General features: G+C 44.3%; 3 protein-coding genes and 2 long non-coding RNA genes across 11 annotated transcripts in view; 4 read left to right on the top strand and 1 right to left on the bottom strand.

Annotated features, from left to right (window-relative positions):
- The first annotated feature begins 2,175 nt into the window (after positions 1-2,175).
- LOC126943787 (uncharacterized) lies at positions 2,176-168,813 on the top strand. 2 transcript variants are annotated; one of them, XR_007721852.1, is made up of 2 exons: positions 2,176-2,209; positions 165,707-168,813. It is a non-coding gene; the product is annotated as an uncharacterized LOC126943787 (long non-coding RNA). The 2 variants fall into 2 exon arrangements; XR_007721851.1 differs by lacking the exon at positions 2,176-2,209 and adding an exon at positions 2,931-2,964.
- Positions 9,678-164,320, top strand: GLG1 (golgi glycoprotein 1). 2 transcript variants are annotated; one of them, XM_050772668.1, is made up of 27 exons: positions 9,678-10,183; positions 86,605-86,637; positions 107,435-107,521; positions 112,581-112,796; positions 119,387-119,590; positions 121,194-121,265; positions 123,219-123,402; positions 124,850-125,064; positions 130,140-130,261; positions 132,924-133,025; positions 135,695-135,848; positions 138,282-138,419; positions 141,450-141,536; positions 142,928-142,990; positions 144,058-144,171; positions 145,154-145,242; positions 146,499-146,616; positions 147,701-147,793; positions 149,742-149,879; positions 152,081-152,204; positions 152,925-153,067; positions 153,321-153,422; positions 155,752-155,859; positions 158,148-158,268; positions 159,370-159,476; positions 162,937-163,100; positions 164,147-164,222. In XM_050772668.1, exons 1-27 carry the CDS (start codon positions 9,722-9,724, stop codon positions 164,220-164,222), a joined length of 3,636 nt encoding a protein of 1,211 aa, XP_050628625.1. In that variant the 5' UTR covers positions 9,678-9,721. The 2 variants fall into 2 exon arrangements, with proteins under 2 accessions (XP_050628625.1, XP_050628624.1); XM_050772667.1 differs by having other exon boundaries at positions 162,937-164,320.
- A 21,176-nt stretch (positions 168,814-189,989) lies between the features above and the next one.
- PDPR (pyruvate dehydrogenase phosphatase regulatory subunit) lies at positions 189,990-236,721 on the top strand. Of its 5 annotated transcripts, XM_050772686.1 has the most exons (18): positions 189,990-190,179; positions 198,219-198,477; positions 205,200-205,333; positions 206,733-206,814; positions 206,908-207,071; positions 208,370-208,491; positions 209,252-209,369; positions 210,108-210,257; positions 214,768-214,960; positions 215,997-216,121; positions 219,304-219,459; positions 219,658-219,791; positions 220,781-220,929; positions 221,706-221,818; positions 224,511-224,605; positions 227,124-227,213; positions 232,397-232,579; positions 234,901-236,721. In XM_050772686.1, exons 2-18 carry the CDS (start codon positions 198,254-198,256, stop codon positions 235,303-235,305), a joined length of 2,637 nt encoding a protein of 878 aa, XP_050628643.1. In that variant the 5' UTR covers positions 189,990-190,179; positions 198,219-198,253; the 3' UTR covers positions 235,306-236,721. The 5 variants fall into 5 exon arrangements, with proteins under 5 accessions (XP_050628643.1, XP_050628645.1, XP_050628644.1 ...); XM_050772688.1 differs by lacking the exon at positions 198,219-198,477 and having other exon boundaries at positions 189,997-190,179; XM_050772687.1 differs by lacking the exon at positions 189,990-190,179 and having other exon boundaries at positions 198,047-198,477.
- An 806-nt stretch (positions 236,722-237,527) lies between these two features.
- On the bottom strand, positions 237,528-241,335 carry LOC126943788 (uncharacterized). Its single transcript, XR_007721853.1, has 2 exons — positions 238,956-241,335; positions 237,528-238,854 (listed from the first exon to the last, which is right to left on the bottom strand). It is a non-coding gene; the product is annotated as an uncharacterized LOC126943788 (long non-coding RNA).
- Positions 241,336-243,707: 2,372 nt separating this feature from the next.
- LOC126943738 (C-type lectin domain family 18 member A) overlaps positions 243,708-243,793 on the top strand; it is a 21,460-nt gene continuing 21,374 nt past the window's right edge. Inside the window, exon 1 of the mRNA XM_050772751.1 lies at positions 243,708-243,793. This exon is cut by the window's right edge and continues 620 nt beyond it. The gene's annotated coding sequence lies outside the window, so the exon portion shown is untranslated.

Below are 243,793 nucleotides of genomic sequence, written 5' to 3'. Positions count from 1 at the left end.
TCACTGCAACCTCTGCCTCCCGGGTTCAAGAGATTCTCCTGGCTGGCTGGCATGGTGGCTCACGCCTGTAATCCCAGCACTTTGGGAGGCTGAGGTGGGCAGATCACGAGGTCAGGAGATTGAGACCATCCTGGCTAACATGGTGAAACCCTGTCTCTACCAAAAAATACAAAGAAAAAAATTAGCCGGGTGTGGTGGCGGGTGCCTGTAGTCCCAGCTACTTGGGATGCTGAGTCAGGAGAATGGCGTGAACCCAGGAGGCAGAGCTTGCAGTGAGCGGAGATAGCGCCACTGCACTCCAACCTGGGCAAAAGAGCGAGACTCTGTCTCAAAAAAAAAAAAAAAAAAAATTCTCCCGCCTCAGCCTCCTGAGTAACTGTAACTACATGCACTTGCCACCACACCCAGCTACTTTTTTGTATTTTTAGTAGAGACAGGGTTTCACCGTGTTGGCCAGGTCTCAAACTCCTGACCTCAGGTGATCCCCGCCACCTCAGCCTCCCAAATTGCTGGGATTATAGGCGTGAGCCACTGCACCCGGACAGACTGTTTTTTCTCTTCTATTATCTTTACACTTACACATTCATGTGTTGTTTTAGTGTTCACCCTAAGCTCTTGGGGCTAGCAATTCTAATCTGCATCCTTGATTAAATGCTATGTGCTATGGGAGTCACATATTTTAGTTTTACATATGTTCTAAATCTCTCATTATGGTTGTCTAAAACAATTAGTATTATTAATTGTCCCCATATTGACCTTTCCAGTGCTCCTATTTCTTCCTGCAGTCCTAGGCTACAAATGGGATCACTTGCCGTCAGCCTAGGGTAATGCAGATCATCTGGCAATGAATTCACTCAGCTTTTGTATGCCTGAAAATGTCTTTATTTTACCTCCTTTAAAAAAATAGAACCAATTGTATTTTTAAAATTTTTGTATCAACATAAAACTCACCATTTTAACTTTTTTCTTTTTTCTTTTTTTTTTTTTTTGAGACAAAGGCTCTTTTTTTGGAGACAGGAGCTCTGTCACTCAGGCTGGAGTGCAGTGGCACAATCATATCTCACTGCAGCCTCAGATCCTGGACTGAAGCCATTTTCCCACCTCAGCCTCCCAAGTAGCTGGGACCACAGGAATGTGCCATCACGTTCAGCTAATTTTTTATTTTTGGTAGAGACAGGGTCTCACTATATTGCCCAGGCTGGTCTGGAACTCCTGGTGTCAAGCATTTGTCCTGCCTTAGAACCCCAAAGTACTGGGATTACAAGCGTGTGCCACCGCACATGGTCTCTTGGAACTTCTTGAATCTGTAGGTTTATATCTTTCATCAGTATGGGGGAAAACTCATGGCATTGCCTCTTCAAATATTGAGCCTGCCCTATTCTCTTTCTCTCCTTTTGAGACTCTACAGTTTGACTGTGCCCTTCATATCTCTTACACTATTTTTTAAATTCTTTTTTTGTGTGTGTGTGTGTGTGTGTGTGTGTGTGTGTGTGTGTTTAAGATATTTTCTATTAACCTGTGGCCAGTTCACTAATTCTATCTTCTGCCACGTCCAGTCTGCTGTTATAATCATATAACAAATTTTTATTTTTTATTTTTTATTTTTTTTGAGACGGAGTCTTGCTCTGTCACCCAGGCTGGAGTGTAGTGGCACGATCTTGGCTCACTGCAACAAGCTCCACCTCCCAGGTTTACGCCATTCTCCTGCCTTAGCCTCCCAAGTAGTTGGGACTACAGGCGCCTGCCACCATGCCTGGCTAATTTTTGGTATTTTTAGTAGAGATGGGTTTTCACCGTGTTAGCCAGGATGGTCTTTTTTTTTTTTTTTTTTTTTTTTTTTTTTTTTTTTTTTTTGAGACGGAGTCTCGCTGTGTCGCCCAGGCTGGAGTGCAGTGGCCGGATCTCAGCTCACTGCAAGCTCTGCCTCCCGGGTTTTTACGCCATTCTCCTGCCTCAGCCTCCCGAGTAGCCGGGACTACAGGCGCCCGCCACCTCGCCCGGCTAGTTTTTTGTATTTTTTAGTAGAGACGGGGTTTCACCGTGTTAGCCAGGATGGTCTCGAACTCCTGACCTCGTGATCCGCCCGTCTCGGCCTCCCAAAGTGCTGGGATTACAGGCTTGAGCCACCGCGCCCGGCCTGCCAGGATGGTCTTGATCTCCTGACCTCGTGATCTGCCCGCCTCAGCCTCCCAAAGTGCTGGGATTACAGGTGTGAGCAACCACACCTGGCAAAATTTTTTTTTTTTTTTTTTTTTTTTGAGACGAAGTCTCACTCTATTGCCAGGCTGGAGTGTAGTGGTGCGATCTCAGCTTACTGCAACCTCCACCTTCCAGGCTCAAGTGATTCTTGTGCCTCAGCCTTCCAAGTAGCCGTGACCAAGGTGCCCGCCACCACACCCAGCTAATTTTTGTATTTTTAGTACATATGGGGTTTTGCCATGTTGGCCAGGCTGGTCTCGAACTCCTGGGCTCAAGTGATCTGCCAGCCTCAGCCTCCCAAAGCTTTGGGATTATAGGCATGAGCCAGCGTGCCCTGCCCTCATATAATAAATTTTAATTCAGTTCTAGAATGTCAATTTGATTTTTTTTTTATTACTGTTTTTGTTTTGTTGTTTTTGACAGTCTCGCTCTGTTGCCCAAGCTGGAGTGCAGTGGCGTGATCTCAGCTCACTGCAAGCTCCACCTCCTGGGTTCACGCCATTCTCCTGCCTCAGCCTCCCGAGTAGCTGGGACTACAGGTGCCCACCACCATGCTGGCTAATTTTTTTGTATTTTTAGTAGAGATGGGGTTTCCCCATGTTAGCCAGGATGGTCTCGAACTCCTGACCTCGTGATCCGCCCATCTCGGCCTCCCAAATGCTGGGATTACAGGCTTGAGCCACCGCGCCCGGCCTGCCAGGATGGTCTTGATCTCCTGACCTCGTGATCTGCCCGCCTCAGCCTCCCAAAGTGCTGGGATTACAGGTGTGAGCAACCACACCTGGCAAAATTTTTTTTTTTTTTTTTTTTTTTTTTTTTTTTGAGACGAAGTCTCACTCTATTGCCAGGCTGGAGTGTAGTGGTGCGATCTCAGCTTACTGCAACCTCCACCTTCCAGGCTCAAGTGATTCTTGTGCCTCAGCCTTCCAAGTAGCCGTGACCAAGGTGCCCGCCACCACACCCAGCTAATTTTTGTATTTTTAGTACATATGGGGTTTTGCCATGTTGGCCAGGCTGGTCTCGAACTCCTGGGCTCAAGTGATCTGCCAGCCTCAGCCTCCCAAAGCTCTGGGATTATAGGCATGAGCCAGCGTGCCCTGCCCTCATATAATAAATTTTAATTCAGTTCTAGAATGTCAATTTGATTTTTTTTTTATTACTGTTTTTGTTTTGTTGTTTTTGACAGTCTCGCTCTGTTGCCCAAGCTGGAGTGCAGTGGCGTGATCTCAGCTCACTGCAAGCTCCACCTCCTGGGTTCACGCCATTCTCCTGCCTCAGCCTCCCGAGTAGCTGGGACTACAGGTGCCCACCACCATGCTGGCTAATTTTTTTGTATTTTTAGTAGAGATGGGGTTTCCCCATGTTAGCCAGGATGGTCTCGATCTCCTGACCTTGTGATCTGCCTGCCTTGGCCTCCCAAAGTGCTGGAATTACAGGCATGAGCCACAGCGCCTGGCCTATTTATGTTTTTTGAGACAGAGTTTTGCTCTTGTTGCCCAGGCTGGAGTGCAATGGCGTGATCTCAGCTCACTGCCAGCTCTGCCTTCCAGGTTCACGTGATTATCCTGCCTCAGCCTCCCAAGTAGCTGGGATTACAGGCACCTGCCACCACGCCCAGCTAATTTTTTATATTTTTAGTGAGATGGGGTTTCACTATGTTGGCCAGACTGGTCTCAAACTCCTGACCTCAGGCGATCCACCCGCCTTGGCTTTCCAAAGTGCTAGAATTACAGATATTAGCCACTGTGCCCGGCTCATTTGATTTTTTTGTTTGTTTGTTTTGTTTTTAAACAGAGTTTTGGTCTTGTTGCCCAGACTGGAGTACAATGGCGTGATCTCGGCTCACTGCAACCTCCACTTCCCAGATTCAAGCAATTCTGCTGTCTCAGCCTCCCAAGTAGCTGGGATTACAGGCACATACTACCATGCCTGGCTAATTTTTGTATATATCTTTTTATCTTTTTATCTGCATGGTCTAGCAATGAATCAAAAATTACAGAGGCTCTGGATGATGTAATCATTCTTCCAAAAAAGATTGAGGTTTTCTTCTTATGGACAGAGCAGTAGTGGATCACCTTGATCTCACTGAGGCACGTTTTATGCTTTACTGGGTTTGGTTTATCATAGTTTTGCACTTTATTCTAGGGCAAGGTCCTTATTCCTAGGCTGTTGTTCTTTCTCGTGGGATGTGGCCTTTACTCCTAGGGTGTAGCCCTTTTGAGGCCTCAGTTAAAAGCCCAGAGTGTTTGCCAAGGCTTTTGTACCTTGGCAGGGTTTAAACTTTAACATCGATTTCCCCAGCACTTGTGTGGCTGCTGAAGCTTCTGTTCAGCTATTACTCTCTCAGCTATTGTTTGCTTCTGTCTTTGTTAGAGTCTCATTCTGTGCATGCGCAGTTAGGAGTCAGCCAGTGACTTGAGAAACATTTCTTCACAGATTTTTGGCTTTCTGGCTCTATCTCTGGTTTCTTAAGGGTCTGCAGTGTTTTGATCCTTGTCTCAGTCACTTTGGAGGCTGTGTTTTTTTTAGCCCAATAAAGACTGTTACTTTCGGCCGGGTGCGGTGGCTCACGCCTGTAATCCCAGCACTTTGGGAGGCCAAGGAGGGCGAATCACGAGGTCAAGAGATCGAGACCATCCTGGCCAACATTTTAGTCTACTAAAAATACAAAAATTAGCTGGGCGTGGTGGCAGGTGCCTGTAGTCCCAAGTACTTGGGAGGCTGAGGCAGGAGAATCATTTGAACCCAGGAGACGGAGGTTGCAGTGAGCTGAGCTCCTGCCACTGTACTCCTGCCTGGCGACAGAGCAAGACTCCATCTCCAAAAAAAAAAAAAAAGATTGTTACTTTCTAGAGGAGCTCAATTCCTCTCAGCCAAAATATGGACAGTATGCTAAAAAAAAAAAAAAAAAAAATTCTGAGGTCGGGTGTGGTGGCTTATGCCTATAATTCTCGCACTTTGGGAGGCCGAGGCAGGTGAATCACCTAAGCTCAGGAGTTTGAGACCAGTCTGACCAATACCGTGAAACCCCGTCTCCAGTAAAAATACAAAAATTAGCCAGGCATTGTGGGGGGCGCCTGTAATGCCAGCTACTCGGGAGGGTGAGACAGGAGAACTGCTTGAACCCAGGAGGTGGAGGTTGCAGTGAGGAAAGATCGCGCCACTGCCCTCCAGCCTGGGTGACAGAGCAAGACTCCATCTCAAAAACATAAAAATCTGGGCTGGAGCTTCCCTGTGTACACCACTTTTCTCAAGGATTGTAGCTTCTCATTTCCTGACTGCATTGGTTTCTTTCTTATTCCTTCCAAAGATATTTTATATGTTTTAACTAGTTTTCATGGTTTTATTTCAGTGGAAATACAAGGTCTTAGTCATGTTTGAAATCAGAAGCATGCACTATTACATGTATGTATAGGGTTTACAGGGCCTTATATTGGCCAGGCATGATGGCTTACATCTGTAATCCTATCACTTTGAGAGGCCAAGGCAGAAGGATCGCTTGAGCCCAGGAGTTCAAGATCAGCCTGGGCAACAGAGTGAGACTCTGCCTCTATTAAGCAATAATAATAATTATTATTATTAAAGGGAAAAGAAAAGGCTTTATATGATCTCATATGATCTGACTTCTGGCCAGTTCTTTGACTCACCCACCCACTGCTTCTTCCACTCCTCTTTTTTTTTTTTTTTTTGAGACAGAGTCTCGGTCTTGTCACCCAGGCTGGAGTGCAATGGTGCCATCTCAGCTCACTGCAATCTCCGCCTCCCAGGTTCAAGCTATTCCCCTGCCTCAGCCTCCTGTTCTCTTTTTCTCATTTCAATTCAGCACACAGGTCTTCTTTGTTTTGTTTTGTTTTGTTTTTTGAGATCGAGTCTCACTCTGTCAGCCAGGCTGGAGTGCAGTGCCGCAATCTCAGCTCACGGCAACCTCTGCCTCCCGGGTTCAAGTGATTCTCCTGCCTCAGCCTCCTGAGTAGCTGAGACTACAGGCACCTGCCATCACACCCAGCTAATTTTTGTATTTTTAGTAGAGATGGAGTTTCACCTTGTTGAACAGGCTGGTCTTGAACTCTTGACCTCAAGTGATCTACCCACCTTGGCCTCCCAAAGTGCTGGGATTACAGGCATGAGCCACAGCACCGACCTCCTTTTTTTTTTTTTTTTTTTTTAATTTTTCTGAGACAGGGTCTCACTCTGTCACCCAGGCTGGAGTGCAGTGGCATGATCTCAGCTCATTGCAACCTCCACCTGCCACTTTTAAGTGATCCTCCTGCTTAAGCCTCCTGAGTAACTGGAACTATAGGTTGCACCATCATGCCCAGCTAATTTTTGTATTTTTAGTAGAGGCGGGGTTTCTGCATGTTGGTCAGGTGCCTCTCAAACTCCTGACCTGAGGTGATGCATCCACCTCAGCCTCCCAAAGTGCTGGGATTACAGGCATCAGCCACCACACCTAACAGGCCTTCATTTTGAATGCTTATTCCCACCTCCTTAGAATGTTGAACTAGTTATTAACTTCTAATTTTGAAACACTTTAGAGCCCTCTTTTCATAGTTGCACTTTGGGAGGCCGAGGCAGGCGATCACCTGAAGTCAGGAGTTCGAGACTAGCCTGGCCAACATGGTAAAATCCATCTCTACTAAAAATACAAAAACTAGCCAGGCATGGTGGCAGGCACCTGTAATCCCAGTTACTTGGGGAGGCTGAGGCAGAAGAATCACTTGAACCCAGGAGGCAGAGGTTGCAGAGCTGAGATCATGTCATTGTACAGCAACCTGGGCAACAAGAGCAAAACACTCTGTCTCAAAACAAAACAAAACAAAACAAAAACAAATTCTCAACAGGCCAGGTGCAGGGTTCACACCTGTAACCCCAGAACTTTGGGAGGCTGAGGTGGGAGGATCACTTGAGCTCGGGAGGCTGAGGATGCAGTGAGCATGATCATGCCATTATACTCTAGTCTGGGTGACAGAACAAGAACCTGTGTCAAAAACAAAATACTAAAATTACAAAAAATAATTAGCTGGTCATGGTGCCACACACCGGTAGTCCCAGCTACTGAGGAGGCTGAAGCGGGAAGACTGCTTGAGTCCAGGAGATTGAGGCTGCAGTGAGCCACAATTATCATGCCACTGCACTCTAGCCTGGGTGACAGAGGGAGACCCTGTCTCAAAATAAACAAGGAAAATGCTCATGGCTGGGCCTGGTGGGAGGCTGAGGCAAGAGAATCGCTTGCACCCAGGAGGCAGAGGTTGCGGTGGGCCGAGATCACACCACTGCACTTCAGCCTGGCGACACAGCAAGACTCCTCAAAAAAAAAAGAAAAAAGAAAAAAGGATTCCCCGTTTCTGATAGAGATAGTATATTTTATATTGAAAAGCCAATTAGGCCAGGAGACCTGAATTAGGGCAACTGTCTTTCCACGGGTTTGGGGGCTCGTGGCTTCTGTCTATGCTTGCCTGACACAGCCCGAGCTGGCCAGGTTCCCAGATTTATCTCAGTTTCTTGCTTCTTGGTCACTGAGATTTCAAGATAGGCATGTGTACTCCTCCCTATCTCTGGAGGCAATCCGTGGCTGTGGTTTCCTCAGTTTAGGCTGAAAGATAAGTAACTGCTGGCTTGTCTAGGATTGTCAATTTCTAGTTAAACTGGCTTAAAATAATCTCCCACTTGTCTAAACACATGCAGACCCAGCATTGAAAATTAATGGAAGCCAGGTGCGGTGCCTCACGCCCGTAATCCTAGCACTCTGGGAGGCCGAGGTAGGCAGATCACCTGAGGTTTGGAATTTGAGACCAGCCTGGCCAACGTAGCAAAACCCCGTCGCTACTAAAACTACAAAAATTAGCCGGGTGTGGTGGCACATGCCTGTAATCCCAGCTACTCAGGAGACTGAGGCAGGAGAACTGCTTGAACCCAGGAGGTGGAGGTTGCAGTGAGCAGAGACCGCGCCACTGCACTCCAATCTGGGTGACAGAGTGAGACTCTGTCTCAAAAAGAAAAAAAAAAAAAATTAACATAACCTAGTGACATCTCAAGGACTTCTGGTGATGTCTCCAGCCTGACTGAAACTTATCTATGCCATGTGTTTGCTAATAAACATGGGGCTGCCTTAGTCAATGCTCAAGGTTAGCAGCAGCCTCACGATCATTTTAAGGCAGTAACAAAGGTGACCATTGGTGGAGATGCCAACAAGCTCTCATTCCCCATGATAGAGGCCTGGGGTCAGCCACAGTGGGTAATTTGTACTCACAGAATATCTTCAGTCTCAGGGGCTCCTTTCAGGTTCCCTGAGCTCCTGACTTCTCAGGTTCTATTTATGTCTAATCTGGTCTTGACTGATCATCTGTGGGTCAGGACAGCAGAAGCTGCATTTTTGGACACAATGACCAGGGAAGATTACACATCCCAAACTGTCCTGATTCCCCAACATGTGTATGGACAAAGTGGGATAAAAGTGCACCACGGTGGTGGGAAGCCCCAGGGATTCTGGTGGCTAGCCTGGCTGTCTACAGGATGGCAGAGTTCTTCTTGGGCCTCTCATTTAATCCCTCCGCACAGTACTGTTAACATCTCTGTGCCATTCTTCAGCTAAATGAGAACCTAACGCAGGCCTGATGCATGGCTCAGATTACACAGCGGATGTGAAGAGGCTTTGGGAACATATCCTTTCTCCTAAGGACAGGGAGGGGATGCTAGCGTGGGGTGCCTGCGATATTGCATGCAGGTCAATGAGAACAGTTACTGACACAGACTTAACCCGAGTCCTCAAAGTGTGTTTTATTATTATTTGTTCATCCTTTAAACATGAATCTAAATGTTGGCTTAAAATCAGGATTTACGCACAAAGGGCTTCACAGTTTAACAATACTGGCTATGACTTTTGGAGTTCCTTGTTGTGGGCCAGGCACTTCCCTTATTATTATTTTGAATCTTGTCAATGGTACTTTACATTTGAGCTCTTGCCCACTCTACCAGAGCAAGGATTATAACCTTAATTTTTTTCTTACCCCAAGACCTATGCTCTTAACCCTATTCAATGCTGTCTCTCTCTTTGGCTAGGAAAGACTTCTGAGGCAGGTGGAAGGAAGGAGGGAGCGATGCAAGGAGAAGCTTTCCGATTCCGTAACACACCTGGTTGTGCAAAGTTCACCTCTACATATAAAGTTTTTGTTTTCCAAGTCATTGAACCGGCGACATATTCTACCGGCCATTTTGGTTGTGGCAACCCCAATTCCCTTGATTTTTTTTCTGTGACAAGAAAGGGAATTAGACTAGGCCGCCTTGCCCGGGCTTTTTAAGAAACCCCACCAACCACCCGGGTAAGGAGCGCCGCTCTCCCAACCGCGGGTCCAGGGCGTGTACGGTTTTCAGTGTGGCCTCTTCCTTCGCCCCACTCTGGACTTGTGGGTCGGCGCCGGCAGGGGCGGGCCTCGGCAGCGCCACGCTGCCACGCCCGGCGTCTCCGCCCCCTTATTTAAATACGCGGCGCCGGCGAGTGCGTCGAGCTCGCCGCGGACCCAAGATGGCGGCGTGTGGACGTGTACGGAGGATGTTCCGCTTGTCGGCGGCGCTGCAGCTGCTGCTGCTAGCCGCGGCCGGGGCCGAGAAACTCCCCGGCCAGGGCGTCCATAGCCAGGGCCAGGGCCCCGGCGCCAACTTTGTGTCCTTCGTAGGGCAGGCCGGAGGCGGCGGCCCGGCGGGTCAGCAGCTGCCCCAGCTGCCTCAGTCATCGCAGCTCCAGCAGCAGCAGCAGCAGCAGCAGCAGCAACAACAGCAGCAACAGCAACAGCAACAGCAGCCTCAGCCGCCACAGTTGCCTTTCCCGGCGGGTGGGCCTCCGGCTCGGCGAGGAGGAGCGGGGGCTGGTGGGGGCTGGAAGCTGGCGGAGGAAGAGTCCTGCAGGGAGGACGTGACCCGCGTGTGCCCCAAGCACACCTGGAGCAACAACCTGGCGGTGCTCGAGTGCCTGCAGGATGTGAGGGAGGTGAGGAGGTGGGACGAAGCCGGGAGGGCCAGGCCTGGTGTGGGCCCGAGGGTGTTGCCAGCCTTGGAAGACGCTGACGCCGGTCGGCTGCTTTTCTCGCTTCCTCTGTGCTGCACTCGCTCCTTCCCTCTTTGCTCCTCATTCCCAGGCGCATTCAGGGAAAAGGATCCCACCCCCACTTCTTCATTCCCTCGCCCTTATTTCCCTCCCTGTTGCCGGGGTCTGGGACGAAGACCTGGACTCCTGGCCGCAATCCGCGGAGGCCCAGAGCGTGTCTGTTCGCTCCTGTCTTTTGTGTGATCCTCTATACCGAGTGTCTCCTCGCCGAACACCAGTTTAGGATTTTGCGATCAGTTTCGACTAGGACAATTTGTGGCAAGCCATTTAAACATAAAAAAATGCCTGGCGTACTTAGGCTGTAAAGAACGATCTGTTTATTAGCAGTAGGTGTTTGATCTGCTGTTTATTACAGTAGATGTAATTCGCAAATCCATCTTCTTGCTGAAATAATGTATGCTTTGTTTTCTTCACTTCCTTTGGTCAGTTTGTATTGAACCCCATGTTTAGGCTGTTAACTCCGAGTGACTTGGCGACCCAAAGCTTGAAAAGTTGGGGAAGCATTTGAAGCTGTGTTTGTGGCTGGGTTATGGGGTCTTGCCTTTCTGAGGTCTCAATGTGATTTTAACAGTATCTGTTAATGAAATCTAGATTTGCCCTTGCTTGGTGTGATTCAGTTAAGTGACATTGATAATTTATAATCTAGGTTTAATGCTGCAGACTGTAAGTGCATATTTGACAATTCTCAAAGTTTGGGAGCAAATCTGACAGTAGAAACTTTTTCCAGAGGTGTAAGTATTAGAATTAGCCCTAAAGGTTGACACATAGAATAAAGCTGCTACTTGATACTGTTTTTAGCTTTTTTTTTTTTTTTTTAAATTGTAGTATCAGATTTGTTTACGGCGTTCAAGTTATAGGAAGACCACTGACTTGTAGAAATTTGCTACTCTTGGTTCATCTCATGCTCTAGTATTCTATACAAAAGCAATTCAGATAGAGGAAAAGACATACATAAGCAGGAGACAGAAAGAAAGGAAGTTTCCAGAGCCACTGGAAATGCGAGGCCTTACCTGACTTCTCATCTTCAGCTTGAAGGCTAGAAGGATAGTCCTCTGATAGATACAGCTAAGATTCCTAACTCGGGGTGTCAAACTTTTTGGAATTTTCTTTTTGCTCTTTGAGGACACATAATAGATGTCGTTTCATCAAACTACGATCCTAATACTGGTGACCAAACACATTATTAGTGGTTTGTGGTAGAAACAGCACTTTATTTATTTATTTATTTATTTATTTATTTTGAGACGGAGTCTGGCTCTGTCGCCCGGGCTGGAGTGCAGTGGAGCGTTCTCAGCTCACTGCAAGCTTCGCCTCCCGGGTTCACGCCGTTCTCCTGCCTCAGCCTCCCGAGTAGCTGGGACTACAGGTGCCCGCCACCACGCCCAGCTAATTTTTTGTATTTTTAGTAGAGACGGGGTTTCACCGAGTTAGCCAGGATGGTCTTGATCTCCTGACCTTGTGATCCGCCTGCCTCGGCCTCCCAAAGTGCTGGGATTACAGGCGTGAGCCACTGTGCCCGGCCAGAAACAGCACATAATTAGGGAAAGTGGCAAAAAGTGCCTATGCAAGGAGTGTATATATCCTTATTCATGTGTATTCCGGACATTTGGAAACCTCCACTTAAAGGAGGCACTTTTATGCTCCAGAGGAGGAAAGGTGTCATGTAAATTGGAAATGGGAGTTTTGGGGGTTTAGGGGGAGGGGGAGGAGCCAAATTCCCAATTTAATGTTTTTTCCTCCAGTTTTTACATACAGAAATACTGAAAGAAGAGTACTGTGAACACCTGTGTATATTCTTCAGGAGGTGGAGTTATTTTTAAACTTCTTTTCTTTTTCCTTTTCTTTTTTTTTTTGATACGGAGTCTCACTCTGTTGCCAGGCTGGAGTGCAGTGGCGTGATCTCGGCTCACTGCCACCTTCACCTCCCGGCTTTAAGCAGTTGTCCTGCCTCAGCCTCCTGAGTACCTGGGACTACAGTTGCGTGCCACCACGCCCAACTAATTTTTGTATTTTTAGTAGAGACAGGGTTTCACCATTTTGGCCAGGATGGTCTTGATCTCGTGACCTTGTTATCTGCCCATCTCGGTCTCCCAAAGTGCTGAGATTACAGGTGTGAGCCGCTGTGCCCACCTTATTTTCTTTTCTTTTTTTTTGTTCTTTTTTTTGAGACGCCCGGGCTGGAGTGCAGTGGCACGATCTCGGCTCACTGCAAGGTCCACTTCCCGGGTTCATGCCATTCTCCTGCCTCAGCCTCCCGTGTAGCTGGGACTACAGGCACCCACCACCACGCCTGGCTAATTTTTTGTATTTTTAGTAGAGACGGGGTTTCACCGTGTTAGCCAGGATGGTCTCGATCTCCTGACCTCGTGATCCGCCCTCCTCGGCCTCCCAAAGTTCTAGGATTACAGGCGTGAGCCACCGTGCCTGGCCTATTTTCTTTTTCTTTAAAGACAGTGAAAGGAAATTTCATTCTGCTTAGTCTGGGAGTTAATTAAATCTGATCTATGTGTTTGAAAGAGCATAACTTAAAGAAATAAACCAGCTAGGCACATTTGAAGAAACATGTATGGAATATGTTTTGTATTTGTTGTTCAGTAAGTAGAACTGTTTGATAGTGAAATAGATACACGTACTTTTCTATCCCTTTGGATATAAATGCAGGGAACATTGTCCTATCTGTATCCATTATTGGAATTATGAAAAGGCAGAGTATATGAGTAGAGTTGTTCCTTGGTATCACTGGAGGATGGTTCCAGGCCTCCTTCAGATACTGAAATCTGAGGACGCCCAAGTAACTTATACTGTATAAAAGGGTGTCATATTTCCATATGATCTGTGCACACCCTTCCAAATTCTTGTCATCTGTAAAATACTTACGATGCCTAGTACAGTGCCTACATATCACTTCATTCATGTGGATTCACTGTAGTACTTGGCATGTGTCAAACAACTTTTGCTTTTTGGAAACTTATGGAACTTTCCTTTCTGAAAAATATGTTTTACGTTGGAGACAAGTTCTCACTGTGTCATCCAGACAGGAGTGCAATGGTGCAGTGATAGCTCACTGCAGCCTCAACCTTCTGGGTTCAAGAGCTCATTGCAGCCTCAGCCTTCCGGGTTCAGGTGATCTTCCCACCTGGGCTTCCCAAAGTGCTGGGATTAGAGGTGTGAGCCATTGTGCCTTGGCCTTGGGATTCTTTTTTTTTTTTTTTTTTTAACGCTCTCAGATGAGTCATGCTTTTAAAAAGGCCAAGTATATCATGGGTCCACTATTCAATAATAGATGTAATAGCCAGTAATGGTGTGTTAGTAGTTCCAGTTGTGTGTGTATAATTAGTAGTAGTTCAAGTTATTTAAATAAAAACAAAGAACTAGAAAGTATAAGGCAGGCCGGGCACGGTGGCTCATGCCTGTAATCCCAGCATTCTGGGAGGCTGAGGCAGGTGGATCACGAGGTCAGGAGATCGAGACCATCCTGGCTAACACAGTGAAACCCCGTCTCTACTAAAAAATATGAAAAATTAGCCGGGTGTACTAAAGAATACAAAAAATTAGCCGGGCTTAGTGGCGGGCGCCTGTAGTCCCAGCTACTTGGGAGGCTGAGGCAGGAGAATGACGTCAACCCTGGAGGCGGAGTTTGCAGTGAGCCAAGATCGAACCACTGCACTCCAGCCTGGGTGACAGAGCTAGACTCCGTCTCAAAAAAAAAAAAGAAAGTATAAGGCAAAAAAGAAAAAATATTCCCTGAGCTGTTCTGGTAGATGGAGTAATAATACCAAAGAAAGAGAAGATACTATTGCCTAGTATGTGATAAAGAAGGCATGCTTGATGTTGCTGGTCATTTTAAAATACTTTATGTATTCTTGGTTGAAATGGCCAGTAGCACTTTTTTTGTTTTTTGTTTTTTCCCAGTAGTGTCTTGTATTTTGAAGTTTCAGATGGAGACCTTGGTTCCTTAGAAGTTTATGGTGTTCAGCCAGGTGCGGTGGCTCATGCCTGAAATCCTGACACTTTGGGAGGCTGAAGCAGGAGGATAGCTTGAGCTCAGGAGTTCAGTACCAGCCTGGGCAACATAGTGATTTACCGTCTCTAAAAAAAGAAGTTTGTGATGTTCATAGATTAGATTTTTTTTTTTTCTTTTTTTTTAAGACGGAATCTCATTCTGTTGCCAGGCTGGAGTGCAGTGGTGCGATCTCAGCTCACTGCAACATCTGACTCCCTGGTTCAAGTGATTTTCCTGCCTCATCCTCCCGAGTAGCTGGGATTACAGGCGCGTGCCACCTTGCCCAGCTAATTTTTGTATTTTTAGTAGAGACAGGGTTTCACCGTGTTCACCAGGATAGTCTTGATTTTCTGACCTCACGATTTGCCCACCTTGGTCTCCCAAAGTGGTGGGATTACAGGTGTGAGCCACTCAGCTGTTTTTTTTTTTTTTTTTTGGTTTTATTTTTTGAGATGGAATCTTGCTCTGTCACTCAGGCTGGAATGCAGTGGCACAATTTTGGCCTACTGCAACCTCTGCCTCCTGGGTTCAAGTGATTTTCCTGTGTCAGCCTCCTCATCACCTTGGCCAGGCTGGTCTTGAACTCCTGACGTTAGGTGATCTGCCTGCCTCGGCCTCCCAAACTGCTGGATTACAGGCATAAACCACTGTGCCTGTAGATTTTCTTACACAGAAGTAGAGAGATAGGGTAATGAGTTCCTGGGTATACATCACCCAGCTTCAACTGTCCCCACCCTTTTTGATTTTTGTTTTTGTTTTTTTTTGAGAGATGTAGTCTCACTCTGTCACCCAGGCTGGAGTGCAGTGGCACGATCTCGGCTCACTGTAACCTCAGCCTCTTGATTTCAAGTGATCCTCCTGCCTCAGCCTCCCAAGTTGCTGGGACTACAGGCGTCTGCCACCACACCTGGCTAATTTTTGTGTTTTTTAGTAGAGATAGGGTTTCACTATATTGGCCAGACTGGTCTCGAACTTCTGACCTCATAATCTGCCCTCCTCGAGCTCCCAGAGTTCTGGGATTACAGGCGTGAGCCACCCTTTTATTTTTAGGGCACAGGGTTGGGAGGCTGGCATATTTTAAAGCAAATCCCAGATGCTGTCATTTCAAATACTTCAATGCATATCTGCGATAAATACTTTTTAAAAGCTAGAAGCTGGCCAGGCGCCGTGGCTCAAGCCTGTAATCCCAGCACTTTGGGAGGCCGAGACGGGCGGATCACAAGGTCAGGAGATCGAGACCATCCTGGCTAACCCGGTGAAACTCCGTCTCTACTAAAAAAATACAAAAAACTAGCCGAGCAAGGTGGCGGGCGCCTGTAGTCCCAGCTACTCAGGAGGCTGAGGCAGGAGAATGGCGTGAACCCAGGAGGCGGAGCTTGCAGTGAGCTGAGATCCAGCCACTGCACTCCAGCCTGGGCGACAGAGCGAGACTGCATCTCAAAAAAATAAATAAATAAAAATAAAAGCTAGAAGCTTTTGTTTTGTTTTTGTATTTAAGTGTATAATGAAATCTTTCTGTTGCAAGTAATTCTGACACTAAAAAGAAAAACCATAAAAAATGTTTTTCTTGCCACCTTTTCTTCATATATCAGTCTCAGATTATAAATTTGTAACCATACTCTAAGGTTTGCACAGAGTGAATGCTTTGTAAATGTTTAAATAAACTAATTTAGGTATTGAACAGAAATTAACATTTCAGTGTTGCAAACCATAAACCCCCTTTTAGACTCATAGGTAAACATTTTTGTTACGCTGCTCTTAACCTTTCACTTAACTGTATACTTGAGATAGTGTACTACACCATCTCTATTGTCTCGCTGTTGATAGTCATGTGAGGTGATTAGTGCTAGTGTTATTATTTTAGCAGAGAAATAGGCTCAAAGAGCTATAGTAACTTGTCTGATGTCGTATCCTAAGTGGTAGAGCTGGTATTCAGCAAGTCCTTTTTATATTAAAAGACCATACTCTTTCTAATCTACCATGGGTGGTTGTGGCTAAGGAAAAGAGTATGTGACTATTGAGAATGCCACAGGTTTATAAATGTATGCTAAATGGGACACAAGAACAATTGAGTTGTAACAGTGCATTGAAGTATTTGTAGATTTCTCAGGCAACTGTATCGGCATTATCACCCAACGCTAATTTAATTAGTCTAAGTGCATCATAAACTGAATTTCTGCTTTATGAAAAGAGTTTCAAATCCCAGTTCACCTTAAGCAGGATTTGTACTAGAACACTGGAAGCATTTTTGTTTTTTTTTTTTTTAATTATAAGAGAGACGAGATCTTGCTGGGTTGCCCAGGTTGGTCTCAAACTCCTGAGCTCAAACGACCCACCCTCCTCTGCCTCCCGGATGCTGAGGTTACAGATGGAGCCGCCACACCCAACCCCTACAGTACAGTTTCTAAGATCTCTGCTGTCTAACCTGTATGAGTCGTTTCCTGTATATATTCTCTGTATGTATATATTGTAAAGTTTCTAGGATTATATATATGCCAGCTTCTGATTCCATATTCATTCATGGAGGGAATCAGTGACAATGAATAATTCAAACAGCAGTTAATCCAAACTTTGTTTGGCTTTAGGATATATTATGATTGTTTTGTTTGAGCCAATATGGAATTTCCTCCTATGCTGTCTGTCAGTGGTTGGAAGCAATCTAACCACATAATCAAGTCATTATTGATCTGTTATACACCTATCATTGTGGAAGGACAATTGTGCTTTAAGACACCACCATTGCTTACAGTTGGTTGTGATCAAGAAACAATTATATAATAGAGTGTTAATCACTTGATGTCATACAGATAGTAAAGTATTTTAGGGCAGTGAAATAAGCACAAAATTAGGATTTAGATTTGGGTGGAACCCAGCTCTGCTATTCTTAGCTTGAAATTTCAATCACTTTTTTTTTTTTTTGAGATGGAATCTCTCTCAGTCGCCCAGATTGGAATGCAGTGGTGCATTCTTGGCTCACTGAAACCTCTGCCTCCTGGGTTCAAGTGATTCTACTGCCTCAGCCTCCCAAGTAGCTGGAACTGCACACGTGCGCTACCACACCCGGCTAATTTTTGTATTTTTAGTAAAGACGGGAATTTCGCCATATTGGCCAGGCTGGCCTTGAACCTCTGACCTCAGGTGATCTGCCTGTCTTGGCCTCCCAAAGTACTAGGATTACAGGTGTAAGCCACTGCACCCGGTCTCTTTTCTTTTTTTTTGAGACGGAGTCTTGCTTTGTCGCCCAGGCTGGAATGCAGTGGCCGGATCTCAGCTCACTGCAAGCTCCGCCTCCCGGGTTTACGCCATTCTCCTGCCTCAGCCTCCTGAGTAGCTGGGACTATAGGCGCCCGCCACTGTGCCCGGCTAGTTTTTTGTATTTTTTAGTAGAGACAGGGTTTCACCGTATTAGCCAGGATGGTCTCGATATCCTGACCTCGTGATCCGCCCGTCTCAGCCTCCCAAAGTGCTGGGATTACAGGCTTGAGCCACCGCGCCAGCCTGGTCTCTTTTCTTAAGCAAGGACTGTCTACTTTAGCTTTGTCCTTGTTCTTTTTTTTTTTTTTTTTTTTTTTTTTTTTTTTGGAGAGTCTTGCTGTATCTCCCAGACTGGCTGGAGTGCAGTGGCATGATCCATGGCTCACTGCAACCTCGAACTCCTGGGCTCAAGCTATCTTCCCACTCCAGCCTCCCGAGTAGCTGGGACTATGGTACACGCCACCACTTAGCCTTGTTCTAAGCGGAAATATACATGAACTCATGAATTTGATGTGCTAGGTACATTCTAATATGTATGAAACTAAATATATGACTATAACGTATACATTACCAACACATACCACCTGAAATCATCTTGCGTATTACCAATAGCACACGCTTCGGAAAACACTAACACTGGATTATCTCTCTGTTTTTTTTTTTTTTTTTTTTTTTTTTTGGTTAAGATGGAGTCTTGCTCTGTCACCCAGGCTGGAGTGTAGTGGCGTGATCTCGGCTCACTGCAACCTTTGCCTCCTATATTCAAGCGATTCTCCTGCCTCCGCCTGTCTAGTAGCTGGGAGTACAGGTGCCAGCCACCAGGCCTGGCTAATTTTTGTGTTTTTAGTAGAGATTGGGTTTCACCATTTTGGCCAGGCTGGTCTTGAACTCCTGACCTCAGGTAATCCCACCCGCCTCAGCCTCCCAAAGTGCTGGGATTACAGGCGTGAGCCACCGCTCCTGGCCTTGGATTATCTCTTAAGATTCTTCCAACTCTGGTGCTTTGTGATTTTGTGATCTGTGGGAATATAAAACGTGCAGGAGAGTCGTAGCACAGGTAGAAAGGGGAGATGCTTTGAGGAATTATTAAAGGGGCTGTACTGACTGAAATAGAGAACTTGAAAATGTTTTCAGTCCAGATCATGAAGGGTCGTATATTCACCTCTGATTGGTTCTCCAAATAAAGTCTGGAAACAGGATGTTTTTATCCCTACCTGAGATAAAAATATTCCAGCAGATAACTGAGAATTACCTGTAAAGTAGTATTGTCATTTATGGCAAATACTTTTTAAGAAATCTCTTGATGAGAATGCTTTACAGTATATAGTTGCTTAATAATTCATTGTTCTGTAGAAGGAAATAAAATACCTGAACAGTCCAAAAGATGAAATGCTGCATTTCTCTTTTGTACATTTCTCCTAATGTGTTCAAAACAAATTTACTCAGGAACAATAACAAAAATCTCCTCTTTATATAAGATATGTATGTATATATATGTTTTTGTTGTTGTTTTGAGGTGGAGTTTTGCTCTTGCTCAGGGTGGAGTGAAGTGGAATGGCCTCGGCTCACTGCGACCTCTGCCTCTTGGGTTCAAGCCTTTCTCCTGCCTCAGCCTCCTGAGTAACTGGGATTATAGGCGCTCGCCATCACACCTGGCTAATTTTTGTATTTTTAGTAGAGACGAGGTTTCACCATGTTGGCCAGGCTGGTCTCGAACTCCTGACCTCAGGTGATCCACCCACCTCAGTCTCCCGAAGTGTTGGGATTACAGGCGTGAGCCACCGCAGCCGGCCTTACTTATATATATATATATATATATATTTTTTTTTTTTTTTTTTGAGACGGAGTCTTGCTCCGTTGCCCAGGCTGGAGTGCAGTGGCCGGATCTCAGCTCACTGCAAGCTCCGCCTCCTGGGTTTACGCCATTCTCCTGCCTCAGCCTCCCGAGTAGCTGGGACTACAGGTGCCCGCCACCTCGCCCGGCTAGTTTTTTGTATTTTTTTAGTAGAGACGGGGTTTCACTGTGTTAGCCAGGATGGTCTCGATCTCCTGACCTTGTGATCCGCCTGTCTCGGCCTCCCAAAGTGCTGGGATTACAGGCTTGAGCCACCACGCCCGGCAACTTATATATTTTTAAAACAGCAATTAAAATGGCTTATAGGCTATCATGTAAATTAACTTTTCTTCTTTCTTTTCTTTTTTTTTTTGAAACGGAGTCTCACTCTGTCACCAAGCTGGAGTGCGGTGGCAGGATCTTGGCTCACTGAAACCTCCGCCTCCTGGGTTCAAGTGATTTCCTTCCTCAGCCTCCCGAGTAACTGGGACTACAGGCACCTGGCACCACGTCCAGCTATTTTTTTTGTATTTTTAGTAGAGACGGGTTTTCACCATGTTGTCCAGGATGGTCTCAATCTCTTGACCTCGTGATCTGCCTGCCTTGGCCTCCCAAATTGCTGGGATTACAGGCGTGAGCCACCGTGCCTGGCCAATTTTTCTAATTTCAGCAAACATTTATTGAAACCTGTGTGCAAGACACTGCTCAGTGTTCAAGGATACTGCTACTAATAATAATAGGTAGCATTTACTGAGGGTTTTCTGCGTGCCCTGTCCTGACGGACTGGATGCTTTCTAGGCATTATCTCATTTAATTTTATGAGAGATGTTTTATTATTATAATTATTATTGATTTTGTTTGTTTGATTTTGTTTTTGAGACAGAGTCTTGCTCTGACGGCCGGGCTGGAGTGCAGTGGTGTGATCTCAGCTCACTGTAGTCTCTGCCTCCCGGGTTCAAGCGATTCTCCTACCTCAGCCTCCTGAGTAGCTAGGACTGCAGGTGCACACCATCGTGTCCAGCTAATTTTTGTTTTTTCAGTAGTGATGGGTTTTCACCATGTTGGCCAGGCTGGTCTTGAACTCCTGACCTCAGATGATGTTCTTGCACCACCATCTATCACCAGAGCTTTTTTTTTTTTTTTTTTTTTTTTTTTTTTTTGAGACGGAGTCTCACTCTGTCATCCAGGCTGGAGGGTAGTGGCATGATCTCAGCTCACTGCAACCTCCGCCTCCCAGGTTCAAGCGATTCTCCTGCCTCAGCCTCCCAAGTAGCTGGGTCTACAGGCGCACCCCACCATGCTCAGGTAATTTTTGTATTTTTAGTATAGACGGGGTTTCACCATGTTGGTCATGCTGGTGTTGATCTCTTGACCTGGTGATCCGCCCGCCTCGGCCTCCCAAAGTGCTGGGATTACAGACGTGAGCCACTGTGCCTGGTGGTTTTTTTTTTTTTTTTTTTGAGATGAGGTCTCACTCTGTTGCCCAGGCTGCAGTGCAGAGGCATGATCATGACTCACTGCAGCCTCTGCCTCCCGAGCACAAGTGATCATCCCACCTCAGCCTCCTGAGTATCTGCCCCCTAGTAATAACCATACTTGGTTAATTTTAAAAGTTTTTTTTGTAGAGATGAGGTCTCACTCTCTTGTTCAGGCTGGTCTCCAACTCCTGAGTTCAAGCAGTCCTCCTACCTTGGCCTCCCATAGTGCTGGAATTATAGGCATGTGCCATGGCACCCAACCTATTACATCCTATTATTTTTAGTGAGAAAACTGGTTCTAAATAGCTTGCGTCAGGGCTTGTGAGTAGTGGAGTCAAGATTTGAAAGCAAGTCAGTCCAGCTGTGTGATAGTTCATTTTTCTCCCATCCCTAAGGCATAAGTAACCTAGGACTGCACCGTCTACTGTGGCAGTCAGCAGCCACGTGCAGCTAGTGAACAGTTGAAACATGGCCTGTTTGAATTGAGATGTGCTGTAAGTATAAAATACACATTTGATTTTGAAGATTTAGTACCAAAAGGATGTAAAATATCACCATAATTTTTTTTTTTTTTTTGAGGCAGAGTCTTACTGTTGTGGCCCAGGCTGGAGTGCAGTGGCACAATCTTGGCTGCCTGCAACCTCTGCCTCCCAAGTTCAAGCAATTCTCCTGCCTCAGCTTGCCAAGTAGCTGAGTTTACAGGCACACGCCACCACTTCCGGCTAATTTTTGTATTTTTAGTAGAGAAGGGGTTTCACCATGTTGGCCAGGCTTGTCTCGAACTGCTGACGTCAGGTAATCCACCCGCCTTAGCCTCCCAAAGTGCTGGGATTACAAGCATGAGCAACCACGCCTGGCCCACAATAACTTTTTTTTTTTTTTTTTTTTTTTTTTTTGAGACAGAGTCTCATTCTGTTGCCCAGGCTGGAGTGCACTGGCATGATCTCAAAATATATACATTTTGAAGGGGTAAATCCTCTGGGCGAAAGAATTAAGTTCTGCCAAATTTGGAATACTGCCTGTCAAAGGAAAACTCCACTCTCACGTATAAGGGGCAACCTCTGCCTCCCAGGTTCAAGCAGTTCTTCTGCCTCAGCCTCCCAAGTAGCTGGGAGTACAGGCATGTGGCACCATGGCCAGCAAATTTTACATTTTTAATAGAGATGGGGTTTTGCCATGTTGGCCAGGCTGGTCTCGAACTCCTGACGTCAGGTCACCCACCCGCCTTGGCCTCCCAAAGTGCTGGGATTATAAGCGTGAGCCACCGTGCCCGGCCTGATAATTTTTGTATTGTTTATGTCTTTAAAAAATAATTTTGATATATTGGGTTAAATAATAAATTATAAAATCAATTTTACTTTTTAAAAATAAATGACTACCAGGAAACATAAAATTATGTATGTGTCTCACATACTTCTTATGAATAGCGCTGGTCTAGAAGAAAAAGATGTCTTTACTGAAAACCATAATACAAGTTTTAAAGTAATAAGTGTCATAAGAGAAGAATAAATTAAATGCTGTAGGTGTATAGTAGAGGAAATGGTTGGGAGAATCAGAAAAAGAGCCCTTCAGTACTTTTTTTTTTTTTTTTTTTTTTTTTTTTTGAGACGAAGTCTTGCTGTGTTGCCCAGGCTGGAGTGCAGTGGCGCAATCTCGGCTCACTGCAACCTCTGCCTCCCAGGTTCATGCCATTCTCCTGCCTTAGCCTCCCGAGTAGCTGGGACTACAGGTGCCCGCCACCACGACTGGCTAATTTTTTGTATTTTTAGTAGAGACGGGGTTTCAACATGTTAGCCAGGATGGTCTCGATCTCCTCACCTTGTGATGCGCCCGCGTCGGCCTCCCAAAGTGCTAGGATTACAGGCGTGAGCCACTGCACCTAGTGCCCTTCAGTACTTCTTAACTCTTCTTGAATTGTTGGTTCATGTTAATAAAATTCTTTTTTTTTTGAGACAGAGTCTTGCTTTGTTGCCCAGGTTGGAGTACAGTGGTATGATCTCGGCTCACTGCAAGCTCCGCCTCCCAGGTTCATGCCGTTCTCCTGCCGCAGCCTCCCGAGTAGCTGGGACTACAGGCACCCACCACCACGCCAAGCTAATTTTTTTTGTATTTTTAGTAGAGACATGTTAGCCAGGATGGCTAGTGAAACCGTGTTAGCCAGGATGGTCTTGATCTCCTGACCTCATGATCTGCCTACCTCTGCCTCCCAAAGTGTTGAGATTACAGGCCTGAGCCACCACACCGGCCTTAAATTCTTAATTGAACTGCTTTAAAATGCCTCCTAGGCCGGAAGCAGTGGCTCATACCTGTAATACCAGCAATTTGGAAGCCTGAGGTGGGTGGATCCCCTGAGGTCCAGAGTTCGAAACCAGCCTGGCCAACATGGTGAACCTCCGTCTCTATTAAAAATACAAAAATTACCCCGGGCATGGTGGTGCATGCCTGTAGTCCCAGCTACTATGGAGGCGGAGGCTGGAGGATCACTTGATCCTGGGAGGCGGAGGTTGCAGTGAGCTGAGATCACGTCACTGCACTCCAGCCTGGGCAACAGAGTGAGAGTCTGTCTCAAAAACAGAACAAAATGAAACAAAACAAAAGCCTCCTAATCTTGTTAATGAGTAGATTTCATCTTCTGCATGCCTAATTTGTGAGTTGTAAGGGGTGCTTTAGCTCCTTCAACTTGAGAACAATACTCTGATAAAACCAGAGGTCAGTTAGTGACTCATCTTAATTTGGTTGCGTTAGATTTGAAACTTAAGAAAGAACCCTAAGTGATGGCCCTCAGAACTGTGCCAGTACTACCCTTTGTATCTGCATTAAAATAGAGTGTGAAGGAACAAGGAGTGTGGACTGGAATCTAAAAACAATGACTTAAGAGAACCAGACATCTGTAGTCATTCAGCTTTAATAATTTTACTGAAATCAGAAAATTTTGTTTGACTGAATGTGTGATATTTACAGGAACTGTACATTTTCCTATTAAAGGCTCTAATAACACCTAGGATTCTTGATAGGGTGAATCATAGTAAAAATGGGTGCTGACTTGTATCCTGTATCTATACACTTGTAAAATAAAACAAATTTTTAAAATGTTTTTGTGTTTCTTTAAAAAATAAATGTGATAGGCTGGGCGTGGTGGCTCACACCTGTAATCCTAGCACTCTGGGAGATGGGTGGACAGATCACCTGAGGTCAGGGGTTTGAGACCAGCCTAGCTAACACGTCGAAATCCCGTCTCTACTAATAGTACAAAAATTAGTCAGATGTGGTGGCGCATGCCTGTAATCTCAGCTACTCGGGAGGCTGAAGCAGGAGAATTGCTTGAACCTGGGAGGCGGAGGTGGCAGTGAGCCAAGGTCACGCCATTGCACTGGGCAACAGTGAGACTCTGTCTCAAAAAAAACAACAATAAGGCCGGGCGCGGTGGCTCAAGCCTGTAATCCCAGCACTTTGGGAGGCCGAGGCGGGCGGATCACAAGGTCAGGAGATCGAGACCACAGTGAAACCCCGTCTCTACTAAAAATACAAAAAATTAGCCGGGCGCGGTGGCGGGTGCCTGTAGTCCCAGCTACTCAGGAGGCTGAGGCAGGAGAATGGCGGGAACCCGGGAGGCGGAGCTTGCAGTGAGCCGAGATAGCGCCACTGCACTCCAGCCTGGGCAACAGCGTGAGACTCCGTCTCAAAAAAAAAAAAAAAAAAAAAAAAAAAAAAAAACAAAAAACAAAACAAAACAAAAAAAAACAACAATAAAAATTAAAATGTTATATATATTTAAAATCATAAGCATGATAAGCAATGAAGTGAAATGGTGAGTAAAATTAACCATGAGAATATGAATATAAATTCTAAATCAGTTGAAATACAAGTTTTGAAAAAATGACAGCAAAAGAAATTGTGTTAAAAATGCTCTGGTACCAGCCGGGTGTGGTGGCTTACACCTGTAATTCCAGCCCTTTGGGAGGCCGAGGCGGGCAGATCACCTGAGGTCAGGAGTTCGACACCATCCTGGCCAACGTGGTGAAACCCCATCTCTACTAAAAATACAAAAATTAGCCAGGCATGGTGACACATGCCTGTAATCCCAGGTACTCAGGAGGCTGAGGCAGGAGAATTGCTTGAACCGGGGAGGTGGAGGTTGCAGTGAGCGGAGATCGTGTCATTGCACTCCAGCCTGGGTGACAAGAGTGAAACTCTGTCTCCAAAAAAAAAAAAAAAAAAAAAAAAAAAGCTCTGGTACTTCACTTGTAATTTAAGTTTAAACGAGAAAGACCGCCCTGCAAGTCATTTAGCAGAACTCTGAAAATAATTACACTGGCCATATCAGCTCTGTAATGTGATAAACAGCATGAAGTAGACAGTAACTTCAACGATGAAGAAAGGGATGTAATGGAGAATTTTAATCATGAACAAATATCATGCCATCTGTTAATTAGTGCCATTGTCTTAGTGCATTTCATGTTGCTCTAACAGAATACCCAAGACTGGGTAATTTGTAAAGAAATATTTATTTGGCTCATAGTTCTGGAGATTGGGAAGTCCAAGATTGAGAGGCCCTATCTGGTGAGGGCTGGCTTGCTGCATCATCCCATGGCAGAATGTGGAAGGACAAGAGAATGCAAGAGAAAGGGTGGGCTTGCACAAGGAATGTGCATAACTCATCCTTTTATCAGAACCCCACTTCCCGGGCAACGGAAATAAGGGCGTTAATCCATTCATGAGGCCACAGTGCTCTTATGACCTGGTCACCTCTTAAAGGTCCCGTCTCTCAGCACTTGTATTGGGGATTAAGTTTCCAACAGATGAACTTTGGGGGACACATTCAAACGATAGCAACCATTTACTGAGGACACACCTATTATATATGATGTAAAATCAGAAGAGATAAGGTCCTACAGTCATGTGAAGCTTGTGATGAGAGGAAAAGCATTGTGGTAAATGGAAAAATAGAATGGGCTTTGGAACTGCAGTCCTGGATTCAAATCCCAGCTCGCTTACCAGTTATTATGACCTTGGACAAGTTAATCTCTCAAACCTTCAGTTTTCTTATTTGTAAATGGTCTTCCGTTTCCCCTTTGTTGTTGTAGGTGAGATCATTCAAGATAATGCTTTTTGTTCGCTGCCTTAAGAGAAATGTGAAATAAACTGGAATGCTTCACACCCTTTATATAATCCTTCCAAAGCGTCTCCAATAAAGCTTTGGAATAAGGTCAAGAACATTTATATAAACAGTCCGGGTGCGGTGGCTCACGCCTGTAATCCCAGCACTTGGGGAGGCCAAGGCGGGTGGATCACCTGAGGTCAGGAATTCAAGACCAGCCTGGGCAACATGGGGAAACCCCATCTCTACTAAAAATACAAAAATCAGCAAGGTGTGGTGGCGTGCACCTGTAATCCCAGCTACTCGGGAGACTGAGGCAGGAGAATCGCTTGAACCCAGGAGGCGGAGTTTGCAGTGAGTCGAGATCGCTCTTTTGCACTCCAGCCTGGGTGACAGAGCAAGACTCCATCTCAACAGTCAGTCAATCAGTAAATAAATTACAGAAGGCCAGGCACGGTGGCCCACACCCCAGCACTTTAGGAGACCAAGGTGGCAGATCGCATAAGCCAGAAGTTTGAGACCGGTTTGCCAATATGGTGAGACCCCATCTCTACATACATACATAAATACATGCATGGTATTTAAATGTGTACACTTTGAAGGAAGGGGTAAATCCTCTGGGTAAAGGAATTAAGTTTTGCCAAATTTGGAATACTGCCTATCAAAGGAAGACTCTGCTCTCATGTATAAGGGGAAAAAGGATAGTTCAGAAGACTACTTTTTTCCCTGTATAAAACCAGATAAATTCAAAAATTACTGAAATTTTTCTGAAAGATGGTGACTTTTCAGAGGGAAAGTAATATGTAAGGTCTTTTGCTCTCATATTGTCAAGGTTGGAACATTTCTCTGGCCTGTGAAGCGGTCTGTAATACTAAGATATAAATACTAGACTTAGCCATACATTAAGGACAGCGCAAATAATTTTTGCTGTGTAAGTCTTTGGTTGTTTTTTTTTTTTTTTTTTTTTTTGGAGATGGGGTCTTGCTCTGTTGTACAGGCTGGAGTGCAGTGGCATAATCTTGGCTCACTACAACCTCTGCCTCCCAGGTTCAGGTGATTCTTCTGCCTCAGCCTCCCGAGTTGCTGGGACTACAGGCACATGCCACCACGCCCAGCTGTTTTTTGTATTTTTACTAGAGATGGGTTTTCACCATGTTGGCCAGGCTGGTCTCAAACTTATGACCTTGTGATCCGCCCACCTTGGCCTCCCAAAGTGTTGAGATTACAGGCATGAGCCACCACGTCTGGCCCTGTAAGTCTTCTTTCAGAAGTAACTAGGCAGCAGAGTTTTGAAATAGTTGAAAATCCACTATTTCATTTTCATATTTTTATATTTTAATTTTTTTTTTTTTAACAAGAAAGGCTGTACTTTGACATAATTTCACTTTAAAACTCTGAGTTTGGTAGGTTTATTAGAACCTGACTATTATGTGTATTGATAGCAGCTTTTAGTGTGTCCAGTGGTGGTGATGCTTTTCTTTTTCTTTTTTTTTCTTGAGACAGAGTTTTACTCTTGTTGCCCAGGCTGGAGTGCAATGGCGTGGTCTCGGCTCACTGCAACCTCTGCCTCCCAGGTTCAAGCGATTCTCCTGCCTCAGCCTACCGAGTAGCTGGGTTACAGGCACGTGCCACCATGCCCGGCTAATTTTGTATTTTTAGTAGAGACGGGGTTTCTCCATGTTGATCAGGCTGGTCTCGAACTCCTGATGTCAGGTGATCCGCGTACCTCAGCCTCCCAAAGTGCTGGGATTACAGACGTGAGCCATGGCGCCTGGCCTGAAACTTCTTATAATTGTAAAAAAAAAAAAAGAAAAACAGCCAGGCACGATGGCTCACGCCTGTAATCACAGCACTTTGGGAGGCCAAGGCAGGCGGATCACAAGGTCAGGAGATCAAGACCATCCTGGCTAACACAGTGAAATCCTGTCTCTACTAAAAAATACAAAAAAATTAGCCGGGCGTGGTGGCGTGCGCCAGCTACTCAGGAGGCTGAGGCAGGAGAATGGCATGAACCCGGGAGGTGGAGCTTGCAGAGATCGCGCCGCTACCCTCCAGTTTGAGTGAGAGAACTAGGCTCCGTCTCAAAAAAATAAACAAAAAAGTCTCAAGGATTTGTACTATTGGTATCCTTTTATTATTTGTTTGTTTATTTTATTTATTTATTTATTTTTGAGACAGAATCTCACTCTGTCACCCAGGCTGGAGTGCAGTGGCTGGATCTCAGCTCATTGCTACCTCTGCTTCCCATCATGTTCAAACAATTCTACCTCAGCCTCCTGAGCAGCTGGGACCACAGGCGTGTACCGCCACGCTGGGCCAAGAATTTTTACTATTGGTATACTTTCATTTTCAACTTGAAAGTGTATGTGAAATAGGAGAAATTAGGGCAGAAGTCAGAAGAAATTGGTGTGCTTCCCTTCCTCTTGTGGAAATTCTCATTCTTTAGCCCAGATACTCAACCTGTTTGCCTCTCCTTCGCCCTGGCTCCATACACATCTTGCTGCCCCACACCCACAGATAAATAGTGTAGCGGTGTGGGCTTCTGGAGAGTACAGAGTTACAGCTTCAGAGTTTACAGGGCTTATATGTAAGTGTTATTTTTGGGAAAATATTTTATATTCAGTGATTTGGGAATTTTCTGTACCAAAATATTTCCCAGTGCCCTTCCCTCAGCACAGCCCATTGCTTCTCCTCCCCCGCCAGCTAGGTCCACTTTAGGCATTGTTTTCTTCCTTCATTTTTGTTAGATTGAACTATAAGAAATTACCAATATTTCATCATATTTGACTTATAAAAACATTTTCATATGGTTTAACGTAATTGTTCTTTTTTTTTTTTTTTGAGACAGAGTTTCACTCTGGCACCCAGGCTGCAGTGCACTGGTGCGATCTCAGCTCACTGCAACCTCCGCCTCCTGGGTTCAAGTGGTTCTCCTACCTCAGCCTCTTGAGTAGCTGGGATTACAGGTGCAAGCCACCATGCCTATCTAAGTTTTTTTTTTTTTTTTGTACTTTTAGTAGAGATGGGGTTTCACCATGTTGGCCAGGCAGCTCTTGAACTCCTGACCTCAAGTTATCCACCCACCTCGGCCTCCCAAAGTGCTGGGATTACAAGCATGAACCACCATGCTTGGCCACTCACAAAATACATTTGATTAAAAAAGAATGGGTATTGGTCTAACAACCTTCTCCCTAAGAGTAAATATTTAATTACTCTTAGTCAAGTTGCTATTTAGCTTTCAGTTTATAGAACCCTTTTAATTTTATTTGTAGCTCTTGATAACCGTGTGTGATAGATATGACAGATACTAGCCTTATTTTACAGATAAAAAACCATGAATCAGATAGATTTTTATTTGCACAAGTCACATAGTGTTAAGAACAGACTGAGCATGGTGGCTCATGTCTGTAATCCCGGCACTCTGGTAGGCTGAGCCTAGGAGTTTGAGATCAGCCTGGGCAACATGGCCTAACCCCATCTCTACAAAAAATACAAAAATTAGCCAACGTGGTGGTGAGAACCTGTAGTCCCAGCTACTCATGAGGTTTTTTGTCCCTCTTTCTCTCTTGAGCTCTAATCTTATGTAGGTTAAATTGATTACTATTGTCCCACAAGGGGGCTCTGTTTTTAATCCCCCCACCCAACCCCAACTGCCCCGGTTTTTTTCTCTCCGTGTTTCATTTTGGATAATTACTATTGCTGTATCTTCAGGTTCACTGATGTTTTCTTCTGTAGTTTTCAACCAGCTATTAATACCATCCAGTGAATTTGGTATTTTAGATATATTTCACATATAGAAGTTTGATTTGGGTCTTTTACATATATAGTCGATTATCCATTATGTTCATGTTTTCCTTTACACCCTTTAGTGTACTTGTAATAGCTGTTTTTTCTTTTTTGTTTTTCTTTTTTGGAGACAGAGTCTCGCTCTGTCGCCAGGCTGGAGTGCAGTGGCGCGATCTCGGCTCACTGCAACCTCCGCCTCCCAGGTTCAAGTGTTTCTCCTGCCTCAGCCTCCCGAGTTGCTGGGACTACAGGCATGCACCACCATGCCCAGCTAATTTTTATATTTTCAGTAGAGACGGGGTTTCACCATGTTAGCCAGGATGGTCTCTATCTCTTGACCTCATGATCGCCCACCTCAGCCTTCCAAAGTGCTGGGATTACAGGCGTGAGCCACCGTGCCCAGCCATAATAGCTGTTTAAGGTCCTCATGTGCTAATTCCATCATCTCTGTCATTTCTTAATCTTTTTCTGATTATTAGGTTTTGTTATTAGTCATATTCCTGCTTTCCAAGTGTGGTAACTTTTTATTGGATTCAAGGGGATCCCTCTGCAGATTTCCTGTGACCATTCTCAGTACAGAACTCTTTCTCTCTTCTCACTCTTTCTTGGTTCCAGTATTCAAATCTTGCAAATTCTAGCTGCTTTAGATACCCTAAAGTTTCTCTCCTCCATTCAGCAAGACCATCCAATTCTGTTTGGGTTTCCTCTCCCTGTGTTGCAGCCCAGAAGCCACTTCCATACAGTAAGCTAGGTAATCATCGGCTCACCTGGTTTGTTACCTTCTCTCAGGGATCATAGTTAATGCTGCCTGTTGTCCAGTGACTGAAAGTTATTTCATATATCGTGTCTTGTTTACAATGGGAGTAAGGGAGATAGTTTCCATAGTAGCTAATCCTCATGAGTGGAAGTAGAAATCATTACTTCTTGGATTTTAACTTCTGACATATTAAATGTGGGAAGTAATGGGGAGAATTTGTTAGAAAGGGAGATTAATAAGGCCAGGCGCAGTCACTCACGCCTGTAATCTCAGCACTTTGGGAGGCTGAGGCGGGCGGGTCACCTGAGGTCAGGAGTTCGAGACCAGCCTGACCAGCGTGGTGAAACCCTGTCTCTACTGATAATACAAAAATTAGTGGGCGTGGTGGTGGGCGGCTGTAATCCCAGCTACTTGGTAGACTGAGGCAGGAGAATTGCTTGAACGCAGGATGTAGAGGTTGCAGTGAGCCAAGATCACACCACTGCACTCCAGCCTGGGCAACAATAGCGAGACTACAATTCAAAAAAAAAAGTTAGAATTACAAATGTGTGTGTATTTTGATCCAAAGTTCTGACTTTATTGAAATAAAAAAATTAGCCAGGCGTGGTGGCAGGCTCCTGTAGTCCCAGCTGCTCTGGAGGCTGAGGTGAGAGGATTGTCTGAGCTGAGGAGATTGAGGCTGCCGTGAGTTATGATTGCGCCACTGCACTCCAGCTTGGGTGACAGAGCGATACCCTGTCTCAAAAAAAAATTATTTTTCCATTGCCCAGTGGAAAAATATTTTAGCATGATATAATTTCATTGTGTGTCAAGAAGGTCAACTTGTCTTGTAACTGAGTTGAGGTAATAATAAGCCCTTTACCAGTGTGCAAGATAAAAGTTTTCCTTTCAGTTCATGTACTAATTAGGACAAAACTAACTTCCATAAAAAAACCAAAAATATCAGTGGTTGAACACAAGAGAAGTTGTGGGGGACTGGGATCCAGTCATCTGGTGATCCAGAGACCCAGGTTCCTCTTATCTTGTGGGTCCATTCATTTCCTAGGGCCTTGCCTTTTTTTTTTTTTTTTTTTCCTTATCAGCTCTCTCTGACTCATTGGGATGAAATTCACTTACCATAAGATTCACCCTGTTTACCGCCTGTTCTTTTTTTTTTTTTTTTTCCCGAAACAGTGTCTTGCTCTGTTGCCCAGGCTAGAGTGCAGTGGTGCAATCTCAGCTCACTACAACCTTTGCCTCCGGGTTCAAGCAGTTCTCCTGCCTCAGCCCCTCAAGTAGCTGGGATTACAGGCACCCGCCACTACACCTGGCTAATTTTTCTATTTTCAGTAGTGACAGGGTTTCATCATATTGGCCAGGCTTGTCTCGAACTCCTGACCTCAAGTGGTCTGCCTGCCTTGGCCTCCTAAAGTGTTGAGATTACAGGCGTGAGCCAGCTCATCCGGCCAAATCTTAGCTAACTAAACTACTTTGTCATTTGTCATAATTTTACTTAGAGGTTTTTTTTTTGAAACGTAGTCTCAGGCTCTGTCTCCCAGGCTGGAGTAAAGTGGCATGATCTTGGCTCACTGCAAACTCTGCCTCCTGGGTTCACGCCATTCTCCTGCCTCAGCCTCCCAAGTAGCTGGGACTACAGGCGCACACTACCACGCCCGGCTAATATTTTTTGTAGTTTTAGTAGAGACGGGGTTTCACCCTGTTAACCAGGATGGTCTCGATCTCATGACCTCATGATCCTCCCATCTCGGCCTCACAAAGTGCTGGGATTACAGGTGTGAACCACCGCGCCCAGCCTGTTTTTTGTTTTTTTGAGACAGAGTCTCACTCTGTTGTCCAGGCTGCAGTACACTGGTGTAATCTCGGATCACTGCAGCCTCCACCTCCTGGGTTCGAGTGATTCTTCTGCCTCACTCTCCCGAGTAGCTGGGGCTACAGGTGTGCGCCACTGTGCCGAGCTAATTTTTTGTATTGTTAGTAGAGATGGTGTTTCACCATGTTGACCAGACTGGTCTCGAACTCCCGAGCTCGGGTGATCTGCCTGCCTTGGCCTTCCTAAGTGCTGGGATTACAGACATGAGCCACTGTGCCTGGTCAATTTACTTAGAGTTTTTGAATCTGTGATTAGAATTTAAAGATAAGATTTAAAATTTTTTTTTATTTTAGTAGATTTTTGGGGAACACGTGGTGTTTGGTTACATGAATAAGTTCTTTAGTGGTGATTTCTAAGATTTTGGTGCACCCATTACTCAAGCATTGTACACTGTACCCAATATGTAGGTTTTTTGTTTGTTTGTTTGTTTTCACAAATCTTGCTCTGTTGCCAGGCTGGAGCGCAGTGGCACAATCTCAGCTCACTGCACCCTCCCCCTCCCAGGTTCAAGAGATTCTCCTGCCTCAGCCTCCCAAGTAGCTGGGACTACAGGTGCCCGCCACCACGCCCAGCTAATTTTTGTATTTTTAGTAGAGATGGTGTTTCACCACGTTGGCCAGGATGGTCTTGAAGTCTTGACCTCGTGACTGCCCGCCTTGGCCTCCCAAAGTGCTGGGATTACAGGCATGAGCCACCGTGCCCAGCCCCCAGTGTGTAGTTTTTTTATCCCTCAATCCCCTCCCACCCTCTCCCCCAAGTCCCCAGAGTTCATTGTATCATTCTGATGCCTTTGCCTCTTCATAGCTTACTTAGCTCTCTAGAATTTAAGGATAGGTTTCTAAAGTGAAACTGACTGAAACTAATTGGTAAGAGTGTTATAAATAATATTAATCATGCTTTGTAAGAAACATACCCTAAGAGATGGTTTATAAATGTATTGCTAACAAAACTCGGTTAATTAATGTTAGGCATTATGATGCAATTAATAGTAACATTTCCAAGTTCATATTATTGTCTGCAAGGAGAATAAAGGAGAGTCAGAGCAAACAGTGTTTTTCAAAGCCATGCGTGGTCAGTGGGAAGGGTCCTGAGCAGCTGGCATTATTGTTCTTGTCAAATCTGGCCCTCTATTGAAATGTCTGTATTAACTTAGTTTTGTTTTCAGGGGAATTAGGAGGTCTAGAAAGACTTTTGGGTAGGAGAATGTCATGATGAAATAGTTAAGGAAATTACTTGGGACACTATGAATTGAAGTGAGGAAAATTGAAGGCACTGAGAATGCTGCTGTTAAAATAAGATCTCAAAGTAAAGACTTGGGCCAAAGGAAACTAGTAGCAAAGGAGATAAAAGTGGCATTGATGAGGACTCATTACCTAGGAAAAATTTACAGTGCTTTTGTTCGTTCGTTTGACAAATTTTGGATAAATATTATTTACTGTATGCCAGCAACTTAATTGTAGGTGCTGGGAATGTGATGATGATGACACCCTCAGCTCCCCCTTCTAAAAGACGTGGTCCCTGCTCCTGCGGAGCTCACCGTCGAGTGGAGGACGTAGCCATGGTGAGAGCTTTCAAAGAGAGATGCTTGGACATTGGCTCATCGGAGTCTGGAAATGTGTTTCTGAGAAGATGATTGAGCTGAAGGAATGATAGAATTTAACCAAGTGAAGAGAATTCAGATTTTAGGCTGGGTGCTGTGGCTTACTCCTGTAATCCCAGCACTTTGGGAGTCTGAGGCGGGTGGATCACCTGAGGTCAGGAGTTTGAGACCAGCCTGGCCAACATGGTGAAACCCCGCCTCTACTAAAAATGTGATAATTAGCCGGGCTTGGTGGCATGCGCCTGTAATCCCAGGTACTAGGGAGTTGAGGAATGAGAATTGCTTGAACCCAGGAGGCGGAGGTTGCAGTGAGCCAAGATCACGCTATTGTACTCCAGTTTGGGCGACAGGAGGGAAACTCTGCCCGCCCCCCCCCAAAAAAAGTCAAAGTTTAACTGTTACACTACCTCCAAAAATATATAATTTGTGGTGAATTTGAAATGACAGCTAGGCATTTCAGGCAATTTCCAGTAAGAGGATATAAACTTGGAACTAACTCTTGAACTGAGTCTAAATTTTAGTTGGGGCTATGAACATGGCCAAGCCTTCTTAAAGAATGTGTAAATAGAAGAGTATGATTCCAAGGACTGAGCCCTGGGGACAGCTTGCAATGAAGGGTTGGAAGCTTGTGGAGGGAATTATAGGGAACAGGAGGAGTGGTTGGGAGTTAAAAGAAGATTTACAAGAGTTTAGTTGTGGAAGCCAAGGAAAGGGAAATTTTAGTTGTGAAAGTCAAGAAAAGAGAATTTTTTTTTTCTTTTTTGAGACGGAGTCTAGCTCTGTCGCCCAGGCTGGAGTGCAGTGGCCGGATCTCAGCTCACTGCAAGCTCCGCCTCCCGAATTTACGCCATTCTCCTGCCTCAGCCTCCCGAGTAGCTGGGACTACAGGCGCCTGCCACCTCACCCGGCTAGTTTTTTGTATTTTTCAGTAGAGACGGGTTTTCACCGTGTTAGCCAGGATGGTCTCAATCTCCTGACCTCATGATCCGCCCATCTTGGCCTCCCAAAGTGCTGGGATTACAGGTTTGAGCCACCGCGCCCAGCCAGAAAAGAGAAATTTAAAAGGTAGTAAACCCTTGGGTAACTAGAGTAGCATAGCTAAAGTTAATGACTGGGAAAAGACCATGGTTTCTGGTAAAAGAGATAGAGTACATTCTATAGAACCCAGATTTTGACTATTTGAAAAGTTTGATAGTGAAGAGAAGGTGAGACTATCTTAAAAGGGAGGACATTCCTGTTAACAAAGATCTTTCAAGATTAAGGAAATCCCAGCACCTCGGGATGTTGAGGCGGGCAGACTGCCTGAGCTCAGGAGTTCAAGACCAGTCTGGCCAACATGGTGAAACCCCATCTCTACTAAAAATACAAAATTAGATGGGCGTGGTGGCACATGCCTAAAATCCCAGCTAATTGGGAGGCTGAGGCAGGAGAATCGCTTGAACCTGGGAGGTGGAAGTTGCAGTGAGCTGAGATCGCCCCATTGCACTCTACCCTGGGCAATAAGAGCGAAAGTCTGTCTCAAAAAACAAACAAACAAAACATTAAGGAAATCTATTTTTTATTAAAATATTTTTCTCCCCAATCTTACTATCTAGGAAAATCTATTTTAAAGGCAAAGAAAAAGGGAACCAGTAGAGAGGGTGAGAGATTGGAAATGCTGGAGAGGTAGAGGGTGCATAAAAAAATGGTACACAAGAGAGGAAGCAGGAGAGGGTTCAAGCCAATGTGGTGTCACAGAACATGATTTGTAATTTTTTTTTTTTTTTTGAGACGGAGTCTCACTGTTGCCTGGGCTGGAGTGCAGTGAAGCGATCTCGACTCACTGTGACCTCTGCCTCCCAGGTTCAAGCGATTGTCCTGCCTCAGCCTCCCCTCAGCCTCAGTAACTGGGATTACAGGTGCCCACCACCACGCCTGGCTAATTTTTTGTATTTTTAGTAGAGACGGGGGTTTCACCATGTTGACCAGGCTGGTCTCAAACTCCTGACCTCAGGGGATCTGCCCGCCTCAACATCCCGAGGTGCTGGGATTTCCTTAATCTTGAAAGATCTTTGTTAATAGGAAGGTCCTCCCTTTTAGATAGTTTCGGCCTCCCAAAGTGCTGGGATTTCAGGCGTGAAGCACCTCCTGGCCTTTTTTTTTTTTTTTTAATCTTAAATAGAATCTCTATAATCATTAAATAACAACACCCCATTCCAGAGTCCCTGGCAACCACCATTCTATTTTTTATCTCTGTGAATTTGACTATTCTAGGTATTTCATATAAGTGGAATCGTGATATTTGTCCTTTTGTGTCTGGCTTATTTCACTTAGTGTAATGTCTTTAAGGTTCATCCATGTTGTGGCATGGGTATCAGAATTTCCTTCCTTTTTAAAGGCAAATAACATTCCATCATACGTATACACTACATTTTGTTTATCTGTTCATCTGTTGATGGACACTTGAATGAATTCTGCCTTTGACTTTTGTGAATAATGCTGCTGTGAATGTGGGTATACAAATATCTCTTTGAGACCCTGTCTTCAGTTTTTTTTTGGTATATACCCCGTAGTGGAATTACTAGGTCATATGGCGATTCTATTTTTAAGTTTTTGAGGATAGGGCATACTGTTTTTCACAGCAGCTGCATCATATTATATTCCCACCAACAGTTCAGAGAGTTCTAACTTCTTCACATCCTCATCAACACTTATTTTCTGTTTGTTTGTTTTTGAGACATAGTCTCACTCTGTCGCCCAGACTGGAGTGCAACAGTGCACTAATTTTTTGTATTTTTAGTTGAGATGAAGTTTCACCATGTTGGTCAGGGTGGTCTCAAATTCCTGACCTCAGGTGATCCTTGCCCACTTATTAATCAGGCTGTTTGTTTTTTGTTGTTGAGTTGTAAGAGTTTATTATGGCCAGGCGCGGTGGCTCAAGCCTGTAATCCCAGCACTTTGGGAGGCCGAGGCGGGCGGATCACAAGGTCAGGAGATCGAGACCACGGTGAAACCCCGTCTCTACTAAAAATACAAAAAATTAGCTGGGCGCGGTGGCGGGCGCCTGTAGTCCTAGCTACTCAGGAGGCTGAGGCAGGAGAATGGCGTGAACCGAGGAGGCGGAGCTTGCAGTGAGCCGAGATCGCGCCACTGCACTGCAGCCTGGGCAACAGCGTGAGACTCCGTCTCAAAAAAAAAAAAAAAAAAGAGTTTATTATATATTCTGGATATTAACCTCTTATCAGATAGATGACCTGCAAATATTTTCTTCCTTTTCATGGATTGCCTTTTCACTCTATCGATTTTTGTCGTCTTCAACTTTGATGTAGTTCACTTTATTATTTTCTTGTCTATGCTTTTAGTGTTGTATCCAGTAAATTATTGCAAATCCAGTGTCATGAAGCTTTTCTCCTATGCTTGCTTCACAGTGTTTTGTAGTTTTAGATCTTACATTTAGGCCTTTGATCCATTTTGAGTTAATTAAAAAACTTTTTTGTTTTTGAAATAGGGTCTGTCTCTGTTTCCTAGGCTCGAGTATAATGGCATGAATATGGCTCACTGCAGCCTTGACCTCCTGGGCCCAAGCACTCTTTCTGTCTTGGTCTCCTGTGTAGCAGGGATGACAGGCAGATGCCACCAGGCTTGATTAAGATTTTGTTTGTTTTTTAGTTTTTTTTTTTTGTAGAGATGGGGGTTGTGCCATGTTGCTCGTGCTACTCTCAAACTCCTGGGCTCAAGCGATCCTCCCACCTCAGCCTCCCAAAGTGCTGGGATTACAGGTGTGAACCACTGCACCAGGCCTAAAATTTGGTTTTTCAATTTAGCATCTTTTATACCTGATAAATAGCTTTTAGGATTTAGGCCTGTGTTTTGAAAAATGGTACAATATGAGATTCAGGAAAAGTTATGCTAAGGTTTTTTGTTTGTTTTTTTGAGACAGAGTCTCACTGTGTCACCCAGGCTGGAGTGCAGTGGCACGATTTTGGCTCACTGCAATCTTGGCCTCCCGGGTTCAAGCAATCCTTCTGCCTCAGCCCCGCAAGTAGCTGGGACTACAGGCGCATAACACCACACCCAGTTAATTTTCGTATTTTAATAGAGACGGAGTTTCACCATGTTGACCGGGATGATCTCTATCTCTTGACCTCGTGATCCACCCGCCTCCGCCTCCAAAAGTGCTGGGATTACAGGCATGAGCCACTGCGTGCGGCCATGCTAAGGTCTTCATATTAAGATCTCTTGAGGGTTTTTGTTGTGTTTTGTTTTTTGTTTTTGAGACGGAGTCTCGCTGTCACCTAGGCTGGAGTGCAGTGACCCAACCTCAGCTTACTGCCAGCTCCGCTTCCTGAGTTCAAACCATTCTCCTGCCTCAGGAGATGCAGGGCACTATCAGGTTGATAATGAAAGACTACAGTCAGTCTTAGTTCTCTGCAATTTCAACTCTTTTAGCTCTTTATTCTTATTTACCTAATTTTAAAATAGAATATGTAAGCTGTTCTCTTGATTTTTTAAAAATATTAGACATTATCTATTGACTTCTTACAAGGAACATTTAGTCTTCATAAAATACACTTGACAGAATTTACTCTGAAATTGAACTTCATAAAGTAAGACATCCTACAAAGCTAGAGGATAAAATGGACTGTGCAGTGCCCCAAAGAGTATTTGGATAAGGCATTAGCTGCAGGAGATGGCATTAGTTGGCTAAGTTCTACAGAAAGCTTTTATCTACTTTAATGAGATCAATTTTCGTCCATTTCCTTCTTGTCTCAGTCTTATTCATCAGTCATGAGTCATCACATACTCATAATAAACAGTTTTTCAAAAAGAGATCAAATGTATTGCAACTTACGTCTAATTAAACAAAAACAAAGCAAAAATACCTCAAACAACCAAAATTGTGTCTTACTCATTCTTTTAGTTTTAACAGAGAACAAGGAGCAAATCCAAATGATTGCTGTTAGAATGGGTTTCATTTTTGAGAGACAAGGTCTTGCTCTACTGTCCAGGCTGGTCTTGAACTCCTGGCCTCAAGTAATCTTCCTACCTTGGCCTCCCAGAGTTCTGCGATTACAGGCATGAGCCACTGCACACTTTTAATCCCAGCACTTCGGGAGGCCAAGGCAGAAGGATCACTTGAGCTCAGGAGTTTGAGACCAGCCTGAGCAACATACTGAAACCTCATCTCTACAAAAAATAAAAATAAAATTAGCCTGGCGTGATGGCTGGTAGTGCCTGTGGTCCCAGTTACTCAGGAGGCTGAAACAGGATTGCTTGAGTCCAAGAGGTCAAGCTTGCAGTGACAGAATGAGATGATGTCTCCAAAAAATAAAAATAAAAAGAATGTTTTTGTGTAAAGTCAGAATACTTCCTCCCTCCTGTTTTACAGTTTTTCATTATTATATTTGGGATTCTTTTTTTTTTTTTTTGAGATGGAGTTTCACTCTTGTTTCCCAGGGTGGAGTGCAATGGTGCCATCGCTGTTCACTGCACCTCCTGCCTTCTGGGTTCAAGCGATTCTCCTGCCTCAGCCTCCTGAGTAGCTGGGATTATAGGTGCCTGCCACTATGCCTGGCTAATTATTGTGTTTTTAGTAGAGATGAGGTTTCACCATGTTGGCCGGCCTGATCTTGAACTCCTGACCTCGGGTGATCCACCCGCCTTGGCCTCCCAAAGTGCTGGGATTGCAGGCGTGAGCCACTGGGCCCAGCCGGGATTCTTGTTACAGATTAAAGTTTCTCCTTTTTCTTTGCGACTGCGTCTCACTGTCTCGCCCTGTTTGGAGTGCAATGGTGCTGTCTCTGCTCACTGCAACTTCCACCTCTGGGTTCAAGCCATTCTCCTACCTCAGCCTCCCAAGTAACTGGGATTACAGGTGCACACCAGCATGCCTGGCTAATTTTTTTTTGTATTTTTAGTAGAGACAGGGTTTCACCATGTAGGTCAGGCTGGTCTGGAACTCCTTACCTCAGGTGATCATCCACCTCGGCCTCCCAGAGTGCTGATATTACAGGCAGGAGCAACCACACCCGGTCCTCAATGTCTGTTTTTTAAAATAAGTGGACTTACACCCGTAATCACAAGTGGCTCACACCTGTAATTGCAGCACTTTGGGAGGCCAAGGCGGGAGGATTGCTTGAGCCCAGGAGTTTGAGACCAGCCTAGCAACATGGGAAGACTCCTATCTCTACCAAAAAATTAACAATTAGCCAGGTATGGTGGCATATACCTGTGGTCCTAGTTGCTTGGGAGGCTGAGGTAAGAGGATTGTTTGAGCCCAAGAAGTTGAGGCTGCAGTGAGCTGTGTTCATGCCACTGGGAGACTGAGAGTGAGATTCATGCTGTCTCTTTATAAAAAAAAAAAAAAAAAATTAGGCGTGGTTAGAATTTATATGCAGGGTACACGGTTTCCTCCAAAAGGTTAAAATAAAAGTATTTCTTCAGCTACTCAATGCAGTACCTCATTCATGAGTAAAGAAAGTATACTCAAAGATTATATTTAAAATGAAACAATAAAATTGTTTTCTTCAAGCTTCATTATTTTTTTGTTTAGCAACTTTTGTACCTTATATTTAGAATACATTTGTTCTCTAATTTCTCCAGCAACCTTATTTTATGGAGCACTCATTTATACCGCGTTTATATCTCAGACCAGAGGTGGGCAAACTATAGTCCAGGGGACAGATCCAGCCCCACAACCTGTTTTTTTTTTTTTTTTTTTTTTTTGAGACGGAGTCTCGCTCTGTCCCCCAGGCTGGAGTGCAGTGGCCGGATCTCAGCTCACTGCAAGCTCCGCCTCCCGGGTTTACGCCATTCTCCCGCGTCAGCCTCCCGAGTAGCTGGGACCACAGGCGCCCGCCACCTCGCCCGGCTAGTTTTTTGTATTTTTTAGTAGAGACGGGGTTTCACCGTGTTAGCCAGGGTGGTCTCGATCTCCTGACCCCGTGATCCGCCGGTCTCGGCCTCCCAAAGTGCTGGGATTACAGGCTTGAGCCACCGCGCCCGGCCCCACAACCTGTTTTTATATGGCTGTGGAGTTAAGAATGGTTTTTATGATTTGAAAAGGTTATTAAGGTGATGCTGTAGAGACCACAAGATATTGTATGTGTCCTACAAAGCCTAAAATAATTATGATATGCCTCTTTACTGAAAATGTTTGCTGACACCTGTCTTAGACTATAATATGTAATGTACATGCAACTCATTTAAAATGGTCTATGATCCATCCAAATTGTGGTGTCATTTTATGTTAGAAAAATGTTTGGCTGTATTCTCTTTACATGTCCTGCATTTTTATAGAAATTCACTGAATTTGTCAGTCTTTATAGTTGGTGTGGAGTTTTATTAACCAGGGTCAAATGTGTATATATGACACCACAGACTTAAAATTTGGACTTTTTTTTTTTTTTTTTTTTTTGAGAAAGAGTCTCACTCTGTCGCCCAGACTAGATAGTACAGTGGCGCCATCACAGCTCACTGAAGCCTCCGCCTCCCGGGTTCAAGCAGTTCTGCCTCAGTCTCCCTAGTAGCTGGGATTACAGGCAACCTCTACCACACTCGGCTAATTTTTGTATTTTTAGTAGAGACAGGGTTTCGCCATGTTGGCCAGACTGGTCTCAAACTCTTGCCCTCAGGTGATCACTTTGGCCTCCCAAAGTTCTGGGATTACTGGCTTGAGCCACCGCACCTGGCTAGTTTGGAATTTTGAGAGAGAGAAAGAGAGACCATGAGAGCGCACTGTTTGTGCTTGTATGCTTACTATTGGTTGTGTATGGTTTCGTGATACTGCTTTTTTGTTGGCGATGAATTTGAATATATTGTCATTTCTCTCTTTTTTTTTTTTTTGAGACGGAGTCTCGCTCTGTTGCCCAGGCTGGAGTGCAGTGGCCGGATCTCAGCTCACTGCAAGCTCTGCCTCCTGGGTTTACGCCATTCTCCTGCCTCAGCCTCCCGAGTAGCTGGGACTACAGGCACCCGCCACCACGCCCAGCTAGTTTTTTGTATTTTTTTAGTAGAGACGGGGTTTCACCGTGTTAGCCAGGATGGTCTGGATCTCCTGACCTCGTGATCCGCCCGTCTCGGCCTCCCAAAGTGCTGGGATTACAGGCTTGAGCCACCGCGCCCGGCCATATTGTCATTTCTCTATGAAATCAATATTTTCTCATTGATATCTATACCTACAGTGTAAAAATAGAGAGTGAGCTACTCCGGAATCTGAGGCAGGAGAATCACTTGAACCCAGGAGGCAGAAGTTGCAGTGAGCTGAGATTGTGCCACTGCACTCCAGCCTGGGCAACAGAGGTAGACTCCATCTCAAAAAAAACAAAAATAAAAACCAAAAAAAAAAAAAAAAAGAGAGAGTGAGAGATCTTTGAGGCTGTATTTTGATGTTACAGTTGGTTGTATGTTTGGTTTGGTTGAGTTGTAATATTGGTAGTTATCTTCCAGCAAAAGTCCCATGGTTACCTGCTCGTAATGTTTTGTTATTTATGATGTTTTCTTGATTTTATGCTTTAATTTTTCATCTGAACATCTTTGAAATCAGAATGCATCTAAAATTTTATGACATCTTATGATTGGTAGACTATTTCTCCCCTAGTGGTACATAAAGTAATGGTGAATCTTGAAATCAGTGTATGATTCAGACAGTTTACTCATTTGTATTACCTGTTAGGTGCAGTGTTTTCTTGTTCTTTTTTTGAGGTGGAGTCTCGCTCTGTGGCCTAGGTTGGAGTGCAGTGGTGTGATCTCAGCTTACTATAACCTCCACCTCCCAGGTTCAAGTAATTCCCTACCTCAACCTCCTGAGTAGCTGGGATTACAGGCACCCACCATCATGTCCAGCTAATTTTTGTATTTTTAACAGAGGTGAGATTTCACCATCTTGGCCAGGCTGGTCTTGAACTCCTGACCTCGTGATCCATCCGCCTTGGCCTCCCAAAGTGCTAGGATTACAGGCGTGATCCACTGTGCCCAGCTTCTTGTTCTTCATATGGATTCCTCCTCTCTCTCTCTCTCTTTTTTTTTTTTTTTTTTTTTGAGACAGTCTTGCTCTGTCACCTAGGCTGGAGTGCAGTGGTGTGATCTAGGCTCACTGCAACCTCCACCTCCCAGGTTCAAGAGATTCTTGTCTCTCAGACTTTCAAGCAACTGGGACTACAGGTGTGTACCACCATGCTTAGCTAATTTTTTGTGTTTTTAGTAGAAATGGCATTTCACCATGTTGGCCAGGTTGGTCTCAATCTCCTGGCCTCAAATGATCCTCCCTTCTCAGCCTCCTAAAGTGCTGGGATTACAGGCATAAGCCACTGCACTGACCTAGATTCCACCTCTTCTTTTTTATTTGATTTTGAGGCCAAAATTTATTAGTTTGGAAATTTTTCATTCAAAGGCTTGCTTTGGGGGTTAAATTCTGATATTTGCATTTTGAGTTAGATGATAAGCACCATCCTGTATAGCTAATCAACAGAGCAATTTAGGAAAATGAACAGTTAACATAGTCGGTCTTGAGTAGTGCAATATCCCGATGTGTTACTGTTAACAGATGGCCCGCAGCCTGGTCTTTTATATTAGATAGTATTTTGCTGAATATACTGTAGAAGAACATTAACCAGAAAACCTGTTTAGCGTTAGCTTTAGCTGAGATTTTCTTGGATGCTTGCAACTGTGAACACCCTCTGAATTTAAATAGTCATATCCTGTTGATGGCAAATAATTAGAAATTACGTAGTAATTTTTTTCCCCTTGATCTCCACCAAAGGCTGAGAAGCTTAATGTTCTTTAGAACTTTAGTATCTCTCAGGCTGAGCTGCTTTGTATTACAGAGATAATAAGTGTGTGTGTGTGTGCGCGCGCGCACGTGCGTGTGCGCATGTTGCTTATTTCCATGGAGAATAATGAGTCAGTAACTTAAAAAGAGGCAAGACAGTCTGGGCAACATGGAGAAGTCTTGTCTCTACAAAAAATTAGTGGGATGTGGTGGTGTGTGCCAGTAATCCCAGCTACTTGGGAGGCTGAACTAGGAGAATCACTTTAGCCTGGGAGACGGAGGTTTCAGTGAGCTGAGATTGCATTACTGCACTCCAGTCTGGGTGACACAGTGAGACCCCGTTTAAAAAAAAAAAGAGAGAGAGGCTAGATAGGTTGGGCAAGGTGGCTCACACCTGTAATCACAGCTCTTTGGGAGGCTAGGGTGGGAAGATCACTTGAACCCAGGAGGGCTAATTAGCCAGGCGCGGCAGTGCATGACTGTAGTCACAGCTACTCGGGAAGCTGAGCCCAGGAGGTCGAGCCTAGGCAACAGGGTGAGACCCTGTCTGTATTTAAAAAAAAAAAAAGACAAGATAAATAAAAGGGAAGGAAGATGAGGATTAATGCCAACTTTAGATATATAGGTGTAAGTTTTATAATTGAAGTCAGTGGTTCCTAACCCTAGTTATATCTAGGGTGATTTTTAGTATGGTAATACCCAGATGTTTCAGGCAAATTAAATCAAAATGTCTGAGAGTGAATACTGGCATCAAATTTTCAGAATCCTTTAAGATACGATTATTATTGTACTTAAAAAGCAATTTAAAAAAAAATAGATTTACCCAGATAGTTAGCACTTTCTTTGCTCCCTATACCTTCTTACATCTCATCTGCCTGCAGTACATTCTTCAGAACTTCTTTTAGTAAAGATCTTCTGAGGGCCAACTGACAGGGTTTTTTTTTGGTCTGGAAATATCTTCATTCTACCCTATTCTTAAAAGATATTTTTGCTGGGCTTAAGTGTCAGTTGTCTATTTCTGGGTCTGAGAATATGTGAAAAACCAAAGAGTTTTTCCTACTATCTACTCTCAATACAGTCACTCAATACTTCTGGCACTAGATGTATGGATTTTTTACCCCCACCAACAACCAATTCTGCAGATAATTCTGCAGTCTATACCAGCTGAGTGTCCTCAAATTCATCCCAATCCTTGACACTGTATACCTGGAAATCGCATCAGATCCCACAGGTTGAGAGCTCAGTCCCATAAGACAGCCCCTCACTTCAGATGCCAGTTTCAAATACAGGTTTGACCTGTGCTTCTTACCAACCTGCCATAAATTGAGCTTCCCATAAGCATCACCCCCTCCCACCCCTCACCATCCCTGGGTTCAGTGAATTTGCTAGAGCAGGTCACAGAACTCAAGGAAACACTTCTGTTTACAAGTACTCATTTATTTTAAGGAATATTATGAAGGACACAGATGAACAGCCAGATGGAAGAGATACATAGGGAGAAGGGACAAGGAGCTTCTATGCCCTCTCCGGGCAGCCCACTCTCCAGGAACCTGTGTCCGGTTATCTGGAAGCCTTCAGAACCCAGTCCTTTGGCTTGTGGTTTTTTGTTTGTTTGTTTGTTTGTTTGTTTGTTTGTTTGTTTTTTGGGAGACAGAGTCTTACTCTGTCTTCCAGACTGGAGTGCAGTGGCACGATCGTGGCTTACACTGCAACCTCCGCCTCCCAGGTTCAAGTGACTCTCCTGCCTCAGCCTTGCGAGTAGCTGGGATTGCAGGTACGTGCTACCATGCCAAGCTATTTTTTTTTTTTTTTTTTTTTTTTTTTTTTTTTTTGAGACGGAATCTTGCTGTGTCGCCCAGGCTGGAGTGCAGTGGCCGGATCTCAGCTCATTGCAAGCTCCGCCTCCCGGGTTTTTACGCCATTCTCCTGCCTCAGCCTCCCGAGTAGCCGGGACTACAGGCGCCCACCACCTCGCCCGGCTAGTTTTTTGTATTTTTTAGTAGAGACGGGGTTTCACCGTGTTAGCCAGGATGGTCTCGAACTCCTGACCTCGTGATCCGCCCGTCTCGGCCTCCCAAAGTGCTGGGATTACAGGCTTGAGCCACCGCGCCCGGCCGCCAAGCTAAATTTTATATCTTTGGTAGAGTCAGGGTTTCACCATGTTGGCCAGGCTTGTCTTGAACTCCTGACCTCAGGTAATCCACCCATCCTGGCCTCCCTGAGTGCTGGGATTACAGGCGTGAGCCTCCGTCCCCAGCCCCGTTGGGGTATTTATGGAGTCTTCATTACTTAGACATGATTGATTACATCGCTGGCCTTTGGTGATCAACTTAACCTTCAGCCCCTTTCCCCTCCCTGGAGGTTGGGGGTGGGCCTGAAAGTCCCAGCCCTCCAATCATGCCTTGGTTTTTCCAGTGACCAGCCCCATCCTAAATTAGCTTTTTAAGCGTCCCCACCCCCACCCCCCACCATTCATTAGCATACAAAAGACACTAGTCTCTCTCCTGAGACTCCAAGGCTTTTAGTTAGATCTCTGTGCAGGAAACAGGCACAGAGACAAAATATCTGTTCCACAGTGTCACATGCTGGGAACACACCACCCCCAACTTCTTTTTCATTTTATTTTTATTTACTTTCATTTTGTTTTCTGATCTTTTTAGTATTTTTATTTTTATGTTTTGAGACAGGGTCTCTGTCACTCAGGCTGCAGTGCGGTGGTGCAGTCACACCTCGGCCTTCTGAGCTTAGGCTATCTTCCCACATCAGCCTCCCAAATAGCTGGGACCACAGGCCTGCACCACTGCACCTGGCTAATTTTTTTTTTTTTTTTTTTTTTGAGACGGAGTCTCGCTCTGTTGCCCAGGCTGGAGTGCAGTGGCGCAATCTCAGCTCACTGCAGCCTCTGCGTCCTGGGTACAAGCAATTCTCTTGCCTCAGTCTCCTGAGAGTAGCTGGCGCCTAGCTAATTTTATTATTATTTGTAAAGACAGGGTCTCTGAATGTTGCCCAGTCTGATCTCTAACTCCTGGGCTCAAGTGATCTTCCCACCTCAGCTGCCCAAAACACTGGGATTACTTGCGTGAGCCTCTGTACTCAGTCCCAAACTTAATGACTCAAGAACAGCAACCACATATTCGCCCCTGAATCTGTGGGTCAGATTTTTGGGCAGTACTCAGTGGCATCTCTTGTCTGTCTGGTCTGCATGGTTATAGTTGGGCTCATTCATGTATATGTAGTCACTTGGCAGGTCAGCTGTAGGTTGGACAGACCCAGATGGCCTCACTTACATGTCTGGTAGTTTTTCGGGTGAAAAAAGCAACTGGGCTCCGTGTCTCATCATCTAGCTCGCTATCTCACTCCTTCACGTGGCTGGGTTCAAAAATCAATACAGAAAGGACAAGCTCCAGTGTACAAGCACTTTTCAGTCCTCTGTTGTCACATTTGCTAATGTTACACTGACCAAAGCAAGTCAGGTAGCCATGTCCATATTCAAAAGGAGGTTCCAAGTGAGATGTGGTTTAAAAAAAAACCAAAAAACAAAAAATCCCTCCCCCACAAAGAGTGAAGGAATTATAATCCATCTGTTTTTTGGGGGGCCAGCGGGTGGTAGGCAGACAAGGTCTTATGCTTTCGCCCAAGCTGGAATGCAGTGGCATGATTGTAGCTTGCTGTAGCCTCAAACTCCTGGGCTCAAGCCATCCTCCCACTTCAGCCTCCCAAGTAGCTGTGTCTATAGGCGTGTGCCACCACACCTGGCTGATTTTTTATAGAGATAGGGTCCCACTATGTTGACCAAGCTGGTCTCGAACTCCTGATCTCAAGTAATGCTCCTGCCTGGCCTCCCAAAGTGTTGGGATTACAGATGAGAGCCACTGTGCCTGGCCTGACTCCATCTCTTGATGGCATGAGCAACAATGTCACATTCAAAGGACTGTGCTTTCAGAAAGGGGGACAGGTGGGATTTGTGGCCTTGAAAAAAATATATCACAGTATAGAATTTTAGGTTGGAATTTTTTTTCTTTCAGTGCATTTTTTTTTTTTTATTCCACTGTCTTTTGGCTTTCATTTTTGCTATTGAGCAGTTTATTCCTATAGCTTCTTTTAAGATTTTCTGAGGCTGGGAAATGCTTCACAATTATTATGTGAATTAAAAGGTAAGTATAAAGAGACAAATACCTGGTGGTTTGCTGGTACCAGTAGAGAGACAAATAGCTGGTGGTTTTATGATGTTTTTGCACCAAAGTTTATTAGACAGCTGGACAAATGCTGAAGTCAGGTGTGTATACAAAGGCACCTAGAAGGAAATAGGTGATGTAGAAGTGAAAATATTCATTGGATTTATTATTCTGATTGATTTTTATTAATATAAAAATGAAAATATTTGGTAATTATGGAGCAAAAGCCATTTCTCTTTAAAAATTATGAGCCATCGGCTGGGCGCGGTGGCTCAAGCCTGTAATCCCAGCACTTTGGGAGGCCGAGACGGGCGGATCACAAGGTCAGGAGATCGAGACCATCCTGGCTAACCCGGTGAAACCCCGTCTCTACTAAAAAATACAAAAAACTAGCCGGGCGAGGTGGCGGGCGCCTGTAGTCCCAGCTACTGGGGAGGCTGAGGCAGGAGAATGGCATAAACCCGGGAGGCGGAGCTTGCAGTGAGCTGAGATCCGGCCACTGCACTCCAGCCTGGGCGACAGAGCGAGACTCCGTCTCAAAAAAAAAAAAATTATGAGCCATCAAAAATTTCAAAACTATTGCATTTTTTTTTCTTTTTTTTGAGATGGGGTTTGCTGTGTTGTCCAAACTGATCTCAAACTCCTGCGCTCAAGCAATCCACTGGCCTGACCTCCCAAAGTGCTGGAATTACAGGTGTGAGCCACTGCTCCTGGCTTTGAGTTGGAGCTTCACTCTGTCGCCCAGTCTAGAGTGCAGTGGTGTGATCTCAGCTCACTGGAATCTCTGCATCCCAGGTTCAAGCAGTTCTCCTGATTTAGCCTCCCAAGTAGCTGGAATTACAGGTGCACCCCACCATGCCTGGCTAATTTTTTGTATTTTTAGTGGTGATGGGGTTTCACCATGTTGGCCAGGCTGGTCTTGAGCTCCTGACCTCAGGTGATCCGCCCACCTCGGCCTCCCAGAGTGCTTGGATTACAGGTGTGAGCCACTGCGCCCGGCACTATTGCATTTTGATGATACAAGTGCAAATAGAAGAACCAGAAATAATGATAAACTAGACTCTGTTAGAGATTTGTTTGAAATCTGGAATCAGTGTTTATGAGGTAGATGTGTTCCAGGTTTGTGAATGACAGTTGATAAGCAGCTGACATTGTTCAGTTCAGGTATATATACCTTCAAACCCAAGGAAACATAGAATAAATACTTCGGTTTACTGTGTTTAAATGTCTATTAAAATGTCTTTGCCTTTCTGCTGATTCTCATTTATGATGTCTTATTTCAGAAAGGATTTTTATTTGCTTATGCTAGGGAATTCTGACCACTCCATTCTAAGACCATCTTACATCATTCTCACAGTTCGAGATTTTCTGAAACACCCACACAGTATAAATCTCTGCTCAGATCTGTGGAAAGGTTAGTTTACTTCTGGTTCACCCTTGTCTTAAGGGGGTAGACTTTTGAGATGCCAGCTTAAAGTGAGGACTATCTCATTAGAGTTCCTACCTTGGGCAGGCGTTGGGCTTAGTTTCTGCCCACATGGCCCTTTAAAAAGGTGGGTTCATTTTGATGGGTTTAGTGAGTGCCTTCAAGGCAAAAGTGAGCTTTTGAGCTCTCCTGTGTTCCTGGATATGTACCCCCTTTTCCTTAAGTTCTGGCTTGGCAGTAATTTACAGTATTTTTAGCTCTTTGTTGCTTTTAAGAAAATTTTTATCTTCCAACACTTTTAGTTGTTTATAGTTAAAGGGTTCTTCTAAGTAACCATTTCCAGAAGCAGATAACTACACCGATTTTTAAGCTTTTCTGTTACTTTGCATGTGCACCTGATTTAGGATACTATTGGTTTCAGTTTGCAAATAGAAAATATATGTACAGGCCAGGTGCGGTGGCTCACGCCTATAATCCCAGCACTTTGAGAGGCCGAAATCGGTGGATCACCTGAGGTCAGGAGTTCTAGACGAGCCTGGCCAACATGGTGAAACCCCATCTCTACTAAAAACATAAAAATTAGCCAGGCGTGAGGGCGCGCCCCTGTAATCCCAGCTACTCAGGAGGCTGAGGCAGGAGAATCGCTTGAACCCAGGAGGTGGAGGTTGCAGTAAGCTGAGATCGTGCCATTGCACTCCAGCCTGGGCAACAGAGCGAGAATCTGTATCAAAAAAACAAAGAAGTAAAATTATTCTGATACTTCTTTCTGCTTTATCAGAGTGAGATTTAAGTAAAAAGTTCATGTTCCTCACTATATCAGTTAGGAGTTATGATTCTTTTGTAGTAATAGGAAGTTCTTTCCAAACTAGCTTCAGCTAAAAAGAGAATTTGCCTCATATAACTGTAAAAACAAAGTTTAGCACAGGCTTCAGGCTTAGATAGGTATTAATACTTAGCGTCTTAGCAGGACTGATTTCTCTTACCATCTGCTTCTGGGCTGGCTTCCTTCACAGTATCCACATTGTGGCAAGGTGGCCAAAGTAGCTTTTATTCCTGTTCCTCCATCTGTCCCAGCATTATTGTAAATGTTGTCTTGTTTGTCATTGTCTGAGTCCCTGAACCAGTTAGGAATGTTACGTGCAAGTCTTAGATTATTTGGACTTACTTGCTTTAGCCCTGTCAGGAATGAGGCCTGACCTGGAGCACTCAGACTGAGATTGACAGAGTTGGGTGCATCCCCAAAAGAAAGCCAGGAGGCTAGAGAAGCAGACAATGAAAGTGCACTATATATAGTAAGGTTTCAGCACAGGAACAGTGATTTTTGTCTTTGGGAATTTTACTTCTGATGTGACCCAAATGAAGAACAGTCCTGTGTCCTAGGAAACCCCAATGTTTTGTATTTGCTTCTATCATTAGAATAAAGAGATACCTGTCAATTTCTTATTTCAACTTTTTTTTTTTTTTTTTTTTGAGATGGATTCTTGCTCTGTCGCCTAGGCTGGAGTGCAGTGGTGCGATCTCCACTCACTGCAAGCTCCGCTTCCCGGGTTCACGCCATTCTCCTGCCTCAGCCTCCCATGTAGCTGGGACTACAGGCGCCCGCCACCATGCCCGGCTAATTTTTTTTGTTTTTTTTAGTAGAGACGGGGTTTCACCATGTTAGCCAGGATGGTCTGGATCTCCTGACCTCGTGATCCTCCCGTCTCTGCCTCCCAAAGCGCTGGGATCACAGGCTTGAGCCACCGCGCCCGGCCTCTTATTTCAACTTCTAAAGAGCTGGCATTACAAATTTCAGTGAAACTACTGTGAGCCAGGCCAGAGCTGAGAGACATGTTACAACATTGGTAATTGAACTTACTCTGTTCCTCCCACCAGCAAAACAAAGGAAACAGCTAACTCCTCTCTCTCTGTCTGTCTGTCTCTCTCTCCCCGTCTCTCTCTCCCCCTCCACACACACACCCCACACCACATACACACGCAATTATGTGTAATCATGTAATTTTATTCAAGATCTTCTCCTATAGAAAATTCAAAAATACCAGATTTTAGGAGACCATTAAGCGGCTTGAAAGGTTTCCTTAGATTCTTTTTCTGGGCAAAGATAATTTTCTTTTTCTTAGCTTCCTATAGTTTTGCAACATCTTAAATATTTCTCTCCTCTGATACCTATATTCTTTGCGTGACTATATATACTTTTCATTTACATCTTAGCAATATGTGTTAGGTTTAAAGTAATTAATGTTTAATATTTCTGTTGTTTATTTGAAGTTTCCTGCAGGTATTATTTTCCTGGTATGGAAAATAAATTGTGGTAGAAAAAAATTTGTTGTATCTTCTACCTCACATCAAATATTTATTATGCCCTTTCTCCATTCTGAGTTCTAGGGTTGGGAATGGTCTTGTCTCTGTAATGCTACTAAAATTATACTTTTGAAAGTAGAATAATAATAATCTAATAGTATGACTATAGGATATGAAAGGCAGATTACAACAGAATAGGCATGGAGGGGGAAAAAAGGAGACCTGCTAAGAGGTTAGCTTGTTTAGAGAATGACGATGGTGGTCTGGATTAAAATCATGACAGAAGGAAAAGATTGACTAAATCTAAACAGCACTGAAGAAAGATGACAGTGGAGATCTCTTTAAAGGATTAAAATATGGGACATACAGGAGAAAAAGATAAACCAAAAGTTTCACTGGGTATGTGGGGGTTACTTCCTGTGGGAACAATGAAGCCGTGATAGAAAGAGAACTGGCTTGGGGACAAAAATAAATTCTGTTAAATAAATAAATAAATAAATAGAGAGAATAGGCAAATGTCCTGTAGAGAAGAATCACAAATAATTTATGTAGATACTTCCCCTGTCCAGGAGGTGGGCCTCTGCATTTCTTTCTTGATGATGGGCTGAGCTTGGTGAATTGCTTCCAAAGAGTAGTCTATGGAAAGGTGGAGAGGGAATCATTTTACAGTGGAGAAAGCTTGGCCAAGTGATCGAAGTTGACGTTATCAGTGAGGTCATGCTTGTAGCATGTATGCCTTTGATATAGTGTGTTGGGAATGGCACTTTGCCTCTGTGGTCTTCCTCCAAAAAGCCTATGTAATTCATGAGGAAAACGTCACACAAACCCAAATTGAGGGACATTCTACAAAATACCTGATGAGGTTTCCTCAAAACAGTCAAGATCATCAGAACAAGGAGCCTAAGGAGGCACGGTAACTAAATCCTGGATGGGATCCTGAAACAAAGAAGGGACATTAGAAAATACTGCTTTAAGCAAAACCGAACCTAAACCAAACTAAAAAGTTTGGTTTGTATCAGGCAGTATTCTCCAGAGAAATGGAGCCAATAAGGTGTGTTAAAAGGAAAACTTCAGACAAATTAAATTTAACGGAATTTAATTGTGCAAAGAATAATTTGTGAAATCAGGCAGCCTCTCGAACCAGCAAAGATTGAGAACTACTCTGGTGCTGGTGTTTGGTAGGAGAGGTTTTATGGACAGAAAAAGGAAAGTGACATACAGTAAAGGAAGTAAGGTACAGAAACTGCTGGATTGGTTACAGCTGGGCCTTTGCCTTATCTGAACACAGTATAAGCAGTTGGCCATCTGTGAGTGAAGTATGGCTACCGTGATTGGCGGAGACTGAGCTACTTATTACAGGAGTAGGTTGCAGTTTCCTCTTCTAGTCAGGTTACGGTTCCCTATGTACTGAGAAAACTTCAGGCCCGAACTTAAAATATGTAAGAAGGCAGCTTTAGACTAAACTTAACAATTCCTCTCTTTGGTCAACCTCTCAGTTCTGTTTTGTTTTTGTTGTTGTTGTTTTTGAGATGGAGTCTGGCTCTGTTGCCTAGACTGGAGTACAGTCATACAGTCTCGGCTCACTGCAACTTCTCCCCTCCGAGTTCGAGTGATTCTCCTGCCTCAGCCTCCCAAGTACCTAGGATTATAGGCATGTGCCACCACACCTGGCTAATTTTTATATTTTTAGTAGAGACAGGGTTTCACCATGTTTCATGTTTCACCTGGCCTCAGTTTTGTATTGTTTGTCAATTTTGAGAGGTTGACAAAACTTTAGTCATGGATGTGACTATGTCACTATCATAAATGTACTTATTTGGTCTCAAATCCCACAGAGGTAACAAAACTGTGGGTTTTGCAAGGTGGGGGGAATAAGGACTTCAGGTTAGTTTTCTGTAGGGATTAGAGCAGAGGCAACCTCCTTATGCTGCAATCTCTTGTTTTTAGGAAAGGAATAAAAAACGGACTGTTTGGGATCTTTCTGCTTCCTTAAAGTTTCAATTTGATTATGTCGTATTTAGCATGAGTGATTTCATTTAGGTTTGATCTGGTCTAACCTGTTGATGCCTAGTGAATCAACTTAGTCCAAAACAGTGGGCTCTCACAATTTTATTTAACAATTTCTCCTTTTTGGTCAGGTTCTCACTTAGGTGTGAGTGTTACCAAAGCTTAGGGCTTTAGTGCTACTCAGTTACCATCCTTTTGGGTTTCCAGTCCCAGCACTTTATTCATAGGTTTTGGTGTCCTCATGATCATGCATGTCTTTGAATATTTATCATTCCTGTTGAAGAGAGAGCATTTGAACTTATATAGATGGCTGCATGCAAACATTTATAACTTTTGAGAGAATATAGTGCACCAGGGAGACTATTACGACTATTAGGAGGAAAATACTAAGAGTTTGGAGTATGCTCCTTAGCCAGAGTTCACACGAACCAAACCAACTAAAATCAAATACATCAAAGAATGAGCAAGATAAACAATCTACTCATTTCAACCAAGCCACCAGTTCATTAATCCCCTACAACTGAATCTCTGTATTATCCAGTATATTCATCCACATGCAACAAGAAGTGTCAGCAAGGCCTGGTATGGTGGCTCACGCCTGTTAATCCCAGCGTTTCGGAAGGCTGAAGCAGGAGGATCCCCGAGGCCGGGAGTTCAAGGCAGCCTAGGCAACATAGCAAGACCGTTGTCTCTACAGAAAATACAAAAATTAGTCGGGCCTCGTGGCATGTGCTGGTAGTTCCACTACTCAGGAGGCTGAGGTGGGAGGAGCACTTGAGCCTAGGAGATTGAGGCCAAATGAGCTGTGATTGAGGCACTGCACTCCAGCCTGGGTGACAGAGCAAAACCCTGTCTCAAAGAAAAAAAATGAAAGTATCAGCAACTTCACAGATACTTCCCTGATTAGCCAGTAGGCAACCTTGAGCAATTCTATTATCCAGTAGACCTTTAGCAAGAGAATTTAAAGAAGTCTGTTTCGTAACCATAGCCTTTGCAGTAGAATCTGCTATAGAGCATATCATGAGGAACAAATTTCTTTTTCTTTCTTTTTTTTTTTTTTGAAACAGAGTCTCACTGTGTTGCCCAGGCTGGAGTGCAATAGTGGCGTGATCTTGATTCACTGCAACCTCTGCCTCCTGGGTTCAAGCAATTCTTGTGCCTCAGCCTCCCGAATGGCTGGGACTACAGGTGCACGCCACCATGCCCAGCTGATTTTTGTATTTTTACTGGAGACGGGGTTTCCCCATTTTGACCAGGCTGGTCTTGAACTCCTGACCTCAAGTGATCCGCCCACCTTGGCCTCCCAAAGTGCTGTAATTACAGGCATAAGCCACTGCACCCAGCCCACAAGGGACAAATTTCTAGTCACTGCATTGTTTACTCCATACTCCGGAAAAAGCGACCTAACAATGGTGACCCTTCATAATGTTGAAGGCTTCCAAGTGCTAGTGTTCTTTTTCACCTCTGATGTAGGTTAAAAGGAGTGGAGCAGTGTTCTGTTTCTGACAGAGCCGTTAAAATTCCTAGCCCACATTGGACTGTCATCTTTCATCTATTAATCCATAATGTCTATGGATAAGGTTGGCTGTAAAAGTATTCACAAATAAAAGTGTGCCCCATGGGTGCACCATAAGACCCCTTTTCTGTTGTTCACAGAGGCATAAACAAGGAAAACATTGAGAAGTAAGAGTCACATGATGGCGGAGAAGTTTTGATCCGTGCTCTTGGGAAAGCTGTCCATGTCTGGGGTGCCGTCTGCTTCTGGAGAAAACCTTTCCTAACTGGTTAGCTTTACCTTAAGATTTCCAACAGGTGTACAATTCCAAGTCTGGAGGGCCCCTCCTGCATTGTGATATCAATTGACCCAGTGTTCGAGGCCCCAAAGTTTTGCTTCATTGTGGGTAACAAGGGCAGTGTTTTCCTGATGTCATTTGAAGAAGAACCAACCTCCAGGTTCTAGATGGTGAAGGATTTGATTGTCCTCAGTGGGCAGATCATGAAAAGCTTCGTTTACTGCCAGTGTGGTAGCTCATGCCTGTAATCCCTGCACTTTGGGAGGCTGAGGTGGGCAGATCACTGGAGGTCAGGTCTCTGGAACCCAGGAGTTCAAGACCAGCCTGACCAACATGGTGAAACCTTGTCTCTACTGAAAATACAAAAATTAGCTGGGCGTGGTGGCCCGTGCCTGTAATCCCAGCTACTTGGGAGGCTGAGGCACAAGAATTGCTTGAACCTGGGAGGGGGAGGTTGCAGAGAGCCGAGATCACACCACTGCTCTCCAGCCTGGGCAACAGAGCAAGACTCTATAAAAAAGAAAAAGAAAAGCTTCCTTTAGCTGGTGAAAATACACTTTGGTATAATACATTAAAGCCTTGCAGCATTTATTCATATCAGAATTTGGGAGAGGAAGATACATAAAGTTCTATTATTAGCAGCATAGGCCTTCCAGTGACTATTTCATAATGAGTCAACTTATATTTTCTACTGGAAGTAGATCTGATTGTCATTAATCTGCAATACCTTTGACCAAGGCAACCAGTCAGTTCAGTTAGCTTCACCTAAAGCTGTTATGTCTGTAATACCTTACTTAACTGTTTTACAACTTGTCCAGTGAAACAAGTGCCATTATCACTGGAGATTTCTCCAGGAATGCCCCATGAGGGAAACACATTTTCTGACAACCTTTTAGCTACTATTACGGCATCAGCCTTCTTGCATGAGAAATCTTTTACCAGAAAACATGTGTTGAAAATGACAGTTGAATGAAATTCCTCTATAAATGTTCAAATGTGCCATCAGGTACCTGAAGTTTTAATTATCTTCCCAGGTTATAGGTTTGATAAGCCAAACATTGGTCATAAACCATTTTTAGCAATTTAGAGCAGTCACCACACCAATGTATATGTTTTCTGTTTGGATCATTTTCTGTCTTCCATGATGAGTCATGGAGTGCAGGGCTTTTAATAATGGAAGCTTTACGGATTCAGGAAGGACCGGGTGGCTGTGCAGGCTTTGTGAGTTCATGCTTAATGTTGCATTTGTAGTCTGTTAAATACCAATTTTTTTTCTCCAATTCAGGTGCATAGCACTGTTCATTAAATGGGTTATCATAGGTAATTTGACTTGGAACATAGAGTTCATTCAAGTTGCATATCTTAACAGTTTTAGTACTGGCTGATTTAGCATGAAAATCTGGCAGAGTATTTTCTTAGTATCAGTTAATTTTTGTCCTGCTTGGGTTAGCAGTTTTATAAACCAGTCTCTTTATTAAAGTTCTGGGAATTCTTACCCAGTCCAAATTAGATGAGCCTGAAGTATCAGAAACCTGTGTTCAGTAGTGCTTATTAGGGTCCTTTCCATTCCTTTCCATGAACGTTCTTGAAGACATAATGCTCTAGATTTTACTTGCTTGTAAAGAGCTTAAAGAAAATGCATCTGTATTAAGCAGTTAACTGTGGAAACAACTTAAAATGATCATGGTTAAAGACATAATTGACAAGAAAATTTGATTATGGCCATGAAGGGTGTGAGGGTGCAGGCCTAGGTATAAATAATGGGGGCAGGGACCTCAGCCTTCTCAGGCTGCTCACAGGCATGCTGCCCTGCCTGCCCACCTCTGGCACCAGCAGGAGGAAAGTGCTGGCTGCTGCACGATCCTGGCTGGCTACCTGTTGGCCCAGATCCTGCCCCATCCCTCCAGCTGGGCACCCCCAGGTGCTGCCATGAGACCAAGCAGGACTGTGCGGGACTGCATGGTGCCAGACTGTATCTCTTCTAAAAATGCATTCAACTTGATATAACCTTTAAATAACTTCTAAACTATTTTTTTCATAGCAAACACATATTTTTATGCCTTTATAGCTTTCCTTACAAAAACAGATCTTACTTTCTTTACATATTCTATATACAGAATTGCTTCTCTCCTTCCTTCCTTCTCTCCCTCCCTTTCTCCCTTCTTTTTTTCTTTTGAGTTGGGGTTGCTGTGTTACCCAGGCTGGTCTCAAACTCCTGGCTTCCAGAGATCCTCCTACCTCAGCTTCCAAGTAGCTGGGGTTACAGGCCTAAGCCACCATGCCCAGCTCAAGTTTAATTTTTCTTACAATTAGTTGCTTAAGCTTTGTCTTTTATAAAGAGTTTTTAGGGCTAGGCACAGTGTCTCATGCCTGTAATCCCAGCACTTTGGGAGGCCAAGGTGGGCAGATCATTTGAGGTCAGCAGTTCAAGACCAGCCTTACCAACATGGTGAAACCCTGTCGCCACTAAAATACAAAAATTAGCTAGGCATGGTGACAGGCGCCTGTAATCTCAGCTGCTCAGGAGGCTGAGGCAGGAGAGTCGCTTGAACCCAGAAGGCGAAGGTTGCAGTGATCTGAGATTGCACCACTGCACTCCAGACTGGGCTGCAGAGTGAGACTCCCTAACAACAACAACAAAAAAAAACATTTTTAGAAAGAGGTGATAAGAATATTGAAATCTTTTTAGAAGCTCCTGTACATGAGTAGGCATCCGTACATAAGCCTGATTTGGGAGTCCTCGTTTTCAAATTCACTATTTAAAGTACAGTGTGGTTAATTTGGACTGTTCCACTCTAATTTTAAATTACCTTTAGTAAGATTTCACCATTTCTGTAAGCATTTGTTGCTTTTGGGGCCTAATACTTCCTACATTTATAGGTAGGCAGAGCTGAAAGGTAGAGTACTCGTTTCTTCAAGAATTAAGGATCTAGTGTTTACATTGAATTTTGGCTTTGGCTCTCAGGTTTCCTTGATCAACTTAACCAATGACTATTTTTTACCTAAACAAGCAAGAAAACGAAGCAAAGGGGATAGAACAAAAAAATGCCTGCGAGTTTTTGAGCACCATAGTTCATACTCCCTGGAGCATTGCCATTCATGGCCAGTTTCTGTCTTCCCAGTCAAACATCTGAGGCCTCTATCTGGATCCAAGCCAGTTAATTACCAGAGCCAATGCTATCTTCAACCCAGTCCAGTTTCTGTCACAACTTCTGAACTCAGTTCGGATAAAAACATTTGCTCAAACTTGGATAACCCAAAATCCAAATCCATGGAGCTTCAGAATCCAAGAGAAAACGTACCTGCTGTTCCCAGTTGCTGCAAGAGAGTACTGGGAACAGTGGGCCTTGTGGGTGCCTTGCTTAGTCACTTGGTGCTCCTGGCGATCTCTGGAAGCTCTGCTTCAAATCTCACTTCTGACACCATCTGTTAAAATAAAAACTTTAGACAAATTAAACTTAACAGAGTTTAATTGAGCAAAGAACAATGTACTAATCAGGCAGCCCACAAGCCAGAACGGGTTCAGAGCAACTCATGCTGCCACTTGGTCAGAAGGATTTATGGACAGAAAAAAGGAAAGTGACATATAGAAAATGAAAATGAGGGTCGGAAACAGCTGGATTGGTTCCAGCTTGGTGGCGTTTGCCTTATCTGAACATAGTTTAAGCAGTTGGCCTGAGTGATTGAAGTATGGCTGCTGTGATTGGCTTAGACTTGTCTGCTTGTTACAAGAGTAGGTTGCAGTGTACACGTCTAGTTAGGTTATAGTTCCCTATGTACTGAGAAACCGTTATGCCCAACTTAAAATATGTTAGGAGGCGGCTTTAGGCTAAACTTAATTTTTTTTTTTTTTTTTAAATAGAGACAAGGTTTCACCATATTGCCCAGGCTGATTTGGAACTCCTGAACTCAAGTGGTCCTCCCCGCTTGGCCGCCCAAAATGCTAGGATTACAGGCATGAGCTACCAGGCCCAGCCTAGGCTAAACTTAATTTGACAGATGTATAATATCTCTGTGGAGATATAGAAAGCAATTTATTATAAGGAATTGGCTTGTGCTGTTATGGGGCTGACAGGCCCCAGTATCTTCAGTCAGCAAGCTGGAGACTCAGGAGAGCTGATGACATGGTTCTAGTCCAAATGCTGGCAGGCTCAAGACCCAGTGTTTCAGTTCAGGTTTAAAGGTAGGAAAAAACTAAGGTCCCAGGCTGGACGTAGTGGCTCATGCCTGTAATCCCAGCACTTTGGGAGGCTGAGGCAGGGAGATCACCTGAGGTTAGGAGTTCAAGACCAGCCTGGCCAACATGGTGAAACCCATCTCTACAAAAATTAGCTAGGCTTGATGGCAGTTGTCTATAATCCTAGCTACTCAGGGGGAGGCTGTGGTGGCAGAATCTCTTGAACTTGGGAGGTGGAGGTTGCAGTGAGCTGAGATTGTGCCATTGCACTCCAGCCTGGGCGACAGAGACTCCGTCTCAAAAAAAAACAACAACAAAAAAAGACAAAAACTGAGGTCCCAATTCAAAGCAGTTAGAAGGAAATCCCCCCTTTCTTGGAGTCTGGAGTCCTGGGGGAGCTTCAGCCTTCTTGTTCTATTCAGACCTTCAACTGATGGAATGGGACCCACCCACGTTGGGAAGGACAGTCTGCTTTGCTAGTCTGCCTGTCCAAATGCTAATCTCATCCAAAAACAGCACTGTAGACACACCCAGAACAATGTTTGGCCAAATGCATATGGCCCAGTCAAGTTAACACAAAAAATTAACCATAATCCTCATCAAATACCTATAGTACAATCTGAATAAAATGTGACCCATTGTTGGTTCTTTTTTTTTTTTTTTGAGACGGAGTCTCGCTCTGTCGCCCAGGCTGGAGTGCAGTGGCTGGATCTCAGCTCACGGCAAGCTCCGCCTCCCGGTTTCACGCCATTCTCCTGCCTCAGCCTCCTGAGTAGCTGGGACTACAGGCGCCCACCACCTTACCCGGCTAGATTTTTGTATTTTTTTTAGTAGAGATGGGGTTTCACCGTGTTAGCCAGGTTGGTCTCGATCTCCTGACCTTGTGATCCGCCCATCTCGGCCTCCCAAAGTGCTGGGATTACAGGCTTGAGCCACCGCGCCCGGCCTTGTTGGTTCTTTAGTTGTGACAGATTGCACTTTATAAAGTAAGCTATTAACTATAGGGGAAAATGAGAAGGCATGTAGGAACTCTGTGTGCTGTCTTCTCAACTTTTCCATAAATCTAAAATTCTCTAGTGGTTTATTTTTTAAAATAATAAATTCAGAATACAATTATGTTTTAGGCATGTTACATTTTAGGTGACAGTGGACATTCAAAGTGAATACACTAAGAAACTGAAAATACATATGTCAGAAGGCTGAAGATGAAAAATGAAGTCTTCATCAATAGAGACATGATATGAAGATGTCTCTGTGGGAATGAGTAATGAAGAAAAAGCAGGCAAAGAATTAAGTTCTGAGAATTTCTAGAATTAAAAGGGAAGAAGAGATCCAAGACTATCTGGATATTTCACGATCTAAAATGAAGATGAGAGTGGTTTGAGGAGGAGAGAGCCTGGCCGAAAAAGGACAGGGGATTAAGGAAGAGTTATATTTTTATTTACTGTATTTGTATTATCCCTCCCCCCCATCACCCCTCCTCCCCTGCCCCCACCCCCACCTTTTCTAGAGATAGGATCTCGCTCTGTCACTCAGGCTGGAGTGCAGGGGCAAGATCATAACTTGCTGCAGCCTCAAACTCCTGGGCTCAACCGATCCTCCTGCACTCAGGCTCCTGAGTAGCTTGGACTACAACTGCCCACCACCATGCCCAGCTAAGTTGTATTTTTAAACAGCAGAAAGCCTAAAGATGGGGTAAAAAGAATTCCTTTTGATAGTAAAAGTCATATGAAGCAGGAAATAAGGAAATGTACTCAGATACCTCGTTTAAAAACTAAAAGGCCAGGCCCAGTGGCTCACGCCTGTAATCCCTGCACTTTAGGAGGCTGTGGCAGGAAGACCGCTTAAAGCCAGGAGTTCTTGACCATCCTGGGCAACATAGCAGAGCCCTTCTTTACAAAAAATTTTAAAAATGAGCCACACATAGTGGGATACACCTGTAGTCACAGCTGCTCAGGAGGCTGAGGTGGGAGGACTGCTTGAGCCCAGTTCTGGGATGCAGTGAGCTATGTCTATGCAACTGCATTCCAGCCTTGATGACGGAGTGAGACCCCCTCTCTAAGCAAAAATAAAAAGTAAAAAGAAGATGTACAGTCTGTGACAAAATAGGTAATAGGATTAGGTTAAACTTTTATTTTATTGTAAACCATATTTAAATGTTTGAAGACAGATTGAAACATTTATCTGCCCTTCTCTTTTCTTCTGACTGTTGTAATCCACCATGGAACTCGTAGGGTCAAAATAGTTAATATAGGAAACTTTCCGCAACCTTTGGGGGTAAGAAACAAGTTACAAAAATATTTTAAAGCTAAAAATGAAATTGGAGATTCTTCACATTTTCTAAAAATGTCTTAAGGTTCTCAAGTCCTGAAATTTACAAATGTGTATCCATGGAAACATGGGTGAAAGCCATGCAGGTTAAAGTCAGACTCAAATGTTGTATAGCAGGTGCTCAGCGAGTTAACAAATATTATAAAATCCTAAATTATACTTAACCTTTTTGGTATAATCTTCAATAATATAGTTCAAACATTTGGGCACACACTTTCATTTTATTATCCATTATTCGTAATTGAGCACATGGAAGGCTTAACACCTGAAAGCAATCTGTTACATTGAGATGCTTCTTTTTGTTGATACAAACACTTGCATTTTCCCCTAAATCCAATAAAATAATAATTTCACAGAGATGCATCAACATGGTGATACTGCCAAAAGTGAAATGTTGGTGAGCCAGTACTACGTTTACTCAGTAGCTCAAAAGTTTGTCAGCTGGTGAACACAAAATACAAAGTCCACGTTGAAAAGGCTCTTAGGTACGTAAGTATATAATATATGAAAATCAGACTGTGAAAGTTGAAGACCATCTGTGAATAAAAACGCAAATATTTAAAATTCTTAACTACCTACAGTTTCAGGGTTTTACTGCTTTCCTTATTGTGTGTCTAACATTTAAAATTTTTGTATTTTGTTCAGCATATGTTCTTCACAAATGACTAGTATGTCTTCTATAAAAAAGGACGCATTATCCGCTGAGCACCATCTTCAAGACAGGACACTTTCTGTGGCCAGGCATGGTAGCTCACACCTGTAATCCCAGCACTTTGGGACCTGAGGCAGATGGATCACTTGAGCCCAGGAGTTCAAGACAAGCCTAGAAAGCACGGTGAAACCCCGACCCTACCAAAAAAAAAAGACACACAGGACACTTGCTGCTTCCAGATAGCTGCATCAGACTTCTTTCAGATGCTTCTGGGATATGGTCTTCTGACCATGTTCTTTTTTTTTGAGATGGAGTGTCGCCCAGGCTGGAGTGCAGTGGCGCGATCTCAGCTCACTACAAGCTCCGCCTCCTGGGTTCACGCCATTCTCCTGCCTCAGCCTCCCGAGTAGCTGGGACTACAGGTGTGTGCCACCACACCCGGCTAATTTTCCCCCCCATTTCACCACAAAGTCTTATAAAATAAACTGAAGGCAGTTATAATTTTTTATTATTTATTTATTTTAGAGGCAGGGTTTGGCTTAGTCGCCCAGGCTGGAGTGCAGTGGTGCGATCATAGCTCATTGCAGCCTCAAACTCCTGGGTTCTGGCGATCCTCAGTCCTCAGTCTCCCAAAGCGCTGGAACTATATAGGTGCATGCCACCACGTTTGACTGCAGTTATATCTTTTTATGTTAGTGTGTGATCTTTATTTGGGCATCTGTCAGTAGGTCCACTGTTGAACAGAGAACTAGTTAAAGTGACAAACAATGATGTCATTTGCTTTGCGAGTTGGGGAAATGAATATTAATAAGATATATCCACCAAAATGTAATTTTATTCATGCACTTTACCAAAGTTCCTTTCTATACAGTAGTTCTTTTCTTGACTGTTCATTTTCATCATGATTTAATGAAGTCCCATCTGCTCAATTTAAGTGACCATCTCATATTTAGCCAGAATATATTGAGAAAAGTGCTGGAATCCCTGTATTTTTTTTTTTTTTTTTTTTTTTTTGAGATGGAGTCTCATTCTGTTGCCCAGGCTGGAGTGCAGTGGTGCAATCTGCTCACTGCAACCTCTGCTTCCTGGGATCAAGTGATTGTCCTACCTCAGCCTCCCGAGTACCTGGATTACAGGCACCTACCACTGCGCCCAGCTAATTTTTGTATTTTTAGTAGAGATGGGGTTTCGCTATGTTGACCAGGCTGGTCTCAAACCCCTCAACACTCAAGTGATCTGCCCACCTCGGCCTCCTAAAGTGCTGGGATTACAGGCGTGAGTCATCGCGCCCCCTCCCATTTATTGAGGAAATCTGTCTTAAATCATTTTGTAACAAAGTAGGGTTTAAATAAATAATTCTGAGGAATTGTACACGTTGTTATTTTTTTCCAAGACTGATTTTGTGCGAAAGGTAATTCCCTAGTTATCTCCCATAGATGACTATATTTTGTGTTGTACCTGGTTCTTAAGTACTCAGTCACTGAGATTTACTTTGGCCGTGATTGAGAATGTTGAATGCCTATGCTTTGGTTGAGAATTTTAAATAATTTCATAAATCTAGATTGACAAATTGTATTTTTGTATATATGAGTTGTGCTATTGTCTGATAGCTACTTCTGTTAAATAACTGTTTAGCAAATTATGGAATGTGGATATGCAGTGAAAATTCAGCTTTTAGAAGTCACAAGAAGACCAAAATGATAGCAGAATACAATAACTGAAGTTGCAACTGCTGTGAAGTCTATACTATTTTAAAGAATGTTCCAGAAAATTGCCATTTATTTATCTAATATGTACTGTTAAGCTAGAATCTGTCAGAATAGTCGAATTTTGAAGAAAGTAGTAGCCGGGCGTGGTGGTGTGCACCCATGATTCCAGCTCCTTGGGAGGCTAAAGCAGGAGCAACGCTTGACCCCAGGAGTCCAAGACTAGCGTGGGCAACGTAGTGAGACCCTGTCTTTAAAAACATTTTTTTTTTTTTGAAACGGAGTTTCGCTCTTGTTGCTGAGGTTGGAATGCAGTGACACGATCTCAGCTCACTGCAACCTCCACCTCCCAGGTTTGAGCAATTCTTCTGCCTCAGCCTTCTGAGTAGCTGAGATTACAGGCACCCGCCACCACGCCTAACTAATTTTTTGTATTTTTAGTAGAGACAGGGTTTCGTCATGTTGGCCAGGCTGGTCTCAAACTTCTGACCTCAGGTGATCTATCTGCCTCGGCCTCCCAGAGTGCAGGGATTACAAGCGTGAGCCACTGCACCTGGCCAAAACAAGTTTTTTTAAAAAAAGAGAAGTAAAATAAGGGCCTGTGACACAACTGAACTTCAACATAAATTGTTTCCGAAGACAGTCGGAATCAAACCACAGGTTAAACACTGGCTTAAGCAAAAGGACCTGCATCTTTTTTTTCTTTTTTTTTTTCTGTCTGTAAGTTGATTCAATGCAATATAATCCTCTCCAGTTTTACTGAGGTCACTAACCACACCCACGACCAAATTCACCTCTAAACTGGAATTCAATTGCTGACCCATCCCCAGCCTTGGCTTTCTCATGGGACTTGGCTTTCTCATGGGACCAGGGGGCACAACACTCTGTGTGGTCTTTTGGCTTCCCCTTTTGTGAACCTTGCGGGTCGCTCACCCTCCAGACCTTTAGGCCAAATCCTGCTAGTCTGTGGACGGCTGTGGTGTAGGGTGGCAGGCACAATCTTGCGGGGCAGATGGAGGTAATCAGAGATACTGGATACCCTTGTTGGTAAGGTACAGTAGAAATGTCTCCAGACAAACTGTTCCTTCGCGTAGCCTCAAGACCTGAAAGACTGCATGGCCTTCATGATGTGAAGGTTGGGCATATTCTTGTCTGCCAGCTCTGGGTGCTTAGGCAGGTGGACATCCTTCTTGGCCACCATGACTCCCTCCTTAAAAAGGAGTTCATAGATGGCAATCCCATTCTTCTTAGGTATCAGCATCTTGGTGGCTGCAGGGCCCATGGCAAGGACTAGAGGGACCTGCAACTTAACAGAGATCACATCTTCCAAGTCAAGACACTTGAAGGAAGAGATGCTAATCCATCTTGTAGAAGACAGTATTGTGTCTCCAGAAAATGTTGGATGTGCTTTTGATTACTCAGAAAAAATTTTATATAACCTACTTTTCACATCCCCCAAACTACGTTATAGCAGTGGGGCTTAAAGGGTATACAAACTTCAAACTTTTTAGATTAAACTTAACTCTTCAGTAGGAAAGGTGAAGGACTGGTAGGAAAGGAAAAACTAGAAAGATGTTTGCTGTTTTCTTCTCTTTATAATTAACTCCCTATTCTAGACTACCTTCTGTTGTGTCTACTTGGACTAATGGGGAAGATGTTTAAGAATCTGCAGGTGCAAAAACTGTCTTAAAAAAAGATACCTTGCCTACTTCCCTTCTCTTTCTTCTCCCCAGTAATTCTCCTTGTGCATTTGAAATGGGCTATATGACATCATCATAGCCTTTGGTAATGACACCTAAAGACAGGTCTCCCTCCCCACATACACTGACATACACACCTGTACACAAATTAGCCAACTAACACTTTAAAGTTGTATTTTCTTTTATTAAAAAAAAAAAAAGATAATAAGGGCTGGGCATGGTGGCTCATCCCAGCACTTTGGGAGGCTGAGGTGGATAGATTGCTTGAGCTCAGGAGTTTGAGACCAGCATGGGCAACATGGCAAGACCCCCATCTCTACTAAAATAAATAAATAAATAAATAAATAAATAAATAAATAAATAAAGTAGCCAGACATGGTGGTGTGCCCATGTGGTCCCAAGCTATTTGGGAGGCTGAGATAGGAGGATTGCTTGAGCTGAGGGGGGCGTTGGGGGTAAGGTTGCCGTGAGGTGAAATTACACCACTGCCCTCCACCCTGGGTGACAGAATGAGACCTTGTCTCAATAAATAAATAAATAAAATAAAATTAGATATAGCACTTGAAGGAATGAAAAGATACAATTCTGTAAAATCCCAAAAGCATTTCTCAGTTTCCTCTGTCATAGGTCTATGATTAATTTATAACTTTTAGTTATTAGTATTCCAAAAAATTACAGCAGAATGTAAGACAGAAGCAATTGTTAAACTGCTTTTCAGTAATAATGATCTATATTTTGGCACACTTTGGCTTTCTCATATCAGAAACCCAAGTAATCTTACCCCAGTGGTTCTTAAACTTGAGCATGCCTTAGATCACCTGGAAACCTGGTTAAAATGCGGATTCCTTGGTCCCAGTTGCAGGTTTTGATTCAGTAGGTCTAGAGTGGGGCTCACAAATTTGCATTTCAGACAAGTGATGCTGATACTGATGCATTTTGAAAGCCACAGTAGCTCATATGGATGTTTTTACATATTTGGGTTGGCCAGGCCAAAGCCCTCTTCAGGTGAATGTTATTTGTTTACAATTCACCTTGCTTTAGGCAGTTTGTGTTAATTATTGTTGTGCAAGGTACAGGAGGGCAGGAAAATGGAGTTTTCACTTACTATTTTAGGTTCAACTTAGTCCTTATCTTAAAAACTTACTGCTTTATATGAAGCAGTTCGTAAAACCCATTTTGCCAGCTCAGGACTAATGAAAAACTATTTTTATTACCTATAATTAACCTAATTCAGGAAAAAGAAGCAGGCTTAGGGGAAAGGCTAGCGCTGATACAAGGAAGCTCAAAAATTGCTTTCCCGAAATTAGTATTACCAACCCCAGTATAGCATTTGAAATTGTTATTAGAATTCTTGAACCTAGTTGCTCAAATCTAGGGCTGAGTTTGTAAGGGTTAAATAAGTTGTCCATTAGATTCAACATGCATAGTTCCAGGGTTGCTCTAACTTCAAACATTAGATCAGCTTATTTGATGGGCTGGAGGTGTGTCATTGTGCAAAACTTGAAATAGTGGCTAGAGAGGAATAAGAGATTCCATCCCCCTGATACTGCCTCTCAGCTTCTCACGTCTACTGCCCTTGTTTGGCATTATCAAAACGTGGTATTCCAAAAGCTCTTTCTATACATTTCACCTTTATATTTATAGTATCACTAAAAAAAAGATTTCATTTAAATCTCTAAATATTTTTTTCAGAAGATTGCTGCCAAGCTTGTCCCCCTCTTGACTTTTGAGTCTTTGTCTTATTTCAAACACTGAGAACAGTTACCTAATTGAGTCTTAAGATTATAAAATCCAGTATTAAAAAAAAATTACAATTTAAAAATATTCTCTTTAATTTAAAAAATTATGTTTTAAATTTAGAGTTTATCATGTTTCATGGCCCAAAATAGCACATTGAGTTTCTGGCATCTTCTCTCCTGCCCGTGCCAATGAAAGCCACACCATATGGTATGACTGCTGTTACTCTAGGAAACCCACACACGGCGGAGACATTGCCAGGCATGAAGCTGAGGCGCTGCTCTCATATGCTTATCTTTGTAAGCCAACATATTGACCAGGATATATTAGGATTCCAGTACATCATGGTATCCTATCAATTGAGACTTCAAGCTCTTTCTCCAACAGCTTCAACATTTGGCCATATTATGAAAACACATATTCTAAGTATCATGGACTGTCTTACTCAACTTCAGAAGAAGCTTTTGAATGACTACTGCAAGAAAGGACAGTACCTTTTAAATGCAATCAATAAGTATTTTAGTGCCCCTTAAGTTCTAGCACCCCTCCACCACTGTGCCCTTTCTTTTTATATTATTTTTATTTTAGAGATGAGATCTTGTTCTGTTGCTCAGGCTGGAGTGCAATGCTGTGATCATGGCTCATTGCAGCCTTAACTTTCCCCGGCTCAAGCAGACTTCCTCTCAACCTCCCAAGTAGCTGGGAGTACGGGTGCTCACCAGCATGCCTGGCTAATTTTTTTTTTTTTTTCTTTTTGACACAGATGGAGTTTTCCTTTGTTGCCCAGGCTGGTCTTGAACACCTGGACTTGAGTGATCCCCCTGCCTTAGCCTCCTACAGTGGTGGGATTACAGGCATGAGCCACCACGCTCAGCCCCTTTTCCTGTTGTTTATTGTCCATTTTATAGAACAGTCAGTTCATTATGGACTTCATCCAAACGTTTCTCAAGGTTATAAAATTACTATTAAGGCTTTTTAGTATAAAGTTAGCAAATTCTCCTAAAAATAAAAGGTGCACAGACTTTGTTCACCAGCTTTGTCTAGTCATACTTCAAACAAATATTGAACGTGCTATGCTAGCTGTACTGGTCACTATGTATAAAAAGATGGAGAAGACAAAATTCTACCTGCAAGGAACATGTAAACAGGTACATGTACAGTACAGTACTTTACTAGAGAGATCGAAAGTACACTATGGTCATATCTTGAAGTGACTCATAAAATTAAACTTTCCAAAGACTCAAAAGGAAACTATTAAATTTTTACAGAAGTGCTTATTAGTGTTATTGCCTGATCCATCAAGAAATGCTTAAAGCTCAGAGAGAAATGTATAAGATTGATTCACTGAACCAACATTGGTTCCTTTGCTAATTGGCAAATGACTGAAAAATTAAATGTTGTTTGGTATTATTATTATTTTGGTGATGGAGTCTCGCTCTGTCACCCAGGCTGGTGTGCAGTGAGGTGATCTCAGCTCACTGCAACCTCCGCCTCCTGGGTTCAAGTGATTCTTCTGCCTCAGCCTCCTGAATAGCTGGGATTACAGTTGCCTGCCACCATGCCCAGCTAATTTTTCTATTTTTAGTACAGACGAGGTTTCACCATATTGGCCAGGCTGGTCTCAAACTCCTAACCTCAAGTGATTCACCTGCCTCGGCCCTGCAAAGTGCTGGGATTACAGGCCTGAGCTAGTGTACCTGGCCCTGTTATTATTATTTCTAAGAACTGATCATCTAATAGTCTTACGGGAATTTTTAGAGAATTGAGATTTAAATTGAGGCTAAAAGGCCTGAAAAATTGTCCACAATGGAAGTTGTTTGGGAGAAGCTGTTGATGTCAATTTGACCCCAGTAAGCTGTTTTTGGAAGCCTAGAGGTCAGATTTCTGTCAACCAAATAACATGGAATGCCAGTGAATGCCTAGAATTGTGTGGTAGACCAAGCTGTGGTTACTGCCTTCAAAGAACTCTCTTAAATATAAGTGTCTGGACTGTTATCTTAAGAAGAAAACTTCTGCCGGAGACTGCAGAGGTTTTGTGATCAACCAAGGATTTTTCATTTGAATTCAGATATTTTCAGGAAGAATTTAAAGATAGCTATAATTTGGAGCCAAATTTATGCCAGCAAAATCGTTTATGCCATTGCCTGCTCTCTGATGTTGTGGTTGTACCAAGTAAGAATTGGAACACAGGTTCAGAATACTTATTTTCTGGCGTCCTATGGCAGATATTTTTAGAATGCAGAGCAGCTAAAGTGCTCGCTGTGAGTCAGGTTCTCACCCAGAAATAGATATTGACTATTGACTTTACAAAAAAAAAAAAATTAGCTGGGCTTGATGGCACATGCCTATTATCCCAGCTACTCGGGAGGCTGAGGCAGGAGAATTGCTTGAACGCGGAGGTGGAAGTTGCAGTGAACCGAGATCCAGCCATTCTACTCCAGCCTGGGCGACAGAGTGAGACTCCATCTCAAAACAAACAAACAACTTTGGAAACAACTTTGGATTTTTTATTTCTGAATTCTTCTGTTCTGAGAATGCTGTTTTAAACCATCATTAGTGGATTAAATGAATACTTTATATCAAAAGGATACAGCTTTTGGTACCAGAGACAGTTGAAATGATGTCTCTATGGAAATGGGAAATTTTCACAGATGTCAACGTTGTGAGTTGGTGATTATGCTATCAGAGTTTGTCAGAGGGGTTTGGAAAGATAGGACTCTAATTTTTATGGGAGAAAGGTTGAAAAAATGTATTTTTTCTCTCTTCATCATAGCTCAAATTCAAAGCATTTTCATTCAAAGCATTTTCATGCAATTAATGATTGGCTGCTTCCAAAATATAGCACAAATTAACTGGTAGAACAGGAGTTAGAATGAACAAATTCCATAGTCTTACCCTATGAGTTATTTCCTCACTATTCCAAAAGAATGCTAAATGTGAAAAAATATATATATTTTGTCATAAATAGAAACTGAGCCTTAAGTCAGTCCCCAGATGCAAGACACTTTTGTTGTGTCTAATCTATTTTGGAGGCAATTACTTATGTAAGCTAGATCTGCTCAATCTTAAATTCTAAAGCAAAATGTGATTAGTCATCTTTGGAAAAAGGATCTACTCTTCATTTTTTCTGTTTTTGTTTTTCTGAGCTTTAAAGACAGAATGTATAATTTTGTTAAATAAGCTATTGGTGAAGTAAGGAAAAGATTGATGAGGTGATTTACATGTATAGAAATTGTTTTTGTTTAATTGAGGCGCTACCTCTACACCTCCCTTGGAAGCAAGGGAGCACAACAAAACCAGAAAAGTTTAGGAATTTGTTATCGTCCAAAATGGTATAATAAAATACTGTCTTAAACTAGGGAAGTCAACTTCCTATTCTTATGCACCATTTCTTTGTTCTGGAAGCGGGGGCATTTCTGGCAACGAGTTGAGCAAATTATTTTGCTAGGTCTAGTGTTGTGATCCTTTGCTCAGTGGTAAGTCTTTGGGGGAAGGAGGGCTTCTCTCTCTTTTCAAACTTTATTAAAATGGTGGGTCCAGATTATCACATGTTACCCACTTCTAGTCACGGATCCTTTTTTTTTTTTGTGAGATGGAGTCTCACTCTGTCACCCAGGATGAAGTGCAGTGGCACGATCTCGACTCACTGCAACCTCTGCCTCCAGGGTTCAAACGATGCTTCTGCCTCGGCCTCCCAGGTAGCTGGGATTACAGGTGCCTGTCATGCCCGGCTAACTTTTGTATTTTTAATAGAGACGGAGTTTCACTGTGTTGGCCAAGCTGGTCTCAAACTCCTGACCTCAGGTAATCTACCTGCCTTGGCCTCCCAAAGTCCTGGGATTACAGGTGTGAGCCACCACGCCCAGGCTAGTCAGGGATCCTTCTGGTCATAAATTCTTATCTTTGTTTATGGCCTACACTAAAGTTTCGGAAGTCTTAAGTCAAACCCTTGTATTTTATTTAATTAATTTTTTGAGACAGAGTCTTACTCTATGACCCAGGCTGCAGTGCTGTGGTGCGATCTCTGCTTACTGCAGTCTCTGTCTCCTAGACTCAAGTGATCCTTCCACCTCACCCCCCACCCAAGGGAACTGGGACTACAGGCACATGCCACCACGCCTGACTAACTTTTGTATTTTTTGTGGAGATAGGGTTTCATCATGTTGCTCAGAATGGTCTGGAACTCCTGGGCTCAAGCAATCTGCCCACCTCAGCCTCCCAAAGTGCTGAGATTACAAGTGGGAGCTACAAAACCTTGTGTTTTAGACATTAGATTTCTCAGTACTATTCTGAAGAATAGTAATTGTGATTATGAAATTTTCAAAGATACTATGGTAAGATCTGAGTGTCTTTGAAAGAATTATAGTAGTGTAGCTGAGGACTTCCTTTTATACTGCTTTGTACTACCTGTTCACAGGTGACTGTCAGGTGATTTCAGTAACAAACTCAGACAAATGCGTGACATTTAAACAGAGTTATTGAAGTCTTTGATCTTGCTTTATTAAACTTGACCAGTTGGTGACATTTACTTTTACAAAATTAATCAACATGATTTTGATATGAGAGAATTATATTGACTGGAAGTGGTAGGCATGAAACATTTGCTAAGTAAAACTTAGAAGAGAGATCTTAGTTGACCAATACCCTCTTGGTTTGTTTGCATGTTAAAAGATGTCTGCATCTGAGCAGTTGAACTTAAATACAAAGTTGAATTTAAATGCAAAGGTTCTTTAGAACTTTAAAAGGCGTGGGCCAGGCACTGTGGCTCACGCCTGTAATCCCAGCACTTTGGGAGGTCGAGGTGGGTGGATCACAAGGTCAGGAGTTCGAGACCAGCCTGGCCAATATGGTGAAACCTCGTCTCTACTAAAAATACCAAAAAAAATTAGCCGGGCGTGGCAGCACATGCCTGTAATCCCACCTACTCGGGACGCTGAGGCAGGAGAATTGCTTGAATCTGGGAGGCAGAGGTTGCAGTGAGCTGAGTTCGCGCCACTGCACACCAGCCTGGGTGACAGAGCGAGACTCCATCTCAAAAATAAATAAATAAAAATAAAAGACGGGGTGAACAAAACCCAAACTAATCCTCTGATGTTTACTTAAAAACAAAAACCTAAATGAAATTCAAAATAGATAACCGAATCTAGATTTGTGTATAAACGTTAGATGGAGAGATTAGGGTCTGGAACAGACAAATTCCACACGTACTTTTTGTGGCTCAGAAGACTTGGTGGAGTGGGCGAGGCAAGGTGGCTCATGCAGGTAATCCCAGCACTTTGAGAGGCTGAGGTGGGTGGATCCCTTGAGCCTAGGAGTTCGAGACCAGCCTGGGCAACATGGTGAAACTCCATCTCTCCAAAAATACAAAAAATAACCAGGTGTAGTGGCATGTGCCTGTAGTCCCAACTACTAGGGAGGTTGAGGTGGGAGGGTCACTCGAGGCTGGGAGGTTGAGGCTTCAGTGAACCAAGATTGTACCACTGTGCTCCAGCCTGGGCGACAGAGCGAGACCCTGTCTCAACAAAAACAAGAATATTTGGTGGAGTGATTTAAATACTGTTTTTCCATTAGGATGAGATCTTTCCACCAGAATTTCCTGAATTTATTCCTTTTTTTTAGTTTATCCTAATGTAATTGAACTAACTTAAACTGAAGTTGCCTTCCTGTAGCCAAGAATCTACGTACCTACAAACTTATTCCTGAAGTTGGCTTTAATAAAACACTTCTTTTGTATTTTTTCTTATTTTGAGGTTGATTTATTTTGGGATTGGGGCAATGTAGAATTAACACTCTTCTAGAAGTATACAGTAATTATTACAATCATAGATTATATTTATTACGTACTTACTATGAGCATTGTGCTAGGTGCTTTACATATTTTGCTGCACTTAGGCTTACGAATGTTAAATAATGGCCGGGCACGGTGGCTCACACCTGTAATCCCTGCACTTTGGGAGGCCAAGGTGGGCGGATCATGAGGTCAAGAGATTGAGACCATCCTGGCCAAAATGACGAAACCCTGTCTCTACTATTCAGTACAAAAATTAGCCGAGCATGGTGGCGCGTACCTGTAATCATGAGGCTGAGGCAGGAGGGTCGCTTAAACCTGGGAGGCGGAGGTTGCAGTGAGCCCTGATCACGCTATTGCACTCCAGCCTGGGCGACAGAGTGAGGCTCCATTTCCAAAAACCAACCAAACAAACAACAAAAAAAATTAGCCAGGTGTGGTGGCACATGCCTGAGACAGGAGAATTGCATGAACCCAGGAGGCAGAGGGTGTGGTGGACGGAGGTTGTGGTGAGCCGAGATTGTGCCTTTGCACTCCAGCCTCGGCAACAAGAGTGAAAATCTGCCTCAAACAAAACAAAACAAAACAAAACAAACAAATGTAAATAATTTGTCCAAGATCTTGCAGCTAGTACCTGGAAGAGCCCAAATTTGTTCCCAGATCTCTCTTTCCACAATTTATGCTGCATAGCCAAACCTATAGATTGTATAGTAATGAATGCTTAGAAGTACTTAGGAATCTTTTTTGTTTTTCCATTAATGCAGATGAACATTCTTTATTGGGGAGGTAATACATTTTCAACCGTTGACATACTTATGTTTTAAAACAGTAATTCTAAAAGGATCTGCATCTGTTCTGCCCATCTTCTTTCACTTCTCCAAGCCATTTCTATAACAGTATTTTCCCTTCCTTGAAAAGGTAGTCATCTGTTTTTCTGGAATTAGATTTGCAGTCACTTGGGGTCAAGCTGTCTTGCTTGTTATTCCCACCCCCCCCCCCCAATTCTAACTGAAACTCAGGGAATTAGAATTTGTTCAGGTCGGGTAGTGATCCCTGGCTCAGGTGGAGTACCATCAGCAGGATTCTTCCGGTCTTTTGTACTTTGTACTTTGTTTTCAAAATCAGTTAATTTCATAATAGAAAATTAGCACTTTAAAAGGCACAGATGTGATTTGGAGATTATGGGTAATTCTTAGATTGCATCTTTGTTAATATTTACATTAGTTTATCAGTATTTCCTAAACTATAATAGAGTTAGATATAGCGGTAATTATTGATGTATACCTTTTTTCTACCAACTGTAGAATGATGTTATCTAAGCAAGAAGAAATGTAGGGACCTTTTGAGGATTTTATCAGATTTTTATGCACATTACTAACATTTGCAAAACCAGAAGATTCCAGGTTTTTTTAGAGATGAGTTCTAACTTTGTTGTCCAGGCTGGAGTGCAGTAGCTATTCACAGGCTCTAACATAACACATTACTGCCTCCAACTCGTGGTCTCAAGAGTGCTGTCCACCTCAGCCTCCCAAGTAACTGGGACTTCAGGCATGAGCCACTGAGCCTGGCCTGATTCTGTTTTTAAAATATATTAATTTTTTTTCCCCAGTTTAGCCCTGGTCTCTTTCTTTGAGCTACTCGTCTTTCAGAATTGTGCAGTGAGGTGTGCTGTCTTAATTCAGATGGAAGTGTGCTTCCTGAATCCAAGCTGTACTCTTCAGAAACACCAGTAATTTGCACTGGGTTATACAGAAAGAGTTCTGCACATTCTGGCAGCTCAGCTCCATTTGCTCTTGCTTAGGCCAGTTCAAGTAAACAATGCACTCACCACGGGTCAGTATGGAAGAATTATGGCATGTGCAGGTACTTGGGTCTGGGGCATGAGAAATTATATTTAATTTCAGGACTTTTTCGCATCCTGTAATCTTACATCTCTCCTTTGTATTTTATTTTCAAAATTATAGAAGTAACATAGTTGGATTGGTGGTATGAGTTGCATTGACAGAATCATTCCCGATTTACTGGGTGTAAACATTAATGGTGTTGTCAGATGTCTGGAAATTTTTTATTTTAGTCTAGTTTTTTCTTTCTTTCTTTCTCTTTCTTTCTTTCTTTCTTTCTTCCTTTCTTCCTTTCTTCCTTCCTTCCTTCCTTTCTTTCCTTTCCTTCCTTTCCTTCTTTTCCTTCTTTTCCTTCCGTTCCTTCCTTTCCTTCCGTTCCTTCCTTTCCTTCCTTTCCTTCCTTTCTCTCCTTCCTTCCTTCCTTCTTTCTTTCTTTTTCTCTCTTTCCTTCTTTTCTTTCTTTTCTTCCTTTCTTCCTTTCCTTTCCTTTGCCTTTTCCTTTTTCCTTTTTTTCTTTTTTCTTTTTCCTTTCTCCTTTCTCCTTTCTCCTTTCTCTCTTCCCCCTTCCTTTTGAGACAGAGTCTCACTCTGTCGCCCAGGCTGGAGTGCAGTGGTATGATCTCTGCTCACTGCAACTTCTGCCTTTTGGGTTCCAGTGATTCTCCTGCCTTGGCCTCCCGAAGTAGCTAGGATTACAGGTACCTGCCACCCTGCCCAGCTAATTTTTTTGTATTTTTAGTAGAGATGGGATTTCACCCTGTTGGCCAGGCTGGTCTTGGAAATCCTGATCTCAGGTGATCCACTCGCCTCGGCCTCCCAAAGTGCTGGGATTACAGGCATGACCCACCGCGCCCGGCCTAATCTAGTTTTCTACTTTGCATTTGGCTATAGTAGCTACTGATTTGACAAATTTGTACCTTTGTTCAGCTGTCCCAAATCATATGACAGGGCAAAGAAAGAAAGAATATAAAGGATGCCATATCAAAGTTGATAATTCTGTTCATTATTCATACAGTGCCCTTCAGAGAATTTTTTCACCCTGCATTCTAAAACTCCCATGTAAAAGTTAGCTATACTGTTCAAACCAGATCATCAGATGGTTCATGTGCTTTTCTTAGAGTAGAACTGTCAGTCTAGGACTCCAAGAGGGCAGATTGCTACCTGCTATGTCTCAGAGGATGTAAATATATCATATTTCCTCCCTGCCACCACCCCTTTGAAATAGTGGAAGGGGGAAGAATAGGAAAATACGAACTGGGGAAGTGCGTTCCCAGTCGTGAAGATGTATTCTAAATATTTTCTGAGGTGTGTATGTATATCCTAAACTGGAATAACCTTTTATTTTTGTTTCTTTTTTTACATGTGATATAAAAATTTAAAAGTGCAAAGAATATGTAGTAAAAATAAGTCTTTTTAAGTATCCTTTCAGAAATAATCGGTACACATACAATAAAACATGTGTGTCAGGTATTTTGAATTCTTATTCTTTGCCTGTATGAAGCATGGCCTCTTGGATAGCAGTAACGTTTTTGTTATTTAAAATGGTTAGATTTTTATACAGAGAATGACAGGCCAGTGGTAGCATATATTTGCAAAGCCTTCTATAATATTTGAAGGCCTTCTACATAACTTTTCTCCTGGTGCTTATAACAGCCCCATGAGGTAGGTAAAGCAGGATTTACCTGTTTTATCTAAACGAAATTTGAAGCTTAAAGAATTAAGTGACTTCATCAAGGTTGTTATGCGATGAATGTGCAGTGGAACTGGAATCAAAACCCAAGTCTTTGGCTGTTACTCCAGAATTCTTGTTTCAATTTTGCCTCTCAAACATGATAGCTTGAGGGGATCCATTATCCTGTATCTTCTTTTATGAGATGTGAAAAATACCGTGAGTAGCTAATTTTAGGTTTTGTTTGTTTGTTTTGTTTTGTTTTTTTGACAGAGCCTTGCTCTGTCACCTAGACTGGAGTGCAGTGGTGTAGTCTTGGCTCACTGTAGCCTCTGCCTCCCGGGTTCAAGCAATTCTTCTGCCTCAGCCTCCTGAGTAGCTGGGACTACAGGCGCGCGCCATCATGCCTGGCTAATTTTTGTGTATTTAGTAGAGACAGGGTTTCACCATATTGGCCAGGCTGGTCTTGAACACCTGGTCTTGTGATCTGCCCACCTCAGCCTCCCAAAGTGCTGGGATTATAGACATGAGCCGCCGCACCCAGCAGAATTTTTATACTGTATTTTGGTAGTAGTGGTGTTGTAGTTATAGCGTCAAAGTTCAGAAATATGACCTTTTTGATGTATTTCCTACAAAGCAGTTTATAAACATTAGTGCCACTTTCATTACATGTGGACACCATAACTGACTGTATTCAGGCAACTGAGCAGTGAAAGCAAGGCCTTTTATCTCTTGATAGCTGTGTGCCTGCTGTGGCTAGCAGCCAAAGGGATAAACCTGTCCAAGGTTCTTCCCTTCTGTGCCAAAGTGGAATCTGAACAAGCATTTGATAGAGTGCCTGACTCTCTTTCCTTCTCCCATCATTTAGGTAAAAATGCTTAACACCAGCACCAAACTGTATTCTAGATTTCTAAGTCATCTCCTATGGAGAAAAAATGAATGGTGGGTGGAAAAAGTTTTCAGATAGTAGACTGTCATGGGGATGATTTTTTAGTCCCAACAGACTAAAAACTCTTGTCATTGCAAAACAATCCTTACGTTTCTTAAATGTTAGGCAGCCCCAGATGGGAATTTGATGAAAAGATTGACTGAGCTCTGTATATGAAAAGGAGTATCTCTTTAAGTGTTTCTCTGAAGGGATGGCCTATCTCCTATTGTTTATAAGCACTGTGTTTCTAATTCCTGATAGTAAAATAAATGGGAAATGTGAGGAGAGAGTTTACAGTTTTTTCATATACAGCAGAAAAAATTACGTTTTTGTAATTTACATTTTATAAAATTTACAGTTTATACTTACAAAATTTACATTTAATACTTTATAAAATTTATATAATAAATATATTTATTTTTATATTCATGGGTTAATAAAGGTTATAATCCAATGTAAAAGTCATTACATTTGCCATAATGTAATGATTCAGTTTTTGTTCGGTAACTAGATTGCTGTGTGTGTGTATGTATATATATATATGTATTTTTTTCACTCACAGGTCAACCATGAACTATATTCTTATTTGTTATTTTTTATTTCCTGCTGTAGGCATAGAAGATGAGAAATTATACTAATTTGAATATTTCCATTTGGTTAGTTTAACTAGTGTTGTTAGAGTTTTCTTAAACAAAAATAAGATGTAATTTGACTTCTCAAAGTAAAGTTTGGGGCAAAACGTCTTCTCTAGGGAGATGGATCTTTCCGTCGGGGAGTCAGGAGTTAGTCTTTTTTTAGGGGTGGAAGGAGGTCAACCATTAGGTCCAAAGTGGTGGTTTGAGTAATTAGCATTTGCTGTGTGTTTTCATATTTTCAGAATAGGAATATAACTTCACTGAAGATGACTTAATTAGTACTTGACAAAGCTGAAAGTCCTGTTAGTATATTTATACCTATGAGTAAGTATGCTCTCTGAATCATTCTGTTAATTCCCAGTGTAAAATTACATATACCCTTTTGTTTTATTAGAATTAAAGAGCATTGAGGAGATTTTTCATTTTAAAGGTACAAGACAAGTTTTAACCTTAACATAGCCCACTCACTGTTCTGTATTTATGTGAGACCTTCTAAGAACCAGGGATAAATGGGCTCTAATTTGTCTGTGAGGGTCTTGCCTGTCTATCTTTAAAACTTAACGTGTTCCTATAGGAGTGAGTAACTATGTAATATTTGACAACTGTTATCCCACTGCCCACTTGGGAAGCACACAAATAATAAAAATAAAAGAAATTATCACACTGTGTTTAGCATGACGTCTTAATTTGAACTATGAGAAACCATTATTGGACCAATGTTGGGATTTTCACTAAAGCCTTGTTATCCTAGCATGTGTTAGGAGATGTCAAATGAGTAAGCCTAGGAGTGATTGTCGTGGGGTCCCTCACTTTTCCTGCCGTTGGCACAGAATGTGCCTTTCCAACACCACCCACAGCCTAGTAGTGCTCCACCCTGCACAGCCTACCTCTCATCTGCCTCAACGTGCACACAACAGCCTTAACCAAACCATAACCACCTCTGAGACTTAATTCAAATGTACCCTCCTCCATGAAACCTTCTCTGACTGACTTTATTGCCATACTCATCTCATAGGGTTAGCGGTGCTTCTTTCCTTCTTTAAAATATCAGATCCCCTTTCCCCCTAAAAACTTCACATTCAGACTTGTATGATGATTAGATATGCACTTGAGAGCCAGTTTCTGTATCTCATGCCTTTTTAAGAAAAAAAAAAATCTCAATCTCCCGTTGGACCTGTACAGTGACTCCTTTTTGAAAAGGTGGTTGAACATTAAAGACTTAAATAAAAGCAGCTACAACTCTTTAGTGAATCAGAGCATTGTTGGAAGGCATAAAGCCTGTGCTGATCACTGTCCTTTTGGAAAAAAAATAAACTATCCCTGGGTACAAATAAGAAAAATAAATTCTGATAGAGCCAGAATAAGGCACTAAGAGGAAAGTAGTTCTAAACCTGAGGATTGAGATTCCATTTAGACTTGCTCAGGAAAGTTTCCCAGTGGTAAAAGATTGGGCTTATTTTGTTAGATACCAGCTACATTATCTTCATTGTCTTTGGGACTTTGGACCAGGTTAATAAATGAATTGTTCATATGATGGGAAGTTACTGGGTTCTTAATGAATAAACTCCCAGAAGACTTGACTTACTACTGCAGCAGAGTGTCTCCAATGGAAAGGAGGCATTAGGTCATCACTTGCTTTCAAATTTTTCTAAGGCCATAGAAGCACTGACACTGTTGGCATCTTTTGTTTGTTTTCTCCTGGGGGATTCATAAACAAATCTATTGTCACTTAATTTAGTAACAGGTGTCTTAGAAAAAAGACCCTATTCCTTTATGTGATCTGATGTAGTTCAACTTCAGTGGAAACTGTAGAATGTTCCATATTTTAGATAATATCCAACTCCCAAGCATTTCTGTTTCAGAAACTGGGACACCTTCCAAGATAGCTTTATGAATCCTTTAATTTCTCCTGCCAGACTCATTAACTCAGCCTATTCACCTTGGGGAAATCATAGTTCCAGACTTTCTGTAAAAACCCTCCTAAGTGAATGTGGTAGTTGATTTGAGAACATTCAGACTCAAGCTTTCCAGTAGTTTATTCTGAAACCTGTTTGTTGTGACTTTGACTAGCAGAGAATAAGGTGAAAGAGTAGTAACCATCATAATATACATTATATAAATACAAATTATTTACCTTTAAAAAAAGTTGAAATTCAGTAAGTACATTTTTAAATTCCACATCTCAGATTTTATAGACTCCTAAAGCTGGAAAGAACCGCAACCAGTGTTTGACCAGTATTTCTTAATTTTTTTCTTGTCTTGTGGATCCTTTTGAGATTATGATAGCTGTTGTGGATATTCTTCTCAGAAGAATATACATACACACAAATGCTTGCATTCAATTTCAAGATATCTCAGACTCCCAAAGCCTGTTCATGGATTCCCATTCTAGTTCAAAGCCTATCGTTAGGGGTTTAGAGAAGTTAAGTGATGTACCTAAAGTCACACAGCTTCTATAGCTAAATACTATAGAAAAGTGGCAGGGTTCTTTTTTGTTTTCTGGTTTTTGTGGGGTTTGTTTTGCTTTTTGACCGTTTCCTGCTGCACTCATCATGTTCTTTTTTTTTTTTTTTTTTTTTTTTTTTGAGACGGAGTCTCGCTCTGTAGCCCAGGCTGGAGTGCAGTGGCCGGATCTCAGCTCACTGCAAGCTCCGCCTCCCGGGTTCACGCCATTCTCCGGCCTCAGCCTCCCGAGTAGCTGGGACTACAGGCGCTGCCACCTCGCCCGGCTATTTTTTGTATTTCTTAGTAGAGACGGGGTTTCACCGTGTTAGCCAGGATGGTCTCGATCTCCTGACCTCGTGATCCGCCCATCTCGGCCTCCCAAAGTGCTGGGATTACAGGCTTGAGCCACCGCGCCCGGCCTCATCATGTTCTTTATTGAAGTCAAGCAGGTGTCTCCAAGTACTTGGTGCTTTTCCCTTTACTGCCTTTGTTTGCTATATCGTTTATACAGCATTACCCAAGTTCCTTCTCTGTTTTAGTCACTGATGCATTGGGATGGGGTATGTGCAAAGTTCTCTTCATTTTCTCATTCTTCCATTTATAATAGTTTATTTATTGATACTAATATATGCAACATCAAGAATCACTTCTCTCATATTTGGTCGTTAAATTAGCAGCTGTTTATGATGCTTTTCATAACTTTTTTTCTTACAGTTTTCCATTGTAAGAGGACAGTTTTATTTCCAATGAGTAAACACTTGATGTAAGAGACCTTCCTTTTTGAAGCCCAGATTTCTATCTCCAGCATAAGGAGTAGCTGATAATTGCGACATAGCTCAGCTTCTAATTTGAAGGAGCCAGCACTTTGCCCTGGGTTTGAAGAGTGCAGGTAGAGGCAGGAATCTTAATGATGGGTTGAAGTTTTTTTCCTCTATCTTGGTCATGTTCTTCCTATCATTTGAAAAATTAGTAACCATACCCCCCAGTAGATAGATACTTATAAAATATTAGTTACACCCATGTTACATGCATTATAAAAATACATTAAAATGTAAAGGATAAGCTTTTTTAAAAACAGAAGCTCTGTTATTTTCTTCCTGCCCACCAAGGGATCCTTAACTTCTTCCTTGAGGAATCCACTCCTTTTTGGAGATCACTCTTCTAATTCTTTAGGCCTATATCAAGTCCCTCCTCTTGGTTGTTTGATTTCACTATTTTAACTGTACAACTGGATTGTAAACAACTTGAGATTAGAGACCAGATAGAGTCTTGTCTTTGTATCTTGCAACAATGCCTAGCACAGTTTTGAGTTCATCATCATTATTCAAAATATACTTGTTGGCTAATTCTTGGGATCATCTCAGAGCATTATTTTACTATTACCAAAGAGGAAGAAAAAATCCTCAGTTTTATCTTATTTTAGTAATTCTGGGTGTTATTCCTCATGCTATTCATCTTCTAGGATTAGAGACACGTGAGCCTATCTGCACTTACAGTTTTGTGGAAATAGATGTACTTTATCTGAAGAAGTGGTTTAATTGGGAAACAATGAGAATGGTGCAGTATGAGAACCAAACCTGAATCAGTACCCGCATCTGTTTTCATTCCTTGAAATTTCTGTTCATTATTGGTTCTTTATCAAATGACTGAGTGCCAAATCGTAGTGTTTTCTTTTTATTTATTTATTTTTATTTACTTTCTCGAGTTCATTTATGCTGACATATTGATGCACCCACCATTTCCGGGGTGGTATAAAGTACTCCTTTGTATTTCATATTTTGTAGTCTCTGTTCTGTTCCTCTAAACCACCACTGTGTTACTGGATTCTAAAAACCCTTCTAAATTTCTGAAATTAATTGTTCACAATTACGCTTAACAATTCTTCCTAATGATTTGGTTCCATGAATCTCAAAGACCTAACACCATAACCTTGTTCTTAGGGTATTCCTAGTCTATCATCTTTTCTTTCTGGGTACAGAAACTAAACCTAGGAAAAGGCTGAACGTACTGGTTCATGCTTGTGGTCGTAGCACTTTGGGCGACTGAGGCAGGAAGATCACTTGAGACCAGAAGTTTGAGATCAGCCTAGGCAACATAGCAAGACCTGGTCTATACAATAAAAATTTTAAAATCTAACCAACCATCATGGCACGTGCCTTTAGTCTGAGCTACTAGGGAGGCTGAGGCAGGAGGATCAATTAAGCCCAAGAGGTGGAGGCTGTATTGAGCCATAATGGTGCCACTGCCCTTCAGCCTGGCAACAGAACAAGACTCCATCTCAAAACCAAATGAATGAATGAATACAAAAATAAAACCCATTTATAGTCAGTTGCAAATCAATAGGAAAAGAGATGAAAAGCAAGCACTGGTGCCCGGATTTGCACTTTTGTGTCTCCATGGATTATGTCATTTCTTCAAGAGCACTACATTAGTGCTCTTGCTTTCTAATATAATTTACTAATTTTAGATCATAGCTGTTTCAGGTTCTAATTTAAAGGCTTTGATATTTTTATTTTATTTGTTTGATAGATATATTAGGCATTTTTTCTTCATAACAGACACCCTCAATATTTCATGGGCTTAACTTGGGGCTTGTTTTTCTTGCCCATGAGTTATTCAAGATGGCTTTGCTTCAGGCTACAGGTTGAGGGTTAAGTTCAGGTCTGCTCCACGGGTCTCTCCTTTTCTTTGTACTACCATGTTCTCATGGGGAATGGCAGGGGTGCAGGAATACAGGCCAAACTACCCAGGCACATTTAAATTCTCTTCTCATATTGTCTCTCCTAAAACTCCATTGGCCCGAGCACATCAGTGACCTATATTATATTATGTTGCATTAACAGTATTACTAAGCACACAGTACTGCACCTCTTAGGAAGGAATGACATCATCCATGGAGACTCAATTAACTGCAAATGTGGACTCCAGTGCTTGCTTTTCATCTCTTTTGCTATGTTGATTTGCTCAACGTCAGTGGAGCCAGGTGTATACTCAGTTTATAGCAGGAGGCGGTACAGACTTACAAAACAGAGGATCTAGATGTAAAATCCTATGCAAGCGAAAAATTGGGAGAAATAATCTAATCTCCCGCTGTAGGGAAGTAAATCATTAAAACAGTAATTAATTTGCTGATATAGTCCTGTGGACTGTAAACATGACAATAATTTTCTTTCTGTGGGGAGCTTACATTTTATTTGACTACATTTTTTTTGAAAATTCTCTATTGCTCTAAATTTCTTTCAAGAATGCCCCTTTAATCCAAAATTGTTGTTTAGTAGAAATGAGTATAAGTAGAGAAGACTGATATTAATTGCTTTCCATGCCTTGTTTGAGAAAGAACTAGAATTGCTAATTGATTGGGAAAACTTAAATGATAGATTTTAAAAGGATAGTATAGAAAACTGCCTAAGTAAAAGCATTCTGTTAATAAACTATTAGAGATATAAGTTAAACTTCAAATTGAGGTAGTGGGAACAGAGTTAAGCTAGGTTAACTCAGCGTGGAGGCTGATTTCTGAGACTCAGAAAGGCACCTTAAAAAGGCATTGAAGTATCTGCTGTTAGACAAGTAGGGAGAAAGCTGAAAATTACTGTGTTATATAATACAACCTTATGATTACCTAGCAACCTAATTAAAGTCAATGTTAATGTATGTTGTAAGTATAAAGATGAGTTTGTACGTTGCTAATACTTACTGAATTCTGCAGTGGAATTAATAGTTCCATAGGGAAACCATTTTTTTCTTGAAATAATGCTGGGTGTGGCCACTTGATTTGTTGTATTTTCTTTATTGCCTTATCTTTATCCTTGAACAGAAAACATCTGTTTATTTTTAAAGTAGCATGTTTTGCTACCTAAATTGATAATATTTAAGTTATAGACACACAGAATTCACTTTATATAAACAGATTATTTAAACAGGTTAGAATACTATGGAAACTCAAAATAAATTGTGCTTTTTTTTTTTTTTGGAGACGGAATCTTGCTCTGTTGCCCAGGCTGGAGTGCAATGATGCAATCTCAGATCACTGCAATCTCTGTTTCCTGGGTTCAAGCAATTCTTCCACTTCAGCCTCCCGAGTAGGTGGGACTACAGGCATGTGCCACCACGCCTGGCTAATTTTTGTATTTTTACTAGAGATGGGGTTTCACTACGTTGGCCAGGCTAGTCTTGAACTCCTGACCTCAAGTAATCTGCCTGCCTTGGCCTCCCAAAGTGCTGGGTTACAGGTGTGAGCCACTGCGCCCCACCAGGAAGTGGTGCCTTATTATGGTGTGTTTTATTGCAGTTGTGTCTCCTTTGAAGGCACGAACAAGGAAACTAAAGGAGATATGTATTGCAAAACTATGTAATATTATGTGAAACCTAGTCCACCCTTTTTTCTGTCATGGAATTGAAATTTCTTTCTCTCTCTCTTTTTTTTTTTTTTTGGAGATGGAGTTGCTCTGTGGCCCAGGCTGGAGTGCAGTGGTGCAGTGGTGCGATCTTGGCTCACTGCAAGCTCTGCCTCCTGGGTTCACGCCATTCTCCTGCCCCAGCCTCCCAGAGTAGCTGGGATTACAGGTGCCCGCTACCACGCCCGGCTAATTCTTTTGTATTTTTAGTAGAGATGGGGTTTCACTGTGTTAGCCAGGATGATCTTGATCTTCTGACCTTGTGATCCACCTGCCTTGGCCTCCCAAAGTGCTGGGATTATAGGCGTGAGCCACCACACCCCGCCTGAAAGTTCATTTTATCTCTGGTTTGTCTATCTGGCTTTACAAAGCAAATGTATTCATAGGATTATATTTCCAAATGTTTAAAAAAAAACTTTTTGTTATTAATTATAGACTCACAGGAAGTTTCAAAAACAGTACCTAGAGGTCTTATGTACCCATCACGTAGCTTCTCCCAATGGTGACATTAGGCCAATTTAAAAATCATTGATGGGGGCTGGGAATGATAACTCATGCCTTAATCTCAGCTGTTTGGGAAGCTGAGGTGGGTGGATCACTTGAGCCGAGAGTTCGACACCAGCCTAGGCAACCTGGTCTCTATAAATAATACCAAAAATGTCAGCTGGGCTTTTGCGCCTGTAGTCCCAGCTACTCAGGAGGCTGAGGCCAGAGGATCATCTGAGCCTGGGAGGTTGAGGCTGCAGTGAGCCATAATTGTGCCACTGCAAGGCAGCCTGGGTGACAGAGTGAGATCCTGTCTCAAAAAAAAAAAAAAAATTGAGGGACTTTCTCTGCACTCTATAATAAACCTGAATTACAACATGTCCTGTAGGGATCCTTATGTCATTGTTGCTTTATTTATTGCTTTAGCACATTCTTCTTCACTCTCCCCATCTTCACACTGTACCATTGATTGGGAAGGGATTAAGTCTCATGTACCTTTCTGGTACATTTCTCCCCAACAGCCTAAAAGATATGCAAGCTCCATTTTACTGCTTATGTTGAAGAAGCATATTTGGTTGAATATTCAGATTTCTTGTTTTGAGTTTATTTTGGTGGTGTTTGAAAACTTGAAAGGTTCTATATATATATAATGTTTTACATCATCTCTTTTTTTTTTTCTTCTAGCCTGAAAATGAAATTTCTTCAGACTGCAATCATGTAAGTATGGATTTTCTGTGATGCACCATATGTGCTTTATAGATACGATGACATATTTCGGGATGCTCTTCCTGTTGTTCTGGAAAGTGCTATGTTTTCTTACAGTCTTAATCTTAAAAGGATGACACACTTTAAGGACCCTGGTAAAATCAACAAATAAGCCTTCATTGTAGAAGCCTGCAGGCTCTCCCAAATAATATTTATGTACTTAAGGTTAAATTTTTCTTCAGTTACAGCTACCATGTGAAAATAATTCTCTGCTTATCAAGTTTACAACTTTAGAATTTCCTATTTTAAAGTTCTCTCATTTACTTATCACACAGTCATCTTTTATTTGCCAAACACTATAGTAGCACATTAAAAGGAGACTGATGTGAAATCAAGTCTGTGCAAAAAGTATTGGGTGCTTTGGTAGAAGTCTATACAGAATACATTGGAGACACAAAAATGAATTTTTTCCAGGTGAGTTGATGTCAGGAAAGGCTTAATAATGGAGATGAGGCTGGGCGTGGTGGTTCACACCTGTAATCCCACCTTTTTGGGAGGCTGAGGCAGATGGATCACTTGAGGCCAGGAGTTTGAGACCAGCCCAGCCAACATGGAGAAATCCCATCTCCACTAAAAAAAAAAAAAAAATTAGCTGGGCATGGTGGTTCATGCCTGTAATCCCAGCTACTCTGGAAGCTGAGGCAGGAGAATCGCTTGAACCCGAGAGGCGGAGGTTTTAGTGAGCCAATATTGTGCTACTGCACTCCAGCCTGGGCAACAGAGCAAGACTTTGTCTTAAATAAATAAATAAAGGAGGTGATACTTGGTTTGGGTCTTAGAAGAAGCGGACGTCTGTATGTGGCAAAAGTCACTGTATCACATTATAGAAGGTAGGTTGGACCAGAGACTGTGTAAGCAGAGACAGATTGGCTATTTAGGTTAACTGCTTATTCTTACGAAAACCTAGGTAAGTCAAGTACAAAATAAAACGAGAGGAGTACTAGAAGAATAGAGGGAAGGCTTTTCTAAATATGACACAACCCCAAAAGATGTTTTAAAAATACGTATCTGCATCTATATCTGATTACATTAAAGCTTTCTCCCCAAAAAATGTTTTTGCAATGCAGATGAAAAGGACTATTTGTTAATAGAAAGTGCTATTAATAAACATAACAGACATGAATAGACTGTTCACAGGAAAAGAAAAAGATGTCCAATAAACAATAAAAAGCTTATTCTCCCTCAGAATCAAAAACATAAAAATTCAACAAAAAATGAATACACTGTTGTTATCCATTTGATTGGCAAATATCAAAAATTTGGTAAATGAGTACGCACCTATAGTCCCAACTACTCAGGAGCCTGAGGCTGGAGGACCCCTTGAACCAGGAGTTGGAGGTCATAGTGACCTATGATTACAACACTACACTGCAGCCTGGGTGACAAAGTGAGACCCCCATGTCTTAACAAGAAAAAAAAAAGGATAAATACACAGTATTGATAAGGATGTATGTATTTAAGCATTCTCTAGCCCATAGATCAACGAACTACGACACATAGGTCAAATCCAGTCTACTACCTGTTTTTATACATAAAGTTTTATTGAAACAGCCACACCATTTATTTGCGTTTTGCCAGTGGCTGCTTTTCACACTAGGATGGCAAAGTTGAGTAACTGCAACAGTGACTGTAGGTCCCTCGAAATCGTTACTTTCTGGCCCACTGCAGAAGTTTGCTGAACCCTGTTCAAGCCTATGTATGGGAATAAAAACAAGCTATAAAGCAGTCAACCTAAAATGCATATGTTTTGACCCAGCATTTCTACTTCTATGAATTTATGGATAGTTATACTTAAAATAATGGATAAGGATGTGTCTATAAAAGGATATTTGTTGTGGCATTATTTATAAAGGAAAAGATTAGGGGAAAACCCCAAAATCCATCAATAGACTGAATCTGACAGAAGAGAAACCCAGAAAAAACGTTGATGTGTGCCTTAGAACTCTCAAAGAGCCAGCCGGACGCGCTGGTCCATGCCTATAATCCCAGAACTTTGGAAGGCTCAGGTGGGTGGATCACCTGAGGTCAGGAGTTGGAAACAAGCCTGGCCAACACAGTGAAACCCCTCTACTAAAAATTAAAAAATTAGCCAGGCGTGGTGGCGCACCCCTGTAATCCTGGCTACTTGGGAGACTGAAACAGGAGAATCGCTTGAACTGGGGAGATAGAAGTTGCAGTGAGATCACGCCACTGCACTCCAGCCTGGGTGACAGAGTGAGACTCTGTCTCAAAAAAAAAAAAAGAACTCTCAAAGAGCCAAGGAATAGGAAGGATATGATATTGCTGAAAATGGGGGACAAACAGTATCCAAAAAACAGGAGATTTGGTTGAAGGTCTATGTGAGAAGCAGTCAGGACTCTTTAGAGAACAATTATATAACCCAGAAATTCTATAATACAGCATTCATAATGTCCCGCATGCTACCAGAAATGGCTGCATATGAGAAGAAGCAGGAAGATATCAAGAGATAAAGTAGCCAGTAGAGAGAGATCCCGAGAAGAGATAATTCATATATTGGAATTATTAATAGCAGACAAGGATTTCAAATAACTAATAAAATAGAGGAAAATAAAATATTTTCCTATAAATAAAATAGAGGAAAATTAAAATGGATAAAAATATGAAGTATTTCAACAGAGAATTAGTCTTTATTGAGAAAATCAATTGGATATTTTTCAGACTAGATATAATTTCAAAAATTAAGAACTTATGCGTAGTTATAAAAGACAGCTTTAGTGGAAATAAAAACAAATTCATGACCAGGTGCGGTGGTTCACACCTGTAATCTCAGACATTGGCAGGCTGAGGCGGGCGGATCACTTGAGGTCAGGCCTTCTAGATAAGCCTGTTCAACACGGTAAAAAAAACCCTGTATTTACTAAAATTACAAAATCAGCCGGGCATGGTGGCAGGTACCTGTAACCCCAGCTACTCAAGAGACTGGAGGCGGGAGAATCGCTTGAACCTGGGAGGCGGAGGTTGCAGTGAACCAATATCACACCACTCCAGCCTGGGCAACAGAGCAAGACTCTATCTAAAAAAAAAAAAAAAAAAAAAAAAAAAAAGGCAGAACGGGATAGAAGCAATATTTGAAGAAATAGTGGCCAAGATGTTTTTCCAAATCTAATGAGAGGCATTAACCCACAAATTCAGCAAACTTAGTGAACCTCAAGAGAAATCCATACTCACTTAACAATTTTTTTTTTTTTTTTTTGAGACAGATTATTGCTCTGTCACCAAGGCTGGAGTGCAATGGCGCCATCTCAGCTCACTGAAACTTCCGTCTCTGGGATTCAAGTGATTCTCCTGCCTCAGCCTTCTGAGTAGCTGGGATTACAGGTGCGTGCCACCATGCCCAGCTAAGTTTTGTATTTTTAGTAGAGACAGGGTTTCACCATGTTGGTCAGGCTGGTCTAGAACTCCTGACCTCAGGTGATCCTCTCGCCTAGACTTCCCAAAGTGCTGGGATTGTAGGCGTGAGCCACCACGTCCAGCCTAGACACGTTATTAACAATCTGCCAAAACTGAAAGATAAAAAGAAAATTCAACAAGCAGGCAGAGAAAAAGAGACATTCTCTTGAGGGAGGGAAAATGACAGCTGACTTCTCAACAAAGCAAGCAGTAGAAACTAGAGACAAATGAAACAAAAAATGTAAAATGTTGAGAGAAAATGCCACCATAGAATTCTATATCCAGCAAAAAATATCCCTTTAAAAAATGAAAATAGGCCAGGCACCATGGCTCATACCTGTAATCCCAGCATTTTGGGAGGTAGAGGCAGGCAGATCACTTGAGGCTAGGAGTTGAAGACCAGCCTGGCCAACATGGTGAAATCCTGTCTCTATTAAAAATACAAAAATGGCCAGGTTTGGTGGCTCACACCTGTAATCCTACCTAGCACTTTGGGAGGCCAAGGTGGGCACATCACTAGGTCAGGAGATCGAGACCATCCTGGCTAACACGGTGAAACCCCGTCTCTACTAAAAATACAAAAAATTAGCCAGGCATGGTGGTGGATGTAGTCCCAGCTGCTCGGGAGGCTGAGGCAGGAGAATTGTGTGAATGCGGGAGGCGGAGCTTGCATTGAGCCGAGACCCCACCACTGCACTCCAGCCTGGGTGACAGAGCGAGACTCCATCTCAAAAAAAAAAAAAAAATTCTAAACATTAACCACTGCACCTGTAATCCCATCTACTTGGGAGGCTGAGGCACGAGAATCACTTGAACTGGGGAGGCAGAGGTTGCAGTGAGCTGAGATCCTGCCACTGCACTCACCCCTGGCCAACAGAGCGAGACTGTATCTCAAAAAAAAAAAACAAAATAAAATAGGTGTTATCACACAAGCAAAAGCTGATAATATTCTCCCACATTTGCACGCTGTGAGAAATCCTAAATTCTTGAAGCTGAAAGGATCACAAATTGAATCACAGAAATAGCACTAGAAGAGAGAAATAATTGATAAATACGACTATTATTCTTTCATTCTTTAAGAGAACTGGCCAGACGCAATGGCTCACGCCTGTAATCCCAGCACTCTGGGAGGCAGAGGTGGGTGGATAACGAGGTCAAGAGATCGAGACCATCCTGGCTAATATGGTGAAACCCCGTCTCTACTAAACATAAAAAAAAAATTAGCCGGATGTGGTGGCGGGTGCCTCTAGTCCCAGCTACTTGGGAGGCTGAGGCAGGAGAATGGTGTGAACCCAGGAGGCAGAGCTTGCAGTGAGCTGAGATTGCGTCACTGCACTCCAGCCTGGGCAACAGAGCAAGACTCTGTCTCATAAAAAATAAAAATAAAAATAAAATAGGTGTTACCAATCTAAAGCTGAGAATATTCTTCTCCCACATTTGCACGCTGTGAGAAACCCAAAATTCTCGAAGCTGAAAGGATCACAAATTGAAGCACAGAAATATGAGCACTAGAAGAGAAAAATAATTGATAAATATGACTATTATTCTTTCATTCTTTAAGAGAACTGACTTGGCCAGGCGTGGTGGCTCACACCTGTAATCCCAGCACTTTGGGAGGCCGAGATGGGAGGATCACCTGAGGTCAGGAGTTTGAGACCAGCCTGGCCAACATGGTGAAACCCCATCTCACTAAAAATATAAAAATTAGCCGGATTGGTGGTGCGCACCTGTAATCCCAGCTACTTGGGAGGCTGAGGCATGAGAATCACTTGAACCCGGGACGTGGAAGTTGCAGTAAGCCTAGATAGCGCCATTGCAATCCAGCCTGGGCAAAAAGAGCGAAACTCCGTCTCAAAGAAAAAAAAAAAAAGAGAACTGACTTAAGCCAAAGCAATAACAATATACTTTCAGATTATAACATGTAGAATAAAATATATGACAACAGTAGCACAAAGGGTGAGTAGGAATAAAAATATAATTTTACTTTGGAATATTCTTATATTGTATATGAGGTAGCATAATATCAATTCAGTTTGGACTGTGACCAAGTTAAGGATGTATAATCAGGATACAGATTTGTTTCACATAATGATTGTTCAGTTAATGGTATTTAGCCATCATGACTCTTACAAGTTGTTAGCACTTTACCCAAAACACAGAATATTCCCTGAGACATCATTGTTTTAGGCACATTTGCATGTAGCGACTTACTCAGCACTAGTCAGGCTATCACATGGAAGAAATTTGAATTCTATCTCATAGTTAGGAGTGCTAAAGGAGTGATAGCAGGGAGTGATCAAGTAGCATCTTCTGTTCCTCTTCAGTGTGTGTTGCACATACAGTATTTCTCCATGTCAAAAAGTGGTTTTTGGTGTTGGTTTTGTTTTGCTTTTTGAGACAAGGTCTAGGTCTGTCACGCAGGCTAGAGTGTAGTTGTGTAATCATGGCTCACTCCAGCCTTAACCTTCCGGACTCAAGTGATCCTCCCACCTCAGCCTCCTGAGTAGCTGGGACTACAGATGCACACCACCATGCCCTGCTAATTTTTGTATTTTTTGTAGAGATGGGGTTTCACCATGTTGCCCAGGCTGACATCTAACTCCTGGGCTCAAGCAATCCAACCTTCTCGGCCTCCCAAAGTGTTAGGACTACAGGTGTAAGCTGCTGTACTCAGCCCAAAGTGTAATTTTTTAAATCTCAAAGATTCTTCTACAGGTAATGTCGTAAATCTTTCCACATCAGGAGTTTTTTCTAAGTGCCAAAGTTCTAAGGAAAAGAATTATCATAAAATATGTCTTCGCACTGATAATGAATGCCTGCTCATAGTCAGTCATCTGATTTTACATTACTTTCCAGAGAATGATTCCCTAATACCCTGCCTTTACCAACCATCACCAACTCTCAAGTCTTCTCTCTCTCCTTTGGAGAGTACGATGAACTTCCATTATGTTATGTTTTATGTACAAGTTATATTTTACTTGAAAATTGTTGTTTGTTACTTATATACTATTTTCATTTTTCAGTTGATACTTCTCTCTCTGAAAATTGTTTGGGTGTCTGACCAACCTGAATAATGTCTATTTATTTATTTTTGAGATGGAGTCTTGCTCTGTCTCTATTTTGTAGAGATATGGGGGTCTTGCTCTGTGGCCCAGGCTGGTCTCCATCTCCTGGTCTCAAGTGATCTGCCTGCCTTAGCCTCCCAAAGTGCTGGGATTACAGGCATGAGCCACTGCGCCTGACCAGATAACTTGAACTTCATCACAATTAAAAACTTTTGTGCATCAGATACTATCAAGAAAGTTGAATGGCAACCTATACAATGAGAGAAAATATTTATAAATCATATACCTGATAAAGGGTCTAGTATTGAGATCATACAAAAACTCTTCTTCCAACTCTAGAATAAAAAGCAAATTTTAAAATGGGCAATCGATTTGAATAGGCATTTCTCTGAAGAAAATATGCAGATAGCCAGTTGCACATGAAAAGATGCTCAACATCATTGTCATTAAGGAAATGCAGGCTGGGTGGAGTGGCTCGTACCTTTAATCCCAGTAGTTTGGAAAGTTAATACTGGAGGACAGTTTGAGGCCAGGAGTTCAAGACCAACCTGGGCAACATACAGAGACCCCCGTCTCTACAAAGAAGAATTTTAAAACTGTAACCAGGCATGGTGATATGATCATGCCACAGCCTTGGCAACAGAGTGAGACCGCGTCTCTTTAAAAAACAAACCAAAAAAGGAAATGTGTATCCCAACCACAATGAGATACTACTTCACACTCATTAGGAAGGATGGGTGTAATCAAAAAGGTGGACAATTAACAAATGTTAGTGTGGGTCTAGAGAACTTGCTGGTGGAATGTGAAATAGTGCAGCCACTGTGGAAGACAGATTGGCAGTTCTTCAGAAAATTAAACAGAGTTACTATATGACCCATGAGTTCCACTGTTAGATGTATACCCAAGAAAGTTAACACATTTTCACACAAAAATGTGTATATAAGTGTTCATAGCAGCATTATTAGTTAAAGCTCAAAAGTGGAAACAGCCCAAATGCCTATTAACTGGTTAATGGATAACTAAAATATGATATAGCCATACAGTGAAATACCACTTTGCAAAAAAAATGAAGTACTAATACATGCTGCAACATGGATGAACCTCAATAACTGGACTCAAAAGATTACAAAAAGGACACAAAGACAGAAAGAAGATGAGTGGTTTCCGGGAAATCAGAGAAGTGGGGAATGGGAAGTGACTGGTAATAGATACAGAGTTTCTTTTGGGGAAATATTCTGGAATTAGTGGTAATGATTATACAACCATAACCTCTGAGTTGTACTCTGGAAGGGTGAATTTTACAATGTAAATTCTATCTCAACAGAGTTGTATAACCAACCCCCGTGGAATCACTATACAGCTTCAAATATTAATTCAGATTGATACTGTGTTGTTTATATCCTTATGTACCTCCCTTCCTTTTGTATTCATTTGAAGCATAACCCAGACATCACATCATGTCATCTGTTAATATTTCAGTAAATACTCTAAAGGATAAGGACTTTTTTTAAAAAAAACAAGACCATAGTACCATTGTCATATCTTAAAATATCATAATTCTTTAACATCATCAAATATCCAATTAGCATTCAAATTTCCAGTTTCAGCACCCACACTAGAAGGGAGGTTATTTAATCTGATAAAACATGGCTATAAAAAGGCCTACAGCAAGCATCATACTTCATGGTGAAATATTAACAGCTTTCTACACAAGATTGGCAACAAGCCATAGTTACTTATTATCACAGAGGTCCTAGCCAGTGCAGTAAGGCAAGAAAAAAGAAAACAGGTAATAATTTAAAAGGAAAAAATTAAGCTGTCATTTTTATTGTTTGTTTATTCTTTGTTTTGAGATGGAGTCTTGCTCTGTCACCCAGGCTCTATCTCGGTGGCTCTATCTCGGCTCACTGCAACCTCCACCTCCTGGGTTCAAGCAATTCTCCTGCCTCAGCCTCCTGAGTAGCTGGGATTACAGGCGCATACCACACCCGACTAGTTTTTGTATTTTTAGTAGAGATGGGGTTTCACCATGTTTGGCCAGGCTGGTCTCGAACTCCTGACCTCAGGTGATGCGCCCGCCTCAGCCTCCCAAAGTGCTGGGATTACAGGTGTGAGCCACCGTGCCTGGCCTATTATTTTTTAAAATGCACTATCAGCAGAATCATAAACTGTCATTATTTACAGATGACGTGATTATATAAGTAGAAAATCAAAAAGAATTTATAAATGGACTAACAAATAATTAATAGATGAACTTAATAAAGTCTCATGATAGAAGGTCGGTATATAAAATTTAATTGTACTTTTATATATTATTAACAAGCCAATTTTTAAAATGTATTAAAAATATTATACTAAAGTAATATATAAAGCATCAAATACTTAAGAATAAATCTAACAAAAATATGTAAGACTGCTCTGCAGATAACTGTAAAATATTATTAAGAGAAATTTGAAGGCCTAGGTCAGTAAACGAGCAATTGTGCTCATGAGTTGGGAGACCTGGTGTTATAAAAATGTGAATGCTCATTACATTGACTGTATAGATTCTGTGCAATCCCGTATTTATTGTTATCAAAACGGCCAAGTGATTTTAAAATTTATGTGGAAACACAGAGTACCCGTAACAGCCAAAGCAATCTTGAAGAACCAAACAGAGAGACTTTACTACCTGATGGAAGAGTTAATGTAAAGCAATGGTAATTAAGGCAGTGTGGTAGAAGCAGACTCATACATAAATGGATATTTGAATAAAGAATCTTAACCCTTACCATATGCCATTCGTGGAAAATCCATTCTGAATGCCCTGCAGGTCCAAATGTGAAAAGTAAAACAGTAAAATTTCTAAATAGTAAAATATATTTATGACTTGGAGATTGGCAAAGATTTCTTAAATGGTTGTATGCCTCTTTTAAAGTATCTCATGTACTCCATAAATATATACACCTACTATGTATCCAAAAATTAAAAAAAAAAAAAAAAAAAGATTTCTTAAATGGGAAACAAAAAGCACTAAGTATAAAACAAAAAAGACTGATAATTGGGTTACTTAAAATTTTGTTTTATTAAAGACAGTGTTGCTGGGCTCAGTGGCTCTGACCTGTAATCCCAACACTTTGGGAGGCCAGAGTGAGAGGACTGCTTGAGCCCAGAGTTTGAGACCAGCCTCAGCAACATGGCAAAACTCTGTCCCTACAAAAAGTATGAAAAATTAGCTGAGCATGGTGATGCAGGCCTGTGGTCCCAGCTACCTTGGAGATTCAGGCAAGAAGATAGCTTGAGCCCAGGAGGTTCAAGCTACAGTGAGCCATGTGCGTGCCACTGCACTCCAGGCTGGGTGACAGAGCGAGGTCCTGTCTCAAATAAATAAATAAACAAGCATACAATATTAACAGTATGAATAGGCAAGCCATAGAGAAGGAAAAAGATTGATAATACATATATCTGACATTGTATCCAGAATATATAAAGAAATCACAGCCGGGCGCAGTGGCTCACGCCGTAATCCCAGCACTTTGGGAGGCCGAGGTGGGCGGATCACAAGGTCAGGAGATCAAGACCATCCTGGTTAACACGGTGAAACCCTGTCTCTACTAAAAATATAAAAATTAGCCAGGCGTGGTAGCAGGCACCTGTAGTCCCAGCTACTTGGGAGGCTGAGACAGGAGAATGGCGTGAACCCGGGAGGCAGAGCTTGCAGTGAGCTGAGATCGCGAGAGGGTTATTACAAAGGATATTGGTTCCCATGGGGCCTAAGGCTTCTGAGCCAAGGCACCTCCTTTCCATGCCCCTGTGACTAGACAATAGTGACAACTGCCATGGGGAGAAAATGCCTCCAGATGGCTCCATGAACTGCTGCCAGGACTCACAATGAGGAGGAACAGTTGATGCTGCCCTCCTGGCAATTTGTTGTTATTGTCTTTTTTTCAGCCCAGACCTTTCCATAGAACCTCAGACTTTAGCTGCTGATTCCACATTTCTACTTTGTCTAATAGTCATTTCCAGAACGAAACTCTTGATTTTCTGCCCCTAAACCTTCTCTTCCGGTAATCTTCCCCATCTCCACTAGTGGCTCCTCTAATTCTTCTGGTTGCTCAAATCAGAAACCTTGATTCTTCTCCTCTTAAACTTCACATTCAATCCATTAGTAACCTTCTGGCTGCTCCTTGAATATATCCTGAATTTGGCCATTTTCACTGGTATTGCCCTGATCCAAGTCATCATCACTTCTCTCCGGGACTTCTGTGTTGGCCTCCTAAGCAGTCTCCCTCCTGCTTAGTCTATACTCCATGTTACAGCTGGAATGGTCCCTCTAACATGTCAATTCATATTACTGCTCTGTCCAAAAAGCCCTAAAACTTTTTTTCTCACCGATTAAACTCCCAAATCCTTGTGCCCCACAAAGCATGCAAATACCAGCTCTCTGACCTCTTCTACCACTGTTGCCCCTTGCCAACTCTACTTAAGCCACAGTGGCCTCCTTGCTATTCTTGAGATACTCAGAAAATGTTCCTGACTCGGGACTTTTGCATTTGCTATTCTTTCTGCATGGAACATTCACCTTCTGTGGCTATTCATTTTCTTGTCTTGCTCTCTCTTTATTTTTATTTTTATTTATTTTTTTATTTTTTTGAGACGGAGTCTCGCTCTGTCGCCCAGGCTAGAGTGCAGTGGCCGGATCTCAGCTCACTGCAAGCTCCGCCTCCCGGGTTTACGCCATTCTCCTGCCTCAGCCTCCCGAGTAGCTGGGACTACGCGCGTCCGCCACCTCGCCCAGCTAGTTTTTTGTATTTTTTAGCAGAGACGGGGTTTCACCGTGTTAGTCAGGATGGTCTTGATCTCCTGCCCTCGTGATCCGCCCGTCTCGGCCTCCCAAAGTGCTGGGATTACAGGCTTGAGCCATCGCGCCCGGCAGTCTTGCTCTCTTATGGAAAATAGCACCCCGTTCCCCTACTTTCAATTCACCTTGCCCTAGCTTATCACCTGACACATTTACTTGATTATTTGCACCTTATCTTTATCTCCTTCGTAGAATGTAAACTCCTTGAAGGCTTCTGCCCTTTTTGCTCACTGCTGCCTGTCAGTGAAATTTCACAATCCTGGGAATAAACAAAATAACCTTCAAGCTTTCAGAGGGAAGAAAAATCCAGGTCAAAATCAGAGTAGTGGCAATTTGAGTAATATACTTCTCATCAGCTTTTCTAGAAGCTAGACAGTGGACCAGTGCTTGCCGAAAAATGATATCCAGTCAAAGTAATATAAAGATATTTCTGGCATGCAGCTCTTCCAAACATTTACGACTCATGCATGATCGTTGTTGTTGTTGTTTGAGGCGGAGCTTCGCTCTTGTTGCCAAGGCTAGAGTGCAATGGTGCGATCTAGATCCTTGAGGAATCGTCACACTCTTTTCCACAATGGTTGAACTAATTTACACTCCCACCAACAGTGTAAAAGCATTGCTATTTTTCCACAACCTCTCCAGTATCTGTTGTTTCCTGACTTTTTAATGATTGCCATTCTAACTGGCATGAGATGGTATCTCATTGTGGTTTTGGTTTGCATTTCTCTAATGACCAGTGATGATGAGCATTTTTTCATATGTCTGTTGGCTACATAAATGTCTTCTTTTGACAAGTGTCTGTTCATATCCTTTGCCCATTTTTTGATGGGGTTGTTTGCTTTTTTCTTGTAAATTTAAGTTCTTTGTAGATTCTAGATATTTGCCCTTTGTCAGATGGATATATTGCAAAAATTTTCTCCCATTCTGTAGGTTGCCTGTTCACTCTGATGATAGTTTCTTTTGCTGTGCAGAAGCTCTTTAGTTTTATTAGATCCCATTTGTTAATTTTGGCTTTTGTTGCCATTGCTTTTGGTGTTTTAGACATGAAGTCTTTGCCCATGCCTATGTCCTGAATGGTATTGCCCAGGTTTTCTTCTAGGATTTTTATGGTCCTAGGTCTTATGTTTAATTAAGCCTTTGATCCATCTTGAGTTGATTTTTGTATAAGGTGTAAGGAAGGGGTCCAGTTTCCATTTTCTGCATATGGCTAGCCAGTTTTCCCAACACCATTTATTACATAGGGAATCTTTTCCCCATTGCTTGTGTGTGTCAGGTTTGTCAAAGATCAGAAGGTGGTAGATGTGTGGTGTTATTTTTGAGGAGTCCATTCTGTTCCATTGGCCTGTATATCTGTTTTGGTACCAGTACCATGCTGTTTTGGTTACTTTAGCCTCGTAGTATAGTGTGAAGTCAGGTAGCTTGATACCTCCAGCTTTGTGCTTCTTGCCCAGGATTGTCTTGGGTATGCAGGCTCTTTTTTGGTTCCATATGAAGTTTAAAGTTGTTTTTTCCAATTCTGTGAAGAAAGTCAGTGGTAGCTTGATGGGGATGGCATTGAATGTATAAATTACTTTGAGCAGTAAGGCCATTTTCACGATATTGATTCTTCCTATCCATGAGCATGGAGTGTTTTTCCATTTGTTTGCGTCCTCTTTTGTTTTGTTGAGCAGTGGTTTGTAGTTCTCCTTGAAGAGGTCCTTCATATCCCTTGTAAATTGTGTTCCTAGGTATTTTATTCTCTTGGTAGCAATTGTCAATGGGAGTTCACTCATGATTTGGCTCTCTGTTATTGCTGTATAGGAATGCTTGTGATTTTTGCACGTTGATTTCGTATCCTGAGACTTTCCTGAAGTTGCTTATCAGCTTAAGGAGATTTTGGGCTGAGACTATGGGGTTTTCTAAATATACAGTCATGTCATCTGCAAACAGGGACAATTTGACTTCCTTTCTTCCTATTTGAATACCCTTTATTGCTTTCTCTTGCCTGATTGCCCTGGCCTCAACTTCCAATATTATGTTGAATAGGAGTGGTGAGAGAGGGCATCCTTGTCTTGTGCCAGTTTTCAAAGGGAATGCTTCCAGTTTTTGCCCATTCAGTATGATATTGTCTGTGGGTTTGTCATAAATAGCTCTTATTATGTTGAGATACGTTCCATCAATACCTAGTTTATTGAGCGTTTTTAGCATGAAGGCTGTTGAATTTTGTCAAAGGCCTTTTCTGCATCTGTTGAGATAATCATGTGGTTTTTGTCGTTGGTTCTGTTTAGGTGATGGATTACATTTATTGATTTGCATATGTTGAACCAGCCTTGCGTCCGAGGGATGAAGCCGACTTGATCATGGTGGATAAACTTTTTGATGTGCTGCTGGATTCGGTTTGCCAGTATTTTATTGAGGATTTTTGCATCGATGTTCATCAGGGATATTAGTCTAAAATTCTCTTTTGTTGTTGTGTCTCTGCCAGGCTCTGGTATCAGGATGATGATGGCCTCATAAAATGAGTTAGGGAGGATTCTGTCTTTTTTTACTGATCGGAATAGTTTCAGAAGGACTAGTACCAGCTTCTCTTTGTACCTCTGGTAGTATTTGGCTGTGAATCTGTCTGGTCCTGGACTTTTTTTGGTTGTTATGCTGTTAATTGTTGCCTCAATTTCAGAACCTGTTATTGGTCTATTCAGAGATTCAACTTCTTCCTGGTTTAGTCTTGGGAGGGTGTATGTATCCATTTCTTCTAGATTTTCTAGTTTATTTGCATAGAGGTGTTTATAGTATTCTCTGATGGTAGTTTTTATTTCTGTGGGATCGGTGGTCATATCCCCTTTATTATTTTTCACTGCGTCTATTGGATTCTTCTCTATTAGTCTTGCTAGGGGTCTATTTTGTTAATCTTTTCAAAAAAACAGCTCCTGGATTCATTGATTTTTTTTTTTTTTTTGAAGGGTTTTTTGTGTCTATCTCCTTCAGTTCTTCTCTGATCTTAGTTATTTCTTGTTTTTTGCTAGCTTTTGAATTAGTTTGCTCTTGCTTCTCTAGTTCTTTTAATTGTGACGTTAGGGTGTTGATTTTAGATCTCACCTGCTTTCTCTTGTGGGCATTTAGCGCTATAAATTTCCCTCTACACACTGCTTTAAATGTGTCCCAGAGATTCTGGTACATTGTGTCTTTGTTCTTACTGGTTTCAAAGAACATCTTTATTTCTGCTTTCATTTCATTATTTACCCAGTAGTCATTCAGGAGCAGGTTGTTCAGTTTCCATGTAGTTGTGCGGTTTTGAGTGAGATTTTTAATCCTGAGTTCTAATTTGATTGCACTGTGGTCTGAGAGACAGTTTGTTGTGATTTCTGTTCTTTTACATTTGCTGAGGAGTGTTTTACTTCCAATTATGTGGTCAATTTTAGAATAAGTACAGTGTGGCACTGAGAAGAATGTATAGTCTGTTGATTTGGACTGGAGAGTTCTGTAGATGTCTATTAGGTCTGCTTGGTCCAGAGTCGAGTTCAAGTCCTGGATATCCTTGTTAATTTTCTGTCTCGTTGATCTGCCTAATATTGACAGTGGGGTGTTAAAGTCTCCCATTATTATTGTGTGGGAGTCTAAGCCTCTTTGTAGGTCTCTAAGGGCTTTATGAATCTGGGGGTGCTCCTCTGTTGGGTGCATATATATTTAGGATAGTTAGCTCTTCTTGTTGAATTGATCCCTTTACCATTATATAATGGCCTTCTTTGTCTCTTTTGATCTTTGTTGGTTTAAAGTCTGTTTTATCAGAGACCGCGATTGCAACCCCTCCTCTTTTTTTTGCTTTCCATTTGCTTGGTAGATCTTCCTCCATCCCTTTATTTTGAGCCTATGTGTGTCTTTGCATGTGAGATGGGTCTCCTGAATACAGCACACCAATGGGTCTTGACTCTATCCAATATCCAGTTTACCAGTTTGTGTACTTTAACTGGGGCATTTAACCCGTTTATATTTAAGGCTAATATTGTTATGTGTAAATTTGATCCAGTCATTATGATGTTAGCTGGTTATTTTGCCCTTAATTGATGCAATTTCTTCATAGCGTCGATGTCTTTACAATTTGGCATGTTTTTGCAGTGGCTGGTGCTGGTTGTTCTTTTCCATGTTTAGTGCTTCCTTCAGGAGTTTTTGTAAGGCAGGCCTGATGGTGACAAAATTTCTCAGCATTTTGCTTGTCTGTAAAGGATTTTATTTCTCCTTCACTTACGAAGCTTAGTTTGGCTGGATATGAAATTCTGGGTTGATAATTCTTTTCTTTAAGAATGTTGAATGTGGCCGGGCGCGGTGGCTCAAGCCTGTAATCCCAGCACTTTGGGAGGCCGAGACAGGCGGATCACGAGGTCAGGAGATCGAGACCATCCTGGCTAACACGGTGAAACCCCGTCTCTACTAAAAAATAAAAAAAACTAGCCGGGCGAGGTGGCGGGCGCCTGTAGTCCCAGCTACTCGGGAGGCTGAGCCAGGAGAATGGCGTGAACCCGGGGGTGGAGCTTGCAGTGAGCGGAGATCTGGCCACTGCACTCCAGCCTGGGCAACAGAGCGAGACTCCGTCAAAAAAAAAAAAAAAAAAAAAAAAAAAAGAATGTTGAATGTTGGCCCCCACTCTCTTCTGGCTTGTAGGGTTTCTGCAGAGAGATCCACTGTTAGTCTGACGGGCTTCCCTTTATGGGTAACCCCACCTTTCTCTCTGACTGCCCTTAACATTTTTGCCTTCATTTCAACCTTGGTGAATCTGACAATTATATGTCTTGGGGTTGCTCTTCTTGAGGAGTATCTTTGTGGTGTTCTCTGTATTTCCTGGATTTGAATATTGCCTGCCTTGTTAGGTTGGGGAAGTTCTCCGGGATAATATCCTGCAGATTGTTTTCGAACTTGGTTCCATTCTCCCTGTCACTTTCACGTACACCAATCAAACGTAGATTTGGTCTTTTCACAGAGTCCCGTATTTGTTGGAGGCTTTATTTGTTTCTTTTCTCTCTTTTTTCTCTAATCTTGTCTTCTCGCTTTATTTCATTAATTTGATCTTCAATAACTGATATCCTTTCTTCTGCTTGATCGAGTCGGCTATTGAAGCTTGTGTATGCTTCACCAAGTTCTCATACTGTGGTTTTCAGCTCCATCAGGTCATTTAAGCTCTTCTGTACACTGGTTATTCTAGTTAGCTATCTGTCTAACCTTTTTTCAAGGTTTTTAGCTTCCTTTTGATGGGTTAGAACATGCTCCTTTAGCTCGGAGAAGTTTGTTATTACCAACCTTCTGAAGTCTACTTCTGTCAACTTGTCAAATTCATTCTCCGTCCAGTTTTGTTCCCTTGCAGGTGAGGAGTTGTGTTCCTTTGGAGGAGAAGAGGCATTCTGGTTTTTGGAATTTTCAGCCTTTCTGCTCTGTTTTCAGTCCATCTTTGTGGTTTAATCTACCTTTGGTCTTTGATGTTGGTGACCTACGCATGGGGTTTTGGTGCAGATATCCTTTTTGTTGATGTTGATGTTGATGCTATTCCTTTCTGTTTGCTAGTTTTGCTTCTAACAGACAGGCCCCTTAGCTGTGGGTCTGTTGGGATTTTCTGGAAGTCCACTCCAGACCCTGTTTGCCTGGGTATCACCAGCAAAAGGCTACAGAACAGCAAATATTGCTGCCTGATTCTTCCTCTGGAAGCTTCGTCCCAGAGGGGCACCTGCCTGTATGAGGTGTCTGTTGGCCCCTACTGGGAGGTGTCTGCCAGTAGACTGACTACATTTTGAAAGAGCTCAGATGTGATCTTTTGAATTGTTTGGTTAAAATTATCCATTAACCTTCCATTTCCTTTAAGATAAGATTCAAAACTTTTAATATGAACTGCGATACTCAATGTGATCTGACCCCTGCGCCCCATCTCATCTTTCATACCTTCAACTCCAGCTATTCTGAACTCTGTTTCCATATGTTATCATTTACTCGTTGTGTCCTTTCTACCTTTGTACACTTAGAAGCCCAATCTCCGAGGCCGGGCGCGGTGGCTCAAGCCTGTAATCCCAGCACTTTGGGAGGCTGAGACGGGTGGATCACGAGGTCAGAAGATCGAGACCATCCTGGCTAACACAGTGAAACCCCGTCTCTACTAAAAAATACAAAAAACTAGCCGGGTGAGGTGGCGGGCGCCTGTAGTCCCAGCTACTCGGGAGGCTGAGGCAGGAGAATGGCGTGAACCCGGGAGGCGGAGCTTGCAGTGAGCTGAGATCCGGCCACTGCACTCCAGCCTGGGCGACAGCGAGACTCCGTCTCAAAAAAAAAAAAAAAAAAGCCCAATCTCCGTCAGCTCATTTGACCAAATTGCTTCTTATCCCTGAGGATCAAGCCCAGGATAACTGGACTGCTACCAAGACTCCCTGTCCCTCCTCTTACCACACACTGAAATGTGTTCTTCCTTTGTATTCTGTAAAATCTCCTGCATGATTATTAATCACATTTATCACACTATATTTTTATTGTTTATTTTCTTTCCAACCTGACTCTTCCTTCTTTTGTCCTACTGTGGTTGAGCTTCTTGAAGTGCTGAGACACTGGCCTTTTTTTTTTTCCTTCCTTCACCTAGCGCATCCCCATTACCTAGAAGAATGTCCAGATTATAGTAGCTACTCATTACATGTTTGGGATGGGTGAACAGATAGATATTCATGGATGAATATCTTAAGATTTGAGGCCACGTGCGGTGGCTCACGCCTGTAATCCCAGCACTTTGGGAGGCTGAGGCCAGCAGATCACAAGGTCAGGAAATCGAGACCATCCTGGCCAACATGGTGAAATCCTGTCTCTACTAAAAATACGAAACTGTAGCCGGGCGTGGTGGCGCACGCCTGTAATCCCAGCTAGTAGGGAAACTGAGACAGGAGAATCGCTTGAACCCAGGAGGCGGAGGTTGCAGTGAGCCGAGATCACACCACTGTACTCCAGCCTGGGCAAAAATAATGTTTTCTTTTTTGACATGGATTCTCATTCTGTCACCCAGGCGGAGGCTTCAGTGAGTCGAGATTGCACCACTGCTCTCCAGCCTGGGTGACAGAACAAGATTATGTCTGGGAAAAAAAAAAAAATAAAAGACCAGAAACTAGATTAATGGTTGCCAGAAAATGAGGGTAGGGAGGATAAGGTATGACAGAATGGGTATGGGTTTCTGTTTGAGGTGATAATGTTTTATAATTAGGCAATGATGGTTGTTGTCTATCCTTGTGAATATAGTAAAAAACCACAAAATTGTACACTTTAGACAGGTAAATTTTATGGTATATGAATTTTATCTCAATTTGAAATGAACAAAAAAAGATGAGATACAGTAAAATGTTTAGCATTTGACAATACTGTCATGGTTATTAGGGAAGAGACTTGTTCATAAGGAAATTTATGCCTGTCAGAACAAGTAAGTTTTCAAACTAAAAGGTAAAGACATTCAAAAAATTTAAACGTCTGTTGGCAGAAAATCTATTTCTAGCTCAATTGTAGGACATCTGACTTTGCATTAGATAAAGTAAGGAAATACTCTGCTTGTAGTTTTAATTTTTCTGGATTTTGTTACTGTTTGTCCTAAGTTTTTGAGATCCCAGAAAGCTTTTCTTTCCTTTTTTTTTTTTTTTTTTTTTTTTTTCTAAAGGCTCAAGTTATTCTCCTGCCTCAGCCTCCGGAGTAGCTGGGATTACAGGCTTGCACCACCATGCCTGGCTAATTTTTGTATTTTTAATAGAGACTGGGTTTCGCCATGTTAGCTAGGCCAGTCTTGAACACCTGACCTTAGGTGATCCACCCACCTTGGCCTCCCAAAGTGCTGCCATTACAGGCGTGAGCCACCACACCCGGCCTAAAACTCAGTTATTGATGGTAGCTGAGAGATAGAGCTTTTACTCATGTTTTTGTTTTTGAGGAGGGAGGAGAAGAAATCCTACCCATCCTTTGTATTTTCTTCAGATCTTCCTCAGCACTCATACAGAATTAACTGCGTGCTTCCATGTCATTCCTAATGTACTTTTTAATGTGCCTCTGTCCTCCTTCTAAAAAGCAGATCTGATCGTGTCACCCCCTACTTTATCTTCTGCGACTTCCTGTTATTCTTGGGTTGAAGTTCAGCCATGGCTTACAAAGGCTTTCTGATCTGGCCTGGCTTGCGGCTTACTGGGTCAGTCCTCCGTTGGACTTCCAGTTCCCTCCGCCCCTTGCAGGGATGCGGAATTATCTGCCCAAAAAAAGTCTTCTCCCTACCCTTGAATCTGGCTAACTGCTGCTAGCCTTTCAGGTTTCATCTTAGTATTTTCTGTGGTAAATCTTCTCTGACCAAACTCCCTATCAATCCCCAGTTTGGAGTACTCCACCCCGATACTGCTATGGTATCCAGTGATGCTATTAGCCAATTACTTGATCATATGCCCTGCCATTGACTGTTGCTACCACTGGACAGTCTTTGTCCTTCTCCTTATGTTTTATCCACCAGTACCTAACACTGTGTCTGGAACATAGTACGTACTCAGTAAACGTTCGCTTGTTTCCTCTAATAGTCTATCTGTGAAATGCCTTGCCAGGCAGATGTTTAACTGAATCAGTGAATGATGACTGTATTTTTTCATCTTGGAGCGTATAGCAGTCAGAGAGGAATGTATCCACCTCCAAAAATAAATATATACATATGTCTTCACGTTCTACATCATCCAGAGTCTCTTCTCTGTCTCTCCAGCTAAACAATTTAAAGGCTCATTTTTGCTGCTTTTCAGAAATTGGATCACTTATCAAAATCTTTTTATGGAAGATTCTAAGATAAAGTAATATTTAGTCGTTATCTGTGAATAAGAATAGGCTTTAGATATTTTCTAGTGTAAGATGTGTTAGAACAGTTGTATAAAGTGGACCCTATGGGCCGGGCACAGTGACTCACTGCTGTAATGCCAGCACTTTGGGAGGCCAAGGCAGGTGGATCACCTGAGGTCTGGAGTTCAAGATGAGCCTGACCGACATGGAGAAACCCCATCTCTACTAAAAATACAAAATTAGCCAGGCATGGTGGCGCATGCCTGTAATGCCAGCTACTTGGGAGGCTGAGGCAGGAGAATCGCTTGAACCCGAGAGGTGGAGATTGCAGTGAGCCAAGATCATGCCATTGCACTCCAGCCTGGGCAACAAGAGCGAAACTCCATCTCAAAAAAAAAAAAAAAAAAAGTTGTCCTTTAGTAAAAATGACAAAGATATCTGAATAGTCATCATTTTATTTGGCTTGCATTTTTTTCCTTTTATCTAGGAATGTGATGGCATTTTATCCTACTTTCTTTGTTATCTGATGTGAATATGCTTTGTCTGACTCTGTAATTGGCTTTTGTCATTTAAAGTAACATTGGTAATAAATTTCATACTGTTCTAACTGGAGTTTGTCTTTGTTTTGTTTTATTTTTCCTCTCGTATCTAGTTGTTGTGGAATTACAAGCTGAACCTAACTACAGATCCCAAATTTGAATCTGTGGCCAGAGAGGTTTGCAAATCTACTATAACAGAGGTAAGTTGTGAAAGAATTTTGTAGATATCTAATGGCTGAGAGGAGAAAATTACATCTGTTGACCAGACCAGCCCTTATGAGAAGAATGACTCAGTTACATTACTTTTCTTAGAATTCACATCTGCCTTGGTTGAAAGTTAGGAAGTTGGGGGGTATAATTAGATTCTTTTTGTTAACATCCACCTACGCTTACATTAGGATACTATTGATTGAGGAAGTTGGAAATCAGGTTCTATTGGTCTCCAAACAGCAAGTAAAAGTGCTGAGGTATCAGTGCTACTCTCACACATTGGACAGCTTGCTGTGTCTGAAGCATATTGGCATGGTTACAAGAGGTCTGTCAGCATTCTTGTTTTGGCTATGCAGTTGGATCAGTTGAACCACAGAGATATATACGTCAAATAATAGGAGTTAGTGTTAAAAAGGTTAAGATTTTTAAAATTGTTTATCTTGGCCCAGTGTAAACAACAAATAATATTAGTGAAAATTGTGGTACTTTAAATTTCTTTTTTTAATAGGGTTTTTTTTTTAAATCAGTAATAGAAACTCCAGAAAGCCAGAGTTTCTGTATACTGAAATATGAGAATCACAGAGAAAACAGTTGCTATTTTTCCACCCCAGAATTAGCAGTCATAGATCTCACACCATATTAATTTGTCCTCAAGCTGGCCCTATTGATGAATTAAGTCAGGGCCACATTCTTCCGAGCTCTTAAGGAAGACCCTGTCTCATCCAGATAAGCCATCAGCCTGCGTTCCTTGTGTCATTATGGGGTCTCGTAAAACCTATTTTCTCAAACTTTCTAATACTAGATCAGTTACGTTTTATTCTTTTAAAGCAGTGACCCCTCGTATTTACCCTGAGGCTTCTGAGCAGAAAGGCATATCTTTGAAAAATTTATCTTTAGCTCCTAGCTTTAATATTCTACATCTCAAACTCCCGTAGCTAGCTATAGGACTAAACCTCTAACTTTAAAATATCAAGGGCAAAGATGTTTGCTTAATAACAAAACTAAATACTAACAAAGAAATTATTCCCAGGATTGAACTTTAAATGTTTGTATTTTCCCTCTGTATTGTGGTACTATACAATTATAAGTATATATTTTTTTTGTTTTTGAGATGGAGTCTTGCTGTGTCGCCTGTGCTGGAGTGCAGTGGTGCCACCTTGGCTCACTGCAACCTTTGTCTCCTGGGCTCAAGCAATTCTCCTGCCTCAGCCTCCCAAATAGCTGGGATTACAGGCACATGCCACCAGGCCTGGCTAATTTTTGTATTTTAGTAGAGACAGGTTTTGCCGTGTTGGCCAGACTGGTCTCGAACTCCTGACCTCAGGTGATTCACCTGCCTCGGTCTCCCAAAGTGCTGGGATTATAGGCATGAGCCACTGTGCCCAGCCATAAGTAGTTTTTTTAAAAGGACACATTGGGAGAGATACGTATACACACATACGCACACGTTTGTTTTGCCCCATTTTGTGTCCCATTAAATACGTACCAGTTTGATTGGCCCAGGGAAATTTAGTTGAGTATATACATATTCACTAGAGTAATTTCACTATTTGCGTTAGACTGGCTTCCATATAATGTGTATATCACGATGGTTGTCTGTGACCTTTTGGGGTGTTCTGGTTTTGTAAAAGATTAGCATTAACAAGGACACTTCTCCCTCCCACAGGAAGATGATACTGGAGTCAGGGAAATTAAATATCAGGAAGAACATAGTTGCCAGCAAAACATTTCATTCTATATTTTCCTTCTATCATCTTTCTTAATTTTGGAATCCTACTTCCAGGGAGAAAAACAACATCACAAGAATACCTGCAAACTATTAATACAAACCAAACTTAATCTCCAAGATTGAGCTCAATCCTGCCTCCTTTCCTCCTGGCTGCAGTCAAAAAATAGAGTGACTGCAGCATTTTTCTAATGGTACCTTTTCAATCTGCTCCCCAGCCACTTCAGAGTTTACTCCTATTCTTAAATATGTTGATGATGATTTAGTGCCCCTTTTCTGCTATTCATCTTAGAAGATTAGTAAGATAGAAGGAAAAAGTGCTATCCAGCAGAATGAAGAAACATGCAAACTTCTCATTCAAACACCACGCCCTGTTGTAATGGATAGTGAGCTGAAATATGAGTAGGTGCCACATCTCTGTGTTTCAGTAAAATCTCAAGTGATTGAAGCTAAAATTTACATTTAGTTTCTTATTGAGGCCACAGTTCAAAAGTGCTCTTGGTTTTTCTTGTGTTTTTGTTTTGTTTTGTTTTTTTGAGGAGTCTCGCTCTGTCGCCCAGGCTGGAGTGCAGTGGTGTGATCTCAGCTCACTGCAAGCTCTGCCTCCCGAGTTTACGCCATTCTCCTGCCTCAGCCTCCCTAGTAGCCGGGACTACAGGTGCCCACCACCATGCCTGGCTAATTTTTTTTTTTTGTATTTTTTGGTAGAGACAGGGTTTCACCATGTTAGCCAGAATGGTCTCTATCTCCTGACCTCGTGATCCAGCCGCCTCAGCCTCCCAAAGTGCTAGGATTACAGGTGTGAGCCACCATGCCTGGCCTCTTAAGATGTTTTAAAACTTTTGGTTGCCCAATATTAGGGCCTGCAAAAATGTTTCTCTGTTTCATTAAGTGGGTGTCTGCCACTAGTCTTATTTTTTATCCACTATTTTTCTATGGTTGAATTACAAGTGCTGGAATTTTCAAGCATCTATTCCTCCTTTCACTTTTCAAACTTAACTCTGTTTTGTTGGGCAAAAAAAAAAAATATTTTCCAGGGAATACAGTCCTGGCCCTCTTTCTTTCTTTCTTTCTTTCTTTTTTTTTTTTTTTTTTTTTTTTTTTTTTTTTGAGATGGAGTCTCTCATGGTTACCCAGGCTGAAGTGCAGTGGTGCAATCTTGGCTCACTGTAACCTCCACCTCCTGGGTTCAAGCTGTTCTCCTGCCTCAGCCTCCCAAGTAGCTGGGACTACAGATGCATGCCACCACATTCAGCTAATTTTGGGAGTTTTTTTGTTTATTTAGAGAAGGAGTCTTGCTGTGTCACCCAGGCTGGAGTGCAATGGCTCGATCTCAGCTTGCTGCAACCTCCACCTCCTGGGTTCTAGCAGTTATCCTGCCTCAACCTCCCAAGTAGCTGGGAATATACAGGTGCATGCTGCGACACCTGTCTAATTTTTTGTATTTTATTAGAGATGAGCTTTCACTGTGTTGCCCAGGCTGGTCTTGAACTGAGCTCAGGCAGTCCCGCCTCAGCCTCCCAAAGTGATAGGATTACAGGCATGAGCCACCGCGCCTGGCCAATTTTTGTATTTTTAGTAGAGACAGGGTTTCGCCATGTTGGCCAGGCTGGTGTCAAACTCCTAACTTCAAGTGATCCACCCCCCTCGGCCTTCCAAAGCCCTGGGATTACAGACGTGAACCACCGCGCCTGGCCATGGCCCTCTTTTTCGGCATCAAAAAAACTTAACTTGGGGTTAAACTGAAAGAATTTTATTCATCTTGACTGTTGAAAATCTCTGCTGTCTCTGAAACCAGTGTGAGACTATTTACTATATTCTCAAGTTTGCCCCTTTAAAAATAAACCAACTTTCTTTTTTGAACTGAGTTATTTACGTGATCTGGATTTGATACTGGAGTTAGAGGTGGAGAGAACCTGTTGCCTATAGAATAATTCGTCTGGGGCGTGTCCTTCATCCAGCACCTTTTGGAAGAGGAGATTGTGTTTGTTTTGCCCTATGGGCATGCTTGTGATAAATAGCTTAATGGGGAGAATGGTCTCTATTGGTTTCAAAGTACAAATAAAACACTGTTTCTTGTTTATATTCAAAATAAACATTCCCATTTAACTCCTTCCTCTTGTCAGAATTGCCACTTCAGTTTGTCTTAATTTCCCCAAATGCGGTAGGCTCTTTTCCAAACACCCTTCTCTGTTTTATAATTTAAGCTTATAATTCTATTAGTAGGTTTTACTTTTGCCTAAGTTTCAGCATTTTAGGGCTAGTTTGCTTTATTAGCATTTTGTGGTTTGGAATGTACTTTGCAGGAACCATCACCATGCAAAACTGCACTGAACATTCTTTTAAACATGTTTCTGTCCCAGACCATAGTGGTTAAGTTTGGATTCTACTGATTTCAAAAACACATGTTCAATCCATAGTTAATTTAGAACACATTAATGTCATGTCAAGAGGTAGGCCAGGTGCAGTGGCTTACGCTTGTAACCCCAACACTTTGGGAGGCCAAGGTGGGCGGGTCACCTGAGGTCAGGAGTTTGAGACCAGCCTGGCCAACATGGCAAAACCCCATCTCTACTAAAAATAGCAAAAATTAGCCTGGCATGGGGACGAGCTCCTATAATCCCAGCTACTCAGGAGGCTGAGGCAGGAGAATCACTTGAACCCGGGAGCCAGAGGTTGCAGTGAGCCGAGATCATGTCACTCCACTCCAGCCTGGGTGACAGAGTAAGTCTCCATCTCAAAAGATAAATAGTAATAATAATAATAATAATAATAATAATACCATGTCAATAAGTAATATTACACCTTCCCTCCTGTCTCTCCTTGGCCCTTAGGTTTACCTAACAACAACAGTTTTCTGTGTAGCTTGGCTTGGGGTGTGCAGCTGGACCTCACTTCTGCACCTGTTTGTCAGACCTTCCTCCCCAGATTCATCCCCTTGCTGTCCCCTACATTCTTTGCATGGTCACAAGGACTTCCACAGGACCATACCAAAGCTGTAGATGTTAACAGCTCTTTTCACTGCATTTAGAAGTGAGCATTACCTAAGCATTTGGATATGTAGGTATTTTTTTGCAAAACACATTAATCAGGTTTTTCTAAAAGGCACAACAGTCTGAGTAGGGATGACACGCTATTTTTCTTTAAAATGAGTATATTCCTAAATGTTCTCCTTGGATATATTTCTAAGCATTTTTCTTTTTTTCTCTCAAGTAAAGAATTAGGAAATCAACAGGAAAATATCAGACATTTTTGTCTTTCATTAATTTTGTTTGATACAAGCATGGAACACTTTGGTAAAAGAGCTACTTTATTTTGAGCAGATTAAAGAATGTGCTGATGAACCGGTTGGAAAAGGTTACATGGTTTCCTGCTTGGTGGATCACCGAGGCAACATCACTGAGTATCAGTGTCACCAGTACATTACCAAGATGACGGCCATCATTTTTAGTGATTACCGTTTAATCTGTGGCTTCATGGATGACTGCAAAAATGACATCAACATTCTGAAATGTGGTAGTATTCGGCTTGGAGAAAAGGTATCTAATACTACATTAGCTTCAACAAAGTGGTCTTAAAAATTCGGTATATGAAAAGCTTTGTATAACTGACGTGGGAAAAATTTAGGACTCGAGTGACCTTAAGTTGAAATTAAAGAAGCTTGTCCAGACAGCCCTAAGAGCTAAGGCTGGTTCACAGTGTATTTCATGTGTTTGTAGCAAAATATTTCAGTACTGTGTGGGAAGCAGAGGAATTAATACCTGCAAAGAGTGGTGTTATCGTCACAATATTTGACCAGCTGCTGGTTACCTATAATGTGCCTCTGGCAAATGAGAGCCCTGAGTTCTCTAATCTTTTTTTTTGAGACAGAGTCTCCCTCTGTTGCCCAGGCTGGAGTACAGTGGTGGGATGTCAGCTTACTGCAGCCTCAGCCTCCTGGACTGCAGCCTCAGCCTCCTGGGTTCAAGTGATTCTCCAGCCTCAGCCTCCCAAGTAGCTGGAACTACAGGCATGCACCACCACCCCCGGCTAATTTTTGTTTTTTTGTTTTTTTGTTTTTTGAGATGGAGTCTCTCTCTGTCACCCAGGCTGGAGTGCAGTGGCGTGATCTCCAGTCACTGCAAGCTCCGCCTCCTGGGTTCACGCCATTCTCCTGCCTCAGCCTCCCATGTAGCTGGGACTACAGGCGCCCACCACCGCGCCCGGCTAATTTTTGTATTTTTAGTAGAGACGGGGTTTCACCATGTTAGCCAGGATGGTCTCGATATCCTGACCTCGTGATCTGCCCATGTCGGCCTCCCAAAGTGCTGGGATTACAGGTGTGAGCCACCGTGCCTGGGCAATTTTTGTGTTTTTAGTAGAGATGGGGGTTTCACCATGTCGGCCAGGCTGATCTTGAACTCCTGACCTCAAGTGATCCACCCGCCTCGGCCTCCCAAAATGCTGGAATTACATGCATGAGCCACTGGTCCCGACTGAGTTCAATAATCTTTCTCTGCATATATCCCACTGTTAGTATAAAAAATATTACTGGCCGGGTGCAGGGGCTCACGCCTGTAATCCCAACGCTTTGGGAGCCCGAGGCGGGTGGATCACAAGGTCAGGAGATCAAGACCATCCTGGCTAACATGGCAAAACCCCATCTCTACTAAAAATCAAAAAAAAAAAAAAAAGTTAGCTGGGCGTGGTGGCAGGCGCCTGTAGTCCCAGCTACTTGGGAGGCTGAGGCGGAAGAATGACATGAACCCCGGGAGGTGGAGCTTGCAGTGAGCCCAGATGGCGCCACTGCTCTCCAGCCTGGGAGACAGAGCGAGACTCCTCAAAAAAAAAAATTCCTTAGCGTACTGCTGTCCATCTATAAAATGTTGGAAAATTTTAAGATATGTGAAGGTACTTCTAGTTGGTTGGAAGAAAAGTCCTCTCTAAATGTGATATATTATTAATCTTCATCTCAGAACAACTGATTTTAGTAAAGACAGGAAAGAAAATAACTACCTAGCTAGTTTCTCCTTCCACAGTTATATCTGATCTTATTTTTGGACTTAGTCTGCTGAACAGAAAGTCACAATAGAGATTTGGCCAGGTTTACTCTGAATTTGTTTGCTCAGCAAAAATGAAAAAAACTCCTGAAAAATAATGGATGCCAGTAGGAGAGGGAGCCTGAGACCTCTGGCATCAGCTATTAATTGCTGCTGCTGCTCATTAATCTGCTGTTCAGGAAATATGATGGAAAATAAAAGCCATTTGTCCCTTTGCCCTCTATTTGTTCATGGTTGGCAGGCGTCTATCACTGACAAAGGGGACATGGTGTTAGGATCCTGGAACTGAGTACACAGTTCAAATGAAGAGTTTCTTTCTGCATATTGTCTGGGTGTCACCAAAGCCCTGATGCCCTTTCCTTAATATCAACACAGGGCCTGGTCCCTTATCAGAGTGTACCGCTGAGTTGGTTTTGAAAAACTCTGTGAGCTTGGCATAAATCTTTCAGGCAAATAAAGAAAGGGCAGCTTTAATAAAGAACGCAGTGTTTTCCTTCCCAGCGGACTCTCAAAATGGCACAAAAGCACTTAAGTCACTCTGATGATTCAGGAAGTTCCTCTGACTTTATTTAGGATGTTGAAAATTGTATCCAATTCCAAACCTGACTCCTTTTAAAATCTCTAGTGTTCCAAACATTCTTTTCAGGAATGAGCCATAAGGCTTTTTCACCCTCTTGATGAGTGCTCCATGCAGTAAAGCCAGGCGTTTCAGTCCCTCCGTGGAGTAGTTCTTGCCTGGTAACTACCAAGGTAGCAGCCGACTAGCCTCCTTCTAGCTCTCTGAATTGTCACCTGCATGTATGAGTTACTAAGTCTGTAGTTACTGAAGCGATTGCAGAAAATAGTACTGCTGGAGCCAAAAGGCATGACAGGATTGTTTATTCAACTTAGATAAAATAACAAAAATTGTTTCTTTGGACCAAAGATAGAAATGATACTCTTGTCATTTAATCTTTCAGTATGCCTACCAATTGGGTGAAATTTCAGTTTATACCAGATCACTACACTAGCATCAAAGGCTTTCTTGTATTTTGGGGACAGAGAGATGGACTCACACCTGAACTTCTGAAAAAACACCTTCCTTCCTATATCATTCACTGTGTACTACAGCCAAGTTTAAAAAAGAGGGAGGCATGTTCTCAGCTCTTCTCTGCCTTTTCTAAACACCGTAGTTTGCTTTTCTGAAGCCAGTTATTTAGATAGAAAAATTATCCTGAAAATTAATAAAGCAGCTTCTGAACACAGAAAACAACAGGCTTGTCAGTTTCAAATTTGCTGCCACTGAAGCTTGAAACTCTTCTATGAATGGCTTTGACCTGACGTCCTCCAAAAGTCCAAGGAGAGAAGTCATGGTTAATCTCTTTGTACCTTGCCTTTGTATGAACACATAAATGTCATTATTTCAAAACTATGATTTTTTCAAATGTTAATATAAATTTTAGAACAAAGAAGATATATTAATAAAGCCTTTAGAATTTTCTATAATAATACATTTTGTCAAAATAAAAGGGCAGATTTCCAAAAGTAAAGGTATAAATGATTTACATCATCTGAAGAAAAAGGCTGTGACTTCCAAGAGAGGAACTTAGTTGCGGACATGTGCCACAGTATTAGTACTTTTATGCTTTTCTCTCAGTAGCTGTATCATTTATTATTTATTATTTCATTTATTATTTCCTGCCTTAACCAGTTAATTTGAGTAATTCTGATATCCCTTTTTCCTTTATCTAGTTAGGTAGATTACAGAAGACAGCGGAAGGATTGAAATAGAGAATGGTTTATAGCAGAAATAAAAAACCGAGTTCTCGCGTACTATTTAGAGATTAGTGTTAGCATCTGTTGTAGGCTGGTTTTTTTTTTTTTTTTTTTTTGGTGGGGGTCATTGTTGTTAAAGGACACGGAATATGGGGAAGAAAAAATACTGCCTATCAAACTTCTAAAAACAGATCAAGGCATTGGCAGTAGATTTTAGGCAGATGTTTTTCTACCACAATAAAGTTAACAAAAAATTATTGTAAGTTCATTTATAGAATAATTTATTACTCATATGCCAAGCCTGTGTATTAATAACTTTTTAAACCTAAATGAACTTATTTTCTCATAATATGCAGGTGTGTAGTTCACCTCACTTTAATTCATGTTTGATAACTAACCATGCAGTCTTCGTTGTCAAATATTTGTATGCATTTCAGTTATAAACTCAAATGGGGTACACTAAAAGCTCAGAGACTCTGAGGAACTCCTGAAGTACCCTTATTTGAAAAAAGTATCTGAAAGTTACAATGAATGGAAACATCTAGTAGAGGTATTGTTATGACCTAATACCAGTGTAGTCACATACAGTCACACGTCGTTTATCGATGAGGATACAACAAGGATACCAGGACACGTTCTGAGAAATGTGTTGTTAGGCGAGTTTATCACTGCGTGAATATCATGGAGGACACTACACACACCTAGATGGTATAGCCTACTACACACCTAGGCTATGTAGTATAGCCTGTTGCTCCTAGGCTACAAACCTGTACAGCATGTGGTTATTCTGAAATACTAGAGACATTTATAACACAATTATAGTATTTGTGTATATAAGTACATATAAACATAGGAGAGGTACAGTAAGAAACACAGTATTCCATAGCTGGGTGTGGTGGTACGTGCCTCTAGTCCCAGCTGCTTGGGAGGCTGAGGCAGGAGGATCACTTGATCCCAGGAGCTTGGGACTGCAGTGAGCTATGATCCCTTCACTGTGCTCCAGCCTGGGTGAAAGAGCAAGACCCTGTCTCTTAAAAAAATAAATAAAAATAAAAACTAAACAATAACAGCAAAAAAAACAAGTTTTAGGAGATTTTTGTAGGTGTTTAGGAGTTTTTTGTGGGTGAGTGGGTAGGAGTAGGCTCCACCCACTCACCCAGATTAACCCCAGCTCTAGATAAATAAATGAAGGACTAGACACTTTATGTTCTGCAACTCAAATGAGTTAGTTAACTCCTCTGAGCCTCTGTTCATTCATGTCCACAGTAGATATCAGAACTGTGTCCTTTCTTCATATGTGTGTCAGGAGATAACATGAAAGCTTTCGTGGAAACCCTTGGAAATTAAGGTGCTATAGACAAATCCTATTAAAATAGAAAAAAATACATTCTTTGGTTGATTTGAAATTTTGTCTGAAGTAGGTGTTACCCTACTTGGTTTTAGGAATCTTTTTTTTTTTTTTTTTTTTTTGGCCTGAGACAGAGTTCATTTTTGTTGTCTAGGCTGGAGTGCAGTGGTGCTAACTCAGCTCACTGCAACCTCCGCCTCCCAGGTTCAAGCAGTTCTCTCACCTCAGCTTCCTGAGTAGCTGGGGTTATAGGTGGGTGTCACCACACCCAGCTATTTTTTGTATTTTTGGTAGAGACAGGGTTTCACCACACTGGCCAGGCTGGTCTCGAAATCCTGACCTCAGATAATCTGCCCACCTCGGCCTCCCAAAGTGCTGGGATTATAGGCATGAGCCATCACTCCTGGCCATAATCTTTTTATTGTATGTAGATTATTTCATAGATATGTATTTTCTTATAACAAGATTTTGAGTGCGTGTGTATAAATAAGTGATAGCACTATATATATTTTATTTTATTTTATTATTATTTTTTTGAGACAGAGCCTCGCACTGTCCCCCAGGCTGGAGTGCAATGGTGCAATCTCAGCTCACTGCAACCTCCATCTCCTGGGTTCAAGCAGTTCTCCTGCCTCAACTTCCCAAGTAGCTGGGATTACAGGTGCACACCACCATACCCGGCTAATTTTTTGTATTTTTAGTAGAGGCAGGGTTTCACTATGTTGGCCAGACTGGTCTTGAACTCTCGACCTCGTGATCTGCCCACCTTGGCCTCCTAAAGTGCTGGGATTACAGGCGTGAGCCACCGCACTGGGCTGATAGCACTATATTTTAAGATGCTTTGGTTTGCGCTATTAGTGGTTATACCTTAAATTGTTGAAGCATATCTTATAAGTATAGATTAGGACTCTTGAATAGAAAATATTTAGGGGAACTGTCTCATATTTTGCATGAATGAATGTTTGTGGTTGCCATGGGGATGATGAAATGTACAATTAAAGATAATTGGATGGTTTTTAAGAAAACTCTCAAAAGCATTTTGTGTAAACAGTGGTAATCTTGTTAAATCCCATTAGGATAAATCCAAAACATCCAGTTGAGTATTTAACAACAGATTCTACATATTGGGATGTTTGTGGACACTACAGAGTAGGAAAAGGAGAAAGAAGGTCTCTAGCTTCTTAGTGGATTTTGTGCTTTGTTGGTTTTTAACTTGACTGAAAGCACTGTTATTTGGGAAATGCCTGGAGATTTTGGCAGTGTAATTTCAGTATTGAACTATGAACAGAACTTTGAGCTGATGTGGGTTTTTTGTTTTTTGTCTTTTTGTTTTTTTGGGTTTTTTTGAGACAGAGTTTCTCTCTTTTCTCTCTTGTCACCCAGGCTGGAGTACAGTGGCACGATCTCGGCTCACTGCAACCTCCGCCTCCCAGGTTCAAGCGATTCTCCTGCGTCCGCCTCCCGACTCGCTGGGATTACAGGCGCCCACCACTGTGCCCGGCTAATTTTTTGTATTTTTAGTAGAGATGGGGTTTCACCATGTTGGCCAGGCTGGTCTCGAACTCCTTACCTCAGGTGATCCACCCGCCTCGGCCTTCCAAAGTGCTGGAATTACAGGCGTGAGCCACCGCACCCAGCCCTGTTGTGTTTCTTATGAATTTTTGACATTTTAAATTTTTAAAAGTTCAGGTTCTTATTTCTAGTGCTAGTTAAACTATAATACTTAAACTTCCTAGGATCTCTGTTTCCATTTGTAGCATGCAAGCATTATATTCTAACTGAAGATTATTGAGAGCATTTTCTTTAACTTCCACAGTGTGGTTGGTTCTTATCTGATTTCTCAGCAGAACGTTAATAAGCCAATTCTATGGTGGGGATTTATTACTCTGTGTGTGTGGGGGTGTGTGTGTGTGTGTTTAGCCAAATGTTGTTTATTTGAAACCCATGTGGTGAAAGTTTTAAAATATTAATATCCTCGCTATTTTAGGATGCACATTCACAAGGTGAGGTGGTATCATGCTTGGAGAAAGGCCTGGTGAAAGAAGCAGAAGAAAGAGAACCCAAGATTCAAGTTTCTGAACTCTGCAAGAAAGCCATTCTCCGGGTGGCTGAACTGTCATCAGATGACTTTCACTTAGACCGGCATTTATATTTTGCTTGCCGAGACGATCGGGAGCGTTTTTGTGAAAATGTGAGTCAGCTCAGAAACTATTCTTTTCTTCCTTTTATTTTTACACATATATAATTTTGTTTTAATTAATTTAATTTTGTTGTTTTTTGAGAGACTGAGTCTCACTATGTTGCCCAGGCTGATCACGAACTTCTGACCTCAAGCAATCCTCCCAGCTCAGCCTCCCTAATTTTTGAGACAGGGTCTTACTGTGTTGCCCAGGCTGGTGTGCAGTGGTGTGATCATGGCTCACTGCAGCCTCCAACTCTGGGTGCAAGCAATTCTTCTGCCTCAGCCTCCCAAGTAGCTAAGACCATAGGAAAGCAGCATCTTGCCTGGCCAATTTTTTTAAAAAATTTTTGTAGAGATGGGGCCTTGCTATATTGCCCAGACTGGTCTTGAACCCCTGGCCTCAGATTGTCGTCCTACCTCTGTCTCTGAAAGTACTACAATTATAGACACGAGCCACTGTGACTTAAATATTTTTTAATACTCTATTCTAACATAAAATAAGCCATCAAGAAACCTCACATGTAGAAAAGCCACAGAAATGGAAGATGAAATTGGTTCCAGTGTAGCAGAAAGTGGTAACTGGGCGCTCAACCTTGATGATTGAACATTTAGTTAACAGCTGGCTTCTGATAATCTCCGCATAGTATTTTTTCTGCCTTATCTCACTTCTCAATTTCAGTTCTTGAAAGTCTGTTTTATCTGTAGGAATTTTATTTTACCTAGGGTCTTTACATCTACTCAGTGGCTAAAACTTTGACACATTATGTATTTACCTGTTTTTGTCTAAGGTGAAGAAAATAGCAGGTGGCTAATTTTTAAAACCAAATCCTTGATCACCACCTGCTGACTCTATAGAACAGCCTTCTAACACTTTAAATAGAATAGTCCCTCCATCCTTACAACAAAGTACTGAAAGTAACTTGTGTACACTTCCGCTCTGCCTGCTGGTTTGCATTAACAGCTTTAACCATCAGAGCCACTGATGTAAGAGTTTTGTTAACTCTAGCATACATTTGTAAGAAAGAAGACTCAGAGGTCGGGTGCGGTGGCTCACGCCTGTAATCCCAGCCCTTTGGGAGGCCAAGGCAGGCCGATCACTTGAGGTCAAGAGTTCGAGACCAGCCTGGCCAATATGGTGAATCCCCATCTCTACTAAAAATACAAAAGTCAGCTGGGCAGGGTGGCGGGTGCCTCTAATCCCAGTTACTTGGGGTTCTGAGGCAGGAGAATTGCTTGAACCCAGGAGTCAGAGGTTGCACTGAGCTAAGATTGTGCCACTGCACTCCAGGCTGGGCAACAGAGCAAGACTCTATCTCAAAAAAAAAAAAAAAAAAAAAGACTCAGACTCTGACACTTCTCTTGGTTCCCTAATTAACAAAATATATTTGAGAACAAATGACAGACTCCAGATATCATGGGAATATTTTTTTCATCTTTACTGCAGTCACTGTTTTTGTTAAAAGCCTATTAAATCTTATAAATGGCAGAACTGTTTGTCCAAAGGTACTTATCATTATAATCATTTAATAGAAAGTTCTATATGCGATTGTGGATAATGTTCAGCATAACTATTTAGCTAAAGTAATAATAATGTGTATGTTCCATCTTATAGACACAAGCTGGTGAGGGCAGAGTGTATAAGTGCCTCTTTAACCATAAATTTGAAGAATCCATGAGTGAAAAGGTAAGTATTACTTTGAAACTAATGAATGTTCTATTTGTTTTTTAAAAACTTTCTCAGCCGGGCGCAGTGGCTCACACCTGTAATCCCAGCACTTTGGGAGGCTGAGGCAGGTGGATCCATGGGGTCAGGAGTTCAAGACCAGCCTGGCCAAGATGGTGAAACCCCGTCTCTACTAAAAATACAAAAATTAGCTGGGGGTGGTGGTGGGCGCCTGTAATCCCAGCTACTCCGGAGGCTGAAGCAGGAGAATCGCTTGAACCCGGGAGGAGGAGGTTGCAGTGAACTGAGATCGTGCCACTGCACTCCAGCCTGAGTGACATAGTGAGACTCTGTCAAAAAAAAAAAAAAAAAAAAAAAAAAAAAAAAAGGCTTTCTCAATCTCTCAAACAATATTCTTATAATCTTATACCAAAATGTAAGTGACTGATAAGCTCACTCCTTTCAGAGGCCAGGTACTTGGGTTTAAGCATATTTGGCTGAAACCAAGAAAATGAAACCCTGATTGTGATATCTAGATAGTGAGAAGCCAAGTAGGGTTATTAGTGTGGTTGTTTTTTCAGATTTGTTTTTTTGTTTGTTTTTTGTTTTTGTTTTTTTGTTTTTTGTTTTTTTTGAGGTGGAGTCTTTCTCTGTCACCCCGGCTGGGGTGCAGTAGCGTGATCTCGGCTCACTGCAGCCTCTGCCTCCCGGGTTCAAGCGGGTCTCTTGCCTCAGCCTCCCTAGTTGCTATGACTACAGGCACCTGCCAGCATGCCCGGCTAATTTTGTATTTTTAATAGAGACAGGGTTTCACCATGTTGGCCAAGCTGGTCTTGAACTCCTGACCTCAGGTGATCCACCCCCCTCTGACTGTGGTTTTATATAAAATTCTCAGTATGATTTTATATAAAATTCTCAGATGTTACTTTGTTTGGGGAGTAAAATCAAAGAATTTTATATAAAACCACACTAAGGCCAGCCCTGCCTCCTCAAGAAGTTTAGGTTAACCGAATCAATGTGCTTTCTAGGCAATTAGCTATTTAATTTTTCAGCAGCTATATCATTAAGCATCCTCTTTTAGTTCTTTGTCCCTGGATGAATGCAAGAATCGTTGATGGCTTATGAAATAATTAATTTTGCTGTCTTGTCATTTACTTTCCTATGTAGCTGAAGAAATGTTTCTCATTTCCTTTTTCTTTTATCATTTGAACAGTCTTATTCAAATCTTATATCATTGTTCAGATGATATAGAATAATTGAATAATTGTATTTTAAAGCATTGACCAGAACATCCCAAATGTTGTTTTGTTTTTTTGAGACGGAGTCTCGCTCTGTTGCCCAGACTGGAGTGCAGTGGCACAGTCTTGGCTCACTGCAAGCCCCGCCTCCCAGGTTCATGCCATTCTCCTGCCTCAGCCTCCCAGTAGCTGGGACTACAGGCGCCCACCACCACACCCGGCTAATTTTTTGTGTTTTTAGTAGAGACGAGGTTTAACAGTGTTAGCCAGGATGGTCTCGATCTCCTGACCTCGTGATCCGCCTGCCTCAGACTCCCAAAGTGCTGGGATTACAGGCGTGAACCACTGCGCCCGGCCCCAAATGTTATGTTAGTTGCCACTTTGATGCTGGTGAAATTTATGTTACAGGTATTGTTGAGGTGGAAAAGAATGCTATGTGTCAGATTAATGTATTGGGATCTATGAGATATTTACTTATTTTGGGCAGCTGCTATTGCAGCAGCAACTAGCAAGTGACTACAGAATTTCTAGGTTCTCCACCCACTCACCCCTGTCTCATGCCACACTAGTTTAGCTCAATTGTGAAAATTTTAACCAAACTTAAAGATAGATATGTTGGTAATAACTGCAGTTGTTGACATGTACTTGGCTGAGTCGCCATGCTCATCTTAGAGGTACACGTCAACAGTAAAGTTACATGAGTGGTCTCACGGCTATTGCTGTACTCTTTCCTCAGTGTCGAGAAGCACTCACAACCCGCCAAAAGCTGATTGCCCAGGATTATAAAGTCAGTTATTCATTGGCCAAATCCTGTAAAAGTGACTTGAAGAAATACCGGTGCAATGTGGAAAATCTTCCGCGATCGCGCGAAGCCAGACTCTCCTACCTGCTAATGTGCCTGGAGTCAGCTGTACACAGAGGTAGCATTCTTTTTTTGTTTAATCATTTCTGTTCCTTTTTGGATTCATACTCTAAAGCTTTATATATATAAATATTAGTTTCCGCCCATATTTGCTTTTTTGAGTATTTTTCTTGTTGTTTATATTTTTTTTTTTTTTTGAGATGGAGTCTCACTCTGTCACCCAGGTTGGAGCTCAATGGCGTGATCTCGACTCACCGCAACCTCTGCCTCCCGAATTCAAACGATTCTCCTGCCTCAGCCTCCCAAGTAGCTGGGATTACAGGCGAGCGCCACTACACCTGGCTAATTTTTGTATTTTTATTAGAGACAGGGTTTCACCATGTTGGTCAGGCGGGTCTTGAACTCCCAAACTTCGGTGATCCACCCACCTCGGCCTCCCAAATTGCTGGGACTACAGGCGTGAGCCACCTGGCAATTTTTTTTTTTTTTAAAATAGAGATGGGGTTTTGCCATGTTGGCCGGCCTGGTCTCAAAACTGCTGCCTTCAAGCAATCCTCACACCTTGGCCTCCTGGAGTGCTGGGATTATAGGCATGAACCACCGTGCCCAGCTGAATAGTTTTCTTCTTTTTTTTTTTTTTTTTTTTTTTTTTTTTTTTGAGACGGAGTCTTGCTCTGTCACCAGGCTGTAGTGCAGTGGTGCAATCTCGGCTCACTGCAACCTCCAACTGCCTAGTTCAGCCTCTGGAGTAGCTGGGATTACAGGCATGCACTACCATGCCCAGCTAATTTTTGTATTTTTAGTAGAGATGGGGTTTCACCATGTTGGCCACGATGGTCTCGATCTCCTGACCTCATGATCCACCTGCCTCGGCCTCCCAAAGTGCTGGGATTACAGTTGTGAGCCACTGCGCCCGGCGTAGTTTTCATTTTTGAAATACACATTGTGCAATATTTTGGGGAGACTCAGGGTAGCACGATTTAGCACAAGGGTCAGACTTGGCTTCAAATTTTGGCTTTATCACTAAACTAACTGTCTGGGTGACCAGTTTTTGTTTAGTTTTGTTTTGTTTTAATCTTTTTATTTTAAGTTTTCCCCATTGGCATTTACAGCTCAAAGAAGTTGGGGGAGCCTATAGTGAATATCTGAAATGTAGTCTTTTCTGAAAGCTTTAATTGTGTAGGCCAGTGGAGATTGTTCTTTGGCTTTCATTTTTACCCCAATAGTTATTGATAAGGCTTCCATGGGCAAAGCATTTGCATTATTACTGCAGTAGTGTAAAACCTGTTTCATGCAGAACACTGACAGGAGAAGCCTGAATATCTGGAGTCTAAGTCTATTTTATGTTGCTAAAGCTTTTGCTAATTCTAAGCTTTTCAGATGTTAGCATGACTGATAGGTATATTATATGACACATAGAAATATGTACTTTTAATAGGTGGTGATTTCTGATGCTAATGCATAGCATCACCTTTCGTAATGTTATGACTTACATCCTAACTTAGGGCGACAAGTGAGCAGTGAGTGCCAGGGGGAGATGTTGGATTACCGACGCATGTTGATGGAAGACTTTTCTCTGAGCCCTGAGATCATCCTAAGCTGTCGGGGGGAGATTGAACACCATTGTTCCGGATTACATCGAAAAGGGCGGACTCTACACTGTCTGATGAAAGTAGTTCGCGGGGAGAAGGGGAACCTTGGAATGAACTGCCAGCAGGCGGTAAGGAGACATTTGCTATTGCCATTTTGAATGTCACATTTATCAGCTGAGGAGCCTCTTCCTGATGCTGTCCTACCTTGCTTTATATGGATCATTTGTGATATCACATTGAACATTAGGTACTAATGACCAGAGACTGCACGTTGCTTCTTCAGGCGTGTCTTAGTAAGAATGTGGCATTTGCTACACAGAGCAAAAGTTTGAGCTCATAATCAATAAAAAGAATCGTCTTCTTAGATAGATAGAATGCATTCTTTGCTAGAGTTCCTAGAGAAAGGGCAGCTTGCTAGACTGGATTTCCTAAACTCAGAATCAAGGCAAACCCGGTTCCAATCAATGAGGACAGGCCCTCTACCAAGAGAGAATTTGCCTGTTATAATAGGTTTGATTGAGTTGAGGCTGAAAAAGAGTTGATATGAATTGAAATTTTTTCTAAGAGTTTCTTTCTGTTACTGATTTGCAGCATGGCATGAATTCCTAGCCTGAGGGATTAAGAGAGCATGTCGTTTTTGAAATCACACTATCTTTTCTTCATATACTAGGGCAACTATGCATGGAAGAGCCATTTTCTTTTCAATTTAATTTAATGTTAAGTTCCAGGATACATGTGCAGGATGTGCAGGTTTGTTACATGGGTAAACATGTGCCATCATGGGAGTCCTTTTTCTGTCCCTAAACCTCACGGCATACTTTGGGAAAATAAAGTTCTTCTTGATTTAGCGTTCATAAACAGTTGAATAACTATAGGTCAGGTACGAAACACAAAGTTAATATATTAGAGATTTAGTACATCTCTTTCATTCCTGTTGTCCATGTTGATTACTTTTTACTGGATAGGAGTCTTAGAGCAACTTAACATACCACAGGCACCAGTGTGCCCTGTGCAGTGAACTTTCCTTTAGGGAGCACGAGAGATAGTTTCACTTTATATCCTAGAATAGTAGAAACTTGAGGCTCTCCTCCCTCAGTGTAACTTTAGAAAACCACAGTCAGTCTATTATTTTGTAGTTGGCATTTTTATTAAAAACTGGATATCAACTTGAATTGTATTTTCCTGGTAATCATGTAAAATCAGATTTTTACAGTCTGAAACATAACTTAGCAGTCTGAAGCACAACAGTTTTATAGAATTTGGACGTGGAGTAAAATTATATCTTAGCTTTAGTTACTCACCTTGGCCCAGAGTAGACACCAGTGCACGTGTGCATGCATGTCTGTATGTATGTGCACATGCATGCATGTCTATGCATCCCGTGGTTGAAAAATAGACAAATTTCTAACTTTTTAAAAATACCAACCTGGGCAGGAGGGAAGGCTTCTGGAATCTGCTGTTTGATTTTGCCACAGTGTTGTTGCTAAGGTGCAGTTGTTGCTGGTGACTGCCTTGGGAAACCAATGTGCCAGTGTAGGTCCTGGGACCCAGACCAAAAATGAATCAGGAGACAGCCTATATTTGCATTTCATCCTTAGAGCAGCATGGAAAGGTTGTTGGGAGAGGGTTAGGAATGAACCTACCTACCTTTTTTTTTTTTTTTTTTTTAGACAGAGTCTCACTCTTGTTGCCCAGGCTGGAGTGCAGTGGCACAATCTCTGCTCACTGCAACATCTGCCTCCGAGGTTCAAGTGATTCTCCTGCCTCAGCCTCCTGAGTAGCTGGGATTACAAGCGCCCACCACCACGCCCAGCTAATTTTTGTATTTTTAGTAGAGATGAGGTTTCACCATGTTGGCTAGGCTGGTCTCGAATTCTGGACCTCAGGTGATCTGCCCGCCTCAGCCTCCCAAAGTGCTGGGATTACAGGTGTAAGCCACCATGCCTGGCCTAAACCTGTCTTTTTACTGAGGCTACACTTGTAGTAAAGGATACAGAAAAAAGAAAATAGACTGGTTTGACTTTATTTCAAGGCACCTAATTCACACCCAGGGCTTTTTAAAATTTAGCTTGTTGAAAGAACTAGTGACTCAACTTGAAAGATACCTATGTACCACCCACATCACCCTTTGGGCCCAGAAGAAAAGTACTTTCCAAATCTAGAGGGTTGCTTCAAGTAATGAAACATATGGTTTTGCCCATATTAAATTTAGCCAAGTGGGGCTGGGCGTGGTGGCTGACTCCTGTAATCCCATCACTGTGGGAGGCCGAGGCAGGCAGATTGCTTGAGGTCAGGAGTTCATAACCAGCCGGGCCAACATGGTGAAACCCCGTCTCTACGAAAAATACGAAATTAGCTGGGCGTGGTGGCAGGTACCTGTAGTCCCAGCTACTCGGGAGGCTGAAGCAGGAGAATCGCTTGAACCTGAGAGGCAGAGGTTGCAGTAAGCCAAGATCACACCACTGCACTCCAGCCTAGGCAACAGAGCAAGACTCCATCTCAAAAAATAAAAAAATTAAAACATTAAAATAAAATAAAAAATAAATTTAGCCAAGTGGGAAAGAAGCACTTTATTTTCATTTTTATGGACCCAAGGTTTTTAGATTTTGCCCACAAAAATTGAAGGCCTAAATGATTCAAAGGGAGAAAAATGTCCTTAGTCTTCTACTACAGTATCCATCCCCAGTCAAATTGACGAATATTTTAGAATAATTCATTTTGGGGGAGTTTCTTTTATTTTTTGTTGTTGTTTTGTTTTTTAAGTGATGGGGTGTCACCATGTTGCCCATGCTGGTCTCAAATGACTGGGCTAAAGCAGTCTGCCTGCTTTGGCCTCCCAGACTACTGGGATTACAGGCATGAGCCACTGTGCCTGGCCCCTTTTTTCTTTCTTTTTCAAATTTTTCTTCCTAATACAGCAGACTTCAATACCTGTCTGTGGTTGACCATTAGTTTTCCCTGTTCTCTGCTTGGTGATTGATTTAGTGATTTCTCAACAAGTAGTAAGCTGTAAAGCATAAGGATAGTTATCATCTTGTTGAGTACCTACTCTCCCAAATGTACCATAATCATGAACTGTGAAATTCTCTTCATTCATGGCTGAACAAGTGTGGGCCCAGGCTCTCCTAGGCCAAAGATAACTGCCAGTCTTATTCTCTAGTCATCTCTCTGAAGCATTTTCCCAGGTTTTCCTAAGCATGCCAGGGGCTGGAATAGTTGTATAATCATGTAGCAATTCCCATTTTCAGTGTTTATTTCCCACGCTACTATCACTAAATTCCAGAGTGGCAATGATCCCTGGAGCTGTTAGCCCACTAGGCTCTGGAGGGCATCCATTTTCGCCTGTAAATAGTTGCAGTCTAGTGCATGTATTGTTCCTTAAAGTTTGTCTGACAGTTGTGGATATTTAACTGATACAGTTCTTTCAGAGACTTGCAGACTCTCATGTTGCTTCCAACTTTTCTCAGAAAAAGATGTAGATACTTTGGTCTTTGTCAACAAATGTCATAAGTAATGTTGGTAATCATTCGATAGTAATTTTCCTACCAGCTAACCACGGCATGTTGTAGCTTTCCCAAATTGCCACCAAGAATTTTTGGTATAAATAACTTCTATCCTAGAATATTGGAAATCTTTCATGTTTGTCTCATCTGGATTACCAGCTTCTTTCAGGATAATAGAAGTTTGTGTTTTTTTCCTTTATTTCCTTTTGATTATGGTTCTCTGATAAATTTGTGATCTAACCTATGATCCCACAGTTGTTCCAGTGAAGGCCCTGTGGGATCATAGGTTACATGTATGAGTGTCAGAGGACAAATCAGTGACACAGCAGGGTTCCAGTTTTTTAACTTGACAAAAGGGAGTGCAAACCAGTAAGGATTATAGTTTTCAAATTTGCTTTCTATTATTAAAGATTTCTGCCCCAAGTCTGGGTGTGGTGGCTCACACCTGTAATCCCAGCACTTTGGGAGTTCGAGGCGGGCGGATCACTTGAGTTCAAGACCAGCCTGGCCAACGTGGCGAAACCTCGTCCCTGCTAAAAATACAAAAGTTAGCCGGGAGTGGTGGCACGTGCCTGTAGTCCCAGCTACTTAGGAGGCTGAGGCGGGACAATCACTTGAACCCGGGAAGTGGAGGTTGCAGTGAGTGGAGATCATGCCACTGCACTCCAGCCTGGGTGACAGAGCGAGACTCTGTCTCGGGGAAAAAATAAAAAAAGATTTCTACCCCAAAATACCATCTGCTACTTATCTGTAGTAATAATGATCTTTCATGGCTGTAACATGCTTTGCAGTTTACGTAGTATTCTCCCATATATTATTATTTCTTACAGTTTTCTGCAGTTAAAGAAACTAAAACTAAATCAGTTTGTCCATGTTCTCAAAGCTAATCTGTCAGAGCCAGAACTATTAATAGAACTCAGTTCTTTTGATTTTAATTGAGAGCTTTTTCATCAACACCTCAAGTGCCTTTAAGGCAGGAAAAAAATGTGAAGTACCTATTCTCCTGTCTTTCCTTTATTCCGTGACAAGACGGAAAAGTAAACGATAAAGAATATAGTCACATTTCCAGCTGCATAATGACAAGTATTTTTCTATGTACTTAAAATGAGCAAGCTCTGGTTTACCTCTTGGTTATAGAAAAATAGTTGAGGAAAATGGGACATTATAAATACCATAATCTTGTTTTTTGTAGTTGATATTTCTGCAAGTTAAATGAAATTGCACATCTGCTTTTAATAAAGCACAGCACACTTGACTTAATACCATTGTCTTCGCAGCAAAATTCAAATTCTGGATTCTTATGACCCAGTTAGGTCTCTGACTGAAAATGTTCTTTATTTACTCTTTTCCACTCAATTCTGGCTTCGCTGGGAGCACCAGGTTTAGTAATTTGATTAACAAATAGGCAGATAAAAGCAAAGAGGCAGCCTTCGTGTTCATGTTGTAAAGACCTCTAGGGATTATTAAGAACATAGATAAGCAGTCCCTACAATGACTCAAACAGAAAAATTTTCTGTCAAGGTGGAGAAACCAGTTGGAAAAGTATTTGGCAAGGGCTCTTGAGCTTGGCTAGTGACAACTGTAGACAACTTTATTGGAGTACATTGTGGCAAATAGGACTGAGCAACTGATTGTATGAAGACACTGCTCTTCCCTAGCACCTAAGTGACTTTCTTCTTTCTTAATTTGTTTTAATTCAGCTTCAAACACTGATTCAGGAGACTGACCCTGGTGCAGATTACCGCATTGATCGAGCTTTGAATGAAGCTTGTGAATCTGTAATCCAGACAGCCTGCAAACACATAAGATCCGGAGACCCAATGTAGGTTATCTTCTTCGTGGTATTTATCCATATTGTATTTTATTTGGCAGCACAGGGAACATTCCTTCAAATGACTTTTGGGTGGTTTGACATCTTAACTGAAATTTTGTTGAACAGGTTGAACATATACCAACTTTTATTAAAACTAGTATTGGAATTAAAACCTGGGATCTGCCTGATCCATGTAGAGACATCTAGACCCAGTATTGTGATGGTGTTTATCGACAGTGACTGAGCATATATGGACCTATATATTAGGTTACTGAATATTTTATATCACGATCAAATAAAAATGAAAGAGAGAAACATTCAGGATAGGTGGTACATACTTTGGCACTCTGTACTTTTCATCCTAGTTGTATATTGACTCATTGTATACATTGACTACTTGGTAATCGTTAGAAAATACTTGAAACAGAAAATAGAAATAGAAAACAAAATGTGGTAGTTGGAGGCAGTAGTAATGGACAAAATGAATACTAAAGTTGCAGCCAAGATCTAGAAAAGCTAAATAAATGCTATATTAAAGTATTAATTCTCATTCTGTATTAAAGTATTAATTCTCATTTTGTTTTTTATGATGTAAAAACAGCTCTTAAACCATGGCTGGATGCAGTAGCTCATGCCTGTAATTGTAGTGCTTTGGGAGGCCAAAGTGAGAGGATCACTTGAAGCCACGAGTTTGAAACCAGCCTGGGCAATATAGCTAGGCCACATAAAAGTTTTTAAAATCAGCTGGTATGGTGGTGCATGCCTGTAGTCCCATCTGCTTGGGAGGTTAAGGTGGGAGGATTGCTTGAGCCCAGGAGTTCAAGGTTACAGTGAGTTATGATCATACCACTGCACTCCAGCCCAGATGACAGAGCAAAACCCTGTCTCAAAAAACCAAAGCAGGTCAGGCACGGTGGCTCACGCCTGTAATCCCAGCACCTTGGGAGGCTGAGGCTGGCGAATCACCTGAGGTCTGGAGTTCGAGACAAGCCTCTAACCAACATGGAGAAACCCTGTCTCTACTAAAAATACAATTTTTTTTTTTTTTTTTTGAGACAGAATCTTGCTCTATAGCCCAGGCTGGAGTGCAGTGGTGCAATCTCACTCACTGCTACCTCCGCCTCCCAGACCCCGGTTCAAGCAGTTCTCCTGGCTCAGCCTCCCGAGTAGTTGGGATTGCAGGCACACGACACCATGCCCAGCTAATTTTTGTGCTTTTAGTAGAGATGGGGTTTTACCATTTTGGTTAGGCTGGTCTTGAACTCCTGACCTCGTGACCCACCCGCCTTGGCCTCCCAAAGTGCTGGGATTACAGGCATGAAGGAAAACCACGACGCCCAGCCAAAAATACAAAATTAGTGGGACGTTGGTGGCGCATACCTGTAATCCCAGTTACTCAGGAGGCCGAGGCAGGTGGAACCAAGATTGTGCCATTGCACTCCAGCCTGGGCGACAAGAGCAAAACTCCATCTCAGAAAAAAAAAAAAAAACCAGTTGCAAGTAAGAACAGCTTTCCCATTCTGCAAAAATCTTTATAGCCTGCAGTTGGCCATACCCAACAACAAAGTGAGTATAGTCCATGTTTATCTCATTCTGCTATGCAAGAACTCCTGCTGTCCATGCTGTGCTAGAGAATTAGAAAATCATGTTCTTCCTCAAAGCTTTCTATGTGGTTAAACACACTTAAAACTAATTACGAATATTTACCAATGTAAAAATAACCACATCAACCAAAGAGGGGCAGAGGAGAGGGAAGAAGGAAGAACTGCTACAGATGAAAATACATTTAAGATACTTATCAGTTAACCTGTTCTGGATCCTGATTTGGACACACTTGTAAAAAAAATAATAATTGAAAATATTTGGGCCGGGCACCGTGGGTCACGCCTGTAATCCGAGCACTTTGGGAGGCCAAGGCAGGCGGATCACGAGGTCAGGAGATCGAGACCATCCTGGCTAACGGTGAAACCCCATCTCTACTAAAAATACAAAAAAATTAGCCGGGCGTGGTGGCGGGCGCCTGTAGTCCCAGCTACTTGGGAGGCTGAGGCGGGAGAATGGCGTGAACCCTGGAGGCGGAGCTTGCAGTGAGCTGAGATTGCACCACTGCACTCCAGCCTGGGTGACAGAGCGAGACTCTATCTCAAGAAAAAAAAAAAATTGAAAACTAACAGAGTATTACATGATAGTAAAGCTTTTCAATTAATTTCTTGGTGGTGTGATAATGGTATTAAGTCCTTATATTTTAAAGAAACATGCTGAAATATTTACAAATGAAATGATGGGGTATCTGGGATTTTGCTTGAAAATATCAGCAAAGAGGCCTAGAGTTAAAACAGACTTGGCCATAGATTGATAAAGTTATGAGAAGGTGGCTGTTACATGATTCTCTACTTCTTTGTGTGTTGGAAAGTTTTCATAACCAGTTAAAAATACAGCAGCTGCACACTGCTCTTGTACATGCAGAGTGTTAAGTGCCGAGTGGCTCTAAAGTTGATCGAAGCCATAACCACTGTCAGGTTCAGTTAACTTGAGTGATTCTCAGAAAAATAAATCTGATTGCCCTAAGAAAATAACTAAAAGGCTTCTTCTACAGACCAGGGAAATATTATATTGACATAGAGTTATGAACACTTGTCTCTTGTTACAATTTTACCCATTTTATGGCTAGGATCTTGTCCTGCCTGATGGAACATTTATACACAGAGAAGATGGTGGAAGATTGTGAACACCGTCTCTTAGAGCTGCAGTATTTCATCTCCCGGGATTGGAAGTGAGTATTTTGAAGCCAAAGTAAATGTATTGCCTCAGCCTGTTCTCCTCTGTAGTCATAATTACCTGTATTTATTAAAATAATCAATAGGAAACTCTTTTTTTGTTCAGTTCTGGTACAGCTAACACACTCCAATCCCCTGAAAAACTATACTTTATCACTTTCAGAACATTGTCTAAAAGCAGAGTCGGCCCGCTACCAGCCTGTGCCACACATCCTTGTTCACCACTACTTTGGAAGTCAGGGTCAAAATGTTTCTGATACTACAAAGATGTGTCTAGTAAGAACTATGGTACCTGTGGGGGTGGCAAAAGTGCCTTCAGATATGTCTCTAAGAAGATAATAGTGCAGTTGTATTTTTATTGATTTGCAGTGGATATGGGAATTTGCTTTTCTTTATTTATTCAGAGTTATTGAATTAAGTCTGTCTTAAGAGGTTTTTGTCAGTAAGTGACAACTTGATTCTCTAATTTCCCTCTCATTCTGTTAAAAAAAAGCGGCAGGGGTGGGAGGATGAACTGGGAGAAGGATGTGTATTACAGCCAGAATCACTGAGTTCATTGGCTGCCATTCCCCTCCTCTTTCTGTATCTTGCTTTCTCTCCCCACCTCCAAAGCAGCCAGTACTGGATCCGACTGCTTCTCTAGCCTTTCAAGTTCAGTGGCTTCTCCATTCGGTTGTTAAGCCACCATGGTGTGGTAGTTAACTATTTTTGGTGATTAATATATACTTTGGCCAAGCACGGTGGCTCACACCTATAATCCCAGCAGTTTGGGAGGCCTACGCAGGAGGATTGCTTGAGGCCAGGAGTTTAAGGCCAGCCTGGTCAACATAACAAGACCTGGTCTCTACAAAAACTAAAAAAAATTAGCCAGGTATGGCAGTGTGCACCTGTAGTCCTGGCTACTCGGGAGGCTGAAGCAGGAGATTTACTTGAGCCCAGGAGCTGTAGGTTACAGTGAGCTGTGATCATGCCACTGCATGCTAACAGTGAGACCCTATCTCAAAAAATGTGTGTGTGGTTTGCCCACATACTTTACTAGAAAGAGATTCCTTGAAGATTCAATGTATTCTTACTTCTGTTCCTTCAAATTAGCTCTGGAAAGGACTACAGAAAGCTTGGCTGTAATTTCCGTTTGCTTACTCAGGCCATCTAAACCTAAATAGTCTGCTGAGTGTATTGCCTTAATCAAAATCACATTTTCTCCTCTTTAATTCCTTCCCCCATAATAAAAAAAAAGTGCTGCATAGTTACTCATTAAATATTAGGTTTTTTGTTTGTTTGTTTTGTTTTATTTTGTTTTGAGATGGAGTCTCACTCTGTCACCAGACTGGAGTGCAGTGGGGATCTTGACTCACTGCAACCTCCCACTCCCTGGTTCAAGCAATTCTGCTGCCTTAGCCTCCTGATTAGCTGGGATTAGAGGTGTGTGCCACCACGCCCAGCTAATTTTTGTATTTTTAGTAGAGATGGGGTTTCACCTTGTTGGCCAGGATGGTCTTGATCTCCTGACCTCGTGATCCGCCTGTCTTGGCCTCCCAAAGTGCTGGGATTACAGGCGTGAGCCACCGTGCCCAGCCCTAAATATTAGTTCTTAATAGTCGCTCATTAAATATTAGCTTTTTTCTCCCATTAACTAGTCCTCTACCAAAGTTGACAATATAATATGGACAGAATTAAGCATGCCCTGGTCTGATTTGGGGAAGCAGGCTCATTGTCTAATCTACTGTCTCCAGATTTAGAGTTAAATGTCAAGGCTCATAAATTGATAAGCACACTCAAGTAACCAAAAAGATTACTTCCTGTGCAAGGGGGCACCTTGCACAGGAAGAAGAGAGAAAACTGAATAGGAGACTATCTATCTTGCCATTTCCTGATCTTACTGAATCTAATATATTACATAGGATTGAACTTCATTCCTACTTAGAAAAAGGTGTTTAGTAAAAAGTATTAAGTAAAAAGTTGTGAATTGCCTGGTATTGGCTACAACTCTCGTTTTCTGTTTTCAACCAGGGCATGTGAGTGCTAAGTCTGTTGTTAAAACTGTTAGGTATCTAACAAAGCCAAGATATATTTGAGGGATAATCTAAATGTTCTGTAGAAGGTTAACAAACTTGTATAGAAGGTTATCCTCCTGCCTAAGCCTCCTACGGTGCTGACTACTGTGTGTTCATTAAGAACAGAATTCATGGCCGGGTGCAGTGGCTTATGCCTGTAATCCCAGCACTTTGAGAGGCCAAGGCAGGCTGATTGCTTGAACTCAAGAGTTTGAGACCTGCCAGGGCAACATGGCAAGACTGTCTCTACCAAAAATGTCAAAAAAGAGCCTGGTGTGTGCCTGTTGCCCCAGCTCTTGGGAGGCTGAGGTGGGAGGATTGCTTTCAAGCCCCGGGGGCAGAGGTTCCAGTGAGCCAAGATAGCGCCACTGCACTCCAGCCTGAGTGACAGATTGAGAGATCTTGTGTCCAAAAAAAAAAAAAAAAAGTTCAGGAATATACTTTTACATATCTTCTGTCTCCACGCCCCTGGAAGTGATTATCAATGAGTATACAAGCAAGCACCTCGTAAAAACCCAGTATACAAGCAAGCACCTCGTAAAAACCCTTAGCCTGCGTTAGAAGGAAATGTCTATTAATTAGTGGTTGTCTTTTAACTCTTAACCTTATAGGCTGGACCCTGTCCTATACCGCAAGTGCCAGGGAGATGCTTCTCGTCTTTGCCACACCCACGGTTGGAATGAGACCAGTGAATTTATGCCTCAGGGAGCTGTGTTCTCTTGTTTATACAGACACGCCTACCGCACTGAGGAACAGGGAAGGAGGGTATGCAGTGAATATCGACTTCATTTCTTCTTATTGTCATTTGGTTTTTAAATTGTTTGCTATATATTCTTCAGATTTTAGTCATCTTAGGAAAACGTGTGAGGAGAGGATTGCTGCATTTCTAGAAACTTCATTCCATGAGTACACTTAGAGTTGCCCTACCATTTTCTATCATCTGATTTTATATTTTAAACCAAGTGGGTGGGGGAAGATTTCCAGATTTTTTTTTTAATTCCCAAAATCTGAATCACAAATGGACAATTACTGCTGTCCTAACTTTATTTAGGTTTAAGGATCCATTAGAAGCTTTTAGCCAGGCTACAAATGGCTTTTAGGCTTCTCCTCTTGGCAGCTGAACACATTCGCATTGTCTGCCCATGGACTGGTTGGAGCAGAAACCTCCATACCTCAGTCTCTTGGTATTTGTCTGCCCCAACTGCTGCCTTTTGTTGGGATGTTTGTGTGTGCTTGGCTCTCGGCAGCATCGGCTGCCTCCCGCGGTGCACTGACATGCACTTGTTCTCGACGATGGCTTTCTCTACCTTCTGAGATGCTCCATAATTAGTCCTGCCTTTGTTCCAGAGAGTTGAGATGGTATCACTTCTCATCCATCCTTAGAAATACCCTTCTGAGCTTAATGCAAAAGCCTGGCATCCAGAATGAGGGGACTCAGAAGGAAATGGCATAGTTGCTGTACTCTAACCCAGTGTTTATACTGCTGTGTAAGAAAACGTGGGAATTTGTTGTTATTTTTTTTTCCATATAATGAGCCTCTCATTAATCATGGGGGCTCCCAAATCCTGGCATCTTTCTAGTCACTATAGTGACTAGGGGGTGGGAGGTTTCTTCTCTTTTAAATAAGAAAGAGTTGGAGTCTGGGGTGCTAGTTTTCTTTTCTTTTTTCTTTTTAATTGAAGTGAAATTCACATAACATAAAATTAATCTTTTTTTTTTTTTCTTTTTTTTTTGAGACAAAGTCTCACTCTGTCAGCCAGGCTGGAGTGCAATGGCGCGATCTTGGCTCACTGTAACCTCTTCCTCCTGGGTTTGAGCGAGTCTCCTGCCTCAGCCTCCCGAGTAGCTGGGATTACAGGTGCCTGCCATCACGTCTGGCTAATTATTTTTTTTGTTTTGTTTTGTTTTGTATTTTTAATAGAGATGGGGTTTCACCTTGTTGGCCAGGTTGGTCTTGAACTCCTGACCTCAGGTGATCCACCCACCTGGGCCTCCCAAAGGGCTTGGGTTACAGGCGTGAGCCACCGCGCTCGGCCAAATTAACCTTCTTTTTTTTTTTTTTTTTTTGAAATGGAGTTTTGCTCTTGTTGGACCAGGCTGGAGTGCAGTGGCGCGATCTTGGCTCACCACAATCTCCACCTCCCGGGTTCAACATTTATGGTGTTTTGTGGTCATCATGTCTATCTAGTTTCAAAACACTCCGTGACTCCAGAAGGAAACCCTGTGTTCATTAAACAGTTACTTTCCATCCCTCCTGCCCCAGGTATGCTGACTTTTTATTCTTTTTTGCAAGAGGGACTAACCGTACCTGTCACTAACAGCTTGGTCATGGCCCTTGGAAAAATATTAGTTTTCACCTGCTTTACCCTCTGCTAATTCTGCATAGCTCATCTGGAAGAGTCTAGTCCTGTCTCATCATAACTGTTATATCTACATTTTCCTGCTTTTTCTGATTTAGGTCATTTTGAACTCATTTCTCCTGAATCAGGTATATATGCTGTCTTGAATTGGATCTGACCTTCTACTTGGTGTTCATAGACTGACAAATTAGTTTTGCTAAACAAAACCGCAAACACAAAACTTTCCAACTAACCTAGTCTGAATGAAGCCAGTTCACTTATATCAGGATACTCTCATACAGGAATGTTGTTTTATATATTATATTAGAAACTGCTGAATATGTGTAATTGCATTCCTAAAGATAGGGGCTTTTTGAAGCCTCCTGCACATTTTATTTATTTTTTTAATTTATTTTTTTGAGACAGAGTTTCACTCTTGTTGCCCAGGCTGGAGTGCAATGGTACAGTCTCGGCTCACCACAACCTCCACCTCCTGGGTTCAAGCGATTCTTCTGCCTCAACCTCCCGAGTAGCTGGGATTACAGGCATGTGCCACTATGCCTGGCTGATTTCATATTTTTAGTAGAGACGGAGTTTCTCCATGTTAGTCAGGCTGGTCTCAAACTCCCGACCTCAGGTGATCCACCCGCCTCAGCCTCCCAAAGTGCTGGGATTACAGGTGTGAGCCACCGCACCTGGCCACAACATTTAATTTTTATTCTGGAAGATATTTGAGGTATAAAATTTGGAAGATAAAATTCAGGGTTATTTGTTAGTTTTCTCATAACTGGTTTATCTCATATCTTTGTGTTTTTGTTTTGTTACCTTTCAAGTATTTAGCTCATTTTTTCTCTTGCAGCTCTCACGGGAGTGCCGAGCTGAAGTTCAAAGGATCCTACACCAGCGTGCCATGGACGTCAAGCTGGATCCTGCCCTCCAGGATAAGTGCCTGATTGATCTGGGAAAATGGTGCAGTGAGAAAACAGAGACTGGACAGGTAGGTGACATCGCTTTCTGTTTATCTTACAATAATGATGATGTTAATGTTTAACGTTTTATGCAGAGTACAAACACCATAAAATCCATCTCTCTTACAGACATAATTTGTTGTATTATTCAATATTTTCTCTGGAAGACATTCTCAGGAAAATTTTCTCTCTGGTCTTTGTATCAGGAATAGTTGGCAGCGAGTTTGTCTTTGCATTATGGTTATTGTATTTTGTAATTGATTATTTTTCCTCTTCCTATTGCTTCTTAAAACTTCTAGAGCCAAAGGTATGGCCTGCCTCTTCCAGGTACATAAGATTTCATGGTAGGCATTTTTGTAGTAAGCTTACTGTTGGCTCCATTTCACATCCTCTTAACGTATTTTTTTGTTGTTGTTTCTCATCTTTATTCATTTTACTCACTTTTAATTCATTTTCTCCATTAAGTCCTTTTGAGATAAGCAGGGTGTAAATCTGTGCATATGTGAGTACTGGTCTGCATGAATAGTGGGCATGCCCTAGAACAGTCCCACAAAACATTTAGAAATGGAATTTTTTCTCACCTGGTTGACAAATTGAAGCTCAGAGAAGTTAAGTGTATATATTTCCTTACCTAAAATTCAGTTCATTATATAGCCTCTCCATCTAGGAAGCAGAGGGAAGGAGCAGCTCCCAAGAATTCCCTGCATGCTGTGACTGGCTCCTTAGGACTGTGTCCCAGTTTAAGGGAAAGAAGGAAAGATGCTTGACTGCAGGTTATATGGGAAGCTAGCTGTCTTCCATCTGAATGCAGGATACTCAGCAGTACGAATAGCTGCGTGTTTAAAGCCATGTAAATACTCAAGGAGTGAACTCAGGTTTCCGGGTTCCATTTGTACCGCTACAAAACCCCCTCTGGAAGTACAGTATGAAAAAGTCACACATGCAGGAATTGGACATTTTAAAGGAGAAACGTGGTTGCATACTCAGGTCTGTTGAGCATAGGACTATCATGTTCGGCAGTCTGTTTCCTGAGCCTGCTACAATTCTGTTGGGTATATTGTTAGAAAATGCTTATAGTTCTCCAATGAACCAAGGGATATGGTGATTTGGAATCCCAGCAAATAGTTTCCTTTAGAACCCCCAGTAAAGTAAACTTTAGAAAGCTGCACTATATTGCAGCCCATCATGGAAAAGCTAAACTTAAGAATTCTTTTTTTTGGCCAGACGCGGTGGCTCAAGCCTGTAATCCCAGCACTTTGGGAGGCCGAGACGGGCGGATCACAAGGTCAGGAGATCGAGACCATCCTGGCTAGCACGGTGAAACCCCGTCTCTACTAAAAAACACACACAAAAAAAAACTAGCCGGGCGAGGTGGCGGCGCCTGTAGTCCCAGCTACTCGGGAGGCTGAGGCAGGAGAATGGCGTGAACCCGGGAGGCGGAGCTTGCAGTGAGCTGAGATCCGGCCACTGCACTCCAGCCTGGGCGACAGAGCGAGACTCCGTCTCAAAAAAAAAAAAAAAAGAATTCCTTTTTTTTTGAGACAGAGTTCTCGGCTCACTGCAACCTCTGCCTCCCAGGTTCAAGCAATTCTCGGGCCCCAGACTCCTGAGTAGCTGGGATTACAGGCACCTGCCACCACACCCACCTGATTTTTTGTATTTTAGTAGAGAGAGGGTTTCACCATGTTGCCCAGGCTGGTCTCGAACTCCTGAGCTCAGGCAATCCACCCGTCTCGGCCTCCCAAAGTGCTAGGATTACAGGTGTGAGCCACTGCGACCAGCTAGGATTCTATTAATAGGATCTTTCTTTTAGCCATTTATTTTACTCCCCAAAGTTTGGTGTATTTTCCTTTAGCTTTTCTTTTTCTTCTTCTTCCATTCTGGCTGTTGTGTAATTCCTTCAACTCTTCTTTTCCCCTTACATTCTAATTCTGAAACAGAGAGATTCTTGCATAACAGTAAGTTAAACTTGATCCTTTAAACAGCGTACTTTTCTGAGAAATAGCTGTTGATACGCTTTGTGAAAGTGAACTGATATTATACTTGAAACGTCTAAACCTGTAAACCTCTAGAAGGCATAGTAATAGACTAATGCTACGGACAGCTCCAGTTTGGTTTCCAAAGCCCAGACAAGATAGCTTTTAGCTACCCAAACCCTAGTGTGTTCACTTGTTTTTCTTCAGAGGACCCTTTTGACGTATACTGGAGTTAGAATCCCAGATCTGACTTGCAGGAGCTATCAGTTCTATCCCGTGTTCCAGACCCCCGGTCCCCAATTACTTTGCCAATAAAGAGTCTTAAAATAATCTGTGCTCTTCACTGTGAATTTGTCTGATGATCATTATTAAAGTGCATATTTAAAATGCGAGGTGACAAATTATCAAAGCACAGATTAAAAATGGAATCAAGGCCTGATAAGGTTTTTAGACTTTGGGGACAATTGAAGATTGATTCTCCTTGCACTTGTAGATTTGGCCTTCTGAGGGATTTGCATGGCTTTTTTTTTTTTTTTTTTTTTTTTTTTTTTTTTTTTTTTGAGACGGAGTTTCAGTCTTGCTGCCCAGGCTGGAGTGCAGTGGCATGATCTTGGCTTACTGCAGCCTCCACCTCTTGGGTTCAAGCGATTCTCCTGCCTTAGTCTCCTGAGTAGCTGGGATTACAGGCGCTTGCCACCACACCCGGCTAATTTTTATATTTTTAGTAGGGAAGGGGTTTCGCCGTGTTGGCCAGGCTTGTCTCGAACTCCTGACCCCAAGTGATCCACCCACTTCAGCCTCCCAAAGTGCTGGGATCACAGGCGTGAGCCACTGTCCCCAGCCTTTGCATGGCTCTTGTACCCAGTTGGCCCTCATAACCAACCTGCTACATCAAGTAATTACCTTTTCAACAATCTTAGTCTGGGGAATTAAGCAAAACTTTTGTGTCCTGTTCAGTGAGGTAGGTTTAAAAAGAAGAGAAAGGAGGACCACTGAAAAGGGAAGTGTCATGACACTGATATCCCCTTCCCTTGTTCGTGTATGTGACTGATAAATGCCAGTGGCTTGCCTTTATATTTGCAGGAGCTGGAGTGCCTCCAGGACCATCTGGATGACTTGGTGGTGGAGTGTAGAGATATAGTTGGCAACCTCACTGAGTTAGAATCAGAGGTAAGTGGTATGCAGCTTACTCATTAGAGGAGAGTGGCTGCCAGCATCCTGGCCTTTTTCGTTTGGTTCTTCTGTTTCTAGACTCCTGAGAGTGCAGATTCTCTGTCAGTCAAAAGAAACCTGATCAGATTCTCCATATTAGCTTTATAAAGAAGTATATCGTGTTGTTTTGTGAGCCCGTTCCCTCATTTCTCTAGAACAACATTCTATATAGCCCTTTGGTTTTCTTCATAAATTAGATTTATCATAGTCATTACACTTGCCTCTGTTTCCCCCTTAAGATAGCAGCTGTGTGGTGGTGGCTCACGCCTGTAATCCCAGCACTTTGGGAGGCCGAGACGGGCGGATCACAAGGTCAAGAGATTGAGATCATCCTGGCCAACATGGTGAAACCCCGTCTCTACTAAAAATATAAAATTTAGCTGGGCATGGTGGCACACACCTGTAGTGCCAGGTACTTGGGAGGCTGAGGCAGGAGAATCACTTGAACCCGGGAGGGGGAGCTTGCAGTGAGCTGAGATTGTGTCATTGCACTCCCGCCTGGGCCACAGAGCCAGACTCTGTCTCTACAAAAAAAAAAAAAGGGATTAGAAACCCTCATAAAGCACTGAGATGTTATTTAGAAATACAGAGGAGGGCAGCTAAAAATGTTAAAAGTTATTTTGTGGGGCCAGAAATCAGAGAAGTGGGGAACTATCATTTTGTCTTAAACCTTTTAGTACTGTATTTGAATTGTCAAAATTGGCATTACGTAAAATTACATTTCTCAACCAGTTCTTTTTTGCTTTCTAGTTTTCAGAAGTTCATTGCCTTCTCTCATTTTGTCATCTCCTCTCACATTCTTATTGTCATCATGGACTTGTAAGAGCAGTCTGAGTGTATAGCTCTTTAAAGGAAGGTGTTTTTTCAGGAGCTAGTGTTGCACGCGTTTCTCTGTTTAAAGGCATTATTAGTATGTGTTCCCCAGAAACAGTGGTTTGGCATCTGCTTTGAGGGCAGTGCTGTGGCTTATGAGCTTATAAACTGAAGATGGATATCAGTTACCCCTGTTTTCATTTTGAACTGCTTAGCATTTTGGGAAAATCTCCAAAGGCTTTGCATACTCTCATGTTCTTGCCACATGGGTTTTTACCTTACTTTTCTTAATTCTGCCTTCTCATTTGTTCAGGCCGAAAGGGAATATGCCTCTAAAAATTTGCCTTTCAAAGTATAATAGAGGAGCAGTTCTATATTTATTCTGGGGCTATCTACTTCAAATACTAGAATCGTTTCCAAAAGTATATATTAGATTATTTGCCCATCAGATATTACTGATTCAGAAAGAGAAACTGTTCTTCCTCCACCTCAGCTGTTTCTAAAGCAGAAGCATTAATATATTTAATCTTCTACAGGATATTCAAATAGAAGCCTTGCTGATGAGAGCCTGTGAGCCCATAATTCAGAACTTTTGCCACGTAAGTGATGTCTGGAGGGGCAAGGGTTAAAAACAGAAACAAATTCACAGGGACTCTGCCCTGAGTGTCTCGGACTCATCTCTGTCTTCAGCATGTATTACTCTTGAGTGTTAGCCAGCTTTGACAAGTTAAAATTAAAAATGTAAACGGGCTGGGTATGGTGGCCAATACCTGTAATTCCAGCACTTTGAAGCCAAGGAGGGCGGATCACTTGAGCCCAGGATTTCAAGACCGGCCTGGGCAACTTGGCAAAACTCTGTCTCTACAAAAAATAGAAAAAATTAGCTGGGCGTGGTGGTACACACCTGTACTTCCAGTTACCCAGGGAGCAGAGGTGGGAGGATCACTTGAGCTCAGGAGGTCGAGGCTACAGTGAGCCGTGATTGTGCCCCAGTCTGGGCAACAGAGTGAGACCCTGTCTGAAAGAAAAAAGAAAAAGTAAACAAGATCAAGAGAGAGGTGCCACCATCCTGGAACCTGTGTTTGATTAACTTTTGTGGGTAAAAGCAGGTTTGCGGCTAGCAGCAGTTACTGAGTTGCCCTTTTTAAGAAGAGATGGAACAGGGAAGCCCCCATTAGTGTGGCAGGGTTGATTCCAGTACATCAGCCTAGGAATTGTTAGCATCAGCCCAGGAATTGTTAGCTGTAATAGTGGCTCCTCCTTCCAACTGTCTCCTAGTACCTCAATATTGAGTGAATTCTGATTATTTCATACTCATTTACTGAACTACTTAAATTGTGGGAGTGAAACATACCCAGGAACCTTTAGGATCTGACAGTTGGGAGGCTATGTTAGATATTATCCCAAAAGCCAGCTGCTTTTGGGAAAGTGAAAAAAAAAAAGCATATATTCTTGTCTCATTCGGAACACAGTGCTGTGTCAGTTTTATGCCACTGAATGTATACCATTGTGATTCCTCACACTTATTTTGATTACGATTTATGGTGTGTCTTTTTTTTGTGAGGGCTTCTAGAATCAACCCTGCTTGCGTTTATTTCAGACTGGGCTACAAGTTTTGTTCATTAATTGTTACCAATGAAGTGTAAATGCATGCTGTCTTCCCCAGGATGTGGCAGATAACCAGATAGACTCTGGGGACCTAATGGAGTGTCTGATACAGAACAAACACCAGAAGGACATGAATGAGAAGTGTGCCATCGGAGTCACCCACTTCCAGCTGGTCAGTGACACCTGGCTGCCGATTTCCCATCATAGCTGCCTGGATGGTGACTGAATCCTTTCCTTTTTTGGAACATCAGAGCACCTCTGATGTTCTGTTAAAAATTTTTTTCCAGCCAGGCACGGTGGCTCATGCCTGTAATCCCAGCACTTTGGGAGGCTGAGGTGGGTGGATCACTTGAGGCCAGGAGTTCGAGACCAATCTGTGCAACATGGTGAAACTCCATCTCTACTGAAAATACAAAATTAGCCAGGCATGGTGGCACGCACCTGTAATCCCAGCTGTTTGAAAGGCTGAGGCTGGAGAATTGCTTGAACCTAGGAGGCGGAGGTTTTAGTGAGCTGAGATCACTGCAGTCCAACCTGGGCAACAGAGCAAGCTTCCATCTCAACAGCAACAACAAAAAAATCATTTTTTCCAGCCAGGCGTGGTTGGTTCACGCCTGTAATTTCAGCACTTTGGGAGGCTGAGGCAGGCTGATCACCTGAGGTCAGGAACTCAAGACCAGCCTGGCCAACATGGTGAAACCCCGTCTCTACAAAAAATACAAAATTAGCCAGGCATGATGGTGAGTGCCTGTAATCCCAGCTACTCAGGAGGCTGAGGCAGGAGAATCGCTTGAACCCACGAAGCAGAGGTTGCAGTGAGCTGAGATCGCATGACTGCACTCCAGCCTGGATGACAAGAGAGAGGCTCTGTTTCAAAAAAAAAAAAAAATTTTTTTTTTCTTCAAATATATGTCCTTATTTTATTTAGGATAGATGGAAGGAAGGAAGGAGGGAGGGAGGGAGGGAGGGAAGAAGGGAGGGAGGGAGGGAGGCCTGTTGTCGGGGGAGTACTGGAGAGATGGGCAGGTCGTGATGTCTCAGGTGTGGGGCAAGCCATGCAGGGTCTTGTGAGAGCTGTATGAAAAAGTGCCCCCTACCACTACTGACCACAAGTTGCCACCAAATTTCTGACTTTCTTTCTCTTCACCTTTCAGGTGCAGATGAAGGATTTTCGGTTTTCTTACAAGTTTAAAATGGCCTGCAAGGAGGACGTGTTGAAGCTTTGCCCAAACATAAAAAAGAAGTATGTAGCTTGTAGTTGTTTCATTCCACCTTCCCGAAGTCCCTCTTAGATCCAGGATGAGTATGCGAGATGTCAGGCAGCCCTGCTGCTGCCTGGTGGGGTTAGCCCTGGAGGCCTCCTGCATCTCTCCTTTGATAGCATGACAAACACTCGGACTGTCTGAGCATCTGGCGATGGTAGTTCTCACCTGGAGGTCCCATTGGCTAAAGGAGCATTTTTAATTTTTAATTTTTCCGGTTAAGCCATCTAACTGATGAAGTAGGGCTGGATTGTGTACTTAGAGAAGCAGGGTGCAGTGTAAGTGAAAGAGGTGAACTGACTTCTTCCCTGCATCATCCCGTTATGTCATCTTGTCTAAGATGGAGCAGTTTTTGTATTGGGTTAGATATTTTAGTGAAGAAACAGAATCTTTATTCATTTAAGAATTAAGTCTTGGGCCGGGCGCCGTGGCTCAAGCCTGTAATCCCAGCACTTTGGGAGGCCGAGACAGGCGGATCACGAGGTCAGGAGATCGAGACCATCCTGGCTAACACGGTGAAACCCCGTCTCTACTAAAAAAATACAAAAAAACTAGCCGGGCGAGGTGGCGGGCGCCTGTAGTCCCAGCTACTCAAGAGGCTGAGGCAGGAGAATGGCGTGAACCCAGGAGGTGGAGCTTGCAGTGAGCCGAGATCCCGCCACTGCACTCCAGCCTGGGCGACAGAGCAAGACTCTGTCTCAAAAAAAAAAAAAAAAAAAAAAGAAAGAATTAAGTGTTAATGAGGAAACTGATAAGCTTTTTCAGCGTGCTTGCCCAAATTCTTCCATGTTGCTCTTTGAAAGGGACATTTCTAGAACACTTGCCCTCATATAAACCAAATTCCCAGTTTTCTTAGGTTTCTCTACCTTTCAGGAGTGAGTTTCACAGTAGATCAAAGGTACAGTCCTAGAGTTAAGGGCAGCATTCCTCTGTGGTCACATGTTTTTAACACACATGTTGAACTGTCCTTGCACACATGTGCCCTGTCTGGCTTCCCCTTCCGTCAGGAATGTAGTCAGTCTTCACGCTACTGCCTGCCTTTCATGACACCCACAGTCAAATTGCAGCTTTTAGCACCCTCGGAAAAAAAAAAACAGTGAGCCTTACAGGAAAGACATTCCCCAGAAGGGCATCTTGAATTTTTAATGGTATGACCACCACCCCCTGCAGCCTGGCTCTCAGGCCATCTGCCCTCGTGAGGCTCCAGCCAGCCTCAAGCTTCTCCTTTCACCTGCAGGGTGGACGTGGTGATCTGCCTGAGCACGACCGTGCGCAACGACACTCTGCAGGAAGCCAAGGAGCACAGGGTGTCCCTGAAGTGCCGCAGGCAGCTCCGCGTGGAGGAGCTGGAGATGGTAATGCCTCCCAGCCTCTGCTCCCAGAAACCACAGTGGGTCAGGGCTTGGAAAGCTGGGGAGAGGCTAGGGCAAAGGGGAGGCATTTTATCCACTACTGTGATAGTTAAGACTTGAATTCCTGTGCAAAAGTTTTACCACATGACCATTAGCTTCCTGTGCCATTCTTTTGATTTTGAATGATAAAACCTTTCTTCCCACATATAACTGGAAGTCCAGCTGTAAGACAGGCTCTAACTAAGCATGCGATCCAATAACTGGATCAGTAACATCCTCAGGGGCTGGGCGCGGTGGCTCATGCAGGTAATCCAAGCACTTTGGGAGGCCAAGGCAGGTGGATCACTTGAGGTCAGCAGTTCAGAATCAGCCTGGCCAACGTGATGAAACCCTGCCTGTACTAGAAGAGACAGGTCAGCGAGGTGGCTCATTCCTGTAATCCCAGCACTTTGGGAGGCTAATGTCATCGAATCACTTGAGGTCAGAAGTTCAAGACCAGCCTGGCCAACATGGCGAAACCCCATCTCTACTAAAAATACAAAACTCAGCCAGCTATGGTGGCACATACCTGTAATCCCAGCTACTTGGAAGACTGAGGCAGGAGAATCTCTTAAACCCGGGAGATGGAAGTTGCAGTGAGCCGAGATGGTGCCACTGCACTCCAGCCTGGGTGACAGAGCGAGATTCTGTCTCAGAAAAAACCAGAGAGACTTATTTCAAGCTGAAAGATTTGGTTCCCTAACTTTGAGCGTAGCTCTTTCATTAAAGTAATAATAAAAGTAGAACTCTACATTTATTGATGGTTTTGACTTTCCAAAGTGATTTTCACATCTCAGCAGTCCTGTGAAGGACTAGATCAGGTGTTTCAGGGTAGACTTGGCATTCCATTTTGCAAAGAAGGTCCAAGGCCATGTAGCTAGTTGGTGACAGAATTGAAAGTAAAGCCTGATTCTCTTGCTGCAAGGCCACTTTGCTGTGTAGAAGCCAGAGTCACTAGACAAGATGCAATCAACAAATAAGTCTATAGAACATTTGACATCTCCAGCCTAAATCAGACTCACCTTTCCATGCTGGCTCCCTCATGTAGACGGAGGACATCCGCCTGGAGCCAGACCTATATGAAGCCTGCAAGAGTGACATCAAAAACTACTGTTCCACTGTGCAATATGGCAACGCTCAGGTAACTTTTTGCTTTTCTTTTTTAATTGTGAAAGTAATGTGAAGGTAACATTTAATCTTTTCTCAAAAGCTGGTGCCCATAAGAAGGTAACATTTTAGTCATTATTTTTTGCTGGTGAGACAGGACCCATCTCATCCCTTCTAACCTAATCATCCCTTCTTAAGCTACATCAGGCTGCGTTTCCCTGAGTTCTTCACCTGCACTCCTCACTAATTCATTTTCTTCCCTCTTTCAGGTTACCTCATTCTTCCCTACCTTGTCTGCCTGGTAAACTCCTAATGATCCTTCAGATGCCTCCTCCTCTGTAGCATTCTCAATGCTCTGCATCTCCAAAATTAACTGTTTCTTCACTGTGTTCCCATTGCACAGAAGTTCTTAACTAGACGTCACATCAGAATCACCTAGGATACTTTTTTTTTTAAATACACAGAAACAGGACCCTATCCAGAATTGCCAGGAGTGAAGTACAAACAAGTGATTTTTAAAAAAATGTTCTCCTTATTACTCAGCTACCTCTTCTAGTTAAGGGCATTGCCATAGGGCTTCATCCTTTGAGATAATTACTTCATCGTCCTCTTGTATCATACTATTGCTGGTGCAAAGTCTGATGTCAGTCTGAGTCTCATTGCTTTGTGGTTAATCTATTTCTGATAGGTTTTAGAGTCTTCTCTTTATCTGTAATGGTCTGTAATTTCAGTGTGATGTAATTAGGTATGCTTTTTGTTTTGTGTGTGTTTCCGGTTGGCTCTTTCAGTCTCACAATCTGTGTCTTCCTTCAGTTCTGGGACATTTTCAATCATTGCTCTTTCACATATTGCTTTCCCTTTCCTTCCTTCTGGAACTCCTGTTAGACAACTGGAGCATCTGAGTCCATCTTCCATGTCTCTAACTTTTTCTTTGGTACTTTTCATTTCTTTGTAGTACATTTTAGGTAATTCCTCAGTTCTCTTTCCCAGCATATAATTTATTCTTCAGCTCTGTCCATTCTACTCTAGAGAGGCCACCAGTCAAGTTTTGTTTTTCATTTCCTAGCTTTCTCATTGCTTCTTTTCATAACTCCCTGTTCTTGATTCTTATTTACTGTTGTCTTCTGTGTTGTTCTGAGGATTTTTCATGTATTTTAAAATTCTGTTTCGATTGCTCTATTACCCCTTGCCCTCAGTTTTTGACTCCTTAGTTCATTTTATTTATCATCTTTCTTATGATATTAGTGTTCCTCAACTAGTTAGTGATTATTGGCCATGCCTTGAGGATTTCCCAGAAGTCTTAAGGCTTCCTACTATAGCCCCAGCTGCTGCACCTTCCCATCTGCTTTCCTTCTTTTCATGATATCTAAAGGTTTAGGGAAGGGAAGATTTCAGGATATACTTAATTCACTGTCTTAAAATTCATCTCATGACACTTTATGCTTTTGTATTTTGAGTGATAGCTCATCTTTTTTTAATCATAGTTACTTGTTTACATAAGTTTGCCATGTGCAACTATGATTTTATCAGGCTGAGAATTGGGTCTGATTCATATCTAGCATCCGGTAGTCTTTTTCAGGTGGTAAATAGTGGATTGAATTGAACCTCCTGGTTTGTGCCCACTGTCTAGTTGGAGCTGTTGGCTCCGGGAAAATGCAGAGAGCCTATTGTGTGCTCCAGAGGGAATCTGGACAAGGAGCAGCTCTGGAAGGCAGAAGAAACCAGAAATGCTGGCTGTGTTTCTTTTTCCATTAGACTCCAGCACAGCCTGCCAGTCATCCTGAGTTTTTATCTAGTTGGATTTGCTGTCAGCTGTAAGCTTGTAAATCCTTATCTTTGGTGAGGAAATCCTGATTCCTATTGCCTGGGAATGAGAAATGGATAGAGAAATGGGAGGCACACTGGAACTGAATACTTAATTAGAACACATGGATGAGCAGTCCCTGACATCTCTTAACTTGACTGTAACTCTTTTGCCATAGATTATTGAATGTCTGAAAGAAAACAAGAAGCAGCTAAGCACCCGCTGCCACCAGAAAGTATTTAAGCTGCAGGAGACAGAGATGATGGACCCAGAGCTAGACTACACCCTCATGAGGGTCTGCAAGCAGATGATAAAGGTGAGGGGCTGATACCAAAAGCCGGGCACGGGTAAACAGCAAAACAACAAAGCACAAGCAATGGCAGCAACTTCCTCAGGCTCAGCTTTCTCAAAGCGTGGTCCCTAGACGAGCAGCAGCAGCACCCCCTGGGAGCCTGTGGGTTCCTGGGCCCCCCTCCAGATCTGCTGAATCAGAAACTCTCGGATTAGAGCACGAAGCCGTCTTAACAGCCTCCCCAGGGGATTCTGATGCAGGCTCAAGTTTGGAAACCACAGAGCTGGGATAACTGACCTCACTTTGACCTGAAGCACAAGTAAATGGATGTGCAATAAATAATGATTGGTTTTGAGGACAGTTAATGGTAGCTATACTGAGAAAGTCACCATCTAGTGTCCTGATCATCCATCTGCCACTTTCAGAATATTTTTCTGTTCTACGGGTTGTTTTGCTTCATTCTCTCCTCCAGCAGATGTTCCCTGCAGCAGGGCTGACCTAAGTACTCAGATGTCCATTCCTTGATCTCGCCACACGTACACTAAACTCAAGGTTGGCCGGGCACGGTGGTTCACACCTGTAATCCCAGCACTTTCAGAGGCCGAGGCAGGAGGATCACCTGAGGTCAGGAGTTCGAGACCAGCCTGGCCAACATGGTGAAACGCCATCTCTGCTAAAAATACAAAAATTAGCCGGGTGTGGTGGCTCATGCCTGTAGTCCCAGCTACTCAGGAGGCTGAGGCAGGAGAATCACTCGAACCCAGGAGGCGGAGGCTATAGTGAGCCAGATCACACCTGCACTCCAGCCTGAGCGACAGAGCAAGACTCCGTCTCAAAAAAGAAAAAAAGTATTTTTTTAAAAAGCTTAAACTAAAGGTTCTAGCTCCTTTATTTCAGCTTTCCTTTAAAATAAAATGCTGCTTTTTACACTATCAAATAAATTCCAGAGAGAATTTTGAAAGTTACAGTGTCAGTCTTTTTAAGTGGCCTGATGAAATTGAGTCATATGTAGAAATGGAAATGTCAGGCTCTGATCTGAAAGAGCTTTGGAAAATTTTCTAAAAGTCAGTGAACAATCCATGTCTCCATAACAAGATGTCAGCAGATTATAATCACACACACTTAGAGAACTAGAAACAGAACTAGGAAGAGAGGCTTGATGCTCAAGTGTCTCAACCAGAGTGTATCAGACACTGCGACACTTGAAGACATGTGGATTAGCAGAACAGAGATGGAGTTTATTACTAGTACAAAACTGATCCCTGACTTAAAGGACAACAGTAAGTGTACACTACAGGACCCTAGCCCTTTACTGCTTGGTAGGATTACAACCCTTTAGTTAAGATGAACCAAATGGGTCCTTACCCCACATCCTTGTTCACATTGGTTAGTGGAGAATTCCTAGGTTTTCCCACTGGAGTTGGGTAGATAGGGCTTGAGGGCTGCACAGCCACCTGCTACAGTGTTATATTCATGCTTAAACAATAAGTAAGTTCCTGAGATGCCATCTAACTTTACATCACCCACTAGATAGGGAACCAATCCTATGTAAGAACCAGTGAGACAATAGAAAGAAATGTGAGAAGTAGTAGAGAATAAGGAAGAAAGGGGAAGTTGGGGTGGGGTGCATATTCAGGCCTAGCTGCTCCTCTTGTACCACATGATGCCGTCAGGCTGCTGCTTTTGTCAGCTTTCGGATACATGTTAAGGGTGATCACAGGCTGGTCCAAGTACAGTGCTATTTACAACTAATTGATCACAGCTACTTACAGATTTATTTGTTCTTCTACACTCCCATTGCTTCACTTGACTTAGCCTTAAAAAAAAAAAAAAGTGGCCAGGTGTGGTGGCTCACTCCTGTAATCCCAGCACTTTGGGAGGCTGAGGCGGGTGGATCACCTGATATCAGGAGTTCAAGACCAGCCTGGCCAACATGGTGAAACCTCGTCTCTACTAAAAAAAAAAAAATACAAAAATGACCTGAGTGTGGTGACGCATGCCTATCATCCCCGCTGCTCGGGAGGCTGACTCGGGAGGCTGAGGCAGGAGAATCGCTTGAACTTGGGAGGCAGAGGTTGTAGTAAGCCGAGATTGTGCCACTGCACTCCAGCCTGGGTGACACCGCGAGACTCTTTGTCTCCAGAAAAAAAAAAAAAAAAAATGGTCACAGATGGAGTTAATCGCCACATTTGGATAGCTGTTTGTATAAAACTGTTTCTTTGCAGAGGTTCTGTCCAGAAGCAGATTCTAAAACCATGTTACAGTGCCTGAAGCAAAATAAAAACAGTGAACTGATGGATCCCAAGTGCAAACAGATGATAACGAAGCGCCAGATCACCCAGAACACAGGTAAGACCTCGGCTTGGCCCTCCGGGCCCCGTGGAGCATCTGGAATTCAGTGGCCACAGAGTGATCCAGTCAAACTCCCAGGGCTTTGTTGCCTGGGGATTTTAAGGGAGGAGTCTGTAAGCAGGAGGACTTCCGCCTTTGAGGAGCATCCAGAAAAAAGGAGGGAGAGTCAGGGGAGAGAGGAGGCCACAAGAACCAGAAAACTGCCCTTGAAGAACGTTTAGAAGGAATCAGGGCTGGCATTCCTTGGAAAGAAAAATCTAGAAATTCAATAAAACTTCATGAGTGTGCCAGGAGAATGTACGGGTAATCTGGTTTGGAACAGAGACATTTCAGCTCTGGGTTGGAAGACCTCGTAACTTAATGGTCACAGTGAGTTGGATATTGTATTTCTTTCTCAGTGTTCTCAAAAATATCTGTTATGGGTAAGGTTGCTGATGTCCCCTTGATTTTTCTGAGGACTCCTTAGAGTATTGGAGTCCCCACAAAACCCTGCAGAGTAGAAAGATTCCTGAGGACCTCCAGAAGTACTCGTTAACTAAGTCATATTGCTGATTAGAAACCGGGTAGTGAGAGCTCAGTAAATGTTTATTGAATAGACAAATCCATGGTTGTAGTCATGATCCTTGATATAATATGCTCCCTTTAGGAAGGTGGATATCTTAAAATGTGTGAATCAGGTGGAATGTTTTGTCACATGCTCACTGCTTTCTGCTGTAGATTACCGCTTAAACCCCATGCTAAGAAAAGCCTGTAAAGCTGACATTCCTAAATTCTGTCACGGTATCCTGACTAAGGCCAAGGATGATTCAGAATTAGAAGGACAAGTCATCTCTTGCCTCAAGCTGAGATATGCTGACCAGGTAAACGGGCCTGGGCTCTCCACAAAGGTGTATTTATGGAGCCTCTGGGAATCTTCTCTTTTGAAATCCCTAGCTTGCTCCCCTTTTCCCAAGACCGTTTTCATATCTTCCTGAATCTGGGGGGCTAAGGGGCCAGATCAAAAGCAGGCGTTTTGTTTTTTCTTGTTCTTTTTGTTTTTTTGTTTTTTTTTTCATGTCCTGCAAAAGCTTCGTTTTCTGATCAGCCCATGTATCCTCCCTTTGTCACATGCAGCGCCTGTCTTCAGACTGTGAAGACCAGATCCGAATCATTATCCAGGAGTCGGCCCTGGACTACCGCCTGGATCCTCAGCTCCAGCTGCACTGCTCAGACGAGGTGGGATTTGCGTGCAAAACTGGTTACGCGCAGAGCTGCTCAGAGAAGTTTCCATTGGAGAAAAGTTGTTTACTTTCTCTCCCTTCAGTTGTGAATGATCTGGTGAATTGAAGGTCATCTTCTAGGCTCTCCATGTTCTGCGTTCCTGTTCTCTATAACACTGAATTCAACTTGGCGTTAGTCCTGACACTCTAAAGCATTGTTCCATATTTCTCTATTGAACAGGGGTGTTCTTTCATTATAGCTCTCTGTGTAAATTTGTTCTTCTCTTCTCCTTATTCTGTATGGTAAACCCAAGACTTGCTAGAAAGATAAAAGTACTTCCAGCTGGGCACGGTGGCTCACGCCTGTAATCCCAGCACTTTGGGAGGCCAAGGAGGGTGGATCACCTGAGGTCAGGAGTTCATGACCAGCCTGGCTAACATGGCAAAACCCTGTCTCTACTGAAAATACAAAAAATTAGCCAGGTGTGGTGGCGCGCACCTGTAATCCCAGCTACTCAGGAGGCTGAGGCAGGAGAATCACTTGAACCCGGGAGACGGAGGTTGCGGTGAGTTGAGATCGTGCCACTGCACCCCAACCTGGGCGACAGAGCAAGACTCTTGTCTCAAAAAAAAAAAAAAAAAAAAAAAGGCCAGGCACGGTGGCACACACCTGTAATCCCAACACTTCAGGAGGCTGAGGCAGGTGGATCATGAGGTCAGGAGATTGAAACCATCCTGGCTAACATGGTGAAACCCTGTCTCTACTAAAAAAAAAAAAAAAAAAAAAAAAAAAAAATTAGCCGGGTGTGGTGGCACATGCCTGTAGTCCCAGCTATCCGGGAGGCTGAGGCAGGAGAAAGGCATGAACCCAGGAGGAGGAGCTTGCAGTGAGCCAAGATCGCACCCCTGCACTCCAGCCTGGGTGACAGAGTGAGATTCTGTCTCCAAAAAAAGAAAAAAAGTAGTTCTATAATGGCTTTAAGAAAGTGCCCATCTTTGGAAATTATTGGACTTCTTAGCTAGAAAAGGCCTTGTAGAGAGCCCTGTTCAACATATTTCAGGAGCTCATAGCAAAAGCCATTACAAAAAAGCTCACTCATAAAACTGTCCAAGGAAAGTTAATGTTTTTGTCTTTGCTGTGGGCTATGTTTCTCAACTCCTGTGTATATGTGCATGTATGTGCAGGTGCGCACGTGTGCACACTTTCAAGTTGTGAGTCTGGTTTGACCCCGAACCTATGTGAATGTCAAGCATTTGCTTTTTGTATTTTATTTGGTTATATATAACCTTGCTCCTGTGGAATCAAGTAGCAGCCTTCTTTTTGACAAGTCCTGAGATCTGACTCAAGTCTCAGTATTGACAGTGTAAAGATACTACATTTATTGATTTTCTGCTCTGTGTACCAGTCCTTGTGAAGAATGAAGCCTGACATCCAATACAGGAGGAGGGGTATGAAACCCACCAGGAAGCTGTTTGAGATGAGCCCTGGCACAGGTGTGGGAGGATCATCAAACTGACATGTTTAGAGACCAAGGGTTCTGGTGATAGCAGTGCTACTGCCCCGGCTTGTAAAACAGCAGTAGGCCAGTGAAGAGGGGGCACAGATCCTGCGGTGTCCAGAGCTGATTGGAATCAGTAGACTCACCTGCTTTTGAAACTGTCAGTAAGGGCCGGGTGCGGTGGCTCACGCCTGTAATCCCAGGACTTTGGGAGGCCAAGGCAGGAGGATCACCTGAGGTCAGGAGTTTGAGACCAGCCTGGCCAACATGGCGAAACCCCATCTCTACTAAAAATATAAAAATCAGGCCAGGTGCGATGGCTCATGCCCTGTAATCCCAGCCTTTTGGGAAGCCAAGGCGGGCGATCACCTGAAGTCAAGAGTTTGAGACTAGCCTGACCAACATGGAGAAACTCTGTCTCCACTAAAAGTACAAAATTGGGCGTGGTAGCACATACCTGTAATTCCAGCCACTCGGGAAGCTGAGGCAGGAGATTTGCTTGAACACGAGAGGCGGAGGTTGTGGTGAGCCGAGATTGTGCCATTGTACTTCAGCCTGGGCAACAAGAGCAAGAGTCCGTCTCAAAAAAAAAAAAAAAGAAAAGAAAAATCAGCCAAGAATGGTGGCAGGCGCCTGTAGTCCCAGCTAGTCAGGAGGCTGAGGCAGGAGAATCACTTGAACCTGGGAGGCAGAGGTTGCAGTGAGCCGAGATTGCACCACTGCACTCCAGCCTGGGCGGCAGAGCTTGACTCTGTCTCAAAAAACAAAAAACGAAAAAAAAGAAGAAACTGTTGGTTCATTTCTGTGCTCAGTGGGGTGGCTTTGTTTTTTTGGTCTCCTGAACAGATCTCCAGTCTATGTGCTGAAGAAGCAGCAGCCCAAGAGCAAACAGGTCAGGTGGAAGAGTGCCTCAAAGTCAACCTGCTCAAGATCAAAACAGAATTGTGTAAAAAGGTAAACACCGTCACCTTGTTTTCCTCACTTCATTTTCTTTTATTTTTCCTCTTCCTTTTAATGCTGTAGTCTGCCTACGTTGGTAATAAAACCAAAAATCTAAACCTTCTGCCCAGCACTCTTTTCTTGCTGTTCCTTCTTACCAAACTTTCATTTGATCTTGACTGCTCGTCTCCTACAATGTGAATATTCTTTTCACACGTACTGATTACATGAATATGTCTCATCCCCATGACTAAATCGTTGTTTAAAGACACTGTGAGTGTACTACCAAACCTAAATGCCAGTAGCAATATATCAATCAGTAAATGTTCCACATTTATAGAAATCAGTGAAACTAAAACTAGTTCATTTCAGAAATGTTATATAAAAGCATTTGTTAGCCAGGCGTGGTGGCTCATGCCTGTGATCCCAGCACTTTGGGAGGCCAAGGCAGCTGGATCATGAGGTCAAGAGATCGAGAACATCCTGACCAACATGGTGAAATCCCATCTTTACTAAAAATACAAAAATTAGCTGGGCATGGTGGCGCACGCCTGTAGTCCTAGCTACTCGGGAGGCTGAGGCAGGAGAATCACTTGAACCCAGGAGGCAGAGGTTACAGTGAGCTGAGATCACACCACTTCACTCCAGCCTGGTGACAGAGTGAGACTCCATCTCAAAAAAAAATTTTTTTTGTCAAAATATGATCACTAAGCATACATTATCTTGCAAAATTGAAAATGAAATAATATACTTGATCTTTTTTAAAAAAGTAACTTTTTTCTTTTTTTTGAGATGGAGTCTCGCTCTGTTGCCCAGGCTGGAGTGTAGTGGTGCCATCTCGGCTCACTGCAAGCTCCACCTCCCAGGTTCATACCATTCTCCTGCCTCAGCCTCCCAAGTAGTTGGGACTACAGGCGCCCACCACCCCATCTAATTTTTTTGTATTTTTAGTAGAGACAGGGTTTCACTGTGTTAACCAGGATGGTCTCGATCTCCTAACCTCGTGATCCACCTGCCTTGGCCTACCAAAGTGCTGGGATTACAGGCGTGAGCCACCACGTCTGGCCAAAATTAACCTTTTAAAAAAGAGTTTCATTGCTGTCATTATGGAATCATTGAGAATATTATGTGCGAATTTTTCATCTGTTAAAAATGTTCCTGATTCCACATTTCTGAGGAATGGTGGGAGTGGTCGAAAGCTAGATCCGTATATTTTCCTTTGCCTCCTTTATCATCACATGATCCCATGTAACTTTGGGGCGGATTTTAGAATATTGTTTGGCCTTTGGTTTTTGGTTTTGATTTCTCTCACTATTGTTTTATAGGAACTAGAGTCTTGTCTGGAGCATACTAACTTTTATTTATGGAAACATTTCTGGCCTATCTTTACCTCCCAACGTTCCATTATGTATAAATGGAGAATCTGCAGAGTTGATTTCAGTTCCATTGTGTTGATATTCCTCTCATTCAGGACATCTATAAACACAAATAAGAATTGCTCTTGTAGTAGATGTTATGCCCTGTCCATTCTGGTTTTTTTTTTTTTTTTTTTCTGAGGACAACGGTAAAGTAGAACATTTTAAATAAATATACCTTTATCTAATTGGAATATTTTGTTTTTGTTTTTGTTTTTGTTTGAGATAGGGTCTCACTCTGTCTTCCAGGATGGAGTGCAGTGGTACAGTCATAGCTCACTGAACCTCAAACTGGGCTCAAGTGATCCTGCCACCTCAACCTCCCAGGTGGCTAGGACTGCAGGGCACACGATTATGCCCAGCTAATTTTTTTTTTAATTTTCTATAGAGATGGGTGTCTTGCTTTGTTACCCACACAGGTCTCAAACTCCTACCTTGGCCTCCCAGAGTGCTGGGATTATAGGCATGAGCCACCACCCCAGTCCTGATTGAGAATTTTAATATAGCATATAACTCTGATTTTAAGATTTCACGTTTTTATATTTCTTAAAGTAACACAGTAATTGTATCACACCAATAAAAATATTAACATTTAGGTACTTTAAAACGATATGACATGACATATGGGAATGCCAAAAACCCAAATCTGATCTTATAGTCACTTACAGTCCCCTGCTTTTTTTAAACACACAGTTTTGTATCTCTGAAAGGTAGTTATTCATCTGCATTCTGTATATCATCACCACCTTGCAACCTGTCCCAGAGTGGTGTCTGTTGTTAGCCCTCAACTTTCCCCCCTTGCTTATTTGTATATGAAGTATTTACAGACAACAGATCTGATGCATTTCCCCTTCAAAAGCTCTGTCCGCAATGACCCTCCCTTTCCAGGAAGTTTTAAACATGCTGAAGGAAAGCAAAGCAGACATCTTTGTTGACCCGGTACTTCATACTGCTTGCGCCCTGGACATTAAACACCACTGTGCAGCCATCACCCCTGGCCGCGGGCGTCGTAAGTCTGTGTTCACTCTGATCCTGTCTGAACTCTCTTGGGAAGAGCAAAGATTCCCTATTAGACATCAGTTGCAGCTACTGTGGTCTGTAGTTGTAGCCCAGTCATAGACAACATTCCCTGGGGACCTGGGTGATGCCAAAACTAGGCCTTTATGCCATCATAAATTTAGGAATAAGCCTGCAAGTTTGAACTGACCTCGTCATGAGCAGAGCTAAAGATGTGATGAACAGGGAGAGTTGAGGTATTTGTTAGGGAAGCAGAAGTTACAGTCATCATCATGGTCTTTTTCCCGGTGCCCAAACTAAAAGACAGCTTCATACACTTCCCCGGTGGCCACAGTGAACTCAGTAGACAGGTTCTATGTGAGGAGGGAGCCAAGGCAGGTGTGAAAGTTCTTTCTGAGCCACATATGCCCAATGAAATGAATAGAAGTTATTTGTTTTTATTTATTTTTTTGAGACAGAGTCTCACTCTGTTGCCCAGGCTGGAGTGTGGTGGCATGATCTCGGCTCACTGCAACCTCCGCCTCCTGGGTTCAAGTTATTTTCCCACCTTAACCTCCTGAGTAGCTGAGACTACAGGCACCCACCACTATGCCTGGCTCATTTTTGTATTTTTTTAGTAGAGACAGGGTTTTGCCATATTAGCCAGCCAGGCTGGTCTCAAACTCCTGACTTCAAATGATCCACCCACCTTGGCCTCCCAAAGTGCTGGGATTACAGGCATAAGCCACTATGCCCAGCCTGTTTTCGTTTTCATTTTTTGAAACAAGGTGTTACTATATTGTCTCAAACTCCTGGGCTCAAGGGATCCTCCTGCCTCAGCTTCCCAAGTATCTGGGATTACAGGTGTTTGCCACCACACCTGGCTCTAAAAATAAGGAGGTTTTAAGAGAGGCTTTGGACGCCAACCCTGGAGATTACTTATCGTTTCTCTCCATTGTTGGATCCTGGGTCAAATTTCCTAGTATGTATTTAACTTTGTTGAGCCTACAGATCTCAATTCTCTGGTGGTTGTGTACCCTTTTCCCCATCTTTACAGAAACGTCTCTATTCTGTACAGTTTCAGGTTCTTCTTATTATTCGTTTCCTCCCACAGAAATGTCCTGTCTCATGGAAGCGCTGGAGGATAAGCGGGTGAGGTTACAACCCGAGTGCAAAAAGCGCCTCAATGACCGGATTGAAATGTGGAGTTATGCAGCAAAGGTAATGACCAAGAGAATCTCCTTTTTTACAAAAATAAAAAAATATGGAGCACTTCATCAATTTGCATGTCATCCTTGAGCAAAGGCCATGCTGCTCTCCTCGCTGTGGTTGTCCAGTCTCAGATATTGCACTGGTCTTGTCCTTATTGTGAGGCTAGCAATAAGTGTGTTTGAAAACTTGGTCAGTGTACTTTTAAAATTCCTTGGCTGTCCATAAGCCTGGAGCCATCTCCCTGTACATCAGACTGTCTGCATGGCTTTGCCAAGGTCACTCCTTTCTCAGTTTGCCCACTGTTCACTTCTGAAAAGTGAGTCACCCAAAGAGAAAAGAGATGTCACGCCCATGGCAAAAGAAGGAAATCCAGCCTCGCCTATCTTGAAGCTTATTTTTATCATTTTACAGTCTTCAGGAGAAAAATACATATGTGAGGCCAGTACTCATCTGGTCTGGAACATGGAGAAGAAGGGGATGAAGAGGGACTGTAGGACACTCATGAATGTGTATGATACCCAGGGAGACTTGGGCTGGGGAAATTTTTCCTACAGAGGTTCAGCCTCAGTGAGAAGAATAACAGTTCTTCTCGTGTATACATTGCTTTTTAGTTTATATAACATTTTGGTGGACATATTGCCTCATATGAACCTTGAAACCCTGTGAGGTGAGTAGAATGACTATTTCCTCACTTTACGTTGAAGGAAACTGACTTCAGAGGTCATGACTTGCCCAGAGTCCCTCTGGTTTTTAGATCCATGCTTTTGTATCAACTCATATTGGGATAGACTTTTGTAGTGGCCTAAGATCAAGAGAGTAATCCCAGGACCACCCCTCCTTCCTGACCAATTTTATCACCCGTGTACTTCCAAGTCAAGGATAACAAGGCGAGAGGAACAATCAGAGAAAGTCTTCATCGCTCGACAGCAGGAAGGTACAAGGGAGGGCCCCTGTCTGTCACAGTAGTCAACACTCTCCTCACCCTTCTCCCAAGGGAAGAAAGTTGCCTTTGAAGCCGGTGGCTCAGGGAAGCGGCAGCAGGAGATGCTGCATTACTTCATTCTCCCTCATTGTATCCACTCCTTTGAGCTGTGTATTACTGCTTCAGAGTGACTCAGAGTAATTCACGGCTTGTTTTGTGTTGGCAACTATTGGAGCTCAAATCTCATTCATCTCACGCCTCCCTACTCTGTTCTGTGTACATGATATGAGCATAGAAATAGCCCAGACGCCTCTGAGCCACACTATCTCAGCAGCCGGGCTAGGATGCAAAAGAATGGGCGCATGTGCACCTGGGGACCCTTTCAGTCCGATTCTGCCATAGCAGGCTACCACTGAGGTCCGTTAGGGAAAGCATTGGAAAACTGAGGATGAAAACTAGCTGACATTAAATTATAAATGTCCACAAGTGGAGGACAGTTAAATATATTCTGTCAATATAAGTCTTGTTTGCAGTGCAGTGGTGCGAACATGGCTCACTGCAGCCTCGAACTCCTGGGCTAAAGTGATCGTCCTTGAATAGCTGGGACCACAGGTGCATGCCACCACACCCAGCTAATTTTGTAATTTTTTTGTGGAGACAAGGTCTTGGCTATGTTCTCTAGGCTGGTCTCGGCCTGCACATTGTTTTTGATGTGGGAAATGCTTATGATATAATGGTGAATGAAAAAAGTCAAAATACAGGCTGGATCAGTGGCTCACACCTATAATCCCAGCACCTTGGGAGACTGAGGCAGGAGGATCACTTGAGCCCAGGAGTTCGAGACCAGCTTGGGCAACATAGGGAGTCCCCATCTCTACAAAAAAAAACAAACTTTTTTTTTTTTTGAGACGGTTTCTCGCCCTGTTGCCCAGGCTGGAGTCCAGTAGTGCAGTCTTGGCTCACTGCAACCTCTACCTCCCAGTTTCAAGTGACTCTCCTGCCTCAGCCTCCCCAGTAGCTGGAATTGCAGGCGAGCGCCACCATGCCCAGCTAATTTTTGTGTTTTTAGTAGAGACAGGGTTTCACCATGTTGGCCAGGCTGGTCTCAAACTCCTGACTTCGTGGTCCACCATCTCGGCCTCCCAAAGTGCTGGGATTACAGGTATAAGCCACCACACCTGGCCAAGAAAAATTTTTTAATTAGCCAGGCATGGTAGTGCACTTGTAGTCTCAGCTACTCAGGAGGCTGAGGTAGGAGGATCCCTTGAGCCCAAGAGTTTGAGTCTGTAGTGAGCTGTGATCACACCGCTGTGCGCCCACCTGGGCAATAGAGCGAGACCCCAACTCAGTGAAAAAAAAAAAAGCCAAAATATAGAATTTACAAATAATATAGAATTTACAAGACCAGGCACGGTGGCTCACGCCAGCACTTTGGGAGGCCAAGGCGGGCGGATCACAAGGTCAGGAGTTCGAGACCAGCCTGCCCAACATAGTGAAATCCCCCCCCCCCCGTCTCTACTAAAAATACCAAAAAAATTAGCTGTGCATGGTGGTGTGCGCCTGTAGTCCCAGCTACTCGTGTGGGTGAAGGAGGAGAATCGCTTAAACCCGGGAGGCAGAGGTTGTGGTGAACTGACATTGTGCCACTGCACAATGCCTGGGTAACAGAATGAGACTCCATCTCAAAAAAAAAAAAAAAATAGAATTTACAAAATACAGAATGTACAAAACAGTCTCAACTTTTCTCTTTATTTTTTAAAGAAAGGGAGCAAATGCAGTTAAAGAGCATAAATCAAAAGATAGAAGAGCTCGTGGCCTTGTAGAAGTCATTTAACAGGCCGGGCGCGGTGGCTCACGCCTGTAATCCCAGCACTTTGGGAGGCTGAGGCCAGGCGGATCACGAGGTCAGGAGTTCGAGACCATCCTCGCTAACACGGTGAAACCCCGTCACTACTAAAACTACAAAAAAAGTTAGCCAGGCGTGGTGGTGGGCACCTGTAGTCCCAGCTACTCCGGAGGCTGAGGCGGGAGAATGGCATGAACCCGGGAGGCGGAGCTTGCAGTGAGCCGAGATGGTGCCACTGCACTCTGGCCTGGGCAACAGAGCGAGACTCCGTCTCCAAAAAAAAAAAAAAAAAAAGAAGTCATTTAACCATGCTCACCCCCGGGCACTGACTCTCCATCCAGAGTATGGGAGTGGTGAAATCTGCCTGCTAGGCTTGGTGTTAGGACTAAATGAGCGAGGGCAGGGGGAGCCCGGCACATCTTCAGTGTTGTGACGTTAGTGGTGATCACTGTGATGGAATCGTGGGTGACTGCACCATTTTGTCTCTTTCTGTAGTTCTAATTTTGTGCAGTAGACGTGTGTATAGTTTTATGATCAGGAAAAAGAGTTATAGCTCTGTGTTGATTTTTCTTGTCTCCTGCCCTCCCTCTCCAAAAGAAAAGACATAAATTAAACTAGGAACTGAGAAGGATAAGTTAGACCTAGCACTGTCACCAGCCCAGTGCTCTCTCAGAGAATCACGTTGCCCTGTGTCATTCTAGGTGGCCCCAGCAGATGGCTTCTCTGATCTTGCCATGCAAGTAATGACATCTCCGTCTAAGAACTACATTCTCTCTGTGATCAGTGGGAGCATCTGTATATTGTTCCTGATTGGTCTGATGTGTGGACGGATCACCAAGCGAGTGACACGAGAGCTCAAGGACAGGTAGAGCCACCTTGACCACCAAAGGAACTACCTATCCAGTGCCCAGTTTGTACAGCCCTCTTGTATAGCATCCCCACTCACCTCACTCTTCTCAGAGGTGACACCAACCCCGTGTTAGAGCATCAGCAGGTGTCCACTGCGTTGTCCCGTCCAGCCTCCACTCATGTCCATGGTGTCCTCCTCCTCCTCACCGTTCGTGCAGCAGCAGCAGCTGGCCGCTGGGGTTACTGCCTTTGTTGGCAAACTTGGGTTTACCTGCCTGTAGACAAGTCTCTCTCATACCAACAGAACTTCCGGTACTTCCAGAACCAACTCACCTGACCTGCAACTCAAAGGCTTTTTTTAAGAAAACCACCAAAAAAAAAAAAAAATTTTTAAAGAAAAAAATGTATATAGTAATGCATCTCCTCCAGGCTTGATTTGGGCAATGGGGTTATTTCTTTCCTATGACTGTGTAAAACAAAGACAGGACTTGGAGGGGAAGCACACCAGCCAGTGTGCCATGACTGAGGTGTCTCATTCATCTCTCAGAAGCACCTTGGGGCCTCGCCAGGGCCATGGTCTTCACCGAGGAGTGGGTGGGCAGCCGTTCCCCAGGCTGTGTGGGGTCCTGCTTTCTTCTGCTGAGACAGTGACGCTTTGCAGTTTCTACCCTAATCAGCCACTGCTGGTCACAGCCCCACGGCCATGGGTATTTCTGTGGTCTCCTCACTTCGTTGAAGCAAAGCATGAGCCTCCCTAGACCAAGGGCAGCTGGGGAGGGGAAGGGACCGAAAGTTTGTGAAGTTGAACAATCCATCCATCTGCACTGAGAGGCTGGATCCCAAGTCCCGGGGCAGCAGGATCCCAGGAACCTTCCTCCTCCAGGGCAGCACAGGACTCAGCCGTGTCTGGACCGGCCCTGCTGAGGCTGCAGTCACTCCGGAAGCTCTGCGCTTCATCGGGAGGCGGGACTGTGGTGGGAGGGGTCCTTAAAGATGGGTGTGGGGAGCAGCAGGGCAGGAAGTGGGAGCCAGCGGTTTGACTCACTCTGCTTTATTTTTCAGGCTACAATACAGGTCAGAGACAATGGCTTATAAAGGTTTAGTGTGGTCTCAGGATGTGACAGGCAGTCCAGCCTGACCTTTCTGCACACTCCAGACAAACCTCCCAGACAAGCTCCTTTGTGCCTCCACGTGGAGAGGGTGTGGAAAGTTATCACATTAAAAGATGGAGGATTTGCTCTGTTTTTTTTCTTTTTGTCCGTTTGCTGCGTGTACCCACTCTGGTAGGCATTGGCTAAATGTTGTATTTTGGTGACTCATCAACCTTTGCAGAATATGGGCTTTATAAAAGCAATATTCTTGGCCATCCCGCCTCATTCCTCCAGTGTGGAGATGCCAAGTCTGGGGTGTGAAAGGGAGGGGTCTGGACATCATAGTTCAGCCTGGCTGTCCTTTGGTTTAGTTTGGGGCATGAGATCACAGTGGCTGCACAAGAGAGCTGTGTGTACAGTAGGAGATATATTTATATAATATATATTTTATTAACCTGTTAGATGTCCACAAAGTATTATAAATCACGTGCCTAAAACTGTCCATGTAGACCAAGGCCCGCCCTCGGTGCCCCCGACTCCTGCCTCTGCTCTGCACGGTCCACGCACGCTGCAGGACCAGAGCGACACTCGTCTTCCCTTGAAGGGTGTTCAGTACAAGGCGTGTCAGTTTGTGGATCAGTTGATCCAAGTTACTCCTTGTCTAATCTGACTGACATATATTTGAATACTGTGGTTTTCTTTCTTTTTTTCTATTTTGCTGCCCTTCCTGGAGGCAGTGGGTTCCAGAAGCCAACTGATTGTCCCCCTGCCAAGTCACCAAGGGAAGCTGCTAAGCTGCTTAGTCCCTTCGGTCCTGCTCGTAGGGTCTTCCTGATTGTCCACAGCTGTCTGGGATGCTTCAGTCTCCTAAAACTGGAAACTCAGGGTGCGAGCAGCACACACTGTCTCCCGCCACTGCCAGCCAGACTGAGTGGCCCGAGAGTCTCTGCAGGTCCCCTGGGGGCTGGGGACCGCTGAGGCTTAATATCAAGAACCAGGAATGTCATGTACATGCAGGTGCCTACGGACGTGTCTGGTGTGGTTTGCAGGTAGGATGGATGTTCACTATTTGACCGGGTGGGGTATCCTTCCTCTCTGCAGTCTCCTTCCCAGTATGCGGAAACACCCTTAAAGTTCTAATTGTCTTGATATTTCTGTTCTTTCTGAATTGAGAGAAAATCCCATTCGTCGTCTGCAGATTTGGAAGTTTGATGAGGAATTTTGTTCTTGAAACATCTGTCATCTTTTTTTTTTTTTTTTTTTTTTTTTTTTTTTGAGGTGGAGTATTGTTCTGTTGCCCAGGCTGCAGTGCAGTGGCGCGATCTCAGGTCACTGCAGTCTCCACCTCCTGGGTTCAAGCAATTCTCTGCCTCCGCCTCCTGAGTAGCTGGTTTTCCAGGCAACCGCCATCATGCCTGGCTAATTTTTGTATTTTTAGTAGAGACAGGTTTCACCATCTTGGCCAGGCTGGTCTTGAACTCCTGACCTCATGATCCACCCGCCTCAGCTTCCCAAAGTGCTGGGATTACAGGTGTGAACCACCATGCCCAGCCGAAACATTTGTCATCATTATAAATGGTCAGAATAGAAAAGATAGCTCTGCCAGTATCTTCAATTGCTTATTACAAGAATTTCTTTCATCATCCTAGTTGGAGCATTTTCCAGTGACTGGCTCTTGAGAGGCCCAGGCAGGGCCCTGAGCAAGTGTTTCTAAGTTCCACGGCCAGTGAAGTCTGCACTGGCCGTACTCATTAAGTCCCTCATTTGACAAAACAAAACAGGGCCTGGGACACCCCGGTCCCTGGCCTCATAGGTCAATCAACTGGCTGAGAAATGGTCAAGAAGAGTAACAGTGACCCTTCTGTGGATGCGAGCGGATGATGGACTCTGGCCTGTGTCTATTCTCCTGATGTGCAGCCCACCAACAGTAATAGAAGTAGAGAGTAGGGGGTTTTGCCAAGGCTAAGGCTTCAGGTACTTGCTAACAGTTACAGCAACTGTGTCACTGTCATCTGGACTTACCAGTTCATGCCAGTGCCTCTGTGACTCTTATGCATAGTGTGCCCCACAGCCCTCTGGAGGCACCTGGAGCCCGGGCTGCCAGGCTGGAGGCTCTGGGGTACTGAAGGTGAGCTGTCTGGGCAAACTATTAAGAACAAGACAAACTGTTCCCAGTGGAGCTTCTCCCACAGACGGGAGCTCTGTGAGGCCTTCACCTGGGTACCTGCTGGACTTCTGCTGCTGTTGCTGCTGTCCCTAGACGAGCCTGTTAGCAAGAAGTGCCAGCAGGGGAGCCATGCACTCCATAGGCTTGGGATCACCCCCGGGAAAGCGATCTTCCCCGGGCTACCAGCCCCAGTTCTGAGCCAGTGCATCCTTGGAAGCTAGGTGAATTCTAGGGTGGCTGGTGAGCTAGTATTGAGTGAGCAGGTATTGACTTGAACACACTGCAGGCCTTTGGCTGTCTCGTGCTGTCCTTACTCTTCTTGGGAACAGTGAGTCACTCAGCTGGCTGGGGTGGGGATGCATCCTGGTGAAGAGACAGCTTTCCCTGAATATGCTACAGAAAGTTACTGTCAAATTTTATTTGTTTCTGTTACCTGAGATCAACTAACAGAAGAATCCAGTGGTGAGGGTGTCTACATTCATGTTTTATGTTTTATCAAGGCAGATTGGAAAGGGAATTATGTGGCTGACTTCCCTTGGCCTTCCCAAGAGAAGATTCTCTTCTTATGTCAGTGTGGCTTCTGGAAGTGTCTCCTATCCTCCCAACCTCCAGGCCTGTGGTGCGACTTCTGCCCTGAAGTTCCTACTACAGTGAGTCATCTGGGGAGAGGAGGTTGCTTCACTGAAAAGAGGCCTTCCCTTCCCATTTCCTCCCCTGCCACAGAACATACTCCAAGTCAGAACTTAATCTAAGGAGAAGGAAGCTGGACCAGGAACCTTGGAAGTCAACCAGCCCGGCCTGGCACAATCAGCCTAAATTTTGGCCATAATGGCTTTTTTTTTTTTTTTTTTTTTTTTTTGAGACAGAGTCTTGCTCTGTCACCAGGCTAGAGTGCTGTGGCGCGATCTCAGCTCACTGAATCCTCCTACTCCCTGGTTCAAGCCATTTTCCTGCCTCAGCCTCCTCAGTAGCTGGGATTACAGGCTGCACCACCACGCCCAGCTAATTTTTGTATTTTTAGTTGAGACAGAGTTTTACCATGTTGGCCAGGATGGTCTCTATCTCCTGACCTTGTGATCCGCCCACCTCGGCCTCCCAAAGTGCTGGGATTACAGGCGTGAGCCACTGTGCCCAGGCTTTTTTTTTTTTTTTTTTTGAGACAGAGTTTCACTCTTGTTGCCCAGGCTGAAGTGCAGTGGCACAATCTTGGCTCACTGCAACTTCTGCCTCCTAGGTTCAAGTGATTCTGCTGCCTCAGCCTCCCAAGTAGCTGGGATTGCAGGCACCGACCCCCATGCCCGGCTAATTTTTTTTCATTTTTAGTAGAGACGGGGTTTCACATGTTGGCCACGCTGGTTTCGAACTCCTGACCACATGTGGTCACCCACCTTGGCCTCAATTATGTGCATTTTGGTATATTTACTTGTATTTCAACATCTTGCAAGTTTGAAAAACCTGAAAAATCAGAATCCTTCCTTTTAATTCTCACCATTTGGGCAGCACCTAAGTGGTTTTGTAAAATGCAGCATCTGGTGCTGTGGGACTCTCTCGGGCCTTGAGGGACACTTCCTTCCTCCACGCTCGCCTCCTCTCCGCTAGGCTTCGTTTCCCAGAGGGCCTGGGGCCGGGTCTGAGGTTCTTGCCTACCTTCCCTCCCATTGGTCTTTGGTTGCTCATCTCTCTATCTGCACCCTTATTGGCCCTTCCTCCGCAGACTTCAGATAACAGACAAGTCATTAGCAAACCAGACTGAATCTTCAGGGTGAAGAGCTCCCCAAAGCCATCTGGTGAGATCCCCAGGGACTATTTGTCACCTGGATCACAAAGATGGGACTGTCTGCTCAGGCTGGTGGTGACAGAATCCTGACCGGTGGTCCTCTCCCATTCCTTCTGCTCTACCATGACACATGTATAGGACACTGTGCTGTGTGCAGTGGAGAAATCTCCCTGGGCTAGGAGAAAGTTCAGACAGTGCCTCTAGATTGTGTTTTGCCTTCCCCAGTGTAGAGTTGACATCTGGACCCCAGAGCCCAGCAGGGCTTTCTGTCAGACATGCTAGGGTGGTGGAAACAGGCCCTCCAGGTCCCCCTGCAGTGTGCTGGCTGGAGGCCCCCGGAAAGCCAGCAGCAGAAGAGCTTCCTGGGCGGCTTCCCCCAGGACAGTGTTCCCAAGCCAGTCCAGCCAGAAAACAGACTGTACAGCAAATGCTGTGTAAGATCTTAGGCCTTTCACTTTTTTTGTTTTGTTTTGTTTTTGAAAGAAAGAAAGAAAAAAAGTACAATTAACAAGCCTCTTTTGTAAATGGGTTTCCTTTCTATGTATAAAATCCTGGTGGTCCCTTGTTTTTACATGTTCATGCTGTGTAATTTTGAGATGTTACTGAGATATGTTCTGAACATAATGTGCATTTTTTTCTGTACAGATGAAATGGGAGAATTTAATAAAGAGTTTGCAGGTTTTTACTTGTTAAATCTTCTCTGTGGTGACTGGGAGGAACCTCAACCACCTCTCTGCTAGTGGGAGCAGTGGCCTTGAACTTGCCAACCAATGCTCACAAACCTTGCTGATCAGGTCTTTAGTTATTGACCAGTTAGGTCCAGCAGAGTAGGACTCAAGGAATTATAGAGGACTGGGGACTTTGATGCCCTTGGTTTCTGTATGCTAATGGCAGAGCTGGAAGTCACATCTGGGGTTTTCTGACTCTTGAGCCAATGTGTCCAGAATTATTCATTCTACTGAGGTGTTTAAGCCCACATCATGAGGCTCTGTCCTGGGGAGAGCAGAACCTGGCAGCTCTGTGTACAGATCTGACACGTGGGTGGCTGGTCCTGAGAGGCGCCTGGTCTTCAGTAGCCACCCTTCCCCATTACCCCCTTGTCAGTCCTCTCCCTCACATTCCAGCAGCCCAGTCCCTGGGCGAGTAGCCTTTACCAGACCTCCTCCCTGAGCCTTCTGCTGCTTCCGCTCTTGGCAAAGTGAATTTGCGTCTGCGTGTTAAAAATGAATGGCTTCAGGAATTTGCATGGTAGCAGGGGTTTCTTAAAGTAGTAATATCCGTACTATGATCTGAGGAATGAGATGTGCTGTGAGAGGAGGCAGTTACTTGGGACCCAGGGTTTGTTCTCAGAACTCATGCCCATCATAGGCAGCTGTCACCTAGGAGACTGTGAGCCTGGACATAGAGGAGAGGCTGGGAGAAGGTGAAGAGTAGAGGAGGAAGGAGGAGGGACTTGGGGTCCTTGTGAGTCGTCTCTGCAGATCTTGCTCTGTCTAGGGAGCCCAAGGCAGCCATCAGTCTCTGCATGTGGGGAGCCTGTCCGTGAGTGTCGTGAGAGGCTGCCTGCTTTGATCTAAGCTTAGGAAGGTGGGGTCCATGGTTCAGGCTCCTTGTCACCAGTGCACCCTACAAGGGAGATTTTGGTTCACCTACCCCAGCACCACTCTGCCCCATAAGTGGACTCCACAGCCCCAAAGGCCCTAAGGCCCTGGCGGTGATGGAGACAGCTGCCCAGCTGAAGCCTTAGTAGTCTGAATGTATTGCCCCCACCCACCCTCACATTTTATTTGTGAAAATATTTCTGGTAAAAAAGTCCTTGGCCAATGTAATCCTCAGAGGCATCTGGCATTTGTCCTCAAAAGGGGCTAGGAATTAAAGAGTTTTAGCCAAAATGAGGAGAACCTTAGACATCCAACTCTCACTTGATGAAAAAGTGAAGTACAGAGAAGGGAGGCCCTTCTCAGCTGGTCAGCAGTGCCCAGGAACGCCTACCCCACCCGGCACTGTCCCTCTTACTGGCCAGATTAGCCTGGGGACCTGAATGACCAAACTAAAACCCCAGCTTCCATCAGGTTGCAGGAGAAGATAGGAACGTCCCCAACCCAGGATGCTGCCGACTCCTCAGACAGGCCTTCCCTGGGAGCTCTTGGCGTCGGCCCTAAATCCCCACCTCACTTACCCACAACAGCCCACAGCACAACAGTGTCTTGTCAAACACCCTGTACTTGGGGAGACACCTGGCCGATGTGGAAGAGAAAAGCTGGGAGGAGAGGGGCAATAGAGGCAGCAGACTAGGAGGAACCTGGCTCAAACGAGGAGGTAGAGGCTGGAGCACAGGCAGCTCTTCTGAGGACTAGGCAGTTGCTAGGGCTTGGCTGTCATACACCAGGTCCCTGGCAGGAGTATGCTTTCTCCTGCCCGGGTCTTGGAACCGGGGACTGCTCGTTGATCCATTTGGCTGGGAGACCCCTTAGGGTGGGCCGAATAGCAGCGATTTCTCCAGAGAGCAATCAGATCAGGCCACAGAACTGAGCGGTATCCAACAGCCCTAGGTAGCAGTAGGTGACAGCAGTGAAGGTCTATTCAGGTTTCACTGCAGGGCACACAGGCCCAGGTGAAAGGTTGGGCTGACCTCTGACATTGTGTTTCCATGGGCTTTTCCTGTCTGCCACTGCCACCTCCCAAAGAGCAAGTTCTCACTTATTCTCCGGGAGGTTCTAGTATCCCCATTTCGTAGATGGAAAAGTTAGGCTTAAATTCTGTTAAGGACAGCAGTGGTTTTCTTTTCTGTTCACTCTGTAGCCTCAGAACTGGGTGTAATAGGTAGGCGGGTGGATCTGAGGCCCAGAGAAGGTAAAGGACTCACCCGAGGGGCCCCAGAGAGTTGAAGACAGAACCACAGACTGGGTCTAATACTTTCCCAGATTTTTTTGTTTGTTTGTTTTTTGAGACAGAGTCTCACTTTGTTGCCCAGGCTGGAATATGGTGGTGCAACCTCCACCTCCCAGGCTCAAGTGATTCTCCTGCCTCAGCCTCCTGAGCTGGGATTACGGCATATGCCACCATGCCCGGCTAATTTTTGCATTTTTGGTAGAGATGGGGTTTCTCCATGTTGGCCAGTTTGGTCTTGAACTCCTGACCTCACGTGAACCACCTGCCTTGGCCTCCCAAAGTGCTAGAATTACTGGTTTCTTTTTTTTTTTTTTTTTTTTTTTGAGACAGGGTTTTACTCTGTCGCCCAGGCTGGAGTGCAATAACGTGATCTCAGCTCACTGCAACCTCCGCCTTCCGGATTCTAGCGATTCTTGTGCCTCAGGCTCTCGAGTAGCTGGGATTACAGGCACCCGCCACCATTCCTGGGTAATTTTTATATTTTTAGTAGAGATGGGGTTTTGCCATGTTGGCCAGGCTGGTCTTGAACTCCTGACCTCAGGTGATCCTCCTTCCTCAGCCTCCCAAAGTGCTGAGATTACAGGCGTGAGCCACCTCGCCCTGCCTGTGAATTTCTTTTTTTTGAGACGGAGTCTGGCTCTGTCATCCAGGCGGGAGTGCAGTGGCCGGATCTCAGCTCACTGCAAGCTCCGCCTCCCGGGTTTACGCCATTCTCCTGCCTCAGCCTCCCGAGTAGCTGGGACTACAGGCGCCCGCCACCTCACCTGGCTAGTTTTTTGTATTTTTTTAGTAGAGACGGGGTTTCACCATGTTAGCCAGGATGGTCTCGATCTCCTGACCTCGTGATTTGCCCGTCTCGGCCTCCCAAAGTGCTGGGATTACAGGCTTGAGCCACCGCGCCCGGCCTGTGAATTTCTTAAAATGGAGATTTACAAAAGAAAATGGAAGCCAGAGGCGAGGTTTTTGTTTAAGTGAGTTGCAGACGCAACAGTAACTCAAGGGTCAGGATTGTAGACAGGAGTGCTGACAGCCTGCAGCCACTTGAATTTGCCAACTCTGGCCAGAGGCTAAGGATCCAGGTTTTTTATGTTTTTATAGTCGCACCAGCTGCAGTGACAAAATTTGGAGGCTTGAATGGCCTCAAATAGATGGCTAGGTCTCAAGCCATCTGGTGAAAGCTGAATGTACAAGATGCGAACTCAAAACACTAAGCCTAGACCTCTCTAAAGCAGAGCAGAATTTTGCAGAGTCACAGTGCTGAGTAGATAGTTTTCAAGATATCTCAAAAGGAGGGAACCTGGGGAATACTACGGGATTTCAGTTGAAAGACTTGGAGAGCTAGGCCCTCAGAACAGAGGCAAGTGAAGTAGACAGAACCCTATCAACACTACATCCCATAGACCTCAAACTAATGAACACAGAAGGAATTACAGAATTAGAAAATCACCATTTGATAACCACCATAGTAAAATTGTCTCAAGCAAGTTGCATCAGTGGATAATAAAACTAGTGAGGCTGGGCGTGGTGGTTTATGCCTGTAATCCCAGCACTTTGGGAGGCCAAGGCAGGCGAATCACTTGAGGTCAGGAGTTCAACCAGCCTAGCCAACATGGTAAAACCCCATCTCTGCTAAAAATACAAAAATTAGCCAGGTGTCATGGTGCACGCCTATAATCCCAGCTACTCAGGAGACTGAAGCAAGAGAGTTGCTTGAACGCAGGAGGCGGAAGTTGCAGTGAGCCGAGATCATGCCACTGCACTCCAGCCTGGGTGACAGAGTGAGACCCCGTTTCAATAAAAAAAATAAAAATAAAGATATCAGTTGATGTAACTATACTATATCAGACAAAGTAGACTTTAAGACCAGAAAACATTATTAGAGATAAAGATGTACACTTAATGATATAAAGGAGTCAATCCATCAGAAAGACATAGACCAAACCATGTCAACAATTGTATTGTAAATGGTCTAAACGCCTTTATATGGTTTGGCTCTGTATCTCCACCCAAATCTCATGTCTAATTGTATTCCCCATTATTGGAGGAGAGGTCAGCGGGGAGGTGATTGGATCATGAGGGCAGACTTCCCCTTGCTGTCCTCGTGATGGTGAGTTCTCACAAAATGTGGTTGTTTAAAAGCATCTAACTCTTCTCCCTTCTCTGTCTCCTGCTCTGCCATGGAAGATTTGCCTGCTTCCCCTTCACCTTCCCCCATGATTGTAAGTTTCCTGAGGCTTCCCCAGCCATGCTTCCTGTATAGCCTGCAGAACTGTGAGTCAATTAAACCTCTTTTCTTCATAAATTACCCAGTCTCAGGTAGTTCCTATAGCAATGCAAGGACAGACTAATACCTCAAATAAAAGATTGGATTTTTTAAAATAAAACACCAGCCTGGGCAACATAGCAAGACCCCCTTCCCCATCTCTACCAAAAAAAAAAACTTTTTAAATTGGGCGTGGTAGTTTGCGCCTGTAGTCCCAGCTACTCAGGAAGCTGAAGCAGAGGATCACTGGAGCCCTGGAGGTTGAGGCTACAGTGTTCCTTGGTCGCACTGCCCTCCAGCCTCGGTGACAGTGAAAGCTTGTCTTAGTCAATCAATAATTAAGAAAAAAACCCCACAACCTGGGCAATATGGAGAAACCTCATCTCTACGAAAAATACAAAAATTAGCCAGGTGTGGTGGTGCATACCTATAGTCCAAGCTACTTGGGAGACAGAGGTGGGAGGATCACCTGAGCCTGGGGTGATTTGTGATCATGCTACTGCACTCCAGCCTGGGTGACAGAGTGAGACCCTGTCTAAAACAACAACAACAACCAAAACCACTTGAGAAAAGCTTTTAAAAAAAAATTTCTTTTTTTGGCTGGCCATGGCTGCTCATTCCTGTAATCCTTGCACTTCGGGAGGCCAATGCAGTCAGATTGCTTGAGCCCAGGAGTTCAACATCAGCCTGGGCAACATGGTGAAACTCTGTGTGTACCAAAAGAGATACAAAAATTACCCAGGTTTGGTAGCATACCCCTGTAGTCCCAGCTGCTCAGGAGGCTGAGGCGAGAGGATTGCTTGAGCCCAGGAGGTGGAGGTTGTGGTGAGCGGAGATCTGACGCTGCACTCCAGCCTGGGCAACAAAATGAGACCTGTCTCAAAAAACAAACCAAAGCATAAGGATAGGAAACAAAGAAATAAAACTTATTATTTCCAGACAACTTGATGGAATATACAGTAAATTTTTTAATGTATAAACCATTAGAATTAATAAGTTAGTTTAGCAAGGTCACTGAGTATCAGGTGAACACAGAAAAATAAACTGTATTTATACCTAACAGCTACAAATAGAAAACGAAATTGCCAAAACTGTGTAATTTATGATAGCATAAAAAAGCATCAAATTCTAAGTCTAACAAAATGTAACTAAATGGAGGGATATACTGTGTATATGCATAAAGTTGTCGGTTCTTCCCAAACTGATGTGTGGTGTCAAAGTCATCTCAACCAAATCCCAGCATGGTTTTTGTGGGTGGAAAAATGGCAAGCTGTTTCTAAAATGTTATATGGAAATGTAAAGGACCTAGAACATCCAAGGTGATCTTAAAGAACAACAGACCTCCGACATATACTACCAGGAACCAAGACCAAAAAGTTACTGTAATGTGAAGACAGTGGAGTACTGGTACAAGGATGGACAGATGGAGTAGTGGAACAGAATCCAGAATCCAGACAACAACAAAAACAAAAACAAAAACGCTGCCTTCTGGCTCTTACGAATGTCACTGTCGAGAAGATGGAGCCAGGTGCAGAGTATTAGATTCATGTCAAAAAATCAGGGAACCGAAGGTTATCCCATACAAAGTCCTACAGGTCTCACCGTGTCTAGCAGCGTTCCTTCGATTTCACTCCACCTTGGAGAAGAAGGAAAACTGTGAAACAGTTTGTAGGCAGATCCCAACTTCGGTTTGAACTTCAGAGAGCTTCCATCAGTAACAGGTATGAAGGCTCTGCACAAAAATCCTGGGCACCTGCCAAACAAAAGATGATCCTGGATGCCAACAGAACAGGGTCATTGCCTGCCACCATGGGGTCAGAAACCTGTAACTTTTTTAAAAAACAGCTTTATCGAAATATAACACATTTCATTCAATTCAGCCATTTAAAGTGTACCCCCTGGCCGGGTGCAGTGGCTCACGCCTGTAATCCCAGCACTTTGGGAGGCCGAGGCAGGCTGATCACTTGAGGTTAGGAGTTTGAGACCACACTGGCCAATATAGTGAAACCCTGTCTCTAATAAAAATACAAAAATTAGCTGGGTGTGGTGGTGCACACCTGTAATCGCAGCTCCTTAGGAGGCTGAGGCAGGAGAATCACTTGACCCAGGAGGTGAAAGTTGCAGTGAGCCAAGATTGCACCACTGCACTCCAACCTGGACAATAGAGTGAGACTCCAGCTGAAAATAATTAAAGTGTACCCCCCATTCACCCCAACTCCTTTTGTATCCATGAACCTTTCTGTCTTTATGGATTTGTCTATTCTGGACACTTTGAATAAATGGAACCACACAATATGTCCACCTTTTGTGGCTGGATTCTTTCACATGTTTTCAAGGTTCGTTCAGGTTGTAGCATGTATCAGAAATTTATTGCTTTTCATTGTAGAGTAATAGTCCATTCTGTGGACGTACTATTTTTTTTATCCATTCATTAGTCGATAGATGTTTGCATTGTTTCAGGCCAGACGCGGTGGCTCACACCTGTAGTCCCAGCACTTTGGGAGGCTGAGGTGGGTGGATCACCGGAGGTCAGGAGTTCAAGACCAGCCTGGCCAACATGGTGAAACTTGTCTCTACTAAAAATACAAAAATTAGCCAGGGGTGGTGGCAGGCGCCTGTAGTCCCAGCTACTCAGGAGGCTGAAGCAGGAGAATTGTTTGAACCCAAGAGGCAGAGGTTGCAGTGAGCTGAGATCGCGCCACTGAACTCCAGCCTGGGCATCACAGCAAGACCCTGTCTCAAAAAAAATAGATGTTTCCATTGTTTCCACCTTGGCTCTTAGGAGTAATGCTCCTGTGAACATTCTTGTACACGTTCTTGGCACCTAATTTTTAAAACAGCAGCCCAGTCCCCTAACAGGGGCCACTGATGTAATTGCTGTTCTTGTAAAGGAAAGTAGGGAGTCCTGGACAGCACTGAAGCAAAGCGCTTCCTTAGGAGGCCAACATGGTGCAGCACTCACTGGACACAGGTGTAGGGGTCACTCCTCCAAGTGGCAGAGAACACTGAGAGGGTTCCGCCAATAGCTAACAGTGGAGAGTTTTCTGTTGCTTTCAGTCTGCCGCAGAGAAGAAGGAAAACTGTAAAATAATTTGTAGGTGGATCCCAGCCTTTTTTTTTTCTTTTTCTTTTTTTTTTTTTTTGAGACAGAGTCACCCAGGATGGAGTGCAGTGATACAATCTCAGCTCACTGCAACCTCCGCCTCCCAGGTTCAAGCAATTCTCCTGCCTCAGCCTCCCAGGTAGCTGGAATTACAGTCATGTGCCACCACACCCGGCTAATTTTTGTGTTTTTAGTGGAGACGGAGTTTGACCATGTTGGCCAGGCTGGTCTCAAACTCCTAACCTCAAGTGAGCCACCATGCCCAGCCAAGTTGATCCCAACTTTGGTTGAACTTCAAAGAGCCTCTGTCAGTAACTTTCCAGAAGTTGCTGGTTACAGGTTGCCAAGATGTCTATCTGTCTGGCTGTCTCTAATCAGCTGCTTCCTGGGGAGGATTCTGTTGTCACTGCTTTCATTTGGTTACAGTTTGTTTCACTCAGTTATAATTGCAACTCGCAGGGGAAAAAAAGAGGCTGAGGTGGGAGGATGACTTGAGGCCAGGAGTTTGAGACCAGCCTGGCCAACATAGTGAGACACCATCTCTTAAAAAAATTTATCTGGATGTCGTGGTGCACGCCTGTAGTCCCAGCTACTTAGGAGGCTGAGATGGGAAGATCACTTGAGCCAGCAAGTCAAGACGCCGTGACCGTGATTGCACCACTGCACTCAGCTTGGGTGACTGAGTGAGAGTGTCTCAAAAAAACAAACAAGCATACATAAGTCTCCTAACTGAAGCACAAGTCACTAAGCATAAATTGACCAATGGGCAGACTGTCGTGAGAGTCAGTAATATGAAAGGTCAACTTCAGAATCTGCTATGCCTTAATGACGAGTGGGGTCAAAGAGGGGAAAGCATTCGAGTCTTCCTGAGAAGGTTAAGTCTAGTCACTTGGCAATGCCTGGTAAGAAACGCAGGAAACAATTAAAAACACTCCCACAACCCTGAGGTTGGAGCTTCTCCATGTGGAGTATCAGGTCATCTGGTGAGCACAGGCAACTTCAAAAATAAAGGCAAAGCAAAGTTTGCTCAGTTACATATCAGTGTAACTGTCAGTGTCCAAAAGTGTTCACAAGAGCAGCAGTAAAAGGATTTAATTACATGTTGATAGGAAAAGAATATTCTGAGAAGTGACCACTGTCAAATGTGAAACAGGAAACCCACAGCCTATAGGGCTGTTAGAACTGATCGATCAGCAGATAAAGCCAGAGTGGTTTTACATCAACATCGTGATCACAGGCTATCATCAGAGAGCCTAAAACCAAACCCCAAGGGGAAGGAGAGGAAGAAAAGCAAGAATTTTCCTTTTTTTTTTTTGAGAGGAAGTCTAGCTCTGTCGCCCAGGCTGGAGTGCAGTGGCACAATTTTGGCTCACTGCAACCTCCGCTTCCCGGGTTCAAGCGATTCTTCTGTCTCAGCCTCCTGAGTAGTTGGTACTACAGGCGTGTGCCACCATGCCCGGCTAATTTTTTTGTATTTTTTTTTAGTAGAGATGGGGTTTCACTATGTTGACCAGGCTGGTCTTGAACTCCTGACCTCGTGATCCACCCCCAACCTCCCCAGCCTCCCAGAGTTCTGGGATTACAGGCATGAGCCACTGCACGCAGCCAAGAATTTTCATTTTTTAGGCAGACTTTAAGAGAAGTGTTGCTTTATGGAAAAAAGCACACATGAATCACTATATTCCCAAAAAATCATGTAAAAAGAGAAATGGTTCACTTGTGCTTTTCATTATAAGTAAATTTTAGCAAAAAACAAAGCTATCAACAAGACTGATCTCTAGGCTGGGTGTAGTGGCTCATACCTGTAATCCCAGCACTTTGGGAGGCCAAGGCTGGAGGATCACTTGCAGCCAGGATTTTGAGACCAGCCTGGCCAACATCGTGAAACCCCATCTCTACTAAAAATACAAAAATTAGCTGGACTTGGTGGCGCATACCTGTAATCCCAGCTACTTGGGAGGTTGAGGCAGGAGAATCACTTGAACCCAGGAGGCAGAGGTTGAGGTGAGCCGAGACCACGCAACTGCACTCCAGCCTGTCAACAGAGTCAGACTCCATCTCAAAAAAAAAAAAAAAAAAAAGCAGTAGTGAAACTCACCATGTTTCTGGAAATAAGCGAAGTTGCATCAGTAATCTGGGCTGAGTGAGCCAGGAGAGAGCTAAAGAGTGGGGAACTCCCAATTCCATGTGTAAACTCACGCAAGCCTCTGGAAAATATGCGTATGTGGGACAAACTAGAAGCAGTTTAGAAACAAGTCAGAAACAGTAACTACTATTTTATTTTATTTTTTTTTATTTTTTATTTATTTATTTTTTTAATTGAGAAAGAGTCTCGTTCCGTCGCCCAGGCTGGAGTGCAGTGGCACGATCTCGGCTCACTACAAGCTCCGCCTCCCAGGTTCACGCCGTTCTCCTGGCTCAGCCTCCCAAGTAGCTGGGACTACAGGCGCCTGCCACCACGCCCGGCTAGGCTACTTTTTTTGTGTTTTTAGTAGAGACGGGGTTTCACCATTTTAGCCAGGATGGTCTAGATCTCCTGACCTCGTGATCCTCCCGCTTCGGCCTCCCAAAGTGCTGCGATTACAGGCATGAGTAGCCGCGCCCGGCCCCTTATTTTTTTTTTTTTGAGACAGAGTCTTGCTCTGTCACCCAGGCTGGAGTGCAGTGTTGCAATCTCCGCCTCCCCAATTCAAGCAATTCTCCTGCCTCAGCCTCCTGAGTAGCCGGGGCTACAGGCACGCGCCACCACGCCTGGCTAATTTTTGTATTTTTAGTAGAGATGGGGTTTCACCATATTGGCCAGGATAGTCTGAACTCCTGACCTCATGATCTGCCCGCCTCTGCCTCCCAAAGTGCTGGGATTACAGGTGTGAGCTGTTGCGCCAGGCCAACAGTAACTACTATTTAAAGAACCGAATTGTGGCCAGGCATGGTAGCTCATGCCTGTAATCTCAGCACTTTGGGAGGCCGAGGCAGGTGGATCACTTGAGGTCATGAATTCGAGACTAGACTGGCCAATATGGTGAACTCCTGTCTCAACGAAAAATACAAAAATTAGCCGGGCATGGTGGTGGGCACCTGTAGTCCCAGCTACTCTGTAGGCTGAGGCAGGAGAATCGCTTGAACCCAGGAGGCAGAAGTTACAGTGAGCTGAGATTGCGCCACTGCACTCCAGGCTGGGCAACAGAGCCAGACTCTGTTCTCAAAAAATAAAAATAAAAAAAGGAAAAAAAGAACTGAATTGTAATCAGTCACTGCAGATGCAAGTGTGATCACATTCTGCAACTTGAATGTAACAGAGTTCATTGCCAACTAAAACCAAAACATCAACATTCTTCAGAGCAGTATAACAGAATTTAGAATTTACACATATAGCATTCACAATGTCCAGGATACAATCTGTAATGCTTCAACAGATGAAGAGCCAGGACAATATGACCCACTCTCAAGGGAGAAGCCAGTAGCAGATGCCAACCCTAAGATGACCCAAACACTGGAATTATCAGAAAAAGACTTTAGAGTAGCTCTTCTATGTTCCATGATATAAAGGGAAATATGCTTTTAATGAATTAAAAAGGCTAGGAAATTTCAGCAGAGAAGTAGAAAAGAAGACTAACAAGATAATATCTGGGCCTGGTGCGGTGGCTCACACCTTTAATCCCAGCACTTTGGGAGGCCGAGGCAGGTGGATCATCTTAGGTCAGGAGTTCAAGACCAGCCTGACCAACATGGTGAAACCCCATCTCAACTAAAAATACAAAAAAATTAGCTGGGTGCCTGTACTCCCAGCTACTTCAGGAGGCTGAGGCAGGAGAATCACTTGAACCTGGGAGGCAGAGGTTGCAGTGAGCTGAGATAGCACCATTGCACTCCAGCCTGGGCAACAAGAACGAAACTCTGTCTTCAAAAAAAAAAAAAAAAAAAACAGGCTGGGCACAGTACCTTATGCCTGTAATCCCAGCACTCTGGGAGGACAAGGCAGGTGGATCACGAGGTCAAGAGATCAGAGACCATCCTGGCCAACATGGTGAAACCCCATCTCTAGTAAAAACAATTAGCTGGGTGTGGTGGCACGCACCTGTAGTCCCAGCTACTTGGGAGGCTGAAGCAGGAGAATCGCTTGAACCCAGGAGGCGGAGGTTGCAGTGAGCCGAGATCGTGCCACTGCACCCTAGCCTGGGCAACAAGAGTGAGACTCTGTCTCCAAAAAAAAGTAATCACTAAATGAGTGTCTTATTCTATTTGAGCTGCTATAACAAAATAACTGAAATTGGGTAATGCATAAATAATAGAAATTTATTTCTTACAGTTCTGAAGACTGGGAAGTCCAAGATCAAGGCAGGTTTGGTGTCTGCTAGGGGGTGCTCTCTGTTTCTGAGACAGTGTCTTTTTGCTGTATCCTCCAGAAGGAATGAATGCTATGTCCTCACATGGTGGAAGAGCAGAAGAGAATAAGCCCACTCCTGCAAGATTTTTTTTTTTTTTTTTTTTTTTTTTTTTTTTTTTTGAGACGGAGTCTTGGTCTGTTGCCCAGGCTGGAGTGTAGTGGCGCAAATTTGACTCACTGCAAGCTCCACCTCCCAAGTTCACACCATTCTCCTGCCTCAGCCTCCCTAGTAGTTGGGACTACAGGCACCCGCCACCACGCCCGGCTAATTTTTTGTATTTTTAGTAGAGATGGGGTTTCACTATGTTAACCAGGATGGTCTCGATCTCCTGACCTCGTGATCCACCCACCTCAGCCTCCCAAAGTTCTGGGATTACAGGCATGAGCCACGGTGCCCAGCCCCTGAAAGATCTTTTATTAAGGACCCTAACCCCATCCATGAGGGCTCCAACCTTATGACTTAATAGCCTACTAAAGGCCCCAATTCTTAATACGATCACATTGGCCATTAGGTATCAATGCACGAATTTTGGGGGACACATTAAAACCAGAGCAATGAGCTTACTAGTAAAATAGAGTTGAAAAGGAAAGTGTCAGTGAAAAAAGAAAAAAAAAATAGAAAAAAAAATTTAAAAAACCAATGAAAGAGTCAGTGAAGATGAAGTTGGATAATAGAAATAATCAAATCTGAAGGAGAGAAAAAAATTGATAGGGAAACATGGAAGAAAAATATTTAAAAATATAATAACTGAAAACATCCCAACTTTAGTAAATAAGTTTACAGATTAAAGCTCAGTAAGGTCAGGGGTAGTGACTCATGCCTGTAATCCTAGCACTTTGAGAGGCCGAGGCAGGCAGGTCACTTGAGGTCAGGAGTTCAAGACCAGCCTGGTCAACGTGGTGAAACCCTATCTCTACTAAGAATACAAAAATTAGCCTCAAAAAAATGGTGGTGCACGCCTGTAGTCCCAGCTACTCTGGAGTCCAAGGCACGAGAATCTCTCGAACTCAGGAGGTGGAGGTTGCAGTGAGCCAAGATCGCACCACTGCACTCCAGCCTGAGTGACAGAGTGAGACTCCATCTCATAAATAAATACACTCAATACGCCCCAAACAAAATAAATTTGAAGAGAACTATGCCTAAGCACCTCATGAGCAAACTATTGAAAATGCAAAATAGTCTAGGCACAGTGACTCACGCCTGTAACCCCAGCACTTTGGGAGACTGAGGTGGGTGGATCACCTGAGGTCCGGAGTTCAAGACCATCCTGGCCAAGATGGTGATACCCCATCTCTACTAAAAATACAAAAATTAGCCAGGCGTGTGGCAGGTGCCTGTAATCCTAGCTACTAGGAAGGCTGAGGCCAGAGAATTGCTTGAACCCAGGAGGCAGAGGTTACAGTGAGCCAAGATTGTGCCATTGCACTGCAGCCTGGGTGGCAGAGCAAAACTCTTTGTCTCAAAAAGAAAAAAAAAATGAGAAAATCTTCAAAACAGGGAAGACAAATTTCAGACAAACAAAGATTTGAATGACTTGGACTTCTCATCAGAAATCATAGAAACCAGAAGAACTGGCCGGGCGCGGTGGCTCAAGCCTGTAATCCCAGCACTTTGGGAGGCCGAGACGGGCGGATCACAAGGTCAGGAGATCGAGACCATCCTGGCTAACACGGTGAAACCCCATCTCTACTAAAAAATACAAAAAAAAAACTAGCCGGGCGAGGTGGCGGGCGCCTGTAGTCCCAGCTACTCGGGAGGCTGAGGCAGGAGAATGGCGTAAACCCGGGAGGCAGAGCTTGCAGTGAGCTGAGATCCGGCCACTGCACTCCAGCCTGGGTGACAGAGCCAGACTCCCTCTCAAAAAAAAAAAAGAAAAGAAAAGAAAGAAAATAACTGTCAACCCAAAATTCTATATCCACCAAATATATCATTCAAGAATGAAGGTGAAATTAAGACATTTTCAGTTAAAGGAAAACTAACAGAAATGTAATTATAGTATGTGGTATGCCTCAAGTAGTGATACTTGCATAATTAAAACAGTGTAAACAATGAATATTGATTTAACCCCAGAAGGGAAAAAGAGTCAAATTTAAAGGATGAGTGGCAAGAGGGGCGATGAGTGTATGTGTGGTCTGAAAGCAAAATCATCTTCCTAGTCATTAGAGAATATCTGAAACCTGAAAACCAGTAAAATAACAGTATGAGCATGAATTAATAGTTAATTACCATAAGAGCTCTAAGACTTGAGAGTTATTACTCCTAGGGATTGAGAATTGCAAGGGTGTGGTGAGTCAGGGAGCTGCTGTTCATCATTATAAGCTTTATAGTATTACTTCAAACTAGTATCTATATATGTGATAAAAATTAAATTCTAGTGACTGGGCGCAGTAATCCCAGCATTTTGGGAGGCTGAGGCGGGTGCATCCCGAGGTCAGGAGATCGAGACCATTCTGGCTAACACAGCAAAGCCCCATCTCACTAAAAATACAAAAAATTAGCAGGGCGTGGTAGCATGCACCTGTAGTCCCAGCTACTCAGGAAACTGAGGCAGGAGAATTGCTTGAACTCGGGAGGCGGAGGTTGTGGTGAGCCGAGATCACGCCACTGCACTCCAGCCTGGGTGACAGAGTGAGACTCTGTCTCAAAATAAATAATAAAAATCAATTCTCAAAATTAGTCACAAAAAGGTAGTGCCTTTAAGAAAAATACTAAGCTGGTCCTGTATGAGTCAGCAGCCTTGTTGGTTGGATGGTCAGATGGGAGAACTGAGTTTACCAAAGCTGGGCTGCTTCTCTGGAGAGCCCGTGTCATGGTTTCTCTCTGTGTCCCCATCCAAATCTCATCTCTAATTGTAATCCTCAGGTGTCGAGGGAGGGACCTGTAAGGAAGGGAAAGGAAATCATTGGATCATGGGGGCGGTTTCCCCCATGCTTTTCTTGTAATGTGAGTGAGTTCTCACAAGATCTGATGGTTTCATAAAGCACTTTTCCCTGCTCTTGCTCTTGCCGTCTTTTGCCTGCCACCATGTAAGACATGCCTGCTTTGCCTTGCATCATGATTGTAAGTTTCCTGAGGCCTCCCCAGCCATGCGGAACTGTGAGTCAACTAAACCTCTTTCATTTATAAACTGGTGCTAAGGGATTCTGGGGCTGGAGGTTGCAGAAGGCTGCAGGCGGCACCCTGTCTGCCTCTCCTGTTCTCTTGGCTCCTGATTGGATGAGTAGTTGCAGCTGGAGATCTGGAAGCCTGCCTGGAGGAGGAAAGCATGGCCTGGCTAGGCAAACAGGATTTCACATCTGGGATGAGGTGTTGTACCAGGTCATATGAAGAGAGTCTGTGCCTTATTTTAGTACCTGAAGAATACCATTAACCCTTACTCCAAAGAGGGTGGGGACCAGGCATTTATAAAGCATTTTGAGAAGAAAAAGTGGAGCCTGGAACAAGCAGTGTGTTGTGAGGTCCAGAGCTCTGGCACTAAGTGGTCCTGGAGAGGAGAGCCAGGTCTGCTTTTCCTCGCTTGCTGACACTAGAATTTCTCCCTCCCATGATTCCACTAAGCTTTGACTTAAAAGCTGCCAGGTAGTGGCTGGGTACAGTGGCTCATGCCTATAATCCTAGCACTTTGGGAGGATGGCTTGAAGCCAGGAGCTCAAGACCAGCCTGAGCAACATAGTGAGACCTTGTCTCTACAAAAAATGAAAAGGGGCCAGGCACGGTGGCTCATGCCTATAATCCCAGCACTTTGGGAGGCCGAGGCCAGTGGATCACCTGAGGTCAGGAGTTCGAGACCAGCCTGGCCAATATGGTGAAACCTTGTCTCTACTAAAAATACAAAAATTAGCCGGGTGTGGTGGTGCATGCCTGTAATCCCAACTACTCAGAGGGGTTAAGGCAGGAGAAACACATGAACCTGGGAGGCAGAGGTTGCAGTGAGCCGAGATCACACTACTGCACTCCAGCCTGGGTGACAGAGTAAGACTCCGTCTCAAAATAAATAAATAAAAATAAAAGATGCTAAAGAGACCTGCAATGTATAAACAAGCATGTACAACCACTGCACATGTGCACCAAGAAGACCACCCAGAACTTGCCTACTAGTAATGCCTCTTCCTACCCCCTTAATAATCATGAAAGACTGCCAAAAAGGGAGCCTCCCTAGCACCAGTCTTTGCTGTCTCATCCTTACGAATGCTCTCTCTCAGGGCGCTGTCTATTCTGTACTTAACTTTTTTTTTTTTTTTTGAGATGGAGTCTTGCTCTGTTGGCCAGGCTGGAGTGCAGTGGTGCGATCTCAGCTCACTGCAACCTCCGCCTCCTGGGTTCAAGCGATACTCCTGCCTCAGCCTCCCAAGTAGCTGGGACTACAGGCACTTGCCACCATGCCCGGCTAATTTTTGTATTCTTAGTAGAGATGGGGTTTCACCATATTGGCCAGGTGGGTCTCAAACTCCTGACCTTGTGATCCGCCCGCCTCGGCCTCCCAAAGTGCTGGGATTACAGGTGTGAGCCACCGCGCCCAGCCTATACTTTTCAAAATAGTATTTTTTCTTTACAATAAATGACTCTATGCTACACTTCTTTTGCTGTGTGTCTCTTGTTTAAATTCTTTTAAACCAAGAAGACGAGAACCAAGGCTTCACAATAGCTGTCAACAGGAGGGTCGCTCTACCCAGGAGTCGAGGCTGCAGTAAGCTGTGATTGTGTCACTGCACTCCAGCCTGGGAGATAGAGTGAGTCCCTGTTTCAAAAAAAAAAAAAAAAAAAAAAGCTGCCGGGTAAAGGAGAATGTGGAATGTGTCACAAGTATGGGCTCTCCTCTCTGTTTGGATGAGACTCTAGCCAGCCTTCCCCATGTCTGCACCCTTTTCTGTGGCCAACCATCCTGACCACCTTTGCTCTGCAAGGCTGGCAGCAGTTGGTCCCTGTGCAGATGGGCTGGGGAAGACTGGGCACAAAGCTTTCCTGTGAGGCTGCTGAAAGGTTCTAAGCCAGACGATAGGTGCAGAGGTTGGGTGTTCAAACTGGTCACCCATTGGAGATGTTCTGGAGCACAGCAGCAGAGTGGGCCAGCCGGTCTGAGAAGGAAATGAAGCACAAACTTCCAGCTACATGCAGGGCCTGGAAGATGCTGGAAAGCATAAGGCCCATGCTAGCCAAGATCCCCAGGGGCCAGGAGGAGAGCTACTCATATAGGATATGCACACAGGGGCATGTCCTGGGCATGCAAAGATAGCTCCCTGCAATTAGACCATTGCACCAACTCCCAGGCTGCATCCTAGAGGAGGTCTACACTAAGCCCACATAGTTAGTAAACAGACACAAGGAGCTTGGTTAGAAGACGTCGGTGCCAGTGGCACTTGTGGACTACAGCCCAGCTTTCATCACAAGCAGCTGACCAACACACCTGGACCTGGGTTATCTGCTTCTCGAGCTGAATGTCTCTGGGCCTTCTAGGGTCATTTCATTTTGCTCATCTCCAGTCATCTGCCACAACCTAGAAACCCAAGGGGCTAGGCCATGCGGTTCGTCTTGCGAGAGTAATAAGAAAAGTAGGCTGGGTGCAGTGGCTCACACCTGTAATCCCAGCACTTTCAGAGACCAAGATGGATGGATCACCTGAGGCTGGGAGTTCGAGATCAGCCTGGCCAACATAGTGAAACTCCATCTCTACTAAAAATAAAAAAAATCAGCCGAGTGTGGTGGCAGGCACCCATAATCCCAGCTACTTGGGAGGCTGAGGCAGGAGTACCACTTGAACCCGGGAGGCATAGGTTGCAGTGAACCGAGATTGCACCATTGCACTCCAGCCGGGGTGACGAGGGAGACTTCATCTCAAAAAAAAAACAAAAAAACAGCTGTCATGTATGGGAAGATTTTTACAACTGGCCATGTATTTTATATGCAGAGTTGAGTCTCCAAAAAAGGTATGTTGGCTGGGCACGGTGGCTCACGCCTGTAATCCCAGCACTTTGGGAGGCCAAGGTGGGCAGATCATGAGGTCAGGAGAGCAAGACCATCCTGGCTAACATGGTGAAACCCCGTCTCTACTGAAAATACAAAAAATTAGCCGGGTGTGGTGGCGGGTGCCTCTAGCCCCAGCTACTCAGGAGGCTGAGGCAGGAGAATGGCATGAACCCGGGAGGTGGAGCTTGCAGTGAGCCGAGATCGCACCACTGCACTCCAGCCTGGGCGACAGAGTAAGACTCCATCTCAAAAAAAAAAAAAAAGGTTTTTGTCACTGCCCATTTTACAAGCAAGCAAGTGGATGCTGTGCTGGCTAATTTTATGTGTCAACTTCAGTAGGCTTTGGTGCTGAGCTGTTTGGCAAACATCAGCCTAGATATTGTTGTGAAGATACTTTTTGGATGTGATTAACATTTAAGTCAGTAGACTTTGAGTAAAGCAGTAAAGCCCTCCATAATATGGGTGGGCCTCACCCAATCAGTTGAAGACCTTAAGAGAAAAGACTAAAGTTCCTCCAGGAAGAAGGATTTTGGCTTCCAGACTGCCTTCAACTCAAGACGGACAGCAACATCAATTCTTCCCTGAGTTTCCAGCCTGCCCTGCAAATTTCATACTTGCCGGTCTCCACAATCATGTGAGTCAATTCCTTAAGATTAGTCTCTCTATATAGAGAGAGACTAATTACATCTACTAATTACACCCACATATTACATCTCCTATTGGTTCTGTTTCTCAGGAGGACCTAATAGGCCTAGGAAAGGTAACCTCCCAAGGTCATACACCAAGAAGAGAGAATGGAGGAAAAAGGCACGTCGCTGTTCTCGAGGCTGCACCAAAGGAGCCTCAGTCTCAGTCCCCCTGTGCCACTGAGGCCACGCTAGGTGATCAGCCTTGGGAGGGAGACTTGCGTAGCCTTACTCGGTTGCTAATGGGTCTCTCCGCACGAGAGCCTGTGTGAACCCAGGACGCTCAAATCATGCGCTACAGCGCCACCTACTGGCCCGGGAATGTGGACCAAGGCAGTAAAGGAATCGTATCTGATAGGTGAGCAACTACAACGTCCTATTGTAAAGTTGGCAAACAATCATTTAAATTTTTTATTTTTATGTTTATTTTTGGGATGGAGTCTCACTCTGTTGCCCAGGCTGGAGTGCAGTAGCGCGATCTTGGCTCACTGCAACCTCCGCCTCCCAGGTTCAAGCGATTCTCCGGCCTCAGCCTCCTGAGCAGCTGAGATTACAGGCACACGTCACCATGCCCGACTGATTTTTGTATTTTTAGTAGAGACGGGGTTTCACCATATTGGCCAGGCTGGTCTTGAACTTCTGACCTCAGATGATCTACCCACCTTGACATCCCAATGTGCTGGGTTTACAGGTGTGAGCCACCACACCTGGCCTAAACATTTCAAAACATTAAAAATTCTTCCTTTTTTTTTTTTTTTTTTTTTTTTTTTTTGAGACGGAGTCTAACTCTGTCGCCCAGGCTGGAGTGCAGTGGCGCGATCTTGGCTCACTGCAATCTCTGCCTCCTGGGCTTAAGCGGTTCTCCTGCTTTAACGTCCCCAGTAGCTGGGCCTGCAGGCATGTACCACCACACCTGGCTAACTTTTGCATTTTTAGTAGAGAAGGGGTTTTGTCATGTAGGCCAGGCTGGTCTCGAACTCCTGACCTCAGGTGATCCACCGGCCTCGGCCTCCCAAAGGGTTGGGATTACAGGTGTGAGCCACAGTCCCTGGCCCAAATTTTAAAGCACATTTTAAAGATTTTGCTCTCCACTTTTCCCCATTCATTTAATCATCTGTTAAACACCAGGCACAATGTGAGGTGTTGGAGTTTCGAGTCCTCAGAGGGATTTATAGAACCAGCAGGGCAGAGAACCAAATAAAGACAAATCAGAAACAGGCGTGTGGGGACCCCAGAAGGGGCCATTCTCTTGGAAAGAAAGGCTCCGCTGCAGTATGTTGGTGGTCTTGGGCTGGGCTTTTGAAAGACAGGAGGGCTCTGTCAGGACCACTTGGGGGAGTGGGGGTTCATGTGATCCTCAATCCTTGTGACTTTCCACAAGCACAGGGGACGGCTGCCAGGAGGCATTTTAGTAAGCAAAAGATGGGAGTGGGAAACCTCTCAGTGTGACTGGAGAGCAGGATTCGAGGTGAGATCCAGCTGTGGACGGGGAGCATGCACCCAGCTGCAGGCCCCGCATCACACGCAGCATGGGCCGGAGCCCTGGGGCAGTGCAGCCTGGCACACCCTGGAGACCCTGGCTGGCCAGGCTAAGGACTTAGAGCTTTGTCTCATGACAAAGGGGAGTCCCTCAAAGGTTTCAAGGCAGTGAGTAAAGTGACCTCCCATATTTTACAAAGACAACTGCAGAGGGAGGACAGGAGGACATGAGAAGCAGGAAAATCAATAAGAGATTGTTCTCAGGCCGGGTGCGGTGGGTCACGCCTGTAATCCCAACACTTTGAGAAGCCGAGGCGGGCAGATCACAAGGTTAGGAGTTCGAGACCAGCCTGACCAATATGGTGAAACCCAGTCTCTACTAAACATACAAAAATTAGCCGGGCGTGGTGGTGCATCCCAGCTACTCAGGAGGCTGAGGCAGGAGAATCAGTTGAACCCGGGAGGTGGAGGTTGCAGTGAGCCAAGATCGCACCACTGCACTCCAGCCTGGGCGACAGACTGAGACTCTGTATCAAAAAAAAAAAAGATTGTTCTCTAAGTCAGGGCTGACCGCTCTCTGAGCTGAGCCAAGCTGAGAAGCTGCGAGGAGTAAGATAGGGCCGGGAACTCAGGTCCGTTAGTCCGTCCTCCGAAGTGGGGCGGGACAGCAGAATGGATTTCCGATCTGCTCTGTGAGAGCCTCGCCCAAGAAAGCCCGGAGCCACTTCCAAGAGCCGCGCTCCCACGGGGATGAGAAGCGTTTTTCTCCGAGACTGCTTGTGTCTTAGGACTGGGGACCCACTGCATTTGGAGTAAGCCCTGGCACAGGCCTCGAGGAAGAAAGAACTCCCGCGCTCCCCACCCTCCACAGGATCTGCGATCATCTCAGACGTTCCGGTTCCACGTGCAGAAACCCCGCCGGTCCAAGGCCCGGGTTCCAAAACGGCCCAAAGAGTCAAAGTTTCCATAGCTCGCCTCTGAGGCCCTGGGGGCGGTGCCTCCAGAGACCCAAACAAGCTCACGTGGCAGGGGCGGGGCTCGCGAGGGCGTCACGGCGTGCTCGTGCGCGGCTGAGGTCACGCGCCAGCCGTACCCTTGCCCAGGGGCCGTAAAGCGCGGAAGGTCGCGGTCTCGGCTTCCCCGGAACTTTTTGCTCTCTTCGCCCCGCCCCCTTTCCATCCCCGAACCCCGCTTTCCGGCCCGCGGCGACCCCCGGCAGCCGTTGTGGAGCCGCATTGCTCCCGCCGGGTTGTAGGTGAGCGCGGAGCCCGTGGGGGCCCGTGAGGTAAGGAGATAGCTGCGGGGCCACTCTGGCCTCCCCTTCCGCGCGGGCCTGAGCGCCCCGGGACCCCTGGGTTCCCCTCTTTCTCCTTTGGTTTCGCCCGGGGGTGGTCTCCCCAAGCCCCCGCTTCCAGTCGTTTCCGCCTGGCCTCGCGAAGGCGCGTCCAGGCGCCAGTACTTGGTCCCCGGAATGTTGTCCGCTCGCGTCCTCGGCTACCTCTGGGCCTGCGCACCGCTCCTCCAGGCGCCTGCACCTCAGCCCCGATGCCAGGGCGGGCGGGGTGACCTCGGGCTCCCCCCTCTCGGGCTTGCACACCCCTGCGGCGCAGAGCCAACTCCAGCTCGCCTAGCCCGGTCGCATCCCTGCAGGTGGAACTGTTTTCCCGCGTTGAGACGTGCGGTCCGCTTGTGCTTTATAATTAGTAAGACTGCTGCAGAGTCCTGAGGAAGAAGTCACCTAGAAAAGCTTGGACCAGGGCAGTGAGCTTCCTTCTTAATGTTTGACTTTTGGGGGCCGATGTGTGATACCTCGGATTTGAAACAAGAATCTCCAAGCCAGTGTCTCGCATGCATATAAACATGATGTACGGGGTTGAGGGCTGGTGGTGGAGGAGGAGCCAGCCCGACGGGTATGCTTTTCCAGTGACAGGGACTTGTGTTAATTTCTTTTTTATTTTTTTCTGAGACGGAGTCTCTTTCGCCCAGGCTGGAGTGCAGTGGCGCGATCTCGGCTCACTGCAACCTCCGCCTCCTGGATTCAAGCAATTCTCCTGCCTCAGCCTCCCAAGTAGCTGGAATTACAGGTGCGCGCCACCTCGTCCGGCTAATGTTTGTATTTTTAGTAGAGACGGGGTTTCACTATGTTGGCCAGGCTGGTCTCGAACTCCTGACCTCGTGATTCGCCCGCCTCAGCCTCCCAAAGTGCTGGGATTACAAACATGAGCCACCGCGCCCGGCCAACTTGTGTTCATTTCTTAAACTCGCGTGATCACCTGGTGTACTTGTTGAAAAATACAGCTCCCTGGAGTGGCAGGATCAGACTCTGCAGAGGTGGACCCTGGGAATCTGTCGTTTTTAAACAAGTGTCCCAGGTGGTTCTTTTGCTGAGGCAAGTGTGGAAAATGTTGTGTGAACCCACCCATGCTCATCCAGTCTTCCTTGTGACCGGCGGTCCACTGTGTGCAACGCCGAAGCCATACAGAGGGACACCTCGAAGTTAGAACTAGCACCTTGGTCTTGTTGGAATAAGCAGATCTCAGTAGAGCCAGCCGCAGTCTTACGGTTGTTTAGCAGAAGTTATTCTTTTTAGCAGAGAATATTATACGGTCATTTTCCAGAACCTTAAAAAATATATGATTATTTTTTTTTTTTTTTTTTTTTTGAGACGGAGTCTCGCTCTGTAGCCCGGTCTGGAGTGCAGTGGCGGGATCTCGGCTCACTGCAAGTTCCGCCTCCCGGGTTTACGCGATTCTCCTGCCTCAGCCTCCCGAGTAGCTGGGACTACAGGCGCCCGCCACCTCGCTCCACTAGTTTTTTTGTATTATTTAGTAGAGACGGTGTTTCACCGTGTTAGCCAGGATGGTCGCGATCTCCTGACCTCGTGATCCGCCCGTCTCGGCCTCCCAAAGTGCTGGGATTACAGGCTTGAGCCACCGTGCCCGGCCTATGATTTGTTTTAAACCAGATGATGTGCTTCATTTCTGTCTTTGACGTCTTCAGTTTCTCTTTTTTTTTCTTTTTTTTTTTTTTTTTGAGACGGAGTCTCGCTCTGTCGCCCAGGCTGGAGTGCAGTGGCCGGATCTCAGCTCACTGCAAGCTCCGCCTCCCGGGTTTACGCCATTCTCCTGCCTCAGCCTCCCGAGTAGCTGGGACTACAGGCGCCCGCCACCTCGCCCGGCTAGTTTTTTGTATTTTTTAGTAGAGACGGGGTTTCACCGGGTTAGCCAGAATGGTCTTGATCTCCTGACCTCGTGATCCGCCCGTCTCGGCCTCCTAAAGTGCTGGGATTACAGGCTTGAGCCACCGCGCCCGGCCGACGTCTTCAGTTTCTTCTCCCGTGGCTTTACCTCCTTTGCTATCAAGCTTTGCTTTGGTTTTTCGCCAACCCTATAGGCTTAGGTTTGACAGCAAAAGTGCTAGACTCTGGTGCCTTCCTTTTCTTCCTTGTCTTAAGCCCTTTTCCTCTGACCTCATGCCCTCACCACTTCACTCTTTTGAAGGTCATAATGAACACAAGGTCAGAAATCCCTTTTTTGGCGCCAAGCTCCCTGGGCTTTTATTGAGAAGAAGTCTCACTGTGTTGCCCAGGCTGGAGTGCAGTGGTGCGACTGTGCCCACTGCAGCCTCCACATCCCTGGTTGAAGCAATGCTCTTGTCTCAGCCTCCTGAGTAGCTGGGACTACAGGTGCAAGCCACGACACTCGGCTAATTTTTGTGTTTTTAGTTAGAGATGGGGTTCACCATGCTGATCAGGCTGGTCTGGAACTCCTGACCTCAAGTGATCCACCTGCCTTGGCCTCCCAAAGTGGTGGGATTACAGGCGTGAGCCACTGCGCCTGGCCTTTTTTTTTTTTTTTTTTTTTTTTTTTTTTGTTTTTTTTTGAGATGGAGTCTCGCTGTGTCTCCCAGGCTGGAGTGCAGTGGCATGATCTGGGCTCACTGCAAGCTCCGCCTCCCGGGTTCATGCCATTCTCCCGCCTCAGCCTCCCAAGTAGCTGGGACTACAGGCGCCCGCCACCACGCCTAGCTAGTTTTTTGTATTTTTTTTTAGTAGAGACGGAGTTTCACCATGTTAGCCAGGATAGTCTCGATCTCCTGACCTCGTGATCCACCCGCCTCGGCCTCCCAAAGTGCTGGGATTACAGGCTTGAGCCACCGCGCCCGGCCCTTTTTTTGTTTTAAGACAGAGTCTCACTCTGTCACCCAGGCATGAGTGCAGTAGCATAATCTCGGCTCACTGCAACCTCTGTCTCCCAGGCTCAGGCGATCCTCCTACCTCAGGAGTTCAGGACCAGCCTGGGCAACATAGTGAGCCTATCTCCACAAAACAAAAATATTTTAAAAATTAATAAAACACGAGATTGGCTTATGTGGTGAGACAGTATTGAATCCAACAAAAGGGAACTGGATAGTCTGGCCCAAGATGCAATGGTGGCCGCACCATGAGTACCTGGGACCACAGGCACCCGCCACCACACCCAGCTATTTTTTTGTATTTTTGGTAGAGACGGGGTTTCACCATGTTTGCCAGGCTGGTCTCCAACTTCCAACCTCAAATGATTCACCCGCCTCGGCCTCCCAAAGTGCTGGGATTACAGGTGTGAGACACGGTGCCCAGCCTGAAGTTTTTTTAAATTCCACCTTAAAACTCATCTGTTAACTGTTTGTTCTGCCACCTTTGCAGTTCCCTTTTTCCTGTTAGGGGGATGTGCCTAATAGTTCAGTCCTCACAGCTGTCCTTTCCTTACCATGTGCTTTCATTTGAAAGGTAGCGTGGAGTCATGATTAAATAGCAGGCCACTAGTGCCAAATTGACAGGGTTCTGCTGCTCAACAATTTGGTAGGACCTTGGGTGAGTCACTTTCACTTACCTGTACAAGTGTAGAGTAGAAATGCTAATATCTACCTCATAAGGTTGTGAGGATTAAGTTAGTTATATACATAGGCAGTATCTGGTGCATTGTAACTACTTATAAAAATATTAGCTTTAAAAATAATTCTTGGCCAGTCATAGTGGCTCACATCTGTAATCCCAGCACTTTGGGTGGCCAAGGTGGGTGGATCACCTGAGGTCAGGAGTTCGAGACCAGCCTGGCCAACATGGCGAAACTCCATCTCTACTAAAAATACAAAAAATTAGTTGGGCACAGTGGCATGCACCTGTAATCCCAGTTACTCAGGAACCTGAGGCAGGAGAAACACTTGAACCTGGGAGGCAGAGGTTGCAGTGAGCCAAGATCACACCACTGTACTTCAGCCTGGGTGACAGAGTTGAGACTCTGTCTCACAATAAATAAAAATAAAAATAATTTTCTCGGGTATTTAGATATCTCCTCAAATCTAGGGACCTACCCTTGATTTTTCCCCCATCTTCTTTGTTCTCTGTTCTCATTCATGCATCAACATGTATTTCCTAGATACCTATGCTGAATGCTAGGAAAATTGAGCAATTTATAAGGTTTCTGCTCTTAGTTTCATTATAATAAGGAAATAATAGGCCGGGTGTGGTGGCTCAGCCTGTAATTCCAACCTGTAAATCCCGCTTTGGGAGACCAAGGCGGGCAGATCACTTGAGGTCAGGAGCTCAAGACCATCCTGTGCAACATAGTAAGACCTCTCTTCTACAAATATTCATAATTTTAAAATTAGCTGCTGAGCGTGATGGTGCACACCTGTGGTCCCAGCTATTCTGGAGGCTGAGGTGGGAGGATTGCTTGAGTCTGGGTGGTTGAGACTGCAGTGAGCCATGATTATGCCGCTGTACTCCAGCGTGGGTGACAGACCTCGTCTCAAAAAATAATAAAAAATAACCACTATTTACTGAGTGCTTCTTAGGTGCTTGTACCATGTTCTTCCTGCCTTGTCTGATTTAGTCTTTGCAGTAACCACGTGAGGTAGGTGTTACTAGCCCATATTACAGATGAGGAGCTCAAAGCATAGAGATCTGGTAACTTGCTGAAAGTCATACAGCTAGTGAGAGGTGGGGATATTTTCAAACCCAGACCTGTCTGCCCCCAAAGCCTGGATTCCCTGCTGTGCTGGCGTGTTGCTTCTCTGATTGGCAAACAGACCATTGTGCAGTGTGGTAAGTTCTGTGCTGGGAGAAGTGCAGTGTGCTATAGGAGAACATAGAAGAGCCATCTAACCAAGTTTTGGAGAAGGAGGGGGTGAGTATCAGATAAGATGTCAAAGAGGGGTCTGGACGTGGTGGCTGATGCCTGTAATCCCAGCACTTTGGGAGGCCGAGGCGGGCAGATCACAAGGTCAGGAGAGCAAGACCATCCTGGCTAACACGGTGAAACCCCGCCTCTACTAAAAAATAGAAAAAAATAGCCAGGCGTGGTGGTGGGCACCTATAGTCCCAGCTACTTGGGAAGCTGAGGCAGGAGAATTACTTGAACCCAGGAGGCAGAGCTTGCAGTGAGCTGAGATCACACCTCTGCACTCCAGCCTGGGTGACAGAGCGAGACTCCATCTCAAAAAAAAAAAAAAAAAAGATGTCAAAGAGGCTGTGACCTGAGGAGATTACCTGTATTTGTGGAAGGGGTGGCAGGAACCATGCCAGGAGGGATCAGCATGCACAGAACCTGGAGCTGAATAGAACATTCACGCCTCACCTGATATGTTTGGGGAATTACAGGTTGTTCAGTCTGGCTTGGTCAGAGTGTGGGGAGAGGAGAAGTGAGACCACAGATAAGAACCAGACTGTGAAGGATCTTGCACTTGATATGAAAAGAGTTTTGCCTTTTTCCTGAGGGCATCAGAAAGTCATTAAGGCTGGGCGTGGTGGCTCACGCTTGTAATCCCAGCACTTTGGGAGGTGGAGGTGGGTGGATCACCTGAGGTATGAGTTCAAGACCAGCCTGATCAACATGGTGAAACCCCGTCTCTACTAAAAATACAAAAATTAGCTGGGCGTGGTGGCATGCGCCTGTAGTCCCAGCCGCTCAGGAGGCTAAGGCAGGAGAATTGCTTGAACCTGGAACATGGAGGTTGCAGTGAGGCGAGATCACACCACTGCACTCCCAACTGGGCGACAGAGCGAGACTCTGTCTCAAAAAAAAAAAATGCTGAGGAAAAGGAGCAAAAAGGGAGGGAAATGTTGCAGGTAGATGAAAGAGACAGAGCAGTTGATGGAGCTAGGGTGGAGAGAAGAGAGGAGGAAGTGGGATCCAGGGCACTTGGGGGAGATTAACTTTCCGGTGGGTAAAAGAAGGAAGAGATGGTTGCAGATGCAAGTGGGTCTATAGGAAGGGTTTCAGGGAATGAGGTGAGACAGGTTATCTGCTTAGAATGAGGGAAGAAAGGAGGTGAAGTTGAAAGTTGAGAGAAGAGCAGCTGGGCTCTGAACCTGAATACAGACAGAGGTCTGCCTGTGGCTTAACATGTGCTAGCCTAAGCCACCAAGGAGCAGGACAGTTTTCAAGTATAACCAAGTGGTCACGGGTCAGAAGCCAGGAGGTTGACATTGAGGTCAGTGGGATGGGGCTGGCCATTAGGCAGCGGCAGTTCCCCAGGAGAGCTGTGTTGCCATTGGGACAGGGTAGAGAGAATGTCAGCAAAGGGGTAGGTGCTTGCCTTCGGGGAAGGTATTCTAGACGGTGCAGTAGAGGGGCTTGAAGGGAAGGAAAGTGAAGAGAGCTTGGGTCATGGGAAGTACAGTGGTCACATGGAGATAAAATTATGGAAAGACTAGCTGGGTAGAGAAGCTTCTGTCTTGAGATGGTGCTTAATAGGGACTGGGGTGAGAGGCATGGTGGCATTCACAAGCTGGCCAAGACAATTTGTCTCCAGTTGGATGGGATATCAGCCTGGACACAGTCTGTGCTTGCATTGGTTGCAATTGTGAGAGTCCTCTGTGATGGATGGACATAGATACCTTGGCCTTGGACAATTTGGGCTGACTGTGGAGTGTCTGTGGGTCCTGTGGCTGGGAGTGGAGGCGGTAAGGAGGTGACTAGCAGTGAGCTGCCCTGAGGCCCCCTTGTCTACCGCCTCTCATCTCAAAGTCCTCATCCTCCTGTACACATGACTGCATGGACAACCAGTAGGTCTTTCTTTCTTCAGTTTCTTGAAAGTTGAACAGTCATCTGTTTTGCTGATAGATTAAGTTTATTAAAACCCTGCTTTGGCCAACGGCGGTGGTTCACGCCTGTAATCTCAACACTTTTGGGAGACCAAGGTGGGAGGATCACTTGAGCCCAGGAAGTCGACTCTGTTCTTCTTAATTCTACCATGCGCTCTCCACAGTGGAGCCAGACCTACCTTTGAAAAACAGCCCCCCGCCCCCCGCGCCAAAAAAAGCAAAGCAAAGAAAAACATCCCAGATCATTTCTTTCCCCTGCTAGGGATTTCCCTGCGTTAGTGATTTTCCTTTGTACTTTGAATAAAATTCCAACTCCTGCTGATGGCACCCAAGGCTGTGTGTCACTGGCTTCCGCCTGCCTCTGCAGCGTTGTCTTATATCGTCTCCCCACACTCCCCATGTTGTGTGCGTGCAGGCCTCCTTTTTGTTCTTGGTCTGTCTTACCTCAGGGCTTTTGCACATGCTCGTCTCAGTGTCTGCCAAATGTGTAGTTCGTTCCTTATCCTTCAGGTCTGTTTCCAAGTCTCACTTCCTTGGAGGCTATTTCTGACCATCCTATTTTAAATATGCCCCTAGTTACTCTATCACGTTAGTTTTGTTTACTTGTTTTATTTGTATATTTATTTGTATATTGATTGGTGCTCTCCTCATTCACACACGCAAACTCTCAAATGTAAATTTCATAAAGATAGACTTCCCCATTCTTGTCCACTGCTAGCAGAATGTCTGAAACTCAGTATGCCCTCAAATTTTTTTTTTTTTGAGACAGAGTCTTGCTCTGTGGCCCAGGCTGAAGTGCAGCAGAACAGTCTCGGCTCACTGCAAGCTCCACCTCCCGGGTTCACGCCATTCTCCTGCCTCAGCCTCCCGAGTAGCTGGGACCACAGGCGCCCGCCACTTCGCCCGGCTAGTTTTTTGTATTTTTTAGTAGAGACGGAGTTTCACCGTGTTAGCCAGGATGGTCTCGATCTCCTGACCTCGTGATCCGCCCGTCTCGGCCTCCCAAAGTGCTGGGATTACAGGCTTGAGCCACCGCGCCTAGCTGGGATGGTCTGGATCTCCTGACCTCGTGATCCGCCCACCTTGGCCTCCCAGAGTGCTGGGATTACAGGCGTGAGCCACCACGCGTGGCTGCCCTCAAATATTTGCTGAATGATTTGTTCTTTGTCAAATCCCTTTCTCATTAATCCCATGCACTGAGTTGAATGGCATGAAATATGTTTGGTTTCTCTGTCTAGTTTAAATTCCTGAGATCTAGTTGGTGAGAGACGTGATGTTCTACCGGTTGCTGTCAATTGTTGGAAGACAAAGAGCCAGCCCAGGATGGCAGAACTGGTCCTCTGCAAGAAACAGCGCGTCAGCTGCGGAGGCACGTTCCATGGCCCTGCCCACCCAGGCACAGGTGGTCATCTGTGGAGGTGGAATCATGGGCACATCTGTGGCCTATCACCTCTCCAAAATGGGGTGGAAGGATATTGTCCTTTTGGAGCAGGGCAGGTAAGGATCAGACTGCATTTGGCTCATGGCTGTGCTGCTCTAATCTAAGATTCCCTCTCCTTTCAGAGATACTGCCCCACCAGTAGCGAATCTAAATGTTGCCAAGTAGCGTGAGAAGCAGCAAGGTGGAATCTCCTGAGTTTTGTTGAATGATGATTAGTAATGCTCATGTTCTCTGATTTTTAGAGAGTTGACAAATTTCCTTTTCCTTTTTTTTTTTTTTTTTGTTGTTGTTGTGGTTTTGGTAGACAGGATCTCGCTTTCTTACCCAGGCTGAGCTTGAATTGCTGGCCTCAAGCAGTCCTCCCACCTTGGCCTCCCAAAGTGCTGGGACTACAGGTGTGACCCACTGTACCCAGCATCATTTTAGACTTTGACAGAAATTTGTGTTTGTAAATAATGTGGATTGCATTTAAGCAAAGTAGACAACTGCTTGTGTTCGCTTAATTGCTAGTTCTTAACATTGTTCACATTCCCCAAAAGAAATATGCTCTATAGGCTTAGTTTCTCTGTGCTTGCCTTCTTTTAGGTCAAGTATTTTCTGCTCTATTGGCTTGTAAGCTAAATCCCTTTATATTAATTTGTAATAGTTACAGAGATTACAGAATGGATTCTTATAATCCATCATTAATATTATACCACTACACAAGTAATGTTAGATTCATACAACAGTATTGGCCGGGCGTGGTGGCTCACGCCTGTAATCCCACCACTCTGGGAGGCTGAGGTGGGCAGATCACCTGTTCGAGACCAGCCTGACCAACATGGTGAAACCCTGTCTCTACTAAAAATACAAAAATTAGCTGGGCATGGTGGTGTACAACTGTAATCCCAGCTACTCGGCAGGCTGCGGCAGGAGAATCGCGTGAATCCGTGAGGTGGAGGTGGCAGTGAGCAGAGATCATGCCACTGCACTCTAGCCTGGGTGACAGAGCGAGACTATGTCTCAAAAAAAAAAAAAAAAAAAAAAAAATACAGGCCTTCCACTCTGATAATTCTCAACCTGTGTTTAGCTAATGTTTTCTTTTTTCTTCCTTTTTTTTTTTTTTTTAAGAAGGGGTCTTGCTGTGTCACCCAAGCTGGAGTGCAGTCACACTATCACAGCTGTCTGTAGCCTTGACCTTGTGGATTCAAGCACTTCTTCTGTCATAGCCTCCTAACCTACTGTTGACATGCACCACCATGTCTGGTTGATTTTTGTATTTTTCGGTAGAGGTGGGATCTCCCTGTGTTGCCTAGGCTGTTTTCTTTTTCTTTTTTTTTTTTTTTTTTTTGAGCCAGACTCTCACTACGTCACCCAGGCTGGAGTGCAGTGGTGCAGTTTCCGCTCACTGCAACCTCTGTCTCCTGGGTTCAAGCAATTCTCCTGCCTCAGCCTCCCGAGTAACTGAGATTACAGGCGCCCACCACCACGCCTGGCTAATTTCTATTTTTTTAGTAGAAACAGGATTTCACTGTGTTAGCCAGGCTGGTCTCGAACTCCTGACCTCAGGTGATCCACCCATCTTGACCTCTCAGAGTACTGGGATTACAAGTGTGAGCCACCACACCTAGCCTAGGCTGTTGTCTTATGATCAGACTCAGGTTAGAGACTTGTAAACGCGCTGTATTGAGATACAATTTGCATACCATGCCACTCATCCTTGTTAAGTGCCAAATTCTGTTCACAGAGTTGTGTATCCATCCTCACAACCAGGTCATACATTTTTGGCAGTAAGACCACAGAAATTAGGCTGGACTCTCAGCAGTGCACCACATCAGAAGATGTACAGCTGTCCTGTCTCACTTCTGGTGGTGATAACCCTGGTCACCCAGTTATGTTGGTGTCCTCCAAGCATCTCTAGCACAGAGACCCTGTTTTCTCCCTTTATAACGGGCCAGTGCCCTATCAGGAGAGATGGATTCTGAGATTATGCCAATATCCTGTTCATATCAGTTCGTATCAGACCTCCACCTACAGGGCTTAGCATCCATTGACAGCTGTTGCCTGAGTCAGCTACCACCATGATGATTGACAAATGGTGATTTTTTGATCATCCTTCTACATTTATTATAGTTGGCATATTGCTGTCAGGAAGAGATTTCCTTCTCCCCCATTTATTTACTCAGTTATATATCTGTATACACACACACACACACACACACACACACACATTAGTTTAGACTCATGGATTTCTATTTTATGCAGTGGATATTCTTTTTTTTTTTTTTTTTTTTTGAGACAGAGTCTTGCTCTGTCACCCAGACTGGAGTACAGTGACATGATCTCGGCTCACTGCAAGCTCTACCTCCCGGGTTTCCAGTGATTCTCCTGCCCCAGGCTCCCAAGTAGCTGGGACTATAGGTGCATGCCACCACACCTGGCTAATTTTTGTATTTTTAGTAGAGATGGGGTTTCACCATGTTGGCCAGGCAGGTCTTGAACTCCTGACCTCAGCTGATCCACCTGCCTTGGCCTCCCAAATGCTAGGATTATAGGCATGAGCCACTGCACCTGGCCTGCAGTGGATACTTTTAAGAGCAAAAGTGGGTTTTGTTTTTGTTAATGTTTTTGAGACAGGATCTCACGCTGTCACTCAGGCTGGAGTGCTGTGGTTCAATCTTGGCTCACTACAACCTCTGCCTCCTGGGCTCAAGTGATCCTCCCACCGTAGCCTTGTGAGTAGCTGGGACTACAGGCATGTGCTACCACGCCCGGCTAATTTTTTGTATTTTTGGTAGAGATGTGATTTCACCATGTTGTTCAGGCTGGCTTCAAACTCCTGGGCTCAAGTAATCCATCCACCTCAACCTCCCAAAGTACTGGGGTTACAGGTGTGGGCCACCACACCTGGGCTCATAATGCTTCCTTGATGTCAAAGTCTATCTCCTATTTTTTGAAATCCTTTCAAATTTAATTATCAGGTATTTCCACAAAAAATGATAAACTAATTTCAGTGTAAATGTTTGTAAGTGGAAGACTCTAGGGAGGTTCATTTTTGGGAGGCCAAGGCGAGTGGATCACCTGAGGTCGGGAGTTCGATACCAGCTTGGCCATCATGGTGAAATGCTGTCTCTACTAAAAATACAGAAATTAATTGGGAGTGGTTGTGTGCACCTGTAATCCCAGCTGCTTGGGAGGCTGAGGCAGGAGAATTGCTTGAACCCAGGAGGTGGAGGATGCAGTGAGCCAAGATCACACCATTGCACCCCAGCCTGGGCAACAGAGCAAGACTCGGTCTCAAAAAAAAAAAAATTATGCCTCAGCCAAGTGCAGTGGCTCATGCCTATTATCCCAGGACTTTGGGAGGCCAAGGTGGGTGGGTCACCTGAGGTCAGGAGTTCAAGACCAGGCTGCCCAACATGACAAAACCCTGTCTCTACTAAAAATGCAAAAATTAGCTGGGCATGGTGGCATGCGCCTGTAATCCCAGCTACTCAGGAGTCTGAGGCAGGAGAATTGCTTGAACCTGGAAAGTGGAGATTGCAGTGAGCCAAGTTTGTGCCACTGCCCTCCAGCCTGGGCAACAGAGTGAGACTGTCTCAAAAAGTAATAATTATTATTATGCCTTATCAGTGACTTGTGAAATGGTTTTACACTCCCCTTTATCTATAATTGTTCCTCTTCTCCATCTTCACTATTGTTCTCATAGATCAATGATTCTTAAATCTGTCTGCACAGTAGAATCAGCTGGGGAGCTTTTAACAGTTAGCAATGCCCAGACCTCTCCCCAGAACAAACCAGAATCTCTAAGGGTGAGCCAGGTATCAGTATTTTTAAAAGCTTCTTGGGGAACTGTAATGTACCCCCAAGGGCAAGAGCCACTGTCAGAGCTGCTCGAGGAGTGCTCTCCCAGCAGAGACATCACCAGAGCTATAGGTGCTGACCACCAGCCAGATAATGGAACGCCCACCTGGGGTGGAGGTCCACACTGTTACAAAGATGATAGAAACATCTCTTCAGGGAGCTGACAATCTTACGGGGAAAATATCATTATTAGAGTAAATACAGTAAACTCCAGTGACAGGCATGCTGACACAGATGGTAGTTTATTTACTGAGTGATAAATAATTTGGGGAAAATGACCTTAGAACCCCCACCTGCTTTCTTGACATATGGGTCCCTTGCAAAACTGGGTCTTTGGGAGCTACCACAAATTAGAGAACTTTTTTTCAATGTAAAGTTTATGTACTTTTGAGTAGGCAGTGTATTTACATGATTCAAAATTGAAAATATGTAAAAGAGGCTGGGTGCGGTGGCTCATGCCTATAATCCCAGCACTTTGGGAGGCTGAGGCAGGTGGATCATCTGAGGTCAGGAATTCGAAACCAGCCTGGCCGACATGGCAAAACCCCATCTCTACTAAAAATACACATTTAGCCAGGTATGGTGGTGCACGCCTGTAATCCTAGCTACTTGGGGGACTGAGGCAGGAGAATCGCTTGAACCTGGGAGGTGGAGGTTGTGGTGAGCCGAGATCATGCCATTGCACTCCAGGCTGGGCGACAAGAGTGAAACTCCATCTCTTAAAACAACAACAACAAAAAAATTAGCTGGGCATGATGGCGGGTACCTGTAATCCCAGCTACTCGGGAGGCTGAGGCAGGAGAATAGCTTGAACCCAGGAGGCAGAGGTTGCAGTAAGCCAAGATTGTGCCACTGCACTCCAGCCTGGGTGACAATAACAAAACGCAAAAGTGGCCGGGCGCGGTGGCTCAAGCCTGTAATCCCAGCACTTTGGGAGGCCGAGGCGGGCGGATCACAAGGTCAGGAGATCGAGACCACAGTGAAACCCCGTCTCTACTAAAAATACAAAAAATTAGCCGGGCGCGGTGGCGGGCGCCTGTAGTCCCAGCTACTCAGGAGGCTGAGGCAGGAGAATGGCGGGAACCCGGGAGGCGGAGCTTGCAGTGAGCCGAGATCGCGCCACTGCACTCCAGCCTGGGCAACAGCGTGAGACTCCGTCTCAAAAAAAAAAAAAAAAAAAAAAACGCAAAAGCATCTCAAAAAATAAAAATAAAAAGAAAGAAAGAAAGAAAATATGTGAAAGAGTGTACAGGAAAAAGACTCCTTTTCTATCTTCTTTTTTTTTTTTTTTTTGAGACGGAATCTTGCTCTGTCACCCAGGCTGTAGCGCAGTGGTGCAGCCTCAGCTTACTGAAACCTCCGCCTCCTGGGTTCAGGCGATCCTACTGCACCCTCCACCTCCTGGGTTCAGGCGATCCTCCTGCCTCAGCCTTCTGAATAGCTGGGATTACAGGTGCCCGCCACCATGCCCGGCTAATTTTTGTATTTTTAGTAGAGATGGGGTGTCGCCATGTTGGCCAGGCTGGTCTCGAACTCCTGACCTCAAGTGATCTGCCTGTCTTGGCCTCCCAAAGTGCTGGGATTACAGGCGTGAGCCACTGCACCCAGCCCTCAATCTTCACTTCTAACAAAAAGCTTTCCTCTCTGGAGGGAAGTTAAGTTCTAGTTACATTCTCTACTTCTATAAGCAATTATGTGTTGGTAGGTTTGTGTGTGTGTATGGGTATTCATTTATTATATTTTTTCCCTTTTTTATATAAGTGGGAGCATACCTTACACACTGTTCTTCGCCTTGCTTTTTCATTATGATTGTTCCATGTTGGTACATAAAGACCTTTTCATTCTTTTTTTTTGTAGCTGCATAGTATTCCGTTGTACAGATGAATTCCAAAATTTTATTTTATTTTAGAGATGGAGTCTTGCTCTATTGCTTAGTCCGAAGTGCAGTGGCACAATCCTAGCTCAATGCAGGTGCAAACTTTTGGGATCAAAGGATCTTCCTGCCACAGCCTCCCAGGTAGCCTGGCTAACTTTTATTTATTATTTTTTTTAACTTTTATTTATTCATTTTTTTTGAGGCGGAGTCTCGCTCTGTCGCCCAGGCTGGAGCGCAGTGGCACAGTCTTGACTCACTGCAAGCTCCACCTCCCGGGTTCACGCCATTCTCCTGCCTCAGCCTTCCGAGTAGCTGGGACTATAGGCGCCCGCCACCATGCCCAGCTAATTTTTTGTATTTTTTGTAGAGACAGGGTTTTACCATGTTAGCCAAGATGATCTGAATCTCCTGACCTTGTGATCCACCCACCTCGGCATCCCAAAGTGCTGGAATTACAGGCATGAGCCACCACACCTGGCCTTTATTTTTATTTATTTTTTATTTTTTTGGTAGAGACACGGTCTGGTTATGTTGCCCAGGCCAGTCTTCAACTCCTGTCCTCAAGTGATCCTCCTACCTCAGCCCCTCAAATTGCTGGGATTACAGGCATGAGCCACTGTGCCTGGCCTAAACTATCCAAAATTTTAAATCTGTCCCATGTCAGTGAACATTTTTCTCACCTTGTTGCCCAAGCTGGAGTGCAGTGATGTGATCATACCTCACTGCAGCCTCTACCTTCTGAACTCAAGGGCTCCTCTGGCCTTAGCCTTCCAAGTAGCTGGGACTGCAGGCATGTGCTACCATGCCTGGCTAATTTTGTTGTTGGTGGTAGAGATGGGGTCTCCCTTTGTTGACCAGGCTGATCTTAAACCCCTGTCCTCAAGCAGTCCTCAGTCCTCCTACTTTGGCCTCCCAAAGTGCTGGGATTGTAAGTGTGAGCCACTGTGTCCACCTTGTTTCCATCTTTTGGTATTAGAAACAGTACTATAATGAGAAACTTTGACCTTGTATTCACAGATACGTCAATGTACCTAATAGCATTTTGCATCCATCCTGCAGGCTGGCTGCTGGCTCTACAAGGTTCTGTGCTGGCATCCTGAGCACTGCCAGGCACTTGACCATTGAGCAGAAGATGGCAGACTACTCAAACAAACTCTACCATCAGTTAGAGCAAGAAACAGGGATCCAAACGGGTAAGCAAGTGTCTTCCGTTTACTGTTTTGCCTGTCCCTGAGACTGTTATATTCAGTTCTGTATCTTGTCCTCTGCCAGGTTTGCCTGCTGCTTTGGTAATTAAGACTTGGGTTGGCCAGGCGTGGTGGCTTACACCTGTAATCCCAGCACTTTGGGAGGCTGAGGTGGGCGGATCACGAGGTCAGGAGATCGAGACCATCCTGGCTAAGACGGTGAAACCTCGTCTCTACTAATAAATTAAGAAAATATGTAAATTATCCTGACTGTACTTCTTTTGAAAATAAGATACCAAATTACTTCAACTTTTTCTTCATGAGAATTAAGAGTCATTGCATTTTAGGAGGATTGTCATTGGCCTAAGTGTAATTATGGTTCTATATCAGGTGTGTTGATTACAAACAACAGGAATTGACTCTGGCCAACTTAGAGCTTGTTGGGAGGAGCTTGGGGCCTGTGGAGTTGGTAGGAGGCTGCCAGCTGAAGGCAATCTGGAAGCCAGGATGTGGGGACTGCACCGCAGGCAGTCCCTCAGCCAGAACAGGAGCAGCCTGGTCTGGACGATGCTGCCCTTGAGATGGTGACCTCTAGCCATTCACCTATGTGCTCAAGACTGACTATTTCAGGAGGGTCTGATTGGATAAGCTTAGGTCACGTGCCCACTGTTTGGCTATACTGGGGAAGGAGAAGGGAGAATCTGACCCTTGGTAGCTGATGTTATTGTGAGTGGCCTTTGCCAAGGGTTACACCCCCCCAAGACTAGGAGGAGAAAGGGTGAATTTCCTAAAAGGAAGGAAGAATAGGGATGGGTTCAAGGTCGAATCCCTGCCCAAAATCTTCTTTTTTTTTTTTTTTTTTTTTTAAAGATAGAATCTTGCTGTGTCGCCCAGGCTAGAATGCAGTGGTGCAATTCTGACCCACTGCAACCTCCACCTGCTGGGTTCAAACAAGTCTCCTGCCTCAGCCTCCCCAGTAGCTGGGATTACAGGCATGCACCACCACACCCAGCTAATTTTTATATTTTTAGTAGGGACAGGGTTTCACCATGCTGGCCAGGCTGGTCTCAAACTACTGACCTCAGGTGATCCGCCCCCCTCAACCTCCCAAAGTGCTGGGATTACAAGCGTGAGCCACTGCACCTGGCCTAGAATCTCATTTGATCCTCACAACCTCACAAAACTGTTAGCTGAGAATGTTTGGTTAGGGCATGGAGCCTTAGCGCATCTGAAGTTCTTAAAATTTTCCGAAGAAGCTCAGAGAAGCTGATTTACCTGCCCAAGGATATTGAGTGGCAGTCCCAGGATTCATCACAGGTCTTCTAAGCTATAATCTAGTGCATTTTCTACTCTCCCATCCTACATTTGGTCTGATCTGTCTCATTTGGGCTCATTTTTCTTACAGGTTACACAAGGACAGGCTCAATCTTTCTGGCCCAAACTCAGGACCGACTGATCTCCCTGAAGCGCATCAACTCAAGGCTGAAGTACGTAAGAGTCTAGAAGCGTGGCCTGACTTGACCACACTGGCCTCTGCCAAAGAGCCTGTGAATGTCATTGTCCCTTGTGTTCTGTGGCAGTGTCATAGGTATCCCTTCTGAGATCATCTCCCCCAAGAAAGTGGCCGAACTTCACCATCTCCTCAACGTGCACGACCTGGTGGGGGCCATGCATGTTCCCGAGGATGCAGTGGTGTCCTCTGCTGACGTGGCTCTTGCCCTGGCAAGTGCAGCCTCCCAAAATGGTGAGCAGGTTTTTGCATTTTCTTAAGATGGGTTAGCAGGGAAGATGTTACCTAAGGAAGTGTCTCACAGTAGGCAGTTACACCAACTCAAGTTTGGAAAGATTATCCTCTTTGGGGTACTCAGCTTCCATTTTTTGAACACTGTGTCTTATAATTTTGTTTATCTGTTAATAAGTGTTTTCCCTCAGGGCCCCATTTTTTAAGTTCCAAAGAACTGCTTTTAGTGCTAATTAATGCCCCTTTTTTGGAGACAGAGCTTCTCTCTTTTCTCCCAGGCTGGAGTGCAATGACACAATCTTGGCTCACTGCAGCCTTCACCTCCTGGGTTCATGTGATCCTCCTGCTTCCGCCTCCCGAGTAGGTGGGACTAAGGTGTGCGGCACTACACCCGGCTAATTATTTTGTGTATTTTTAGTAGAGACGGGGTTTCGCCATGTTGGCCAGGCTAGTCTTGAACTCCTGACCTCAGATGATCCACCCACCTCGGCCTCCCTAAGTTCTGGGATTACAGGCATGAGCCACTGGGCCCGGCTGATTAATACCTTTTGGACTTAAGGTAATATTTTTCCCCTACAGGACTTGAGAAGTTCAAGGTGAAAACACACCTTGGAAGTTTAATCCACACCTGAAATCATGAGCCCGTGTTGCACTGAATGAGAGAAAAACTTACTAGTGTCCAGGGTATCATATCAATGATATGGGCAGATTACCACTTAAGGCGCCTTTTTTACATCCTCTCCTCTCTGCTCCATAGTCTGTGATTCCTGGAATTTAATTATTGCGTTCCAAAGTCTGTTTTTAAACTGACTTGCTATTTTCAATCTTGAGCAAGGCCCATTTACATAGTCTCAGGATATGATTCCAGGGTTTTTTTTTTTAATTAAAGCATTGAGCCGGGTGTGGTGTCTCATGCCTGTAATCCCAGCACTTTGGGAGGCCAAGGCAGGTGGATCACCTGAGGCCAGGAGTTCAAGACCAGCCTGACCAACATGGTAAAACCCCATCTCTATTAAAAATACAAAAATTAGCCAGGCATGGTGGTGCACGCCTGTATTCCCAGCTACTTGAGAGGCTGAGGCAGGAGAATCGCTTGAATCCAGGAGGCAGAGAGCAAGCCAAGATTGCACCACTACATTCCACCCGTAACAACAGAGCAAGATTCCGTCTCAAAAACAAAATAAAGTAATAAAGCATTGACTTGACTTTGTCAGTGTTTCTTTTGGGTGGAGAACCTGCTGCAGATGTCTACATTCTGGTACATCAGATGAAGTACCAACTCTTTCTTTACCTTGGAACAGGTGTTCAGATCTATGACCGGACATCTGTTCTTCATGTAATGGTCAAAAAAGGTCAAGTTACTGGAGTGGAGACAGATAAAGGACAGATTGAATGCCAGTATTTTGTCAACTGTGCCGGCCAGGTAGGTCAGCACCAACACTGGGCTCTGCTTTTCTTATTTAACGTTTGTCTCCAAGATTTTTTTGGTGTAGAGAAGTAAGATTAGTATTGTGATTGATTATACAGATATCAGTAACTACACTGTTTCTTGTAGGGTATTCTAAATCAGAAACCTATACTTAGTCGGAAATAGAAGCATGTGTGACCTTGTCCTTCCTCCATACTGGGCTGACGGGTGCTATCCTGGTCAGGAAGGCCAGCAAATGGTCAGGCATTGACGTGAATCCTTGGCGCTGGGTCTTGGTGTTACATTTCATTCTACAACCTAGCAAATAACTTATTAGGCTATTTTATTGTGTCAGGAATGTGGACACTAATTTCCAGGACACTGCTTCTTTCAGAGCAGATTGGCTCTTGCCTTCCATGCTATGATCCTGAAGTGAACTAAGAAATACTTTCGCCATGTGAAGTTCATTTAGTGATTGCTCTTTGGGGTTTGTAGTTGAACCCAGGCATTTTATCGAAAGGACCTCCTTTGGTTCCCATGAGCTCCTTTGACTAGCTGGTAAATATCTCTTCCTTTGATCTCAAAGTAATTTCTACGGCTGAAGAAATGTAGTATTGCTCCCGATCCAAATAATTGAACTAAAGCAGGCTAACTTCCCACACTTGACACTGTAGCAAGAGCACACATAAGCCACTTGGAATTAATCTCAAGAGGCTGAACTTGCTCATTTGTATTTCTGTTCCTCTTCCCACCTACAAAACCTGTCCATTTGTAGTGGGCATACGAGCTGGGTCTGTCCAACGAGGAGCCGGTTAGTATCCCGCTACATGCCTGCGAACACTTCTACCTCCTGACTCGCCCCTTGGAGACCCCTCTGCAGAGCAGCACACCAAGTGAGGACTTGCACTTTTTAAAAAAATCTTGTTTCTTTGCCAGTATCCTGTCCTTTGAAAAGGAAAACTTTCTGCTAAGGACAGACTGTGTCTGAAAGAGTCTTTCATTTCTAGAGCATGTTACAGGGAGGTGGACCCAATTCTGACTTTTCTTTATTAACTCTTTATGAAAGGATGGCCAAAATTTCCATTAATACATTTTTTTGTTTTTGTTTTCATTTTGCAAGCTAATTTTAGTCCTAAACAGAGGTCATTGAGAATATTTGGACTGTCATGTTGACTTTTTGACTTGAATGCTATAGATTGTAGAAACGTCATAGGTAAACGATAGACTTAGGTGAGTTAGTGGTTCCAAGCACTGTAGGAGAGGGTTCTCACATCCTTTTGATGGTCTTCATGCCTAGAATGGGCTCTGCAATCCCCCTTTCTGTTAAACTTTCGCTTGGCACAATGGGAGTTACGTGGTTTGCTTGTGGGGTCTAGTCAAAGCTTCTAGGAAAGGGATAATCAGAGAAACAGTCTCCACTGAAAGTCTAAATGGGAGGATCTTCCCCCATGACCTCAAAAGGTATTTTAAAGCTAATGAATGCCTGTGTTCATTGAATGTTCTTTCATTAATAAAGCCATTAATGGGATGGGTGTTTTTGTTTGGTTTTTCTGTCTATTTAGAAAGCTAACTTGCCTCTAAGCCCTTGTTTTTTCTTCCACTCCCCACTCCATGTCATTTCTCCTCCTCAGCTATTGTGGATGCTGATGGAAGAATTTATATTCGGAACTGGCAGGGTGGCATCTTGTCTGGGGGCTTTGAGAAGAACCCGAAACCAATTTTCACTGAGGGCAAGAACCAGCTGGAGATTCAGAATCTACAGGAAGACTGGGATCACTTTGGTATGTGAACTACATTATAACAGTACTGCCTTATATTTGTCTAAGGTGTTATATTTATCAAAGTATTTTCAAGAATAGTTGCTTGTTTAATGATTATAACAACACCATGGGGTACAACAGTGGTTACAGACGGTGAGTTTGCCTGGTCTAAGGATGAAGTTACTAGGTAGCAGATTCAGGGGGCTAAAATCTTGTTTACTGGACATTTGGCTTATTTTTAAATTTTATTTGATTCTTAGTTTTACTTTTTTTTTTCTTGAGACAGAGCCTTGCTCTGTGGCTCAGACTGGAGTGCAGTTGCACAATTATAGCTCACTGTAGCCCGAAACTCCTGGTCTTAGCTTATATTTTTTTCTTTTTGGTAGAAAAAAAAGAACATGGTCTTGCCATGTTGCCCAGGCTGATCTCGAACTCCGAGGCTCAAGTGATCGTTTCACCTTGGCCTCCCAAAGTGCTAAGATTATAGACATGAGCCACTGTGCCTAGCCCTTTGTGTGTGTGTAGTCATCTCTACCATTTTGTGTGTGTGTGAGATGGGGTCTTGCCCTGTCATCTAGGCTGGAGTGCCATGTGATGATCATAGCTCACTGTAACCTCAAATTCGTGAGCTCAAGCGATGCTGCCACATCAGCCTCCCAAGTAGCTGGGACTACAGGTGCTTGCCACCACGCCCAGCTAATTTTTAAATTTTTTGTTGAGATGGAGTATTGCTGTGTTACCCAGGCTGGTCTCGAACTCTTGGGCTCAGTCAGTCCTCCTGCCTCAGCTTCCCAAAGTGCTGGGATTACGGGCATGAGCCATCATATCCAGCTGCTTTTTTTTTTTTTTTTTTTTTTCCCTGAGATGGAGTCTTGCTCTGTTGCCCAGGTTGGAGTGCAGTGACGCGATCTTGGCTCACTGCAACCTCTGCCTCCCCGGTTCAAGTGATTCTCCTGCCTCAGTCTTCAGAGTAGGTGGGACTACAAGCACCTGCCACCATGCCCAATTAATTTTTGTATTTTTAGTAGAGATGGGTTTTGCCATGTCGATCAGGCTGGTCTTGAACTCCTGACCTCAGGTGATCCACCTGCCTCGGCCTCACAAAGTGCTGGGATTACAGGCTTGAGCCACTGCCCCTGGCCTTTTTTTTTTTTTTTTTGAGATAAAAGTCTTGCTCTGTCGCCCAGACTGGAGTGCAGTGGCACAATCTTGACTCAGTCCAACCTCCACCTCCTAGGTTCAAGTGATTCTCATGCCTCAGCCTCTTGGGTAGCTGGGATTACAGGCGTGCACCAACATGTCCAGCTAATTTATGTATTTTCAGTAAAGACAGGGTTTTACCGTGTTGGCCAGGCTGGTCTTGAAATCCTGGCCTCAAGTGATCTGCCTGCCTTGGTTTCCCACAGTGCTGGGATTACAGGCGTGAGCCACTGTGCCCAGCTCTTCTTTTTTATTTTATTTTATTTTTTTGAGATGGAGTTTCACTCTTGTTGCCAAGGCTGGAGTGCAATGGTGTGATCTTGGCTCACCACAACCTCTGCCTCCCGGGTTCAAGTGATTCTCCTGCCTCAGCCTCTTGATTAGCTGGGATTACAGGCATGTGCCACCATGCCTGACTAATTTTGTATTTTTAGTAGAGATGGGGTTTCTCCATGTTGGTTAGGCTGGCCTCGAACTCCTGACCTCAGGAAATCCGCCCACCTCGGCCTCCTAAAGTGCTGAGATTACAGGCATGAGCCACCGTGCCTGACCCCTGCTTATTCTTTATTCATCTAAAATCATTGCTGAGATTTTAGGTTTTAGGAGGAGACTGCTTTCAGTAGGACTTCATATAAAATTGAAGTGCTCTTTAGAAAACAGAAATATTGGTTGGGTGCGGTGGCTCATGCCTGTAATCCCAGCACTTTGGGAGGCCGAGGCGGGTGTGTCATGAGGTCAGGAGATCGAGACCATCCTGGCTAACACAGTGAAACCCCATCTCTACTAAAAATACAAAAAATTAGCTGGGCATGGTGGCGGGCGCCTGTAGTCCCAGCTACTCGGGAGGCTGAGGCAGGAGAATGGCGTGAACCCAGGAGGTAGAGCTTGCAGTGAGCCTAGATCGCGCCACTGCACGATCTAGCCTGGGCGAAGACTCCGTCTCAAAAAACAAACAAACAAACAAGAAAACCAGAATTATTTTTGGTTTGTTTTGTTTTTCAGAATTGTTTTGTTAGTGTAGTGTTTTATTAAATTTCAAAATAATTTTATTTATTTATTTATGTATTCATTCATTCATTTTGAGATGGAGTGTCACTCTGTTGCCCTGGCTGGAGTACAGTGGTGCAATCACAGCTCACTGCTGCTCCGCCTCCTGGGTTCAAGTAATTCTCCTGCCTCAGCCTCCTGGGTAGCTGGAATTACAGGTACACACCATAACACAGAGCCAATTTTTGTGTTTTTAGTAGAGATGGGGTTTCACTATTTGGCCAGGGTGGTCTTGAACTCCTGACCTCAAGTGATCCACCTGCCTCAGCCTCTCAAAGTGCTGGAATTACAGGCATGAGCCACTGCACCTGGCCTTTAAGGCCTATAATCCCGGCACTTTGGGAGGCTGAGGCGGGTGAATCGCCTGAGGTCAGGAGTTTGAGACCAGCCTGGCCAACATGGTGAAACCCCATCTCTACTAAAAATATAAAAATTAGCTGGGCGTGATGGCATGCACCTGTAACCCCAGCTACCTGGGAGGCTGAAGCAGGAGAATCACTGGAACCCAGGAGGCAGAGGCTGTAGTGAGCTGAGGTCACACCACGGCACTCCAGCCTGGATGACAGAGCAAGACTCCATCTGAAAAAAAAAAAAAAAAATTGGCTGGGCACGGTGGCTTACGCCTGTAATCCCAGCACTTTGGGAGGCCAAGGCGGGCGTTCACGAGGTCAGGAGATCGAGACCATCCTGGCTAACACAGTGAAACCCTGTCTCTACTAAAAAATAGAAAAAGTTAGCTGGGCGTGGTGGTGGGCACCTGTAGTCCCAGCTACTTGGGAGGCTGAGGCAGGAGAATGACATGAACCTGGGAGGCGGAGCTTGCAGTGAGCTAAGATTATGCCACTGCACTCCAGCCTGAGCGACAGAGCGAGACTGTCTCAAAAAAAAAAAAAAAGAAAAGAAAAAGAATAATAATAATAATATAGTTACCGAGTTCCAAATTAAAAAGATATGAAAGAGTCTCTAATGAAGAATTTCCCTCTGACCCTTGATGGGATTTTTTTTTAAATGAATTTTTATGGGAAATTTCAAACTTTTAAAAGTGGATAGAAGTTGGGCACAGTGGCTTACACCTGTAATTCCATCACTTTGGGAGGATCACTGGAGCCCAGGAAGTCAAGACCAGCCTGGGCAACATGGCAAGACTAGAGACTGTGTCTCTACTAAATAAACCCGGCGAGAGTAGTGTGATGAGCCCCCATGTACCCATTATCCAGTTCTGGTCTTGTTTCATCTTTTTCCTGCTATCCCACTGAATTTGCCCTAATGGTAGATTTCCTTTAAAGCAGGGTGAAAGTCTGTCTTTTGCAGCTATTCCAATGCAGAACTTTGCCTTTTTTTTTTTCTTTTTGAGATGGAGTTTCACTCTGGTACCCAGGCTGGAGTGCAGTGTCACGATCTCGGCTCACTTCAACCTCCGCCTCTCAGATTCAAGCGATTCTCCTGCCTCAGCCTCCCAAGTAGCTGGGATTACAGGCTTCCACCATCACAACTGGCTAATTTTTGTATTTTTGGTAGAAACGGGGCTTTGCCATTTTGGCCAGACTGCTCTTGAACTCCTGACCTACAGTGATCCGCCCACCTTGGCCCCAAAGTACTACGGTTACAGACGTGAGCCACCATGCCCAGCTCAGAACATTACCTTTTATTAAAATCTCTGTGGCTGCCATTTAAGAGCGTTTCCACTCACACTGATCCCTTCGAGATTATTATCTGTAGCTACATTTTACTTGCTATTCTATGCTGCTTTCCTTTCTAACCAGTATCTTTTTTCCTTAGTCTTTATACCAAGTATTTTGCAGCTGTATCCTGTAATTCTACCAAGGTTTCTTCTTTGTGATAAATGGCCAGTTGGCTCGTCTTTAAAAAAATCTCTTTCAGCTGGGCACAGTGGCTCACGCCTATAATCCCAGCACTTTGGGAGGCTGAGGCGGGCAGATCACTTGAGGTCAGGAGTTCGAAACCAGCTTGGCCATCATGGTGAAACCCCGTCTCTACTAAAAATACCAAAAATTAGCTAGGCATGGTGGTGCGTGCCTGTAATCCGAGCTACTTGGCAGGCTGAGGCAGGAGAATCGCTTGAACCTGGGAGGCAGTGGTTGCAGTGAGCTGAGATCGTGCCACCGCACTCCAACCTGGGCGACAGAGTGAGACTCCATCTCAAAAAAAAAATTATTTTTCAAGAGATTTTCTGAAAGGAGAGGGAGTAAAAAAGTAGAGGGGTTGAAAGTGGTTTAATTCCTTAAAGGTGAGAACTCTATTTGGGTTTGTTGTTATTGCTCAGAGCCTCTGTTGAGTTCCCTTCTGAGGAGGATGCCAGAATTAGAGACTCTGGAGATCATGAAGTTGGTGAATTGCCCAGAGACCTTCACACCAGACATGAGATGCATCATGGGCGAGTCTCCTGCAGTGCAGGGCTACTTTGTCCTGGCAGGAATGAACTCTGCTGGCCTTTCATTTGGTGGAGGAGCCGGAAGGTAAGTCTTTCTCCCTCAGAATCAGCTGTGAACATAAGTCAGCTTGCTGGGTCTCTTCCCTTCTAGAATTACTTGTTGTTAATATGATGTGTGGTATATTTAATCTAGTATGTTAAGACTAATAAGAAGATACATGTAATTTTGGAGTTGTCCCCTGCATAGGAGACTCCCCATGTTCCAGAAATGTCATCTGGCAAAATGTTTTTGCAACTCATCTTTTGGAGTTAGCCACAGATCCTGTGGGATATTCTTTTATACTTTTTCAGTTGTAACAAATATTGGTCATTTGAGTGTGTATTTGAGTTTGGTAGACAAGTATGTTGATTGAGGTAGGTATCTGAACTAGGTAATACACGGTTTGTGTTTTAGACAGAGTCTTCCTCTGTCGCCCAGGCTGGAATGCAGTGACATGATCTCGGCTCACTGCAACCTCCACTTCCTGGGTTCAGGCTATTCTCCTGCCTTAGCCTCCCGAGTAGCTGGGATTACAGGCGTGTGCCAGCACACCTGGCTAATTTTTGTATTTTTAGTAGAGACAGAGTTTTTCCACGTTGGTCAGGCTGGTCTCGAACTCCTGACCTCAGGTGATCCATCTGCTTTGGCCTCCCAGAGTGCTGGGATTACAGGCGTGAGCCACCTGGCTCATGTTGAAACTTTTTTTTTTTTTGGTAGAGACGGAGTCTTACTATGTTGCCCAGGTTGGTCTCAAACTCCTGACTTTAAGCAATCCCCTGCTTTAGCCTCCCAAAGTTGTGGGATTACAGGCATCAGCCAATGTGTCTGGCCAGCTTATATGTTAAATACCTCCTAGGGAATCTTATCATCTGGGGTAAAATCCTCATAGTAGTCTTTTCAGAGCAGTACACAGACCCATGTTCGTTTCTTCCAGAAAAGTTAAGGAAATTGCCCAAAACCATTCAGCTGGTCTGTGGCAATTTAGGGTCTTTTGATTCTATTAGTTCTCAATTTGTAGAAATTAGTTTTATCTTCTCAAATCTCACACCTGAGCCCCAACAAGTGCCCTTTGTCTATATAGGTACCTTGCTGAATGGATGGTACATGGTTATCCCTCAGAAAACGTTTGGGAATTGGACCTGAAACGTTTTGGAGCCCTCCAGAGCAGCCGTACCTTTCTGCGCCACCGGGTCATGGAAGTCATGCGTAAGTGAAGCATTATCACAGTTGCTCCTAGTTGCAGGTATCTTCCCGGTGGTCCGTGTTGTCATTCAGATGGAGCAAAGTTTTCCTCAGTTCTTTAACAAGCACTTTGAGTTGGGCATCTGATTTGACTGTTTCAGGCCTGAGTAAGGGGCTTTAAGCACCTGGTGATATATACATAACGTTTTCTTCAGTGCATTGGACCTTGTTTCCTTCTGGGAACAAGAAAGTAGAACAGGATTTACAGATGGTACATAGCAGCTTCCTAAATATTCTAAGCAATGCATTCTTCCCAGTTTGCCTTGAGAGCCCCTATGTCGAAGTGAATGCTTTCTTACTCCCACATTTTTTTTTTCGAGAAAATGCTTTCTCGTTCCCCACTTAGTTTTTTCTTTCCAAGTCAGAGAATTTTTCCACGTTATTCTCAGAGCTTCAGGCTTCAGTGAGTGACTTTCATCGTTAATCCACCCTACAGCAGCGAGATTGGGAACCACTTGTCATATAAATACAAAACATACATTCCTGCTCTCACTCCCTTGTTCTCACCCTGCTGCAACTTTGAAGGATTGGCCACCTCATCTTAATTTGTTATTCTACCTTGATCTCTGATTTATTTTCTAGGAAACCCTTAGAAAGCTTTTGTATCAGGAATTGAACCAAACCATGTGGGTTCAAGTTGTAATTTCATTTTCCTGTACTGAGAAGCTGTTCTCAGACTTTGCCAAATGATATCTAAATATTTTGGATATACTTATGCTCAGCACTAAGTTTCTGTGTTGGCTGTGACCACCATTCTTGGTTACAAGTAAACTGTTAGTTTGGTAGTTGAACAACATTGATGGTGAGGACTCTGGATCGCCTTTAATGCCTGAGTGCTCACTTTTGGCCTGGGAAGAGGATGTACATCCATGGAGATGAAGGACCTAACAGCGATATGTTTAACTGCCAAGGTTCTTTAATTTTAGCAAATACTTTGGTTAAAATGTTGAAGTTGGCTGGGCGTGGTGGCTCATGCCTGTAATCCCAGCATTGTGGGATGCTGAGGGAGGCAGATCACTTGAGGTCAGGAGTTTGAGACCAGCCTAGACAATGTAGCAAAACTCTGTCTGTACTAAAACCAAAACCAAAAAATTAGCCGTGCGTAGTGGCACACACCTAAAATCCCAGCTACTTGGGAGGCTGAGGTAGGCGAATCACCTGGGGAAGTTGAGGCTGTAGTGAGCTATGACGGCGCCACTACATACTCCAGTCTGGGCAGTGGGACTGAGACCCTGTCTCAAAAAAATAAAAAATGAAAGTTTTTTTTTTTTTTAGAGGTGAACTATTATAAGCCTAGATTTCCCCACCCATCGTTACTTTGGAACCTGTGCAAATCATAATTGAGCTTGAGCTTCTCCTTGGTGATATGACACTTTTGGTAACCTTCTCCAATTCTCGTGAAATAGAAATGGCAGGCACATAGAAAATGGGGAAGGTGCCAGGCGCGGTGGCTTATGCCTGTAATCCCAGCACTTTGGGAGGCCGAGGTGGGCGGATCACTTGAGGTCAGGAGGTCTAGCCTGACCAACATGGCGAAACCCTGTCTCTACTAAAAATATAAAAATGTAGCCAGGTGTGGTGGTACGTGCCTGTGATCCCAGCTACCTGGCAGGCTGAGGCAGGACAATCACTTGAACCTGGGAGGCAGAGGTTGCAGTGAGCCAATATCGTACCACTGCACTCTAGCCTGGGCGATAGAGTGAGACTCCGTCTCAAAAAAAAAAAAAAAAAAAGAAAAGAAAATGGGGAAGGTAGAACCTAAAGTACCAGGATATGGACAGATTGTCACCATGCAGAGAACCCCACCTGGCTTCCTTCTGTCTCCCAACCTCCCCCAGCCTTGATGTACCTTTTGTTTGGAATGGTGTGAGATGAGGTCTTCTCTTTGCAAGGGACCATAGATCACACTTTTCTGGCTTTTTTTACTTCTTGTTGTTGAAGATTGGACATTAAGGGAAATGAATTCCCCCCCACCCCGGCCCGAGACAGTCTTGCTCTATTGCCCAGGCTGGAGTGCAGTGGCACAATTTCGGCTCACTGCAACCTCTGCCTCCTGGGTTCAAGCAATTCTCCTGCTTCAGCCTCCCGAGTGGCTGGTATTACAGGTGCCTGCCACCATGCTTGGCTAATTTATGTATTTTTAGTAGAGACAGGGTTTCACCATGTTGGCCAGGCTGATCTCGAACTCCTGACCTCATGATCTGCCCTCCTTGAACTCCCAAAGTGCTGGGTTTACAGACATGAGCCACCGCACCTGGCCTAAGAGAAACGAATACTGACCCTAGCTTTGTTGTGTGAATAATGTCATTGGTACAATAGAATGTAACTTCTCAGATTTCAAAGCCACCTAATCAAGCTACAATACATAACCTTTCACTTGAGAAGTAAGTTATCAGGGAGGAAATGTCTATCATAGGTCTGAGATCCTAACACAGGCACGATGAAGAATTGAGTGCTGTTTTTTCGCACTTTGTTACCACCTGTGTCCCACTTAGTAACCTTCATCTCTGCTATGAAGCTTAGCAAGGTTTAGGACCCTGACTTTTCTCCCAACTAATGTGAAATGCTGAATGTGAGTACAGGCCGTGTCGTGCTGTGACACGTAGCTCTGTACCTCCAGGGAGGGACGACAGCAGCTTGTCAGGATTGTCTTTCCTTCTGGAGCATGCCTGATACACTCGGTAATTTTGAAAATTAGACTCCATTAGCCTGGAAATTGGGCTGGGCACAGTGGCTCACACTTGTAATCCCAGCACTTGGGAGGCCGGGGCAGGCAGATCACCTGAGGTCAGGAGTTTGAGACCAGCCTGACCAACATGGAGAAACCCCATCTCTACTAAAAATACAAAAAATTAGCCTGGCACGGTGGCGCGTGCCTGTAATCCCATCTACTTGGGAGGCTGAGGCTGGAGAATCGCTTAAACCTAGGAGGCGGAGGTTGCGGTGAGCCGAGATTGTGCCACTGCACTCCAGCCTGGGCAACAAGAGCAAAACTCCATCTCCAAAAAAGAAAAAAAAAAAAAAAAAGACTACGTTAGCCTGGAAAGCTCTTTTGAATAGAAACAACTTCAGAGTCTAGTGGATATTGGCTACTCAGGTCGCGAATCTGTGTCTTGGGCTTTGATAGACTACTCTTGTCTGTCTAGCTTTGATGTATGATCTGAAGGTTCCCCGCTGGGACTTCCAGACCGGTAGGCAGTTACGCACCTCTCCTCTCTACGACCGGCTGGATGCACAGGGAGCCAGGTGGATGGAGAAACACGGATTTGAGAGGCCAAAGTACTTTGTTCCCCCTGACAAGGGTAAGAAGTCACATTCTCATTTTTGCTCTTTTTTTTTTTTTTTGTACTGGGAATTAATAAAATGTATTTTCAAGTGCATAAGCTAGAATGTGTTACAGAAGAATAAGAACCACCTGGACTACACTAAACTCTACAGGGAGACTCTCCAGTGTAAGTTCCCTCATTTTCTTTCCACCTTGTGATTTTTCCATTCCGTAGACCTCCTGGCATTGGAGCAGAGCAAGACTTTCTATAAGCCAGATTGGTTTGACATCGTGGAGTCTGAAGTCAAGTGCTGTAAGGAAGCTGTGTGTGTCATTGACATGTCCTCTTTCACAAAGTTTGAGATAACAGTAAGTATTTGGGAACCAAAATAATGGATTAGGAAACTGCATATTTATTGAATGCCTTTTGTTTTTCTTCTTCAAAACTGATTCCTGAGTGGGTGCAGTGGCTCATGCTTGTTTTCCCAGCACTTTGGGAGGCCAAGGGGGCATGGATCACCTGAGGTCAGGAGTTCGAGACCAGCCTGGCCAAGATGGTGAAAGCCCGTTTCTACTAAAAATACAAAAATTAAGGCCAGGAGTGGTGGCTCACACCTGTAATCCCAGCAGTTTGGGAGGCCAAGACAGCAGATCACCTGAGATCAGGAGTTCAAGACCAGCCTGGCCAACGTGGCGAAACCGTCTCTACCAAAAATACAAAAAATTAGCCAGGCGTGGTGGCGGGCACTTGTAATCCCAGCTACTTGGGAGGCTGAGGCAGGAGAATTGCTTGAAACCAGGAGATGGAGGCTGCAGTGAGCTGAGATTGCACCGTGGCACTCCAGCCTGGGTGATAAGAACGAATGTCTCAAAAAAAAAAAAAAAAAAAAAGAAAAAGCCGGGCGTGGTGGCGGGCGCTTATAATCCCAGCTAGTAGGGAGGCTGAGGCAGGAGAATCACATGAACCCAGGAGGTGGTAGTTGCAGTGAGCTGAGATTGTGCCACGGCACTCAGCCTGGGCAACAGAGTGAGACTCCATCTAAAAAAATAACACAAAAACAAAAAACTGATTTCTTAAGAATTCTGGTATATTTTTGTGTTTCATCTGTATCGTAACATTTTTCTGAAATTTTAGCTCCTTGTTTCAGATTTTTGATTTGCTAGAGAGGCCTGTTTATCATAAGAATCAATAGCTAGCATTGCCTGGAGCTTCTTGCAGTGGAGTACGTCTGCAAATGTTGTCACGTGGGAATTGGCTGATTGAATTTTCTCAGTGAGGTTCATTGCTGGTGGGGCCATGTGGCCCAGCCAGGTGCTCTCACGCTCACTCTCTCTTGTTTCATTCCCTAACCCTGCAGTCCACTGGGGATCAGGCATTAGAAGTTCTACAGTACCTCTTTTCCAATGACCTGGATGTGCCTGTGGGCCACATTGTGCATACCGGCATGCTCAACGAGGGTGGAGGGTATGAAAATGACTGCAGCATAGCACGACTGAACAAGCGCAGGTGAGATGAGCTGCCGTCGTCTCTGCTCCCTCCAACACATTGATTCCTTAGGGGTACTGTAGCAGAGGCTTTCAGGAGCTTCTCCAGGAACCATAAATCCCAGGGACTAAGAATCATTACATGAAATCAAAACCAGTTTATTAACAGTCCTAAACAAAAAGAAATCACCAGGAGGAAAATTTTAAAAAGCCCACCAGATTATGTACCCTAGTGGGAGAAGATGCCTTGTCTTTTTTTTTTTTTTTTTTTTTTTTTTTTTTTTTTTGGAGACAGGGTCTGACTTTGTCACCCAGGCTGGAGTGCAGTGATGCGATCATGGATCCCTGCAGCCTCCACCTCCTGGGCTCAAGTGATCCTCCCACCTCAGCTTTCTAAGTAGCTGGGACCGCAGGTACCACCACCACACCCAGCCAATTTTTGTGTGTTTTGTAGAGATAGGATTTTGCCACATTGCCCAGGCTGGTCTTGAACACCTGAGCTCAAGCAATCCGCCCACCTTGGCCTCCCAAAGTGCTGGGATTACAGGCCTGAGCCACTGTGCCTAGCCGATGTCTTACGTTAATAAATCTGTATAATTTCTTGGCACTAACAGGAAGCTAGAATTTTGTTTTGTTGTTAGGTGGTATATCCTAGAATGGTGCTACTGGCCTTCTGTGAAAGCTAAGAAATCTTTTCCTAGTGTTTGCCTCATTGCTTTGAAACTAAATAAGATTTGATTGTTTCTTGATCCTTTTTCTGCTGCCTGCTTTTGATTATTTTGGGGTCTCACTTTTCAGTTTCTTCATGATCTCTCCAACCGACCAGCAGGTCCACTGTTGGGCTTGGCTTAAGAAACACATGCCGAAAGACAGCAACCTGCTCCTGGAGGACGTCACGTGGAAGTACACAGGTACGGGGGCCTCAGGCTCTGCCACGTGGAAAAGGCCAGCAGATGCAGATATGTCTTCCACGTTTGCCTTCTTTACATTTGACCCTCAAAAATGAACATTAGAGTTAGCATAGAAGAGGCTCTCTGGTCATAGGAAATTGATCTCTAGGGCGCAGTGGCTCACGTCTGTAATCCCAGCACTTTTGGAGGCCGAGGTGGGCAGATCACTAGGTCAGGAGTTCAAGACCAGCTTGGCCTATATGGTGAAACCCCATCTCTACTAAAAATACAAAAATTAGCTGGGCATGGTGGCACATGCCTATAGTCCCGGCTACTTGGGAGGCTGAAGCAGAAGAATCACTTGAATCTGGGAGGCAGAGGCTGCAGTGAGCCCAGATCGCACCACTGCACTCCATCCTAGACAAGTGAGACTCCGTCTCAAAAAAAAAAAAAAAAGAAAAAATTGAAGGCTGGACACAGTGGCTTACACCTGTAATCCTAGCACTTTGGGAGGCCAAGGTGGGCGGATCATGAGGTTGGGAGTTCAAGACCAGCCTGGCCAACATGATGAAACCCCATCTCTACTAAAAATACAAAAATTAGCTGGACATGGTGCACGCCTATAGTCCCAGCTACTTGGAAGGCTAAGGCAGGAGAATCGTTTGAGTCTGGGAGGCGATGGTTGCAGTGAGCCGAGATCATGCCATTGTACTGTAGCCTGGGCAACAGAGCAAGACTTTGTCTCAAAAAAAAAAAAAAAGTAGATTTCTAAGACTTTTTTTTTTTTTTTTTTTTTTTTTTTTGAGACAGGATCTTGCTCTGTTGCCCAAGCTGGAATGTAGTTGCACCATCGTAACTCACTGCAGCCTCAACCTCCTGGGCTCAAGCAGTCCTCCCACCTCAGCCTCCAGAGTAGCTGGAACCACAGGCACATGCCACTGCACCCAACTAATTTTTAATTATATTTATTTATTTATGTATTTGTTTGTTTATTTTGAGATGGAGTCTCACTCTGTTGCCCAGGCTGGAATGCAGTGGTGCGATCCCCCGTCACTGCAACCTCTACCTCCTGGGTTCAAGCGATTCTCCTACCACAGCCTCCTGAGTAGCTGAGATTACAGGCACATGCCACCATGCCAATTTTTTTTTTTTTTTTTTTTGAGGCAGAGTGTTGGTCTGTCGCCCAGGCTGGAGTGCAGTGGTGTGATCTCGGCTCACTGAAAGCTCTGCCTTCCAGTTTCACGCCATTCTCCTGCCTCAGCCTCCCAAGTAGCTGGGACTACAGGCGCCCACCACCACGCCCAGCTAATTTTTTGTATTTTTAGTAGAGACGGGGTTTCACCATGTTAGCCAGGATGGTCTCAATCTCCTGACCTCGTGATCCACCCACCTCGGCCTCCCAAAGTGCTGGGATTACAGGCGTGAGTTATTTTTTATATTTTTGGTAGAGATGGGTTTCACCATGTTGGTAAGGCTGGTCTCGAACTTCTGACCTCAGATAATCCACCCACCTTGGTCTCCCAAAGTGCTCAGATTACGGGCATGAGCCACCATGCCCAGCCCCTTCCTCTTTTTGTAGGTGAAGTGTGAAATGAGTTAGTGCTTTGGTTTCTATTTGTTTTGTTCACTGCTATATCCCCTACAGCTTGCATGTAGGAGGTCATTTATTTTTTGAATGAATGAGTAAATTTTAAAGTTTTTTTTTTTTTTTTTTTAATAAGTACCTAATTTTTCTTATTTTTTTTTTTTTGAGACGGTGTCTTGCTCTCTCGCCCAGGCTGGAGTGCAGTGGCGCAGTCTCGGCTCACTGCAAGCTCCACGTCCCATTCTCCTGCCGCAGCCTCCCAAGTAGCTGGGACTACAGGCTCCCGTCACCATCCCCGGCTAATTTTTTGTATTTTTAGTAGAGACGGGGTTTCACCGTGTTAGCCAGGATGGTATTGATCTCCTGACCTCGTGATCCGCCCCATCTCGGCCTCCCAAAGTGCTGGCATTACAGGCGTGAGCCACCGCGCCCAGCCATGAGTACCTAATTTTTAAGGATGACTTGGTTCCCTGATTTTCTCACCCTCAGCCATCTCAACTTAACCCCTCCCGCCCTCCTACCTAACTGATCTTGCCCCTTGGCCCCACCAGCGTTTGCTCTCCCAGGCCCTCATTCTCAATTCCTTGTAGTAGCGAATATGATTTACGTCTTGCTCCTGGATTGGCATACTACAGAATGTTACTGAATAAAAGTCATGTTCTAGCCTGGCTTAGGATGGATGATGTGTAATTAGCACAAGCTGATATCCCAAACACCGGTGTCTGGAATAATGCTTTCCTTATGTAGTAAGCATTAGGATATCTTTGAAGTGGATTTAGCTTCTCCGAATTTAAAGTCCATATACTTTTTGGTTGGGCAGATCTCCTCCGGGTACTGATTTGGGTTGGGGCTTCTTCCATCACTTAGCCGTGCTGGGAAAAGGAGGAGAACGGAAAATGTGTGGGCAGTTATGGCCAGCCGTGCTGCATTCACAGGCCCTGTTGGCAGAGGTGTATTCACCAGAATCGGGGTGCTTAGCATCCATCCTTGGAGTGCCTAAGCAAAGGGACGTATTCCTGGTCTCAGCACCCAGGCCTGGCTATAGCTGAGCAAGTCTAGAGTAGACCTTTCCGATTGGCTCACCTGTTCAGCAGGAGAGCTGGACATCTCTTGTTCTTTTCCATTTAGCCCTCAATCTGATTGGCCCTCGAGCTGTGGATGTGCTGTCCGAGTTGTCCTATGCCCCTATGACTCCAGACCACTTCCCAAGCCTCTTTTGCAAGGTGAGTGCTGATAAAGTTCTGTTTTTAAATGGGTAGAGAATGTGTCTTTCATAGCGGTGGCAGCTCCCTGTTCTTACTATGGTGTTAACACCCACAAAGTGTGTCTTGGCTGGGTGAGGTGGCTCATGTCCCAGCACTTTAGGTGGCTAAGGCAGGTGGATCACCCAAGGTCAGGGGTTTGAGACCAGCCTGGCCAACATGGTGAGACCCTGTCTCTGTTAAAAATACAAAAATTAGCCAGGTGTGGTCACACACGCTTATAATCCCGGCTACTTGTGAGGCCGAGGCACGGGAATCACTTGAACCCGGGAGGCAGAGGTTGCAGTGAGCCGAGAACACGCCACTGCACTCCACCTGGGTGACAGAGTGAGACTATGTCTCAAATAAAAGAGTGCGCTGGCCAGGTGCAGTGGTTCATGCCTGTAATCCCAGCACTCTGGGAGGCCGAGCTGGGCAGATCATGAAGTCAGGAGTTCAAGACCAGCCTGGCCAACTGGCAAAACCCCATCTCTACTAAAAATACAAAAATTAGTCGGATGTGGCGGTACATGCCTGTAATCCTAGCTACTCGGGATGCTGAGGCAGGAGAATCACTTGAACCTGGGAGGCGGAGGTTATAGTGAGCCGAGATCGTGCCATTGCACTCCAGCCTGGGCAATATATTGAGTGCGATTCTACCTCAAAAATAAATAATAAATAAATAAATACAAAAATACAAAAATTAGCCAGGCGTGGTGATGCATGCCTGTGGTCCCAGCTACTCGGGAGGCTGAGGCAGGAGAATGGCTTGAACCTGGGAGGCAGATGTTGCAGCCATTGCACTCCAGGTTACTGCACAAGATTGCGCCATTGCACTCCAGGTTAAGTGACAGAGCAAGACTCTGTCTCAAAAAAAAAAAAAAAAATGTGCTGCCCTTCATTAGCAAAGAAGTGACTGAGTATATTTATTTGTTGTTATTATTTTGAGGCAGAGTTTCACTCTTGTTGCGCAGGCTGGCATGCAATAGTGAGATCTCGGCTCACTGCAACTTCCACTTCCCGGGTTCAGGCGATTCTCCTGTTTCAGCCTCCTGAGTAGCTGGGATTATAAGTGCCCACCACTATGCCCTGCTAATTTTTTGTATTTTTAGTAGAGACAGGGTTTCACCATGTTGGCCAGCCTGGTCTCGAACTCCTGACCTCAGGTGATCCGCCCACCAAGGCCTCCCAAAGTGCTGGGATTACAGGTGTTAGCCACTGTGCCTGGCCTTATCTGTTTATTTTTTACACTCCAAGCTTTCCTTATTTGATAAGCATTAGGATATCTTTGAAGTGGATTTAGGTTCTCTAAATGTAAAGTCTGTATGCTTTTTGGTTTCTGTAGCACTGGATCAAAATTTGAAGTTACAGGATTATGACGCACACAAAAATGCCTGTCGAAGTTAGGTCCCTTCTCTCCATGCGGTGTGGTCTCTTTTCTGTACACAGAGTAACTTCTGTGTCTGTGGCATCTTCAGAGAAGAAATGGCGTAGGTGAATCTCTGAACTTCTTACATAATTTTCTTTCCTGTAAGTGGCTACCAGAGCTGAGTGAAACAAACTGTAATCGAATGAAAGCAATGGCAACAGAATCCTCCCCAGGAAGCAGCTGATTAGAGACAGCCAAACGGACAGACATCTTGGCAACCTGTAACCAGCAACTTCCAGGCAGTTACTGATGGAGACTCTTGGAAGTTCACCCAAAGTTGGTAACACCTACAAATTGTTTCACAGTTTTCCTTCTCCGAGGCAAAGTGAAGCAACAGAAAACTCTCCACTGTTAGCTGTCAGTGGACCCCTCCCAGTGTTCGCTCTCCTGCTTGGAAGAGTGACCCGTATGCTCAACACCCGGCGAGTGCCACATCCTGTCAGCCTCCTATGGAAGCACTTCACTTCAGTGCTGTCTGGGACTTTCCACTTTCCTTTATAGGAACAGTGATTGCATCAGTGGCCGCTGTTAGGGAACTGAGCATCTATGTAACATGTCCTGAGAATCAGAAGCCCGTCTTTGACCCCAGGATAGCAGATGAATCATGTCTGTGGGCATCCGGCATCATCTTTTGTATGGCAGGTGGCCAGGGTTTGTCTGTTGAGTCCCCCAGAGAAGACACTCGCCTTGTCCTCATTGTGCCTGCAACCCCCGACTAACACAAGGACCTGGCAAAGAGGAATATTTTGTGCTTGTCAAAGACTTCCCTCCATTCTCCACCATCAGCTTGGCTAAAACTCCTGAGATGGTAACAGTAGCAAGTAGAGGTGTCACAGAGGCAGTGCTCCATTCTCAGTGCCTCAGGACCTGGAAATTCACCGCTTTCAGGATGAAATTCTTGCCTTGTCGTCTGTTTCACTCAACACCGCTTTCAGGATGAAATTCTTGCCTTGGCGTCTGTTTCACTCAACAGTAAGCAGAGGGTGCAGCACTAATGAAAGGTTTCCCCAGGCGTCCCACCTTAACAAGCAGTGTGAGTGCCCAGGCTGACTGCTATCTTTGTCCCTGCAGGAGATGAGCGTGGGCTATGCAAATGGGATCCGGGTGATGAGCATGACGCACACAGGAGAGCCAGGATTCATGCTGTACATCCCCATAGAGGTGAGAGGGCACCCTTCCCTTCTTCCCACAACCACTGTGGGGTGCCAGCACTCCCGGCATTCACCAGCACTGGCAGGTTTGGAGAGCTGTATCTGATTGGGCCTTGGGAACTGAGGTAGGCTGCATTGAAGAGATTTGACCATTTTTAACTAAGTTATATAAGTTTTTTTGAATAGGTAATACATTTAAAAAGTCTTTGGCGCTGTCTGATCAGTTCTCACCAACTGTCACCAATAATATTAGTATTTAATATGGCACTTGAGATTTGTATGCATATTGCAAGCAAATTTATAATTAATTTTTTTTTTTGAGACACAGTCTCACTCTGTTGCCCAGGGTGGAGTGCAATGGCATGACCATGGCTCACTGCAGCCTCGACCTCCTGGGCTCAAGCCACCCTCCCACCTCAGCCTCCTGAGTAGCTGGGACTGTAGGCATGTGTCACCATACCTGGCTAATTTTTGTAATTTTTTGTAGAGACGGATTTTGCCATGTCACTCAGGCTGGTCTCAAACTCCTGACCTCAGGTGATACACCCACCTTGTCCTCCCAAAGTGCTGGGATTATAGGTGTGAGCCACCATACCCAGCCAAGCCCCCTTTTTAAAAACAGAAATGGAAGCATACTGCTATTCGTCATCCTGGGGTTTTTTTTTTTTTTTTTTCACTTCACAATTTTTTTTGTTTTGATTGAGACAGAGTCTCACTCTGTCACCTAGGCTGGAGTATAGCGGCATAATTTCAGTTCACTGCAACCTTTGCCTCCCAGGTTCGAGTGATTCTCCCGCCTCAGCCTCCCAGGTAGTTGAGATTACAGGTGCACACCACCATGCCTGGCTGAATTTTGTATTTTTAGTAGAGATGGGGCTTCACCATGTTGCCCAGGCTTATCTCCAATTCCTGACCTCAAGTGGTCCACACACCTCGGCCTCCCAAAGTGCTGGGATTACAGGCGTGAGCCACTGCACCCAGCGTCACTTCACAATTTGTCTTAGAGCTCTTTCTTTGTTGGTACCTAAAGAAAAAGAGCTTCCTTGTTCTTCTTTTCTTTATTTTTTAACAGTGGCATAGCATTCCATTCATTCATTCATTCATTCCATTCATTCTAATTCATTCCGATACTAATAGACATTTATGATATTTCTAGTCTTTTGCTGTTATAAAAAGGTCTGCAGGCTGAGTTCAGTCTAATCATATGCAAATAGTAATAGTTTCTTCTTTTTCCACAATCTTTTCTTTCTTTTTTTTTTTTTTGAGATGAAGTCTCACTCTTATGCCCCAGGCTGGAGTGCAGTGGCGCAATCTAGGCTCACCGCAACCTCCGCCTCCCGGGTTCAAGCGATTCTCCTGCCTCAGCCTCCCGAGTAGCTGGGATTACAGGGCGTGCCACCACACCCAACTAATTTTTGTATTTTTAGTAGAGACGGGGTTTCACCATGTTGGCCAGGCTGGTCTTGAACTCCTAACCTTAGATGATCCGCCCACCTCGGTCTCCCAAAGTGCTGGGATTACAGGCATGAGCTGCCACGCCCGGCCCACAGTCTTTCTTCCCATAATTTCCTTCCTTTGTCCTATTGTGACAGGTAGCAACGATTGTAGGCATGCTTGTTTTCTTCTTGATGTTAGTCATATTACTTTTAGTGATAGGTTTTCTCTTAAATTTTTTGTTGTTGTTGTTGTTGTTGTTGTTTGTTTTTTGTTTTTTTTGAGACGGAGTCTCGCTCTGTTGCCCAGGCTGGAGTGCGGTGGCCGGATCTCAGCTCACTGCAAGCTCCGCCTCCCGGGTTCACGCCATTCTCCTGCCTCAGCCTCCCGAGTAGCTGGGACTACAGGCGCCCACCACCTCGCCCAGCTATTTTTTTGTATTTTTTTAGTAGAGACGGGGTTTCACCGTGTTAGCCAGGATGGTCTCGATCTCCTGACCTCGTGATCCACCCGTTTCGGCCTCCCAAAGTGCTGGGATTACAGGCTTGAGCCACCGCGCCCGGCCTAAATTTTTTTTTTTTTTTTTTGGTGAGATAAGGCATTGCTCTATCACCCAGACTGGCTTATTGCAGCTTGACCTCCCAGGCTGAAGTGATCCTCCTGCCTCAGCCTCCTGAATAGCTGGGACTACAGGCATGTACCAACATCCCCAGCTAATTTTTTAATTTTATTTTTGTAGAGGCAGGGTCTTTCTATGTTGCCTAGGCTGGTCTCAGATTCCTGGACTCTAGTGATCCTCTCGCCTCAGCCTCCCGAAGTGTTGAGATTACACGTGTGAGCCACTGCCCCGACCTTATTTACTACTATTTTTTAGTGCAGTGGCATGATCATAGCTGACTGCAGCCTTCAACCTCTGGGCTCAAGCAGTCCTCCCACCTCAGCTTCCTGAGTAGGTAGGACCACAGGTGCCCAGCTATTTTGTTTTTTAAATTTATTGTTTAGACAGAGTCTCCCATTGTCGCCCAGGCTGGAGTGCAGTGGCACTATCTCGGCTCACTGCAAGCTCTGCCTCCCAGGTTCAAACGATTCTCCTGCCTCAGCCTCCTGAGTAGCTGGGACTACAGGCGCCCGCCACCACACCTGGCTAATTTTTTGTATTTTTAGTAGAGACAGGGTTTCACCGTGTTGGCCAGGATGGTCTCGATCTCCTGACCTCGTGATCTGCCTGCCTTGGCCTCCCAAAGTGCTAGGATTACAGGCATGAGCCACCGCACCCGGCCTATTTTTTATTTTTTTATAGTAATGAGAGTCTGCATATGTTGCCCAGGCTGGACTCTAACTCTAGCCTCAAATGATCTTCTCATCTCAGCCTCCCAAAGTGTTGGGATTACCGGCATGAGCCACTGTGTCCAGCCCTCTTTTAACTATTTGAGCCACTGTGCCCGACCCTTTTTAAATTATTAAAGCACAGATATATCAGCGCATGAAATTTCATCTGCTTTTCCACACTCAGAAGTATTACGACAATATGAAGATGAAGAGATTGTTCAAGACTTGGGAAGAGTTTAAACAGATGCAGCTGCCATGGTTGGCCTGTGCAGACATGTTGATTCTGAAGTGCCACCCAGTGGTTCAGGTGTTGTCACCTAGATGCTTGTGGTCACACCTCATCAGGAAGGGGAGGCTCTGTGGCTCTGGCAGCTTCATCCTTGCTTGGAGGCCTTGGTTTCGGCTTTCTGATTTCCCTGAGCTGTTCCTTTTCTTATGATTTTTCATGAGTCAAAGAGATTATTTGTGCCACTCTTGGGTTCTCTATAAGCTGGCTTTTGTCCGGGAAGCTTATGTTTGTCTCTTTGAGAAAAGGTCTTCCAAAACATGGGGGCACATGGCAGATTCTCGTTTTGTTCACACTAAATCTCTGGTATTTTGTGAGAAGAATGAGTGAATGGTGGAGACCCACTCTTCTCTTTGATTTTGCCAACATTAGTCATGTAGTTGGATCTGGCCCAACGCTTGTCACCTGGTTACCTCTTTCTTCCTTGGCCATCCTCTTAGCTAAAGAACCGGGGATTGAGCTTGAGGTGGGAGAGCACCACGCTCCCCGGAGACGCCAGCTCTGTCTTCTCCTCATTCTGCCGCGTTCTGTGGGTCTCCTGCACCCACCTTGGCGGATTCAGGTGTTTCCCTTATACACATACCACAGGCAAGTGTTGCATGCAATAGCTTGGATTCCTTTTTTCCACATTTAAAGTTGTCTTCCGGGCACAGTGGTTCATGCCTGTAATTCCAGCACTTTGGGAAGCAAAGGTGGGCGAATCACCTGAGGTCAGGAGTGCTAGAGCAGCCTGGTCAACATGGCGAAACCTCGTCTCTACTAAAAATACAAAAAGTAGCCGGTTGTGGTGGCAGGCGCCTATAATCTCAGCTACTCAGGAGGCTGAGGCAGGAGAATCACTTGAACCCGGGAGGTGGAAGTTGCATTGAGCCAAGATAGCACCACTTCACTCCAGCCTGGGCGGAAGAGCAAAACTCTGTCTCAAAAATAAAATTAAAAAAAAAAAAAGAAATAAAATGAAGTAAAATAATTGATCGTAGTGGTCTGTTTGGTAGATGCGTGTTCAGCTACAGTGGTGCAGTTTATAGAAACATACTGCGCTAGGATAAAGAACTGCAGTATTACTGAGGCTGGTTCTTTGCTGTGTCTTGCTTTCGATTTCATTTTATAGTTTTTAAAGCAAACAGTGGGCCGGGCGCGGTGGCTCAAGCCTGTAATCCCAGCACTTTGGGAGGCCGAGGCGGGCGGATCACGAGGTCAGGAGATCGAGACCATCCTGGCTAACACGGTGAAACCCCGTCTCTACTAAAAATACAAAAAACTAGCCGGGCGCGGTGGCGGGCGCCTGTAGTCCCAGCTACTCGGGAGGCTGAGGCAGGAGAATGGCGTGAACCCGGGAGGCGGAGCTTGCAGTGAGCTGAGATCCGGCCACTGCACTCCAGCCTGGGTGACAGAGCAAGACTCCGTCTCAAAAAAAAAAAAAAAAAAAAAAAAAAAAAAAAAAAAAGCAAACAGTGTAGTCTCATTTTTGTTGGACTTTAAACTTAACAGTGTATGTTCAGACAGGGATTTAATATTTGCCTTCAGTTTGGAAAACCTTCTGTTCACTGATCTGATAATGTACATGTTTCTGAAACCAAGAAAAGAGCAACTTGAGAGCCTGAATGCTATGGGACATGAGCAGGCGAGCCCTGCCTTCCTGGCTCCCCCACCGTCATCCGATGTGTGCACACGTCTCGAGTTACGTGTGAGAGCTGGGCCTCACAGCTTGGGCCAGCACATGAGGGCATGACAGTGGTTGGGAAACTGGAGCAAAAGAACAAAGCCAGAATCAGATGAAGACCCTGGAGCATTAGTGGACTGTTTTAGAAATGATGATGAGACTGGCCATTTACCAAATGGTGAGAGTGCTTCTACAAATTATTATGTAAAAGTTGCTGTGTGCTAGAATTACCACACAAGACATTTTAGAGAGGTAAAAAGACATGGATCCTGCTGTCATGGAGCTTAAGTCTAGGCTGGGGTGACCCCAGCTCATCACCCCTGGACTATGCCCTAAGTGTGTCAAGGATGAGACATCCTGGGAGTTTTATACGCCTCCTCTCTTGTCCATGTTAATAGTGTGAGCCATCAGCTCTTCCAGACATGCTTCATGCTTAATTCTGAAGGTCTACTGCTTACTAACTTTCCATCTCTTCCTATAGTACGCCCTGCATGTGTACAATGAAGTGATGAGTGTTGGCCAGAAATACGGAATCCGGAATGCTGGGTATTATGCTCTTCGCAGTCTCCGAATTGAGAAGTTTTTTGCCTTCTGGGGTCAGGATATAAATAACCTCACCACACCCCTGGAATGTGGACGAGAGTCTCGGGTGAAATTAGAAAAGGTACTGTGTTTATCCAGACTCCACTTTCACTTAGCTTTCTGAGTAGTGAATCTGCACTAGACTAGGAAGAAGAACTGATATGAGAGGAAAAAGGAAAAAGATTGAGGCCTTGATGTTAGCATCAGGTAAATGAGAACGAAAACTTTATAGGGTAAAATATCTTCAAATGAAAACATAATAATGGTGGCTCATGCCTGAATCCCAGAACTTTGGGAGGCTGAGGCAGGCGGATCACCTGAGGTCAGGAGTTCAAGACCAGCCTGGCCAACATGGTGAAACCCGTCTCTACTAAAAATACAAAAAGTAGGCTGGGTGCAGTGGCTCATGCCTGTAATCCCAACACTTTGGGAAGCCGAGGCGGGCAGGTGGATCAGTAGGTCAGGAGATTGAGATCATCCTGGATAACATGGTGAAACCCCGTCTCTACTAAAAATACAAAAAATTAGCTGGGCGTGGTGGCGGGTGCCTGTAGTCCCAAGTTACTTGGAGGCTGAGGCAGGAGAATGGCGTGAACCTGGGAGGCAAAAAAACAAAACAAAGCAAAACAAAAAAATACGAAAAATAGCCAGCGTGGTGGTCGGCACCTGTAGTTCCAGCTACTCGGGAGGCTGAGGCAGGAGAATCACCTGAACCTAGCAGGTGGAGGTTGCAGTGAGCCAAGATTGCACCACTGCACTCCAGCCTGGGTGATAAAGCAAGACTCGGTCTCAAAAAAAAGAAAACATAATAAATAGACAACACTTGGTCAGATGCAGTGGCTCACAACTGTAATCCTAGCACTTTGGGGAGGCCAAGGCAGGAGGATCACTTGAGCTCAGCCTGGGCAATACAGCAAGACCTCGTCTCTGTATTAAAATTAAAAAACAACAAACAAAAAAACCCACTTATTTCTAGTACTTTCTGGGAGGCTATTCCGAGTTAATTATGGTGATGCATTAATATGCCACGAGTATTTGTACAAACTAGTTATCTTTTGGTCAGCTGCCTAATTTTTGTGGGCTTTTTCTTTTGTTTTTGATTTTGAGGTGGGGTCTTTTTCTGTCACCCAGGTTGGAGTGCAGGGGCGCAATGTTGGCTCACTGCAGTGCCCTCACATGTTCAGGTGATTTTCCCACTTCAGCCTCCCAAGTAGCTGGGACCATAGACGTGTCACCACACCCAGCTAATTTTTTGTATTTTGGTAAAGACAGTTTTGCCACATTGGCCAAGGTGGTCTCGAACTCCTGAGCTCAGGTGATCCGCCCTCCTTGGCCTCCCAAAGTGCTGGGATTACAGATGTGAGACACCACACCCGGCCTAATTTTTTTGGTTTTTTTGTTTTGGGCAGATCACCTGAGGTCACGAGTTCGAGACCAGCCTGGCCAACATGGTGAAACCCCATCTCTAGTAAAAATATAAAAATTAGCTGGGCGTGGTGGTAGGCACCTGTAATCCCAGCTACTCGGGAGGATGAGACGTGAGAATTGCCTGAACCTGGGAGGAAGAGGGTCCAGTGAGCTGAGATCATGCCACTACACTCCTACCTGAGTGACAGAGCAAGGCTCCATCTCCAAAAGAAAAAAAAAGTAATAACTCATTTTGGGAAATATAAAAAAGGAAACTAAAATCACCCACATTTTGTCTATTTAAAGATAATCACTATTTTTTTTTTCTTCTTTTCTTGAGACGGAGCTTCATTCTTGTTGCCCAGGCTGGAGTGCAATGGCATGATTTTTGGCTCACTGCAACCTCTGCCTCCTGGCTTCAAGTGATTCTCCTGCCTCAGCCTCCCAAGTAGCTGGGATTTCAGGCATGTGCCACCACGCCCAGCTAATTTTTTTGTTTTTTTTTTTTTTTTTTTCAGTAGAGATGGGGTTTCTCCAAGTTGGTCAGGCTGGTCTTGAACTCCTGACCTCAGGAGATCCGCCCGCCTCGGCCTCCCAAAGTGCTGGGGTTACAGGCGTGAGCCACCGCAACTGGCCAATATAAAAAACATTCTTCTAAAGTACTGTACTGATAGGGTATTTTATTAAGTGAGTGAGTTTTTTTCCTAAATGTTTTTGTTCTATCTGGTCTTGTGACTTTATGTTTATAAAATAGGCAACAAAATGTGTACCTCTGTTGTTACAAAAATTACCAAGCGGTCTTTTATATTTCACATGCAGTTTTTCACATGGTGGAAATCACACCATTTCCCAAAAGCTGGCAGGGTTGTGGTTGGAGGCGGCTGTGCCCCTCTCTGTGTCATTGCTGTGACACCAGGGGACCCTTCCCACGGTGCTGCTTTCTGTGCCGAGGGTCTGAGTGTCGCTGGATGACTTGGCAGTTCCTTTCTTTCTTAGGGCATGGATTTCATTGGTCGTGATGCCCTCCTGCTGCAGAAGCAGAATGGAGTGTATAAACGCCTCACCATGTTCATCCTGGACGACCATGACACAGACCTAGACCTTTGGCCTTGGTGGGGAGAGCCCATTTACCGGAATGGGCAGTACGTTGGCAAGACCACCAGCAGTGCCTACAGCTACAGCCTAGAGCGCCACGTTTGCCTGGGCTTTGTTCACAACTTTTCCGAGGACACGGGGGAAGAGCAGGTGGTGACAGCGGATTTCATCAACCGGGGAGAGTATGAGATTGACATCGCGGGATACCGCTTCCAGGCCAAGGCCAAGCTCTACCCCGTCGCCTCCCTCTTCACCCAGAAGCGCCGAAAGGATGACATGGAGCTGAGTGACTTACATGGGAAGTGATGCCAGGGCAACCTCACCTTCTCCCCATCATCTTGTCCTGGAGCGGGCGTCTCCTTGGAGCTTTTCTTCCTTCTGCCTCCGTTCCTCTTATGGAGCTTTTGCCTCCCATCTCTCATCTCCTTGATATAATTTTGAACTTGACCTACTTTAAAAATTTTTGCTCTGCATCCTTCCTTGTCCTTCCACCTCCTCCTCCTAATAGTCACTCTGGACTCTTTTTCCCTTCCCACCCCCACTCAGCTTTCGTGGTGGCAGGAGGTGTGTCTGACAGGCAGGACAGAAACAAGCTCCACTGTGGACATGAGTGACGGTGACAGCTGCTTTCAAATTCTGCATCTCAAAGCAGAGCAAGCTGGGGTGGTGCAGGCCTCGGGGCACGAGTCCCTCTCCCTTGGGTTGCATTTTCTTGGAGCAGCCTATTAATTCTGCTGGGGTTGCCGTGTGTCGGATGCAGCCCTGAGGGGCAGCTCGTTCTCCTGTTCCGCTGTGCTGTGGGCTGGCACTCGATACCTCTGGCAAGAGGATGATCATCTACCTCACTGATGAGAGGCATCGCACAGACGTTCTCTGGTCTGTAGTGGAGATAAGCAGTTAACCGGGCACCACCCTCATCCTCCCTGCAGAAGCTGTTAGCAGACCTTTGGGCCAGGGCAGCCTCCCTATAATTTTCTTCATCTCTTGCTGATCTCTATAATAAGGTTGCTTTTTCTTTCTTAGTTGAGTAAGCAAGTAAGCCACAGTGGTTGAAAGGGAAAAACCATGTTGCCTTGTGTGTTGCTTTTCCTAGTCAAAAGGGTCTGACCTCAGAATGTCCCCACCGCAGTGACGCTGAGTGGTTTGTTGTGGAAACGATGCTGCTTTTCTCTCAGCTGTCCAAAGTTCAGCCGTCCCTCCCTCGTCTTCTCCCAGTGTGCCTGACTTTGTCAGGTCAGCCTCACCTGTCCCCTTCACAGTTGGCCCATAAAGTCATGTTTCTCTCCTTTTAGAACAGGGAGGGAAAGAGATCAGGTGTGTTGTCCTGGGCCCTTCAACCTTGTGGGCCGTGCTGAGTTCCATAGAGCTGCCAGAATTCTGGGTTTGACTCTCCAGCACAGAGCAGAGCTCCGCAGAGGTGACCCACATTAGTCCACTGAGAGTTCTGAGTCCAAAGGTTGTACGTTGCATAAGGCTAGAGACTGCTTTTCCTCCTTTCACCCCAGGCTCTTTGTTTCCCTCCACCCACCCTTCCATATCCTCTGGAAGACGACGTGCGTGCCCAGGAGTGCCCTGCACTTCCAGGCAGTGTCTCTTTTTTCCCAAGGTGAAACTTAGATATCAGCAGTCCAGTCTCAACACTTCATTTTCCCCTTGCATATCAACTGCCCTAATCTGACTTTTTTTAAGTGCGAACAAACTGCTATAAAACATTTTGGTTAGCTAAACTCTAACCTTTGGTGTACTGGTATCTTGGAAGCATTAGCTCTGTTAGGTCTATAAGTGTATTAAGGGAGATCCTTCCATTTCATTAGAGCAGCTTAAAATGCTCAGGTGTCTGCCTTCTCTGGTGTTTCTTTGGGATCTCTGTTTACCCACTTAGGCTGGCTCCTTCTAGACATTTCTTGCCATTTCCCCAACTAGACCACTCCTAGTGATTACTGACTTTAGTGTCCACCTTTTTGGACAGTTCTAGTTGGCTTATTAAAGGAGCATATGATGAGAATTCTGTTTGGGGGTCTAGTTGTCTTAGAGCAAGTGTGTACTTAACTAGCCGAGAGATGCTGCCTCTAGGCAGAGAGGAGGAGAGGAGGAAAGGTGTTGCCGGCTGGAGGGTCAACCAGTGAACAGCAGCTGTGAGTGCCTTGGGAGAGGAGGAACAGGCCCTTGGGCAGATGCAGGCATTACCAGCAGGGAGCAGACTTACCTCCGAAGATGGAGACGGCTGACTGGGAGCTGCAGGCCTCCCCTGCTCTTCCAGACACATAGCATTTGCACCCTTCCAAAGCCGTCTTTGTAAAGGAAAATGTATTTGTAATTGAATCCAGAATTTAGTTACACATAGACATAACTCTTCAACCTTAACTTTGGCAATACATTTGTGCTTTAACTGTTACATAGCAGTATCACCACTTACCAGGATCCAAATCGAAAGAATAAAAGCTGTCTCCGTAGTTTAAAATTGAATAGTGCCATCATCACAGTGTATTAGTCAAATAGAAGCTTCATCAGAAGTGTATCCCACATAGAGTTTTTTTTTTTTTTTTTTTTTTTTTTTTTTTTTTTTTTTTGAGACAGAGTCTCGCTCTGTTGCCCAGGCACTTGGATTCTCGGCCGGGCACGGTGGCTCACGCTTGTAATCCCAGCGCTTTGGGAGGCCGAGGCGGGCGGATCATGAGGTCAGGAGATCAAGACCACGGTGAAACCCCGTCTCTTACTAAGAATACAAAAAATTAGCCGGGCGCCGTGGCGGGCGCCTGTAGTCCCCGCTACTCAGGAGGCTGAGGCAGGAGAATGGCGGGAACCTGGGAGGCGGAGCTTGCAGTAAGCCGAGGTCGAGATCGCGCCACTGCACTCCAGCCTGGGCTACTGAGCAAGACTCTGTCTCAAAAAAAAAAAAAAAAAAAAAAAAAGACTTGGATTCTCTTCTGCCCTTATTAATCTCCAACTAATTACTAGAGATTGACACGTTTTTAATTAGCTGTCCTTTCTAAGAAGTCAGGAAATCTGATGCTGTGTCCAAAATTATGCACTGTTTGTTGAACTAGAACCCTGGCCTCCTGTTAAATGACGTCTGTTACCCGCTCTGAGCAACAGAGTGCTTGTCTTGCTAGGAGAGGAGGATGGAGGGGTGAGCACTCAGGCTGTCAGTTGAAACACCTTGTCCGTGAATAGGGTCATACTCCTAAGACTGACAGGGTGCTGATCTTCTAGGACATCACTTGTTTATTGAGTGCCCCAAACATACAGCTTTGTAGCACTTTAGAGTTCATCCTTGAAGTCTCTCCTGGTTCATTCAAATATAGGCTGTGTGAGTCTGGTGGTTTTCTGTAATTGGTCTAATGTGAGCTCTTTGAACAGACAGATCTGACAGTGAATGACTCCCCTGCTTCTGGCATAATTGCTTTGCCTCTGTCTAGTGTCCAAGCGTCTTAGCTGGTCAAGAGGAGAGGGCAGCATAACTTCCTGACCATCAGTGTCAGACGTCGGAGCATTCTGGACTCCTGAGAGGCAGTGGCCTCTTGAGTGAACAGGGGGGGCCAGTAGATGCCCCAGATGCAGAGCCATGGCTGCAAATCCAGCAGGAATAAGGAGGGACAACCACAGCGTCCTCATCTGTGTGTCATTTCCAAGGGTTTGCCTTGTGTCTCAGCTCATTCTGGGGAGCCTGTTTGTCTTCTCTCCCTAGAGATTTGAAGGATTCTGGACTCTTGTACTTGGCTGTACTTGTACGTGACTGTACTTGGCTTTATGGAGTTGGGTGCTTTTTTCTCTCTGCAATTACCTGTCATAGCATTTTGTGCTCACCATGGAGGACGGTCTCTGCTTTCTCTTGTCGGTGTATGCCATCTGAACCTAGGAACACAACGTGTATTGGCATAAACAGATGGAGACCCAGGGTTGAGGGTTGCCAGTTTTCTGTGGGCCTTCCCCTCCCTTGAAATGCCCTTAGTTACCTCCCCTTCATTGTCAGACCACGTGTGACTTCTTTTCCTAGCACTGCCAGGGTCATTGACTTCCATCTAAGCTTGCATCAGGAAGATGTTCCTTCTGTGATCGTTGGTACTGAAGCCAGAAAATCTCTCATTCAGGAACTCTGAGGAGCAAAAAGGGACAAACACTAACTGCTGAGCTGGGCCATTTGATCTCCTTTCACCTTGCATTGCTGTCACAGCACCTCAAATGAGGGCAGGACAGGCTCCAGCAGAGAGAACTGCACAATGACCACTGTATTTTTCACGCTCTTCCAGGGATCCCTGTCCCCCCACATTCAAGAGATCTCATTCAGGCCAGAGACACAGAGACCACATTGCCCGGTGATTAAACCCCGGTTTCACTCTGGCCCCAGGAGTAAAGCCTGGCCACTCCTGTTTGGTTCTCACTGGGAGGCACACTGGCCCTGGATCGTCTCCTCATGCACAGCCGGAGTTTTACCTGTTTGCTTGCTTTCCTGGACTGCTGTTTCCAAGAAAGTAACTAAAGTGTATGAAAAGTAAACCTCCAGCTTCCACAGTATATTACCTGCCTTTGCATGTATTTGAAATTTAGCCTCCTCCCTCGCCACCGTCTTGGTGGCAGTAGCGGTGCAAGAATGATGGGAGCTTTCCAAGAGCGTTGAGTGCTTCGCTGAAGACAGGAAGCACTCAACCTGTAGCCTTCATTTCTGGCTCTGCTTCTCCTCTGGTGTAGGGACACATTTCCTGGCATTTGGCTGAGTCTACACCACTTTTTGAGAACCTGAAATAGAAGGGAATCTTCTGTGACCCGCAGTCTCCATATTGGCCCTAGAATACTGGCCTGGTGGAGGAATTTGCATTGGCTTGCTTTCAGGGGTTAGCTACAAGGGTCAGTTTTATGTCTCTCTTGCTTCGCCAGTGTGGTCAATCAGGGTCGTCTTTAACATCTAAGATAGGGGTTTGGTTGGCCGGGTGTGTTTGCTTACTCCTGTAATCCCAGCACTTTGGGAGGCCCAGCAAGGTGGGAGAATCGCTTAAACCCAGGAGGCAGAGATTGCAGTGAGCCAAGATTGCACCACTGCACTCCAGCCTCGGTAACAGAGTGAGACTCTGTTTCAAAAAAAAAAAAAAAAAAAAAAATCTAAGATAGAGGTTTGGTCAACAGTGGTTAATAGTAAATAAGAACCTCCTGCCATTCTAATTTTCCTGCTGCACCCCATCCCCCAAACACCCATCACAAACATTGATATAAGCAGTATTAGCACAGTATAAAGAATGTTCACCTTCCACATGTCATTTCAGGCACATGGATTCAGGAGAAGCACAGTTGAGTGGAAGAAATGGTAGATATGTGAGGCTTGCCCCAGGCCCTGTGTACACACAGTAAGTGGTGCCCATGGGTCTCCATCAGCACCTCCTCCCCGCCACCATTTCGGGCCAACACTTCAAGGTGCTGAGTTGTAAGGCTCCCCCATTGTCAATACCGGGCTCGTCTTTGCAGCCCTGATCACTACCAGTACACTCTTTTTCAAGATAACTGAGTATTTTTGTATGCCTTTGCCTCCTCTTTGTTCATAAAACATCAAGAGTTGTTTGTGATTCTTGACTTCTCCGAGCAGAGTGTCTGCATCTCTTGGAGAGTTACACATTTCTTCATGGGCCATTTTTCTCATTCTTAGATGTACCTGTTTTTATCCTTTCAAACCATCTTCTGCCTTCTTGTTTTCCTGTCAAAGACAGAAATTACAGGAGATAGGGAGGATTTTTTAGCATCTCTTTCAAAAGATCTATGTCAGAATTTCCTTTGCACACCAAGAACTGGAGCTTAGAGCCCTGCTATTCTCTAAGCCAGGTTCTAGTGCCTTACACTCCGGAATGTCAGATGGTGGGTGCAGATTGGAAGAAAGAGAAAAGTTCATCTCAGCGTGTGGGTTCCCATCCACCCCACATAGCCTCTCCTTCCTCAGAACAATGGGCGTGGGCTAGAAAGCTCTTTCAGTGAAGGGTTTTCTAGCAGCTCAGTTAACACTTTACTCTCTGGTCAACACTTGGGATGTATAAAAATGCCATTGTAATTACTGTAGAGTCCTGTGACTCATCGTTTGTGTTTGTCAATGTGCAGTTCAGCTTAGCTCTTCTCTGTTCCTGTGTAGTTACAATGTGGCCCTGAAGACATCCGAGGCACTTCAGTAAGTGGGATCTTTTCTAGAGATCCTTGGTGACTTTGGGTGCACAGGGTGACCGAGCATTTCTGCCCCTGTGAATGTGGCACTAACACTGTGCACTGTCTCCACCAAGCAAGGTTTCCACTGAGTTTCTTCTGACGTTACTAGGTTTGTAAATGAATAAACAGACATTTTAACTACTCTTGCACGGCTGCTTGTGAGATGTTCTTCATCTGTAGCGACTTAAACGTGTTTGCTACCAGAAAGCATAAACAGTGTGCAGAGGAGTGTGTGTGCCTCCCTGTGTTACCACAGTGTAAGGAAAGATTTGTGAATGGGGGTAGGGAAGATGCAGGTGTTTATCTTACCCTCCCTGCAACGCTGGAGTGACTGGGGGGGAAAGCTTCCCGACTCCTCCTGAAGTTCCGACTGGCCATCTGCCTACAGGTGACCTCATAGGAGGAACTTGCCACCTGACGTTCCACGCGGGCACGTGTGCGCTCAGGTTTGTGTGGAAAGCAAGAGGAGTCGTGTTCTCACACTGTGGAAACGACACTGAGAGAAACAGCCAGTGCTCGCTTTCTACACCAGCTTCCATCCACACGTTAGTCGCTGGACTTGACCTGTTCAACTAATTTTTTTTTTTTTTTTTTTTTGGAAACGGAGTCTTGCTTTGTTGCCCAGGCTGGAGTGCAGTGGTGTGATCTCGGCTCACTGCAACCTCCACTCCCAGGTTCAAGTGATTCTCCTGCCTCAGCCTCCAGAGTAGCTGGGATTACAGGCATGCGCCACCATGCCCAGCTGATTTTTGTATTTTTGTAGAGACGGAGTGTCGCCATGTTGGCCAGGCTGGTCTCAAACTCCTGACCTCAAGTGATCCACCTGCCTTGGCCTCCCAAAGTGCTGGGATTACAGGCGTGAGCCACTGCACCTGGCCCCTCCTGTCTTTCAAAAGCTCAGCCCAAGACCACCATCATCCCACAGTGGAGCCTTTGCTTCCCCAAGAGAATGGCCCCCTTTGGGGTCTTCACACACCCGTTTCTGGTGTGTCTTTTTTTGGTTCTCTGCCCTGCTGGTTCTGTAAGTCTCGAATTCTCTGAGAAGGACTCGAATTCTCCCAAACTCCCAACACCTCACGTTGTGTTTGGTGTTTAACAGATAATTAAATGAATGGGCAAAAAGTGGAGGGCAAAATCATTAAAATGTTTTTAAGATTTAAGGATTTTAGGCCGAGCGCCGTGTCACCAGGCTGGAGTGCAATGGCATGATCTTGGCTCACTGCAACCTCTGACTCCCTGGTTCAAGGGATTCTCCTGCCTCAGCCTCCCAAGTAGCTGGGATTACAAGTACACGCCACCACGCCCAGCTAATTTTTTGTATTTTTAGTAGACACGGGGTTTCACCATATTGGCCAGGATGGTCTCGATCTCCTGACCTCATGATCTGCGCACCTCAGCCTCCCAAAGTGCTGGGATTACAGGCGGGAGCTACCGCGCCTGGCCTGAAATTTTTTACATGATTGTTTACTAACTTTACAACAGGAGGATGTTGTTGTTCGCTGGCCAGTAGGTGGCGCTGTGGCACATGATTTGAGCCTCCTGGATTCACACAGCTGTTTACATGGAGAGCCCAGTGCCGGGACCATTAGCACCCCAGTCAGGCTATGCATCTCCCTCCCAAGGGTGCTCACCCAGTGTGGCCTCCATGGCACAGGGGGACTGAGATGAGGCTCCTTTAGTACACCCTCCCTTGAGAAGAGCAATGTGTGCTTACCCTCCAGTGGCTTGTTCTCATGAAATACTCCACAGTTAGGGACCTTAAGATGCTTAGGTCTGAGGTGTCACCTGACTGAAGCCCCTCAGAATCCCAGACTGTTGTGGTGGGTCAAGGGCATGGGGCTTTGGGTTTACTGGCCTGGGCCTGAATGCCAGCATTGCCTCTTCCTTGGTGTATGACCTTGGGTGGTTGCCTTTCCTAGGCCTCTGTTTACTTGTTTTAAAATGGACAGTGATGCCTACTTTATAGAGTTGTTATGAAACTCAACTAATGAATATAAAATACTTGACCCAGACTGGTATGGTGGTTCACGCCTGTAATCCCAACACTTTGAGAAGCCAAGGCAGGAGAATCACTTGAGCCCAGGAGTTCAAGACCAGCATGGGCAGCTTAGGGAGACCCAGTCTCTACCAAAAATCAAAAAATTAGCCAGGTAGAGTAGTGCGTGCCTGTAGTCCCAGTTACCCAGGAGGCTGAGGTGAAAGGATCGCTTCAGCCCAGAAGCTCAAGACTGCAATGAGCCATGATCGTGCCACCACACTCCAGCCTGGGCGACAGATGAAGGCCCTGTCTCAAAAAATAAATTAGGCCGGGCGCAGTGGCTCACGCCTGTAATCCCAGAACTTTGGGAGGCCGAGGCGGGAGGATCACGAGGTCAGAAGATCAAGACCACCCTGGCTAACACGGTGAAACCCCGTCTCTACTAAAAATACAAAAAATTAGCTGGGTGTGCTGGTGGGCGCCAGTAGTCCCAGCTACTCGGGAGGCTGTGGCAGGAGAATGGCGTGAACCCAGGAGGCGGAGCTTGCAGTGAGCCGAGATTGCGCCTCGGCACTCCAGTCTGGGTGACAGAGCAAGACTCCGTCCCCCCTCCCAAAAAATAAATAAATAAATTAA

This window comes from Macaca thibetana, chromosome 20 (assembly GCF_024542745.1).
Source record: "Macaca thibetana thibetana isolate TM-01 chromosome 20, ASM2454274v1, whole genome shotgun sequence".
Classification (NCBI taxonomy): Eukaryota; Metazoa; Chordata; class Mammalia; order Primates; family Cercopithecidae; genus Macaca; species Macaca thibetana.
Note: the sequence above shows the minus strand (reverse complement) of the source record. Positions and strands in the feature narration are given on the sequence as shown.

What these genes read in the sequence shown, in the direction of transcription:
- PDPR (XM_050772686.1), top strand. Translation starts at nt 198,254, where the DNA reads ATGTTCTACCGGTTGCTGTCAATTGTTGGAAGACAAAGAGCCAGCCCA. An exon ending in TTGTCAACTGTGCCGGCCAG is followed by an intron (nt 208,492 to 209,251) that starts GTAGGTCAGCAC and finishes GTCCATTTGTAG; the next exon opens with TGGGCATACGAGCTGGGTCT. An exon ending in TCCCAAGCCTCTTTTGCAAG is followed by an intron (nt 224,606 to 227,123) that starts GTGAGTGCTGAT and finishes TTGTCCCTGCAG; the next exon opens with GAGATGAGCGTGGGCTATGC.
- GLG1 (XM_050772668.1), top strand. Translation starts at nt 9,722, where the DNA reads ATGGCGGCGTGTGGACGTGTACGGAGGATGTTCCGCTTGTCGGCGGCG. An exon ending in GTATTCGGCTTGGAGAAAAG is followed by an intron (nt 112,797 to 119,386) that starts GTATCTAATACT and finishes TCGCTATTTTAG; the next exon opens with GATGCACATTCACAAGGTGA. An exon ending in AGCTGAGATATGCTGACCAG is followed by an intron (nt 153,068 to 153,320) that starts GTAAACGGGCCT and finishes TGTCACATGCAG; the next exon opens with CGCCTGTCTTCAGACTGTGA.